This window comes from Pogoniulus pusillus, chromosome 1, assembly GCF_015220805.1.
Source record: "Pogoniulus pusillus isolate bPogPus1 chromosome 1, bPogPus1.pri, whole genome shotgun sequence".
Taxonomy (NCBI): domain Eukaryota; kingdom Metazoa; phylum Chordata; class Aves; order Piciformes; family Lybiidae; genus Pogoniulus; species Pogoniulus pusillus.
In genome coordinates, this window is record NC_087264.1 from 16,030,409 (window position 1) to 16,251,928 (window position 221,520).

Here is a 221,520-nt window from a genome sequence, read left to right on the forward strand (position 1 = left end):
AATTAGACTAGCTGTGACCCTGCAAACATGAAATCAGCTTGATCATCACTACTAGTTCTGTAAGACTAAAACTGCAAGAAGTGGATTGTGCCAGATGGTAAACCAAAGTGATTTTTTATTTCTGAGCATCTTCATTTAAAAAAAGCCTCATAAGCCTCATTATAAGACATGCTGATACCCGCTGCCCCTCAGCTCTGTCTCTATTGACCAAAGCATGTAAGGAAGGAATTTAGAATCATAGAATCAACCAGGTGCAGATGCAGCACTCCTGTGTCACTGCAGTCACTAATCAATGCGTACTGCTCTGCCCTTGGGGCTCACAGCCTCTCACCCAGAGGCTCTGATGGCTGCACTTTAGTCCAAGAAATCCTTGTAGCTTACACCACTCTGAAAAGAGCCCTCTCTGAAGCTGCCCTCTTTACTAGATCTCCTCCAGTAGCATTTTTTTGTTCCAGACAGCAAGAATCTGTTGAAGCTGTACTAGCACTGATGGGAATTTATTTCTGACAGGGAATAAAGGAAGGACTGGGGCTGGTACAAAGGGCAAAGTGTTGCAGGTATGCAGTAGGAAATATCCCACAGCTGTTTTAGGTGTGGGAAAAGATGGTGTTCAACAGCTGGTGCCACTGAGGGCTGAAATAGGATCAGAAAGGAAAATAAGGCCCTGGACAACGAAGAGGTTTCGGTTTGAGACATGTAAAACAGTGAGGGCTAGCAATGTTAAACAAGACTATTTAACAGTGATGTTTTCTAAGGAATTGACAGGCGGATGTTGTAAGCCAGGAAACCAGAAGAAGTGAGTTGCAGAAAGAAGGAGGGAGACTGAGAGGGAAATTAATGAGTGCTCTGGGACATTTTCTCCCTTCTTCTATTTGAGAGAAATACTTCTTTCAAGAAGTAAAAACCCCACTGCAAAGTAAATTGGACTTAATGTTTTAGTATGGCTCCAGGACGCTGCCTGCTCCAGTGAAGCACTTAAGCACATACTTACTTTCAAGCTTATAGGCAGCCCAGAAAGCCAACAGGAGCACACCCTTTCTGGGAGACAAATATGAATGTAAATGCTCTGTTGGATTCAGACCTGGGAGCTAGATTCTGCCTTCAGCTCCAGTCATGCAGCTTCAGTAGAGGCAGGACTGACAGCTGGGAAACATCACCCTGCATATCTGTGAATGCAATGGGAAAAAAAACCCAAACCAAAACAAAAGCCACTGAACTGAACTAATATATTTAAGTTTTACATAATAAAGTTGTATTTTCCAAGGTAGATTTCAAAGAGCCCCTGGATATATCCTATACATCATTCTGCTTCTGCCACTCCTTAGGAAATCACAACTTAGGAAAAAATGCTTAGTGCTTACAGAGATCTACACAGTTTGTTCTGTTTAGCTTGAATTGGTTGACACAAACTTATGTATATTTTAATTCTGTAGTTGGACTATTTAATTCCTTTTCTTAAAACTTCTCAGCAAAAACATAACAACAACATAAAAAGGCACACAGAAGGAAGAAACCATCTGGTTGAAAAGAAGAACCTCCCATCCTCTGTACAGGGAACAAAGACTATAAATAAAAACTTACTGATCTGAAAGAATATTGGAAAGTACCAGTCAGGCTCTGTCTTACTGTTAGCCACACTTCAGTACATCCTTCTGCAAACCAGCTTGGGCTGATGGAGAAATACTCTGCATGCTTATTGATTTCTTTATTTGGTTTCCAGGCAGTAGAACTGCAGCACAAGGATTGTTGTTTTCAGACCTTTTGCTATATTCTGCAAAGTGACAAAAAGGTATATGACATTTTTTGAGCTCATTTGGTAATTGCAGAGATGTCTCAGAATGGATCTGCTTTTTCCAAAGTAAGCTAAAATTATGGTATTTTAATAAAGTGAGATTTTGATCCTCTTCAGGCTTTGTGGCATCAAAACGACCCTACTTATGCCATTGGTTTTGTTATAACCTTTGGTATCAGCAATAATGTTTGAATCAGCTTAAATGACCAAATTCATCTATTCTGTTTATTCTTTTCACAAGCCATTATGTGCCTGAGATGATGGGATTACTCCAGCAATTGCATGAAGAACTTGTGAGCACTCTAGGCACTGTGGATGAAACATTCTGCCACTGTAATTCTTTCCATACTGCGTTACAGAAGTGCTCACAAGTCAAATAAGACTCATGTGAGTGACTCTTAAAAGCTGAACTGGACTTGAAAAAATATCCCTAAATGTTCTGAGAACACAAAACTAAACAGAAGGGATGGTCTCAGCTGAATTTCCAGACCTTTATCCCATGGTTCCATCACCCACAATGTCATTGGAGGTGGCAGGAGTCTGTGGAATATAAGGATGCAGAAACCTGGTCCTTTTAATAGTCTAACAATAAATGAGACAGCTTCTATGAGGAGCAGTTGAGGATTTGGGGTTATCTAGGTTAAAAAAAATAAGGTGGAGGGACAACCTCATTGCTTTCTATAGCTTCCTGGGGGAAGGCAGGGAGGGAGATGTTAGCTCTTCTGCCTGGGATCCAGTGATAGGATGCATCATGGTTCAAAGCCATACCAGGGGAGGTTCGAGCTCAGCATTATGAAGAATTTGTTTATCAAGAGGGTGGTCAAACACTAGAACAGGCTTTGTGGAGTGGTGGTCAGTGCCTCAAGGCTGTCAGCATTTAAGAGACAACAGGACAATATCCTTGATAACATTCTCTAGCTTTGGAATAGCCTTGGAGTGGTCAGGCAGTTGGACTAGGTTACTGTTGTAGGTCCCTTCTACCTGAAGTATTAAATTTTCATTTAGTCTAGTCTATGTATAGGAAAATACACATAGGGGAAAATATGGAGAGTAGGGCATTACAACATCACACACAGTCCTCACAGGAAATGGCATGATCCCATTCAGGAAGACATCTTTTCATTCCACTTGAGTCAAACAGTGGTGACTGCTTGGAATGAGAGTGACAGCAGATGCTGCCAAGTGCCCTTCAAAGCTCCTGAAAGCCACTACCCCAAAAAGATGTGTTTTGAGAATAAACGTTCAGGGGCACCTTAAGAAATCACTGGCTCCTTTTCTGGTTTGTGTTAGACATTTCTTTATTATTACTTCTTCAGTATATAGCATTATAAAAAACAACCACTGACAAACAAAGCTGTGACAAGTTTTCCCTCTGAAATCATAACCTAGGTAGCATGAAATGGGGAACTCTGGTACCAGTGGGTGACAGATAAGCTCCATGGAAGCATGAGGTGGTGACCAACTGCAACCTGCCTTTGATGCTGAACAGAAGCATTTCAAATTCCAGCCGTGTTCCCCCAGTGTCTTGGCCTTTGCCATAGTTGCTCTCTCCACAGCAAAGTCAGCTGAGCATGTAACTCAGTTAGATTGGGGAACATGTGCACACTCCCCTCACTCCCTGCTGAGTGCACAAGGGAGAACATGGCCAACAGCCAGGCACAGGGAAGGGGCTGCTATGTGCTCCCATGCTGAATTTTGTACCTCTGAAGATTTGCTACACTGCTGTCAATGCCAACCAGACAATTTAGCCTCTCTCTTTCTACCTCGCTTTAGTGCTCCCAAAGCTCATGGGAGAACTAGTCTGACGCATAAGAGTTATGCAGTAAGGTGTGGTCTCAGTCTATGAAAAATGCATGAGTGACTGATAAAACCAAAAAGGAAAATTAAGAAAAGGAAAGCATTCAAGTGCTGAGCACTCTTCTGATTTACACTGTGAGTTTTATGAGCCAGTCTCAGCCTGCTGAAGCTGGCACTCCCTCTAGTTGAGCAGCTTTGTGTGTCTGCGGGATGGCACCCCCAGGGTGGATGAGTGTCAAAAGGAAGACAGGGATGAGGGCTCCTCTCCTGCTGCCTGGACACAGCCTCTAGTCTGGATCCCATATGTAGGTGAGGGAAACCATGAAGCTGAGGTTAAAGCCCAGGAGTTGTGGGGTTTGTTGCCAGTCCTGAAAAGTACATTTTATCTTTGTGGAAGTGGAGAAATGGGAACACATAGCTGAAAAACTAAAATACCATGAATCTTTATTCGATAGCTATTGCCACACACCATAAGGACTGCTGATGACTGAGAGACTTGGTCTGAACATGGCAATTCATGTAGATTTTGGTAGGAAGGTAATCATTCAGCAAAAAACATTGTTTTGGGTTTTGATTTTTTTTTTCTCCCCAGAATTTCAGGGAAAATATTGGGCAAATATCACAGGGTTTTAGAATTGAGGGTTGGTTGGTTGGTTGTCAATCTGAAACAACTTCTCAATGTGGGATTAATTTTCTATTAAGGAAAGGAAAACAGCCAAAGCAAAACATGTTTAAAACATATCAAATCAATTTGCAACAAGCAATTATTTCTGAAAGCCATGCTGTGACAGTCTCTGAAATGCTGAAAGGTTTTCATCAGTTCAGGTCCAACACCATTTCAAGAAATGACAAATAGTGGGTAGAGAAAGCATTTTCTCAGCATCTCTGATGATGGGAAATCACAGCAGTGGTAGGAAAGCCTGAATTTTGGGTGTTTCAGCACCCAAACACAATAGCAAGGGTTCTTCTCCATGAGAGTGGTGGGAGCCTGGAATGGGTTGCCCAGGGAGGTGGTTGAGACCCCATCCCTGGAGGTGTTTAAGGCCAGGCTGGATGAGGCTCTGGCTAGCCTGATCTAGGCTAGGGTGTCCCTGCCCATGGCAGAGGGGTTGGATGATCCTTGTGGTCCCTTCCAACCCTGACTGATTCTATGATTCTTTGTTGAGTTGCTAGTATTTGACTGCTGCCATGCTAATAGCTCTGGTGTTATTTTATGTCTTTGCACCAATGGAACCAGGCACAGTAGTAACAGAGATAATTCAGTTTGGAAAATGAATTGCCTGAGTATTATTGCCTTTCATCAAGCATAAAGGGCACTGGGCACTTGGTCTGTCAGGGTGTACTGAAGGCTGCTACCCCACAGTGGAAGGTCAGCCAGGAGCTGAGCACTGTCTGTGGTCATCACATTATTTTTTTTGCTCTGTAAATTGCAAAGGTGGTGCAATGCTTCAATGATTTTTTTTTCCTAAAATCAAGAGATCCTAATTTTGTAGGGCTCAGCATGGTATTGACGGCAGCTTAAGCTGGCTATATGAACAGGCTTGAGATGTAAGGCCCCCTGTTTCATACAGACAGACGTTCACTTTCTACCCAAATCTGTAGTGAGGTTTGCATAATGGTATCTTGCTATGTTGAAGGATGCAGCTATATTTCTATTCTTGATCTTTAAAGCAGAAGATTAATATGTACTAGAAAGAGGCTTATAAAATTAGAAATGGCAGAGGATGCAAAATCCCTTTGATAGTGTTTGTGCAGCTCAGTGAAACCGTACATTAACATTATTATACAATCAGACATATGCTGAAGTCACTAATGGGTTAGTGTGTTGGCTGATGGTGAATCATATAAAGGGAAATGTAAAACATTCATCACTAAGATTTTTCTGAAGCAGTTTAGGGAAATGCCTGGTATCTGATGCAAGATATAGACTGAATATTTCTCCATTGTCTTGATTCTTTCATTGATTATTTCAGGCAGGCTTTAGCATCAATTCTCATCAATCATACGGTCTCAAACAGATGAGCTGAAAATAAGGTCAGTAAGACAAAAAGAAATAGCTCATTGTACAGGAAATTTCATCTTTTTCCCTGTCTGAATAGTTGCATTGTTGCTATAGCTGAACTGTCAGCTAACTGTCAGCTAGTGCCCCAGGCCTGCAAATACATATTCATATGGCATTAACTGTAAAGAAACTTAGCCCCATAGTTTGAGTTATGTGTATGCAGAGCCTTAGCAGAGTAAGCATCTAAGTTATGACCCAGCATGTATTATGGAACGTCAGCAGGGGTGTAAGGATGATAGTTCTGTAGTCTCGCTTTTGAGTTTGAATCTTCTAAAAATATCTGACATTGTTTTCATGTAGCTAAGGCAAACATTTTGTATGTCTCTCTGCTTGCTGGCATTTGGTTGAAAATGCACAGCTGTAAATGATGACTCTTTGTTCTGTGGAATTCCTTTAGACTCCAGAAATAATGGTATCATATCATCATAAAAATACTACTAACAATATACACTGCATGCAAAGAGAACCACTGATTATCTTTTTCTGCCCACAACAACAACAAAAAAAGAAGAATAAAACATTGACAGTTATCTTCATTCTTATGCACCCAACACTGACATTTTTACATTAGTCACCATCATTACAGAAATAAGAATATTCTCTGCAAAGCTAAAATTGAATTGATTCTTAAAGGAATAAAGCAGCACATTAAATTTTGAAAACACATCTGGTAAATTTTAATCCATAGCTTAAGTTGACAAAGCCAGAGTTATTTATAAAGCCTTTCCCATTGAGTTGCAGGAAGCAAAGGTGAGAAATCATGACATTGCTACACAAACATTTTATTACATTTACCCACCACCACCACCAATGCACCATGATACTATTGCTCCTCAAGTGCATACTGTGGAAAGCAGTCAGCCCCCTCTGCCCCAACACTGACACACTGTAGCTCAAGGCTGGTGTCACTTGCTAAGGCTAGTCCATTAAGAACTTGCTGACAAAGACTGGTGATGTGTAATACCTGTTATGGTGTGACCCTATTCTTGAAGGCCTGGTTCCAGGACGTATTTGATTATAGCAAAGTCTCAGCATCATAAAACAAGTCTGCCTGAGTGTAACTGGTGACAACCTGTGGAGAACCTAGAGACCAGGCAGTAAACTTGCATTTCCCAATGGGAAGGAAGGGTTGCCATCAGCATTCCAGGCAAGTGACCTGTTGTTGTGAAGAAATGGATGCTCTTGCTGCTATCTCTGCTTTGTAGAAGAGACTTTCCTCCCTGTTCTAGGTTAGCGAAGCCCAAAGCTGTTTTATTCACCCAAAAGGAAGGAAGCTTTGCAGCTGTCAAGAAGAGTTAGGAGTAATACCTAGATCATCCTCAGATGAATTTGTATTGGTTGCAGAAGGAATCTCAGTGCTGTGAACATATCTGGGTACCTTCCACAAACAAGATAGCAGGTACAACTCTACAACACTTGTCCTGGGATCCAAGCTTTGGCACAAACCCCTGCTGTATGGGCCAGTTACAGCTCAGACCCACTCCCTCTGCAGTCATAGATTCTCTTTCAGTGAGAGACTAGACATGGAGAACTGCACATGGCACAGCACAGGCATATTTCAGGATGAACTGGCACCTTCCTGCCCAACAGCTATATTATGTAAACTTGTATTGTTGGAAACAGTTGGATGCTTTCAACCCTATAAATTTCCTCTCACCATCTGAGTTCCCAGGTGAAATGCAAACAAGCAAACTTAATGCTCAAGACAAGGAGAGTCTTACTGGATACCAGATGGTTCACATGTAGATAAATGCATATGGATTGATGTGAGATTTCAGCTTGGTGTGGAAGTTTCCATGATGAAGAGGTTTTGTTTCTCTTGGATCAGTAGTGATGAAGGAAAGCTAAACCGAGTTTGTAGGACTCTTAGGGAAGAGCCTCCAAAATGCACAGCCAGGCATGGAAGCAGTGCAGGTTCTGCAGGGTATCTGCAGGTTACCTGCTGGAAATAAAGATGAGCAGATGCGTTTTTTTAACTGCATAATGTACTATGTCATACTTCTGTACATTTGTGCAATCTGTTCTAAAGAAGACAAAGCCTCTTGGTAAACATATATGTGCACTCTGCTCCTGGGCTGGAAAAAGTACTCTTGGGAAGCAAGCTAGAGTCACCCAGAGGGCTGGTTGGTGTTTTCTTTGGAAGACTTCTGCTGGGAAATGCTGCTGAAACATTTTCAGTCTTTCTGAGGACTTTTTTTTTCCCCCAAAATACTGGCTAGTCAGAAACAAAGTACTCCAGCTAAACCTCAAACTACTTCATTAGTAGATTCTGCAGTGCTGCCTCCTTGGAATTTTAATTTGGTTACTTTTTATGCTTGTTTCTCTTCTCTGAGCTAAGTTCCCAGCTTATGAGACAATACATTCTGAAATATCAGTCTTGGAAATGATGAGACCTCCTGACATGGATAAGGACTTGGAGTATTTGATGTGAGCTCCAGGATATAGATAAATGGAAATATAAGACACTTGGACTGAAGCAATGCTTCATGCTTAAGTTTTATCACAATGCAACTGAAGCTTCTAGTTGTATTTCAATGTCTGCTGAATCCAGTTTGACCTATGGGCCAGAGGAAGGAACAGTCTGGGAATTCAACCAGCCAAACAGCTTCTGGATTAACAGGCAATAACATGAAGATGTTTACTGACTTTTCTTAAAATAATAAAACTGTGCCCCATAGTAGACCTTGACACTACCATAAACCAAACGAGCAGCTTCAAGAGGCTGCCAGGCTGTGTACTTCTGAGAACTGTCCATAAGTGCAATGAGCTGCATACTGCTGCAGAGATGAAAGCAAAAGGAGCAAACAGTAGATGACTGCAAAGGCTGCCCTTTCAGCCAGCACACAAGAAGATATATTCCTGTATGAAGACATGATTCCTGAGATGATGAATTTTCAGTGGCAGTATAGGAATCAAAGATGAGAATGATAGCCTCTCTTTCTTCTTTCTTCTCACTTCTTGGTGTGCACAGTGTGATTTAAATAGATTTATCTTCTTTCTTGAAAGTCTGCTTTACCTATCAGACAACACACCAGGAACTAGCAGGGAGAATGTCACCTTCCTGTCACTTCAGGAAAATACTTTTTGTTCCTATAACAAACCATCATCCTACATAGATTTGTTCTTACCTGACAGAAATGAAAGGTCATATTTCATATCTTATTAAGATATTGGATATTAATTTCTTTCTACTCAAATGCAAATGTGAAAGTTTCTGTCACTACTGGAATATTTATGTTTTTAAAATTACTTTGTAAACTATTTGCATGACCTACAAGTCAAAGCAAAAATGAGACTATCGACTTTTTCCTTGCCAAAGCAGACTTACCATTCAGCACCTGTAATGAGAAGTTTTATTCAACTGTTTATACTGCTATTACTGACTCTAAGGTCTCCATGATATATATATATGCTACCTAGCTGATCATTTCTAATAGCTGCATGCTGAAAACTGCTCACATAAAAAAGCATGAAGGTAATTTGGCTCCAGCTGGCATTCAGCTGAAAGCAGGCCTGTATGTGGCTGTCTAGGTAGGCACACCTTCAGATCTTCGTATAAAACATTTCTCTTCCACAGACATCCTTGAAAACATACTTTTTTATATCAGTGTTCATGAACACTAAATAAAAGGTAAAGAAATTGCTCTCCAGGGAAATGTTTTGATTTTATTTAAATGAATACTTAATGAATCTACTTAAGAAGTATGTTCCTGGGGATATTTCTAGAACTATCTGCAAAAAGAAACCTGTGAAACTGAAGTATTAAATGTTAAACATTTTATGGAATGTGATAAACCTTTTTTCCCATTTCAGGCTGCAATAAAAGCCCTGTGGCAAAGCACACAGCACAGGGCTGCTGACAGCACAGGGCTGTGGGCACCTGGACACACTGCCTACGATTAGACTAGCAGGCAAAGTACAGTACACTCACTGCTGGAAACTTTTCCCCTAATGGGTCTTCTGTTGGCAAAGGCAGAGTAAACATAGAGTCCTTGGACTTTTTGATCTACAGTTTGGACTATTTGCAGTGTCTGTCTTGCTGAAGATACTGGCCCATGTCTAAAGGCCTGCAACTGCAAAGGCAGCAAAAGTTGCTACTTTAGGGGATAGGGACATTACACATTGTTTTACAATGCAGAGCTTTGATTTGTAATGTTAATAGAAGTACTCAATGAATTTTCATTCATTAAATGTTTTCACGCCCACAAGAAGATGACAAGTATCATTTGATGCAGAGAGAGGCAAAGAAGTATCAGGCATCAGAGCTCTTCTCTTGACTCAGATGCTTCTTTTTTCCCAGGCTTCCCCTCTAGAATGTGAGTACGAGCCTCAGGCTGGGCATTTCTGTATTTGCTGGAGACTGAGAGGTTCAAGAGAAACATCTGCAGAGAAGATCCTACCAGTGCAAGAGGCAGATTGGAGCTACCCAGATGCCTGGAGTACAAACAGGTGCTCTCTAGAACATGAGTGCCAATGCCACTGCCACATGCCATTACCAGCAGGAGTTTAACCAGGGGAAAAAAAAACCCTCAACCAAAACCACAAATAAACCACCAAACCACAACACCCCCCCCCCCCCCCCCCCCAGTTTCCTAATTCCTTACAATTACCAATAAATAACTATAAATTGAAAATCATTACCAGCCTTGCCCAGCTCCACTAAACTGCAGCGTTCATCTTTTATACAATCTCCAAAACCTGTAGCTCTGCCAGCATCATCCAAACAACCTTTTCCTCCACCATGCTGCTGTGTTTGGCCCCCTCTTTCTGTGCCATTCTTTGTTCAAATCCCTGCTCATTTTCTCACCTTGCTCACCCTGTCATGTTTTCATTAATATGAGATTATTTTTGCTCTTTTTTCCTTCGCTCCTTCTATTGGATTTCATTTTAATTTATTTACTGACCTTTTCCTTTCTCCTAATGGCTTTGTTATTGAATATGTGATACCACAAGAGACTGAACACTTCTATTTATGAGAGGATCCCCTCAAGGTTTTCCAGGCTTGCTTTAATACAATGCAATGAAATTTTGGTATTGTTGAGACCAGTCCTAGCCTCTGGAAAACAGTGAAAAGCTCATTACTGATTCCAGAGAGCCAGGACTGATTATAAAAATCAATGAGACTGTAGGATGAAACTTTTTACATTTGCAGCTCACTTCAATAGCAATCCCTCTTGTGCATCTGAGGATGCAATCCAAACCACAAGTCAGTAAACAATTAATTGACCTATTTTTAAGGAGGATATGTCAGAGTTAATGGGCAATGTACTTAGGCAGCTTGAGGCAGAATTGAGGTCTCATATTTTTAATGCTTCATATATTCATAGGTACCGAACTCTGGAGTAAAACGGTGATCATCATCATCATTGTACATTCCTGTCAAAAACACAAGTCAGAGAATTTCATTACACCAACCTCAGTTAAAGCACATCAGAGAAGCTCAAAGGGTTAATGGTCCTCACATGTAAAATATATTCCATATTTACAGTCTGGATTTCACTTAAGCCTCTCACTACACACTCTTTAAATTTCTCAGCCACATAAACCTCTATCACTTCTCTAAATATAGGTACTCAGAGTGTAGCATTGTGTGAGATGCCTCAATATTCCTTTCATTTGCCTTTAAAAAAAAGAAAAAGAAGAAACAAACACCAAGCCACCAACTATAAATAGAGCCTTCTTTCTGCAACCAGTCTCCAAAGGTCACCTTACAATCTTTTGCGATTTCCCATATTAAGCAGCAGTGCTTTTCAGCTGACATTCCAACTTCAAGTCATGCATATGAGCATGATGTAAGCTTGCTTCAGACCACAGTGAGAGGGCTGCAGACAAGACTGCTGTATAATTGCTAAGAAAAATAACATCCATTGTCAAAAAGGGCACTTCATCAAACAAAATTTAGCTGCATGAATACAAGTGTCTCCAAATATTTGGTTCATGCTAAAAATATAGCACATTTATTAAAAATATATATTTATAAACATTGGTATGAACAGACACAGATGTTGAGCCAACGAGAAAGGAAATATAACCATGTAATGTATTTCTCCCAACATTTTATCAGGTTTAGGCAGACCTTGTTCAATGGAATAATTTTTTTTTTCAAGATTGCACCATATGTTCATTCTAAATAAAAAGCTTGTCACATTCAATGTAAGTAAAAGCAAAAACCAAGGGGAAAAACCCATTCCATCTAACAGACACGTGATCTGTGCTATGAAGCTATCTTTGAGTTCAGTCTTTGCGAGTATACAGAATACATTTTTAATTGTATGGAGTGTAGAGTTTCTTTCTTTTTCTACCCCTTTTTTTTTCCTTTCTTTTCTTTGCCTTTTTTTGTGTGTGTGTTAAAACAGCATGTCCCTGGTGGGTTTCTTCAAAGTCACAGCTTACATAACTGCAGTCATTTTCCCCCAAACTGAAAACCAAACCAAAAGGAAGAGGTCAGGACAGAAGAGTTAAGCTTGTTACTGTGTGAAAAAGTCTTGTTCAATTAATTGTGCTTCAGCCTTCACTGCCTGCGGGCAGTGCTTTTATGATGTGTTAATATAATACAGAGTCAATTCTGATTAAACAACTTGTCAATAGTCAGCAACGTTTGTCATCACTTTTTATGGCCATTTTATCTGGTCTATTTGCCTTCTAGTTTACAGCGTTGTGTAAATGTACACAAAAATTATCACAATGAGGTTCAGAATTGTCCCAATAATTCCAAGCATTGCCAAGATGGTTTCTTCTTTACTTTCCTTTTCTTGATTGCCTTTATCTTCTTCATTTCCACTAGTGATTACCATCTTGCTGGCCAGTTTCTTTATCCTCCCCTTCAGGATAACCTAGATTTAGAAAGAAAAACATCATAATGATTGCTAGTTTGAGCTTCCAAACTTGTACTAATAGTGAAGCTAATTGCATAATCATTGCCCCATAAAGTGTTATATTAAGAATTCCATTTAAAAGGATTACTATTTTTACTATTTAGTAAATGCTTACTTAAAAAGATACTTCATGTAGCCTTTAGATTACTTGTAACACTCCCTAACACTCTCTGCTTACGTGCCAGTGATCATTCATAACACATGTAACTCATCTGCAGCACTGTTATAAAACTGCTTAGAAATGTACCAACAAAGTGTGATTCCACCAGCATCGGGGGAACATTAGGGCCGCAGGAGACCATCTCATCACTTTGCAAAGATCCTAGATTTACACTTCAGTACCAAGAAGTAAGTAGGTGAGGGAAATTAAATTCGGAAGACTTTTCTAATAGGAAAAAAAATCACCAAAGACAAAGGCATTTTGTCTCCTGACAAGAAGGAAGACAGCAGTGACTTCCTAATAAATAATTCAGAATAAAAGCAAGACCAAAATAACATCCATCTTGGCTTTTATTTTCCTCATTCTTAATGTACGATGAAAAGTTACTTGCAGTGCAGTGAGCTGAAATGTATTGATCTGCCTTCAGGGAGAATACAGCCATCTCCCAGGCAGCAGCCCCAGCCTTGGAACTCCTCAAAAAAAGAAGATTCTTCCTTCAGAAGAATCTTTTAGGTTAGGACTAACCGCTAACTCCCAGCACTGCTGGAGCCACCAAGAAGCTCCAGCTCTTTCAGACAGACACTGAGACCTGGGTAAGTATTTGATTGTTCAAATTAGAAATGAATAAATTGTATTCATCTGTGTATCTAATCTCCCAGGTAAACCAGAGTCCCCCAGATAAGTTGCAAAAGGTTGGCTGGTTTCCCAAAGGAAACTGATCTGCTAACAGCTAGGTTCAGGCAATGCATTACTGTTGTCTCCTAAACTACGAACCAAATACCATGATGTTTCTGCTGCAGGAACAAGCAGCAGGATGTAGCCCAGGGTGGAAAAAAAAGCTCCTCAACAGCTCCTGCCTATAGGAGAGATCTGGTTGAAGGAGAAAGAGGGCACATGCACTTCCTTTGTTCCTCCCTCTGCTAATCCAAGAAGCAAAAACCACTAGATCCCATTCAGTGTGGTGTGTTCAGGTGGTGAGGGGTCCCAGAGAACAAGCCACCACTTGCACAGGCAAAGGTATTACCAGAGCGAAACCCTGAACATAGTATTGAAAGGACAGACAGGAGAGGGAGAGGTGAGGAAATTCTCCAGTGGATAGACTGAAATGAAAAACAGAGAATTCAGACAAAACAACCTGTATTTTGTCACATCTCTATACTGTTCTTATATAGGACAGTGAGTAACTTCTGGCAACTTCCTAGAACAGGTGTTGTGGTTGAATTCCAGCAGGTCCAAGTGATTAGCAGTGAAGCAAAAGCACAGGTCTGCAGAGGTGCCGCTAGCCTTTGTACTTACACTTTGATTAGCAATTTTGTGCTTCACCTTAGCATTGCCAAGTGATTCAGAGGAAAAAATGTATGAGTGAGTCAGTAACCTGCAGGTATCCATGACAGATGCAAATTAGCAGGAGCAGGGGGCACCAGGCAGCCCTCTGAGAATACTGCATCAGACATCACAGCATGCTCATTCACAGGTCTTTGAGTAACCTGTCCCAGGACAGCAAAGCTTCAGAAACGCTAGGTACCTTCTAGGGATGCCCCTCTCCAGATTCCCTTCCAACCTTCAGAAACTCCCCGGTCCCTGCAGATCCTCCAGTCACATCAACCTGTAACTCCTGCAGGACCTACTTCTTCTGACAGCAGAAGGGTTGGTATCCAGAGGAGGGCTCGGTTGCATCTGGCAGGTGCTCTCCCTATCTTATTCATTGCCACCATGCAATCAGTGATATCTTATAAGGCAAGCAAATTTTGTTTTACGACGTCACAGGAGAATTCTTATCAGAACCATTTATGCTAATCTCACAGCACAAGCACATCCACTCTGTGTGGCATCATATCACAAAGCCACATCCCAAACTATGGCACATAGCCATTACTTCACCCACAAAGCCATGAGTCATTTGGATATCATGTTCTTTTCCTCTTCAGTAACTGGGAGGTTTTCCCTCTGGCCAAAAGTTTGCATTTCACTGTTTATTTGAAAAATCAAGTGGAAATGCAAATACAATCCCAGTCTTATAACACAAAGATTTGAGGGGAGGATGAAGTTCTTTCTGGCTGCTTCCCACAAGAGCTGAGTACTCTTGATTCAGCACTCTTACTCCCACAGAAGTATGGTCATATCCAAGTTTCAAGGCCTCCTGGTGCTGAAAAAGCTAGAGAAAGTACCACAGATCTCTTTTTATCCCATGGTTTGGGCTGAGTTTTCCATTCATATCAACATAAAACCTGCACAGAGTCCCAGCAGGGGTTTGCACAGGCACTGCACTCACAGACACTCTTAATTTTGGCGTGGTGATTCTGCACCACATGCACTAAACAATGCTCTTTCTAGAATTAATGTGAGCTGAGAAAGCCTGGGGGCATCTGAACCCCTCTTATTAAAATCCCCAGTCTTAATACATCCAAACTGTGCAGTATAAAAGTAGTGTTGAACAGTTTCCTGCAGGATGCTAGATACCAAAATTAACATAAATCTGAAGAACAGCTAAATAATTCATAAAAGAAAAGCCTTTGAATGGCTGTTAAAGACCAAGCGTCTGTCTTAGGAAATCCTTGAGCCATGAATTTTCTGGAAGCTAAGAAAGTATTCTGGGCAAGTGCTTGCCTTGTTACTAAGGTCTTTCCAGGCAGCTGTTACTGGTTACTGAGAGAAGGGAGGTCCCTGGGCTACACAATCTCTGATCTGAGGTTGTGCAGTCATTTTTCTCCTGTTTTGCAAGGTCTAATTATTTGCAAAGAGATACTGAGCTTTTTTCAATTCGAAACACCATCAGTGTGACTCAGACTGACAAATTATTTCTGTCCCACTAAAGAGCCTTAACTGAGGGAAGAGGTCCTTAGTGTGATGCGTTGAAATACACAGGAAGAAGCTGGTGACCAGGACATGACGAACATGAAAGAACAAGGAGGCAACAGCAGCCATTAGTCTATACATGGGCTGATGCACAGTCTGATTTGTTGATCATCTCTTTTGCTTCAGTCACGCCTATGGGCTAAATTTGGCTAGTGCTATGAACTGCATCCTCTTGTGATGACGCTACACCCAAAGCTGGACTGCAGGAGTTTCTTCAATGTGCTACAAAAAACACTAAAGGAAATCTCAGTAGGGTTCTAGAGGAAAGCTGGTCTGACGTAAAAGCCCCAAAACATGTGCAGAGTGGACACTGGCACCATTAGTTTCCCTAGAGGGGATGATCCAGTGGGTCCTCATTGCTTGTTATTTTGTTGTTCGCCTAAACTGCAAGAGACAGTGCACAATGGTCTTGGTATGTATTAAGAGACATTTAACATTCAAACAGGACAAGACTAGGACCAAATACAATTATATTAGTACTTTGCCAAATATAGCACTGTTGATATCAAGGTAAGCAGTGACTTTGAACTGTGAGGAGACTAGAGTCAAAATTACCTCTCCAAATTTAAGGATTCACCTTGGGAGAAGGGGGGTGCTCTCCTAAAGTCAGATTCAAAGCTTTTAACCTTCGCTGATCTCATGCTCATGCTGGCTGGGGGGTTTTGTTGGTTTGTTTTGTTGCTCATTTTGCTAGTGGGAAAACATTTGCTGTCACTTTTAGTATAATTACCCCAATTAAGAAAATAGAAAAGTCTTCTGGCTTTCCGGGTACCTTTTTTCAGCCTTTATTATCCTCTTCTGGAAACTGGTTTCATTTATTTGACATTATTTCATATTTTTAAAGTTTCTTAAGACATTCTGTTCCTTTTAGATTTTTTTTGTTGGGATTTCATGTTTGTCAAAACCTCTCCTTTTCCTTACCCAGAACTGGTTGAGATAAGATGGACGGAGAGCACTAGGTTTACTACTTTAGTAACTGTCCTTCTTATTTAATTACTACTTCATTAGGAAAGCAGTTTCCTACCACATCAAAATTAATGCTTCCTACTGCATTTTTTTAAGATTCATCATTAACTTAACATCATCCTTTTGAAAATATATGTATTCCAATAAGCTGTTCATTAAAATATATGTATTCCACATATTCTCCATTGCACAGGGGAGAAAATGACTGATTAGTGGTTAGGACACTCCTGCACTACTGCTGCTTTCTTGTATACCTACAGGAAATCCACGTAGTCTCTGTCTACCTCAGTTTCTCATCTGTGGGATTCTTTGCAGAGCTGCCTAGCCAACATTAGAAGATAATTCATAACAGAAGTGAGGCCCCACAAATAACTCCAAAAGGCAGAGACACTAACATGAACAATTTCAAATCCAACAGTGCTAGAAAACACATGCACCTCCAGCTCCACAAATCTATGGGGCGTATTACACTTCACTGTCGTTGCAGACAGTCCAGTGAACCAGGCAGAGCATTTGTAGCAAAAGGAGATAATCCTTCCTTGTCTCTTCACTCTCAGTGTCAGCAGTGGCTGAGCTAAAGGTGATGGCTTGGTGGCAGGGCTTTGAAACAGGCAGCAGAATGCACACGTTTGTGAATCTACTGCACTGTTTGTCACATAAAAGAGACAAAGCACATCCCTCACGAAGTACCTGCCCTGACATATGCCAGCTTTTGAAAATGCTGGCACCTTGACTTGCTCTTGAGAAAGTTTTCTAATCCTAAATCCTTTCTCTTCTAAGTCATTATTGATGAGCTCCCAAAAGAGACTGTGAGTGGAGGGGGCAGCCAGGAGAAGCAGTGCTCCTGGAAAGTCAGAGGGGAGGACAGTTCAGGTTCTTACATGGCCCTCAGCACCTCTCCTGATTAATCCCATGCTGTCATGTGTTGCCTGACACTTTGGAAAACAAGAATGAAAACTTTTCTGAAGCTTCCAGGTCAGATACACAGGTGGTACAAAGCGGTCTCCCTCTACCGAGTTCACCTGAACTATTTCTGTTTACACCAGTTTCGGAGCTGGCTCCTTCTAGTCAGCCCAGCTTGAATATCAGCAAGCACAAATTTTGTATTCTTAATCCATAATCAGAGACAATCACCAGCCAAATTGTTCTGATATTTAAACTTGTTTACAGTCCCCAGGCTATTAGTTGTGATGACACATTAAGTGATAAGAAAGCTTTAATTTTCTGTGGATAGTTCCACCCTCCGGGAATAAGAAATGCACAGTGGAAACTTGTTTTGATTAGTGAACTGAGGAGGGCACAGATATCACACAAAGCAGAGTGTGAATTCAGGTGCTGCTGGAGCTGACACCTTTCCTTATCTCACAAAGAAGTGCCTGAATTACAAGGAAGGGAGGAAAAGCTCCTCGAGGACTTAACCCCATACGAATGAGAGTCATGTGGAGTTTTGTTCCTTTCCTCCTAACAAGTTCTTTTGACCTTATTTTCCTCCGAGAGCAGACTGGGAAAGTTGGGTGCTCAGATGAAGCCCCAGATAGCCCCCAGACAAGGTGCTGAGCAGTGTCATTAAGTGGGCACTGCACTGCTGCTAGTCATCCCTGGGAGGAAGGCTAACATAGCACACCTCTGGACTCTTCAACAGCCCTTTTCCTAAGGATTCTATTAGCATATTCTCACTTCCACGATGATATTGTATCAACTTCTGATCCTAGTGCCGTTTGGACTGGGTAGGTTCTCTCAAACTCTGCTAACAAAATATGTTGTCAGCTATCAGTCAAGATGCTGCTCAGAAAAGCACTGAAGGGACACACATTTGCATTTGTTTTTAGAGCTGGATTTCAGGGAAGTGAAAGGTACCAGAAAAGTGCAAGATAAGGCCAAGAGAAGCTCTGGGGCCATAAGTTTCACTAGAAGTTTATTCAGACACAGCAGCTTTCACAAGCTGTGTCTAGTACGTATGGATAGTAGATGAATTGAAATGGAATGTGTGAAATCACGGTAGAAATCAGAATACCTGAGAAAAGCAAAGACCTGCCGTAAAGGAAGGGCCAGGGAAGACAAGGAAAGGTGCCCAAGAAGAAAGTCTTTCATTACAGGGAAAGAAAAAAAAGATCAGAAAGAGCTGGAATGTGAGCCAGGTTCAATAACACTCCCCAACAGTGAGCAAAGAGATCAGAGCCTAAAGCGAAGAGATGTCTCAGCAGAGAGAGGACACTTATGTAGTCCTCAAGCAGGAAAATAAACCCACGTCAGGCTGCTGCTATGCTGGCAGGTTTTAGTCAGTGGGAACTACAGGCTATTTATAGCACCACAGTCAGGATATTTCTAAAGGTCTCAGCAATGTGAGACCTCCTCTAGAATAAAGAGAAGCACTCAGCAGCAAAGAAATTATTCTGAGAGGGCAGAATTCAAGTAATGCATTGCAGAGTTCATCCCTCCCCTTGCCATGGCTCTGATCCGGTTTGTTCTGGACAGTGTTTCTGACCCCTCCGGCCAGCTCAGAGCTCACAGGAGGCAAAGAACTTGCAGCCACTTTTACTCTTTTACCTTTCTTCTCCTCATTTATGACTCTAGGATAATACACAACCTGGATAATATACAACCTTGAAACAGACTTTGGGACCATATATACCTTCAAAACATTCAGGACATCTAAGCTCTGTTATAAAGACACCAAACAATGTTTTCAATATTTTGAATACAGTTATCTTAAGAGACAAATCTTTGATTTCTAGCAGAACAATGATCCTTAAATACCAAGCTATTACTACAGATTCTCCTTTATCATCAGGGAACTGATAGAAAGAACAAGCCACAGTGGGGATTTCCCAGAATTGTCTTATAAGATATTCTGTAAAGGTCAAACTTGCTGTGGTGTTATAGCTGTTTAACAGCTATAAAAGTAGCCATATAGGCTCAGATCACAACCCAGCTGACCAGGTGTCCCCTTACTCTTACGTGATGCCAAATATGCACAGGGTGACTGTAGTAATGCTTACCTCACCATACCTAGAGTCAGAATCTGCAGCTCAAGCGCTTCCACCACCAGAAGCAGCAGCTTTTAGTTTGATGCCCCTTCATAGGTTTTCTCTCCCATAACCCAGACAGAAAAAAAATATTTGAAATTGGATTTCTTTCTTAATCCTTTACCCATTTTCCCTGACCTTAAAAAACAACACCACAAAAAAATTGATGGTGAGCCCACCTGGATGCTTACATATTCAGATAACAAAAACCAAAACCAACCAAACAAAACCTCACCAAAACACAAACAAACAAAGCCCCAAAAGCTAAAACTGTTAAATGCCTGAAAATTTGCATCTTTTCCCAGATAAAAGTATCATTATCAAAAATAGCAGTGTGGAAGAATGAAATGTTAAGGCATCTCTTTTCATCATCTAAGACCTCAGCATCTTGTTTTCTATTTCAAGGGTATCTCCAGGGTTCTCTTTTATAGGAGAAAAATATGATGAAGCCCTGTAAAAGGAAATAATACAATAGCCAAGTCTCAGAGAAAGACAGGTCTCCATTATTTGCCAGAAGACATGTAACCTCTGTCGTAAGTAATTTGAAGATCTGCCCTCACCACTCTCTTGGAACGGAAACTGAGACGCTTCAGAAGATATTTAAGAAATATTAAGAGTAGAAAAGTGTATATATATATGTATATATATATATATACACACACTTTTTTTTTCTTCCACCACCCACCCCCCTTCCCTGAGCTGAGGAGATAATTTGGCCTGTAATGGATTAAACTACCTTTTCCTAAGATGTGACCTTTCCTTATAAAACAAACTTGTACCAGAAGAGCACAGAATCATAGAATCAACCAGGTTGAAAGAGACCTCTAAGATCATCGAGTCCAACCTAGCACCCAGCTCTGTCCAATCAACCAGACCATGGCACTAAGTGACCCATCCAGTCTTTTCTTGAACACCTCCAGGAATGGCAACTCCACCACCTCCCTGGGCAGCCCATTACAGAATCACAGAATTAACCAGGTTGGAAAAGACCCTTGAGTTCATCAAGTCCAACCTATCACCTAACCTTTCTAATTAACTAACTCATGGCACTAAGTGCCTCATCCAGCCTCCTCTTAAACACCTCCATCCCAATAGCAAATCACTCTGTCTGTAAAGAACTTCCTCCTAACATCCAGCCTATACCTCCCCCAGAATCCAGACGCATGAGGGATGTAACACTAGAGCTTCTCTGTAAAAGAGCTGTTAGTTTGTGGGTACAACATCAAGATAGAAAGTCTAAATTATCCACTTTTACTTCCACTTGTATCTTTATTACAAAAATTAATTACAGCTACACTAAAGAGCACTGTAAAAAATTCTAGCCAGTTGACACATTCTGATTTAAAAAGTTGTACTCAGTTGTTTGGTTTTTTGAACTTTCAAAAATGACAGTTCTTTGCTGTGAAGTGCTAGATGCCAGCCATTTGTCACAGGGAAAATATTTTCTGGGGGAAAAAAAAATCACACAATTTTGCAGTTTGAAGGGAATGATACTTGCAAACCACTGTGTGCTTTAACATATAAAAATCTGGCACTCTTTCTGTGAAATACTCAAGTATCTTCACTGTTGAAGCAAGGACTGCATTCTTAATTTTATTGTAGCTGGGATGTCTTGATCTAAGTGCTGAAGAAGTTCCTGTGCATCTGAAAAGATATTTGTAAGTAGCCAGTTTTGCAATTTTTTTCCTGTTTTATTTCTCTCTCAGCTCAAAGCATCTTTGCAGCACTTCAGTAGACTGAAATGACGTTGACAGCTGTCAACAGAAAATAACTGAAGAGCAGAAGATTTTCAGCTTGCTATTTGGCTCTTTGTGTAATTCATTTGCAAAGACCAGTAAAAAATGGCACAATTAAAGGTGGATGAAGTCACCCTCCTTCTGTTCATGTGTTATCAGTCAGACTTTAGCTTAGCATTAATCTGTTCATCACATTCTGGCTTCAGTCAGAGCACGGTGTGTTTGCTGTAGAAGAGGAGATAAAAAAGCTTTTGCTTGTAAGATGTTTCAAGTTTCTTTGCAGAATTTAAAAGGTGGCAGGAGAGGAGCAGCAGTCTTTTGTCTGCAGGCACAAGACGTTGCCCTGAGGAACAGGACAATGTATTCACACCAGGCTTTTCAGAGCTGCTACCCTGTTCTATATTTCTGGGAGCCTGAAGGTCTGAATATCTTAAAGTGAGTATTGGCCATCATGGTGGAGGCCAAAGAGAGCTGCAGCATGTGCTGCCAGATACTTTAAATAAACTACACTGGATACCCACAGTTATGGTTATTTGTAGTCTTACTCTTTTTTGCCTTAGGTTACCAGCTGTACTAGGGAGTAATGATAGCCAGAATTGCTATTAAGGGGCTGTAAATGGAAATAAGTCAGTGTTTGCACGTGGTAAGGACTTGCACCACGGAACACCCTGGAATGCCCCAGTGGGAAATATTTTTGCCTTCACAGCAGAGTCTGAGCTATGCATTGAACAGTGAAAAGAAAATCAGATATTGAACTCACAAACTGTGTCATCTATTATGTGCACCAAGTGAGACTCAGATCGTGGGCAAAAATAGTCTGTGACTGATGCACCTGTGCAAGGTGGCAAATTAATGGAGTAGAGACAATTTTGTTTGCAGCATTTCTTAGCTTCAAGTGCTGAGCTGTGCAACCTTGATAATGTTCTTTTCACATACTGTTTTGTGTGTAATTATTAGCTATAACAGCCCAAATTTAAAAATAGAGCCCTTCCCTACCAAATGCCTCTTTTAGGACACGGATGCAGCTGACTCATAAAGGTGCCAATAACCTGCAACTCACGCTGAAGGCTACTGGCACTGTCACAGCAACACCATCTAAAATCTGAACATTTCAAAGCCTCTTTCACAGTCCTGGGATGTGCAGCTCAAAATGGAGGCAGACGAAAATCCCTTGCTGCTTTTCAAATACTAGACCTAATAAGATAAAATAACAGATAATTTGAGGAAGAAGGTAGTTTCTAAAACAAAGTTATCAAAGTAGGATAACACTCCAGGCAACCAACTCCCACACCTTTTATCATCATCATTAGTCATTTATATTGCAGCAGCATGCAGCAACCCCTGCTGACGTCTGGGCTAGAAACCAGACACAGATAGCAAGAATGATACCTAGCCCAAGCAGCTTACAAAATTGCAACAGTGAAAAGTATGGGAAGGGGAGGGAGGAAGAACAGAAGGTTAAAGTGAGTTGCTGAAGGTCGATTTGCACAAAGCTGGCACAGCCAAGAGAGCAAAGCCCTCAATCCATGGAAGCAGCTGCCCCTCTGGCTTGCGCCCAGAGCAAGCACGGCATGAGGGACAGGCAGCAGCAGGACCTGTGCGGGTCCTGTGCTGCTGTGGAAACAAGCTGATTGTGTGGGGAGCAGCACATTTGGGAAAACACAAGTGAGGTGATACATCCTTTCTTCAGGAGTCTGAGCAGAGCTCTTCAACACAGCAGAGAAGTGGGATTTGGGAGTGACCACCTCACGATTAACTCATTAAATGTCTACCAAGGTCATCAAGATGAGCAGTAAAGAAATGAGTAAGGGAAGAGTTGGATTTTCCAACCCCTGCACACTGCTAATAAATGTTCAATGTTAAGAGTAGTAGGTATCAAAGAATGACTGAGGTTGGAAGGAACGTCTGGAGGTCATCTGGTCCAACCACCCTGCTCAATGAGGCCACCTACAGCCAGTGTCCTAGGACCATACCCAGATAGCTCCAGAATCTCCAGGCATGGAGACTCCACACCTTGTCTGTGCAACCTGTTCCAGTGCTTGCTCACCCTCACAGTTCTGTGCTTCCTGACATTTAGAGGTTTCCATTGTTAGGCAAAGGATGCCACCTTGCATATGGAGAAAAGCCGTTTGGATTCATGCTTTGTCTGATAGCTTATTTCTTCTCTCTCAAAAAAGATACGGATGACGTGCCTATAGATGTGGAGAGAGTATTTTCATATGTCTCCCAACTCCATACAGTATGCCTTACAATCCATGCTCTTCCTCTCTGTGTAGTGGGTACTGTACTATAAGGAACATATTTTGAGAGCTAATGTAATGCAACATACACATCATGTTGCCTCAAGGTCATGGTAAATTGTATCTGTTTATATGATGCATCTTGACATACTCTAATGTAGTGCCAGTAATTTAAAACAATGCTTACAGAAGATGTGAGTAAAACCAAGAACATAGGCACAAAGCTGTAAATATTCCACTGCTTTCATATATTAAGAGTATTAATTAGCATATTGATAACACCTCTTAGGGATTTAGGGATAGGAATGCATATTCTGCTACAATTTTCATGAAGCCAAACCCTGTTCACAAAACATCCCTGTTAAAAGGAAAACCAATCTGGATTTCTGTCTCCAGAATAAAGACCTAAATTTAACAACGATTTAAAAACAAACAAATAAACAAACAAAACCCCAAAACCACATAATGGATTCTTTAAAATACTTCTTGCAATAAAGAAGTTGGTAATAATAATAATAATAAAAAACCCTAGTACCTGACTTATGCTAAACTAGTAATTGGAAATGATTGTGTGTAGGTCCCATGGTCCTTACAACACACAGGGAGAGCCAAACTGATGTGAAAATTAAATAAACAGCAACATACCTAGAAACAGCAGGTTAATAATGTTCCTTTATGAATTGTTGCCCAAGATATCCTGCATATTAGCATAGACCTGGTTTTGATTCTAGCAGCTGTCACACCATCCCTATAGAGTGTACCATTAAGGTCCTTTACTCACATTTGTAAAGTATCCATTTATCTCTACTTGTATTTTTAAAGCCAAGTGGTCCTCTAAGGAGATGTTTACCCTTTTAGTCACCTTTTATTTTGTAAGGCAGCATCACTGAGTGCTGGGGTGAGGTGACTGGGAGAAATGAGTATGTCACTGAAAAAAACAAAGTTTGTGGTCATGAACTATCTAAACCCCGCAGCAGATGGCAGCCCTGCAGTGGAACAATGTTCTTCAGACTCTAGTGAGAGAAAGGACATGAGCACTAATCATAGAAGAGATATTCAGGAATTAACAGTTCACAACACTGAAAGAAATTCTAATAGATAGGAAAAATAAAACTGAAGAAAAACTGAAGATCCTTCACAAGTCACATATACAGGATTAAACAAAAGAAGACACTTGGGCCAAACTTCTCTAAAGGCCTTCTGAGGGCCAATTTTAAAGACCAAATTAAGTATTAGTTCAGGTTAACCTGAAAATTCTTACCAGAATAATTTATACTCTAATAAAAGTTCTAGACTCGCTTTATTACATAGGAAAGAAATGGAAGACAGCTTGATGGGCAAAAGTCGCTGCTGATTTAATTCTGGACTGAAAGATTACACGTCCTAATGAATACTCACAGACACTAGTAAACATAATTAACCTATTCAATGATACCATTGCATTCCCACATATTACGCTTTCAGAACTCATCTGTAATGTAAATTAAACAGGCAATTGTACTGATTAGTGTTTGATGTGAGAGGAATGAGACGATGTGATTGAAAAGTTGATGGTGAAAAGTGCTTTTAAATCCAGAAAACCTGAGGCAGAACAAGATGAAACAGTTCATCTAAATTTATGAAGCTGCCCATTGAAGCTCCAGAGAACCAAACTCTTTTTCTTAGTTTCCAGATCAGTACCTTATTCTTTGGATCACACTGTCTCTCTGGACTGCCTGGTTTAAACCGAGGCAGCTCAGCTTCAGTTTATACTGGTTGAAGTCTTGCAGCATAAGTTTTTCAACAAGTCACTTTGCAGCACCAACAGTTTAATTCATCTTAACAGAAACATGGAAATAGAAACAGTAAAATGCCTTTTGACCTTTGCTGTTGGCTATGATCAAAACCATGGAACAAAAAGAGCAGAGTGGAAATGTAGGACATACGCTCCAGATGAAGAAAAAATGGTTGAGTCTGCACCACAGTACATTGGAAAAAAGCATTCAAGAACAATTCATTCTGCTGAAATATTATTCCCATAAGGCTGCAAGGGTCAGTGTCATCTTAAATTATGCACTGTACAAGTGCCAGCCATAGAAGAAGACCCACCCACAGGCCCTACTCTCTTGGGCAGCAGGTCACTAAACACTAGCAATTGATCTATGGCTCTAGAGACTCCAAGGAGAAGCACAAAAAATCCCAAATAAAATATGCACAGTTTATTTTTTTTCCTACTCTATGTATTATTTTATCTAAAGAAGATGAATAAAGCATTGATAAAGACACCCTCCTGTCAATTCAGCATTTAGCGATGCCAGTGGTGAATGAAAACAAACTAACCTAACTCAGACAAAAACCCTTAAACTAAATTCCTCTCCATTTCCTCCTGGTACAGAAGCAACCTCCCAAAGAGAGCTCTTTATTTAAAGTATTTTTTCTCAAAAACTTCCCATCTGATTAATTCCGTTCACACACACCTAAGAGCTCAAGCTAAGTCCCAGTTTTCTTACTCTGTTGCTCCTTAGCTTCTCCCAAATGTCACTGACACAGCTAACATATCTGACCTTTGTTCTCACAGGATTTGGCCTTTGTGTCACCTGCTAAACCTCTCTTTTTCACACCAAAGCTGGAAGCCATGCTACCTACACCGTGGATCTGATAGGGGCCATCCTTTTATCACCGAGATTTTTTTTCCTGCTGAGTTTGGCATGGATTTTGCCTCAGTCAGACCACGGACCTGGCTCTGGCATCTCCGGAAGCCTTTCAAGTTCACACTGACAGTTGAACCATACTTTTCAATTCCTTAGACCTTCAGATGCCAAGCACACTCCAATAATTCACATAGAAACCCTTCACAGTGACTGGTGACTGAAATGCAGCCAGCTCTTGAAGGAAGCACAAGCAGTTACAAAGCGAAGAGCCATGCCAAATTGTACAGAGGAGAGGAAGAGATGAAGATCTTTTTCTGAAGAGAAAGCATATGGAAAATTTATATAGGGAAATGTCTCATGCTATGAATCAAAAGATGTAACCTTCTATGCCAAAAACTCTAGGCTCTAAAAGCTCATAACTTTACATTAGTGTGGCAATTATATTAGCTTTCCTGTATTTAAAAACCCAAGACAAAAGTTTAATGTGCCTGACTTTGCTTTTTAAATAAAAAGTGAGACTTACAGCAGAAAAACTTCAATTGAAAGCTCTTGACAGGTGTGTTGAAGAAAGCTTTTTCATGGTACAACCTTGTGGATTGATTTTAATAGCAGATTTTTTTTTTTTTTTACATAGATCAAATATTGATATTCTTTTTGTTATTTGAAAACCTGTCTGGGGGCACACAAATCGGCCTGCATCATAATTACACTTGCCTACATTTCATGCTTGTATTCAGACCAGGAACTAAGGCAGATGCCATTGCAAAATTAGAAAATCTCTTCTGCATTGGTCAGTAAGAAGCATTCCAGTTATTCTTCCAAAAGGATAATCTATTTTATGAAGAAGAAATTAATTATGTCAAATTTTCAGGAAGCTAAGATTTGGCCAGGAGCAATTTTTTTCTGCTTATTTCTGAAAGTAAACGTTTCAAGGACTTCTGAGCCTGTCTTCCCAAGCTGATGAATTTATTTTTTTTTTCTCATTCCTCCCAATTCCTAGTCCTTTCTCTAGACTTTTTTTTTTCACTCAAGCTTGCTTGAAGGGTGCAAACCAAAGCAGGAGATGTTCAGTGGCAGGGAGCGGTCGCAGGTACCTTGGAGAGCAAAGCAGCATTGCTGCACCTCACTGTCCTTGAGGCTAAAGGAAAGATGGATGTAGGCTGACGGAGTCTTTCAAAGGGCAAGTTTAGGGTTGCACAACTCATAGCTACATTCAAACCCCCCACAAATAATTTAAGAATCAGGCTTTTTATGGAAACCTACCGGCAGTGTTTTACGTTGAATACTGCTGCTTCTTGGACTACAAATGTCAAAAGCATATCTGTAGTGATGTGCTGCTCCAGGCTGGCCTTGGGAAACCCTTCATAAAAATCTGTCAGTGATGCTGGGTAGCTTTCCTCTTCTGACAAAATCATCCATTCTAGTCACAACTATGCTCTTTGCACTCTCCCTGGGGCTAATATAAACATTACTGAGGAGAAAATGTGCATGACTTACAAATGCACAGCACTTCACCACATGCAGGTATCTGAAAATAATTAAGGCAAAGATAGCTTTCTCTTGGATACCTGCATGTACACCATGCTCTACCAGCATGGTGACTGTGCCACCCTCCATACACTTCACAGCCAGTTAACAACAAACTCTCCCACATCACATTTGCTGTAAGATTGTTGCTGTACGCTGCTGCCTGTCATGGAGCAGATGGTCAAGTGGCCAAAGCAACAGGTTGGAACTGGAGAGTTCAGGCTTCTGGTCCCAGGCAGCAGGTCCATGAGCACAGGGACATCCTTTACAGTTCGGAAGTTGGTCAGCATGAACAATTCCGGCTCTGAGGAGCTGCCTCAGTCCTTCCCTCTCGCTATCACTCTCTCCCCAAGTACGTGCTGCTGGGAGGATGCTGTGCAGAGCTACTGCACATTTCTTTAAAGCACATGATTTCTACCTAGTCAAATGCTGTATGGGATGCCTTTTCCTCACTGTTGCCAGGTGGTAATTGCTAACCAGAAAAACAGGGATTTACGGAAATGACTGCTCTTCATAGATGGCATATTGCCCTCTCTCAAGAGCCATAATCCCTCTATTAGCACAAGCCTCTTTTGCCTTCCTTCTGTTTTCTGATTTCTAACTTCTTGTAAATGCTAATTTTGAGGCAGTTTGTGTGTCTTTTTTCTGTCAAAACTGTAAACACTGGAATATTACTAGGTATCTCATCAAAAATAATTACACACGTATGGTCTTCATGATTTTGTTATAATTTTGCACTCTTTCTACACTGCAGTAAACAAGACATTTTTAAACCTCCCAAACCTGCATTCCTTGTATTACAACTTGCAGTCACTTATAACTGATATCAGCTACATTTCTGCTGCACCCAAGGTAGTTCAAATACAGCCACAAGGGAGAAGAAGTTTCCTAGAATGTATAAAAGCTTGCACCTTTCACTAGGAGCATCTACCTGAAACCACAGTTACATGCATTAGGCACACCCCTGAAGCCCATGCCCTGCCATCTTTCCTGCCTCTTACTTAATCCAGCTGGATCAGTGCCAGCTAGGCACATTTATGCAGGTTGTTTGGTACAATTATAAATACATATCCTGAGCAGAGATACGCAGTTGTTTTACGAGGAGAAAGAAGAAAACAGTTCTTTTCATTGTCAATCATTTTCACAGAGTTTTGTGCCTGACAAACAGGTTGAGCAAAACTAAACAAGACGTGTGCTACATCTCAGAGATACCCAGCTGTGGAACAGCTCTGCTAATACCAGTGGAGATCTGTGTGTAAAAGTGTCACGCAGAGATACTGAGATACGCTCTGAACATTTGCCAAAGCCCTTAAGCATGTGACAGATAAACATTTGAAGCAGAAAAAGATGGAAAGAAAGTTTCAGGTAATGAAACAAAGTGCTAAGCCACAGCCTCTTCATATTTTCTGCTACAGCAGCTGGTATCAGTAGTAATGATGAAATCAGCCAATAGTTTGATCCAGGTGTGGAAGAAACCAGTGGCACAATTCTCACCAACACCACCTCATACTGGATTAGGCTTTGAAAACAAAAGTTACCCAGACAAACAACAGTGGCAGAAACTAAAAATGCTTTTTCATAACTTAGCCATCCCAAAAAAGACCCACATATTAAGTTACCAGCTCCAGAAGAAGAGAACCGTATGACAGTAAAGATTCAGATAGCCCCTTTCTTAAGGCTGTCCTATTTTCATTTAGTAAGCCCTTGTGCCAAGACTAGCCTCAGCCTCATGCGACAGCATTGCTTGTTAGCACAGGTATTTAAGGAGAAGTATAGATACACCCACAGAGACATCACCAAAGATCAGTGGCAAATGAACTTCACTGCAAAAAAAGCATTGAAGATAATTAAAGTATTAATCATTCATAGCAAAACTCAAGACAGAAATCCATGTGTAATGCTGGTAACTAGGATCAGGCATGTGGTAAAGCATCTGGTGAAACTAGTTACTCACCTTTTGGTCGTCCTTTGCTGTTCTCTGTGCTTGCAGAATTTAACTCTCTAGTGAAGGCTGTTTCTCTCACCGTTTGTACAGGACCTACTGCTGTTAGGCCTTGGTCTCAACAACTGATACTAGCTGCAATCTAAGTGATAAGAACAGGATAAAAAGGCTCCCAGATTTTTCAGCACACCCTGCTTTTGGGTAGGAGTAACTTCATCGGAGGGGCTCATAATGAGCCTCACAGATGTTCTGAGCACCTGCAGGTCCTGCAGGTGCATCAGGGCCAAATCCTGCCAATAGCTCACGGAAGCAGCTTCTGCAGCTGCCTCTTGCCCACAGCCATGCAGAGCACTTAAACTGTCAGGAGGAGCAGCCAGCAAGCAATGCAGTACCTGACCTGTCAGCATGACACAGATCATTTACATAGCTTTTTACAAATATTAACAGATTAATCCTCACCTTGGGACACACAGGCAAGGTTCAGTAGCCCTGACGAACAGATCTGAAAGCTGACTCACACAGTGGTTGTAACCTGATTTTCAGGAGAATCCAGCATCTTTAAAGCAGAGAAGGGGGTGGGACTTCATACCTCCGGACCAAGAGAAAAAGAAGTGTGAAGCAGAGAGCAGCTTTGGTCCCATCCAGCGTCTGTGGGGAACTAGGGCTATAAGGGCTTTAAGTGCTGATTTCCTGACTCCAATTCACAGCCTCAAGTAAGATGGCAGCTCTCAGGCTGGCACAGAGGGCTCAGGCACATTCATGTGTAAGGCACTGCATATCTCTCCCAAAGTGCGAAAAAAACACCCCAAGCAGCTGAAGCGGAAAGGTCCTACCCGACTGCAGCTTCCTTATGCAAACATCTATCCAAAGCACCTCTGCTCATTTCAGTGAGGTCTGTTTCTGAAATCAGTAGCAGGCATCATATACTAACACATAGGTAAAAGTCGAGTCCTGTGTGTGTGTAAGGCTTGGGCCTTGCAGTGGGGAATGGGAAGGATCTGTCATGGATACAGCTCACAAGACAGTACTAACAGAGCTCATTGAGCAAGAGAGAAAGTGAAACGTGGCTGTGCCTTGTGAGGCCATACTGTCCATTTAATTTAATTACTGGGAAACATCATTTGTGCACACAGAATTTATGCAGTTGAGAGGTCTGTTCTCCACAATATCATCTGTGGTAAAGGGATGGACTTGATGATCTGTGAGGTCTCTTCCAACCCTGATGATACTGTGATCCTGTGATCTAGGGCTGAGGAGTGGTCCTCACAGAGGTCTGGGAGATTAGGTCCCTGAAAAAGCTGTGAAAATGACCCCACAGCTGTATCTCTGTGTAGAAGGGGCATGCATGTATGCATCAAAGAAGTGACAGGCTCAGTTTATACACACATACAATGAATTGATATACACAGATACACTATCTTGGGGGTTAGCAATGTGTGTTCACAGGGACTAGGATAGACACAAAAATAATCAAGGGAAGATGCATCTATATAGGCAAGCAAGGTATGTCACTGTATTCTGAAGCTACATTGCAATTCAGGTGATGTAACTTGGTAAAAATGTTTGGGATTTATTCCTAAAGAACTGATGTCAGGAATGTCTCCTCTGTTTTATGAAGGAAATTGCTTATTGATTCTGTCTGTTTGCGTCATATTCTCACGGTATGACTCCCATGCTTAAACTGCAGGGATTCCAAAAGGTTGTTTCTCTCTTCACTCACAACTTGACTACTGCAGGAGATGCTGCACCTGCCTGTAAGTCTCCAGAGAAACACCACGAGCAAGAACAGTATGTGAGGTAGAGAGCACTAGTCTTCTTGATGTTAAAATCCCTATGACACCCATTTGGTGTGCCTTCCTCAGTTACTCATAACACTACTGAGAGCCAGGATGAGAGATCACAAATGAACATGGGGGGCGGATTCAGCAAAACTAATGTAGGATTCTCTTTGTGGATTCTGTGGTCTACTTATATTATCATTTTTCTTTTTTTTACCAAAGAAATATAAGGCTTTAATGGTATTTTTGATCTGTTTGCTTTTGTGAAACATTGCAGATATGACTTAGAATCATAGAATCAACCAGGTTGGAAGAGTCCTCCAAGATCATCCGATCCGACCTATCACCCAGCCCTATCCAATCAACTAGACCATGGCACTAAGTGCCTCATCCAGTCTTTTCTTGAACACCTCCAGGGTCAGTGATTCCACTTTTCTTATTGAAGTTCAGTGAGGAGGACTCTAATTATTTTGTGGTGACCATGACTGAACGAAGCAAATGATCTGTGGGCCCTTCTTCTTTAAACATCCATTGATAGTTTTCAGAGTGTGGACAACAACTAGACTCAAAGATATCAGCGATCCTGGACAATTTCATTAGAAAGCACGTGACCAGATGCAATAAGGATAACAAAAAAGTGCAGAACATACAATGATATAGGACCATAATAACATGCATGTATTTAATAGATATATTTATATTATATGTAAACCAATATATAACAATAAGGAGCGACCCTTCTTCAGTCTGCTTTGACATGCTAGTGATAGGGAAACTGTATTTTGAGGTACATCACAATCCACAGGCAGGACATTCCCAGTGATGCAGAATCACAGAATGAATTGGATTGGAACGGATCTTCAAAATTCATCCAGTCCAATCCCCCTGCAGTAAGCAGGGGAAGCTCCAATTAGATCAGGTTGCTCAGAGCCCATTAAGCTGGACCTTAAATATCTCCAAGGCTGAGGCCTCCTGGGCATGCTGTTCCAGCATTCCACCATCCTCACAGTAAATTTCTCCTCATACCCAATGGAAATCTACTTTTGCTCTAGTGTAAAACCATTACCCCATGTTCTAGTGATATAGGCTTTTGTAAATTGTCCCTCCCCAGCTTTCTTGTAGGCCCACCTCTGGTACTGAAGGCTGCTATAAGGTCTCCTTGAAGCCTTATCTTCTCCAGGCTGAACAGCCCTAGCTATCTCATCCTGTCTTTGAAGGAGAGATGCTTCAGCCCTATGATTATCTTCGCGTCCCTCCTCTGGACTCACTCCAGCAGGTTCATATCCTCCCTGCTTTGAGTACTCCAGAACTGGACACAGAACTCCAAGTGAGGTCTCACCAGAGCAGAGTGGCACCATCACCCTCTCTGTACCTGCTGGCTACACTTCGATTGCAGCTCAGGATGCAACTGGCCTTCTGGGCTGCAAGTGCACATTGCTGCCTCATGTCTAGCTTCTCATCAACTAGTACCCCTAAGCCCTTTTCTGCATGGCTGCTCTCTATCACATTTTCCCCCTACCTGCACTGATAACAAGGACCATCCCAACAAAGGTGCAGCACTTTTTGAACCTCATGAGGTTCACCTAGAACCACTTCTCCAGCATGTCCAGGTCCCCTGGATGATACCCTGTCCCTCTGGCATATCAACCACACCATTCAGCTTGGTGTCAGCAGCAATCTTGCTGGTGGTGCCCTTGATCCCCCTATCTGTATCATTGATGAAGATATTAAACAGCACTGTTCCCAGTATGGACCCTTGAGGGATGCTGCTTGTTACTCATCTCCAACTGGATAGTGAGCCATTGTCCACCACCCTCTGGATGTAACCATCCAGCCAATTCCTTATCCACTGAACACTCCACCCATAGAATCTGTATCTCTCCAACTGAGAGAGAAAGATGTTGGGGGGACTGTGTCAAAGGCCTTTCAGAAGTCCAAGTAGATGACACATGATATGACACAGTGAAACATCCTGAGCACTATATAAAGTCATATATCCCTTTATACTGAGTTAACAGTATCTTAGAGTGGTTCCACGGGAGCCAGTACAGTGTAGATTATGACACATTTCCATAGCAGTGTTTTGCCAACACATCCAGCTGTGCCAAAAGCTCCAGAGCACTCTGGTGCAAGGCAAAGCACTTGCTATGGAACAAAAACACATGAACCCAAAACAAATGGACAGTGAAAGGGATGATTATTCCTAAGGAAAGCTTTGTTTTCTGTCTTTGATTGATACAAGCACTATGATAAGCAGCACAGAAACAATACCACCCTAAGGGCCACTGTAGTCATTCATTAAGAGATACTTTCAATAATGCTTTAAAAACCCTTTCAGAGTCCTGCCATCTCCTCATAAGTATTTTCTACTGCTCCTGTGTTCAGGAAAAAGTTACCTCTGCTGTGAATACCTGAACAAAAAGCTTTACACCTGTTTTTGGTCTAGGCACAAAGCAAAAAAAGCATTTCCAATAACACACGGGTGACAGGTCTTAATAAAGAGTCTTGCCATCTGTTTTCTCATCAAAAAAAGTTCAATGCTTTTGTCTTCAAGCATCAGGCTTACCTTCCTTAAAGGAAAGTTTCTGGTACTCAACATAGCTTAGTAACATCTCTACTTTAAAGACAGTATTGCTCTTCAGTAACATCACACTTCAGAGACAATACTGCCAGGTTTTGGGATGTGTCAAAGTAAAACACTATTTTTTCTCATCGTATCTATCACATTTTCACGTGGAGGAGAAAGTGATGCTTTTTTATATCTAACATGTGCATAAAGTGCTGTCTCCAGTTTTCAGAAGTCAGAAGCTAAGAATGTGCACTATATCAATATTCTCATTAAAAGGGCAACAAAATATTAAGTCACCAGGTTGTTTTCTACCCACACCACTCTTTTCTGTCTGTACTGGCTGCAAACTGGAATAGGCATGCCTCCACTCTTTTCTCATATAGAAATGTACTAGATATCCATGAATTAAATTATTTATTTACGTTTGTGGACTCTAGTGGTTCTCCAATGTTTCCCAGACAGCTAAAAACCACATTACCTGTCAAAGTTCAATAACCACCCTACTATAATAATTATTTTCCTGATCTATTAATGTTGTAGAAAATATATAAACACTATAAACCCCCATGCTTACATCCTCAGAGGTAGATTCCTTATCCCACCTGATTTAGAAAGGAACAAGGGGACATATAATGTGTTAAATTCTAAACATCAGCAAATGCTTGACTTGAACAATTTTATGTATTCTCATGTCCAAGGTTCAATTTCAAACATTTTTACCTTAACTAGCAGAGCCTTTCAGAATGTCTTTTATGATATTTACAGATAACATTAGGTCCAGTTTAGGACAGAGGAATGAGGCAGGCTGGGGACACCCGTCTGCAAAATCCCTGTTGATGAAAACAGGATGCAGGTGATTTCCTGGTTGTCCTGAGCATTGTTCATTGGAGGACAGTATTTTGAAGCATGTTATGTAATTGTTTAACATAATGGAGTATACATTGACAAAGGTTTTTATTTCCAATCCATTGCCACTGTAAGCCAGTAAAATGTTCATATCAGAAAAAATAATCTACTTGCTGCAGTAAGAGGCATTTTAAATTCTCTTCTTAACATTTCTCAGGAATAAAACACAAGTGAGATGAAGTTTACAGTACAAGGACTGCTTTTAATCAGACTTTCACACTCTTCTACTGTCATTGAGTAACTGGATAAATACAGTACCTGTCAGCATTCAGAAATGTGTAAGTAGACTGGAGTGAGGTGTACTCCTGAAGCTTCTGGGATATTCTGCTGCAGAAGTAATTTCAGAACTCTGGCACATTTACAAAAGATGTTTTTCCTTCTCAATATCTACAAAATTTTCCTTGGTTTGTATTAAGATGCCAAGACAGATTTTCTCCCCCACCCCCAATTTCAGATGCAATTTTAGCAGCTAAGTACTTTTTGTACAAACTATCTTCTCCTTTTTCATAAAGAGGATAAAAAGCTTGAAAGATTACCTTGGACAGAAGAGGCATCCTGAGGTTAATAGAATCACTGTTAGGTACCATAATCTTCGTGTCATCTTTTTGCCTACAAGTGCTGGATTCCTAATGACTTCTGTGAATTCTTTAGCAAGTTATCAGAGGTTTTAGGTTTTAACTGATTTTTTTTTCCTGTGTGGAAATTTGATTCATTTACCAAGAAACCTCAAAACCATTTCAAACCCCCAGAGCTATCCCAAAATACACGTTTACGGTCCCTAGAATCTGTATGGCATGTTTAAGATATTTCTGTTTCAGAATTTTCTGTTTGATCTAGGATGTAATTCCTCTGTGTGGTACAGCAATTACATAATTAATGGTTACATTCAAACAGAATGGCTCGGGAGAGAAAAAAGAATTTTTAGGACAACTATGTCAGACTGGAAAGGAAGTATGCATCAATAATTTCCTTTCACATTTGATACTTCAACTAGTATTAACTTAGAAGTCCAAATGCAAGTCATTAAGAAAAAAGAAAAAGAGAGAACAAAATGAAGAGCTGTAGAGCAACCTTGCAGGGACAGTGATGAACTGAGAGCGAGGACATTTGGGTTCAATTCCGAACTCTTCCCTTGTCAGTATAGCTTTGGGCAGTTTCTTTGTTCCTCAGTTCCTTATCTATGTAATAAGGATATTAATACTTGATTAATTCTACTCCTTGCCTGCATGCTTTTTGAAGGTAGTTTTTTGTAGTAGAATTTACTTCTGCTATCTGTAAAACTCTCAGCAAAATGTAGGTCTGATTTTTGTTGAAGACACAAGAAGAATTAAAGGAGAGAATCACAATCAGATCTTACATCTAGCATAAACCTAGTAAGAACTGCTGTTCAGTATCAGTAACATGGGGCTCCACAGTATGTAGTGGTAAAGACAGCCTTTCAGAGAGCTTCTAATTAAAGAACTAACTTGTGACATCCAATAAATATCAGAACAGCTATCGTAGATCTAGTTAAAACATATACAAAAGAATTTTTCACTGTCAAAAAAAGAGTAATTTAAAAGAGTTGCAGATTTTCACTGGAAAACAGATACACATATATCAGTACAATTTTTTGTAACAAATACAATTCTCATACAGAAGTGTTAAAAGGAAATGTGACATTTTAAATTCAGATTTCCATACATAGGGATTTTTAGAGCTTTTAATGTTTAAAAACTTTTATGCCTTTTCGATTTTATATCCTGGTTTATGAAAATCACAGATGCTGATCTACTGAAATTTCTTGTCAAATAAATATTCTTTCCGTGGCTGTTTGTGTTTGAACAACAATACTTTAAGGCTCATTTGATTCTGATTGGGGATTTTTTTTTAGGGCCTTTCAAAGATCAGGTTTTGCTGGATCTTGAATCAAGACAGCTCAAGGCATCCCAAGTACAGGAACTGCTTATGTATTGTGTTATTCAAGTACATTTTCCTTGACTAGAAATGGTAGTGTGGAAAGTATTTCCACACTTCAGTATAACTTCTCTGATAATGTAGATGGTTCAACAGTTCAATGGCCTGAAATTAAATGCATGTGTTAACAGCATCACACACTTATTTACTACTATCTTGAAAGAAAAGGAAATTCAAAAGAAAAGGAAATTCAAAACCTTCTCTCTCAAAATCACACACTCTTCCTTTCCACTCTAAAGTGGAAAATAATCCACTTTATCTTGCTACATGTATGCTGCTATTACCTGGAGAAAAGAAACAAAAATACCCTACTGCTGCATTGCTGTATTGGATACATTTTAAAGAATGATATGCTTGCCTTTCTTCTAGTATTTTTCTTCCTTTCTACATAACCTTGCACAAGCAAAAATTCCTATGCACTGAATTCCTATGCACTGAACTGTTGTCCACAAATTATAAGGCAGGAAACATTATTTGTTATGTAACAGATATTCTAATAATATAAAAAAATATAAGCACACAAAATTGCACAGGGAAAAAAATCCATGTGATTTTATTTTTTATATATATATATATATATATTTTATATATATTTTGTAGGAAGTTTACTATGACTTCATATTTTGTTCCAATATCCTAAAGATTGACATGTTCCTGAACCAAGTGACAAACTAAACATAATGTCATAAATACATTAAAAATAACAATAAGACAAACATATTTACTGTAGTATCCTTGGTATCATAAGAATCCTTGAACTAGTAATAATGAGTGATATTTTAAAGGAATTTTTTTCCTTTTTTTTGTTTTTAATGAGCTTTCAGAATAATTGAAAATACCTAGCAGCAATGTTAATATTGTCACAAAAATAAATCAGACAGTGGATGATTCCAATACAAATAAACTTATCTCATATTTGGAGACCACTAATAAAAGTAAACTTTTGCATACTCTGGTAATTCTTCACTAACAACGTATCTGTACAGTTGCATGATCTTAAGGAATGTAATTAACCTATTTTTCTTGTCCTAATTACAAGGCAGAAGGATTCACATGGATAAAAGGAAAAATGGTTTTGTTTAGAAGGGAAATACCGACTATGCCCAAAGCCTAATAAATCTGTTGCCATGGCAATCAAAGAGCTGGGTCTTATAAAACCTTTCATAATTTATTCACATGAGTAGTTCTTACTCTTACGAGTTGTCCCATTGATTGAAAGAGAACTGTTGATGTGGGGAGAGATTTGCAACAAGAAACTTGAATTTGAAATGCAATACTTGTTCACGTTAAAAGCTGAGGAGACTATTTTCACAACCAAAGGCTTCTATCAACAGTGAATACTGGTAGATGGCATTCATGGACTGTATTATCCTTTCTCAATTCTTACATTTTTTTACTGATCCCACATTTTAGATGGTAGAATACACAAAATATCTACTTCAGTGCACAAGTATACATATTCTGGACATATGCATACATCTGTTCAAATATACTTGCTCCTACTGTGTGACCTGCCCCTAGTGATCCCACTTTGGCAGGGCAGTCAGATTCAAGGACCTGCCATTCTACGGTTCCACAAAAATGAAGGCTGCCTGCTCTGAACCCCAACAAAAAATCATTACAATACAGGAATCTGTTTGTACCGGCTCTGTTTCCTCCTACTGCAGTGATTTGGAAAAGCTGCATTATCCTTCTCTCTAAAAATCTTCTGGAGTCTTTCATCACACAAGGAGAAGATGTATTTGAAAGCACCACAAAATTTCTTCTCTTAAAATAGGAAAAGCTCTGATTCTTGTCCATGTGTCCTGGTGTGGCCTGGCCTGGCCGTTTTGGTTTGACTTTTTGCATCCCTCTCACTCTCAAAATCTGCTGCTAGGAACTTGTCACCTCTATACCCAGATAGACCGGCTGTGACAGCCACCACAGCGAGCTGCTCTTGTTCCATTTCTAACCTCACCAGAGGCAGTGGGATTTGTGACAAATTACCCTCAGAGTAGGGGCAGGCCCTTACCACCGTTTGCTCCTCAAGAAGCACTTAACTTTCTCTCTTCCAAACTCAGTGATCAACCAGAATGCAGTAAAAAATACATGTATTTCTGATCACCACTTTTTACTTCTACCTTAGCTTCTGAAACAAAAATCCAAGCAAACCAGACTTTCTTGAAAACTAGCTTGTTCTTCCATCTCGGTATACTCACTGTGCAATTTCTTATCTGCTTGGCAATTTCCTGGTAATTACCCTAAATTTTGGTAAGTCAACTAGTTAGCTAATAACTTCACTTTGCACCCCCTAACACTTTTCATCCAGGCAGGTGAAAGCACATTACAGCTGTTAATAAAAAATACTTCACAGCATCCACTGAAGCCACTTATAATTCTCAACAACTCGCTAATACATGACAAAAACTACTGGATATGAGAACATATGGTGCTGAGTTTGCTTATTGTGTCAATTGGATCATCAAGAGTAATATCATAATTCATGCTGGTCAGTTTTTGGCTAACTTGTGCAAAATTACCTTCTAAACCACAGCATCCAAATCTACATTTGATATCGATGGGAATCAAAGTAAATCTTTTGTACCTACAGATCTCGAAGACATTCAAAACCCTTCTGTAGCTTTTATTTACTAAGATAGTACTTATTCAGAACTATTCTTATTTTGATACAGATTTTCTTTTGCCTTCCATTTTTGCCTTCTAGTGGTCAGTGCATGACTGACTTGGAGGGAAGAGACAGCACCGTGACCCCAGAGAGGCAGAGTGAAAGAGGAGGCAGGGGGAGGGGAATGGAGGGAGGGGGGAAGAGAGAGAAATGTCAAAGCAAATTCTTAAACATCATCTTTAAAGTGGAAATAAGAACAATAAAGCTACTGATGTTCCAGTCCAAATGCAAATGAACAGCACAGGTGTGCAACAACACACACATGCACATACACGCTCTCGTAAAGCAAGGGAGAAAGGCAGAAATGATCTCACAAAGCTGCTGCAGTAATCAGGACACTTGCTCCTGGAAACAACCACACAAACAAACGTTCTTTTGTTATCTTTCTATCTTTTCTATATTAATTTGATTATTGTTTTTATTTTTACGTCTTACCATAACAGAAATATGGTTATTATTAAAAGGAAGGAAAAAGGCCTTACCATGCAGTGCATCAGGAAGAGATGAGAAGCACAGAGCATGCTGCAGAGATTAAGCTCAGCATGGCATTCAGATATCCTTTGGAATTGAAGAAAATTGTCCAACCCATTCTTCCTAACAAAGTGGACAAGTTTTCTCTAGGCTTGAATTTTTCACCAGAAGACAGATCCTTATAGTGCATTATATTTTCTTCTTCAGGAGATATATTTCATCCAGCTAAGTTTTAGCTTCGCGATGCCATTTCCAATCAGCTCTAAAAGGTTCTTCATTCCCAGATTCGTGGTGTCATCAGAAGGACTCCAAAGAAAATCAAAGAAAAAAAAAAGAAGGAAAGAAAGAAAATAATACCTTATTGAAGCCCTCAAATTACTATGCAGGGTAAAAAAAAAGAAGAAAAAGAAAAGAAAACCCACAAAACAACCACCCCTCATTTATTCTATACACCTCTGTGCTTCACAACAATCAGTAACTACCTCTTTGGTCACACATATGCCGTGCTGATTACTTGTGAAAAAGGAAGAAGCAAAAACTTTCCCAATTCACACATGATGCATTTTCATTAGTGCTGCTCAATTGTGCACTGCCAAACAGCCCTTCTCATCCTGAGAAATCTTTAAAACCATCTGACAAAAACATCAGTTCTCCCTTTCCCTTCCCAAAGAACACGAATATTAGAATTTCTAGAAAAGTGTTGGAGAAAGCTTGGCAAATAACCCCAAAATACCAATTATACCTAAAAGCAAACCCCTCAAAACAGGAGAGCTCTTGAGCAAGGAGATACCTTGCCTGAAGAATCTGGGGGCACGCATACTAAGTCGTCACATGGAAAGAGAGAGGAATAGAGAATTGTGGCTAATGGGGGATTTGGAGAGGGTGGGGTGGGATCGCATGGGTGTCAGGCAGGAGTGGGATCCTGAGTCACCCTCAGCCTCCTGCTTTCTCGCTGACAGCAGCTCGGGCTTCCCCTGCACTTTCTGCAAAGCATATTAATTGATTCTGGTTGCTGAGCAACTAACTCTGGGGAGCCACATCGACGGCTCCGGCACAGCTTCAGCAACAGCAGCAGGGAGAGTGGATGGTCTCCCCCGCCTCCCTCTTCTTCCCGGGGCTCGCTCACCTCCCCATGATGCCATCAGCTGCTCTGCAGGGAAGTCTTGCATGGAAAAGGAAAAAGCCCCCATTAGTGCAGCAGGGAGAAGAGGTGGGTTGCTCCCCCCACACCGTGCGCAGGCGAGCAGCCCTACCTCATGCTGGCAGCACCGCTGCAGCCTCAAAGGGCAGCCCCCAACCCGACACTGCCTGGGATACCCGGGCCGGGGGAGTGGTGCAGCCCCGGGAAACCCACCCAGGCATGTCGAAAGGTAGGTGAACCAGAGTAGTGTAGCTTTCTTCTGAGAAGAGAAGCTGGCTTAACCCTCTGCTTCTTCAGGCACTCTGCAAAGGTGTTGCTAAAATGACAATCAACCCCCATGGTTATGTCCCAACTCATGGGCTCAAAAATGAGTTTCCAGTTGAAGCTACTGCCACTTAAGCTGTCCCTGCAATAATGGGGTAAATGTATTACTTTTTTTCTGATCTTTTTACCATGTTTCATTTTAGACAGAGCAGACATGTTTCTAGCTGACAGTAACCCAGTAACCCCGAGCCACCATGCAGAGGAACTGTCTGGATGTCTTTGTCAGACACTGCAAAATGGAGTGCTCTGACATAACTTTGCCATCTCCTTAGCAAATGTTGTGTTTAAGTTCCTTACAGGAGAGAAGCAACAATAGAGCCATTTGCTTTTGGCCCAAAATAGAACGGGATAGATAACTGGATCTGGCTCAAAAGGCTCCTCCTAGCGTGCCTTGACTGATGTCCCCATAGGAATGATACAGAGGATTTCAGCAAGGGTGATACCAAGTAGATAGCCCCCAAATAGGGCTTGACCTCTGCAATTTGCAGCAATGACTTCTGTGTTTCTAGCAGCTGAATAGAACTTCCAAAACATCACAGAAATTTTCTCTTGTGCTCCAATTTTGGACAAATCCTTAGTCAGACCATGGCATTTGCACAGCACTGACTAAGCTGTCTTTCCATTGCATAGGTAAGACGTAAGAAATGAAAAGCCCTCAAGATTTCTCTCCATATGACCTGGCAGTAAGTGCAATATCAGATCTTGGCCAAACTGTTCACGCATGATTACTGTCAAAGACCCGAGCTAGATCAGCTCTTTATTCTGTTATAGTGATAGGACAAGTTAAAGGTCAAGGCCCTGAGGACTGCCTTAGCTTGCAGTCACGCAGAATTATCTAATCCTCCCCTTGAAAACCTCCAACCCATAGCTTACATGCACTATCTAAATGGTAAATATCAGGACTCTGGGAAAAGGAGATAGGTTATCTTAAGCAAAAGTGTAACTTTCCTGACAGTAGCTTAGCCTTACCACACTCTGCTTTCAGTCTTTTTAAAGAGGGATCTAGTTTAGCCTCATTTTCTTAGAAAAGCTGGACGTTTCACACATATTCAAAACTCAGGAAGGACCATTAGGTTAGAAGAGCTGCTACACGAAACAGATTGCAGAACATATTAAGCTGATCCAACATGTCTATTCATATGAGCATATAGTCGGTATTCCTAAGCCCCCAAATACAGCATGCAAAGCAATATGGGAACTTCCAGTTTGCTTTGGTAAGTAAAAGTCAGTTAGCCTCCTATCAACAATGTAATACAGCAGGATATTTCTAAGGAAGAGATTCTGTAGCTCACTTACTCCATGAAAATGTGTCTCATGAGGTCTTTTAACATACTAAACATAGGTTAAACACACTAAAATACACTAAACCCACACATAATAAACATAGACTGCTCTTGATTGATATGGTCACCAATTTATGTAATTAGTTTCATATCACTGATTCTCCCTTTATCTCTTCTTCCGACTCTGGACATTTTTTGGTATTTCTCACAGTACCTCATCTTTGTTCCTGGATAGGAATAAATCAAACAAGATTTCCTTCAGCAGTGGTTGATGCAAATATTGTATTTTGTTGTGTGTCACTGCTCATATATGACCTTGTTTCCTTTAGCCCATAAGCTTACTCACTTGCAACAACGTGCTGAAGTATGACAGAAAGCAGGGTTGAAAGGGAGCTACCCCACCTCTGTCTCAAATAGGCTAGTACTGAGAGACAATATCTACCAGTGCTTACAAGCCTCCTTTCTGGAGGCTCCATGGTTAAAAAGGCAATTAATCCCAGTACCTCACTACTGTAACTGCAAAAAGGGTATTTCTAAGTTCCACTGCTGCAAAATTAAACATAGTTTCTGTCCTATTCACAACAATCAAGGAAAAGAGCTCCTCCATTCCTTATTGCAACTACCTTTTATCTCTTTTAACTCATTTTCTTCCCTTTCCAGATTAAAATCTTATCCGAGACTTTACTCTGTCACATTTTTAGGGAATGGTTAGTCCTCTGGATCATAACAGTAGAGAAAAATTAAGTGTACATGCACATTAATGTATGAAAAAGTACCAAAGAGTCAGTGTGTGGCTTAGGAATTGAGTCACTTAACATAGGAACAAGAGGGTACTGCAACATCTAGTGGTGATAATAGGGTTAAATACTGTTTCAGTATTCCTTTTTTTCTTTTCTGAATGAAATGGAGTGACAGCAAGGAGGAAGTTAAACGTAGCTAGGTTCTATGTGTCTGTCAATGAGTCTTTCCAGCCTGTGGAAGATGGCTGTTCAATTTAAGGGCATAAAGGGGGGAAAAAAGGGCTACTTTCTTCTTTGCACTTGTCTAAGGATTCATGAAAGGTTAAATAGAAGAGGGGAGATCTGAAGAAGATAGTACATTAAAAATATAGCAATAGAAAAAAAATGTAGGGTTAGTGCTTGGGTGAAAGCTTGGAAAATACATGAACATTTAGACTAAGGGAACAAAAAGATGTAGAGAGATTTCCCAAATTCTTACACTGAAATTATTTAGTCTACATGAATATAGTTCACCATACACATAGTAAAGAAAGATGTGTATCAAAATGATAAGCTGTAGTTGTTTTATCTTCTCCACTTTTACCCCCTTATATTCATTCTTTTGGTTTTATCCTTGACAATGCAATCTTTAAAAGTGTGACAACAAATTATTAATATTTTCATGTGCCTTGTTTTGTGCTCTTTTCCCTTTCTTTGACAAGGAGGAATACTAAAGAGTGTTGAAACTGTTTGTATTGGAGCAAATATCATAAAAAGTGCCAGGAAAGGGCAGTTTAAGGGCAAAGCAATAAAACAAAACAACCATAGAAAAGAAAGCAAGTCAACAACTGGTGATTTAAAAATGAAAGCAAACTGATGTGTGAGAGAGAGCCATCGCACTATTAAAAGAAACTGTAGGACAGGCAGGTTTGGAGATGTGAACAGTTGTGCAATTTTCTCTCTATATATTTTTTTAGGAAATGCAAAGCTGCTTAGATTAAATTCAGTCTCTTACAGAATGCAAGTGCAGTATCTCCCTTTCACTTACACAAGGCTTGAATTTAATCTCATATAAATGCTTTTTATTATGCATTGAAAAGGCTGACTAATGGACATGTTCTGTTCCTATTCTCTTTCCTATTTATCTTTCCTCTTCACACCTTTCTATCCTTTCAATAGGAGCATTATCCTCTTTGAGAAAATGACTGTCCTGTAAGCCTAAGTGCTAGAGCAAGCTAGGACCCAGTCAGCTGTCGTGCCCTACGGAAATGGCACAAGTGGTATCCCACCAAAACCATGTCGATTTCTGAGCTTTAATCAGAGCAGCAGCATTCCTTTGTGTTTAAGCCCTGCTGCCTGACAGGGCATCAAAATAGCAAGAAGGCATAACAAGTAGTGGCAACTGGTGGGGCAGAAGCCCTTTTCAGATTTTAGACTGACTCCTCTGTGTTACTGAGACCTGGTAATGTGATAAAGTTCCCAAGGACACAAACAGGAAGAAAAAAAGACACTTTTGTCAATATATTCTGTTCCAAGGCTGAAGTAAAGAACCAAGCAGAAAGATGGCATTTGAAGAAGGCAAGTGAGGACTGCAGCACATGCAAAGTGGTGGCCCAAGCTAGGGAAAAGCTGCCTTTCATTGGCTGGTTGTGGATGCCTATGCTGCTGGGAGGGAGAGCAGTGAGGGTGGACAGTCTCCTTACTGTGCTGGAAAAAAGTGTCCCCTGGCCTGAAGAGCAGAGACCCCTGAGGACTTGGAAGATGTGGGCATCTTACAGGCTTTAAGAAGATGAAGCAAAACAAATTTATCAGGAATCTCCCTGCAAGTGTCAGGAGCAGGGATCTGGAAGAAGGATGTGCCAGCATTGGTCGTTGGGTACCCAGATAGCTTCAGCAGCCACTGTCATCAAGAGATGCCTTCCCACAGAACAGTGCAGAGGGCCACGCAGGTGGCCTCTGAAGTGAGTGACAGGGGAAATATCTTCCTTAGTTCACCCAGCTGCCAGCCACAGTACCACCTGGTCACTAGAAGCAAATGAAATAGCTTGTCTGCCAAAACATTGGTAAATACACTGCAGTTGGAATCTAATACTCGATAGAGAGCATTGCCTTATTCCTTCCAAGCAGCATCTTTTCTGGTAGCTGTCAGTTGAGGACTGAATTAGATTTTTAAAAATCAATATTGTATGTAAAGGATACAGTAATTTTATCATAAATACAAAGATATGCATAGATCATGGAAACTGCTTGAAGTGTGGAATAAAAGGTATGATTCAATTATGAATCACATTTTAATTACAAACTCATGAAAATAATTTGAGAATAAGTTATCTGGATATGTTTTCAATTTGGCCTTTTGATATCCTGTATCTCAATTATTATTCAGTCAATTGCAGCATAAACAACTGAATAGATTTTTTTGCTTTTTTTAGTTTAAATACCATAATACATGGATGAGAGTCTGAGCTTCAGTGAGTGCATTTCAAGATCATATTCAGTAACTTATTGGAAAATCTAATCATATGAAATCAATCTTTATAGGGAAAAAAAAATCCAAAGCATGAAGGATGTACACAGTTGCATCTATCTGCAGTATAGTTACCATCCTTAAAAGCTATTTCCAACATACTTTAAATATAACATTACTGTAATAATCACTTTGAAAATTCTATATGGCAATTGGCATAATTTCCTAGTTTCCATCAGTGCAAATCAAACTAGGATATCATAGTTGTCAAAAACTGGAAATAGTAAGAAAATAGTGTAACTAATAGTAAATAAATCCAATAAAATGAAACCCAGTTCAGATTTGTTGTTCCCTTTTAAATAAATGTTGCTTTACTACAACTTAATCATTGACTAAGGAACTGTAAAAGGTTCCAGCGTGTGGTTACTAATTGTTGGACTTGCTCATTGTTGGACTTTTTCAAGGTGAACTGAAGCAGATTTTAATGTATTCTATTCTAATGTCTTTTATGAAAAGGTAAACTTCCTACATTCACGTGTTTCAATGAAATCATCCCTAATTTACATCACTGTAGCCAGTAAGAATAAATATACAATCCTAACTGTCCATTGTAGAATTTGCTTCAGTTTGAATTCTCTGTGTACCTGTAATGCAGCACGGTTTCACTTAGATCACTCTAACACTAAATACAGTATTTCAATATAGCTGTATCAAAAAAGTATGCACAAAAATGTGATTACCTGGCTAGCAGCACAGTCATATTCACTGCAGAAAATACATATGCCATCTTTTTTATCTTTTAGACAAAGAAAACCTATTTTGAGATGAGCCTAGCACAGAAATAGAACATAAATGAATAATCACAATTTATTTTAGTTTATTGTGAACAGGGGTATCTTGACTTAAAATGTCATTTGGTATAAGCAAGATGCAGTGGCTTTTCTATTTTATGTGGGGATCATCAATACTGAACACAAGTTGCACACCAAAAAGAGTGGCCCAATCCTTCTTCTCCGACTTAGGTAACAAAACACTCCCCAGTTTTCATGGAAGATGAATGTGCTCTCTTCTGAGTAGACCACTGAAGTCTCAGAAAACACTTTTTAGCCTATTGCACCGAATCAGGATAGACTTGCACCTCTCATGCTGCTTAAATAGACTAGTTCCATGTGTACATTCAACCACTTCAGAAGACAGGTACTGTTTTCCAAGAGGTTATGATGTGTTTGCAGTGTCTCTGTTCAAGCTGGAATCTCATTAGAAAAACAGTAATCTTGCTCTACAGCCGTGTAGTGAGATAGGACATGCAATGCATGAATTCATTGAATCCCAAGGGTGATCATCTGCCTGGAATCCTTTTCTAGATAAGCATGTTCACACGTGGTAAAAAAAAAAAAGCTCTCAAGCAGCAACAGTTATTACTGCTGAATAAATATTCACATTATTTCTCAACAGGCAATACACCCACTGGGCAAAAAAATAATAGTATGCTAATGAAGGACTAGATAGGCACTGGCTAAATCAGTCCTACTACAGTTTTGTTAAGCCCTTGGGTGTATATTACATGACATTACTATTTAATATCATAGAACAAAATAAATTATTTCTGTCTCATTCTCTTCTCTCCTTTTATCTTTATTTTATTCCTTGTTTTTTTCCTTTAAAAGAGGAGAATTAATTGAGATGAGTTAACTTCGAAGCATTCAGAAAAGTAACACAAATAGCATATTCACGATTCACACCTAGAGCTCCTAATTACTGAACTAACAGAAGCGACTGTTAGAGCAGTGGGAAAGCTTTTTAAAACATGCCTCTTTCTACTTTGCTTCACAAAAGACTCATTAGCCAATTTGGCCTGGGTTTCTACTTGCCACTAGCAGACGAATCTTCGCAAGCAGCTTTCTGGTGGCAGTCGCTGGGAAAAGCTTAACAAGCCCCTGAAGTTCATCAGTGAATACCCTGTAGCTGGGGCCGGAGGGGAAGCAAACTCCTTCAGCCATCCTCCATTAGGCACTTTTAAATCCTTCCTAAATAATTACTCACTCCATCGATTATTATTTTGTAAACTTTACAGATGAATAAACCACAAGAACTCCTCAAAAACCAAAATATAAAGGCAAAATGTACTTCAAGGTATTCATTAAAAAAACAAACACAGGAAAAAAAAACACGAAAAACCACCACCAACAAAAATACAAACAACTAAAGGAAGCCATAACCACACTAAAATTGGCCTGAACATGTTAACCTTTAATTATATATCTATTTCTTAAATACTAAATTTGGTTGTAGGCTTTTCTTTGATGCTGGCCTCTGTTTAATTAATTAATAAGTGTTTGCACATCTTGACTGCTTTGGTTTAATATCTTACTCCCTTTTGTGGATTGATCTGCTGTGAGGTTTTAATGAGAGTCCTTTCTCATGTTTTTATGCAGAATTAATATGCAGAGGAGAAAATGATAATAACTTAGTCTTCTGTTAATTGCACATCTAATTATTCTTCAAAGATTATTTATAATTGTGTCTGCCAGCAGGTTTTGTTTCAATTATCATAGCCACACTGCAAATGGAGCTTAAATTAATAGCTTTCTGTAAACAACCATATTTTAAAACAATAAGTATTAGTGTTTGGGTTTTTTTTTAGATAAAAATGCTCCCTTCTCTGAGAGTCTTTCTTGCAAACAAAAACCCTAAGAGAACCATGTAGAATCTTTGTCCTTCAATAATAATAATTTATAAGCTAGAACAGCAAAAAAAAAAAAGAATAATTAAGACAAAAACTTTTTATGGGTCTTTTTTTTCCCCCCTAAATGCTAATCAGGGCTTTTATGTTAAAACTCTTCAGATAGAAATCCTCACCTCTAGAGGCATAGCAGTGCCATTTTTCAAAGAGAAGTGTTCTTTCAAGGGTGAAAGGAAAAGAAATATCTATTTTTGATGCTGTTATGTTCCCACTTGAGAACTAGGAAACCCCTTGTTTACCACGGTAGTTCTGCTATGATGCAGAACTCATCTGAAACTTATCTGTTCAAAAATCTCAGGTCAGGAAATTGTGTTTTCAGGGAAAAATTGTCTAATAAAAATAAGCTTTAGAAAGTACAACCCTATACACATTATTACATTTATTGTATCGATAACATTGCTCTATCCAGAGTGATACATTTAGAAGTAATTATATGATGACAGAAAGAGATTTAGACACGGATATTTCACTATGCACAGACAACTGACATACACATCCTCTTCCAAGAGCATACAAATATATACAATAGTTCAATATGTCAGGGATTAACTTGGAGTGAGATTCATATCTTGGCTATGGAAAGCAACAATATTTCTTACAGGCAGTGGATTTGTAACCTGACAGAAGATGACATTGTGCAGCACTGCGTATTTCAAATGTAAGAAAGACAGTTTGCCTTCATAGCAAACACATTTCCCTTTGACACTGGTCCCCTGCGAGCCTCTGCCCCTTTACTAACATGATCACTGGAAAGAGAAGCCTGTGACACTTACCTGATTACCTTGTAGGAGACGAAGAAGTTTAAAGCATCAAAGTTCTTGTGACAGGGTGTCACTAGCATTTAGCTTGCGTGGAAATAATTACATTCTTCCATCTTTTAGCTTTCTCAGTACGTGAAAGCTGGTGACGGATGCTAGCAGCCTTGTTAAAATATCACTGTAATCCGTTGAAGCTCTAGAGATTGCTTAGAAAACCAAGTCATAAACATGCAGTGTCTACAGCTTCACAAGCAGCTCAGCATTTTCCAAGCATGTACGCATCTTCCTTTCCAGTACAATACTTGACAGAGCTCTCTACCTATCTTCATATGAGTAGAAAGAATACAGTTGTTGGAAGTAAAGTCTGCATGAGCAAAAGTGTTTCACACGCTTAAGCTTCCTCACATCACATAACTATGATGTCAGGAAAGAAGACAGCTTTTGGTTGTTGCTTTTTCATCTTAAAAAATAAAAAAGCTTCAAATAGGGAACAAGGAGCAAAGAGGGTATAACAGTTCAAGAAGCAGCAGGCAAGGATGGGTGTCTTGTGATTGCTTTGAGTTAATACTCCTCAGGGGGAGATGAAAAAAGCACAAATACAGCAAAATCTGTCTTACAGAGTAAAAATCTGTTGTATAAGCCAGTCTCTGGCAAAGTAAAACAGCATGTGCTTTTTACTCCATTAATTTCTAACATGTCAGAGTGGAAAAGAAATTAGAAGCTTTGTGTTTATTAGAGGCAAACAGAAAGAAAGAGGAAAAAAAAATTCAGTATGTGTAACTACTGAATTGTTTCTGCCCCCCTGAGAAATGTATCAGATAGCTCCAAAATCTATGTGAGATGTGTATGTGAAAGCAGCATTTGTCAGCACTACTGAACATTTTATCATTACCAATAGAGCATAAGTGGAGAATGAACACTCAATAATACTGCATCTTCTAGATACAAATAAACACATTGTGACTGCTCTTTCTGTAGCCTAAACAAGCCAGGCTTTTGGACTTTGTGGAAAATATGATGACGAAGGTTGTTACTAGAATTGTAAGTGCTGAACACTTTGGAATAACTGACACATTTACTGGTACCAACCAATGAGAACTTCAGATTAAAAACTCTAATTCAAATCCTGCTGAAGCCCATGACAGTAGACTTTGAGAGGCTGTAGATGAGGGCTTCTCTTGCCAGCTGGCTCCAGTGTCCCTAGGCATTGCTACACAGCTAGCGCAAAAAGTCACCAGAAACATCTTGGAAGGAACTGGTTGAAACCTTACTCTGACTTGAAACTCTCCTGGTTATGACAGTGTGATGCTGAATCTAAATTTGCTCACAATATGCACAAATATGAATATGCAGCACAAAGACATGCCTGTTCCCTTCAGGGCCAAAAAGAAAACATTCCGTTTATTTGTATGATGAGTCCAGTCACAAACCAAATCACCACAGAGCCAAGTGCTATTCAAGCACAAAAGAAACTCCCCAGATGCATGAATTTACAGTCCAGCTGTCACCTTTCATACTTCCCACACACACTGCCCACCTGTAATGCCAGCAAATCTTGCAGAACAAAGGATTCTTGAATTTAACGCTTTCTAATTATTAACACTGTCATACTTTGAGCTTTTTTTTCCCCCCATAGCAGAGCTTGATCTAAGCCTTTAAAAATCAACACATTCTGAAAAAAAAAAAACTAAGTCTAAAATCAATCCCAATTTCCATTACCCCAGCTGTCCAAGATGCTGAAGCAGAACATCTCGAGTGCCATCATATGGCATATGCAGGACAATCACACGACCAGGCCCAGTCAGAGGGAAAGTTTGTAGACGGCATCTGCCTGACACTGACAATTTTGACACTGTTTCAAACTGTGAAACTGGCTACTCGTGGTCTGACAGGCATAAACTTCACTAGATAAATAATTGGCTGAATGGCCAGACCCAAAGAGTTATGGTGAAAGGAGTAAAATCCAGTTAGTGGACAGTCACAAGTGGTGTTCCCTGGGGCTCAGTGTTGGAGCCATTTCTCTTTCCTATCTTTATTGATGATCTGGAAAAGGGGAGGAAATGCACACTCAGTAAGTCTGATTGTGAGTTCTACAGAAGGATCTCAATGGGATAGATCAATAGGCTGAAGCCAGTTATATGAGGTTCAACAAAGCCACGTGCTGAGTCCTAAACCTTGGTCACAACACCCCCATATAGCACAACAGGTGGGAAGAGTGGCTGGAAAAGTACCTGGGGGTACTTGTCAACAGCTGGCTGAACATGATAGGGCCAAGAAGGCCAACAGCATCCTTTCTTCTGTGAGAAAGAGTATGGCCATCAAGACTTGGGAAATGATTGTCACACTGTACTCTGCACTCCAATACTGTGTTCAGTTTAGGGCCTCTCACTGCAGTGAGGGTGAGGTTCAGATTGGATATTAGGAGCAATTTCTTCACCAAAAAGTTGTGAGGCACTGGGACAGGCTTTGCAGGGAAGCGGTGCAGTCTCAATCCCTGAAAGTATTGAAATGGTATTAGATGTGGCACTAAGGGACATGGTTCATTGCGGACCTGGTAGTGATTGGTTAATGGTTGAACTTGATAATCTTAAAAGCTCTCTTCCAACCAAAACAGTTCTATGATTCCATGTACATCTATGAAAATATAAAATGGGGGGGAGGGGAAGAGTGGTGGAATGGCCATGTTTTTCATTCCAGCTCTGAAGGATTTCACACAGCAGATACAGGAAATTCCACATCTTTAGCTCAGAAGAAATCATTGGTGGCTTAGGGATTTACCTGCAAGCGCTATAGCACTAAGTTTGCCTATCCTTTGCTGTATTCACAATTCTGTGTTACATTGCAATCCAAGTACTCTAAGCTCATATGTGCATGCGAAAATGCCTGGCCTTTGATATTGCCTTGGCTGCTGATCTTCTTGTAGAGAAAGCACTCGCTCATATAAGCATTAGATATGCTGCAATTTCCTTCTCAATATCTGATGCCCCGGTGGGATGCTTAACGAACCCACTACACCTGGAAAAGTCACAGTTAGGAAGACATTTCTTTGAGCATTACAGGGGAAATCACAGTCTAACATTTTTCACAGTTTCATAGATTGCATCAGGTTGGAAGGGACCCTCAAGGGTCATTTCATTCAACCATTTTGGGCTCCTAGTCAGGGAAATCTTTGAAGAAGTCTGAATGGACGTTTGAAAAGTTGGACCATTTGAACATTGAGCAGATGAGGAAAAAAAAAAGAAAGTGAGATGCAAAGCAGCAGTAGTTTTCTTTATTTCCCAGAAAGAGGCCAGTGGCCATGAAATTTATCACTATCTTGTTCAGTATCAAGAACTTCAACATTCTGACACTGTAAAGGCCACCTGCCTCTAGGAATCATCTCAGATGTCTGAATTACTCCTCTTCCATCAGGTCCAGTAAGCCTTGTGTAAAAATATTTACTTTCTATTTTGCACAAAATACTTCCAGCGCTCAGAGATAAGTTTTAGGGACAGAGGTCAATGTTTCTATGTCCCAAAGCTAGGATATTAATAACACTAGAGGATCTATAGTTTTCATGAGACATGGCATTTCAGCTACTGACTGTAAAAAATTGAATTTGTTCCAAGGGTTGTTTTTGCATAGGAAGGTGACACTATCCTTGTAGAGAGGGCTTGTGGGTATTCCCCACCCCCCCCGCCCCCCCCCAAATCCTGGGAGAGTCTGAGTGTCCCAGGAAGGACTCTAAGCATTTTCAGCTCCTTCTGAAAGTCAGCAGCAACTGAGTGAGGGTATACAGCCCCTCAAGCAACCAGCATCCTAGCAAGTATGATATAATGCTGTTCTGTGTCATTTGGATTTTCCCATGTGCTCTTCCAGCATGAAAAAAATCCTTTGACAGACTGGGATCAATTCATTTTAGATAATACATGCATCTCCCTGAGCACCAAAGACCTCCAAAAGCACTTCTTTGTATCCTGCTCAGAGAATCTTCACCACAGCAATTCTGTCTGTGCAGCGTGGCAGGTTATTTTCACTGAATAGTTTTCCTGTATAGCTTTCTTGATTAAATGTAGTCAAATGGCAAAACAGTCCCAAGACCTACAAGAAAATGCTAAAAAAATGTAACTACTAAAAAATTAGTACTGTACAGGGTGCAAAGTCTTGTAAGAGGAAATGATAGAAAAGGAACACAGAGATAAAGAGAGGTGGAACTCTGTGTCTTTAACAATTATGCCACTTTTATTTCTCACTAGAAACATAAATCCTGATGCATTCTGTGCATATCTGCATCCAGACCCAGACTAAATTTACTTGTGATTAAAGAACAAGCCTCTATACACAAGAATGAGTAAGGTGAGTCAACACATGTAAGATTCAGTTTAGCTTAAGTTCAGCCATGTTTTCAAATAATATTTTGTGATCACTTCTTGTAGCAACAGCAAAAAAAATCCTTCCAGAACTGTTTTCAGTTTTGCTCAAGCTAAAACATTTCTTTTAAGTCAGATACAAAAGCGGCTGCAACCCTGCAGAGATGAACAGGTTGCCACTGGGCTATCCTGACATAGTGCCCCAGAAATCAAAGTATATTGTGCTCCCTACAAAAGAGTAGAACACATATGTAAACATATCTTGAGCATGCCAATGCATGTATCAAGATGAATCTAAACTGACCAACAACTCTTTATTTATTGTCCTATACCCAGTGTCAAAACATCTAAGCCAAGCTTGAGAGGCAGCATTTTTCTTATGGTCCAGAATGAGACAGAAACTCCTTCATCAAAGGAAAATCACTCTGATCTTTCAACTGCTCCAAAAGAATATTACAGCACGTTTGTGCATGTGATGAATGGAAGGATACTATAAGCAGCTACCAGAATACATGGATATAATATTTTTTTTCCTCCCTCAGACATTTATGAACTATATAGAGTCCAGGAGTGCACCACACTTTGAAGTAAGATAGGTCCATCAGTTTTTGAAAAAGCACTCTGCAGTGCTGAATCACCCTATAGCCCTCTAAAGATAAAGGTAAATTTCAAGACAAAGGTGAAACAAAAAGGAGAAATATGATTGAGGCCAGTTCAAAGATAAAAGTAGTGGTGGAAAGGCTTAGGGCAAAGAAGAAATAGAAATGTCAAGGAGAAAAAATGCTGTAGGAAGAGGGATCGAGTGAAGAGAGGCATAGGTTGAGGAGGAAAATGTGTGGATAGCATTGAAACACATACAAAGGACAAAGGTGCAAAGCAAACAGCTTGAAATCCTGGCAGAAACTACCTAGAATCATAGAATCAGAATAAGTCTGGGTTGGAAGGAATCACAAGAATCATCTAGTTCCACCTCCCCTGCTATGGGCAGGGACACCCTACCCTAGACCAGGCCGCCCACAGCCTCATCCAGCTTGGCCTTAAACACATCCAGGGATGTGGCCTCAACCACTTCCCTGGGCAAACCATTCCAGGCTCTCACCACTCTCATGCTGAAAAACTTACTCCTCATGTCCAGTCTGAATCTCCCCACCTCCAGCTTTGCTCCATTCCCTCTAGTCCTGTCACCTCCTGATAGCCTAAAAAGTCCCTCCCCAGCATTTTTTGTAGGCCCCCTTCAGATACTGGAAGGCCACAAGAAGCTCACCTCAGAGCCTTCTCTTCTCCAGACTGAACAGACCCAACTCATTCAGTGTCTCCTCATAGAGCTGCTCCAGCCCTCTGAGCATCCTTGTGGCCCTTCTCTGGACATGCTCCAGAATGTCCACATCCCTCTTGTAATAGGGGCTCCAGAATTGGATGCAGTATTCCAGGTGGGGTCTCACCAGAGCAGAGGGGGAGAATCACCTCCCTCAGCCTGCTGGCCACAGTTCTCCTGATGCAGCCCAGGATCTGGTTGGCCCTCCAGGCTGCAAGTGCACACTGCTGGCTCATGTTGAGCTTCTCATCCACCAGCACTCCCAAGTCCCTCTCCTCAGGGCTGCTCTCCAGCCAGTCACTGCCCAGACTGTATTTGTGCTTGAGATTGCCTCGACCCAGATGTAGGACCTTGCACTTGGTCTTGTTGAACCTCATTAGGTTGGCTTGTGCCCACCTCTCCAGCCTGTCCAGGCCCCTCTGGATAGATCCCTTCCCTCCAGTGTGTCTGCTCCACCCACACAGCTTGGTGTCATCAGCAAATTCACTGAGGGTGCACCCAATGCCTCTGTCCACAGCACTGACAACGATGCTGAACAAGACTGGTCCCTGAGGGACTCCACTTGTCACTGGCCTCCACTTGCACCTGGAGCTATTGACAGTCACTCTTTGTGTATGGCCATCAAGCCAGTTCTTCACACAGTATCACCAAGGTTGGAAGAGACCTCACAGATCATCAAGTCCAACCCTTTACCACAGTGCCCAAGGCTAGACCATGGCACCAAGTGCCACATCCAACCTTGCCTTGAACTGCCCCAGGGACGGCGACTCCACCACCTCCCCAGGCAGCCCACTCCAGTGCCCAATGACTCTCTCAGTGAAGAACTTTCTCCTCACCTCGAGCCGAAATTTCCCCTGGCGCAGCCTGAGGCTGTGTCCTCTTGTTCTGGAGCTGGCCACCTGAGAGAAGAGAGCAACCTCCCCCTGGCCACAACCACCCTTCAGGTAGTTGTAGACAGCAATAAGGTCACCCCTGAGCCTCCTCTTCTCCAGGCTAAACAACCCCAGCTCCCTAAGCTTTATCCATTTAGTGGTCCATCTATCAAATCCATGTTTCACCAGCTTGGAGACCAGGATGTGGTGCAGGACAGTGTCAAAGGCCCTGCTCAGGGCCAGGTAAATGACATCAGTTGCTCACCCTTCGCCCCTCACCTATTAAAGTTGTGACCTGTTCATAGAAAGCCACCAGGTTTGTCAGGTAAGAAGGAAGAAGATTCACTAAACTGCAGTTTGATCATGATATGGAATTAATTACCTGGATCAACTTTTCTCCTGATTTTCTCTCCAGGAACTAATCAGTGGCAATAATTGGAAAAGATAAGGTCAGCATTATCCTAATTTGGTCTTTCATCTTGTTAACTAGATCTATGCAGATCTATTCAGATATGTTTCAGAACTAAGATTTTACTGAAGTTGATCTGAAAGCTTTCCTCTCAGTTGTTCAGTGTTTGCTGTATGACAAACAGATGATCTGGATACTTAAAAGTAAATAACTTTCTCACTGAGGACCCAGGCATGTTCTTACAAACTGAGATGGTGTAATTTCAAAAATACTGCCCTACCTTTTCAGTACCATTTATAAATTAGAAGTCATCACCAACAAGCTGTTTAAGGTACGCATTGTATTGAAATGGATTAGATATGCTCTTATGGATGGCTTATATGATAACTTAGGATGGAAGGGATTTCAGTAGGTTATCTAGACAATCTTTGACTGATTTAGTTTTGCTTGCTTGCCAGAATGACCTACCTTTCCCTCAAGCATAGCTGTAGGAACCTGTAGGAACAGGCTTTTATTAATGTATGTGTCTTGAACAAATGTGACTCTTTCTTTTCAATTTTTGTCTAATTTCATACCTTCAAGAAAAGGCAGTGCTTAAATATTATGAATGTATTATAAACATTCTCACCATATGCTATTCTGCAAGCTTGATAAACCACAGATAAATAAACTGCAGATATTTTATAGCAGGTGTTGTGTTGATACAGCATTTGGGTTTGTGAAGAAAAGATCATACATGAAAGATTCAGCATAATCATCTATTTGTGACAGTATTTACACTACAGAGAGCCTTTGACCTTTCCTGAACACTCTGAACAGTAGGTGCAGTAATATTTTTGAAACTCTGTTTAAAATAAAAACAGTATTTGCATCTCACATGACTCATTACTTCAACAAAACCATGACATATTAGCCAAGCTCCATAAAAGAGGAATATAGTATCACAATGTGTCTGTGGCCCTTTTTTTAATTAGTGTGGCCTAACCAGACACAATGAGCAATCTTACCATGCAAGAAGTCACTCCTGTGACTGTCACATAAAAAATATCTGGAAAGGTTAAAAGGATTTCAGTCCAAAACCCTTGTTATTTTCTTCATCATTATAGCTCAATTTAATGTCTACTTTCAGCTTTTGAAGAATGCAGCTGACAGCAGAATTTGAAGACCAAAAGCTACTGTCAGCATTACTCATATGCAAAACAGACATAATATTTACTCCCCACAAAAAGACATTGTGATGCTTGCATTACGATCAGTAAAATGCTTTCTAATTCACATAGGGAAAACACTGTCTAAAGTCAAACGATTCTTACTCACAAGAAGGTTTTTGCTTTTTAGAGCACTTCTAAACTGCCATTCGCATGTTTTGCTCTCACTTATTCCTACAGAATCTTCTGTTGGCTTGTCTTTTGTTTATACATCCTTGGAAACATTGCACTGGGTTCTAGTATAATGCTTTGCATATTTGCCCTACTGAATGTCAAAGAGCTCCACCATGTTATGAAGTCATTAGGAAACAAAACTTCAGTTTTGTAAATGCTAGTATAATTCACATCACAAACCAGCTTTTTGCAATCTTGACTCAGGGAGTTGGACTTGGTCTCCAGAGGTCCCTTTCAATCCCTAACATCCTGTGGATTCTGCTACTTAACAACAATTACCAACAATTCTGCTACTTAACGAACAATTGCCATTGAAGAGCAATACCAGAGTTCTTGCATAATTATTTTGTTTTTCAAAGAATATCTCTTTTGTTTATCTAGGAACAACAAACTTCAGAAACTTAAGTCAGGCATAGAATAAATTAATAGTGTCATTACTCATACCTGTACTGTACCAGCATTATGTCAATAGACACTCTATCCTGAATCTTCAGTCCTGAAGCATTGCAGCAAAGGTCACAAAAACTTCTGCTCATGAAAGTTCTTGTGGCTTTTCCTGTAAGCTTCAGGTAAGAAGTGCAGAACTTTGGACAAAATCCAACTCAGGAAACTGCCTTCTAACTACATCAAATAATTTCTATGGCTTTAACTGAGTTATGTATTTTTCTCCATTCTTCATCTTAAGCTCCGATTGTGGGCAACCTTCAGTAACATGAACATTTTACTTGAGTCATTTTGAATTCCAAGCATTCCTCAATCACTGAATTTTGCGAAGTATTTTAGGAACTGGGTTCAAAGGAACCATTACTGCTCAAGGTTTTCTATTTGCCATCTTACACTAAAGAAACGATTTCGCGTGCTAACACAGTGCTTGCTAAACTCTGCATCTAACTTAACAATTGGTATTTTCTTTTTCTCCTACAAATGATGAAAACTAATTTCTTCATTAAGCTGTCTTGTTACGAGTCTGATTGTGAAATCTTAGCATGAGGAAAGAAAAGACTTGTTTTTGTTACTGTAAATCCAAATTACTTAGAGAAGGACAAAGGCTATACACTTTCTGCTGCTCAAAAATACAACCAGAGCCCCTAAATTATCTTGTAACACCATTATGAGACTGAAATTTATGGGGAACATTAGGACTAAGGCTGTCATGAATGTTATTAATATTTTGGCTTAATGTTTTGGAAAAACTGAAATCAAGCTTAGCAGAGTTCACCATGTAGGTCTGCTGTCTCACAGCAGTTTTATAGTTGAACATTATCTGCCTCCCTCCATCAGCAATTCTTGGGCAGTGATCTCTTGTGAGGAGTCCCCTTGCCTCAGCCAGCTCTGTTCCACTAGCTTGAGATTTGTGGCCAATGAAGGGAGGTTTGGCCATCTTGGTACATCTTGATGCACAAGGACTATCACACTAAATCACTTTATAAATAGATTTGATTTTGCAGACACACGCCCAGAATTGTTGGAAATCTTAAACAGTTCCATAAATATTGAATTACTTTCTACTAGAAGATATATGTTTAAAGGCTACACTTTTAAAAAACAAACAAACAAGCAAGCCAAAAAAACAACCCTATGCCATCATTTCCACACTTCACTTCTGAGTTTCCCTCTATCTTACATACTTAACACCAAGTGGAAAGAATATTTATTTTCTGTGAATAATATATTATCTCCTGTTAAGACAAAGACATTATGGTTCTTTTGGTCTGCGTAGGCTTATTTTCTTCTGACTGTGCACACTTTTGTCCACAGTTAGTTTTAGATAATAAAATTATTCTCTGGTAAGTGTTTCAAATTACATATTTACTCCATCAAATGACTTCCATGAAATAGTCTGAAAATGGTAGATTAAGATCCCAAAAGTCATTCAGTGACAGCATTACAATTGAATATGCAATCATAATTCATCCATAGGTACAGGTGGTTTGAAATACCATTTTCACATACTATTTCCTCAATATAGCACCTCCTTATAATCTTAAAAATGTGTGTGAAACTCAGCACAAAATAAAGACCAGGTAACATTTTCACAGACAAATTCCAGTAAAGAGAGCCAAAGGGACAATGGGTGCAAGCTGAAGCATAGAAGGTTCCATGTAAACATTAAGGAAAAACCTTCTCACAGTGACAGTTACAGAGCCCTGGAACAGGTTGCCCAGAGAAGTTGCAGAGTCTCCTTCACTGGAGACATTAAAAACCCACCTGGATGCATTCTTGTGTGCCCTACTCCAGGTGATCCTGCCCTGGCAGGGGGCGGGGGGGGAGGGTTGCATGATGATCTTTTGAAGTTGCTTCCAATCCCAAATATTCTGTGATTCTATGAAGGTTTGTTCATGCAACTCGGAATTTCAGGTATTTCATAAGTTACAGCTTCTAATATGTGCAGGTGAGTTTTGAAAGGGAGGGAGAACTAAATGGGATTTTTAGAGGAGTGGTAACCTGTAAGGAAGGCCCCATTTACTACAAAGCGTTAGCCCTTAAATGCAAGCCTAATATGATACACAGTATATTGCACACTGAGCAAACCTCAAAAGGGACATCACAAACTGTAGCATGCTAATTGATAATACAATTTTCTTTCAATCATTTTCAATACTGAAGTTTGGGCAGTTTTTTCTTTGAAACTTTAATGCTCTTCTAACACTTTGGTTTGGGTTTTTTTGATGCCATATTCATAAAATCATGGAATCATAGAATCAACCAGGTTGGAAGAGACCTCCAAGATCATCCAGTCCAACCTATCACCCAGCCCTATCCAGTCATCTAGACCATGGCACTAAATGCCTCATCCAGTCTTTTCCCGAACACCTCCAGGGACGGTGACTCCACCTATTTTACACACATGAAGATGAAGAGAAGCAACTAGCAATATTTTCACCAAAATATATTTTGTTTCATAGACTGTGGAATCATTTAGCTACACACTTGGAACAATTACCTAGTTCTGCAATATATTTCATCTATTACATTGTATTTTTCTTTGTAAACACCTACTGTATGGTTGCTTCTCCAGCTGATTCTCATAAAATACATCATCCAATGGGTGATCATTATAAAGAGTTACATTTCTGACTTATATAATTTCAAGCTGAATAAAGTAAAGCAAATTCTGTCCTCATTTACACTCTAATGCAACATTTTCTTAGTCAATTACTGTTTAGTGGACTTCCACAAAGCTTTGGTAATAAAAACCAAAACAAGAAGAGAGCCCTCAAGTTATATTCAATTTACAGGAAGGCTTTCCTCTAATGTGTGTATTCCTTAGAATGATCTTCATCTCACAGACAAGTACATATATATCATAAATAAGAGGTATTCACAACTAAATCCAAGAAAACAAGATTTCTTTTTTTCCTTTTCCTTTTGTTACCATTTTTTACTGCTTTGTCCTTCAGCAAGTTATTTAAAACTTCAACTCTTTCTGCTCTCAGAACTTATTTATTCTTGTCTCTCCTCAGAGAAGTTATAGGGCTAATTTATATGCAACAAACATAAAAAATTCCACAGGAATCTGCATAAATATTTCTCTAACCTTTTATACAGTATCTCATTGTTACAGTACTTGATTTCTCTACAGTTTCAACAAAATACATGTTCTATAACTTTTAATAAATCATGAGAGAATACCTAATAGATAATAAGCAAGAAAAGGTGTGAAAAGTTTAACATGCTGATATGCCTTTCCTGAGAAAAAAACCCAAAGAATAACTCTTTAAAAAACTCTTCTCTGGAATGTGTCCAGAGAAGGGCGACAAGGCTGGTGAAGGGCCTGGAACAGAAACCCTGTGAGGAGAGGCTGAGGGAGCTGGGGTTGTTTAGCCTGGAGAAGAGAAGGCTCATGGGTGACCTCATTGCTGTCTACAACTACCTGAAGGGAGGCTGTAGCCAGGTGGGGATTGGCCTCTTCTCCCAGGCAACCAGCAACAGAAGGAGGAGACACAGTCTCAAGTTGTGCCGGGGGGAAGTATAGGCTGGATGTTAGGAGGAAGTTCTTGACAGAGAGAGTGATTTGCCATAGGAATGGGCTGCCCAGGGAGGTGGTGGAGTCACCGTCCCTGGAGGTGTTCAAGAAAAGCCTGGATGAGGCACTTAGTGCCATGGTCTAGTTGACTGGCTAGGGCTGGGTGCTAGGTTGGACTGGATGATCTTGGAGATCTCTTCCAACCTGGTTGATTCTATGATTCTGTGATTCTGTGAAAAAAGGCTCTCTCCTATCAATTGCACAGTCTTAAAGCCCTTATTATACACAGTACAACTCAATACACAAAATAGGCATTTTGCTCATCAAAAACTTCAAACTGTATGGTTTTCCACCAGAAGGGCAGAATAAGGCAACATGCAAAATTCATTTTAGCAGTTTTGTTGGCTTATATTACAACCAATACATTGGGTTTTTTTTCAAGTCTGGTATTTCCCACACGCTCAAAAACTATTATATCTGTGGGTTTGCATAAAAAGAAAACAAAAAGGTCAATTTCTTCACTTAAGGAAATGGAAAAGCTTCTGAATTATTGTCAAATAGGGTAGGTACACCAAGAGTACTTTTGGGATATTGATTTTTAGTTTTTCAGTTTCAGTGTTAAACTCTAGAAATGAAATTCTGTTCTATTTCTCTCTAGTGACCACTTTCATCGAAACAGGAATTCATTCAGATTTATTGTGAAGCAGCAGAAGAGGAGATGACCCCTTAAGGCAGCCACTCATTCCTCTTGCAGCCAGTTATGTAATTCCTGAATTTGATTTCCAGCGCACATGAAGCACAAGATGCGCTTTAGGTAAAAAGAGCAGGGACAAAGATTAAGCACAGAAGAGGGCTGTACTTAAATGTTCTACAATGAAATTTCCAAAGATTTTTTCAGGTTTGGTATCTGCTGAGATCAACATCTGTGAAAACAGGAGAGATAATTTTCATCCTGTCAGACCTAAAGTATCAGTTAATCAATTGGTTTTGTTTTTTTTTTTAGTTCTGTACTAACCAGGAAACAGTAACTCCAGGTCAGACAGAGGATTTTCTGTCCTTCCAACACTCACTGCATTCAGTTTGCCTACAGTCTGAATACAACTTCAGCTGCTAGCCAACATAAAAGTATCCCCATGCATCTTCTCCTGTTTGTTGTTAGGAGCTCTACCGAACACAGAATTATTGAAAATGCTCTACAGAAGGTCTTTGTGCAGTGAACTCATTATCTTCTGAAACATTTATTTCAGTGCACTATCTCTATTTCTTGTCACAGTCTAAGGAAATTTCTCCATTTCATAAATCTACCATGTAACATAGGCTTAAGGAAGTCAACAGTATTGCATTATTTCCTCCACTCATCTTTAAAAAGAATGTTCTGTTTGAACATCTCCATTAGTGATTAAAAACTCCTGTAGTTATGCGTAACTTTATTATTAAAATCTTAATGAGTCATATAAAAAGCAAATCCTCATTGCCTTTTAACATAATATCCACTGGATCTGTTATCTTTTCTTTTCTTTATGAGTGTTGCCTTTGCTTTCATAATCTTGGTTGTGTGATTTTTTTTTCTCTGAAATACTGTTTATGATCTGTGAATTATTCTGCATATAACATCTAAAGTAATAAATACATGGGTCAGAAAAGATGCCAGAAATGCTTTCTTAAACTCAAATAAAATTTTACCCAGTTTTTAAGAAGAATATCATTTTCAAGGGGAAAATGTAGGTCATTCTTTGTGGGAAAATGCATATTGAATTCATTTGACATATAATTTGATTCAGAAGGTATCAGCGTTTGAATGCTGCACTACAGCTCAGTTTAATTATTTAGCAGACATATGTCCAGATACCTTGTTCAACTCTCACTGAGAAGTAAAACAAAGGACATGTTTCTCTGTATATTATGAGGATACTGATATTCTTCTGAATCTCATGAGACAGAGGAAAAAAATCTGATAAAATGGTGAAGGTAAAAGGATGACGTCATGTTTTGGGTCTGGTCACAAAAATTAGGTGGATTAAGCATTTTCTGAGCAACCAGAAAAACAAACCAAAAAACCCACAAAAATGAAACCAAACCAAGACAGGTTTTTGGTGGAACTCTTTCATCATCCAGATAACCAGTGTGAAAGCAAAGTAGTCAAAAAATGTTGTCAGCAAAGACTTGAAAAGTCCTGGCGACATTTTTGTTTCTATAGAAGGTGAAGAAATTGAATAAAGGAAAAGGTCTTCTGGCTGTCTTTCTGGCCAGCCTGGGAGAACCGATTATGTAGATGAAAAGTAACTTGCCTGAGAGTAACCATGAAATAGGTGACAGGATTAACCATCCCCAGATGATTAGAAAGAACACAAGATCATAAATCACAGATCTTAGGACAGTAAAGCTGGGAGGGGGAGAGCTAGTAGTGCTGCTAGAAATCAATCCGTAAAACAAACAAACAGGACAACTCACAGGCACAAACTATCCTGAACTAGACCATCAACAGATTATGCTGGTCTCCCTCTCAACAGGAATCTTGAGAAGGTCATAGTTTTAATGACATCTTTGCTTCTGCTTTCACTAAAAACATCAACTACAATCTTAGAGCTAACATAATAAGCAGCAGAGATAGAGATGAGTAATAAAACAAGAACAGTAAAAAGTAGATTGGCAAAGAGAGGTTTCAAGATAAGATAGCTTCCCTGAAAATTCTCTGTAGGTATTTTCCCTCAGCCAGCTCTTTATCCCATGGATGATAAAAATATTATCTTAAGAATTTGTCAAAAGCAACTAAGCTCCACAAAACTTGGGAAAGGCAAATAGAAGAAGGATGGGGGAAAAAAAGGAGGAAAAAAAATAAATGGAAAAGAGGGAAAACAGGAGACAAAGCCACTCAGATTCTTTTGGTTTCAGAAAAATTCAGAAACACATAATCAAATTATTCATAAACAGCCAAAAAACAGCAAAGGCATAGAGGATAGACAATGTGGACCTTTCAATATTAAATCATATTAAATAAATTAATTCTTGGTCTGAGAAAATGATCAGAAAAAAATAAGCCTTGAGGAGTGTTACCAGTCATAAGTGATGTTTCCCAGAGCTCAGTATTGGGGCCAGTACTCTTTAATGTTTTTATCAGTGATCTGGACAAGAAGATTGAATGCACCCTCAGTAAATCTGCAGATGACACTAAGTTGTGCGAGTATGTACATTTGCTTGAGGAAAGGCTCTACAGAGGGCTCTCAACAGGATAAATCAGCGGGCTGAGGCCAGTCTTAAGAGGTTCAAAGCAGCCATGTTATAGGTCCTACACCTAGGGCCTAACAACTCCAGAGTGTTACAGGCATGGGAAGAGTGGTTGGAAAGCTGCCCAGCAGAAAAGTACTTGGGGATACTGGTCAACAAGTTGCTGGCTGAACATGAGTCAGCAGTGTGTCACAGGGACCAAGAGGCCAATAGCATCCTGGCTTGTATCAGAAAGAGTGTGGTCCTGCAGGACAAGGGAAGTGATTGTCCCCCTACACTCTGCAGTGGTGAGGCTGAACCTCAAATAATTGTGTTCAGTCACTCACTACAATGAGGACATTGAGGTGACAAAGCACATCCAAAGAAGGGCAGCAAAGTCAGTGAAGAGGTAGAGCATAAGTCCTATGAGTGGCTGAAGAAACTTGGCTTGTTTAACCTTGAGAAAAGGAAGCTGAGAGGACACTTTATGGCCCTCTACAACTACCTGAAAAGAGGCTGTAGCTAAGCAGAGATCAGTTTCTTCTGCCAAGTTACAAGTGATAGGACATGAGGAAACAGCCTTAAGCTGCACCAGGGGAGGTTTGGATTGGATATTAGGAATAATTTCTTCACTAAAAGCGATTGTGAGGCAGAGAAGTGGTGTAATCACAATCCCTGGAAATATTTAAATGACATTAGATGTGGCACTTAGAGATGCAATTTAGTGATGGACTTGTCAGTTTTAGGTTAACGGTTGGACTCAATGGTCTCAAAAGGTCTTTCCCAATCTAAACGATGCTATGATTCTATACTAGGTCAAAATTAAACTTCATGGAGCTGAATATCCTTTCTCTGACAGAAGCCCCTAGCCAGCATTAAGGAAAACCATTAAAAGATCTGTTAAGTATACACTTAACTTTCTTGTAGTATGATGTCTGAGTTTCAACAAATATATAGCTTAAAGAATTCTGGAGGTGAAAGGTTTATCAACAATTTTGTTCCGTTATTCCAATCAAAATGAAAGGACATTTAAAATCCAATTTTACAGAACCTGCTATTATGCTGCATTTTCACTAATAACTTGAATGTATTTATTAAGTACGGACATCACACCAAAATAGGAAAAGTTTCAAGGACTGAAAGGTCTAGGATTAAGATTCAAAATAATCTTGACAGGTTAAAAAAAATTTCTGCAAAACCAGGACACATATTGGGAGGAAAAAGAAGACGAAAAAAAAAAGTAAGAAAAAAAAAAAGTAAAGTTATACACTTGGATTACACTAAACAAATAGAGGATAGGGAATGACAGAGTTGCTCTGCTGTAAAAGGTCTGAGGATCAAAGCAGATTAGATATGAGCACGTGCCAATAACACCGCCAAAGACAAGTGTACTGCCTAAATGAAGGTCTACTACAAGAGCTGGTGCAGCATCCACTGGAGGACACTTTCAGTTACAAGCCCTGCTTCTCAAGAATAGCCTCGGCCATCTGGAAGAAGTTTAAAAACCAAACCAAAACAAATAAAACAACCCCAAACCAAACAAAAAAATGAAGAATAATAATGATACAATTCAATAAAATATTTTTCAAGGAAGGGTGAAGGAGTCATTTATTCCAAAGCACAGAAATCTCAAAATAGATTTAACAATTTTCAGATGTATAAAGAGGAGCTGTAAAGAAGAGACTAAGCAATTCCTCATGACCAAAGCAAGAAGTTTCACATTTAAATACCCAGAAAAAAATATTCAGAGCAAGGCACTAAAATATTTTTTCAATAAAAATATTTGGCCACAAAAGCAGCTCAGTCTTCTTCACTGGATTTTATCAAAGAAAGTTAGGTAAACACCTTAAACATAAATGACAACTTCAGGTAAGGGAGGTAGAATCCTGAGTCTCTTCCTGCTTTATTTTCTGTGAACTTACCAGTTGTTTTTCTCTGCATTTTTAGATAAAGACAAGTAACTACTAGAATGATCACTTTGAAGATACAAGTCCTTCCTATGAAACAATGTTTTGCAGCAAATGATTATTTGGCTTTATGCAGAATCACTGACAGTAATTTTATGTTGTTTCTTCTGAAGGAGTTTAAACTATGTGACTTCAATGGTTTCCTCTGGCCTTAGCATCTGGGACACTATAAATATATTAATCAAAAAATGCACTCAGTGAGCTATCAAAGATACTATAGAATTTATCTTCCACAAAAAAACTTTGACAGTGGTTCAATACTGCAACGCATTGCCCAAAGATGTCATAGAATCATCATTGCCGCAGATATTCAAAACTCCAAGAAACTTGCTGTAGTTGACTCTGCTTTGAGCAGGAGTTTGGACTCTACAGTGTCCAGAGGCCCTTCAGTCCCCTGATATTATGTAAGTCCCTGTGAAACCTAGATTGCAACCACATTAAATGCATCTATTATAGGTCAATCAAGCAAAAACCCCGAAGCATTCGAGAAAGGAAGCAAAAAAAAACCCCAAACCTCATGTGAAAAGCATTTTCTCTGCTGTCATGGTCCACATGGATTTTTGTGCTGCATCCTAATTACTTTTGTTCCAACTGGATGGTTTTCCTAATGAAAATCAGACTGTTTTCTGGTGTCAAGAGTCTGGGAAATGGATCTGGTGAAAGCTAAGTTACAGACTTTGTATGACACCACCCTATATGAATGCCACAAGCACTGATGCAAAAAAACTATAAGAAGGCTTAATAAAAAAGGAAACATGATGAGATGCTCCACATGAATTGGAAGGTAGAAAGCTCATTTCAGCACAATCTTTTAGAATAGGTGTTATGAAGGGGACTAGTTGAAATCTGAGTTTGGGGTAAAATGCAATGAGGCCAATTCAAAAGTTATTAAATAATTTACTGATATACAAAGATGATTCCCCCAAACTTATTTGCAACTATCCACACAAGTTCTTGGAATAGCTTAGCAGAACTATTTCACAGAATGTCTATATACAATGGAATTTTGAAAGGTTTTAGGAATGTCCTTGATAGAGAGTCTGGCAGCTTAATTTATTGCTTGTGAGGTTAATTAAATTCTTTAGCAACTTGAATAAAGAATTAAGAATACTCACTAGTCCTCAGAAATAATGTCCGTGGCCCAAAAGATACGCAGGAAAACACCGAACAGAAGTCCTGTGGCGAATTCCACGCGGGCTGCGATGTGGAATCAGCTGCTGGCTGAGGCGGCTGAGGTGGCTGAGGTGGTGGGCGGGGGAGCAGCAGGTGAGCACGGAACGAACGAGCACGCAAGCAGCTTATTCACCTGTTCACCCCCTTTTATAGGACAAATGGCGAGGCTAACGGTCCCATTGCCCACACAATCACCTCTGGCAATCACCCAAACAGACCCAGAAATGGCAGAGCCCACAGGCTGTCGCCTCCCGAACAGGAGGGGCGCATACGCTTTGCACGCGACAGGGGCGTGGTCCCCATGAAACCCTCTCAGGCAACCGGATTAAGCCGGACTGGGTTGCCTGGGCTGCTTTGTCCTGTTTTCCCGCCTCTGGCTGCACAGCCGGCAGGCAGGCAGGTAAGTAGGTCTGGACAAGAGAGGAGGTGCTGAAGCGCATTTTGTGCCCTTTGGGACAATTCACCACAACAAGCAATATGAACAGACATTTTCAATGGAGTAAGCTTAAAAGTAAAATTAACAAAATACTGGAAAACACTCAGTGTCCATAGAAAGACAGGGAATGGAGGCAAAATCAGGTGTCAGCCTCCACAGAGCTCTGAGGGCTGGAGTCAGGTTCTAGATCCTCTTCACTAACACTTGGCGTTTTACCATACACAAATCACATCTTACCACCCTGTGACTGAGGGTTCACCAGTAACAATTCTTTTTAAAGGCTTTAAGGAAGGCTTGTCTCTATCTCCGGAACAGTGGAAGCAGGGCAACCTAGCTAACCCACTTCCCCATCAAGCCCATCTTTTCATAATGAGAATCAAATCTTTTATTTATCCAATCCCTCAGAAGAAACCACAGACATAGATACCACAAGCAAGCCCATCCCATGATGCAAAGATCCATCTGAAGAAGAATGAGAATCACCAGTAAATACAGGAATATGCTTACCACAGACAATAGCAGGAGGATGATATACTGTTCTTCTATTGAAACTGCACTAGAATCTCGTCAGGCATTTACAGACTTAAACTCTTTCTTGGGTGTTGGCATTTTTACAAACTATTTTGGAAACAGAAGACTCCTTACTTCACTTAAATGGCTGAAAAATTGAAGTGGTGATTGCAATTTATGTTATAGATTAGAAGTTAAATGCTTTCCTGCAGGAATTAGAAACTCTGAATCATAGAATCAGCCAGGTTGGAAGAGACCTCCAAGATCATCCAGCCCAACCTAGCACCCAGCCCTAGCCAGTCAACTGGACCATGGCACTAAGTGCCTCATCCAGTCTTTTCTTGAACACCCCCAGGGACGGTGCCTCCACCACCTCCCTGGGCAGCCCATTCCAATGCCAATCACTCTCTCTGTGAAGAACTTCTTCCTAACATCCAGCCTATATTTCCCCCGGCACAACTTGAGACTGTGTCCCCTTGTTCTATTGCTGGTTACCTGGGAGAAGAGGCCACCCCCCACCTGGCTACAATGCCCCTTCAGGTAGTTGTAGACAGTAATAAGATCACCCCTGAGCCTCCTCTTCTCCAGGCTAAACAGGCCCAGCTCCCTCAACCTCTCCTCATAGGATTTGTGCTCCAGGCCCCTCACCAGCTTTTTTGCCCTTCTCTGGACATGCTCCTGCACCTCAACATCTTTCTTGAATTGAGGGGCCCAGAACTGGACACAGTACTCAAGGTGTGGCCTGACCAGTGCTGAGTACAGGGGAAGAATAACCTCCCTTGTCCTACTGGCCACACTGTTCCTGATACAGGCCAGGATGCCATTGGCTCTCTTGGCCACCTGGGCACACTGCTGGCTCATCTTCAGCTTACTATCTATCAGTACCCCCAGGTCCCTTTCCTCCAGGCTGCTCTCCAGCCACTCAGTCCCCAGCCTATAGCTGAACATGAGACCTTCTCCAGCCTGCTGATTAGACCTCAGAATTTCCATCTTCCACCAGCATGGCTTAACATTATTGTCTAAAAGGAAAGTTTGGATGGGAATCACTTTCCTGCAGGAGGTTTGTCATCATGCAATAAAGAATTCACTGTTCTCATATACTGATAAATTTACTACTTATATTTACTACCAAATTGGGAATGCAATTTCATTTGAAAATTAAAAATAAAGGCAGTCACTATTAAAAATAATTCATCTGTGAATGGCAAATTGCCTCCTGAAGCAAATGCACTCATTATGCTCAAAGAAAGAATAAGACCTCCCACAGTTAAATAAAACTAGTAAGAAAAATAATTGCTTGATAAATCGGAGCAATTAAATTTTGCATGTGTGAATGCTACAGCACCTCTGTCTTCACTGCAACAAGGCCAGCCCTGTAGCACAGAAACAGCACATAAAGCTCAGCCTCTTACTTCCTAAAGACTCTATTAATGAAAGAAATGACACATTTTTCCTGTTAGCTCTTCATTAATGAGGATGGCAAATCATACCTCACACAGCTTTTGACATCAGTGCGGTCAAAAAAGAGTGGTGATGCTCTTTAGTTCCTGTTCATCTTTTGCCAATATTCCACCCATCATTGGTGTGTCTTTGAGCATTTTGGAAACATCACATTTTAAAGCAATAGACTCTGATTTTTATGGGAAGCTGCCTGGTTATTTGTTAATTGGTCTGCCTATTATGTTAAGTTTTGTACACAAGGTAAATACCTCTGTTTGCCATCATAAGCTTCCATACCGCAGATATTTCTCTGTGAGACCTTCAAACCGTATAGGTACTCTGAGTGCTCTGTATTAGCTCCTTTGGCAAGTATCTTTTCAAATTCTAAAAATTAATTCCTGGCCATTGAAAATATTTTGTGTTTAGGCTACCTAAACACAGTTATCTACATGGAGGCACATGTGTCAGCTGTTAACCCACTTGCTGTACTACAGAAATCTAGCCAACGCAATCTAGAGCACTATTCAATTCACCCTAACCCCAGGAACAAGCAACTGCTAAGATGAATCACTTGCACAGTACCAGTGACTCCAGGCTTGATCTTTACTGAGTCTAACAAGGCCTTTGATTCTGACAGCTCAACCCATAGCCCACAGAGGAGGCTGGGTCATTTGAGATGAGAAAGCATAACCTTCCTGCCCTTCCACTGGTAATAAGTCTCCTAAACCTGTCAGTGTGTCATGCATACTCTAGGGCATCTGAAATGGCAGCAGTTCTGGGTGACTGAAGCAAACCTCAAGCCCACAGACTGACTCCTATGGGAAGACACAACAAATCTAGGTATCTCAGTTGCTAAGTAAATCTCTGGAATTTAGGAACTTGAACAGGAGCTATAGCTGGAAAAGCCATGTCATTGTCACAGTATATGCAGCACTCATGAGAAGTGGTTTATGATAGTTTCTTCCCTATAATTCACAAGGAATTGAATAGGAAAAGAGCACAGCACAAGCTCATTCTTGTATGTTCCTCAAAAGTACAAGAATATGTTGCATACTCTGTCCTCAGAACCAATCAAGCAGAAAGCCCCTTCTAATCACTTTCAAAAGAGTTACAGAACAGTGACCTTATAGCTTAAAGATCATAGAATCAACCAGGTTGGAAAAGATCTCCAAGATCATCCAGTCCAACCTAGCACCCAGCCCTATCCATTCAACTAGACCGTGGCACTAAGTGCCTCGTGCAGTCTTTTCTTGAACACTTCTAGGAACAGTGACTCCACCACCTCCCTGGGCAGCCCATTCCAATGGTCATGAGTTAGCTCACTAAGGATTTCCTGTCACACCAGGTCTGTAGCCATCTACATACACTACAGAATAATATTTGAACTTAAAGTTCACATCTCTCGGTTTCCTCATGCAGGTTCAACAAATAGCAAACTTGGCTATGCTTCAAGCTGGAGCTCGCTTGTACTGTGGTATCTCAGGACACAGATAGCATGAGCCAGTAACCTTTGGTCATTAAGATGTATTCAGACACTGTGGTGCTGACCCTCTTACTCCAAAATCACTACAATTTTAGTAAATTGAGATGTGAGGTAACAAAACACCCACAGAGCAGCAAGGAAATACACCTACACAGAAATGCAACTTCGTTTTTTAACAGCCTGTATTTGACAAAAAAAAAAATTGCTTTTTTTGTTAAGGGAATCTAAGGGGAAAAAAAACCAAAACAGTAATTTAGTAGCCTAATGTTCTGTAAAAATCAATTTTCTCAAACTATTTTCCTAAAAAGTCTGGACAGTCTTATTACCCACATGAACTCTGTGCATTTAGTCTTAATTTCTCCACTACAGCATTTTTATAGGAATTGACCATAACAAATGTGATTATGGATGTAAGTTTACACAAGTATAGTTCCCAACATAGCTTATCCACTTGGTGGTCAGCTATTAGATTAGATACTTCTAGGAAATGGGGTAGGTGTTTGAGCTTCTTCCCAACATGCCTCTTGTGTGTATGTTTCTTGTCAGGCAAAAACTGCAGTGTCCACTGAGAGAAATGCAGCAGATGCTTGACTGCATTTCTTTTCCTGCTTGGCTGCAGCCTCTGCTCTGAGAAGTAAACAATCCACTCAATAAGTGCTGCAAACTCTCACCATGGGTTGTATCATTCAGTTACTGCCTCGTTCTTTTTCCCTAAACAGCTTTGTACAAATTCCCTTACCAATCTATATACTGCTGAATTTTTATTCACCTCTCTGCCTCCTCTTCAGGCACACACTTCTTTTTTGCTCCCAGACCTGTTTTCCCTCTTTTCCAAAATACATAGGATTGTTTTACTGCTTTTGTAAGGCACTTATTCTTGGAATTAGTTCCTGATTTTTGACTAAGGAATGACATGCTCCATGAAGCACTCGGTCTATAAATCAGACAGGGATAGAAAAAAAAACTCTGATGTCTCCCTTTTTCAGAATCGAAGGAGCAGCTGATGTCAGAAAGCAAAATAGAAAAGAAAAGGACTTTAAAACAATATGGTTGAAGAGGACACTGCCTTTTAGGCTCCATGTCCAATTCATCTCAGTGCACATGCAGTGTCAGGACTACAAAGTAAGACTAATGAGCATGGCAAAACCATACGCACTAATTCATCATCATAACAAGGCATAGCACAATTAGCAGGAATTTCCTGTAGGCTTAACAAAATTACACAGAAACAAATTGTTTCATTTGCTCAGGCAGAAGTGCAAGAATGCTGGACAAAAAGCAGAAAGGGATTGTTGGCACCTATATAGACAATAATCTTTTTAGGATATGACAAATGTATGATTTGGCTGTCTTTGTACATTGAAATTGCATCCATTGCATGAACAAAGAGGTCTCTATGCTCTGCAACAGGACATGTAATAGAAAACACAGAAAGAGGCAGTTGGCTTCAAGGGTGAAGTTAATGGACTGTCATGGACTGAGTTGAACCTGCTGCTGTATTCATACCATGCCACAATCATGCCAGCTTCAGAATTGAAAGTGCTAACTGGAGCAAAGTATTATGGGACTTGAAGTTCAGATTGCAATATGGGAGGCTTCCTGTTCTTGCTTCTGGTTTCTGGCTTCTTGAGTATGGTGCTTTTTCTGCAGGCATGGCAGCAGAATGGCTGGGTGTCAGGTAGCTGCTGGTTTGGGCTTTCTATTTTATGCTGGCTTTTCCCTGTATTTCACTCCACTGCTTCTGCTTATTAGATTATTAGCTGAGGTGATTATGCTTTGTGCTCATGATATCTCATGTTATATTAAACTCTTAATCTTTTTATCTCAAACCTGAGTTTTGTGTGTTACTCTTCCCCTCACTTAAGTGTTGGGGGAGCTGGCAGGTTAGCCCTTGCACTAAACCATTACATGGACATAACCACAACTTTTTTTCATTCTTACCAAAGATTTTAATGAAGCAATAGCTCTCAAGACTGGAAGGAAAGGAAACCTTTAATTAGTTGGAATTTACTTACTTCAAATTAAAAAAAAAGTCTCTGCTTGGTGTTTCTTCCTGAGAAAAGACTAACATCAGCATCATCTTGTGAATAATTGGATTTGGTCCTGTTCCTACTTTTCAGCTACCTGGAGTACAGTTTAGGCTGCTGTTGATTTGACTTTCCTCTCAGAGGACCACTCTTCTGTAGGAGAATTAAAGCTATGCAATGCTTACACTGACATTTCTTGCACTTCTGATAGCAGAGAATAAGACCCGTTCTGAGTAAGCACTACTTGTAGCTACTGGGGGTTCACATGCCTGAGAGAAATAATATAAAAGGCAAAGTTACCACTGAAAAGAGCAGAGAGATTGCATTTGCTTTCACAGATCTCTATTGTCTTTCAGTGATCATGCCACTTAGGTAAAGAGGGACTTTGAGAGCAAAAGTCTAATTAAAATAAGAGGGCATTATATAACTATGCTTGGGAAGCAAGTTTGCTGCAATATTCCTTAGTGACTAGAAGCTGCCTTTCTTTAAAGCATTTATACAGCTCAGCTCTAGCTATTTAATGGTTAGGAGATGATAAGAAAATAAATTAGATTTTGTTACACAGTGGTCAAATTAATTTCAGAGGTATATGTAACTCTCAGCACTCAGATTCGTAACCACATCATGACCCATATCAACATTAAAGTCTGAATTTTCAACATACATCACACAATGGCTTTTTGGAAAACATCATTATGCTGCAGAAATGTTCTGTATAGAAATGTCATGTTTCAGGAAAGGCCTTAGCTCCCACCATGTTATCCATCATGGTTAGAGGTGCACTACTGAGGCTTTAGGGATGTGTCTGGCTCAGGGAGCAGATTTACCCCTTGGTCTAGATTTTGTTGGGTTTAATTGATTTGTTTCTGTAATTTTCATGTTTTTCTTCCTCACCTCATTTACTTTATTGATCGTCCTTCTGTTTCTCACTTTCCTGCTTACTTCTAGATTAGCACCGGGGTGAGAACTCCCCTGGGAAACACCCCGGGGCGGGGGGGGGGGGGGGGGGGGGGGGGGGGGAGGGGTGTGGTGGTGGTGTAAAACAGCCAGACTTGGCGAAGAGAAGATACTCCTGTCACAGGCAGTGGAAAATTTCTGGGAGAGTCCATCTTGGGTATCACAGATACGGTGATATACGTGTCATGCTACTGCAGAGTCCAGGTAGTGCTACAGCCACTATGAACTGCTAGCACCTCTCTAAATTATACCCATGAAGGGACTATGTCAAATGCAAAGATACTTGAGCTTGCTCACTGTGTCTCAGTCTCATTTACAAGCACTACTTCCTTAAGGGGTGCTGCACAGAATTCAGGTGGTCTCCAGCAAGAAGGAGCCTGCTGGAATCAATAAACACCTTACAGGTGAAAATATATCAACCATTTAAAACCAGCCTGAAGTTAATTTCGCTGGATGGGTGAATTCTTACCAACCATGTATGAATCTACTTTTTTAAATGCAAACAACTTTCAAGAAAGATTCTACTATACTTCAAGATAATTTCTGTTGTCTTCTCTACATCATTTTTGTGATGATTTAGTCATGAATTATGTGGTGCATGTATAATGCTCTTTTGTGACTATAACTAAATTGCTATTTTCATACGTTCTTCCTCTCTCTCACTCTTGCTTTATTTATGTTGTAAAGTAACTTAACAATCTGTACCCTCACTCATATGAACAGAAATGTTTTTGAGAAAATATTTCTGCCTCCTTTTGCCAGCTGACTCCCAGCTCATGCAGACTAAGGCAATGGCTAAGTGAAAGTACCCATCCTTTGCTTCCAGTTGTTAAAGAGCTCTCTTTCCCAGGAATTCTGATGCATCTCAGGCACTCATCAAAACAGCAACTCATCAAGAGCTGTTCATGAAAATACTTAAAAAATATTTGGTCTTGCATTTCTGATGGACATCAATGAGTGTGTGAACTCTTCAAGTTACTGGTTAGTCAGTAAGGCACACAGCAAGCATTCAGTTCAAACAAGCAACAAGAGAGCTCATATCTTTACAGTATCTTTAAACACCACCACAGATTCACAGGGTGACTAATTACTGAGTTTCACCAACAGCACTCAAAAGTGAGATGCAGCACTATTAAACTACATTCCAGATATGAACAGAGGAAGAGAGCTCCTGACAGAAACTGATTGTGGATGGAAGGGATATAATTTGTTAGAGCATTAATGTAATTAGTGTTAGAACACTAATTATTCTTAATCTGACTGAAGACTCAGAAAAATCTATTTAATTTCATCACTTAGATAGAAGAAATGAGACCAAAGCTATAACATCCCATAATTCTGACTGTGAGATAAGAACATATATAACATGCACAGAAAACCTCCAGGAAAGAAATGGTGGACAACCGAGGAGAGAAGAAAGTGACAGCAAAAGGCATGCAATGAAGAGACTTCAGGGTTGCCTTGCATTTCAGTAGTTGTTCAGTAGTAGCTTGTTATTGTTTGCCAGCTCCAAATCTGTCTAAACGATAGTCTGGCAATACAGGAGAGGAAAATGTGACTACCAGGAGCAAGCACAGATTGAGCACTTCTTTTCCACTTCTATGCACAAGTGTCCCTACAATGCAAAATCCAGAATGAAAACAGGAAGTTCTATGCAAATAGATGTATGAGATGAATAACTATTTTGAGCCTATACAGCTAGGGCTGGCACTAGGACATTTTATCATCCCATAACAAGAAACACAGTCCAAAAAGATTTCAGTCTGCCTCTCTGTGAAAGCAGGACCATTCTCAAAATCCTCTGAGCAGCAGCTTCTTGCTTATCTGTAAATGCATAAAGTAATGGCTTTTCCATTCCTTGCCTTGAAATATATCCAAGCTTAAGATTCAGTACTCAGTGGCTTTTATTGTTCTCTATTTATAAATTCTACATATTCAACAGAAAACCACAATTTACATTAGCTGGTCATGTACCAGAGTGTGCTCAATCAGTAAAAACATTTTCTTATCTACATTTAGGAGCTATATGGATGCAACCTTGCTGCCAGAAAAGGCCTTGGTCTTCTACATCACAGCCTGATTGCCTGTTCTTTTATCCTATTACTCCTACAGAAAGCACCCCAAGCAATATTTCTAGATTGACTCTTCCTCCTTGCTGTCAAGGTTGCCTACGGATATTGGTAGATATTTACCTATCCTTAGTCAGGAAAATGAAAGACATTTCATTTCTTTTGTACTTCCTCATCAATGTTTCCTTCTGAATTGCCTTCAGTTCACTGCACTGTTAATTAGATTTTATGCATTACCAAAGATGGATGCATAGCAGCAGTGACCTAAGTGATTTCTCTATAGCTTGTTTCAGTTTCCATTCATTAGACACTTCAACCTGTATTAGTCAAGTTGTTTCCCCCTTGTAAGACTTCAACATTTACATAATATCTTCCATTCTAAAGTAAAAAAGGACAAAGCAGCTAAGGAAGTAAAGGTCCAAATACTAATATTAGTCTTTGCCTGAAATACTCACATTTGACAGGACAATATACCATTTTCTGAGTGTTTGTCAATATAGTATTTTCCACATGTCATTTGGAATACTAATCAAGAATACCTGAGCCTTGCCTTTAATACCAAAACAATGTGACTTTAGTTGTATGGAGGTATTGCTTTAATCCAAAGTTTCATACTAAGAAGCAAAAATAAAGAATCCTAAACCTACACTACCTATGTAGAAAAGCCATATGGCACTGCAGCAAGGACTTCTTCAACAGTACACAGCTTTTCATTAACATTTTAAGGACATATTTGCAGCTCACATACACTTTCCATTTTTATCACCTACATATTGAAGATAATTTGTAGTAGTTAACAGTATCTGAAACTCTTTGAATTAAAAAGAACTTGACTATAAAATTATTTAGCTACATAATAACAGAGTAAATCTGACTTACACAAATGTTGAGTCATTTAGAAGTTTAAAGCAGAGTTTTCCCAACCTTGTTGCCTATAGAATCCTGCCAGTGTTCTGCAGCTGGAAGTTTATAGCTGTATGATTACATGGTGCTCATTCCCTATGGACAATGGGGAAAGATGAAATTAATGGAAAAAAAAAACACTGACCGAGAAAAACACTTAAGAGAAGACACTTACTTGGGCCCCAAGACATCTCACAGGCCAACATAACCACATAGCCATCAGTCAAAAAGAAGAGTAACACCAGTCAACAGTTCTAAGCAAAATAAATGTTGTGGGTTCTTTTCAGACAATTTTGACCCCATTTGAGGACAGCCCCAAGTATCTCTTAATGACTCTCTCTCTCTATATATATATATATAAGACTTTTGGACTTGGTTTTGTTATAACTGCCTCTGTGATTTCCGCAATATCCCTTTATTTTCTCTCCTTGTCTCCTCAACTTATTTTATGTCTGTCATGGTTTAGGCTCAGACAGCAACTGAACACCACATTGCTGCTCACTCACTCCTCTTTTGCCCCAATGGGACAGGAAGGTGAATTGGAAGAAAAAGTTTAAACCTTTTTAAAAGCTTTCCTTATCTCAACCACTCAATTTGTGACTTGCATAGCTTCCCTGGACACTTCTCCACCCTTCCCTTATATCATAGAATCATCATGGAATGGCCTAGGTTGGAAGGGACCTTACAGATCACCTACTCCAACCTCCACACCATGGCCAGAGATGCCTCTCAACTAGACTCAGTTGCTCAAAGCCTCATCCAGCCTGACCTTGAACATCCCCAAGGAGGAGGCAGCCACAATCTTCCTGGGAAACCTGTTCCAGAGTCCCATGACCCTCGTGCTGGTGATCTTTTTCCTAAGATCCAGTCTAACACCGCTTTCTCTCAGCTGAAAACCATTCCTGCTTATACTGTTGCAAGACACCCTCGTGAAAATTCTCTCTCCAGCCTTCCTGTAGGATCCCTTCATGTACTGGAAGGCAACTATATACTGTGCATGAGGTCAGTATTGTCCCAAATAACATACTAGCTGGTTCAGTTCAGCTATCCTGGCTGTGGCTCCTCCTGGCTCCTTGTGGAAACAACAGTATCACAGTATCACCAAGGTTGGAAGAGACCTCACAGATCATCAAGTCCAACCCTTCACCACAGTGCCCAAGGCTAGACCATGGCACCAAGTGCCACATCCAACCTTGCCTTGAACTGCCCCAGGGACGACGACTCCACCACCTCCCCAGGCAGCCCATTCCAGTGTCCAATGACTCTCTCAGTGAAGAACTTTCTCCTCACCTCGAGCCAAAATTTCCCCTGGCGCAGCCTGAGGCTGTGTCCTCTTGTTCTGGAGCTGGCCACCTGAGAGAAGAGAACAACCTCCCCCTGGCCACAACCACCCTTCAGGTAGTTGTAGACAGCAATAAGGTCACCCCTGAGCCTCCTCTTCTCCAGACTAAACAACCCCAGCTCCCTCAGCCTCTCCTCGTAGGGCTTGTGCTCGAGGCCTCTCACCAGCCTCGTCGCCCTTCTCTGGACACGCTCAAGCATCTCAGTGTCCTTCCTAAACTGGGGGGCCCAGAACTGAACACAGTACTCAAGATGTGGTCTGACCAGTGCAGAGTACAGGGGTAGAATGACCTCCCTGCTCCTGCTGACCACACCATTCCTGATGCAGGCCAGGATGCCACTGGCTCTCTTGGCCACCTGGGCACACTGCTGGCTCATGTTCAGGCGGGTATCAATCAGTACCCCCAGATCCCTCTCTGTCTGGCTGCTCTCCAGCCACTCCGACCCCAGCCTGTATCTCTGCATGGGGTTGTTGTGGCCAAAGTGCAGCACCCTGCACTTCGAGCTACTGAATGCCATCCCATTGGCCTCTGCCCATCTGTACAGGCGGTCAAGGTCCCGCTGGAGAGCCCTTCTGCCCTCCAACTCAGTCACATCTGCCCCCAGCTTAGTGTCATCTGCAAACTTGCTGATGACTGACTCGATGCCCTCATCCAGATCATCTATGAAGATGTTAAAGAGGATGGGGCCCAGCACTGAGCCCTGAGGGACACCACTAGTGACTGGCCGCCAGCTGGATGTGGCACCATTCACCACCACTCTCTGGGTCCGGCCCTCCAGCCAGTTCCTAACCCAGCACAGAGTGTTACCATCCAAGCCACGGGCTGACAGCTTAGCCAGCAGTTTGCTGTGGGGGACAGTGTCAAAGGCTTTGCTGAAGTCCAGATAGACTACATCCACAGGCCTCCCCACATCCACCAAGCGGGTCACCTGATCATAGAAGGAGATCAGGTTAGAAAGGCAGGATCTGCCCTTCCTAAACCCATGCTGGCTGGACCTGAGATCTTTGCCATCCCTCAGGTGCGCAGCTATTGGCCCCAAGAGAACCTGCTCCATCAGTTTCCCTGGCACTGAGGTCAGGCTGACAGGTCTGTAGTTCCCAGGTTCCTCCATCCGACCCTTCTTGTGGATGGGGACCACGTTGGCCATTTTCCAGTCACCTGGGACCTCTCCGGTGAGCCAGGACTGCTGGAAAATGATGGAGAGAGGCTTGGCCAACTCAGCTGCCAGCTCTCTCAGCACCCTGGGATGGATCCCATCTGGTCCCATGGACTTGTGGGTGTCCAGATGACTCAGCAGGTCCTGAACTAATTCTTCATGAATTTCCAGGGGAACACACCGCTCCCTGACCCCATCCCCCAGTTCAAGAGGCCATTTGCCTCCTCCTCCTCCCTCCTTACTGTTGAAAACTGAGGCGAAGAAGGCATTCAGGACCTCTGCCTTTGCTTCATCATCAGTTATAGTGTTCCCCTCCTGATCCAGTAAGCAGTGGAGGCTCTTCTTGCCCTTCCTTTTAGCATTGATAAATTTATAAAAGTGTTTTTTGTTAACTTTCACGGAAGTGGCCAGCCTAAGTTCTAGCTGAGCCTTAGCCTCTCTAATTTTTCTCCTACATAGTCTGGCTACCTCCTTAAACACATCAGGAGAAGCCTTCCCCTCCTTCCAGAGGCGATACACCCTCTTTTTCTCCCCCACTTCCTTCAGGAGCTCTTTGCTCATCCAGGCTGGTCGCCTCCCCCTGCGGCTCATCTTTCGGCACGTGGGAACTGCCAGTTCCTGTGCCTTCAAGAGCTCCTGTTTAAAGTATGTCCAACCATCCTGCACCCCTTTGTCCTCAAGGACTGCTGCCCAGGGGACATTGGAAATAAGTTCCTTGAGCAAATTGAAGTTTGCCCTCCTAAAGTCCAAGGTGTAGGTTTTGTTGAAGTGCCTCCCTACCTCCCTGTATATTGAAAACTCCACTAACTCGTGATCACTACACCCCAGGCAGCCTCCCACTATCACATCTCCTACCAGCCCTTCTCTGTTGGAGAGCAGCAGGTCAAGCTGAGCTTGACCCCTAGTAGGCTCGCTTAACAGTTGGGTCATGAAGCTGTCCTCCATGCACTCCAGAAATCTCCTGGACTGCCTCCTCTCTGCTGAATTAAGTTCCCAGCAGATATCTGGCAGGTTAAAGTCACCCACAAGGACAAGATCTGAAGATCTTGAGACAGCCTCCAACTGTTTGTAAAATATCTCATCTGTTTCCTCATCCTGGTTGGGTGGTCTGTAACAGACTCCAACCAGGATGTCAGATTTATTAGTCCTCCCTCTGATTTTAATCCACAAGGTCTCTACCCCTTCATCCCTCACTTCAAGCTCAATGGCATGGAGTGACTCCCTAATATACAGAATATACAGCTCCCTATGCTAGCCAAACCTAAGACAATGTCATTAGTTCTAATCCCCATCCTAATAAGCTCACATGAAGAGCCACACATGAAAACGATACAGAATAAATATATAATACTACACAGAAATGGACTTGCCAATTGCTGGTCTCAAAAACACATTTCAAATCACCTTCTTTTTCCTTCTAGCCAGTGATGGCTAAAATCAATTTCAGGAATACATTCAAGGATGCTTGCTTATTAAGGGATACAAACTTTTCAATACCGCAAAATGGAGACTCATTTGCTAAAAAACACATGAGCAATTTCAGTGTTTCTCAGGTCTAATGAAAAGCTGCTCTGATTCTATTAGTTACCCAAGTATTACAACTCTCACTGCAGAATATAAAAGATTCATGTCAGCAGATACTTAAGCTCACAAAAGTAGAACAATACTTAATGGTTAGCGAAGTGCATTGGGATACTAATTAAAGAATTATTTTCTTCTGCATTAAAATGCATTTTATTTCACCCAATCCATGTGAAAACTGCAAATTATTAAGCAGGACTGCAACCCCAAAAATCAAGCAAAACTTGTGGATGTCCACATCTAGGCCTGTGCTTCATAGAGAGAAGTGGTTTCAGAAAAGCAAGAATTTTAAAAATCACTGGCTAGACCCAGCTTTACAAGCAATAATGAAAATAATAACTCTAATAAACCCAGCACATTCAATCTCTCCATAATTTTGGATACTGAAATACACTGCAGTGAGAAGCAACTTGCATGAAAGATACACTATAGTTTTTTTTTCTAATGCCTCTGCTTGGGTTTTCCTTGGTGAAACACCAATGAACATGGAAACAATAATTATATTGCCTTCCAAAATTTCTGGTATCTCTAATGCAATGCTGCACTCTCATTCTCAGAATATTTTCAACTTGATTGTGGAGCTCTTGCAGCATACTTTATACCATGCCAGACAATAACCCAAAAGAACAAACCCAGACTGTTTGGAGAGATGCTGTGATCTTCCTAGCCACATGCACATAATCAGAATTCACAGTGAGATTGTGCTAGTTTGAAGCAGGGTAGAATGTTTTGGTGAGAAGAAGTAGATTACAGGCTGTGAAAGGAAAACTATGGTGATGTCTACTTCCCTCAAAGTCTTGCTGAACAAGAAATGAAAACATTAGATAACACTCTCAACATTTTTCTCTCACTCTTGCTTGGGCTGCTGGCTGAGCAACATCTTACTCCCTAACCTCACCTTCCATTTGGACTAACCCACCTTTGCTTCTTAACTTCTTGGTCGAACTTCCATTCTTCCTTGGGACTGCAGTAAGGTTGAGAGGGGTAGGGGGAAGGTGTAGGGGTGGTTGAGAGCCCCTCCTGGGGACTCAGGTTTCTGGGAGGGGAGTTGTGTTTCTGTATTACCTTTTACCTTTTATATTTCTGTATATAACTGCATATACTGTAAATACCTGCTTATATATTGTGCTAGCTGTAAATAAACAGCTTCATTTATATTCCCAGAGCCAGCTGAGTCTAGTCTGGGTGATTTCTAAAGTATGGGGGGGCGGGGAACACCCAAACCATCACAGAGATCTACAAAATCTCTGACTTTGTAGCACTTGGGAAAGTACAAAAGTCTGGATTCAGTCATCAGTCTTTTGCCTGGCTTTACCTTATGCTTTCTATTTCCACCAGAAGTTCATAGGAAAAATGCCTCTATTTGGTCACTCCCTCTACCTGGTTTTCAGGCTGTGCTGCAGCTCTTGCCTAATGCATCAGGGTCAAGTAGGTCAAACCTTTCAAAACCAGAGTTTTCTGCCAAGTCTGGACAACATTCCTTTCAGAGCAGACAATTCCCTGTTCCCTAGCCTGTAGATTTCCTTTCTATTGCTTATCATTATGTTATTTTATGTCTAGCTTTTCTCTTTACTTACTTGTCTGGGTAATCAGTACATGCGCTCCTTCAACCTCACTACCTTTATCCCTTTTATGTGTTGTTAGCACCATCCTGTTGAGACTACTACTCCCCACTGTAATTCCAAATCTGTCTTGGTGCATATAATTCCTCCCTTCTGCCACCTCCAAATAACCAGCATATTCCAATGCTAGCCTGTGCTCCCACAAGAATCTCTGCAGTCCCACATTGAATCATGCCAGGGAAACAGTGCAGTTTAAAGCTTTGAGAGCAAAAGGCAGCAAGCCTCTTGCTTCAGCAGTGCTGTGTTTATGCCACTTTCAAGTACTTGTATTACTGTGGGATCAGTGCTAAGGACTCTATCTTCAGAAAGCATGAGCAGCCCTGAAATATGAACTATTAATAGTCTAAAAATCACTTGGAATACTGATTCTGTTAGAGAACATCGTGTTTGAAGCAAGAAAGCTTAATCCTTCTCAACTGCAGTTTATCTGCCTGCAGCCTAATTTCTGATTCTCAGGACATGTCTGGGAACCATCATAGCTGGCTAGCTCAGAACAAGTGATCTCTTCTCTGATAGCTCCTCCAAAGGGAAGAGCAATACACCCAACATCTGAGATCTCTGGTTGAACTTGACTTGAAACACCTTGGGAGCTTCTCCCATGGGTTCTCAAACTGATCAACATGTTTCACTTCCCTTATGCTGTCTCTGAGATGCAATTTTTAGACAATGTCAGACAGGCAGATAGCACAGGAAATTTGATTTTGGAGACCAGTGTGGAGACAAGATGGGTAGATAGACAGCTAGATAGATTTTTTTTAACAAACTTCATTTTTGCTCTTCAACATTTAGTCACCAAGTTTAAACAGAGACAGAAATAATTCAGACTTGGAATGTCTTTTGTTGCACAGAAGAAACATGACCATCACTCTAAATATTCTGCTCACATACAGTCATCCATATCAGGCCTTAGATTTTGGAAGACTTGCATATCAAAAAGTTAATTAACAGATATAGTCCATTTCCATATGTCTTCCTCTAAAGGTTACTGCAACAACATTTCCTGAATATCCTTTAACAATTTAATGGCAGCCTGGCAATGGTATCATGACAAATAAATTTAAGTGACATGCAAGTTGCAGTGGCAGAATACAAAGTATAATGAAACGATGTATTTCTTATGGAGATGTGACATGAAAAACATTGACCTGTGGTCCTAAGTCACTTTGATAAGACAAAAGCTTTCTCTGTAATAAAAACAAATCAGTCAATGTTCTGAAAGACTAATATAATAAACCATCAAGGAAGCCATTCAGCTGTGTTAACTCCATTTGTGAAACGGGAGTCATTATTATTCCACCTTTGTACTTAAAGTTTGGTGATAACATTAGATGCACTATGACAAAGTAGCCTCCTTGATTAATAGGAGATACCTCCAGAAATGGCAGTGGGACTCAGCTTAGAAACATATGCTACATTGCTAGTCCTATTAAACAAAGCCAGCCTGACATTAGGAACAGATATTTGGGCTTCAGGGACAGGAAGGAATATTAATTGCAGAGAAGCTGAAGATAACGCAGTAGCCCCACATGAAATATTGCTGGCTTTGACACAGTTTATATTGACAAGCAACTAAAACATGAGGCAGATGAAAGAGGGGTCAGGAGTGCAAATATTTTTCCTGAGAAAAGAAGGAGGGGGGGGGGGGGGGGAATTAAAAAGCACCTTGTGTCCATGAATTCCAAACTGATTCTCAAAAAGTGTATATTACACTGCTTTGCAAGAGAAATAAAGTCATGTCTTACCATTTCTTTTGCAAGGTAAAGAAATTTTATTTCTGTAGGTGCTATGACTGTAAGAAACCAAGAAATTTACAAGAAGTTTGTTGTGCAGGTAGAAGAGGAGGACCACTAGCTATGATTACAGAATGTACTTTTGAACTGTAAACCATCCTTCCACACACACTCAGCAGCTGAAGTGTCAGAATGATTCTTTTCTTAGTGAGCTCCAGTCTCTTTGCCATTCTGGTTTCTAAGTGAGGTGGAGTTTGGAAACATCAAGGTACCAGGGAAGATATTAATTATTTTGAATGGGAAATAACCCGCTGGGAGACCTAGGAGACCTCCTTATTAATCACTCTCTTCCTTATCCTGCAATGATTTTTGTAGACTTTACATGTTTACAACCCAATTCTGTCCTAATCTGTACCAGAATCAAACTCACTAAACCCAGACAGCATTTTGTCCAGTTGCACAACATCCAGTTAAATAAGCACATAGGCTGTCAACTAGGACTTTGTGGAACATACCACAAAAACTGTTGTGAGCCATTAGCTTGAGAAGGGGATAAATGGACACACAGAGCAAAAGAGAAGGATAGAGAAAAGGAGGTAAATGAAAGCAGCAGATTATGCAGAAAGAGCTGAAAAACACATCACAGACGAAGATAGGCAACACCTCTGAATGGCAGAAAGAGCTGAAAAATGCATCACAGATAAAGATAGGCAACACTTCTGAATGACTACCAAAATATAAGGTAGTTAGTTTATGAGTGAAAGGGTCGTATAAAATTAAAATGTTTGGAATTTCTGCTCAAATTCAGAAATGTTGCTCCTGCCGATGCAATATGAACATCTGATGATGATGGATATAATATTGAGAGATTCCACTTGAATTCAGGTCTATCAGGCACTGCACAAGCAAATTGGTAGACAACTTGATGCCCTATCAGCTAAAGATATGAAATGATAGGGGTAGACATCAAAATAGATCTGAGAAAAAAAGATTAGTCAACATCTCTGTTACTAGACCTATGTATAAAACTACATTATGAATAAGGCTACCAAGAACAGCAGCAGGTGCCATATCAAAATATATCAAGGTAAGAAAATCGAGGACTTCAGCCCCATAGAACACACATTTAAGTATCCTGGACTGTGGGAAGAAAATCCTGTCTCAGCAAAGATGAAAAAAAATTGCCATCCATCTTTAACTGATAGTGATATTTAATTGTGACTCCTCTTTAAAAGCTGAATGGCTTTGCAAGGGGAAATTTTAAACACTCTAGTATTTTTTTCCTATCACACATCTTAAAGAATAAAATGAATTTTCCACTGCAAAACTACATTTACATAATCTAGATAACAACTGCAGTTTCAATTTCCCATCACAAATGAATATCAGAAAAATACTGTATGATGGAAAAATAAATTTGCTTTAAGATTTTGTCACTCATGGCAGTCATTGTAGTGTTTTACATTCTTAGACCAGTTGCTACTGCTTGGATAGGTTTAAGAGATCCCATGGTTTTTTTATAGTCATTTATCAACCTTTCATGAAACACACATGTTATAAGCTTATGATCAATTAACCTTAGAAAGGACTTTCAAAAGGACTCTTAGGATTTACAAAAACAACATATCAGCTTTATTTTTTAATCCTCAGCTTAAACTAAATGTTATGTAGATTTTATATTTTGGTAGCATCATAATAACACAGGGAAACTGTACAGAAGGACCCAGGTAAATAAAGGCCTCCATTCCTGGAAGGTGATGGAACAGTTGGTACTTGGCATCATCTCAAAGCATACAGACAAAGAGGGGGTTACCAGAGTCAGCATGGATTCAGCAAGGGAAGGTCACATCTGACCAATCTGATAGCCTTTTACAGTGGCATAACTGGATGGATAGACAAAAGGAGGGCAGTGGATGTGATCTGCTTAGATTTTAGCAAGGTTTCTGACACCATCTCCCACATTTCTTGAATGGAAAGAGAGGCAAAAAGTCAGATAATTAGAAAAAAAACTTATCAAGATAAAGCTGATGGATGCTTGTCTTGCCCTTTTATTGATTTAGCTTTAAGTTCTGCAAACACACCTCTGCAACACCTCTGAAAATTAAGCCAAGAGTGGTATGGCAGTTGACCCTATTAAGGGAGTACAAGGATTGTAATGTATTGAAGAGTGTCAGTTCCCCAGTCTGGTAGATGATCTGCAGAAAGAGAAAGGAGCAGCGGGACATCCCTTCTCTACATGTTAGCACCTCCTAGAAGGTGAATCACGGGACTAGTCACAGTCGCTCTGCAGAGGTGACTTCCACTACTTCTCTGAAAACACTGCTCCAGAAACATTTCTCTCTATCATAAGAAAACCTTTTGTAAGAATACTCATAGGGCACAGGCTCACTGAATCTTTGTGAAGTGCAACAGGAAAGTGACCACTACTATAAGTAATACGTATAGTTAATGTATGTTCCATCAGCAAGACAGCTCTTATTTCCACACCACCATTTTCTCCATGGCTAGGACAAGCAACAGACTCCTTGTGCCATAGATGAGAGCCATAACCATATGACTCCTTCAGTCTAGCCTGCTTACTGCCTAAATTCAAGATACTTTCTCTGTTTTAAACACCACAAATCCTTTTTTTTAGAAGTCAAACATCTCAGATATTCTACTGAATAATTTGACCGAATAGCAGCCTGATCGACTTCCTTTTCAGAGGTATCTGTGACATTGAGATCTTTTGAATTGCCCATATTATAGAGAGGATGACTGTTTTCAGGATATTGTGTTTATAAGCAGCTTTTCTCTTTTAGTGTTAGCTCTGTGAACAGAGCTGGCCCTAAGGCAAAACCTAAGGCAGAAAGTGAAATACATTTTTTAAAGCCTGTTTGTTAATTGAGCCCTAAATTGCTTCCCTGTTCCTTGCCAGTTTTATCCTAACGGAAGAACAAATGTTAAAACGCTGCCAGATGCTGGGCAACTCAGACTATTCTAAGCCTCCTCTCACTTTCTTGGCAGCTGAGATCTTTCAGCACTACCCAAATTTTGCTCAGCATCTAACAGGATTCAGCCCTAAATGGTCTGCAATCTGCATATGAATATTTTAATTACATGCTGCTATGCAGAACGAAAACAACCATCAAAGCACAAACAGCTCCACTAAGAACTTGTAAACTGTGACAACAGTGGTTTTGTAATTTCAGCCTGTTTATTATGCTTTGATCAACTCTCTGTAACAGGTTGTGATTGAGGGCACTGACAGCTAGTTTCCTGCTTTACAAAAGAAAGGTGGCAGGAGTTTTACCAGAACTGGGCTGCCCTCCGGCACTCTGCAGAAAATGAAGGAGTTCCTCAGATCACAAGCCTGAAATTCACCCTTTTCCTGAAGGCCATTGGACTGAAGAAGAATGATCAGAGTAGCCTTCATGAAAGAAAGAGAGTCCATCTGGCAGCACAACAAGGATAGGAAGTGCTTCAGTGCCAGTCAGGCTCTGCTCTCAGATATGCATCAATTGTGCTGGAATGACATATAGCACTCAACTCTTGCCTTCTTTGTACAGTGGCACCGTGCAGAGGTAAAAACCAGGCTACACTGTGAACAGAGCCAGCTCCCAAAAGCAGAAACTCTCCAAGCACTATCTTTTGACATTTCACTTTCCCTCCAGGACACTGTGATTCACTAGACCAATGCACAGCTTTCAGATTTACTTTTGGCCAGTGAGGCAATGGCTTTTGACAGCTGGCATCAGCTTTTTCACCCCTGATGTGTTCTTGCCCACTGGTGCCCACGATGCTACAGTGCTCCGCTGATTGACATCTTAAGTGCTAAAAAAAAAAGAACTTCAGATTTCCTTTTTTATTAGATATGGGGCTTTCAACATTCTCCCAACAATGACACTGGGTATCATTACAGTTTCTAGTGCATTTTTTTCTCCCAGCTGCATGCCCCTGTACCTGTAGTTCTTCAGATTCCTAGAGTTACTATTTTGGCAGCTGTGTTTCAGCAGTGTCTGGTTGTCACCTGAGAACATCTGTCTCTACTGAGGACAGGTGCACAGGATGGTATCTCCAACCAATGCCAGCTAACATTTTTGCCTGTTATTTCGGTGTCAGTATTACCAAGATTCCAGCACTCAGTAGCTATCAATTCCTTGTCAAGGGTACAGTGTAAATATTTAACAGGTAGATTCAGTGCCAACCTATCTTCTGCTCTTGTTCTTGATAGTAAAGGTGAATATATCATCCCATAAACATCCAATACATGGGAGGGATTAGTAATTTGTACTTCTGCACTGATAGAATTTGACCTCTGTCATACAGTTAGACTTGAAACTTATTTTTATGGTCATAAAGACAAATTACATATAACCAGTTATAAGAGCATATTTCTAAATCATCAGGAATCTGGGACATTACCTGCAGAAACGGATCAAAGCTTACAAATGGGTGAGATCTAAAATCCAGTGTCAGTTATTGATACCAGCATGGAAAGACATTGCTAAGGGCCAAATTGTTAAGACATATGAGACAGAGATGCAGGAGGAGGAAGGGCAGCCCAGAAAGGAGTAAAAGGGGTGTGGAAGACAAGGAATAAAAGAGGATGAGCCAGGAATAAAGTTTTATGGACAAGCTTTGTTGAACAGGCACAGCATAAGTCATAAATCTGAACGCTAGGTAGTCATGCAGTCTGCATGTAGATTTGAGCAGCAGGAAGATGCAATGGGATGGTGAGGCTGTTAGAACGAATATGAAAATATAGTGAGGTGATTCTGGCAGAGAGGTCCTTATACCATGGGTAAATGGTCTCTAAGAGCTTGACTGAACTGCTGTCCAAATACTTTGAACAGAGAGAAATTCAGTAATCCAAAAGGAAATAGACTGAAAGACATTTTCTTTATTTTCTCCTTGAGTCTTACTCTGCAGAAATAATTTTTAAAGCATCCTTCATCTCTTTACCAGCCTACCAAACAGATAGGCAGAGCTGAGAAATAAACTGTCGGGGTACGGAGGCTGGCGAGAGGCGAGATCGGGGTACTGACGACTCGAGACAGCAGCTTCTAGGCATCTGTGCATCAGTACATCAGTACAACTTTATTAGGGTAGTGCAGTGTCTTATATAGTGCTCCAGAGGAGGTGTTTCCAGCCAGCCTGGGGCTGGCAGAAGTGGACAGTACAGATTGGCCCCAAGTTATGTGTAAGGCAGAGATAGGTTACCTGTGGTAAACAACCTGTGAGTACCACCCAGGGGGGCTGGCCAGGGTCAGCCCCCCTTGGGGCTGCGTCCGCCCCGGGGGCCGGCAGATTCCACCCCCTGACAGCTGTGCGTGGGTTGCTCATGGTTGCCAGCTTAGGCCCCTGGGAATCAGTAAGACCCAAGGACACTTCCCATCACAGGGCCTGATGTTTACATTTCATGCTCCGCTGCAGGAGAAAGCTTCCCACAATAAACCCATTTGGAACAGCCAATATTAAGGTGATTCAAGTGGGAGAGAGCTGTTTAGCTAATTTTCCTTGTCTTTAACTTGGCAATGAAAGGAAGAGGGAGGTTTTTATGAATAAAAATAAAAACATTCATGCCTTTCAGAGCCCTGAAAAGGATTAAGCTAGAATGTAGGTAAAAACTGTGAGATCCTTCAAAAAAAGGAGTCTGACACTGCCACGACATTTCCATGTTGGCAATGACCTCCTGCTTCCCTACTACTGAAAGGTTCATCAATTTTCAGAAGTTTTTAAGAGCTTGGGGGAATGAGATGAAATATTACTTTTCCTCTCTGGATATTCTGCTTTAAACCACCTACATTTCTTTGTCTCTTTAAAGATATTGTCATTTGCTTTTTGAAAAGTTCTAGGCTGCAAAACAAAACAAGATCAAAATTCAGTATCATGTCACAAGCTTGGCCTGCTTTTCATCAAAATGCTGCTGTATTTCCCAAAAGCTTTAGAGAACCCCATGATAGGCATAAGCTGGGACAGAGACTAGGTGAATCTCACTTGGTAAAGAAGTTTTGTTCTCACACTGAATAAACAAGGGGAAATTGGTAGAATTTTGCTGTAAGTTTGCCCTTCATTCAAAGTAAGTTTTAGAATATGTGAAGTCACAGACTTCTGTAGTCTTACTAGAATTAATGGCATGCAGGCTGTCTCTATACAAAGACATAAAACCTAAAGTACTTCCAAATCTAATACAAATGTGATCAAGTCCAGGAAGACAAGATACTCAAATAGTAGGATGTCTAAGCCAGTGGACTATTTGTGAGCCTGGACTGCATCCTCTCAGTCTTGTCTAGCCCCTCTCCAATAATCTTTATCATTACAAAGAATCATATCATCAATTCAACTCTGTCTTTGGATAACACAAAATCTTGACTCTCACAACACTGTTTACATAGGTCCTCTGTTCAAGACAAAATCTATGGAAAATTTTAAAGAAGTGGGTTTTTTAAACTATAATAAATAGCAAGAGATGGCCCTGACATGCATGTGTGGCTGCATTCATTCTATAGACTCTTCAAGATAACAGTGTTAAGCCACTTGAGCAAATGACTTCCTTTGTCCTCGCTCCAGGGCCATCAGCTGAGCCCTTGTATTCATCAGCATTAGCAATCAAAAACCATCTAGCACAGTTGTAGACATGGAGATTATGAAGTGTTTGTAGTCCTCATCAATAGAGGCCTCTCTCTCTTGATTTAGCATCAAACTGCAAAACAATCAGGTGAAAATTGCATTTCTCAAGCCCTACAAACAAAACCCAAACTATTATTTACTGGAATGAGCTTGACAACTAGTGCCTTCTCACCAGTGGGCTATCCTATCTATGGATCTGTTAAATCTTTAGTAACATACTAGAGTCACAGAGAAATTGTTAACAGGTTTCCTAATGGCAATAGGAACACTTGTTCATCAGAAAGGACTTGAAAATGGTGGTATGCCTATTCCTCTTCCAGAAAGTCCCACTGATAACAGCACATGTTGGGTTTTGGTTCATGTTATACTCATTGGCAATACAACTCAAAGATTGGCTTTTGTGCAGGAATTATTTTGGTTTGGTTGATTTTTTTGGCAGAACTATGTGAATGCAGAACAGTTTCAGTCTTTAGAAGTTTCCTAGATCTGGAGAAAACCTATCTAAGTAAGTCTGTGTTGAAATAAGCATTCAGGACTGAAATTTGTCAGCATATACCTTCACAACTTGCTGACGATAAAGTCGACATGTTCCAGTATTGGAAAAGAGGCTTGTTCAGGTCTCCTCTTAGATGCATCTTTTCAGTAACTAGTTTATTTCCTTCCACTGGGGCTTATTTTGTAAATGTTATGGCATCTTGAAACATGTTATTGTATTTCTCTGTTAAGAATGCTGAAAATTAAAACTGTCAGTTAAAATATGTTTTAAAGACAAGTTAACTGGTAATTACATTGTGACAGGTCACATCTCACTGATCAGCATCGAAGTCAATGAACCATGTAGGTCCACAAGGAACGAGTCCCTAAACCCAGAACATTCTGAATGCAAACTGAAAGCAGATGTGAAGAGGAAAAGGATAGTACCACATAAATGCCACTTTCTTCATGATTAATGCTGTGCTCTGTGTTTTCAAGAGGGAAATTCTTCCAAACATAAACAACATGACAGTGAACTTCAGAAAAGGGGATAGTTAAAACACACAAAAACCAGGGCTGATAGTCTGATTATGACAACAGGACATCTGATTCCAACTATGTAGATAAATCTTCCAAATTTGAAAGAACAAGCTTGAGGTAAGTTTAAGGAGATGGAGCAGAGCCCTTTTCCCACTCTGTATTAACTTCGCCACCGAATTTTAGTTATGAGAGACCTTGAACTCAAGACAAACATTATCTTATAGGGATATCACAGATGTGACCACTTCTTTCTAGAACTGTTATCTTCAGCTAGTTGCCCTAAGCCCCCTAGAAAAAAGAAAGAAGTGGTTTTAGGCAGGATCCACCCAACTATAGAATCATAGAATCAACCAGGTTGGAAGAGACCTCCAAGATCATCCAGTCTAAACTATCACCCAGCCCTAGCCAATCAACTAGACCATGGCACTAAGTGCCTCGTCCAGTCTCCTCTTGAACACCTCCAGGGACAGCGACTCCACCACCTCCCTGGGCAGCCCATTTCAATGGCAAATCACTCTCTCTGGCAAGAACTTCCTCCTAACATTCAGCCTACACCTCCCCTGGCACAACCTGAGACTGCGTCCCCTGTTCTGTTGCCTGGGAGAAGAGACCAACCCTCACTTGGCTACAACATCCCTTCAGGTAGTTGTAGACAGCAATAAGGTCTGCCCTGAGCCTCCTCTTCTCCAGGCTAAACAACCCCAGCCCCCTCAGCCTCTCCTCACAGGGAGAGGAGAGTTTGCACATTTTCTTTACATCCACTCAAAACACTCCTGTTCCTCTACACTGACTGTAAAGTGAATCTCAATTATTCCCTCAGAAGCTGAAGTTTACATTACATATCTTAAAGATTGAATGTGCAAAATCCTACCCCTAAGATCTATAGAAAAAGTATGCAAACTTTTCTATCATAGAAAAAAAGGAAGAGCTTTGCCAGAGGAGACTGCAGGAGTGCATCAGAAAAAGCACTGTATAGTTCACTCTCCAGTGCCTGCAATCATGGTAGTATTTGGTTCATAATTTACCAGTTTGTCCTGAAGAACTCTGATCCACTTCTTGCAAAGCCCATCTATTTGGTCCTTTTAAGTCCGAAACAGTAGTTTTTGGAACACTGAGAAGGGCAAATCTCAGTCTACCACATTTCCAAGCAAATGCTACAAACTCTTTTTGTGCTTTAAACCCAATTGGCAATTAAATCCCACACAACCATTCATTCACTTCACCTCCAATGGAATGGGACAGAGAATCAGAATGGTACAATAAAACTCATGGGTTGAGATAAAGACGCTCTTACAAGTAAAGTAAAAGCCACACACACAAGCAGAGTAAACCAAGGAGTTTACTCACTACTTCCCACCAGCAGACAAGTGTTCAGCCACCTCCAAGAAAGCAGGGCTTCACCACATCACAGTTACTTGGGAAGAAAAAGGCCATATCTCTGAATGTGCCTCATTTCCTTCTTCTCCCACGTTTGTATGAGGAGCATGGCATCATGTAGTACAGAATACCTCTTTGGTCACTTGAGGCCAGCTGCGTGGCCTCCCAACTTCTTGCACACTCCCAGCCTACTCACTGATGAGGAGATGTGAGGAGCAGCAAAGGCCTTGAACCTGTGTAAGCACTACTCAACAGTAGCTAAAACATGGATGTGATATAAGCACAAATCCAAAACATAGCCCCTATTAGCTATTCTGAAGAAAGTTAACTCTGCGTCAGCCAAAACTACCACACCCCCAGGTAATTCTTTAGGGTGGTGGTAGGAGGGACACCACTGTCAGACACGTAAATGGAAAGAGTCAATACTGAACAAATTTTTTTTGAAAGACTGAAAGCAAGGTCCTGGAACATCAAACTCATGAGAATGGAGACATTACTGTTAGAAATTAGGACAGATTTAAGAATGCACATGCACTTATTGCTGCTTCTGCCAAGTTTTTGGTTGCCATGTCTCCATAGCTTGTCATTCTGCAAGCCAGGTATGTTCTCCAAAACCCAAGTCCTTCACTGGATATAGTAGAATCACTGTGTGGGGCTTGGACTGTCAGTCACTGATGTTTTGGAAATAAGGTATCTTCAGACCTTTAAAAATTGTATCTTTATACCACATTATGAAGTCAGGAATTTCTATCAGTAGGTAAATAAAAAACATTCAAGTTTTATTTCTGTCCCGTTCACTCCTCCACAGCACATTTAAGTATTCCCTTGAGTGCATCATCAAGCACACTACAAAATTTTAAGTGATGATAACAATGAGTGGTATGAGAAGTGTCCTGGCAGGTGTATAATGGAACAACAGGAAGAGTCCAGTACATTTATGATACCTCTTAAGCTCAGTATATTTTTCCAGATTTTGATATCCAGAAGTCATCCATCTCAATTTTTTCCCAGTTAATAAAATTTTTCTTCCTTTTGTCCACAATTATTGACAAGACTATTATCTAAATTAGTATTAGCTCTTTCTTAATTAGCAGGCAATTTAGCTGTGATTTGCAGATCAAACCTTGTCTATTTTAATAAATGGTTACATTGCTTTACCTGTAGTGAGCAATTAATTACTCAGAAACTGCATTCAGTTTTTCATCTGGTATTTTCCTTGCATTAACCCTAACCCTAATCCATGCCATATAGACCAAGATTTATTCCCAGTCCAGGTTGCTTATGAAACATCAGAAAATGGAGGTAGCTAATGGCTTGGAACAGAAGTTATTCCACACCTCCAATTTACAGTCCTCTCCAAGAGCAGCTAGCTAACACCTGTCTTATTCAGCAGACTCCTGCTACCTGTATATATGTTGAGAACCAGGTGCACCTCAAGATAACATTTGAAGATCTTCATTTTCAGGTTATTCCCCCTGCTTCCCCTTGGATGTTTAGTATCACAGTATCACCAGGGTTGGAAGAGACCTCACAGATCATCAAGTCCAACCCTTGAACACAGAGCTCAAGGCTAGACCACGGCACCAAGTGCCACGTCCAATCCTGCCTTGAACAGCTCCAAGGACAGCGACCCCACCCCAGGCAGCCCATTCCAGTGTCCAGTGACTCTCTCAGTGAAGAACTTTCTCCTCACCTCCAGCCTAAATTTCCCCTGGCGCAGCCTGAGGCTGTGTCCTCTCGTTCTGGCGCTGGCCACCTGAGAGAAGAGAGCAACCTCCTCCTGGCCACAACCACCCCTCAGGTAGTTGTAGACAGCAATAAGGTCACCCCTGAGCCTCCTCTTCTCCAGGCTAAACAATCCCAGCTCCCTCAGCCTCTCCTCATAGGGCTGTGCTCAAGGCCTCTCACCAGCCTCGTTGCCCTTCTCTGGACACGCTCAAGCATCTCATGTATGTGTAAGCAAGGCCTGAGACCTCACACCTGATTCCTCTTTAGTGTCATTCATGTAAATCAGGTCTAAGACTTCACTGAAGCTGCCCAGGACATTCACTGACTTCAACAGGGTTGTACTAATTTATACTGGCTCCAAACCTCACTCATGGTATTTTACATTCACTTTACTGTGGCACTCATGATTGCACAAGCTGCAGGGTGAACAAACCCTCTCCTCTCCTCCCCCCACATCTTTTATTTGTACTTAAAATACCTACTCCTGTGATGGTTTGGGGGTTACCCCGCCCCCCCACACTTTTGAATTTGCCCCAGCTAACTCAGACGGACCCTGGGAATATAGATGAAGCAATTTATTTACAGCTAGCAGAATTTACAAGCAGCTATTTACAATATATACAGTTATATACAGTTATATACAGAAATATACAAAGGATAAACAATACAAAAGCACAACTCCCCTCCCAGAAACCTAAGTTCCCAGGAGGGGCTCTCAAACCACCCCAACACCTCCCCCCGTCCCTCTCAACCTTACCCCAGTTCTCAGGAAGAAGAGAGGTGCAGCCAAGAGGTTAGGGAGCAAGGTTAGTAGGAGCAGGGTTAATGAGATGTGACCAGGTCTAAGGCAAAAGCAAGAGTGAGAGACAAAATGGAGAATGTTTTCCTTCTTCCCAAAGTTCTCAGCGTGACTGTGAGAGAAGTAGACACAATTGTTTTTCATTTCACTGCCCGTTATCTAGTTCTGTTACCAAAACATTCTAGCTTGCTTCAAACTAGCACAATCCACCCCTTGTCTACTTCGCTCAGAGTATCGCTGAGAATTATCCAATCTAACCTAAACCAATATTTACACTAAAACTATATATACATGTTCAGTTCACACTTCAATCAGACGTAGGTGATTCAAAAGCTCAGAACAGGGACTCCCAGGTGATATTGGGTTCGTGCTCACGTACTGTAGATTCTATCGTAGATTCTCTCAGTGTTGGGCGCCGATGTTACCTAGAACAGAAAACTCCTAACAACTTGAATTTAAACTCTCTCAGCTAAGGTTAAATTTCTCTGTGGAATACACTGGATTTCACCATTCTCCTGCATTACCCAGTATGTATGACCAGGACCTTCAGCAGAAACCACCCCTCGGACAGGTTTCCCTTCGCCCGAAGGAGAAAATACCCAAACAGTTTTCCCTAACAGATTCTTCTCACGTACAACAGGAACTTTATCACCGTCTACTGTTTGGACCAAATCTGATTGTGCAGGTCCTGCTCTGTTTACTGAACCTCTACTATTTACCAACCAGGTAGCTTCTGCTAAATGTTTGTCCCAGTTTTTCAGAGTTCCACCCCCCATAGCTTTTAGGGTGGTTTTCAGCAAACCGTTGTAGCGCTCAATCTTCCCTGAAGCTGGTGCATAGTAGGGTATATGATAGATCCATTCAATACCATGCTCTTTGGCCCAGTTTTTCACAAGATTGTTCTTGAAATGAGTACCATTGTCTGACTCAATTCTCTCTGGAGTTCCATGTCTCCACAATATCTGTCTCTCCAAACCAACAATGGTGTTACGTGCAGTAGCATGTGGAACTGGATAGGTTTCCAACCATCCGGTGCTGGCTTCTACCATCGTCAGCACATACTGCTTGCCAGAACGAGATCGAGGTAAAGTGATGTAGTCAATCTGCCAGGCTTCACCATACTTGTACTTTGACCATCTCTCACCATACCATAAGGGCTTGATTCGCTTAGCCTGCTTAATAGCAGCACAAATGTCACAGTCATAGATGACTTGGGTGATAGCGTCCATGGACAAGTCAATTGACCTATCGCGAGCCCATCGGTATGTTCCATCTCTGCCTTGATGTCCAGATGAGTCATGGGCCCACCGAGCTAGGAACAGCTCACCTCGGTGTTTCCAATCAAGGTCAATGTCAAGTTCAGAGTTGGTATCAACTTGAGCAATCTTAGCAGCTTGGTCTGCCTTCTGGTTGTGTTGATGCTCCTCAGTGGCTCTGCTCTTGGGCATGTGTGCATCTACGTGCCGCACCTTCACTGGAATTTTCTCCAGCCGTGCATCAATGTCCTGCCATAGATCAGCACACCAAATAGGCTTTCCTTTCCTCTGCCAACCATTCTTCTTCCAGTCCTTTAGCCAACCCCATAGAGCATTGGCTACCATCCACGAGTCGGTGTAGAGGTAAAGGATAGGCCAATTCTCACGTTCAGCCACATCAAGAGCAAGTTGAACAGCTTTTACCTCAGCGAACTGACTGGATTCTCCTTCTCCATCTTTCGTTTCGGTAACTCTCCTGGTTGGACTCCAAACCGCTGACTTCCATATTCGCTTGTTCCCAACAAGACGACAGGAACCATCTGTGAACAAAGCATAGTTCTTTTCCTGATCAGAGAGATCACCATAGGGAGGAGCTTCCTCAGCACGAGTTATTTTCTCCTCTGGAGGTTTGGAACAGTCTGTGCCTTCCGGCCAGTTGGTGATCACCTCCACCAGACCAGGTCGGTCAAGATTACCCATTCGTGCTCGTTGGGTTATCAAAGCCATCCATTTAGACCAGGTTGCATCTGTGGCATGATGTGGTGATGAACCTTTGCCCTTGAACATCCAGTTAAGAACTGGCAGTCTAGGAGCTAAAAGCAATTGTGACTCAGTTCCAATCACTTCAGAAGCTGCTTTCACTCCCTCATAGGCTGCTAGAATCTCTTTTTCAGTTGCAGTGTAATTCGTCTCTGAACCTCTGTAACAACGTCCCCAGAAACCAAGTGGACGACCACGTGTCTCATTTGGAGCTCTGCCAAAGACTCCAAGTTGGACCATTGTCACTGGCAGCCATGTACAGAATGTTTTTAATGTCTGGACCAGATCTCACAGGTCCTAAGCCCACTGCATGGACTACTTCTCGTTTGATTTGATCAAAGGCTGCTTGTTGTTCAGGTCCCCACTCGAAATTGTTTCTCTTACGAGTCACATCATGCAGAGGTTTGACAATCTGACTGAAACCAGGAATGTGTAGTCTCCAAAATCCCACCACACCAAGAAAAGAAAGTGTGTCCTTCTTACTGGTGGGAACTGCCATAGTAGAGACTTTGTTGATCACATCCTGAGGAATGTAACGGCGACCATCCTGCCACCGCACTCCCAGAAACTGAATTTCCTTGGCAGGTCCTTTGACCTTGTCTCTCTTAATGGCAAAACCTGCTTGCAACAGAATGTCAATGATTTTGTTACCTTTCTCAAAGACTTCCTCAGCAGTTTGGCCCCACACAATGATGTCGTCGATGTACTGGATGTGCTCTGGAGCTTTACCTTTCTCCAGTGCATTGTGGATGACTGAGTGACAGATGGTTGAGCTGTGTTTCCACCCCTGAGGCAAACGATTGAACTGGTACTGGATTCCTCTCCAGGTGAATGCAAACTGAGGCCTGCACTCCTTTGCTATGGGAATAGAGAAGAAAGCATTAGCAATGTCTATGGTTGCATACCATTTAGCCTCCTTCGATTCCAGCTCGTACTGGAGTTCCAGCATGTCTGGCACAGCTGCACTCATGGGTGGCGTCACCTCGTTGAGGGCACGAAAGTCAACTGTGAGTCTCCAGTCACCCGTAGGTTTGCGCACAGGCCAGATGGGACTGTTGAAAGGTGAATGAGCTTTCTCGATGACAGCCTGACTCTCCAATTGACGAATCAGCTGATGAATGGGCAACAAAGAGTCACGGTTAGTTCTGTACTGCCTATGATGAACAGTTTGAGTTGCAATTGGCACTTCCAGATCCTCTATGTCATGATGTCCCACAACTGCAGATTCATCAGAAAGTTCAGGTCTAACAGACAATTTCAATTTATCATCCTCAATCTCTACAGATGCTATTCCAAAAGCCCATTTATGACCCTTAGGATCTTTGAAACAACCTTGTCTCAAAAAGTCAATTCCCAGAATGCAAGGCGCATCAGGACCAGTTACAATAGTATGTTTCTTCCACTCTTTACCAGTTAAACTGATCTCAGCCTGTACCTTAGTTAACTCTTGAGATCCACCAGTGATTCCAAAGATAGAAATGGACTCTGTCCCTTTGCAATTAGATGGCAATAAAGTACACTGAGCACCTGTGTCAACTAAAGCCCTGTATTTCCGAACTCTTGAACTGCCAGGCCACCTAATGAATACATTCCAATAGATTCGGTTCTCTCCACTATCCCTTTCCTCCTCCTGGCTGGAGGCAGGGCACCCCTAATGCTGAACATGGCATGTAGGGTGTACACAGTGATTAGTGTTGTTGCGAGAGAAATTGCAACTGTTGGAACAATTGCAGTTGCTCTCAGGAGCTGAAGAAGTGACAGCTACTTTTCTGGCATTGCTGCTTCTGTTTCTGCCACTCTGCAGATCCCTGACCCTCTTTGAAAGAGCTGAAGTAGGTTTACCATCCCATTTGTTCATGTTCTCACCGTATGTGTCACGCAGAAGTATCCACAGTGACGCACGTGATTGCTGCTGTCTGGGTGGAATTTGTCTCCTCCTAGGCTGGAATTGCCTTGCAGGAGGTGGGCGTCTGTTCCTGATGGCAGAAACATTCACCCATTCAGATGATGCAGGAATGGTATCTTTTACCAGATTTTTGAGATCCTCCTTCAGTTCTTTCATGGTATTCTCAAAACCATCTTTCATGCCCTTTATTTCAGAAGTCATAGTTTTTATGGCACAGATTATACCAGAATGTGACAAGCTGTCCTCAATCTGCCTGAGCTGGTCAGTGAATTCACCAACAGTAAAAGATCTTCCATTATCACTCCTTGCTAGGAACTTACTGGCCAAGATGTTAGCATAGGATGAAGGAGCAAGCTTAATCAGCTTCTTCATGAGACCTGTTCCCAAAGGAATATCGTCAGGCTCATGAGTGCCATGATCTCCATAAAGCACTTCCTTCACAGCAAACTCCTTCAGAAGCTTAATTCCCTGCTCAACGGTGTTCCACTTCTTGGCAGCCCATGGCAAATCATCTCGGGAAGGATATCTCATAGCCACAGCCAATAGAAGGCGTGTCCATAAGCTAACCCTACCAAGAGGACTTGCCAGGTGTTTGTCCACTCCACTCTCCTTAGTGAGTGGTCCCAGCTGCTTGGCAGACTTGTCTCCTACCTGCAGAGCATTAGCACCAATACCACGGCATCTCACTAGCCAGCTTAAGATTGGCTCACCTGATTCTCTTGTGTATTCCTTCCTAACTTCCCTGACCTCTCTGAGTGGATCCTTGGAGCCTTGGATGTCATCTTCCTCCTCTTCCTCCTGTTGTTCTGGTGGTGCCGGGCCTAACACAATCTTCCTCATAGCATTCCTAAACTCATTGGAACCATCCTCTCTCTTGGCAGCTAACCTCACAGCGCTCCTCTCACTTGAGTATTGTTGTCTCAGCACATCTACAAGGTCTCGCAGACTAACTGCCTCCTCTTCCTCCTCTTGCTGCTGATCACCAGAGGTCCCATCTCTTACATCCTCCTGCGAACCACTCTTTGTCTTAGCTTTTGCCTTAGCAGGTGCCAGAAGGGCCTGAGCAGCAACAGACTTGGATGTGTCTGCTGGAGGATTTGAATTTTTAGGAGTCTGACTTGGAGGGTTTGAATCCTTAGGGGTCTGACTTGGAGCATTTGTATTACTGGGGGTCTGACCTGGAGCATTTGTATCCTTAGGGGTCTGACCTGGAGCTTGTGAGTTCAAATCTGCCTTGCTTTTAACAGGAGGATTTTGGTTCTGGTCTGCTGGCTGGGGGTTTGAATTGGCTGAGCTGGTGTCATTAGGATTTGGACTGACTGGGCTAGCGTTACCAGCATTAGTAGTAGTATTAGCATTAGTGGGATTATTTGCCTGTCCTCCTGGGATGCCTGCCAACCCTGATTTGTTTTCATTTTTACTAGGAACATTCTGATTTTGGGTACCTGCCTGTCCTCCTGAGGCTCCTGCTAAACTCTGTGGCTTGTTTTGGTTATCCTTATCATTGTTTACGTTAGTGGCAGGAACACTGGCTGTGTTCCCAGAACCTATAGAGGAGGGTGGAGAGGCTGGCAAGGGGGAAGCCGACAACTGTGTTCCCTTGTTTTGCTGTGAAAGAGACTGCTTCTGAGACACAGAATTTTTCCTAGCTCTTACAGAAACTGGTTTTGAATTTTTCACCAATAATGCCAAAATTAATATGAATATTAAAATCATGAGGCAAATATTAAAAACTGTGAGAAGAAAAACAGTTTTACACGAGCATGTACCTATGCAAACAGTTGGAATTCCTGTCTTAGGCTGAATAACTCTCATTAGAGCCATATTTAAAGCAGAATTTCCATTGATTGTCACATTATTGACCAGAGCTCCTGTAATGTCCTTGGTAATATTCTCAGAGATATTAAAACCAGCATAACCAAGAATAAAATCACCCCAGCTCCAGAACATATCTGAAACCTTAGCTTTAGCCTTATTATAAGCCAGATCAATGAAATAAGCAACAATTTGAGCTTTTATCCAATTAAATGCCAAGTAAACAAAACCCGACCAGAGCAATGCACCAACCAAATACAATAGCTGCTTGATTAGCTTCATCTTAATTCCCAGAGCTAATTTCCACTCACTCAAAAATATCTAGCCCCACGTTGGGAAAGCCAATTAAAAAATGTGATGGTTTGGGGGTTACCCCGCCCCCCCACACTTTTGAATTTGCCCCAGCTAACTCAGACGGACCCTGGGAATATAGATGAAGCAATTTATTTACAGCTAGCAGAATTTACAAGCAGCTATTTACAATATATACAGTTATATACAGTTATATACAGAAATATACAAAGGATAAACAATACAAAAGCACAACTCCCCTCCCAGAAACCTAAGTTCCCAGGAGGGGCTCTCAAACCACCCCAACACCTCCCCCCGTCCCTCTCAACCTTACCCCAGTTCTCAGGAAGAAGAGAGGTGCAGCCAAGAGGTTAGGGAGCAAGGTTAGTAGGAGCAGGGTTAATGAGATGTGACCAGGTCTAAGGCAAAAGCAAGAGTGAGAGACAAAATGGAGAATGTTTTCCTTCTTCCCAAAGTTCTCAGCGTGACTGTGAGAGAAGTAGACACAATTGTTTTTCATTTCACTGCCCGTTATCTAGTTCTGTTACCAAAACATTCTAGCTTGCTTCAAACTAGCACAACTCCATTCACAGAAATATATAGATATGCAACCTAAGTACAATAATGAGGAATAGCCATGTCCTGGGCTGCATCAAGAGAAGTGTGGCCAGCAGGGCAAGGGAGATGATTCTCCTCCTTTACTCTGTTCTCATGAAACCCCACCTGGAATACTGTGTACAGTTCTGGAGCCCCCAATACAAGAAGGACTTTGAAATGTTGGAGCAAGTCCAGAGGAGGGCCACGAAGATGATCAGAGGACTGTAGCACCTCTCCTACAAGGATAGGCTATAAGAGTTGGAGCTCTTCAGCCTGGAGAAGCAAAGGCTTTGAGGAGACCTTGTAGTGGCCTTCCACTGTCTAAAGGGAGCCTACAGAAAGGCTGAGGAGGGACTATTTACAAGGTCTTGTAATAGCAGGATGAGGAGTAATAGGTTTAAACTTGTGGCCATTTGAGCTGATTTTCCTAGCTCAGACATAGGGGAAAGATGAACACTCCAGGGATAGGCCACATAATGGCAACAATAGATAAATTAATATAATTTCAATGGAGCATCAAGTGCTTAATGTCTAGAAGCACAGCTTGTTCTCCCCCTTCTTCTGCTGGCTTCTGCTGCTTCAGCTGCGCCTGTCTTCCCCAGCTGCTGTTTTGGCTGCTGCTGCTTCTGCTGCTTCGCTGCCACTTGACCCCTCCCCCATCTCCCTTAAGGTTATTGTATTGTTTTTTTTTTCTTCCTTCTCTAGTTATTATCTCTCTTTACATTGCTATACTTATACTATAAGAAATACAATTTCATCTTTCCCTGACTTTCCAAAAAAAAAAAAAAAAAATCTGTGTTGTGGTGAGTTTATTTCTCGCCGGGGGAGGGATCTGCCCTAACCCAGGACAAAACTGGAAGAGAGGAGACTCAAACTAGATGTTAGGAAGAAGTTCTTTACAGTGAGGATGGTGAAACACTGGAACAGGTTGCCCAGGGAGGCTGTGAATGCTCCCTCCCTGGAGGTGTTCAATGCTAGGCTGGATGGGGCCTGTTCTTGTGTGAGGTGTCCCACTAGACAGGGGGTTGGAACTGGATGATCTTTGAGGTCTCTTCCAACCTACACCATTGTATGGTTCTATAACTTTGAGGCATACCAAATCTATGCATTTCAAAAGATTCTACCTTTGGAAACATGGAATTGCTGTTTAAACATTGTTCCTGTTGTTGCTGATTAATAAACTTTAAAAACAAACAAGGAAAGAAAACCACACATGAAAATATAACACTGTCTCCTCCACTTTTGTAAGCTAAAGCAGATCCATACAAGAAAAAAGTAGATGGCCTGGGTGGACAGGCTATCTACTGTGTACTAAGGCTTTTAGGAATAGCTGTTTATCATGCATCTCAGAAAACATTTGTCTGATCAATAAACACTGTACATACGCTGTCAGAGCATATTGCACTCCCATTTCTTGTAGGGCTGTTTTGTCTTGTCAACTCAAGCAGAAGAATGCAAGTAAATTATATGAGTATTTTGCATTGCAGCATTGAATGCTGCTTTTAATTAGTAGGAACAAAGATTGGTGTGCAACAAGATCTGATAAGCCTCTTGCAGCAGAAATTATGTCAAGGGTTCTCACATTGAAGCAGAGCATTGCAACCAATTCTTGTTCATGCTTGACTGCTCTTTCCAAGACCCTTCAGATATCTCAGCTGTGAACTTCTCTTTTATCACTGTGGCTATTTTCATCCTCTTCCAGATGGCTGACCAAAACTAGTAGCTCGCTCTCTACCCCCAGGTACATTCTGCTGGGCTTGAAACTTGTTTTGAATACTCCTGCTTTCTCAATCTAGAGAAATGCACCCAAAGCCACAGCCTTCCTCAAAAGACTCACATGCACTCAAATGGTTAACTCCATCCCTAACTCGAGACATCAGAGAGTGTTACCAGAAGTGAAGGATTTAACATGGGACATACCCATGCAGATGCAAACACCACCCTACCAGCCAGGACTATCTGTCTCTTAATGGCAACTGCTGTATCTTTATCACTGCCACACAGCAAGCCAGTAGCGAATCTCCAAGCAGCATCTGTCTAGTAGGCATTTAAAAGTGCTTCGTATACCACAGCTTACATACTGATGCAGAACAGTGCCTGCAAGAGTTTGTAATTTCAGATAATTTTGTTAAATTAGTTAACTTTATTAAGGGGTTTAGCAAAATCTTTAACGTTACATAGCAAGTCCACAGCAGGGCTGGAAATTGAGTGCAAACATTCAGCTCCTAGCCAGTGTCTTCACTAGTTAGCAGTCTTGTCTTCCTACACCTAGAAGCTGCATGGAGCAGCAGTAGGGCAACAACTTCAGTACTTGTACCCAGGTTTGCACTAATCTGTGTTTCCTTTTACTCATCACTAAATTACTAAAAAGTCTATCTCAGGTAGAGGATGGGGCTAGATCCTCAGCAGCTGTAAACCACCTGAGGTCCATTACAGACAACTGCTACCTTGGTCTTCAGTACAAATAAAAACTTAATCATTAAAATTTTCCATCAAGCATACAAATCACAGAACCTTAGAGGTTGGAAGGGACCTCCAGAGATCATCAAGTCCAACCTCCTGCCAGGCAGGATGACCTAGGGTAGTTCACATAGTGCATCCAGGTAGGCTTTGAACATCTCCAGAGAAGGGGAAAGGACATTCAAATCCCTTGTAGGATGCTTTTTATTAGGGTGGTAAGGTCTTTATGTAGATGGAGCCTTCTTCAGTAAACTATCACTTCGCTAGTCAACACAGGAATTCTTATCTGACTGACAAAAGGCTGATTAAACGTTTCCTTTACTTAACCAGCCTATTTTTATGGATATAGTAAATACTGCCTCAAGAATCATTTATCTTACACACAGAGAAGTCACTGTTCACTATTAGAATATGCTTTTCTTGTAGAAAATTGACACACTGTAGTTCCTGAAATGGTGGGTGGGTTTGCTGCTAAACTGAACAACCTTAGAAATTGTGTAGAGGTCTCCAATAAGCCTTACTGAAGTGCAGGCACAACCCCATAGCTGCCAGTCAAACGCACTCTTGTTGAAACAATGATAGCTGCCGGTTTTCATCAAAATGCAAATTACATGACAAAAGACTGCTGTGATAAATGGCATAAGCTGAACAGGAAAGTCCATAATAAGACCAGGCTAAGAGTCTCTGACTCTCATTTGTAGCTGTTATCAGTACCTAAGGAGAAAGTACAGCAGTTCATGAGTCCTATTGCTGGGACAGACTAACCGAAACCAAGAAGTTAGCTGTTTCACTCAAAGCTGTAAGTTTAGGTTAGGGTCTTCAGCTCCTGGTCCTGCATTTAAACAAACGTTTCTCTTAACCTGGTCACAGGTCTTGAAGCCCCTCTGCCCTCCTGAGGCAGTCACGGTGCTTCATGCCCGGATGCCGCTGCGGCTTTGGCTGCTGTTGCGAAGATGGCCAACAGAGGGCGCCCGGCCCTTTCCTACAGGGATTCCCCCCGTGCGAGCCCCAACCAACTGTAGGGGCCCGACCGGCTTCGCTTTTGGGCACATCTCACCTGCAGGGCGAAAACATCACCTCCACCGATCGCATGAATCAATCAGCCACCAAACACCCTCGAAGGTCATTTCTGGCCTGGCTGCACAGGCGTCCTGCACGAACTGGATCCTATGCGGAGCTTACACGCACAGATGAACGAGCACATAAATGATTGTCTCCATAAATACCTTAAGAGAGAGATGAATCGGAAATGGCTCTGATGGTTTTCATGCCTCAGGTGTTGTAGGAAGCAAGCCTGTGTGCTGGCGCTGAGGTTGACAGGTCAGGTCAGGACAGGTTTATTTGCTTGCCCTTCTTGATACAGCAAGTGGCATTTAGTAAATTGTTGTCAGATCACTGAAATCTAATAACATGGATCACTACTAGACAACTGCAGCCCCTGAACACTGCTGGCACTGTAGGAGTGAATAATAACCGTTCTGTCTTTGACAGGAGGATGTGTAACCTTGCAGGTATTCAGGGACAAAGTCTGATCTCCAAAACTTGGCCAGGAAAGGTGTTCAAATTTATAATGCCATTGGCCAAAAAGCCCTCTTTCTGGCTTAAAGATTAGTGACAAGTGACAAATAAAATGGCAAGAGGGAAGAATACTGGTATAGAGACACATCTACTATGATGCATATGTACAGATTATAATATCCATACTGTCAGTCAAGGGGAGAGATAAAAAAAAAATCAACATTAATAACATCTGCTTAATGGCACTTTAAAAGTAGAGTTTCTTAACACACTGTACCTGCCAAAGTGTTCAACTGATTTTACATCATGTCAGGGAGTAGCTGGCAGTGCTTTCAGTTGCACAGGAAAGCCAGTAATCAATGAGAAGAACTGCAATTCACCATGCTTGATAGGTGAGCTAGTGAGGCAGCAACACTTCTGAGGAAATGTCAAGAGTGACATGTGGGCACCTTCTTTCTGAGTGCTGCAGCCAGACCTGCTTTCACAGGCAAACTGACACTATAATTACAAGATTTTCTATTGATATCAGGCAGAAATTATCAATCACAGTCCAGCAGAAGGAAGGTAAGATTGCCCAATAAATATACATTTCCTCATAATTTGAACTTCAAAAAAGAGTATTAAACTTAGACTGGTTTTCATGCCTCAAAAACATTTTAATCATCTGCAGCTAAAAGAAGGTATCCACATATGAAGATATCACCTTCAAAAGAAGTGTATGAAAGTAACTACTAGATCCAATTTTAAACCCTGCTATTTTAAAATTCTCTTCATAGCAGAGGTAATGTAACCTCAACACATTCAGGTAACAATTGGAATAAATATTAAATCATTGATGTAAAGCCTCAGCTGTGAGGGTTATATCTTGCCTGAGGCAGTACCTGCCAATAGTCTTACTGAAAATAGAGCATAGTCCCAAAGAAATGCTATGAGGGAAATGATGGGGGAGAGGGGGCTGAGGAAGAAGGGGATGGTGTGGTGTGTGTGGACATATAGAAAAATCCTGAACTCTAAACCCTTACATTTGAAATTCTCACTGTGGTTTTACAGGTAGCTCTGACTGCTGCTGCAGCCTCCTGGAACATTCTGGCACTTTATTAGCGATGTTGTCACTCATCTGAACCACTTCTCCTCCCCAACATCCAAGACCTGCCCAATGTACCACTCCTAGTCAATCATCACTACTCATCCTGTCTCCTCACATCACTCCCCCCCAGAAACCAGCCTTGGCTGCTGCTCCATGAACCAAGGACTTGTGCTCAGAGAAACAGCCACATCCAGTTTCATTAATGCTCCATTTAGGAGAGTGCTTGGTTGTCCTATCATGCCCATGTAGGCATTCCTGATCAGAAGCTCTGCTTTTGTTCCAAATTTATTGTTAAAACTAAACAAAGAAATGATTGCAACAAAGGAAATGTCGTTTTGACAAATTCTTGTGTGCCAGAGTACCACCACAGAGCAGCTCAATGTCTGATGACTCAGTTGTTACCTTAGAGATAAACCTGACCAAAATGCAAAGGCAATGACATGCTGACTCTGAGAAACCCCTCAAGACGCAAAGTCCTCCCCAGCACCTGAGAAAGAGATGACAAAGAGGTATTTGCCCTCAGTGAATTAAGAAGATGCAACCATAATGCCATCCGAGCCTGTTCTCAATCAAACCTTGTCCCATCCCCACAGAGGCCTATCAAGCAAGATGACCCCATAGCAAACTTTGGCCATTAGACACCCACAGACTGCCAATACATCATGGCAAACCTTTCACACAAAGGGCAGGTGTGTGGCAGAAACAAGAGAGATGGAAGCTAGTGGAGGAATGGCCTTGCAGCAGGGCAGAGTAGGAGAAAAACTTGAAGGGGCAGGGACCAGGCAGTGATTGCCCTCACAGATACAATCCTGGCCAGTGCCAGCTCATCTCTTGAGGAGAAACAGCCATGGTGAAGGCACTCATGAGGCTCCTGTCCAGATTTAAGCAGGACCAGAGGAAAGAGTCTCTGGGCCCTGGCAGAGAGGCCTGCAGCAGGAGAATGATCCTCTCTGGCAAAGTTTTCAGATTCTGGGAGGAGGCAGGCACAGCCCTAGGCATCCCCTGCCCATCCAGAGGTGCTTCCTGTCAGACAAAATGCCCTCACAGCTTGTTGGCCATTGTTCCACTTACCGAGGCAGACAAAAGGGCCTCAGCTGCTCAAATCAGGTGCTCCAATGTTTCTGCAGTTCTGTTATAGATGTATCTGAACCCTTTTATCTAAAAATACCTTGGGTGTTGAAAAAAACCCCACCATCAGAAGACCTCTGTTTTCTGACAGGAGAGCAGAGGGAGAGTCAGTTGCCCAGAGACTCAGTCCTTCATGGATGGACAGAAGGACACTGTTCTAGTAACCAAATTGAAACTTACTTAGAAAAGTCAAGTCAGCTCCAGACTGAATTCCTGCAAAGTGACATCTGAAACACACCCAACTTCCCCCTAAATATCAATATGGGGCAAATGGGGGGTTGGACTTGGTGATCTCCTTGGGTCCCTTCCAACCCCTAATATCCTGTGATTATCACTAAACAGTTTCTCCAAAGCTGACAACACCATGCTTAAAATCAGTTATGATGACTATCCAAGCAAGGAAACAGTGACAGCCCCTAGGACAGGCGTATAGGTGCTTGGGAGTATCATGGAAAGAGATCAGAAACTAGAACTGCAAAGGCAGGATAAATACAGCTATTTCCATTTTGCTTTCATGATTTTTTTCCAGATAAACTGTAGGCATATATGGAAAATTCTATCTACAAGCTCACATAAGATACATCCTTGTATTCATACAAGGTTATGCCCTTCCTTTTTACTGAAGTTGAGACAGAAGCTGCAACTTGCTTTATCTTGGAATTAATCATACTCAGGCATCAAGACACATCCTTCTGTATCTCCAGTACATGTATCCAGTACAAGAGGAAAGAGAAAAAAAGCCCCATTATCTTTTATTCCTTATTGGAGTTTAGAAAAAGCCATAAGAAAAGCAAATTCCTCATCACCATACCTCTCTCCATGATGTTCCCTGCCATTTTATACCAGTGTGATACTGAGTCACATTTCTTTAGAAAAACTATTAGCTTTGCTGTAGTCAGAAACTTTAGATTGTGCAAGTGAAGACTGCTACTGTACTGGCTGTATCCATCTGCTTCACTACCATGTGTGATTTTGAGGACTGGAAAAGAAGAACAACATGGGGGAAAAGCACAAAAAACCCAACACAGTCCTTACAGAAGTTCTGGATACCTGCACCAGCAGAACAGGTCATTTGAGTGGAAGTAATAAAGGACCAGATTCACTAATAGGAAAGAGGAAATGTGCACAGCCATCTCAGTCCACCTCTATCTCACCTTCCAAACTGGTCCTCCACTGCTTCCCTCCAGCACCTGTCTGGGAAATGGGATGAGGCTAACTGCTGTGCAAAACTGCACTAAAGCTGGAGCCTAGAGAAAGCAGTGAAAGTAAGATTCCCGTATGGGATCACAGAATAGAAGTGGTTGTAAGGGGCCTCTGGAGATCAAGTCTAACTCCACTGCTAATGCAGGTATGCCAAAATTAGGTTGCACAGGAATGCATCGAGGTGGATTTTGAAAGTCTCCATAGAAGGAGACACCACAGCCTCTCTGGGTAGCTTGTTTCAGTGCTCCATCACCCTCAAAGTAAAGAAGCTTTTTCCTTAAGTTCAAGTGAAACCCCCAGTATTGTAACTTGGACCCATTGCCCCATGTCCTGTTACTAAGCACCACTGGAAAGGATCCAGTCCCATCCTCTTGCTGAATAGCTGCTTGCAGACCAGAGAGCATGGAGGTCTGCAAGCCATTTGAGCTGAGAGCTAGTGAGGAACTTCTAGAGTTGTTGCAGTTGCTTCTGTTTTAGACACAGTAGAATAGCATTCTTGAGAGACATCTATTCAGTTCTCCTTTCAGAGGATTTTACCTTACAAAGGTGCTGTTGCATAGGCCATGTGTGAAATAAAAGAATCCACCAATGTTTTATGAAATTTAATTTGAAAAGTATAAGGGGGAAGCAGAACAGTTTCATGTCTGTCTCAAAAAACATTCTTCTGAAGTGATTGTAGCCCAGCTCGGCAGAGGAACATTTTATTCATGGTCCAAGCTGAAGAGGCTGATTTTTTTTTGTTCAGGGAGAGCAAACTAAGAAGAGTTCCTGAAGATAAGCAATGAACAACAACAAAATAATGTAATTTCAGAAGTCCTTTTAGTTTGAGTCAAGTATGAGGTACTTTTTGATAATTAAGAGAGACGGGTGATGTGTGTCCTGTTTCCTTAGCATGCCCAGTCTTGGCTGGTAACTAATGTGAGTGCCCCAATCCTGGGACTGGTTTGCCAGGCAACCTGTTTGCAAGGCTGTCTTATAGTGGGATCACCCACAGAGAGGTAGCTGTGCCACAGCAAGCCAGAGGCTGTACAGACCAGATTAGGATAAAAGCCTTCTAAAACAGCTCTGAATCCCCAAGAAAAAATTCTTTTCAAGATACACTAGGAAATTGCAGGAGATGTATGCAGCTCATGGTTTTAGTCTGACTACACTCTCTTTTGAAGGCTCTGAAAGTCAAGTAGCTGATTTGTGAACAGACTACCTAAATTCCCTCATGTATTAACTACTCAATTTTAGTCTGACCCAGACAGTTATTTCAGCTTAAAGGAGAGACAGAGAGAGTTCTTGAGCATGTTAAATTTTACATCCCTGCCAAGGAAGCTGTAGTTTCTGGTTTGTGTTATTATCTTTTACTAGTTTGTGAAAGCACTGCAAAGGAAAAACGTGTCACACATGTGGAAGGAGGCAATTTGCCACAAACAGGCTGGAACAGTAGCGCTGTTTACAGTGGGTTTGCTTTCATTAAACAGTGCATAAGAATCTCCCTTCTCTCAAGGAGTCAGACCATGCAAGTGTTGCCTGGCCATTCCATTGCTAAAGTTCCCTTTCTCTGCAAGCCTTATGTTCTGAAGGCAAGACTATAGCACAAGAACCTAAATGAAGTCCAAACCAGCTATGCAGCCAGGCTTGGACGTGTCCTCAGCTGCTACCTCTGGCTTCGCACTGCACCCATATTCTTCACATTTGCCTAGGAAAAAATACATTTCCCTTGAAGTATATTAAGCATACAAGACCTGTTATTATTTCATAAGCATCACTGTAGTGTAAGCACCGGTGTCCAGGCCGTGTGAAGTACAAAAGTTTCTCTCCTTGGAGACAGCAGCCCATACAATACACCTATCTCAACTTCAGTTTTCACATTCCTTCAAACAGCTTTCTGTGTCCTTTCGTACAGTTGCATAAGCACGCCTGAGATGCCATAAAAGCTAAATAAGGAGATTTCTCTTTTCAATTGTGTCAGATTCACAAACCTGGACTTGGCACAGAAACACTGATGTATCCAGGCAAGCTTTTCTCAGAGATGCAGCCTGTTCAATTTGTCCATCTTACCTGTAGCATTTACAGGATTATATTTTTCACAGCCTTTTCCAGATGCTTTTGAATCTGAATTGCAGCATAAATTCATTAGACATGATGCTAAAAAGCAGAGAGAATAAACCCCAAACTAATAAGTTTAAATATGATGGCCATACCTATTCTCAGTTAAATGCTTTAGTTCCTGCTATGAAACCCAAATTCTGCCAGGGAGATGATGTTGTGGTATCAGCTACAGGCAACAGAGGTTTATGGTCCTCTTATTACATTAAAATATGATGAAAACAAGTCATACTTAAAGAAACTTTCCACATACTAGCTGCTATACATTGCTGGCAACACTTGTAAAAATACTAATTGCTTTATAGCTAATTTTATTCTGATTCATATAATGTTTAATTAAGATTTTACTCAGAAGCAGATGGCTGTCTTCAATTATATCATGATATATTCTACCCAAAAGGAAACAGCTGGGTTTTTTTGATACACTATAATTTATTTCCTACATGCCAGAAATTGCTCCAAATGGAATCCAGACAATAATAATTCAGTTTGTTTGCACTGGAGCTTATTTACAATAAACTTTTGAAGTTTTTTGCAAACAGAAATCAATCATAGGTGGCATTTGTTAATAACAAGGGCAAACTTCTGTTATTGAACTTGGTATTAAATCTATACTCATGGAAGAACTTCCAGGTATAAATAGCTGATAGTCCTATCATGCTACATGTTGAATAAAAACAGTGGTAAAAGAAGCCAACACACAAAGAGCTTCCAAAATGCATAACTAAATAGACAAAGGACAATAAAAAAAGATATTTTCTCCCATTTCATCATTGAAAACAGCAACAAAAGAAAGAAACTTAGACTATAAAAATTATTGTTGAAGTCCCAAAGACTTTCTCTGACAGAAAGGAGAACGTCTTCAAAATGACCTCCCCTTTTGCTATTCCATTTTCACTGAACTGAGGCGGTAGCACAATTGACAAATGCCACATGCACTGATATAATTCCTTTCAGAGCATTTAAGAGAAATGCAGCTTTTCATAAAATGCTTTTTCTTAATTTAGTGGGTCCAGACTTCTCTCTACAAAAGAGCAGAGTTGGCATTTCCAGGTTATGTTCTTATTGCCCAGTAATACAGCAAAGGGCAACAGGTACAAACTAGGCTGCAGGAGATTTCACTTGAACTTAAGGAAAAGCTTCTTTACTTTGACAGAGCACTGGAACAGGCTGCCTAGAGAAGTTGTGGAGTCTCCTTTTCTGGACTTTCAAAATTTGCCTGTGCAACCTAATCTAGACATACCTGCATCAGCAGGAAGCTTGGTCTAAATGATCTCCAGAGGTCTCTTCCAATCCTCATCACTCTGTGATTCTTCTTTTCCCTCTTTTTTGACTATGTCTTTGACCTCAAGCTAATTCTCTTCAATAACTTTCCATATTAAGTTGTTTATTACAAAGACAGTAGCTACCCAGTAAATATCTATGGAGGAATATAAGTGGGAGCTAAATTTACAAACTAGACAGTCACAGCATTTGTGATTAGCCTAAACAACTCTTGTTAGGAGAGTGCTACATGTCCTTTTACCAGTGGCAAATTCCATTTAGATTCCAAGTTCCCTTCCAGATTTTAAAAGGAAGTAACAGCAACTTATTTTATATAACCTCATGCCTTTGAGAAGCTATATCGTTGTTTGTCTAATTTTCTGGAAATTAAAATCAACTCATTATAAAATCCTGACTTAATTTTGATGAAGCCAGAGCATTTATACACTCTGATTCAATGCAAATAGTGACAAAAACCTCTCTGGAACTAGGAGACACATCAAGGTATATTTATGCACCAAAAGTTTTCCCAGAATAAAAGTGTTAGTGAGTTGCCTTAGCGTGTTAGCTTTTCCTATTTTCAACTCAAATTCAATTCAGAGAGAATACATGGTTTCAGCTTGCATTGGCAAATTGCCTAACCCAAAAGCTAGACATTCAGTGACTGACCTCTCAGCCAACATTCAGAAAAGGTTTTTGAAAAGGATTAGATTTTATTTCAAAGCCAATTTGATTTGGAAAAAAAAAAAAAAGGAACAGGAGAACCTATTAATCTAAAATATAGGACACTAATTATTGGAGAAAAAAAAAACAGTTCTCAAAACACTGTGACCATGCTAGCAGTCTGCTGAGCCTTTCATCACTTTGTCACCAGTCCTGTTAATATGTACGTTTTTATGGTTCCTGTTTTTCCCCTCAAAATCTGAGAACAAAATCGCCCAGCCTCATGTACCTGCCACGTCTCTGTCATCCCTTTCATGGAAGGAAAAAGCACAGACAGACCACAGCACCTCTTTGTTATGAATGAGAATGGCGATGAACAGGAGTGAGGCCAGGGGATTTTGACTTGGTAAAAAGGAGGTATGCTGAGTATTCAGCGAGTGAGCAAACACCCTATCACACCCTCCTCTTTGTCTGCACTAGGTGTCACTTATGACATGTATGCCTTTTCAGATGCTAAGAAAGTCATACTTTAATCCAGTCCTGTCAAAGCAGCAGAGGTTGCAGAGGCCACAATGATCTCCAGAGGTTCCTTCCAAGCCTTACACCATTCTATGATTCTAATTGTCTTTCTTAAGATTCCTTTAGGAATCTTTCTCAAGGAAGAATCTAAGCTCAGGAAATTTCTGTTCCTAAGACAACAGTTTCATATAGTTACAAGCCACTTAAAAGCAGAGGCTTGTGCTTTGTGACTGATATAGAAACATATGAGCACTGTATTAATAGAAACTTGGGATTCCATCCTGCATAAATTACCTGTTCCAAAAAATGGTTACCTACTGAAGCTGTGCAATTAAACAAACATTATTCCAGCTTCTCTTACATCAATAATGTGGAGCAGTCTCTTTCTGCCAAGGACAGAACTAGAGCCTCAAAAATTTGCTTTCAGATATCACAGATCTGTCTGGCTCAAAAGAGAAGACACCTCCCAACTAACTCTTTCATCTGTTTCTCTGCTTCTTTTACTCTATTTTATTGTTCCTTTTCTTTGTCTTTTTTCTTCTCTTCCCCTTGGTCTTTATAGTTATATTCTTCACATTCTTTTCCTACTCTTCTGCTTCTTTGCTAACAACGCTGCAAACTACCAACCCTTAGGGTAAAATTGATCATGTAGAAGGGGTAAGGTTGCTTCCCTACCTAGAACCACTATTGATTTAATTCCATACCATCTGCATTATCTTCTGTCAGAAAGCACAGGATGGTACACTGAGTTTTCCCACTGCTATTATTATCCAAGGCACCAGACTAACAATTTTCATGCATAACAGTGGAATGGCACCACAGCCTCTAATACCAAGGACTTCATTAATGAGCAGTATGCATTATATGGTACCTGTAGCACAAAGAATGTAATTTTTCTCAATAGAAAAAAGCAGTTATTTTGGATTACTCTTTCTAATGGAGGACAGATCTGGAAATAAATTAGCTGCACCAGTTTCTTTCTGGGATATATTTTCTTATCCTTAGTAATAAAAATGTAAGCACATTTTTTAGTGCATCAGAAAAACACAGCTAGAGTGATAGCAAAACTGACACGCTGAAGTAGCAGTGATATGCTAAATTTGACATCTTACTCTCCTTAATGCATCAGGTCACTGAAACAAATCATTCATAAAGTCTCTTTTGAAAATCAGGTTGAAGTGACAGTTCATGGCCACTATTTTACATCTATTGGAATGTAAGGCCAAAGTGTGCAAGTACAGGCAATCTACTAGACAAGTGGTGTTGCAGTGTTAGGTTAAAAAAAAAGCTAAACATAATTTACAATGCCTGTCACAGAGTCCTATTTCCAAACAATTAGAAGAGCCACAAAGCATGATAATCTTCTCTAAGTTACTTTTTCATGTAACCTAATATAACTCCAGATATTTTTCAGTAAGTAGTCAGCCAATATAAGTCCATGTATTTTATATTTTATCTTAGTTCTTACTCATGGAAAGAAAGGATGGAATTCAAGGTGGATGAACAACACCTAGTGTCTCAAGTGAAATGACTGCACTGTTCTTTCCCATGTCTCTGCTTGATCATCTTGCTGCATTGTGTTAATTTACTCCAAGACTTTCTTTTGAAGTGAACCAACTACTTCCCTCCCAGACAAAACTGAAGTGTAGTCCCAAGACTACTTCTCCAGGGACTGGTTGCTGCAGGCAGGATGAGCAAGATGGTGCCCAGCTGGGATCTCTCCATCCTAAAGAGTCATTCAGTCATTTCCCACTAGGTTTCAAGCCTTTGTGTACTTTCATGCCACGTCCAAGGGCAGTCCAAATATACTTTAGGCTTCAAACTACAGGAACATACCTCTGGCAGATTGTGACACTTCTTGGAGTATTTCAGTAATTCCAGAAAAATTACCCTCAACCCTTCCATCCATCTACCTCCTTAAAGACCATTTTAAAGCAAGAGGAGTGTAATCAAAATTGCTGTGGAAAGAACTTCAGCTATTCATAGAATGTCAAGGTACCATTCAGACCCACATCTCCTCTCATGTTGTCACATAAAACAACTTTTCCTATGTGCACTACTGTAAGGGGGGTTGTGCCATTATTAAAAGCAGCAAGGGGGTGCAGATTGCATTCATTATGCTTTCACAGTGCTTTGCACAGCAGAGCCCCAGTTCTCCCGTGACTTCCAAAAGCTGTCTTTATTAACTCTTTCATGAAGTCTCACAACAGCTGCCACAGAACTATGGCACAGGAAATGCTCATTCTTCTCCATATCATATGGCATCATCTTCCCCATATTGCATACCTAGAACACATTTGTAAAACCTGTACTTGTGCACAGAAACTTCACCCATTCTGCTTCCATAGTTGCTGCTAAGAAGTCTCCATGAGAAGATACTTCCTAAGATATCTTCTCATTTGTGAGAGATGGCAATTTTCTGATTACCATTGCTTACCTATTATTCTTGTGGAATAGAAAAAGATGGTTGTGACTACCCCCTTGCATCTCCCACAAGCTCTTGGTCCAGATTTAACACACAGGTGAAAGATCACATACAGAGGCAAAGAAAGAACCAGAAGAGGGAGAAGGGGGGGGGGGGGGGAAGGTCACATTTGCCCTTATTCAAATGTATGCAAGGCTGGAGCAAAATGAACCAAAAAAAGAGAAGAGATCAGGAAGACCACTAAAGCCTATTCAAAGCTGACACCATTGTGCTCTTCAGACACACAATGATCTAGTTCACATTAAGCAAACCAGAGTAATGAGGAATGATGACATCTCCAGCAAAAATTTCAGAATTTTAGAAAACTATTCTCACATTTATTAAGTTGGCTGTCTGAGTCCTCTCCAAGTTAATGATGGAAATACAGAGTCAGGCTTTTTGCAGTTCAGTGCAACACAGGGACTATCCCAATTGGAAGGGCCTCATTTAAAATACGCTGGCTAAGATCTTGTAGCCTTTGGTTGCATTGGGAACGCACGGCTTCAAATTAGCTCCAAAAATGCTGTACAAGAAAGCCGGAGTCATCATATTTACTACTTCACTTTGCTGATGCTTCGAGTGACTTTGTGCTTGCTGTTGCATTTCAAAGCAAACTGCCTGGGTCTAAGTCTTGGATCCTGAACCAGGGATTTTCCACACTGAGGGTAAGTTCAAGGATCTGGCAATTAAAGGAAACACCAAACTTTATATCAGGTTTTTACAGAAAGAGGTTGATAGCTGAGTTCCTACTGAGCATTTCCAAAGACAGATGAGGATTTCTTTCATATTTCTGAAGCAACTTTTAAAAGGTAGCACTTGAAAGTAATATTCTGTTTCTCCCAGGAGCTCAGTAAAAAATTCAGAACAGTAGCAATATCAAAAGAAATAAGACATGACTGAGCATACTACTACTTCACAAATTTATTTCCTCCATCACTTTAATAAAATAAATACAAGTTTGTTTCATGTAGAATCTTCATTAGGATGCTACATGAAATAATAACAATAAGTAAAATATTGATGTATCAACAAATAGCATAATAAGAAATATTAAAATAAAATATATGTAAAAGTAAAACTAACATAATAGCAAATGCATATGTGATGGTTTGGGTGCTACCTGCCCTCCCACCCTTATGAAATTACCCAGACTAGACTCAGCTAGCTGGAAATTAAGGAATGAAGCTTTACATTTACAGCTTAGCACAATATACAAGCAGAGATTTACAATATTTACAGCTACACACAGAAATATACAAGCTAAAGGTAATACAAAACCACAACACCTCTCCCAGAAACCAGAATATCCAGGAGGGTCTCCCAACCACCCTTCCACCTTCTTTCCACCCCTCTACCTTATCCCAGCCTTTGCCTTACATGCAAGGTGAGTTTGGAGGATCAGCCAGAGGGATTAGAAAGCAGAAGGATTAGACAGAAGGCAGGGTAGAGACAAAAGTACAGGCACCAGCTGCAACAGAGAGCCACTGCATCTGTGTTACCTATGTTTCGTGTTCTTGTTTTCATACATCTCAGCAAGCCTATGAGTGAAGTAGACCTCACCACTGTTTCCCTTTCACAGCCTATAATCTAATTTCTCTCACTAAAATATTTCACCTAGCCTCAAACTAGCACAACATAATGTGTTGTCTGACCTTGCTGATCAGGGTTTCAGACCAAGGGTCAATGGTGATACTCTTTTGTTTGAATTTAAGGATAGTGATCACATGTAAACATGTTACCCCTTCACTGCTATTTAATGCATCAGCTATACCTTGGCAACTGCCTGAGTGCCTTTCCTTCTCCACAGCTGCAAATAAAATGTATTGTGATGGCTTCACTGCTTCCACTTGTCACTTGAGCTGATACCTGACTATTCATGTGATCTTGTGTATGCTCTAATGAAACTGCATCACCTTTTAATCCACCACATATCTTGTGACTACATCAGGCTAAGAGGAGAACCTTAGTAGGTTCAGCTCATTTGAGCTACCTACACTGCATTGTGGCCTCAAATACTCCTATGTCACACAGTGAACAGCTACAGAGATTGCCTCTACAACATGTGGGAGACAAGATCAGCCATGAATTTCAAACAGCATCCTCAAGAAGGCTGTGAACCAAGGTAGGAATAGACCAAGAAGGTGCTGCACAACCTGACTGAGCACCACAGATCAGTCCAACCATAAAGACACCAGCTTCATATTGAAGCCACCAAGTTTCCAAGACTGAGGGTAACAACTTCTGTGGCAAACCAGTTCCAGTATGAGGGACTGTCAGTAAGAGTATCCTTACTGAAAAGTCTATATTTAATCCTTTTTCATTTTGGAAAAGTAGACTTTATAAGATGATTATTATCTGAACAGACAACCCTGTCATGGGGGATTTCAGTGGCAGCACTGAAGAAATGGAAGACAGGAAACAATGAGAGAAGTTTCTTGATTGAGAGATGAAAGACTTTCAAAGCAATCATCTTCTATTGAGGATGTTGAACTGACCAGACTTCCCCAGCTTCTATTTAGTAGAAAAGGTGTCTTTTCACTGCCTTATCATTTTTAGTACACCCCACTAGTCTTCCTAGATTGTAAGGAAAAACAGAAGACAGCTAAATGACACTGGCCACTGTACTTGAGAAAGTTATCTCCCAAAAAAGATGGTCACACCTTCACAAAAAATGGCTCATAATATAACAGGCTTTGATCCCACAACTTTATGAAAGCTGCTTGACAATACTAAATGATGGATCTCCATCAGCGGCTCTGTGAAAGGAGGAGGCCAAACAGTAGTTTCTGATGAGGAAGCAGTAAGAATGGATAGAATGAATTTGTCTATAACATAACGCCACTGAAGTCCATAATGTGTCAAGAATTAGGCTGACCAAATGACTAGATTTTAATCTTCATTTCAAAATCATTGGCATGTTAAATCACAAAGGCAGAGAAAATACTGCAGTCAATGCTCACAGTCATAAATATGAGTCTTGGTAATTAAACTGTCAAAACTGTTGCTTTTGCACTCAAAAATTGGACTTGCATACTTGCAAATAGCCAGGACATCCAACAGTCTCAGAACTGTAAGAATATAGCAGATAAGAACAGTATTGTACAGCATTTATGTACAATGCAAAACCATATCAGTAAGACCACCAGTCTAGTGGTGAAGTAATAAAGCATAGGAGGGTACAACATAATGGAGGCAGCAGGCTACACAAATGCAGAAGATGCAGTCTGCAGATAACAAGTGGGCTGCATTTAGTATAAACAGGTCTTTCCCTAGAAGCTTGCACATCACTGCTAAAAAAGGTTCTGTTATCATCTTGTTTTAAACAGAAGATTGCTAGTCATTTTCATAGAATCAACCAGGTTGGAAGAGACCTCCAAGATCATCCAGTACAACCTAGCACCCAGCCCTAACCAATCAACTAGACCATGGCACTAAGTGCCTCATCCAGGCTTTTCTTGAAGACCCCCAGGGACGGTGCCTCCACCACCTCCCTGGGCAGCCCATTCCAATGGGAAATCACTCTCTCTGTGAAGAACTTCTTCCTAATATCCAGCCTATACCTACCCTGGCACAACTTGAGATTTTCAGTCTATAAATGTAACCTTTTGATTTAAATCTGCATAGTTTAAAGAAATAAATCTACCTCTTCAAAATAAGCTTTTTGCAAGGTCATCACAACTTACTCATCTTTTGCAGTTATGAATATGTATTAACACACACACAGAGATATATTTTAGTACTGATTTACATCAGTTCTTTAGCTGTTTTTGAGATTTTATTCCTTACACCCATTTTCCTATTAGTTTGCATAGGCAGGAGGCTGTAGATAGGGAAGACTTCTTCAGAAGCTAATTACTAGACATTAATTTGTGCAAATGATGAAGTTGAGAGACAGTCCGCTTGATCCACAACTTGAATCCTGTCCTTGTGTCACAGATTTCTGAGCTTGCTGGTACAATATTTAGACTAAGTGACAAATGGCAGAGACAACTAGTTCTGTGGCAATGGCTTAGCTGCATAAACAATTTTATTTCAACTGCCAGGAACAGCCTAACTCACTGTGTATTAGACAGCCAGGCATATTGCCACAGCTTTCAATTACTTCCCAATCGTTCATGGCCAGATCAGAAAGCTGCTACAACAGACGAGATCTATTTTCCAATGGTTTTGGTTTGTTTTTTTTTTTTTTGTGCCTAAGACTCAGCTCACAAGGTTCAGGTTCTTTACAATCATTGTACCTGATGCTGCAAAGGAACATTCCTCTTGCCAAGGTGAACAAATCTTTTCCATCCAGTTCTTACAGGATGCAATACATCTCCCAGTAATGTTCTGAGCAATCACTAGTTATAATCATACTACTTGCAGACTGCATTAAAACAAGAATATTTTTACACTGTGAGAGTACAAGTCAGCTCAGAAATATATTTGTTCTAGTCTAGCCAAGCTTAATCCAAGAGCTTTTGAAAACAAGGTGACGCCTCTACTTTTATTTTCCCCCCAAGCCAAAGCACACCAAGTATCTACATAAATATTTAATGTCATTCTAAAATTGACATTTCACCAAGCACTTCTCTGCCTTAAAAAGGTGAGGAGAAAGTTCTTCACTGAGAGAGTCATTGGATACTGGAATGGGCTGACCGGGGAGGTGGTGGAGTCACCGTCCCTGGAGCTGCTCAAGGCAGAATTGGATGTGGCGCTTGGTGCCATGGTCTAGCCTTGAGCTCTGTGGTAAAGGGTTGGACTTGATGATCTATGAGGTCTCTTCCAACCTTGGTGATCCTGTGATGCTGTAAATGTGACTGGTCACAAGAGGATATATTTCTGTCCCATCCTTCATACAGAGACATGCAGGCAGCAGATACATGCAGAATTATTTTTTTTAATTAGAAATTAGTGGAATCATTCAGCACATGCTGTTGTTCCTTAACTGGCAGATTTCCTTGGCAATGTCTGGACACATGAAGTCACTTCAAGCTCCCTTTTCCATAGCTAGAGTAATATCTGGATTCTTTCCCTAAAGACTCCAGATATTTATGTGACAGATGTACAAAAGAATAACCAGATCACAGATTCACTTAGCTTAGTTTCTCTTCTTTCTACAGTGAGTAATAATAGACATTTGTGTAAGAGGTCTACGGCTGCACTAATTCTTCACCAAATCATTCCATAACACAGATTCATTATTTAACTACCTTAATATTTAAATGGTAGGGATTCAAGGAACCTAACTCCAGTCTTGGAAGATCTAGATATCTTCTTCAAGTTGGTCATTGAACTACAATCTCCAATCAGAGAGCTGCAGACATCAATTCAAATAGTCCAAAAGAAGTTTAGAGAAGGGACTTAGTAGCCCTCTGGGGATGTCAACCTCTCCACACTGACTGTGGAAGAAACCCAGATACTGAGTTAGACTAAACCACTGATTCGAATAACTAAGAGTGAGGCAAGAATAATCTTACCCTGAAAAACAGCATAAGAGCAATAAAAGCTGATAGGTAAGGAGTTATTTTGTAGTCCCATTGCTCTGGTCAGATTGTGGCTTCTGCATGGCACAGGAATACACAAGCATTACAGAATCTGATTCAGTGGATTTACACCATAGCAAAATATTAACCTTAGATTTACATAAAACTGCAGTAAGGGAACTGCCACTGACAAAGAAAAGATCTCTCTTTTTTTTTTTTTGATCATCAAAAAATGAGTCTTTAAAGTACTGTTTCTAAAATTACTCTCCAGGTACAAGGAGAGAGAAAGTCAGTCATAAAAGCAATATTAAGTGCATATACCTAATATATTTTACCTACTGGAAGAAAAAGAAAAGGCAAAAAAAGATTCAGATAGTGACCAATGCAGTATATAACAATACAACAGAAATATTTCCATCCACAAAACTACAGAGCTAAAATAGTTTTAACTTTTTGGTTTCCTGGAATTTTCCTGCAACATTTCTATAGCAAGTTTCAGATTTCAGTTGAAAATTATATGTGTAAGCCAAATGTAGTTTTGGTTTGTAAATTTGCCCTGAATTTGCCTTGCTTTGTGTCTGACAGACTTTAGGGAGCAACAGAATCTAAGCACAAAGCCTTCTGCAAGGACTGGGTCACTGTAGAAGTGCAAGCACTGGGAGAAGCAACCTCAGAAACATCCTCTGCCATACTTCTATGAGTTTTTCATTTTCTTCGAGCAAAGACTTGAAACCACTCTGACTTTGCAGCATGCACATATTCACAGTACCCTGTGGTTCAAGATAAAGTGCTTCATGTCACTTCCTGCCAAAGGGTAAAAGACCAGTAAAACCTTCCAGCATGAGTCAAGACTGGTTTTATAAATGCAGCTAACAAAGGAGTGAATCCCATCTGACAAGTGCGTGAGGTGTTTGTACTAGACAAATTAGAGGTACAAAGCTGTGTGTTTAATTCTGACTGAAAGCAATTGAGAAGTACAAATTGTACCAGAGGAACTTCTGAAATTGAAAGGAACATAGGAAAGAGAGGGAAAAAAACAACACTAAAACGACCTCCAGACAATGACAGTTGAGAAATGATCAAAACTTAGCAATTTGGAAGGGGGAGAACAGAACAAGGCAGGCAGGGGGGTAGACAGTGAAGTCGTCTGGAAGTTTTTCATGGATAATTTGATTTATTGCAAACAGAAAAGCCCTGCTGCCATGCCACCTTGGATTATTTCCAGTGGTACAGATGAGCCTGTAGTTTAGTGGATACAAAAGGCCAGAACTTTCTTTCCTTTGTTGTTTAAGGGGCTTTCCCCTCCCTCTTTCTTTTTTGTATTAGCACAAAGGAAGACAGCAAATCATGTCAGGAAATATTTGGTGGGTTTAATTGAGCTGTGGTTGTATCCTTTCCTGTGTTTTCTATCATGTCAATTTTCCAAGTGACCATCAAGTTTTGTCAGCTGAAGCAACCCAAGTATACAAGGCTGACATTTAGAATAGCTCCAGGATTTGCCTTCCTTCTGGCGGCACTATCAAGAGGGACTTTAAGCACACTTAAGTTGACTTTAAATCAAGATGTCAGCTTTGAAATCAGGCTGTCTTTGGCATTCTTGTCAATAATGCTGAACTTGGCTTAAGCCCTGTACACCTTTATGCATTAACCAGCCAGTATTTGAAGCTATAGTCTCATATATCACAATCTTTTGTCCGTAACTGAGGATTTGGGGTTTGACTTTACAGGTTTGACTGGGTGACTTCCCCCACCCCTCTTTTTAGGCTGAAAGCACTTGTGCTTTTCCATTAGTTTGGGGAGGGAAGAGAAGATATGTTGCAGCAAAACAAGGGCATAACAAAAACTGAAGAGATGGAAGTCTTTGCATGCATGTATTTACCTATCTCTGTGTCCATTCTGTAGCGCAGTTGAATGCAAAATGGCTTCTCATTACCAAACACCCTTGAAGAATGAAGTGCTCAACACAAAATGCTCTTGCAAAAACACACCACAGACCAGGAAGAGTAAGGAGCTCTCTGTAACAAGTAGCTGCTGTATAGCCAGGCAAGAAAAAGTGACAGGATCATGCCAGAATTTCCCTCTTACATCAGCTCAGGGCTACTGCACTGTGAAATCCCCAAAGTGGCTTGACAGGAGTTTTGGGATCATATTTGTCAGTGCCACAGGCAGTAGGACAGAGTGCAGCCTTGCAAGTTTTCCAACACCACCAAGCTCTGTGGCATCAACATGCTGGGGAGGGAAGGATGCTTTAAAAGGGACCTTGACAGGCTAGAGAGGTGGGCCTAGGCAAACTTTATGAAGTTCAAAGCCAAGCACAAGGTCCTGCATATCTGTCAGGACAATCTTAACTACAACTACAGGCTGGGCAATGAATGAATTGAGAGCCAATCTGTGGAGGAGGACTTAGGGATTTTGATGACAAAATGAGTATGAACAAATTGTGTGTGCTTGCAGCTCAAAAAGCCACTCAATCTAGGCAGTGTCAAAAGAATTGCAACCAGCAGGTAAAGAGATGATTCCCCACCTCTGCTTTCATAAGACTCTACTTGGAATACTGTGTTCAGTGCTGAGGCCTCCAACATAAGTCAAAAGGGCTGCAAAGATCAGAGGGCTGGAGCACCTGCCCTATGAGGCTGAAAGATCTGGGGTTAACTCAGCCTGGAGAAGAGAAAGCTACAATAACTTCTCTGGTTAATGGCATAGCACAGACATGCTCCTAAAGCAACAAATTTGTATTTGTTATGAATAAAACTAGAACATGATTTCTCTCCTGGATTGAAAACTGTGAATTAAGAATATTTGCTTTTCTATACAGTTGCCTTATTCCAAAATAACCAGGAGTATTTCAGAATATATGGTTCTTCAGGTACAGATATGCACCCAGAAAACTTTTGCAGACAGAATGCCCTAAGGAGTGGCAAGAGGTGAATTTCATGGAATAAAATTTTGACTATGGACAAGATTTAATTAAATCTATGAAACCTCATTTTACCCAGTCCTGTAAGGAAGGGATCCATTAGCCTTTCACTAGCATAAAGCAGGACATGTATAAGAAGAATCTGTAATCAAATGAAAGTGACTGGGTTATAACATACAGGATGAAACTTCCAAGCAATAAACTTAGCACAGCTCTGACATAAAAGGTTTATTATAGTTTCATGAAAATATTAGATGACTTCTCCAGTCACTTTATTTAGTGAATTCCCATTAATGCCAGTTTTTTTGTCACAAAGGTTTATGGCAGCTACTGCCAAAATGACCTCTCAGTACTTTGCAGGAGTTATAATTTAACTACTACACCAAATCAACCCCAAAATAAGTCATGAGACCCAAAATGCCATTATTAGGAAAACACATTTGAAAGAAATGTTATTTTTCTAACATCTTGTCAGGATAAAAACCTCACTAAAGCAAAGGAGTGACAGATTAAGCTATCTGCAAATACCACTCAGCACAAGTCAGCACAGCAGTCTGAACTGAGCCCTCCCATACATTCCAATGTATAATAAGCAGAAGGTTAAAACATTTTAGTTCTATTGGTTGCTGCATTGGGCAGTATCTATTACAGTACTACCACAAAAAAAGGGTTTATGGAGCAGCTGTCAAAGCTGGCATTGGGAGACAAGAAAATTCAGAGTAACAATTGTACTGTGGTGCTCTATGTACAGAAGCAGTCTTGGGATGAAGATCGGTACCCAAGGCAGAGTCAAATAGGAGGATTTATTTTCATGTTGCCTTACTTAATGGGTTCATGTAATTTACTTAACTTCAACTTCTCTTTAATGCAGTTAAGTGGGGACAGGAACCAGGGTGAATGGGTGAACAGTGGAATCTCTGGGGAGGTAGAGGCACAGTTGCTGCAAGCAATGTTTTTGCTTGCCAAGAGCTCTGAAGGAAATTCTTATGCATCAGCTGCTGCACTGGAAACTCTTTGTAAGGCAATAAAATTCAACAGTAAAAAGTAACTTGCAGGGAAGACATTGTGTTTTCTTTGCCTGTATCACTTGCATGGCATGTGGCACAACCCAAAGATTTTTTTTTTTTACAGTGCTATTAAAAGTTAAAAAGTGAAGCTTCACTAAAGAGCCTCTCATTCTATATTTAAAGCCAAATATCACTTGTTTTAATTTTTTTTTCCCCAGAGTATTTAAAACTCCTGAAAGCAAATGAATATACAAAAATTTTAGCAAGTACACAAATCTGAAGGCTGTCTCTAGCAGTGCAAGAAGAGACAACACAAAATCTTCATAGATTCAGAGGCAATTAAAGCCAGGACAAGCATGTATGAAGTAGGCACTCACATTTAATATCAGGAAAAAAGCTGGCAGGCAAAGACTTCAAAAAGTTAATCAAGCACACACAAGGACAAGGTATAAACCATCTACTATATTAAAAAAGTTTGTCTACCTTGTACCTAACTTTTTCCAGAGATGGAGACTGATGTACTCACTACCTCCTTCACTACCACTGCATTAAAAGGAGGTCCAACTTAGAAGGAACTTAAATATGCCTCTTTATAATTAAAACCTGCACCCTTTTTTTTCTTATTCTCCATACATAAACCCTTCTCCTGAAATCCTTAAAGCCCTCTGCCTTCCATCCTAATAGAAGTAATCTCTCCTCAGTTTGAGCTGATATACCCCCCTCACACATGTTCTCTGAAGGGCAGGAGTTTGGCTTTTTTACCTAATTGCAAGGTATCATGTGAACTGATGGCTCTTCCCCAAGTAATATTAATGCATTATCTTGCTACTCCCTTTAGCCATTTAACTTTCAATAGACTTTCAGTGTCCGGTGTCCTTCTGAGCTGTGTTATGTATAGCAGAGAGAAAACTTTCCTGCCATAAAAAGTTGTGTTCTTTTCCATTATCATAGAATCATAGAATCAACCAGGTTGGAAGAGACCTCCAAGATCATCCAGTCCAACCTATCACCCAGCCCTAGCCAGTCAACTAGACCATGGCACTGAGTGCCTCATCCAGTCTTTTCTTGAAGACCCCCAGGGACGGTGCCTCCACCACCTCCCTGGGCAGCCCATTCCAACGGGAAATCACCCTCTCTGTGAAGAACTTCTTCCTAACATCCAGCCTATACCTACCCTGGCACAACTTGAGACTGTGTCCCCTTGTTCTATTGCTGGTTGCCTGGGAGAAGAGGCCAACCCCCACCTGGCTACAATGCCCCTTCAGGTAGTTTAGACAGTAATAAGATCACCCCTGAGCCTCCTCTTCTCCAGGCTAAACAGGCCCAGCTCCCTCAACCTCTCCTCATAGGATTTGTGTTCCATGCCCCTCACCAGCTTTGTTGCCCTTCTCTGGACATGTTCCAGCACCTCAACATCTTCCTTGAATTGAGGGGCCCAGAACTGGACACAGTACTCAAGGTGTGGCCTGACCAGTGCTGAGTACAGGGGAAGAATAACCTCCCTTGTCCTACTGGCCACACTGTTCCTGATACAGGCCAGGATGCCATTGGCTCTCTTGGCCACCTGGGCACACTGCTGGCTCATCTTCAGCCTACCATCTATCAGTACCCCCAGGTCCCTTTCCTCCTGGCTGCTCTCCAGCCACTCAGTCCCCAGCCTATAGCGCTGCTTGGGGTTATTGTGGCCGAAGTGCAGAACCCTGCACTTGGCCTTGTTAAATCTCATCCCATTGGCCTCTGCCCACCCATCCAGCCTGTCCAGGTCCCTCTGCAGGGCTCTCCTACCTTCCAACAGATCAACACCTGCTCCTAGCTTGGTGTCATCTGCAAACTTACTGATGCTGGACTCAATGCCCTCGTCCAGATCATCAATAAAGATATTGAACAGGACTGGGCCCAGCACTGATCCTTGGGGAACACCACTAGTGACAGCTGCCAACTGGATGTGGCACCATTCACCACCACTCTCTGAGCTCTGCCATCCAGCCAGTTCTTGATCCAGCACAGAGTGAATCTGTCCAAACCATGAGCTGCCAGCTTGGCTAGGAGCTTCTTGTGGCAGACAGTGTCAAAGGCTTTGCTGAAGTCCAAGTAGACTACATCCACAGCCTTCCCCATATTCACCAGGCGGGTAACCTGATCATAAAAGGAGATCAGGTTGGTGAGGCAGGACCTGCCCTTCCTAAACCCATGCTGGCTGGGCCTGATCCCTTGGCTATCCTGTAGGTGCTTTGTGATGGCACCCAAGATGACCTGTTCCATGACCTTGCCTGGCACTGAGGTCAGGCTCACAGGTCTGTAGTTTTCTGGCTCCTCCTTACGACCCTTCTTGTGTATGGGAATTGCATTGGCCAGCTTCCAGTCTTCAGGGACCTCTCCAGTGAGCCAGGACTGCTGATAAATGATGGAGAGTGGCTTGGCCAGCTCAGCTGCCAGCTCTCTCAGCACCCTAGGGTGGATCCCATGTGGTCCCATGGACTTGTGAGGACCCAAATGACGCAGCAGGTCCCTTACTGCTTCCTCATGGATTAGAGGGGGATTATGAAGTATTAATCTTGAAAATGCTTCTACATTGTATCTACTTTATCCAGTAGCATGGCAGATTGTTTGTGTTTCATTTCAGCCATGTAATCCTTTTATAATCTCTTGCATGCATACAAGTCCCTTTAAGTGTGCTAACTTCATTTACAGCAAGTAATGGCATAACAGGAGTTTGATATTATGAAATCAAGAATTTTTAATAAGTTAACTGATCACAGATGGAGAAAACTGAAGACCAAGATGGCTTACCCAAAATAACATAACCAATAGAAGCACTAGAGAAATGCTTCATTCTCTGGATTCCTGTTTGCACACCTCCTCTGTGAGGCATCTCCCTTCTTAAATTAAGAAAACAAATTTACTTTAGTGTCAAATTAAGGATTCCAAAGAGTGCTCTTCTATGAGATAAGAGAAGAAGGTTGGCCTTTAAATTTCAAATGCACTTCAGCAGCAGAAGTGCTGTCATAACTTTGTCCAAAAAATAATCTTAAAAGTTTAAAAGCATCTGTTTTCATTAGTTGAGATCCATTTTGACTGGTAACCAAATACTGCACAACTACTGTTTGTTTTGGGAATGTTTATATGACCCCTTCAAGCTGCAGAAAGCTCCAAGATCCAGCTGTCATTTAATCTCACGATTGTATTGATGGGACAAATATATCAATCTTCTCCCATGAAAAGATGCAATGAGGAGAAGGCACAGCACAGGAGATTACCCTACATGACTGCAAAAATATATATTATATTACTTCTCAAAAGCAGTAAAAAAATCCCAGGGACAAACACAACAACAAAGCATCACATTTCTATCAGCCTCAGCTATTCATTAAGCCATAACTGTGTTTGCTGGCTCTCACTGGAAGGTACTGCATCCCCTACACCACTCCTTCCTTCAGGGTTTTTAAGGCTGACCCATATTAAAGGACACAAAACATAGCTCTTCACACTTCAAGATAAATATCTGCTTGGCATGCCAGGCAGAAAGTAATCAGCAGTCCTTCGAAAGGGACCAACCACACAGCATGAATCAACCACTTACTCCTCCTCTACTCCTTGTAGCCAGAAGTGTTCTAATGGAAATCTTTGTTAGTATGAGATGAAGTGACCATTGCAGAAATGAATTTTTAGGAAAGTAACTTAGTGATGTTTTGGAGGAGAGAAATCAAATAAGTCTAATCAGCATGGCAGATAGATTAATTCAGAACTAAAACACAGAGCAGCAAACATTGCTGGAGGAGGGAGGAATAGTTAGAAGATGCTAATGAAATAACCCTGCCTATAATATCATGTTTTGGAAGTGTCTCGGTTCCAATTTAGATTTCCCAAAGACTCAACCATAGTTGATAGAACCAATAACAATTTATAGGATGCCTTTCCCTCTTCCCCCTTCTTTTCCTAAGAAAAGGAATTAGATGTAGAGAGAGAATAGATAAGCACACACAAATAAATAATCACACTCCAACTTGGAAGTTAATAGAAGAAAAGTTTAACAATAAATAAAAGCTATATGAGGTAGGGAAGTTACAAAGGTATAGGGAAGGGAAAACAAGGTACAAAATATGTAAATACAGTCAGATTTGATGGCAATGGTTTTTCCACTTTGTGGGCGATGGCCATGTGATAAAACAAAGAGAAGCAGGAACAGGATGGTGGTTGCTGGTGAGTAGGGAGAGCAAAAAGGATGTCCCCCTGCTTTTATGGATCTTAGACAGCAAGTGGGAGTGGGCTAACCACCACACCTGGTAGTGTTCAGACCCACCTCTGGGGAGGGGTCAAGACCACCTGGGTTCAGAGTTACAGGAAGCTGTTACTCCCCCAGAAGAGAGCTAATCTGAAGCTGGACTGTGGCAGTACCTATTGGTGCTTAAGCCAGAGAAGTTAGATAGAATTTAAGTAGCATCAGAAGACTGTCCGAGAGAGAGGCACTCAGCTTAAAGTACAAGGACTGATCCTTTATCTCAGTGTAAAAACACCTTAGCCAAACATTTTCACTATGCAAAAAATACATTTCACGTGAAACAAAATCATCTAGACCTGTATCCATGCCAAATATCACCAAACAGCAAACCCACTGTCTTTTCTGAGAAGCAGACTACAGTCCTGTCCAGGAAAGGCTCAGCTGACTGTACCAAGAGGAATGCAACAGAGATGCTACAAGAAACAGAAACCCTGCCAAATGCCACCTGCCCATAAGAAGTGCCATGACTGAGGCAGAAGCACACAGTTCAGTGCAACTACGAGCTGGAGTAGGAGCAGATGATCAGTTTTGGCCACCTCTACAGCATGTGCTCTTGTCTAAAATGACCTGTGAACAAAAGCTGCTTTTGCTTTCTGCGAGATTAGATTCTAAAACAAAAAAAAACAAAACAACTCAAATTGATGCTAATGAGGATGTAGTTTATGTAGTTAGTAAAAACAGTTTCCTTGCTCAAAGTCCAACCCAGAATTATTCCTGAAGGCAGAACTGCTACAGAGGCTCACTGGGCTGTCTGTCTACAATGGGAAAGATAGTTTAAGAGAACATCTTGTTTTTTTCCCAAAGCTGCACCCATCATGAAGGCAAAGGCTCACCCACAGCCTGGTCTGGAAGGAACTTTCTAAATTCTCTGTACTAATAAACACTAATGGCAGGATATGGTTATCTGTATTCACAGATTTGCAGCAGCAAGTTTCTACTGATGTATGAAATGAGAAATCCCTGCCTCATGCACAAGCAGAATTACTCAGACATTGATATTCAGTCAGCAATGTGCCACACTCAGTCTTGCCTTACACGTACTGTTCAGCTCATAGAAATATAGAGACATTTTGCCCAAAAGTCTGAACATTAAAAGAGACCAAACATCTTTGAAAGACCTTAAAAATAAACACAGATTTTAAAGCACATCTTCTATTCATTCCCATCCAAAGTGACTTTGCTAAACCTTTTTACTTCTGTTCCTTTAGGACCCATGCTGCTTTAAAAAAAAAAAAAATCTCTAGAAAGATGCTGACCTGGGATAGACTTCAGGGGCAAGGAGGTGGAGGGGAAGGAGAACAAAAAGAGACAAACACACAACAACAAATTAATTAAAAAGCAAACTGGAATGAAGTAACTTCCTGTTGGAAGTTATTATCACTTGACACTCTCACAGTGAGAAAACAGTGGCAGAGATTGAAGTCTGATGCTAGCCATCAGTGCCTGCTGTTTGACTGGAGCCCAAAAGCCACACATGTGGGCACAGCAAACCTTCCTTCACAGGCTGACTCCAAGAGTAGGCACAAGTTACTTCAAAGTTGCTGCCTGCCAGAGACAAGAGTTTTGAAGAGCCTTGGTATAGTAACACAAGGGTCCAGAGAACTGGACTGCTCAATCAGCTATGTTTTTACCATGTATTTAGAAAGGCATTTGTCATTTCTGTTTCCCCACTAATGCTTATATTTTCCTTTCTTATGATTCCACATCAGAACTGGGTGGTATTTTTCACCTTCACGTTTTCCCCACTAAAGCATAAATTTAAGAACATTCCCAGATGCTCAAATTCATTTATTTCCTTAAATTCCTGAAAAACGAATCACAGACACTTTAAGAGTCAACAGGTTTCATTTTGACATTTTCAAACTTCTCTACTACAGCTACTGCTCACTTCAGAACATCCTTCCATAAACTAAGGCCACATCTGCACTGGCAAGAGCGGGCAAGGTGACTAAAGGGCCAGAGAAGCTGGAGCCCCACTACGCTCTGCTGGGCTACCATGCCCTAATTTTGAGCAAGGCTTATAAGCACAGGCACACCATTACAGAGGCAGCTATGCCACTTCCCATTCCCAGATGGCAAGTACTCTCTGCTGACTTGTAAATGATTAGCATGTCCTTACCGAAAAGCATCCACTAATTATGGTACATCTTCCATGCATGATGCAGAGGTCTGGTTGCTCTGATGAAGCAAGTGAGCTTTGCTCACCAGGCAGGGCTTGCCCTTTTGCATGCAGGACTGTTATCTGCTTCAAGTGCTTTTCAGATAGTCTTTCTTCAGGTGGAAATCCCAGAAGGCCAGACATCAATGCTTTGAATTATACAACCAGGTTCTGCTTTCCACAGTGAGGGGTCAGCTCCCTGCCAGCAAACTCATTTGTAACGCTGCACTTGTAAACTCCTGATAAAAGGCTCTGATGGAACAATGCTTCACTGGGTACCAGCAGTAGAACTGCATGGCCTCCTTTTCATTATTAAAAGCTTCCAAAACCCTACCTCTTCAGACTATCATCCAGTGTGTGGATGGATGCAAGCCTATACAGGTAAGGTTTACTATAAAACTTGAGTTATTTCTAAGTGTTAGCAACCTAAAGGAAAACATCTTAACACAAATCCTCAGAAGAATGTCAGTGATAGCATGAAACATTAAGTGCATGTTTCTTTCCATGTTTTTCATATGATTCCAGTGCACTGATTCTGACCACAGGGATCAAGAACATCAAAAGAACAGTATGAGGGGAAAGGAAAAAAAAATATCTTATTCCAGGGGCCTGCCTTAAATACATGACAGAGGTTATCACAAATAATTAGGCTGATATTTGCTTCAAGTTACAATTGCCTTTTTTAAATTTCTACTCTCATTGCAGACTGTTTAATGGGGTGACATATACCACCAAAACTGCCTCCAAGACATGCGAGATTGTTTACATTCAGGTGCCAATGCCACCCTGCAAGCAGCCAAGCAATAGATAAAGGCTGATTTAGTTTGAGGTAAACAAACACACATGAAAAAAGAGAGCAAGCAAAGAAAATGGAAAGAAAAAATTAAAAGTTAAAAAACAAACCAACACAACAATTCTGGCAAAATTTAAAGTGAATTCACAAGAAGGTAAAGCATCAATGGGTAAGTGATTTTGGAGAACTTCTCTTAAAGTTAGTGGACACCAGCCACATAAGACACTGTTGTATATGCAAGGGAGGCCCTTGAGACATCCTTTGAGACTGGACACCACAGATCTGTAAACACAGCCTTAAGTGTCACTGGAGCAGGATTCCCCCAATCACACAGCATCACCAGAAATGCCTGGAGGTTTCTATGCGCAGCAAGTAACTGCAAGATGAGCCAGTCCATGTCCAAGAGTATGCACAGACCTTAGTTTAAGCTGTTTGCTATTTCTGGTAAAAGTTAGATTTGGTAGCTATATTGACAGAAAATTCAAGAGAGATGTTGAGATACTGGAACATGTCCAGAGAAGGGCAATGATGCTGGTGAGACACCTGGAACACAGCCCTATGAGGAGAGGCAGAGGGAGCTGGGGGTGTTTTAGCCTGAAGAAGAGGGGGCTCAGGGCTGACCTCATTGCTGTCTACAACTGTCTGAAAGGAGGTTGTAGCCAGGTGAGGGTTGGTCTCTTCTCCCAGGCAACCAGCAACAGAACAAGGGGACACAGTGTAAAGTTGTGCCAAGGGAGGTATAGGCTGGAGACTAGGAGGAAGTTCTTGCCAGAGAGAGCGATTTGCCATTGAAATGGACTTCCCAGGGAGGTGGTGGAGTCACCATCTCTGAAGGTGTTCAAGAAAAGCCTGGATGAGGCACTTAGTGCCATGGTTTAGTTGATTGGATGGGGCTGGGGGATAGGTTGGACTGGATGATCTTGGAGGTCTCTTCCAACCTATCTGATTCTATGATCATTTCCCCACCAGTCTGACTTGACTCTCCTGAGAGCCAAGTAATTTTCGAGCAGATCACTGGTCCCCAGATGCAGAAAGTTGGTACAACTGTACAGAAAAAAGGAGTAGGAAAGGCTAAGCAATACACCCAGAAGACACTTCTAATACTTCAAGAAAGATGATTTATGGTGGAGAATGAATAAGAGACAGGCCCTTGAGATAAAGGTCTCCCTATTCCTTATTTCTAAGTACACTACCATTAAGATACACAAAGAAATCTCAGGTTTTGAATACACTGAATCTTGCATTGCATGTTCAGACCAAGTGTTTATCTTGCCCCGTGAGTAATAACCCAGTAAGAAGATTTCCACTCCAGCCTAACAGAAAAGCAGTTCTTGACAGAGAGAGTGATTTGCCATTGGAACGCGCTGCTCAAGGAGGTGGTACAGTCTCCAACCCTGGAAGTGTTCAAGGAAAGACTGCATGAGGCACTTTGTGCCAGTCTAATTTGTTGGATAGGGCTGGGTGACCTTGGAGGTCTCTTCCAACCTGGTAGATTCTATGATTGTACAATTCTGTGTCTCCAAAACTCCTTTAGCATTACTGGCACTCACAAATCCTCTTTCATTGTGTCTACATAGGCACAAATCCACTCATGGCATTATCACGCTCAACTCTCAAATATTATCACAATGAAGAGAAAGCAGCTCAGTGGACACACAGTCAAGTTTCTCCTTTGGCTGCCCAGATTGTATTGCAAGCCCAGGGCAGCAACACTGTGCTATGCTCTGCATAAATGTGGGTGCAAACCAAGGCATTATCACAGCACAGGGATGCCCTCCTCTCTGTCTAACCTAGGATGACAAGGCAACTGCATTACACATCTTGCTTTCATAGCCAGCTCCACAAGGCACACAAAGATCTAGTCAGTGTATTGACACACAAAAAGTTTATAAACACCAGCTGCCTCAAAAACTTCAATAGATAATCCATGCATTTCCAGAGGCAGTATCACCATAGTTTAATCAGTGCTTGTATCTCAAGGATATATGTTTGGGCCATGGAAATTTCCTGATAGGTTTCTGTCTCAGGCTGAATTTTTGAAAACTTCCAGCAAAATCATGTAACTGCTTTGTTGTCCATGTTAAAAGAGAAAAAAAACCCAAACAAAAGAAGTGAAAACAAACAAACACCACCAACAAAAAAAAACCCCAAACAAAAAAACCCCAAACCACAAGGAAACAGAAGAGCAACCACAAAGCACCTCCTTCAAAGTGGCACATTGAGGAGTTCTGCTTTGTCAGAAAAAAGAAAAAAATCCTGCATGCTGCCTTTGAAGAGCAAGCTTGCTTGTGGGAGGGTATTGAATTTTCCTGTTTCCATGAAAAACTCCCAAAGTTTTCACAATTTCCAAACTGGAAAAGATCCCATTTTATACATGACTACTGAAGACTTATTTGGGTTTGGCAGCTGAATGGTTTGCAGATTCCATCTGGACTGAGCATCCTCTGCCCAGAGCCACAAAGGCTAAGCAAAGCTTCTGCTGAAATCTCTCCCACCGGCTGCTGGGGCTCACTTGTGATACTGGCAGAGTTCCTGCAGGCATTCAATATGCAAGGTACTTTATTTTAGAAAGTGGCACTATGACACATCATTGCATATTGCCATGCCTCCAAAAATGATTTTAAAGCTGTGTGGAAAAACAAAGTTTGTGCCTAGCAGGAGTTAGAGCTATTTATTAGTACACCATGAAGCCTTCATGACACTCAGTAAAAATAGGAATCTACAATATAGATTACACATGAAAATAAGGAGAGGTTAAAGGAAAGGTTGTAGGTAAGTACCTGTCTCCACGGACTCTGCAGAAAGCTTTAGGTGCTCAGCTATGATGGGACTGGCAATTCACAAATCTGAAGCTAGGGAGAATTTCACCAAAGTATCTAAAAGAAATAGAAAATCAACAGATTTTTTTAAAGATAACTGAGGGAGGAACATTCATTCATCTTTAATCAAAAGAAGCAGTATTGGAGCAAAACTCAAGCAATCAAGACTTTCCCTGGTTCTGCCTTCCATCCCTGTAGCCTATTCAATTCAAGTTCCTATGGAAACTTCTCCATCTGTGCTGTTCAGTAAGTGTAAAAGCTTGAGAAGTTTTGACTCGGGAAGGATAGTTGTGTCAGGGTTTGTTTCCGTCTTTGTTTAGCTGGTTGGGTTTTTTGGGTACATAAGCACCTAGCTGAGAAAGTGCTTGCTCAAGATTCTGCAAACATCTAGTTCCTGCAAGGTATGCTGAGAAGCTCAGCAAGATATAATAATATAAATAATATGAAATAATACATAGTTATAATTCCTCATACTAGTAATTTGATATTTTTCCCTTCCCAGATTATTCATTTCCCTTCAAAATAATTTGAAGCTTTAGAATTTAAGCTGTAATCAGTCAAATTACTCTTGAAAAACTTTACAATTACCTTATTTTTATCTAAGCATGCCCTTCAACCCACAGTGCTGCAGGGAATGCAGGTCTTCCTATCAGAATAAATCTCCTCCACACATCAGAACTTTTGATTAACCACTGAAACTTGCAGGAGGACACATTCCATGATTTAGAGGCTAATCACATAGACTCTTCCAAATCTGAACTCTGAATGTTAAGCTCCTTGGACCATTCCACAGCCTTTATCAGGACTGGTCAAATTTCTCTCTCCACTAACTTTGGAATCCAGATAACCATCTTAACACAAGAATATAAAATTAGAATTAAATGAATGCTAGTTTTGGTGGCTTCAGAAGTCAAGATACTAATTTTCATTTAATGTTGTTTAGGTTGACAGTGCAGATTCCAGTCCACCAAGAGCTCACAGTCATCATGCCTTTCCAACTTCTATCACTCAGACTTTCTATGATTTATGTCCAGCCAATCCTGAAATTTTCTATTCCTTGGGAAGAAGCACTGTGCAAACACTAAACTGTAAGGAAGGGATCTCAGAAATTTCTGCTCCAACTTCAGTAGTTTCAATGTTACATGGAGTTCCTCATTCATGAAACACCACTGATGTGTGTCAGGATTTAGTCTGTTGGCACATTATATACATACAATTCAGTTAAAACCCTGAGAAAATTCAGGGTGAGCCTCACATTAAAGCATTTGGGAAATTGGCCTCCCATTCCAACTTCATTTCATTACCTCCTTGCCTTAGAAATACCTTTAGTGATTGTGCTAGTTTGAGGCAGGCTAGAATGTTTTGGTGAGAAGAACTAGATTAGAGGCTGTACAAAGAAAACAACGGTGATGTCTACTTTGCTCACAGTCTTGCTGAGAAGTATAGGAACAAGAAATAAAAACATTTGATAACACATTCTTAGCATTCACTCTCACTGGGGCTGCTGGCTGAGCTGCATCTCTCTAACCTCACCCTCCATTTTGAGCTAACCCACTTTGCTTCTTCACCTCTTGGCTGAACCTCTATTCTTCCTTGGTACTGGGGTAAGGTTGAGAGGGGTAGGGGGAGGGTGAAGGGGTGGTTGAGAGCCCCTCCTGGGGACTCAGGTTTCTGGGAGGGGAGTTGTGTTTCTGTATTACCTTTTTACCCTGTATATTTCTGTCTATAACTGTATATACTGTAAATAGCTGCTTGTATATTGTGCTAGCTTTAAATAAACAGCTTCATTCATATTTCCAGAGCCATCTGAGTCTAGTCTGGGTGATTTGTAGAGTGAGGGAGGGCAGGGAACACCCAAACCATCCCATCTTTAGTGCTGCTAAGAGCAGCACAAAAATGTCTTTAAAAAAAAAAATTAAAAGGACATCAGTGAGGGCACTGCTCATTCTGTCTCTCTAGCTTATCCTAGCTTACATCAGCAAGCCTACTTGAACATATTTCCAACAAAGCTCCTAAAAATTCCCAACATCTCAAAATATGCGGTTTTTTCCTTTTCAATAGTCTTTCCCTTATGCACAAATATTTTTACTCTGAAAGCATGTTTCATAGTTTATCACACATTTTAGTGCTTTCAATAGGAATATATTAAAAGAACAATATCCTATTGAAGCCAGATAAATATTTCAGAGATGTCCTAGATTCATAGGTCAAAAAGAGTACAGATACATCTGGAGACTATGAACCCAGCTGCTAATGGCCTCTCCATCAAAATCTGATCAGAGCGATAACCAGGCAAGAGCTGAAGCTCTCATTTAACTGACACGTGTTCTAGGTTGCACTGCAGAAGTGTCAAGCAAGAAAGCAGGGCAATATCAGAAACAGTATCTTACCAATATCCTATTAGCAGGAAAGAAAGATACCCTGAGAACAGAGTCTGTTATCTACAAAAAAACCCAAACAAATTAACAGGAGATAAGAAAGAGGGAATTGGATAAGGTTCTAAAAGAATAACAAAATCAAATGCAAAGGTTATTTGCTCTTGATACTTTCATACTGTAAATATAGAAGTGAGAAAGAACTTCCAAGTTCTAATGTTTGCAAATCTTGCTCAGGGTTATAGATGGAACAATCTCTCTGCTTTTCTTTCACATTTAACAAGTTTATTTTTTCAAGAAAGGATTCTAGAACCTTTGAGCAGTCTGTACTATTACATCCATTCTTCTGTAAGTCACTTGATTTTAAGATCACATTTTTAAAAACCATATTCATTACACAGTAGGACTAAAGCGAAATAATTATTTGATCCCTGGACTCTTCCAGATTTTAAGATGTTTGAAAACAAACTATTGACCTGCAACATTTCTGGGTTAGTGAAAGTTTATAGCACTTACTTTTTTCCTAACAATTTGTTGTTGCTGTAATGGTATCACAATACAGATTTAAAGTTAGAATTCCCCCTCACAGTGGATATATTAGAACTGATACTCTGCTTATTTCTACTAGAAATCAGCAAGTAATGTTGTAAGCTGAGATACTAACATATCCCCTGGACCTAATGAGATCAGACATGCATAAAAGCCCCAGAGCAACATTCCTTAGAAGAAAAGCAATTTCAGAAATACCATATCGATTCACCTACTTATATTTGCACTATGACACGTTCAGCACCACTAAAATAGTCATATCAAAAGCAGGGTGTATTCAACAGGTGACTGTTAGGGTAGGCTTAAATAGGCCAGAACATGTCCTGGCTTGCCCTGACATGTTTTTCTGCTCACCCTCTTTCTGCTGATGGGAGAAGCAACCACAGGAAGGAGGAGAAAGAACCTGGAGCCACTGAGTCTAGGGACCCTGGCTTGCCCAGACTTCTTTTGCTCCTGTTTACATCCTGTGGTAAACAAGGCACACACGCTTGGCTTGTGCCTGCCTCATGCAAGGCCTGTGTTTTTCCCAAATTTGGGTAAAGCAAGCCTATGGCTTCCACCTAATATGGTCAAGCTTCACTAACTGCCATTCTGATTGGCTATTCTGTGTCCAAAGGTCCATTAGTCTTGGGCTGTATTTATAAAAACAGAAGAGCAGGTAACACAATGTGCTTCTCCATTTTATGCATGCTTGCTTGCTGCTGCTGCTATTTCTCTCTGCTTCTGGCAGTGTAATGCCTCACTGTCTTATTGCATACTGCCTACACAAGAAGCCTTAAACTCTAGATAAACCTAGCTCAACACAGATTGTCCAGAGGGGCCAGGATAAGGTCAGAGATCATCTGTCTCCTTTCCCTAGCATCCTGTGAAGCATCAGAAGCCTCAGCAGCTGACAAGGCATCAACAGAACTCCTGAAAGTGTTTAGGTGCTGTCTGAAGCTGTAACTAGCCCCACAAGTCAGGGACTTTTTGCGAGTAAATATTCAAAGTCTCTAAGAAATTCTGCAACTAGATTCTATTGTGCCTTTCTGCCTCAGCAGCAGAAAGGAGCCTCTCAAGTCCTCTGGTGGGCAAGTGGTGTAATCAAAACTAAGAACCTCTTTCCAGTTTAAATGTTTGCATTTGCTAGTTATTTCTTAAAAGTGTTCTAGTATTGCCTGCTCCTGGTGTGTATAAGTATCCAAACCATGTGTTTTGAACATTGTAAATAAGTTTTCTGCTGAGATTTAATGTTACTGAACAATGTTCATAGTTACTAACAATATTTGCTTGGATATCAAAATATGGATTATTAATTTTGCATAATTTTTAACAGTGACTTAATTTATTTGATGCCATTTGGGTCATTTCCCTTCCTACTGAAGTAAATGCTAAATCTTTCCTCAGAGATCAGAAGTTAACTAGAACTAAGTTCAGAACAACACTTGTTGCACACAGATATTCTAGGATATTGTTTTTAAATAAGTCTAAACAATCTCTCATTAATATTCCTAGATGAGAATGCAAGACTGCATTTGACTACATTTAACATACATTAACTGTGTTTTAGTCATGAAAGAGCAAGCTCCCTGCAGGTTTGACTTGAGTTATACCTAGAAGAAAATCCTTGGCTGTTGCACATATGAAAGCTATTCCCTTAGCAGTTATTGGAGAAGGAAATAAGTAGTTTAGAAGAACATTTCATTCTTTTTACTGGCACAGGCTATACTTCAAATAGAAATTAATCCCTGCCATTTTTCTAGTTGTTGCCTGGTTTTCAGTCTGCCTTAGGTTTTTGGCGACTAAGCTCAGTAAAGACCATGTTTTATATTGCTGCATTGCCTAATGTAATGTCAGTTTTGAGTGAAGTTCTTAGCTATATAATAACTTTAAATTGTTAACTGCAATGACAAACATTTCAGGAGAAAAATTTACTCAGAACAGAAAAGGTTTTTTCTTTGTTTTGGTCACCTAAGTGCAAATCATTATCTGGCACTTACATGTATGGGCATTTATGTCTTTATCTTTTTTTAAAGAATTGAATCCGTCAGCAGCACATAGTTATGAGTAAAGGAGCAGGAGACTGTTAGCAGACTACTTCATCCTTATTAAAGCTATTTTAACAACTTCTCTCTAGTTCCACTACCCACCTCCCAAATCTTTGAAGTTAATACTTCATTTTCCCTCTGCTGGGCTTTTCAAGCTAGGTTTGTCTAGAGTTTAAGTCTCAATCTAAATGAATTATGTTCTCCTTCTGTTTTAAAGCACTCCTTGGTTTCTTATGAACTAAGTCTGGAACCTTCTTTGTTTTTGAAGTTCTACTTTGTCACATGTTGAGTTGAATCTGATGATGATATTCAATACCATATCAGCTTCAGAATGAAAGTGCTGATTGGAGCAAAGTATCATGGGGCTTGAAAGTCAGGTGGTAACATGAGAGGCTCCCTGTTCTGGTTGCTGCTTCCAGTTTCTGGGTCTGGGGTGTAACCTACTGGGTGGGCAGAGGGTGAGGGGGAAATTGCTGGCTTATGAATTTTGCTGCACTTTTCTGCACATAGGCTAAAGTAACTGTGCATCATAATTTCCACTAAAACTCTTTATCTCAACCCAAAGGAGTTTTTTTTGCATGTTATTTTCCCTCCAATCTGTGTGTGGAGACAAGGAGGCTTGTGAAAGTGGGCTGTGTCATATGACATATGAAGAAACCATTTGAACTTCTATTGTAATTTAGTTTATAGTTCCAGGCAGTAATACATCATTAAGAATTCTACTCAACATTTGCATACATGCAGATTAGAACAAAGTCCCTATGCATCACAGGGGTTTAGAGACACAAAAAGAAACTTTGCATTTAGCCCAGTATTAGTATGACCTCTCTTTGAACAAAAAAAAAGTGATATATAGTCATCAGCCCAGATCACTGTTCATTCACCCCTACTTGAAAAAGGCAAAGGAATCAAGGAGCCAGAGGAGAATATGGTCCAAACATTACTGGTCATCAGCCCAAGAGCTGGCCCATTTCATAAACCAAAAGCAAGCATCAGTATCTAGAGGATCAGGCACCATCCTCCAGCTGGCTTTCTGTTCAAATGTAAACCATAATATCTAGGTTACTGCCCAAATCTCAACATTCTTGAGCAGACTCACCAGCCCCAAGAGAAAGTTCCAGACACAGAAGAAACTCAGTCGGAGATAAAAACCAGGCAGGATTAAAGATCTTTCATCCAAATTTGGCACAAGAACTATAACAAAGAAACACCAAACTTAAAAAAACTCAACCAAAACCAAACCACAAAGCCTAAGAAAATAAGTAGGCAGCACATGTTTTGAGTAAAAGGTGGGTAGGGCAGACTGAAGCCAGGACCCACACAGCACAATGATGAATGATCAGAAAATATATTGTGACAAGTTTGACCCTGTATCGTTGTAACTCAAGATAGTTTCCATATCAAAATTGAACTCTTAGGTAGGAAACACCGGGGGGGGGGGGGGGGGGGGGGGAAATTAATTGGCTTTTGTGAGTTTTAGCAGATTGCAATTGTTCCTGGGATGTAAATCTATTTCTCTCTCCAGATAACACAGAAAACAATTACTTACAGAGAGAATGCTTTTAAACAGCTGTCTTTGGCAGGCTGGGTCTCAAGAATAGCTTATTTCATTGACTCTCAGTAGCAAGAAAAGCTTATTATTATCCTACAGAATTCCTGGTGTAAATGTACTAACTCCTCATTTAGCAACAAGCTTCAGAAATTCAAGTGAATTTTAAAAATATAAACTATGTTTCACTCAGGTGAATGCAATAATCTTGGTAGAGTATTCTGACTTCAGAGACATAGCTTGTGTGGTTACAACAGTTGTGCAAAGGTACCAGGGATGAGCTTGTCTCATGTGGAACAGGCTGAAAGGCAAATTTCCTTTCAGTCATTTCATTGCTTACAGACAGAAAGCTACACAAATTCGCATCTCAGCTCTTCCAATGTTCAACATATGCATGGACAAAGGAAAGTCTGCTGAATGCTCAGTTCAGCTGTTAAGTGCAAAGACAACAGTGGAAGAATTGCACATAATTTCCAAAGTGTGGATTTCAAAAAAGATTGATGATGAATAAATTTTATTGTACAGCTGTGATGTGCACTGTGGTTTAACAGATGAAAAACCTTTTATTTCTGCACTTTAGGGATGAAGACATTTGATGTGGTGAGGAATGGTGTGTATCCTAACATTCACATGCATGACCACTGCATGTTCCTGGTCATTATAGGGAACAAGATGACTTTTAAGAGTCACTTCCAACCCAGTCTGTGAATCTGTGTGAATTATGTAGTAAAGAGGCTTTTATTTCCTTCTCACTTCCTGTTTTTAAGCTTTTTCTAGTGGAAGGAAAAAGAAAAACCAGCTAACAAACACCAGAAATCACAACTGAACACTACATGAGCAGGCCACCATGAAGGTATAGACAGTCAGGCTTGACATCTCCAAGAGCATCACCAAAACACAGATATAGTGAGCCTCTGCAGAAGCTATCACTGCTGCTGGCACTGTGTCCAAAGCACATTTTATTTCTTGTTTTGTGGTCTTTCAGGCCATTTTCCACACGACTATCTCAGCAGCTCAGAGGCAAAACTAAAAAACAGCTGCTATATATCAATATCAGTACTCAAGTTTCTTTTCCTGACTATATAGATGTTTCTCTTTGCCAAACCTGTACACTGAAGAGCCTAACAATGTAAAATACACCATTTGACTATAAGTTAATCCCTTCCCCATATTAATCTACAGTTCTTCATAAAAAGACTACAGTTTCTTCCAGTCTTTCTATGATTTATCACATATTTTCATTTCAAGTGAGAGAAATTTGAGACTAAAAATGTTTCAGATCCATTCTCCTATACTGTAGTGTTCAGTTCTGGTCTTCAAGCAGTATTGCAGTGCCCTGTAGCTATCTTAATTCCTGGCTGTCAACTAAATACTTGCAGAAGTCCAGAAGTTGTTGTACATGCTTTGGATTGCAGCCCATACTAGATCCATTTGTTTCCGATGAGGAGCAAATGTTTAGATCTGGAAGAAAAATGTTCTGTGACAGAAAGAGGAGCAACATTTGCTTTCATTACTTAGTCTGACTGCTTTTCTGTACTGCAGATAGAAATAAATCCTTGCAGCTGGAGGAGAATAAATTAAGAGAGGAAGAAAAATTTGGATGCAAAGAACAGCCCTTAAAGTAACCAGAAAGAAAATAACACTCCGTGCAGCAGATCCAAATGAGGATGAGATACGCAAAACTAGAAGCAGTGACACAACAGAAGATAAAGTCTAATAAAGGATCATGTTTCAGCATAGCTGCAAAGAATGAGTAAAGGAGACTACAAAACCTACCCCCAATATATATTCAATCATGTATATAAATGTGCTTTTATTTTGTGACACTACAGCATTTCAAACATTTCATGAGTTGTGAAATTTAACAACAGCTATGTTGTTTTAGGCTGAATCTGTTGGGTTTGCCTAAAATTGAGCCCAGCACAGTGTGTGGCATCTCAACTCAATGCAGCATTCACATGGTAACATTTTCTCTGGTTAATATGCCTTTATGAACTCACTATCAGTGAAAAGTAATTAAACTGATTTGTTTGCTACATTTGACCATTCCTCAGTATCCTTCAGGAACTGCATGAAGCCTAACGCAAACTCTTCTCTGTAAAATACCTTGGTCACTTCTTCATGCACACTTCTGTGTCTACTGTCTTGCACAGACATGCTAAAGCCTCAAACCCTTTAAAGACTTTAGAAATGGGTACTACAGTATGTTAATTTATTTATTTAAAAGAAGTAATAAGCTTTGCAACAGGAAATCACACAAGGTCAAAGTTTCAGGTGTAGATGGTACAACATCTTCACAGATCTATCAAAGAATTAGAGTTAATGCAGGGAAATTACACTGTTGTTTGTCAATGCTTCTTTCAATAGAGCTTCAGAAAGATACAATTTTAGTCTATAAAAAAAGGGAAGACAAAACATGTAAAAGCTTCTAAAGAAGAATTCAAGATCCTTAATGTATATTTTGTCACACACTCGCACATGAAACATAAGAAGGAGTCTTAATTTCAGTTTTATAGATTATGCTTGTGATTAAGGCAAGTGATACAACCTTCAACTCTTATAAAAGAAGTAGCTAAAAAGAACTATTCTTGATTAGGCACACAGAGGAGAAGCCTGTCTGGAAACCTAAACGGTTCTAGAAATACATGCTAGTAAAGCAGTATTCTTAACTCATAGATGTAAATATAGTAACTCAACATTCTTCCTGAGAGCACAGAGGAAGCTGGTGACCATAAAACTGCAGTCCAGAATCACTGCCAGAAGCCCAGAGAATTGCTTCCATATTGTCATGTTGGTAACTCGACCCCCACAGCTTATTTTAACACACTGTTTGAATGCTATTCTAACAGTAGTGCTGCAGCTAAGGCTATGGAGATTGAATTTACTAGCAAGGTGGGGGGGAATAGGGAAAAAAAATCACAAAAAATATTAGCACAACATAAGGCTACATTCTGATTTGAACTGTACTATACACATGCATTAACCCCAGTGGCTTCAGAGTAATTACACAAGGTTGCTAAAATTAGCATCTTGCCCATGGCACCGAGCAAATTTGAAATGCATAGACACGGATGAAAGGAAAGAGAGAAACTGAGAGCAGCAAGATACTGCCCCCATCAAGTCTTTGCTGTACTGCTGACAAGCTAAAGGAATTTCAGAGAAAAAAGCCATTCTATCCCAACCACTCTCTGGAAACCCGAGCAAGAGTGCGCTGGACTGGAAGGTACCTTTTCACAAAAGGAAGGAGTGTAGTGGAGAGCTCAGGAAGTCTTTCAGGAGGAGAGAGGCAGCGAGTTTGCCTTCCAGGCAGGTTTTTGCAAGATCTCATCATTCTATTTATAACGCCACATGCCATGTTACATTACATCACACCACAGGAGAAGCACACCAGATGCAACAAAACACATTAGAAACACTGTGGATTCTCTCCAAAATAAGTGCCCAGAGCTCATAGTAGTGGCTTAGAGGTAAATTTTCTAGGAAGGATATGAAATTCTTTGGCAAAAACTTGTAATCTAGAGTTCACTTTCATATTCTGCCAGCTCAGCTGTTAAAAGCTCACAGCATCTATCAATATCTCCCCATTTTCATGCCTACTTTTTTTTTTAAATCTTGTCTTCTCCTCTGAGAACAAACTGCAGCATTGTTTTCCCTGTATTTTATTGTCTACCCAGGAACCCATTCAGAAGCATCCTATTTTGCACCATTAAAGCAAATAGTCACAACAAGATTATTTATAGTATTTGCTTTACTTGGATTTGGGCTGGAGTCCCCTTAAAGCAGAATAAGCAATGCCAGTTAAGACTCACCTCTACACACTTCATCTGCAAATACAATTTATAAAACAACAAGATAAGGATTGCATCAAGGCAGGGAAACAGATGCATAATATGCATCTGAAAAGAAGCTTTAGGAGCTCTGGATTGGTATAGAATCAAGATAAGATTGGATTCAACTGCAGGAAAGATTTGCCATCACAGTATCATCAGGGTTGGAAGAGACCTCACAGATAATCAAGTCCAACCCTTTACCACAGAGCTCAAGGCTAGACCATGGCACCAAGTGCCACGTCCAATCCTGCCTTGAACAGCTCCAGGGACGGCGACTCCACCACCTCCCCGGGCAGCCCATTCCAGTGCCCAATGACTCTCTCAGTGAAGAACTTTCTCCTCACCTCAAGCCTAAGTTTCCCCTGGCGCAGCCTGAGGCTGTGTCCTCTCATTCTGGAGCTGGCCACCTGAGAGAAGAGAGCAACCTCCTCCTGGCCACAACCACCCCTCAGGTAGTTGTAGACAGCAATAAGGTCACCCCTGAGCCTCCTCTTCTCCAGGCTAAACAATCCCAGCTCCCTCAGCCTCTCCTCGTAGGGCTGTGCTCAAGGCCTCTCACCAGCCTCGTCACCCTTCTCTGGACATGCTCAAGCATCTCGATGTCCTTCCTAAACTGGGGGGCCCAGAACTGAACACAGTACTCAAGGTGTGGCCTAACCAGTGCAGAGTACAGGGGCAGAATGACCTCCCTGCTCCTGCTGACCACACCATTCCTGATGCAGGCCAGGATGCCATTGGCTCTCTTGGCCACCTGGGCACACTGCTGGCTCATGTTCAGGCAGGTATCAATCTCCATCTCCTTCTACAGCCTGTCCACACACAAAAAACTTCACATGGGTATAAGTTATGTCATTTAGTCAAAATGGCAGGTGATACAATTTAAAATTAATTTTTAAATTCTTATTGAATGCATATTCCAAAATGGGTTTTGTTTGTTGTTGTTTTTTTGTTTTTTTTTGTTTTAAGTATGTGAGTGCATAGCTGCTGATAGAATGGCTTGGGTTAGAAGAGACCTGTAAAGGTCATCCAGTCCAACCTCCTCTTCAATAAGCAGGGACATCCTCCACTACCTCAGGTTACCCAGAGCTCTGTTGAGCCTCACCTTGAGTATCTCCAAGGATGAGGCCTCAACCATTCCCCTGGGCAACCCTGATTGAAAATCATGTCACAACAAATGTGCACAGATTGTATGGGACACTCAATTGTTATTCTCTAAGTTTTGTATGGTTGACATTGTGAAGTTAATTGGTATTTGTTTATGTCTCCATTCAAATTTAAACTCCCAGAGACTCAAGTATATTTGATAGAACCAATAACAATTTATAGAGTGCCCTTCCCTCTTCCCCCTTCTTTCCAAAATAGAAAAAAAATTAATTAGATGTAGAGAGAGAGAAAGGTAAGCACACCCAAATAAATAATCTCACTCTGATTTGGAAGTTAAAAAGAAGAAAAAATTAACAATAAATTAAAAGGTATCTGAGGTAGAGAAGTTACAAAGGTATAGGGAAGGGAAAACAAATACAAAGTGTGGAAATACAGCCCAATTTTGATGGTAATGGCTTTGTCCACCTCATGGGTGATGACCACATGGTAAAACAAAGAGAACCAGGGTCAGGATGGTGATGCTGCTAAGTAGGGAGCACAGAGAGCAAGAGAACAGGAAGTCCTCCTGCTTTTATAGACTTTTAGACAGGAAGGGGTAGTGAGCCAACCATGACCTGTTAGTGTTCAGACCCACACCTGAGGAGGGGTCAAGACCACGTAGGGTCAAGTTCAAGGTCACTCCCCCTGGAGGGTTAACCCTGTACAGTTTACTACAGCATTTTTTAAAGGAATTATTTTCTATAGCACATCAGAGCCACATAAAAGGTAGAAAATATGGAAGTAGAAATTTTTGCACGACTTTAGTAAATGAGTAAGGATGCTTATACTATAACAAAGTTCCATTAGGAAGCAAGAATTGGAAGCAAACCCAGCATTATGTAAGGAAAACCAAACAAACAGGTTTTAGAGATAGTCTGGAAAAAGCAGCAGCAGAATTTCACTCTGACATTTTCAGAACATAAGGCATTATCTGTATTTACTCTGGTGAGTCAAGTAGCCAACCATAAGACTTAGTTCTCAGTGCCTATTTAGTTAGCTGTCTGAGATAAGTGGGGTTTAGTGTGCAATGTTTGTTGATTCTAAGCATAAAAGGATCTCATCCCTCCACTTTAGTTAATAGGATTATATATGCTGGGCAATTTGCAGTGTGTCAGAACGCCACATTGAAATCTTTACTGCAGTAATTGTTTTGTCTGCAGATTTTGAGTCACAGTCATAGACAGTTTTTGCCAGGGGCTTGCCTTATGGAAAAAAATAAATAATGTTTTAGGCTGCTGAGCAGAGCAAGTGAAAGTAGTCCAATTTTAAAACAAACTGATTGCAAAGCTATCTAAAGCTATACCTACCTGCATTGCACTTTGCCCAAAAACACAGCCAAAGAAAATAAGTGGTGATCCCATGATGACAGACAGGATCATGACAACTTTTGTGAGGAAATGCCCTGTCTCAGTGCCAATTTCCTGGACCTTTCCATTATATCAGGCCTCCTGCTGCAAGTTCACTAGAATGGAAAAGCCCCAAGGAAGCAATGATCCACTAGAATGGAAAAGCCCCAAGGAAGCAACGATCCATTGCTGAGTAAAGCATTAGACAGTGGAAATCCAGAAGTGTATTGAGTCAAGACTGATGCCTTTTTTTCCCTTGTTCTCTGTATCTTATGTTTCGGAAGACAAAGAGATACAGGGGTGCTCTGGACTAAAGGCTGGTATTTGAATCTGAGGCTGTACATCCCCTGTTGTTTCTGCAGCTGCTGCTGCAACAGTTGAGTATCACTTAAGGATGATATTTAAGACTCCAGACTACTGCCTATGCTTGTATCCACATGAGCACTTGAAGGTGACAAAGCACCTTCTACATAGACACAATAGAGACTGAATTGGTGCCTGCAACAAGTTCAGATCTGAACTCTTAATTCTCTAGTAGGATGATTAAGACAATTCACTACACCCTCCAGCCTCTCCCAATGCCAGTTTCACCCAAAGCACACACTGCACACTACCAGACCAGGTGGAAAGCACAGGCCAGTGACAGAGTAGTTCTCAGTCAGACTTAATCCTCTAGCCCTCTCTGTGCACTTCTCTGAAATAGGTTCCTACAGACAGCAGAGTTAGGGATTTTCAGTGCTTCCTACAGGTTGACCAACTGTCACACTAACTCACTGGTCAAATTTGTAACCAGCTAATGAGACTGCTAGCAACAGAAGAGAGCTACTTCTCTGCCCACAAAGCTGGAATTCCTCAAGGACACCAAAATACAGTTGAGCCATAAACCACTTGGTATTCTTGGTTTCAATGCTCAAAGAAGAGGGAAGTGTCCATCAAAATACACCATGGTTCTCTACCAACTACATGTATTATTTTAAATAAATAGGAGCATTTGTCATTAAGCTCATCATTTACTGGCATCAGGATGCCCTACAAATTCATACATGTTTCAGTGTTTACACTGCTTTTATTCAGACATATCTAGTCCTTCCACTGGGACTTGTCTGCAAGTGAATCAGAAGTTTGTTTGCCTCTAAAACAGTCTGAAGCCCCTGTTTAGGAACCTCACTTCCAAAAGACAAGTAATTTAGCTTGCTAACCAATATATTTTTTTAAATATCACTAACATCATAAACAGAGTAACATACAAAACTTGCTTCCTGAACCATAATACTTCTGCAGGTTGCTAGTTTCACAAGGTCTATCAGTTTCCTTACACTAACACTGAACTCATGGATTTAGGTTGCCAAAGTGCCCAGTGCAAATTGCCCAGTGACAGCCCCATGGGCCACTCCTGGCTTGTGAGCAGACCCTATTCTGGCTCAAAGCAAGAGGCAGCAGCACTACAAGCTGCACAGCCTTTCTACATAAAGGAAATTCATGGAGGGCCTTCACAACAAGATTTCTGTACAAAGCATCCTATCTTGATTTTCTTCTAGGTTAACTTCTTCATTCCAACTGCTACTGTACAACAACTTAGCTCATATGAATATATAGCTCACTCCTTTCAACCAAGTAAATTTGTTTCACAAGCATAATAAAAGCTATGTTTGTAGCCTGCCAGCCCTTCCCTGTATTTTCTCTTGCCCCTTTCTCAGACACATTCCTCAGATCCTCTCTCACTCAGGCTTCCCTCTCCTGGGGAAAACATGTGAATTATCATGCTTGAACATGGCTCTGAGAACTTGTACTGAGGCCCTTCACGCCCTTTCTCCACATACACAGACTGTAAAGACAGCATATAGCACGTCTTTCCAATTGGAGGAAAGAAGTAACAAAGCCAGTCTTTGCAACGAGGCTCAATCATGCAATTCACACAGAAAAAGCCACTGAAAGGTGTCTTGCATAAGGGCTCTTGAAAAGCTCTCCTCCTACTTAGGCATGCCTGGAGCAAGCTTCCATTTCACTCTTATGTCACTGAGGTCATCGGTTTTGTTTGAGCTCTGTCCCTAAGGACAAGTGGCAATATAAAAAAATCTGACAACCTGAGGAGGATCTAAAGTTCACAGGATGCTTGAACAATTGGTGAAAGCCTTCTTACAATTGCCCTGTCCATTTCAGAAGAGGTTATTAGCAGAAATCACTGATGTATTTTAATGGAAGTCTGGTTTGCTACTGCTCATGTTTCATCAGGGTCAAGATTTGCATTTCTATCAGACACCTTTAAGTGACAATTAGTCAGGAGCATATGAAAATGTGAAAGGATCAACACAACCTTAACCTACATCCAACAGGTCCTAAAATGGAGATAAAAACTTGCTTCTGTCCACATTGTTCTTGCACAATAGAATCTCCTTAGCTGCTTGTCATTGACAATAAATAAAATTGTTATAGATATAACCTCCTGTGATATTTTTAGTTATTACAATTGCCATGGAAATGTTAACTCTTTGGGGGAAATGTTGAGGCAAATAGGATTTTAGTTTTTTCTAGCTACCATCTATGGCTGCAGAAAGAATACACTAAATGGTTTAATACATCTTTTCCAGTCAGTGAATAAGCCATAAGGTAACAGTTGTTAGAAGGTCTTTCCTCTGACCAAACCCAGCTAGATCCCTGTCAAAGGCAAAGTTTTTTACCAGCAGCTCCTGCACTTACACACATAATTTAGTTCCTAGCCCCTCTTTCAAGGCAGTTCCTCTTAACCTCCTAAAACATGGGGTTGCATCTCATGCGTGGTACAACCCACAAAGAGCAAACACAGTAAGAACACTGGCCCTGCAATGAGACGAGCTGATGGCAAACTCCCCTGGCCACTGCAGTGGCATGTTTTGCCTCTTGTCAAGGAGATGTGGCCACAGGCACAAAGCCAGTGAACTGCGTGGAGCAGTGACTAATAGCAAGCTGAACTCAAGCTAGGAAATATTTCGCATGACTAAGTACTACTTCAATAGGAAAATAAACCTTTAACAGGAACCACCCAGAACCACTTGTCTCTAGTATAATATGATTCCCACTGCAGAACGTGAGTGCTCTGCAGTACCAAGTGGGAAAGGAGTATTGTGGCCATGTTGAGACTCAGGCAAGCTAACATCATTTCTTAAGGGCCCACGTGCCAGCAAGGCTGCATGCACTGTTATCACATGCAAAATAAAAAAATGGAGTCTGATCTTTTTAATTGCAGTTGATACTTTTAAATGCTTGAGCATATCAAGTAAAAAAGTATGTACATGCTTATTTGACAGATGGAAACCTCAGGAAGCAGCAGTTCAGCTTACATATCTGAGCCAGCATTCAGACATCCAGGCTACACAGAGACAGTTCATTGGCCACATAGAAAAACCACAAGTGAGAACAGAATCCTGTGATTTGGTGATTCTGAGGCCCAGCCAGCACCCATAAGCAATATTACAGTGACCATCAAATCTATTCCTGCCTAATCAGCCACCAAGCCTTTGTCTCCTTCCCACTCACCCAATATGCACCATGGTAACACACCAGTGATGATAGCAGGAAGATCCCTCTGCTCAGTCAGGCACAGCTTAGAGTGGCTGCCTTTCCTGGAGTGGCTTAAAAAATGGAGTGGGCGGGGAGGGCAAAGTGGTCACACCTGGGGTGGGAGGAGACTTACGGAACCCAGGCGGTCTGGGTATGAGGGAAAAGGGGGAAAACAAAGTGTGGGGTGGGAAAGGGGAGGTTGTGCTCCAAGGAGGGAGATGGAGAGGAAAGAAGGAAGATGGGGGGAAAGGATGGAGATGTAGAGGAACAGAAAGAGATGAGGGGAAAGAGGAGATGGAGAGGAAAGAAGGGAGATGAGGGAGCAGGGAGTTAAAACAAAAAAAAAAAAAAAAATCCAAAACACAAAAAACTAACCCAAAAAAAAAAAAAAACAAGCAAACAAAGAAACCCTGGACTGTAGTGTTTGCATTGAAACTACCCTTTTCATGACCAACCCTTTGTCATTTCTGCTTGGAGTAATAACCAGACATTCACCAGCTCACTAGGTCGGCTGAAGAAGCACAAATCACATCTAAGGATAAAATGAGGAAATAAAGAGGAAGACTAAGAAATAAAAATGAAAAATATAAACCACTACAAATTATAAATATATATATATATATATATATACAAAGCATGAGATCTTTCAGCAAGCTCTCCATGGGATATGTTCCTATGTGACCTGAGCTAGATTTCATGGTCCTGCACTGCACTTGGTCAAGTGAGAGAATGGTTGGACTGGATGATCTTAAAGGTCTTTTCCAATCCAAACAATTCTGTGACTCTGTGACTCAATGGTCTATGGAGGTCCCTTCCAACCCTCATCATCCTGTAATTCAGCATGAATTTCTCACATCTTCAGTCTTTATTCTATGCAGCCTCAGCTTCAGGTTTGAAGGCACTATCCAAACAATTACAATGCCAACAACTTTTGCTCTTTTAACTCTGAGGGTTTCTGTTCCATGTTTTACTGAATCATTGTTTACAGTATTGTTCTTATGGACAGCAGTTGATGTTTTCATAGCCAGCAATAGCTCTCAAGGTCTCTTAAAAGCTTAAGTATTTATTGATATGTGTTATAGTTGCCTTGTACTTTCTAAGTAACCTTTCATGGCCCAAATAATACATTAGGTTTTTCCTAGTTCTCAAAATACAGCATCACAATAAAAACATTGGGTATATTTGGGGAATAAAGGCCTTTTCATTATTTTTATATTTAAAAAAATATCAGTGCTTTTGTTTTAGTTCTAATCCCATAGTAAACACAAGTGGTACATGTTTGTGCCCTGCTACAGGTTATATTTAGGACATGGAACATTCTAGACCTCCAATCTCTGACAACACATTTGCCACTTTATCACAAGTTTCACTCAAACATCCTTTTTAAAAGTACCAACACTTTGAGACAAAGAGTTTACAAACGAAGGAAAAAATACCCAGGGTTATTTCCTGCCCTGAAGCATTGAAGTGAAAATAGTGCAGAAAGTACTCAGCACAGTAGACCACACACAGCAGATCCCACACACTGAAACCATTGGCACTTACGTACATGGACAGAAGGGACATATTGGCAAGAAATCTGAGACGGACCATTGTTGGGAATGGTAGGACATTTAGTGCTGTACAGCTGCTTGATCTTGACACACTGGAACATAAGCCATGGGTTCAGAATGTATAAGTGGAAAAGTACTGAGTTAAGTAAAAGAGAGGGTCGAAATGACCTTAGAGGATGTTACAACAGGTGAAACAATGTAAAGCAGGAACTCGCAGTTTTTGTTAATCCTTGCTTATAGAGTTGTTAAGGTACGAGGTCTGTGTTGATGTCTGTATTGAGGTCTGTACTGAGGTCTGTCTTAATGACCAATTAGGATTTGGCATGATCTTTTAGCTTGTATGTTAAGGTATATAACCAAGTGCTGAAAGTACAATAAACGGAACTTAGCTTGCATCAAGCCGCTCCCTGTCTTTTCATCACGGCAGGCCATCTATTATCACACCTTAAAATCTCACAACCCATTTATGTATAGATAACAACTTTCCACTCAGCAAAACTACTCAGGCATTCTCACTGTTTAACTTCTTTCTCCTTAAAGCTTCAACCCAGACCCTTGGATCTGCAGTCCAATGATCTACCATCAGAGAAATTCCAGCTGCACAAAGAGTAAGCAGGCATTGCAGACAGTACACATCAGGCATTTTTAGAAATGCTCACAACCACTCTGGGACTATTTTATTATTAAAGTCTCTATGTAACCCCCACAGTGAGTCTCCTCTCAGCCATTTTTAGACCTAGAGATCTTCTGGTGGGAGATTGCATAACAGCCAGCAAAAAGGGATTCCTAGCTTGATTTAAATCATAATGTACATTTCTTTGCAAATACCAAGATTGCACCTATCTATCATACTACTATTTCCCTGCTATCATAATCCAGGGTTTTGTAAATTACAATACATCAGAGGAACAGTCAAAAGCCGCATGTTGGTCTGTTCCAGACATAAACATCATTCCCAAGATCATTGCACCAAAGAGCACAAGTTTGGTAAAAAGATAGCTAAAGGCAGGAAAGTGAGATTTATGCATACTGCATCCTTCTTAAATACCTGTGAAGTATGTAGCTTCCAGAACTAAGCACTGGTGTAATCTAAATACTAATGCATCTTCATGTCCATTCTAACAAAAGATATTAAGCACACATTAAAAACTGATAATTGGACTTAAGCCATAGCTTCAGCAGGTGTGTTCTACTGGCTCAGTCTCCAGATGCAGATCTTTACCATATCCTAACCATAAGCCAGAAGAGATGGTGTGATCACTTCTTTCAACCAAAGCAGTTGTAGTGGGGAGGGAAGGAACTCCCTTGATGTCAATTCTGGCTGCAGGGCCCAGAGAGGAGAGCAGTCTACACCAACCTATCATGTGGACTGGTGAAACACAGGACAACCTGATCCACTGTGGCAACGAAACAATTTCTGTTCAGAGTGACACTCCGATCACTCATTAAAGAAGCAGTTGTTTTGCTGTGAGATTACACAAGGGTGCCCAACTCCAATAGGTCCTGGCTGGAGCTTGCCTTTTAATTAGTCTACAAAGTCTTCAGATGTGGCTGCTAATGTTTTGTTCCACAATCAGATCTCAACAAATCTGTGAAACAAAGTTCCTTGATAGAGAAAGAAAGAAGGAGAAAAAAAGAGTTTAAAAGGCTTTGAAGAATTCCATAAAGAAGACTCAAAAAGAAAGATTCACTTCCCTCTCCCTAATCCCCCCACCCAAAAAAAACCCAAAAAAAAAACAAAAGGAAAAAAAGCCTGCATCAGAGAATTAAATGCAAGGTGAAAAGTAACTATACTGTATTCAGAAAAGAAAAACTGCATATGATCATGGGGCTGTATTAAAAGAGTTCAGACAGAAAGCAAGTGCTGATGGTAAGGAGGTATAACTCAGATGAGATGGTCTCAAATGAGCCATCTGGCCAGCAAAGGAACAGGCATAGCAACTGGAAAACCTGAAGGCATATTATACCACATCACAGCTGAGACTGACTTTGTTTCCATGTCTCCTTGAGAAGGCTTGCCTATACACACAGCCCAGGCAACTGCTACTCTGATTCAGTGCCAGCCCAAGAAGGCTCAGGTTTTGGCAGCCTGCACCACCCCACAGCAGTGTAGGAATTTGCAAAATAAAGGCATCTGTCTCTGTGGGTGAAGTTCTATCTGTGGTGCTGCACATTACATTCACAGTGATCCCACACAGATTTGAGATGAAGCAGGGCTGCAGGCAGGAGTACTGCACTCCTGGAAAAAGCATCTGCCATAGGTGCTAGGAGGACAACAGACATTTCTATAGGCAGAGGCTGTTTAATCCTTCCTAACTAAACTCCACAATCACAGATAGCCACTACTGCTTTGGTTCACAGCTCACAGTTTTATTCTCTCATTTCTTTCCCTTCCACATCTTTCATGCTACAAAGCAACCAACAAGTGACCTCAAGGCCATAACTCATAAAGTATTCACTCCATTATTTACACTGTGAAGGCATTAAAACAGTTACCTAAAGTATTACAATCCACAGACTCTGCTACAGGACATTCCTTAACATCAGGCATATTCAGTCTTCAATACTATAATATGAATTTGTTTTTTTCATGTCTTTCAAGCTCTGATGTCTGGCAATCAAATAAAACCCCTCTATTTTAAACATTGCAAATAGGTTAAACTTTTTGAAAGCAGGAGTTTGTTTTAAAATGTATGAAACACTATGTATAGCATATATTCAAGTTTCATCTATTTGTTGGGTTGCTTTCCACCTGCACCTTTGTGGATGGCAGGGTGGGGAAATGGGGAAGAGGGAGAGAAAAGAGAAGACATGAAGAAATTAGAGCCCGAGGTTTTCTGCTGCGGAGTCACACAATAAACCATAAAGCACTACACACATTCACACAACATTTAAAGGAGCCTAGAGAAATGAAATCATACTGTTCCCTGACAACTCCTCTTTGTTTAGTACTAAGAACCAGTTTGTATGAACAGCAAGAGATTGTCTCTAACACCATTTGTTTCCCAAGTTCAATGAATGCAACATATCTCTGCTACAGCACTCACTGTAGTATAAATAAGCTCTTTAAGATGGCACGTCAATATATATTCTAATACCTGCCACTCCTACATCAGAAACAGGGAAGATGGGAAGTTGTTTCTGCTGGGATGTGGCTCATAGCTCTTCCTCTTCCACAGCAGGCAGTCTTGGGCGGAAGATACTCCAATACATGCTTCACTTCAGGAGCCATGATACATACTTTGTTGTTTATAAATAACAGCATAGGCTGGAATTACCAAGCCACTGTCTATTCTGCCTTCCTGCAAGTTGATAATTTAGCTTTGACCTCTTGGATTAACTTTAACCACTGAGGAAAGTGCAATCTAAATATCCTTGAAAAACTTTGTGATGAAATCTTTAGTTGTTGTTGCTTATAAAGTTTTGTCTTCACTGTTCTTTCTTTATATGATTTAATGTCATTGGATGATCTTCATCTTTTATTTAAACTCCAAGAGTTTATACTCCTCCATCAGTTTTTATTATACGTAGGATTTACACTTTTCTGTCCAATTCAGATACATAATGCATTAGTTTAGTTCTTGAAAACTTCTTCAAGTTCTCCACAACTGCACAATGTTTAAAATAAACTGATTTCCCATACTAGTCAGCCCAGCAAATTTAATGCCTCAAGCACTGTAATAACATGGTTTTAAATAGACTGCTGAAATATTAATCTTAGTATTCATTATTCTTTCACTCTGCCTCTATTGTTTGACATTTCTTCCCCTGCCATGTAATACCCTTTCTGTCTATATTTCAATATCCCCTGGACATCATCTCATCCATAGGATGACTCACATGTTGGGAAAGCTTTTTTAAGCCTTATGTGTTCCAAAAGAAACCATTCCTTACTCTTCACATGGAATTCTTTTTCTTTGAAATATCTGACCTATCCTTCAAAAATCTCTTCAAGTTTAAAGATATATTTATATTGAAGTTTGTGACTTAGGTGACCAAACTGTAGCTTTATCTTTTTTTTTCCCCTTGGGCTTAATATTCCTTTAGTTTGCTTTGCCAAGTCACAAAAAAAGTAAATGAGTCCCTCAGCAACTCCTTTGCTTGCAGGCAAGGCATCAAACTGAAGAACATTGTAAAATGGGATAGCAAGCATAAGCAGTAGTATGGAACCAGTGGCATTAAAAAGCGAGAAAGGTACTATTTAAAGAAGTCTATCTTTTATAAAAGCTCTTTAGCTGAGAACAAGATTAAACTGGTTATTTATTATATGCAATTATTCAATGCATAGAATTTTGTTACAACTGTAGTATAAAAAGATATTTATAACTATGATTTTGTCATTATTTAGTTTTACATTATTTAGTCAAAGGGTTATAAACTTCCCATTAGTATATTAAACCTAGAAAAAAAAGAAGTCTTCAAACCATGCAGAGAGACAGATTCTGGAACAAATTTGCAAGTGGAGAAGCTGGAAGAAAAAAACCTTCAGTAGCTAATTTTAAATCAAGGACACTTTTGCAAGACGAATGGCAGGATCCCATGTTTGGTGAGCAGAAAGTCCTCCTGTTCCAAGCAGCCCTGTTCCTACTTTTAGCAAAAACCTTTCTTAGTACAGCAGAGCCAGAAGATGCAGTGCTGCTACCCAGCTTTGTTGGTATTTCAGGAAGCTCTTCTTCTGCTATACACATGCACAAAAGAAAGGAAGAAAGAAGGGAAGGAAGGAAGGAAGGAAGGAAGGAAGGAAGGAAGGAAGGAAGGAAGGAAGGAAGGAAGGAAGGAAGGAAGGAAGGAAGGAAGGGAGAAAGAGAGAGAGAAAGAAAGAGAGAAAGAAAGAGAGAGAGAAAGAAAGAAAGGAAGGAAGAAAGAAAGGAAGGAAGAGAGGAAGGAAGGAAGAGAGGAAGGAAGAAAGAGAGGAAGAGAGGAAGAGAGGGAGAGAGGAAGAGAGGGAGAGAGGAAGAGAGGGAGAGAGGAAGAGAGAGAGAAAGAAAGAGAGAGAGAAAGAAAGAGAGAGAGAAAGAAAGAAAGAGAGAAAGAGAGAAAGAAAGAAAGAAAGAAAGAAAGAAAGAAAGAAAGAAAGAAAGAAAGAAAGAAAGAAAGAAAGAAAGAAAGAAAGAAAGAAAGAAAGAAAGAAAGAAAGAAAGAAAGAAAGAAAAGAAAGAAAGAGAGAAAGAGAGAAAGAGAGAAAGAGAGAAAGAGAGAAAGAGAGAAAGAGAGAAAGAGAGAAAGAGAGAAAGAGAGAAAGAGAGAAAGAGAGAAAGAGAGAAAGAGAGAAAGAGAGAAAGAGAGAAAGAGAGAAAGAGAGAAAGAAGAAAGAAAGAAAGAAAGAAAGAAAGAAAGAAAGAAAGAAAGAAAGAAAGAAAGAAAGAAAGAAAGAAAGAAAGAAAGAAAGAAAGAAAGAAAGAAAGAAAGAAAGAAAGAAAGAAAGAAAGAAAGAAAGAAAGAAAGAAAGAAAGAAAGAAAGAAAGAAAGAAAGAAAGAAAGAAAGAAAGAAAGAAAGAAAGAAAGAAAGAAAGAAAGAAAGAAAGAAAGAAAGAAAGAAAGAAAGAAAGAAAGAAAGAAAGAAAGAAAGAAAGAAAGAAAGAAAGAAAGGCAGCCACAGACCACAAACAATCCAAACTGTGCTTTGGAGAAAGCAGCTTCTAGGCCTAGAGGAGTTTTAGGCTTCACACTGCCATTAATAAAGATAAAGACTTAGCTCCTATGTGCTGCTGGCAAGTGTCCTTTGGCTCACAAGTTGAACCTTCTGCAATTCATCCAGCACAAGACCTATGCCCTGCTGCAGGCATTGTTTCCTGTGTGTAAACACATGGTGGTCATCCTAGTCTTTTCTGAAAGGCTGAATTGAATCCTTATTATTCTGCCATGCATTGGGGAGATGCATAAAAATTTTTCCTCCTTGCCTTGGAATTTTATGCTTTACAGAGGATGGAGAAAATTAACACAAAGATCAATGCAGAAGAGTATCACTTTTTCCCTCAATTACTTGCAATCCACATTGCAGCCAGGTGCCTCAGAACAGAAAATAAAGGTGCTATCCTAAAGGAAAAGTGTCTTCAGTCACACACTTTCTGGCATGGCCAAAGAAGGCAAGGACAATGAAGGAATCAGCCAAAGATATTTTCTTTGCCTTTTTCCTAAAGAAAATAAAAGAAAATTACTGCACTGGATTATTTTGGTCCAAGTGATTGACACTGATATTTTCCTCAAGCATTTTTATTATCTCTGCAAACAGGTCTCATAATAAGTTGCAGAAAAGTCATGAAAGGCACCAGGAAAGTTCTATATCTAAAAATGTAGACTCTTAACTGGTAATCTGATAGAAAACTTAAGGGCTTTTTATATCATTTACACAGTATAGTCTAAAGGGTTGAATGAAAAATATATACAGACTTAAAAAAAGAAATAAAATTAAAGATACAAAGATACACTTAAAATTTCCAGCCATTAAGCAGTCCAGTTCAGTTTTACTTTGAGTCTGCAATTATCTAAGACTTTATCTCATTTATATGGTAATAACTTGTCTCATGTCAGCTCAACAAGCAGAGATAGCAGCTACGCAGCACCAGCTCCTCGAACACTCCGGCTGGCTGAAGCCTCCCAGCGTGGGTGGACGGACCTCGACGGGCTCAGAGCACCAATTAGACTTGCCAATGAGCCAGACCTGGCAGTGCTGTGAGGAGCATAACAAAGGCAGGGAATTTCTTCACACTGTGAATTTAACTATTTATAGGACTGCACACACTCAGGGTGAAAACTTTTTGAGAAATATTTATTTTCCCAAAGAAGAGGAGACTTAGAGCAGCAGTTTGGAAAGAGCTGCTCCTCAATAAAGAACAGCAAAATTTCATGGCAAGGTCCAAAAATTATTCCAGAGTGATAACTATAGCTGTAAACCTGCATTTCCTCTAAAATTATAATAAAATATGAAGTGAGAAAATAGGGCAAAACAGGTGTAGACATAAATGAAAGGTAAAGGCTTTGGTCCCTTACAATAACTAAGAGAGTTCTTATCCCCTTGCCAAAGCAGAAGAGATGCATGGACATCCCCTGGATTCCAACCAACCCTATGCCTCTCAGAGACATTAAAATTGAATAAATAACGTTATGTTTGTGTGTGTGTGTGTATACATATATATCTATCTATATGTGTGTATATATATACATAAAATTAAGTTAGCCAGGTAGCAAACATCCATACAGTACAAGGATCTGGGATAGAGGTACAGATAACAAGCTTCACATTACTCTCCTTACTGAAAGTTCAGCTCTTCTAATGAGCTTTCTTTCCAAGAAATTAATTGTGGTTTTGCCCATAAACTATCATCCATTTTGGGGCATCAGAGCACATTTCACTTCAATAAGTAGTTTCCCACCATGAGCTAGGTAGTGAGGTGCCGTGATTGTACCAGATAGGTGTCAGTGCACAGTAGGTTGTATTTTAACTATTGTAGTCATCAAATACATACTTCCAGTTCACTCAGAACAGAAAAAGTTCAGTTTAAGGTGATCACTGAAATATAATGAAAACTAGGCAGGATATGGTTTACAGTCTATGATTTCTGAAGGGTTTCTGTGCCACCTGCCAGAGGGAAGTGTATTTTGTGGGTAATTTAGCAACAACAACACAATTGATTTTTATTGGGGGGATAAGCAGAGTTTGGCTTATGTCTCTGTAATACTATTACACAATGCCACATTCTTCATTTCTAGAAGACATAGGTAGGTTTCAGGAGGATCAAGTCTCTGTTTAGTTCCTCATCCCTTTGCAGAGTCCAGAAAGAGGTAGCCAGTTCAGATTATGCGGCTGATGGAGCACTGGGAGTTGTGTGTTTTAGGAACCTTCATTTAAATTCAGAAGACTGAGTTTTATATGGAATTTACTTATTGTATTTGAAAGCAACATCATTTTGCTTTGAAATACTCTTATAGGACAGCTGATACTAAAATAGAAGATTTAAGAATTATATATTTGAGAAATGCATTATTCTTTTATACAGAAGATACTGAACCTGGATATCTTAATCCCTACCACATCATGGTAAGCCCTAAACCCCACAGTGCAGGGAAAGAGTATTTAAGATGCCACTTAGAGTTTCTAGCAATCTACAAGTGTTGAGGCTGCATCACTGTATCTCCAAAACCATCCATTTAGCCACATGTGCTTCAGGTGGATGCCAAGAATGTGAAATTAAGGCTAGCAGTACAGAAGAGCCCTGAAAGGAATTTAGAAGTTTTCCTGTGTCACTCTGCTCACAATCCCAGCTATAGTAAAACCATCTATTTCCATCCCAGTATGATCACAGTACCTCTAGTTTCAGTCATATCATGAACTAATAGAAGTACTAGATTATGGACTTCTGTGTTGGGACAGGGGGAATCAATGTCAGGACAGAAGGGATGGAAGTACTTTTGTGAAGCAATGGTAAAAAGACACAAGCCATTGAAAGATAAGTCCATCTGGGGCAAGCAGAAGTAGCCTGCCATCTTAGGATACAGAGGAAGATTTTTTTTTTAATAGTGAACAGCTGTAATGCATGATGTAATTAAACAAACAAACAAACAAACAACAACAACAAAGAGCCAATGGAAAAATAAGTAAAAATAAAACATAATCAGGCATAAAACTGCTTATCAGTTGAGAACAACAGCATCAATAATGAATTTTCATTATTAAGAAATTCTGCCTCCAGAGTTTTCCCAGAAAGCTTAATGCATATTTCATTGTATTTCCTTTCGAGAAGTAATCCAAAAGACTCTGAAAATGTTGATGGAAGGTGAAGGAACTGTTTAAAGTGTAACTTTTTGAAATGCTAAAGCCATGAGGAATCATTAGCGCAGTTTAGCTCTGATTGCAGCAGAAGTAGAATAGCTGCAAGAGAGAGATTTAATGAGCTAGACATCCAGCATAGCGGTATTAAATGCTTCCCAAGCCTGATAGGATAATATTCCTAAAATGCTGCAACCACCACACTGTAGTCTTCAGCAGAAAGAACTCCACCTCAGTGGAATTGCAGCCCCAGGCTCAACACGGATAAAATATCACACAAATGTCTGTGTAAATTAGAACCCAAAATATCACACAAATGTCTGTGTCAGGGAACCTCATATCATGGAAGAGCCCTCACTTCTGATTCCTTGAATACAAAACAAAAGGCCACATGCTCAGGGCAGGACAAAATCCACAGTCAAACATCTTACAGTTTGCAAAGTGAAAAAACAGTGAGGGTAAACCTCATTTGAAGTTGTAATGAAAAGCTGGGTCTCCAAAGGCTTACGTGAATACACTCACACACACACACACACACACACTGGTAAACATTTTAAATATGTATTCAAAGTCCTGTTGGATTCTAATGCTCCTCTGATGATTACAGCTGATTCTCCACTTCAGTAAATAATTCAGTAGGCAAGAATTGCTTGGCACCTGGAAAGGAGATAAACAATGGGACCAAGACTTTAAACAGTTGCTCTTTTCTGAGAGATTTTGGGCTTAATTTTGACTTTGTAAAGAAAGCTTTCTGCAAAAGAGGAAGACATGCAAATAAAGTTGAAATGTTTGGATTCATAACAGTAATTTAGAATCAGCATTTTCTGACCTTTATTCTGCCAGTGGAAGAAACAGCTGATGGGGCAAAAAGAGAGCTCAGCAACACAGTTTATATAAGTGGCTGCCATAGGAGAGATTATTTTTTTTTATTCAAGGACAAAATTCTAGCTGTGCTCAAAGAGTTTCACTCTGTGATGCTGTATGCTGCTACTGGATATTCAAGAGTGCAGATATCCAAGCACCTCATCTAGAGTAAGCTTCAGAAAGCAAAACACTGTTCTGTCAATTTTGTTTGTTTAATGGACAAAGATGCATTTAAGTACTGAACAGCACTCTCATTAGGAGTGAGAATAACTGTAGTACAGCTCTCCTGAAAAGAAAACAGGCAACTCAAGTTGCAGCAACTTGAGCAATGCATGTTCTCAGTATTGCTTTTGTCAGATGATTATACAGACCAAGGAAAGACACCACTGAATTTAAAACAGGAGCCACAAAAAAAAAAAACCAAAAAACACCCAACAACCTAACCTTTTAAGAGTGCATTTCAGTTTTCCTTTACAGGTAGCAAAATGCCAACTCAACAAGCTTCTCTGGAAAATTGAGCTATTCATAGGCATTTGCAAACTTTTAGTACATGATGCTACAAAGTATTAAAGCCACCCTGAGAGACTTACTCCTTAGATACATGCACAGACCAAAAGATAATTGCTCTAAACAGAAATGAGTCGTGTAGAGGAATGTTAGAAGGCACATAATTCTTAGCAATAAGTTTGTAACTATACTTTAAAACTTCTAAAATAATGGCAGTGGGTACTTGTGGTGGCGGGGCAGCAGCCCCAAAAACTGAGGCCTCTCTGTGCCTCTACATGCCTGGGCATGTTTTTCTGCCAAGACTCATGAGGCAGTAAACAGGTTGTGTAACACACACACGCTCAGCCCGTGTACCCTGGGGGTCCACCCAGGTAATCCCCTATTGGGAGGGTCCAGGCAAACACCTACTGGCTATTAAGGTAAGGTTTGGCTTACTGCCAACCTGATTGGTCACTTTAGATGTCCAAATGAGCCAGGAATCTCGGCCCAGAGTCTACAAAGAGGGGTGCATAGCAGCACCACGTGGTCAGAGGTTCAGACTTCAGAAGTTCAGAGCATTCAGAGCATTCAGACTTAGAGGCTCAAGCTCAGCTCTGATAACAGCACCCTGCTGCTCTGACCTGCTTGCATGGCCTAGACACAGGATCAGGCCTTACTCACTTGCAAGCATTACTGAGGCTCAGACCTCTTGCATTGATCTCAGGGTGCCGTTATCCTGCTTGCGAGCCCTTTGAGAAGCAGAGCGCATGCACGCCTGCACTTCATACATATATGGGGAGCCGAGAGCCCCCTGCCTAAGCCTAGAGCAGCTGTACATACTGGCTTGCTGCCTTGCATTTATCTACGCAGCTCATCTCCCTGCAGCTCGGCATAGACCCTGCTTGCCAGCTGTTCTGTAAGTCTGGAAAGATCCAGGCCCAGCAGACCTTCAGTCTGCAAATCTACAAACACAGCCTGCTAGCTGTGAGACCGTGTTAGAAGCTGCACGGACAAATCCTTCTGCACCAGGAAGTCCTGCCAGCTGATCATCCCTGGACACGACATCCAGAAGAACCAGCAGCATAGAAGCAGAGACCACTTCACCCCAGGAGAGAAGTTTAGAGAAATCCTATTTACCCTAGAGACTAGATTTCATAGTGGTTGAGGGTGGTATAAATTTGTAAATATTAATTTTAATAAATACATTTTATAAAAAAATAATACCACCTCAAATAAATCTCTCTCCTCCCCCTAACAGAGGAGGAATAAGAGAAACCCCTCCACGACAGTACTCTAAAATTAGGAGGAAATCAAAGACAAAATATCCCAGAACCTCATATTCTTAATGTTCTTTTTTTTTTCCAAGCTCAAGAGCATCTGGATCCAGCCTGTTTATAGACAGTTTTCCCCCCCAAAAAAATGTATTTCTAGACAGCATTTCCCACAAATACCTCCTTATAAAAAGCAAACAAATAAATTAACTTGGTATTATTTTATCAAGACTTTATCCCCTAAGTCAGGAGAACAATATATGGATACTGCACACAAGAATTCTCAGTGAAAGAGAGGTATGGCAGGGATTATGGATGTGATCAGAGGAGCAGTTTGTCATGATAGAAGCCTAGGAAACTTGCCTTTCATTGTAAAACATAGACTGAAAGAAGAGAGTAACACGGTCTGTAAAGTATCAAAAAGCTAAGTCCTAGGCAGAGGAAAAGAACTCTCTAATTTAATAGAGATATTGACATAAAGATTTAGGATGTAAATTTACCACAAACACACCCATCCTCGAAACAAGAAGAAGCATTTTAGTTATTAGTAGGATGAAGTTTGGGAACTGTCTTCCCACAGGTCATCTTTTACAAAAAGGCAAACGAGACATGAAAAAAACAACAACTTCTATTCAAGATCATATGAAGTTTGTGTCAGAGATGAGAATCAGATACCAGAGACTTAAAATGCCAGGACAAGTCACTTAAAACAACATCAATATTCTTATCAGTGAAGTTCAAATATGTTGGAAAGATGGTTTGCTGATACAATTTTGGCAATCCATATAGGTAAACTGAGAGAAGGCAACTAATACAAGATAACAGATTAGATCTTTTGTACTATTCATAAATTGTTAGCAGATACTAAATAAATGCCAGTGGTGAATCGATACCACTAATTTTTGGAGTGATCAAATGAAGACTTTCATTTAAAGAAAATGTTTGCATTCTGACACAGAATATTACCACAGCATGCTGCAGAACAAATTCAGATGCTTATGAACAGTCTTTTCCTTCTTTTGCATGGCAGAGCAGATTACTGATACTTTAGCGTAACCTGTTCTTCAGGGTTTGGGGTTTTTTTCCCCTTTTAAATTTTAATATTGGAATTCATGATACAGTCATGTACTCAGGGAATAACATCCGTGCTTGTAAAGTTCAGTAATAAGCAAACAAGCTTAAATACTTCACTTCTTAAATCCTTTCAATTTGGGATCACTGCCTGACTGTAATTTATTTCTTTTCCCCTCACATAGTACTTGTCAATCTATGGTTCTGTCTTTTTCTCTTTCGGTGTCAGCAGAAATCAATGAGGGATTGCAATCAGGGATTCCCAAGAGTGTTTTCCTTATCAGTTTCATTGCCATGCCTATTTTATCTCAAGCCCTATACACTACTTGCTTCATTAAGTTTCTCTAAATCCTAATTTCAGTACCAAAATCCTGCATTTATTATGTCTTAGCTAACTCTCAGATACTTCATGCAGAGAGACGTATTTGCTATTCAGGAGCAAAAACTTAGAGTGGTGTTTGCTTAGCTGCTCTGGTCCCAGTTGACTCTCCCCACTCTGGGAACAGGGACCTTGTTCCTGCTACAAACATGTTGTCACCATCTCCAGGAGGAAGATGGTGACACAGGGTCACACAGTCTCCCCAGTGCTCCCTCGTGCTCACAAGGATGTGTATTGCCTGTCTTGGGGACCTGGATTCCCAAACAATATTAAAAATGCAGTCCCAACCTTCATGTCCCCTCAGCCTTACATGAGGCAGAATCTTTCACATTTTTTGAGTAGCCCTATCTTGTAAAATGTCACCATTCTGCTTAGCTTCTGATTCACAGTCAAGTCAGAAAGTTGCCTTCAGCAAGTGCAAGCTCTGATCTTGAGCTCACAAACTGGATGCACTTAATTTATCATCAACATACAGAACAATATTTGAAATACAAGCAAGAGGACATACAGGCATCTTTTACAGAAAAGGTTGGCCCTCTATGACCTCAACTATTAAATTCCTAGCTTCTCTGCAGCTATTTCTGGCCTCCAGGAACTCCTACTAACAATGTTTCCAGCCTTCCACAGGAGTTTGGTCTGAATTATGCCATCTCATCACTTTTTTTTTTTTCTGGTTGTTTTTTTTTTTTTTTCCACATAACACCAAGACCCTTCATATTCTCCTTCTCTCCCAAAGTTAAAGGACCAGCTTCCCACACTCAGTCAGTGGGACTGGAATAGCAGTTCCTCAACATAATACAACCTTAAGGTTGTATTATGCAAGGCTGCAGAGATGAGGATTATTACTTCCTTCACACGGTTGCAGGGTTGGTCACTTTCCCTGTCTCCTTGGAAACACATTATAACTTTTCTCTTTCCCTGCTTGTCTATCAAATTGCTGGTTTTGATGCCCAAATGCCCTGCCTCGACACTTCCTGAACTCAAGTGAATTAACAACTACAGCAGCTGTGGAGAGATAAACACCTGAGAATAAATATATCAGTAAAGCTTTAAGGCTCAGATTATGAAGAGGTATTTAATTGGTGTGAGCCATGAATATATTCCAAAGTGACTTTCATAACTCCCACTTTCATCACTGTATAGCCATGCATACAACCTACATAGCTTGCATACGTGGCTGCCTATATATCTTTAGAAAGCTGAAGCAGCAAGGATTCAAGTGTGTCGTATGTTAACTTCTTGTGTAATTCAAGGGCCACAACAACCCCATGCAGAGATACAGGCTGGGGTCGGAGTGGCTGGAGAGCAGCCAAACAGAAAGGGATCTGCGGGTGCTGATTGATACCCACCTGAACATGAGCCAGCAGTGTGCCCAGGTGGACAAGAGGGCCAGTGGAATCCTGGCCTGCATCAGGAATGGTGTGGTCAGCAGGAGCAGGGAGGTCATTCTGCCCCTGTACTCTGCACTGGTTAGGCCACACCTTGAGTACTGTGTTCAGTTCTGGGCCCCTCAGTTTTGAAGGGACATTGAGATGCTTGAGCGTGTCCAGAGAAGGGCGACAAGGCTGGGGAGAGGCCTTGAGCACAGCTCTACGAGGAGAGGCTGAGGGAGCTGGGATTGTTTAGCCTGGAGAAGAGGAGGCTCAGGGGTGACCTTATTGCTATCTACAACTACCTGAAGGGTGGTTGTGGCCAGGAGGAGGTTGCTCTCTTCTCTCAGGTGGCCAGTGCCAGAATGAGAGGACACAGCCTCAGGCTGCACCAGAGGAAATTTAGGCTCGAGGTGAGGAGAAAGTTCTTCCCTGAGAGAGTCATTGGACACTGGAATGGGCTGCCCGGGGAGGTGGTGGAGTCACCGTCCCTGGAGCTGTTCAAGGCAGGATTGGACGTGGCACTTGGTGCCATGGTCTAGCCTTGAGCTCTGTGCTAAAGGGTTGGACTTGATGAATCTATAAGGTCTCTTCCAACCTTGGTGATACTGTGATACTGTATTTCTCAAAACAGCAATGCTGAACTTGGACTTTCCAAGTGAGAGCATCCTTGCATACTGTGCAGCTTTGTCCCAGAAACTCCCCTGCTGGAGCATCTTCCAAAGAGGCACAAGACTAGTGTGTGTACATGATGACAAGAGGTACAAGCTTGCCCTAAGCACTGAGGCAAGGGAGAGCCCCACATCCTCAGCTGACCTATGGGCCTTGCAAGCTGTGAAAGCGCCAGCATGTTGTTCTCACAGGGAAATTTTGCATTGTTGCATAGTGGCTGAAGGAGCTGGGCTTGTTCACCCTGGCAAAGAAGAGGCTCAGGGGAGACCTCACTGCTGTCTACAACTACCTGAAAGGAGGTTGGTCTCTTCTCCCAGGCGCCCAGTGACAGAACAAGAGGGCACAGTCTCAAACTGCTCCAGGGCAGGTTTAGGCTTGACATTGGGAAGGAATTCTTCACAGAAAGAGTGATTGGCCATTGGAATGGGTTGCCCGGAGAGGTGGTGGAGTTACCACCCCACGAGGTGTTTAAAAGAAGACTGGATGAGGCACTTAGTGCCATGGTTTAGTTAATTAGAAGGGTTAGGTGATAGGTTGGACTCGATGGATCTCATCCTGAAGCTGTTTTCCAACCTGTTTAATTCTGTAATTCTGTGAAAATCTGATGTCATCCTGGTACGGTACCACACAGCTACTGCTCCACTGCTTGACTTGAGCTGAGAATTAAATGACATGCTGGAAGCTGCCACCAGGCACTATGTGCTGTTGCTCTGCAAAGGACTTGGGTTGTGTAAGCAGACCAAGGGAATCACTAAACCACAGACAATGAAAACAAACCCAAATGAGAGGATAAATGAAAGGAAAAAAGTTCCCAAAATAGCAAGGTTAAGGCTTTCATAAAACTAACTGGGGAATAGCTAGATGGCATGAATATAAATCTGAAACTCATAATTAAGTTTTTAAGGTGTGAATACAAAACTAACTTCAGTCTAGATAGTCAGTAAATCTATCCTCCTTAATCAAGTACTGGCCCTTCTGGTATTTCTGGTCAATATCCTTCTTCATCCTTGCAGCTACATGTTGCTTTGAAACTTGGGAGTCCTCTCTGTCACAACCGTGCACACCAAGCTGGGAGGAATCCTGGGAGTGCTCCCACCCCTAAACTGGACTGTGATGGTTTCTGCAGAGGATCTCAATAGTGGTGTCCTCCATCTGCAAAGCATCGCAGCTCTGTCCGGGTCTAGAGGCAGCCAGGAGGAAAGCAACTTTTTATCATACAGTCTGGAGGTGGTACTGCTGTTTGGACAGCCAGAGACAGCAGAAGTGGCATCTGTGGTGCCTCTGACAAAGTCCGGCTCTGGCAAGTCTGTCAGATTTTAAGAGAACAGTTTAAAGAGCTCTGGGATCTTGTTTCCATGCATTTTGTTGTTAATGGGTGTCATCATTCGGAATTAGAATTATCTACAAATTACAGAATCGTAGAACAAACCAGGTTGGAAGAGACCTCTAACATCATCTAGTCCAACCTATTTCCCAGCCCTATCCAGTCAACTAGACCATGGCACTAAGTGCCTCATCTGGGCTTTTCTTGAACACCTCCAGGATGGTGACTCCACCACCTCCCTGGGCAGCCCATTCCTTAGGCATTTTCCTGATCTTTTTTCTTGAAATAAAATTGGCATTTAATTTATTTTATAAAAGGGAAATGGTAAGAAATCCTTGTGATCTCAAATTGTTTGGCTATTACTTGCTCAGTGCATAACCTGCTTTTATCTGCTATCCCTCCTGGTGAGTGCTAGAGGCAGCGTATGCATGCTCTGAAAACACACAGTACAGTTTTCCTTCCTTCCTTCCTTCCTTCCTTCCTTCCTTCCTTCCTTCCTTCCTTCCTTCCTTCCTTCCTTCCTTCCTTCCTTCCTTCCTTCCTTCCTTCCTTCCTTCCTTCCTTCCTTCCTTCCTTCCTTCCTTCCTTCTTGCCTTCCAAATTTTGTTCCTATTTATTTGTGTGCACAGGCACAGTTTAGTTAGATTGTCAAGAAAATAGTGGAATCACCACACTTTTTGCTTACACATTCAGATCTCCCTAGACAACCTCTATTTCTTCACCTTTCTAAGCTTTTCACATGTTATTGTTTTCCTCAAATAAAAACTCCAGGTTTATGACTAACAAGTAACTTCCCTCCCTGCCTTTTTTAAAAATACATCTTGTTCAGGAACAGTTTGCAGACTACACTACCAGCACACTGTGGCTTCCCCTTGGAGCAGGATCTGGCCTTGCACTGTGCTAAAAGTCAATGGAGCTGGGAAGGAGGTACGGGCACAATCAACATGTTGGTAACAAAGACTGAAATCACTAGCTTTGCCATCTGCTCCACTCTGTAGTCTTAAACGTGGGTTGAAATTTGCTTTCAACTGTCTCTGACCTCAGCACAAACTCCACAGCTCTACTCCAAGGACATTGTCTCAGCACTGTGAATAACAGAACACTAAACTAGTATTATGGCTCTGCAACAGAGTAAGGATATTGAAATCATACATCAAAGCCATTTTGTTATGAAACCATAATATTAATTCAGCATTCTTGTCATTCATAGTGCTGAAACAATGCTACTTCATAGATCATACACTGGTTTGGGCCAGAAGGACCTTTAAACACCAGCTTTAAATGTTAGCTTGGACCTTTAAACAAATCTCCCTGCAGTAAGCAGGGACATCTTCGACTAGATCAGGTTATTCAGAGCCCTGTCCAATCTGATCTTCAAAGTTTCCATTGCTGGGGCATCTACCACCTCTCTGGGCAGCATGTTTCACCTGGTTTGATCCACAGAGAACAAGCAGACCCAACCAGTACTTCATCTGAACATAAACAAATACAGCTCTGGATATGCAATGAGAATTACAACCTGGAAGACTAAAGCACTAAAAATATTCCTTGGTAAGGTCACTAATCACACAGATTAGATTAGAAACTCATGTTTTTTTTCTCCACAGAGGAGACAATCTGATGTTGAATTTCATTTTCTTAAGACAAAATACACACAAAAAAAGATAACACAGCATATAAAGACCAGAGCATACTGCAAATACTCCGTCTGAAGATAAGCATATGCTAAGAGTCAGGATATTTCAGATGCATGTCAAGATACTTTGATTTTAAGCTACTAAAGCAACCCACTTTAAACCAGGGTACATATCTTAGAATCATAGAATCAACCAGGTTGGAGGAGACCTCCAAGATCATCTAGCCCAACCTATCACCCAGCCCTAGCCAGTCACCTAGACCATGGCACTGAGTGCCTCATCCAGTCTTTTCTTGAACACCCCCAGGGACGGTGCCTCCACCACCTCCCTGGGCAGCCCATTCCAATGGGAAATCACTCTCTGTGAAGAACTTCTTCCTAACATCCAGCCTATACCTACCCCGGCACAACTTGAGACTGTGTCCCCTTGTTCTATTGCTGGTTGCCTGGGAGAAGAGGCCAACCCCCACCTGGCTACAATGCCCCTTCAGGTAGTTGTAGACAGTAATAAGATCACCCCTGAGCCTCCTCTTCTCCAGGCTAAACAGGCCCAGCTCCCTCAACCTCTCCTCATAGGATTTGTGTTCCAGGCCCCTCACCAGCCCCGTTGCCCTTCTCTGGACACGTTCCAGCACCTCAACATCTCTCTTGAATTGAGGGGCCCAGAACTGGACACAGTACTCAAGGTGTGGCCTGACCAGTGCTGAGTACAGGGGAAGAATAACCTCCCTTGTCCTACTGGCCACACTGTTCCTGATACAGGCTAGGATGCCATTGGCTTTCTTGGCCACCCGGGCACACTGCTGGCTCATCTTCAGCACCCCCAGGTCCCTTTCCTCCTGGCTGCTCTCCAGCCACTCAGTCCCCAGCCTATAGCGCTGCTTGGGGTTATTGTGGCCGAAGTGCAGAACCCTGCACTTGGCCTTGTTAAATCTCATCCCATTGGCCTCTGCCCACCCATCCAGCCTGTCCAGGTCCCTCTGCAGGGCTCTCCTACCTTCCAACAGATCAACACCTGCTCCTAGCTTGGTGTCATCTGCAAACTTACTGATGCTGGACTCAATGACTTCGTCCAGATCTTCAATAAAGATATTGAACAGGACTGGGCCCAGCACTGATCCTTGGGGAACACCACTAGTGACTGGCTGCCAACTGGATGTGGCACCATTCACCACCACTCTCTGAGCTCTGCCATCCAGCCAGTTCTTGATCCAGCACAGAGTGAATCTGTCCAAACCATGAGCTGCCAGCTTGGCTAGGAGCTTCTTGTGGCAGACAGTGTCAAAGGCTTTGCTGAAGTCCAAGTAGACTACATCCACAGCCTGCCCCATATTCACCAGGCGGGTAACCTGATCATAAAAGGAGATCAGGTTGGTGAGGCAGGACCTGCCCTTCCTAAACCCATGCTGGCTGGGCCTGATCCCTTGGCTATCCTGTAGGTGCTTTGTGATGGCACCCAAGATGACCTGTTCCATGACCTTGCCTGGCACTGAGGTCAGGCTCACAGGTCTGTAGTTTTCTGGCTCCTCCTTACGACCCTTCTTGTGTATGGGAATCGCATTGGCCAGCTTCCAGTCTTCAGGGACCTCTCCAGTGAGCCAGGACTGCTGATAAATGATGGAGAGTGGCTTGGCCAGCTCAGCTGCCAGCTCTCTCAGCACCCTAGGGTGGATCCCATCCGGTCCCATGGACTTGTGAGGACCCAAATGACGCAGCAGGTCCCTTACTGCTTCCTCATGGATTAGAGGGGGACTGTACTGATTCCTGACTCCATCCACCACTTCAGGAGTCCAGCTGTCCTGGAGACAACCGGTCCCACTATTGAAGATTGAGGCAAAGAAGGTGTTAAGCACCTCTGCCTTTTCCTCATCCTTTGTCACTACGTTCCCCTCTCTATCTAGTAAGGACTGGAGGTTGTCCTTGGCCCTTCTCTTGCCATTCATATATTTAAAGAAACACTTTTTATTTTCCTTGGCAGCCGTGGCCAGCCTGAGCTCCAAGTGGGCTTTTGCCTCTCTAATTTTTCCTCTACAAGACCTAGCAACCTCCTTGAACTTCTCCTGGGACACCTCCCCTCTTTTCCAAAGGTGATACACTCTCTTTTTAATCTTTAATTCCTTCAGCAGCTCCCTGCCCATCCAGCCTGGCTGCCTCCCTCGTCGGCTCATCTTCCGGCTCAGTGGCACTGCCTGCTCCTGTGCCTGCAGGAGTTCTTTCTTGAAGTAGGTCCAACCTTCCTGGACCCCTTTGTTTCTAAGGGCTATTTCCCAAGGAACTTTCTGAATTAGTTCCTTAAATAGGCTGAAGTCTGCCCTTCGGAAGTCCAGTGTGGAGGTTCTGTTGATGCCCCTCCTGGTTTCTCTTTCTTTCCTCCCAAAGATATTTCACAGGCCATTAATTGTTTTCCTCCAGTACATAAAATAATGGACTTCATGCAAGTAAATCCTCTTTTTCTCAGTTACTGGTGAGGAATCTCAGTGTGCAACAATGTGTGATAGAGCAGTGAAGAAAAATAATAACCTAACTCTACAGGAGTTATGTCCTGGCATGGTAAATCAGCACTGGATCTTCCCAGTGCTACCACCTGCATTCATATCTTGCCTTTATTTCAATGTGTTTTGTTAAATTGATACCTCATGATGTTTTTTAATGAAGATCTTTGTTCAGAATGTTTTTTTTTTCCTTCTTATTTTTTTTTAAGATGTCAATTCTGTAAGAAATAATCTGCCTGGATTTGTAGAGTTGAAAATTTTACTCCTACCACTGAAGCATAGTTCTGAAAAAATGGGTGCAGAGATTCAAGTGTCTGTGAAGGTGACCTAGTCCAGCCCAAGCACATCTACTCTAGGTGATCCTGCTCTGGCAAGGGAGTTGGACTACATGATCTTTTGAGGTCACTTCCAACCCCTAACATTCTGTGATTTTGTGATTCTGTATTTAAAAGGAGAAAGGAGTCTCAGAAATACAGAAATAGCAGTAGCTCCTAGAAACTTTGATCAGAAGGAAATATGACAGGGAACCTGTACTCCAGTGAGAGACACTCAGCAAAACTCTTAAGACACTTGCACAGCTTTGGTCAGGAGGCACCCTGAAGGGACACAGTTTTTCCTGCCTTTGGCATAGGGTCAGAGCTCATCCTAGAGAAGACATTAAGGGTGCTGCTGCAGATGATTACCACCCCAAGCCTCCACATCACAGGAGATCCCCATGTCTAACAGTGCTATTGCAGTGAATGCTCTATCACCATTTGCAGCAGGATAGGCTTCAGAGCCATGTCCTCTGACCCCAGCATCACCATCCTCTAGGCTGAATGTCACTTTAACCATAGGATTGATCCATTAAAAGCAACTGCAGCTTCCTCAGGAACTGCTGCTGCAATGAAATATCAAAAAGCAGCACTCTAGATGCAACTTCTTGAATCCAAGATTTTGGCTTCTTTACCAGAAGAGCAAGAAGCAGAGCAATAAAAGACTATGCCCATCTGAGAAACCAGAAGCTCTTAACTCCTCCAGCACTGACACTCCAGCACGACTTGTCCAAAGAGGTGGCTGTCAGCTCAGCTTCTGAGACACACACAGTGCCATCTACAGACTAGGCAGGCCTATAGGCAAGACTTAGTGACATTTAGGATGGAGGAGAGGACTAGGCAGAGAAAGGCAGGTAGCAGTGAGCAAACAAGCAAGGGAGACCCGGAGAGCTGCACCTGGTGGAGCCTGAGACAGGGGAGAAAATACCTGCAAGAGATTCCCCAGCACCTTTCTGTCTCCTGGCAAAGGTGAGGTAATCGTGGATGTTTCACCATCTTCAACATCCTGGCATCCAAAAATTTGCTATGCTGAGAGCTGCCCTGGGATATGTGATCACTTGTTGGACTGAGTTTCGCATTTTGTTTTACTAAGAACTGCTTGACTCGGGAGAATTTATACTTGGATATTAGAGAGACATAAACAGCCATAAAAATTCCAGCTCTGCTTATATGAATGATCCAGTGTTGTGTGTTAAATGCACTCTGTTGCTGCACTAAAGTCAATTTACAATTGATCATATTGCATTTCTAGTGTCAGCAGATATGAAAACATGTCATTTACCAATGTTTAATGAACCTCTACACTGACAAGACATAAATATCAATAAGCAGCTCTCCAGTTAAGGAGGTTAACCAGCAAAGTACTCAATGAAAACATTAAAGAGGTAATCATCTAGCAATTGCTGTATAGATGGAGCAGCTGCCCTCAAGGATGACTAAACCTATGCAAAGAACCATTTGAGTGAAAAAAGGTAAAGAAAAAAAAAAAAGGCAGCAATTAACTCCATATTGCAAGTTGAAAAATCCTATCTGGATGAAAAAAGTAATTGCCTTTCTGGATTGCACTTATACTCCTTCCCACAAGTGCTTAAGGTAATCTGCTTAGTAGGGCTGTTTGACAATGCTGGATATTCAGAAAGGAAAAGTCAGAGCAGCAAGTTGTTCCAGTGCTGTCTCTGTTTTTCCTGGTAATGCTGATCCTTTCCTCTGTCTATTTTCTTTTTTTTTTTAAACTTTGCCTTGCTTTCATGGGTATTTTAATCCTAAGATATTCCTCTTTCTTTTTTTTTAGGACAAAGCTTTCAGTTTCCTGTAAAGTTAAAGGAATGCAATAAAGGGAACATTACCAATGCTTAGAAGCACTTCATGAGAGTAAAACACAGCAGATTAAACTTTGCTTTATAGTTAATGGAGCAATTTAACAGCAGCTACATTCACCACTAGACTGAACATAAATTTCAAGTTCAATTCAGATTTTAAGCAGATGTAAATGGTGTTTATATTTAATCTATGAAGCCCAAGGTGGCCAGAACTTTCTGAGCAATCACAGGAGTCTAAAGAAGTTTAACCACTCATGGCCCAGACAAACCCACTACTTATGGGTCACGACACACACAATGCCCCTTTTGCAGTCAGCTCTGCCCATGAAATGGGCCCATTTTGCACTGTCAAGGAGAGGGACAGTACAACCAAGGGTGACGCTACAGAGTGCTGCCAGCAGAAACCACCTTTCCCGTGTATGATCCCCTGACCTGGGCATCCTTTCCCCACTTTCCAACTATTCCCACCCCTGGCAGATACCAACTATCTTCTGCCTGCGGCAACATCTGACCCCAGCCACTCTTGAGGCAGGTTTTTTCTCCCTCCTTGCAAGCCATTTCCCCTTGCCCAGATGACTCCATTAAATAGTAGCAGGCCAGTGGGTTTCAGCAGTGTGTCATTCTGAACCAGCACCTCATAACTTGCAGCTGCTTTGGAAAAACCACTGTGTGGTCATGTTATGAACAACTACCTGAGGCAAAAGGAAAAGTGTAATAAAGCTAGAGGAAGAAAGATGTGATGGTTTGGGTGTTATCAACCCCCCACTCTGATGAAATCACCCAGACTAGACTCAGCTGAGCTGAAAGTTAAAGACTTAAGCTTTATATTTACAGCTTAGCACAATATACAAGCAGATATTTACAATAGGTACAGCTATATAGAGAAATATGCAAGTTAAAAGCAATACAGAAACACAACAGCCCTCCCAGAAACCAGAATCCCCAGGAGGGGCTCCCAACCACACTTCTACCTTCTTTCTACCCCTCTACCTTATCCCAGATTTTGCCTTACATGCAAGGTGAGTTTAGAGGATCGGCCAGGGATTAGAAAGCAGAAGGATTAGTTACACAGAAAGCAGGCCAGAGAGAAAAGAGAGACACATCGAGTGCCTTATCTATGTTTGTGTTCTTGTTTTTATACATCTCAGCAAGCCTGTGAGTGAAGTAGACATCACCATTGTTTCCTTTTCACAGCCTATAATCTAATTTCTCTCACTAAAATATTCTTGTTAGCCTCAAACTAGCACAAAAAAGAATCTTCCCTTTCTGCAGAAGAAACATAGATGTTCAGAGACAGCAGGCATTCAAGAAAGTTGCAGCATTTTGTGTAGCTGTGCAAAAGACCCATATGTATGAGACAGGAAAAGGGTTTTTTACATCAGAAGAATGCAATTAGCAGGAAATTGTCTATGCTCTGGTATAGTCTTTGCCATACACACTGACAAAGTACCACATAAATCTTTCTCATTTTGAGCACCATCTCCAGCAAAAAACTCATCACGGAGACCAAATCATCCACTCTCCTGTATACATCCTGTTCTATTTCAATGCAAATATGCTGCCCCTTGATAATAACAATCACCCACAGTTCTCACAGCACATTTTTCATCAGTAGATGTAAAAGCAAAAGACCAACTGAGGTCAGTATATTAATCCCATTTTGCAGCTTCAGAAACTGAGGAATGGGAGAGGTCCTTCCCAGCAGCTTGAAAGGTAAGCAGAGCTTCATTGACCAGGAATGCTCTCTAGAATCCTTAACCTCTGTGCTTGCAGCCAAAGCTGGACACAAGGTCAAATTCAAGTGGCACAGATGTATTACACAAGTTCTGAGGGGCGAATCTCAAGGAACTCGGCATGTCTTCCCCATTTTAGACCTTAGGATTCCCAAGTGTGCTAGAGGAATTTGTCTGGTTTTCAGTCTAGTCACTGCCAGTACCTAAACAAAGTTAAACAAAGTTAACATGCAAATGCCAATGAAAGTGAAAATCCTCAAAATTTGAGTAAAAATTTAAATAATTTGCATGGATACTTCAAAACTATGATTTATGGAGATTTTTTTTTAAAAAATGGTAACTCTTCATGATGACCAAGCACTAAACCTCAAGCCCCAGACATATAACATAAGGGATATGTGATCTTACTGTACACATTAACTGCTGCGGATGAAATTCAGCAAGTGTGATTGTAGAAATGCTCCTCTAAGGGTTTCCAAATGTGCCTAAGAATGCAGTATACAACGTAACAGGCTGTCACAGAAGCCTTGTTTTCCATTGCAAATAGTTAATTGTGTCCCAGCTACTATTTGACCATGGTTTCAATCCAACATGAAGAGTAACATTGCAATCAGTATCATGATATTCAATGAAGCCAGCCCCTCACATAGAATCACAGAATCATAGAATCAACCAGGAAGAGACCTCCAAGATCATCCAGTCCAACCTAGCACCCAGCCCTATCTAGTCAACTAGACCATGGCACCAAGTGCCTCATCCAGGCTTTTCTTGAACACCTCCAGGGTCAGTGACCCCACCACCTCCCTGGGCAGCCCGTTCCAATGCCAATCACTCTCTCTGGCAAGAACTTTCTCCTAACATCCAGCCTATACCTCCCCCGGCACAACTTGAGACTGTGTCCCCTTGTTCTGCTGCTGGTTGTCTAGGAAAAGAGACCAACCCCCACCTGGCTACAGCCTCCCTTCAGGTAGTTGTAGACAGCAGTGAGATCACCCCAGAGCCTCCTCTTCTTCAGACTAAACACCCCCAGATCCCTCAGCCTCTTCTCACAGGGCTGTGTTCCAGGCCTTTCACCAGCTTTGTTGCCCTTCTCTGGACATGTTCCAGTATCTTAACATCTCTCTTGAATTGAGGATCCCAGAACTGGACACATCAACTGCAGTTCCACACTAATAACTCAGGAGCATGGCAGATCACACAGCAGTATGCTAAAAATACATTTGCTTTCAGATGGGATTATGGATGGCCGAGTAGTTTCTTCATAACTCATACCTAAACTTCAGAGTCTTTGCCCACTACAGGAAGCTTTAATCAAATTTTAAAAAAAATGCTCCCAGGTAAGATTATATCTCAACCTTATAGAGATATCTTATTATTATTGCTGCTTTATGTAGAGAGGAGGAAAAAAAAAAAAAAAGGCAGCAGCAGCTTTATGTAACTCTGTGCTTGATTTTTCAGAAATGAAATAAAAGAGGTTTCATTTGCACTGAAGGATGAGATTTCCCTCTGGATTTGCTGCCCTCTAGATATCTTTCACTATAAAACTGCTGTGCTTTTTAAATGGATTTTGCAATAATCTTCTTTAGCTGAGGATGCAATGGGGAGGGAATAAATGAGTACACAGACAGGGAAGAGGCAGTGTTTGAATAATTTGTCAAGATGCTTTTATCAAAGCTAAGGTGTTTTCAGATGATGCAGGCTGTCCAAAGGAAGGGGGAGGTTACATGTGACTACAGAGGAAGAAAGTCACTGCTAAAGAAGAGCTGGGTGGTTGCTGTTATGGGACAACAGACAATGTGCTCCATTTACTCTGCAAAAGGAGCACTGAGATTATCAGCACATCATTCCCACACACTGCTCTGCCAATGGGCGTTAGCACTGATGTGAGAAAACCGGTATGAAGAGGCACATTTCTTCCCCAAAACTCCCTCACTATGTGTCTCTTGGATAATACAAGCTCTGCAAAGCTTTTCTCTGTAATGCCCAGCTCAGGGTTGGTAGTGCCACTTCAGACATTCCAGATCTGCTTGGTTTTCTCTGCAGCAGAGAATAAAAATGTCTTGAGACTTTGACAGAATCCTATTTGCTAAATTCTCAGTTTCTAGCCCTGCAGTAGTTCTGATCCTCAGTATTTCAGGAGAAAATATTTTAGTAGAAGGATGTGCACAGATGTACAGGCATGTAGTGGAATAGGAGTTTAAGAGAAAAATGTCATTCAAACATGAATAGGTGATTCATTATAAGTTAAAACTAAGAAGATGAGGATTACACAAGGACGGCAGCCTGTGACCTATAAAAGGTAAACATAAGTGAATTCTTCAGTTTGTTCAAAGTCACTTAGGAAAAAAAGATGTTGTTCAGACAACCTAGAGCAAAAAGACTTCTGAAAGTCCCTTCAAATGAGACTTTTTTTTCCAACATTGTCTCTATTCTATGCCTTAAACAGAGTATTAAGATATCGGGGGAAAGGCAGGCTGTCTTTACTATTTGATGGAGAAAATAAGACCCAGATAGATTTTGGAGCCCCAAATCTTTATATATATGTCCTAGTCAGCTTTCAAGTGATTTGACTTATATGCCAACATTTCTGTAGACTTCCTATCAGGCCAAATTCTGTAATAACAAGTCCTTTTTTTGCTCAGCCTAGACATAATAATCTTATTGATCCCAAAGAAACAGACGTAGCAGGAAGTACTGCTTGCACTTCAATGTCTGTAGGATCAGACCTTGTGATCTGACAACCTGACAAAATTATGAGTTGGCATGTAGAATGCATCATTCATCAAGGGAAACTAAGGGGTAAAACAGTTATTAACTCTCAAGGTCAATGTAGGATGATCAATATTATTAATTGCTTGTGGATAAGTTGTGACAGCAGTTCAGAAATTTAGCAATTATCTGAAATCCAATACATTAAACAGTAACAGTACTCAATCATGGGTGGTTAAGAAAAGAAGCTCCTACGTCTGCTCACCTTTTGCAGGTGAAAGAAGAGTTCCTTCAGACAAAAGTATTGCTGCATAACCTCAGCCCTGTGGTTAGAAAAATGGTGCATGAGAGTCAGAATGGTAATATTTTGTGTGTCTTGTCTTTCTAGACACTGGAGACAGAAATTGCCAACTACTACAAAATGTCCTGCCTTTGTGACATTCCTAGCCTTAAAAAAAGCTAAAACCTCCCAAATCCACCCAGACAGCCTGTTGCCAAGAGTTTATCACCACATACATATGAAAACATGCATGCAAAGAAGAGTAGACTGAAAAGACATACTTGCTTACACAGCAATACATGGTACTGCAGGTACTTCTCCTTAGGAGCCTAAAAAATAGTGAGAAAAAGATGCCTGCCAAGTTTCCTAACGTCATCACCTATCCAGTCCCAATCCAGCTTTCACTTATCCATTCAAGGCCAGTTCTAAAACCTATGTTTTTCTACTCAGATTACAAAGCCCCATAAATTCCCAACTTTTAAATTTTACTTCAAGTATTTTAAAACTTTATCTGACCTGATGATCCATTCCTGGGTGCCAGGTTTTATGGCTAAACACTTTGTGGCTTTGGGGAACAGAAAGGATGCTGAACACTCACCTCACATTTAATAAACCTGGGCCAACCAAGAGTGGACAAATTCCCAAAGAAATATAATTTATATCAAATTTGGCAAGTTTCCTCAGAAATATGCAGCATGGCCAAACCTTGGTTGTTCTCATCAAAATTGCTCAGAAAAAAAAAATAAGTGCTACATGGTTGTTAGTTGTGCCATTTGTTGCTTGCCCAAAAAGTGCTAATTTGCTATAGTGGTAAGCAGAGATGAGGAACCTGAATGAAATAGAAGCCTTGCTCTTGGTTGGGACCAGAACCTCAGGTGGATATCAATATTTATAAACACAAAGATTGCCACTCCTTCAGAGCTAAATTTCAGGCACTCATCCAAACTGAACCCAAAGCTTAAACCTTTTGACATGTGCCTCCTCCCCACCAAATATTTGTGCAATTAAAACACCTCCTTTTTTTAAAAAAAAACTCTTAAAATAAACCCCCCCAAAAAAACTTCACCCAGCCACAAAACTGTATGGAATGAGCTGGAAAAGTACAGTAAAAAGGAGGCATTCTGTGCAAGCCCAGAATCCATAGCTGTGACTTACGTAAGTACAAGCAGTCTCTTCTATATAAGAGAGTTTGTTTTCCTTTCATGATCCAAACTAATAGTGAAGGTGGGTTCACTTGTCAGATGTATTATTCCAAAATAGGGATGATATTTTCTAGTGACTGAGTTAGCCACCTTCAATGTTCAGAGAACCATGATTTTCCTCCAGTTCCACTGCCAACATCAACTATCAGTCTAACTCAAGTGAAATCTCTCCTTCCAGCAAATAACGCCTGCCAAGGCACCCACTCTGCTGAGGCAGGATGACTGATTGAAGAGGGTGCCTAAGCTTTGTGCTGACATATGAAAGCTGTGACAGCATCTGGGAGAGAAGGAATGCTAAAAATCAACTCAAAAGATTACAAGAAGCAGACAAAATTGATGTCCAGGCAGAGGTGCTTCATTTCTGGTCTATTTTAATCCAATTCTTCCCAGAAATTTGCAAGTAAGAGATTCTGGTGTTCCTTCAAAGAAAGATGTACACAAGGCTATGAAGAGAGAGCCACAGACATGGAGGGGGAGAAGATAAATGATTGGTACAGATTCACCAGAAGAATCACATTTTTATCTGTACTGCACAACCCACTTATATTATCTTCCACTTCAGGAAGCCAAATTACCCTTCTCACTTTTTGTCTGTGCACTTACTTTCAGCAGATTTTCTACGTGGAAAATCCTCCCAAGCGTTCATCCAGCACAACAACCTCTGCTGTATTCCAAGCTCCAAGGTCATGTCCATAAGTTAGAGCCAGGGAACACAGCTGGACCTGTCACCATAGTTGGCTGATCACAGCATGTCAAGCTACTTTCCAACAGCACATGGCAACTGACGGGAGAGAATTCCTCAACTGGACATGAGTTAGGTAGCTTGGTGGTCTCAGATGAGAGAAGTTCACTTATGGCCTTAATGTTGCAATCATGTGCTACCAGCCTAGCTGATCTCCAGACCATTTATTTGCACAGAGTAAATATTGAAAATTGTTAATTCATCACTCTTGACTGCAAAAGCCAATATGCGTAGAGGAAAATCTGGACTGCCTAACTGACAGCTAAAGAGAGCCTTATCTTTGTGGTGTAGAGACAACAATCAGGAATATCAGCTTCGTTCTTGCTTTTTCCAGTGAGCTCCTGTGCAAATCCCCTACTACTACTGGTTCTATATCCTGTTACTGTTCCTGATGTCATACTTAGAATCATAGAATCAACCAGGTTGGAAGAGACCTCTAAGATCATCCAGTCCAACCTATTCCCCAGCCCTATCCAGTCATCTAGACCATGGCACTAAATGCCTCATCCAGTCTTCTCTTGAACTTGCTTCATTAAACCTTTTAAGATTATTCAGTATCTTTTTAAACAAGGCATTACAGGAACACAGACAGCAAACTGCCAGTGTCATGTTGTTGCTTGGTCTTCTTAGAAGTCCATACAAATACATATACTCTCTGCATGGATTTAAGCATGGAATAGGGACCATGTATAAACTGCTTAGCTTTTTCATCTCTACACACTCGTACTTGATACACAGGGAAAAGAGCAAGGAACAAACAAACAGGCTCTGTTTAAAGCTGCAGTCATTCTCATCATTTATATACAGAAAAAAGTGCTAAACTAATCAAAGCAACTGAAGAATATTACATTCTGGAAAATTACAGAGGTAAAATAATATTGTTTAATGATCAAGTTGGTGCAATCACCTTCTCACCAGAGCCATCAGCCCACACTAGTGAGAGTTGGATTCTTAATGATGTAGGTAAAATTAATCCCATTGGTGTTAATTGAGTTTACACCCACTGAAGAGTTACCTTTTACTTCTCTACAATGACTTCCACTCCCTCGTGTTTCCAGGGTGATAAGGGAATAGTGGACTTATATAGTCCCTATGGCACTTTTCAGACATTCATTGTTGCTGTACTTTTTCAGCTGCCCCAGTTTTAACCCTCTCACCTCCTTTTAAAATTTTGTCCATATAATTCACTTAAGCTTCTAACTGAGATATATCTATAAAAAGCATCTGGGTCAGCCAGCCTTAATTTGAAAATATTACTCCCACATGAAACTTCCCCCACCAATCCCACAGCAGCTATCACAGTTTGTGCATCTTCCAGGCCAACCTTACTGAAATTCTGGGTTTTTTGTCTTTCAAACGAGAGGAAAAGAGGAGGAGATAAGAATCACCACTCAGGTGATGAAGACTGAAATTTTCCAGGAAAAGAGAGTGATAGTCACCTTTCCACAGATTTCTTGGAACTTCAAAGGCGCAAAGATTTATCTGAAGAAGATATAAAAGCAAGCTTTCAGCTTATGATTAGCTTAATTCCAACTATAAGTTAATTCTATTTTGCAAAGTTCAAGATGCTCCTGAGGTTCAGAACATCATTACCAGGTCTCCTGTATGGCCTTTCCTGTGGGTAATTGTAGAAAGCTGTTTCTGGGTCAGTGACGTTAAAAGGATTACATCTGAAGTAAAGCTGGGATGCCTTTCACTCTCTTAACCTGAGAATTAAGCAGCAAGTATGCCTAGTGTCTCTCTGTAGTCAGTTTGATGAAAGGCACTTTCAGAGGACAGTTCATTTCATCCTATAATAGGTATCAAAAATAGGCTGAATTGTTTGCCCTCTGGAGCTGCCTACCTAGATATTTAACTCCAAATGTCTTCAAGAGCCAGACTTGTATCTTCATCCAGAAGAGACTGGCTTCAGTTGGAGGTGAAGATTTCTCCATCCAGATGTCTACATGCAAATGATGTGTGTCTAGTTGCAGTTGTTGGGAGATATTGCCAATACAGTAAGGAAAGGCTTGAGAACAATTCAGCCTATCCTCAAGCAGACAGCTAGGTTTGGTTGCATAAAGTGACAGCTAGAGACGTCTGATGTGGCCTGCAGCTGCCACTCTAGATCAACAGAAGCCCTGCACCAGACTCTCTCTGGATGTTCTGCTTAATCCAGGGCACCTCAAATGGCAGATATCTAAGTTTAAGCAATTTAACTGAGCTCACACACCTCTCTGGACCCCTCTGGCTGTACTAAGTGGCCATCACTGACTATGACCAGAGCACAGACAGACATATTACAGGTAGACATCTCCATGAAGATGCCAATGTTTGCCTAACTCTCATGCTAAAAGCTGCCTATGTTTTAGATGTCAGTTGTGAGACAGCAGCGACACAACAAAGTGCTTTTTATCTGGTGTATCCTGCCACATACAGCCCATTTTGCAGAGGAGGACACAGAGATAGTATAAACAAATCTAGCACCACTGATCGTTGGTCACTTGCCACTGGTGCTGCAGAAACAGGCTCAAGAACAAACCCTGCTCAGTGGGTTAATCAGTGTTAATTGATTAAATAATAATTACTGTATTATTATATTAAATCATTAATGTAACAAGAAACAGAACCTGAGGCCTGGAGGCAGCATCTCCAGTACAGTCAGTAATAAAGCCTAAAGAGTCTCATGCTTCCTGCTCTGGCATCATGACCACAGCTGCCATATAAACTGCTGTAAGAGATGGGAGTCTCCTCCTGAACTCTTTGCTCTGTCCTAATTACAAGTAGAAGAGAGCAAAATTACCTCTTTGAATTTCATCAGAAAGTGCACAGGCTTGTATTATCATGGTAATGAAAGCATTACACATTTGTTGAGCTCCAGTGGGGCATATCATCAACAGCAGCAGTATGTTCTAAAAAAAAGTGTATCATTTAACAGCTATACTAAACTTTGGATGCTTTCAGCTACATGCCAGAGTGGCTAAGAAAATAGGTACTTTGGGTTCAAACTTCTTATCATTTAACTGCCTATTTAAAAAGGAATAGTAGGAGACATTTAAAATATGAGTGCGAGTAAGGGCTCTTCAATCTCATGAGCCAATCTAATGTTAAGTAGGTGATACGCTCACCTGTGGTCAACTAATAGAAGGAGAAAATCAACTCTAAGAAACCAATTATAGTTCTGTACCTCTATCCTCCAGTATGTGATCTCAAAGTTAAGTCCTCAGAAACCAGTCTCCAGGACTTGTGCAGTATCTCAAGTGTAAAATTGTTTTCAGAACATCCAGACTAAAAAAGCAAGGTGCCAACATAGTGTGGTCAAATTAAAGCAGAAGGATACAAACCAGAAGGCAAAATTACAAACAACAAATTGGCTTCAGCATTTGAAATTCCAGCCAAAGCAGGACAGTGAACAGATGAAGTATTAATCCAGCTGCAGGTACTGTGAAACAAGGATTTGACTACCTAATAAAATTCAAACTGATACAATCCTGTCATCCTCTCAGGATACCAGCTCAGCTACAAGTACTCTATAGCAGAGATGTTGTAGAGCTCTATCATGCACTCTGTATGATGCCCAGCAGAAAAATGACGTGTCAAGAAGGAGGCTCAGATGCAGTGTCCTATTTGGGACTGCACCATTTTGTGATGAACTCACTCTGGCAGGATACTCAGGAAACATATCTTCATTTTTCTGGTAGCTGGAGCTCAGCCAAACATTCACAATTTGGACATCTTAGAATCGTAGAAAGGTTTGAGTTGGAAGGGACTTTGAAGATCATTTAGTTCAAATCCCCCTGCCATGGGCAGGGACACCTCCTGCTCGACCAAGTTGCTCAAGGCACCATCCAGACTGGCTCTGAACACTTCCAGGGTTAGAATCTCCGTAACTTCTCTGGACAAGCTGTTCCAGTGCTTTACCACCCTCATGGTGAGGAATCTCTTCATAATGCCTAATCTAAATCTATTTCTTCCAGTTTGAAGACATTACACCTTACCCTATCACTATACACCTTTGTAAAAAGTCCCTCTCCAGCTATCCTGTAGGCACTCTTCAGATACTGGAAGGCTGCTCTAAGATCTCCCTGAAGCCTTTTCGTCTCCAGGCTGAACAACCCCAACTCTCTGAACCTGTCTTCATTGGAGAGGTGCTCCAATCCTCTGACCATCTTTATGTCCCTCTTCTGGACCTGTTCAAATTGTTTCATGCCAAGAGGAATTCACAAGATGTTATTGATAACTGACACAAACTTCTCTGAGACTGTGATTATAATGTCTTTCACACTACATAGTCATGCTACTGGGGAGGAAAGTTTTCTGTCTTAATGATGAATAAAGTGAGTTTGAGAACTGTTCTAAAGCAACCATTATCAACATCTTATTGTGTTCTCCAGTCAAAAGTAGTTTTGATTACAGGAAGAGATGTCAGAGCTGTCTTGCTATTCTGCTGGTATAGAAGTAACAAGATCACTGCATGTTGGTCTGAGACTTAGACATGGAAATCTGTTCTAAATAAACATCTGATGATGGCATTGATGTACAAATGGTTCAGGTTTTTGGTAGGGTCTTAGTTTTCTTAAGCTTTGACAGTTATGAGTATTTTCATAAATGGAAAGGAAAGACTCAAACCTATCAACCCTGTTTTAGTAATTCAATTCTTACTGTGCATCTTGCATCTGGAAAAGCCCACAAGCCTGCATATCGTCAAACTGTCACATCAAGCAGCTGAGTTACTGTGTAACACTATGAGCTACAGCATCCCATGGCCTTAGAAAGGGGAGACTTTTCTTATGAAGAAGAGGACTGAAAAACCTGAGCAGTGTGACCCTCAGGACTGTTGGTGAACTGAGTGAAACAGCCACACTGCTCTACTCCATGCTGCCATGTCTAAAATAATTTTGCATCTAAATCAGCTAATTTTAAAATGTCCTGGGCACCTCCGCATCATTCTTTCCTCCATTCTGTGACTGCATAGAAAATCTAAAGGAAAAGGTGGAACACAGTCTTTCTAAAATCTGCAATCTAGTTTATCACCCATAAATACAGCATTCCTGCAGGCATCTTGTGGGCTGACGCTGTTCCCTACCACATTCCAAATAAAAAACTTGAAATGCTTGGAAAAAATGGAGCTTACTGATGTGAATACAGAACAGAGCAAAGAGAAAAACAGCAGGATCACTCAAGATGCCTTTAATTTTTATTTGGTTAGTTGGTTTGTATCATTTAATGTTACTGTAAAACAGAGGACACTGCAATGGTGAGATATACATATCTCAGGAGTGAAGCATAGCTCACATAATTAGCTGTTATGGCATAACTAACTGTGGCTGGGCACCAGAGTCAGTACAACTGTGAGCTGAAAATGCTATGAGGAGACAGGAACAGGCACAGAGGAATATGAGCAACAGCAGCATCACACACCTAAGAGAGGGAGTGAAGGAGAGGGACATACCAGGAATGAGAGAAGAATACAAGGAAACAACGATCAGGAAAAAATGGAGGAGGAACTCTAATGGGCAGAACAAAGGATAAAGAAGTGGACACAAGGATGCAGGAGTTCCACTGTCTTCACAAATGAGCAAAGAACCACTGACCGAAGGTTGATGAAAACTGCTAATTTTTAACAAAGGGTCTGGGCATGAAATATTCGTTACAGTTTGTTTGCTTTCTTTTTAAAGCTGCTCCACAGAATCTTGCTGTGATTTTTTTTCCCAGGTAACATAGGTAGTTTGTCAGCCTTCAATGGCAGTATGGAAGCAGATGGGTAACTCCGAAGCAGTACACAAAGAACACAATAAGGAGGCAATGAGTGATCCCAACCAGCCTAAAATTAAGATGGAAATACCTCATCATTTTTAAGGATAAAGGATCATGGATTATTATGATGACATTAGAAGGGCTCTGCAGCGGGACCTTGACCGCCTGGACAGATGGGCAGAGTCCAATGGGATGGCGTTCAATAGCTCCAAGTGCAGGGTGCTGCACTTTGGCCACAACAAACCCATGCAGAGATACAGGCTAGGGTCGGAGTGGCTGGAGAGTAGTCAAACAGAAAGGGATCTGGGGGTGCTGATTGATACCCGCCTGAACATGAGCCAGCAGTGTGCCCAGGTGGACAAGAGAGCCAATGGCATCCTGGCCTGCATCAGGAATGGTGTGGCCAGCAGGAGCAGGGAGGTCATTCTGCCCCTGTACTCTGCACTGGTTAGGCCACACCTTGAGTACTGTGTTCAGTTCTGGGCTCCCCAGTTTAGGAGGGACATTGAGATGCTTGAGCGTGTCCAGAGAAGGGCAATGAGGCTGGTGAGAGGCCTTGAGCACAAGCCCTATGAGGAGAGGCTGAGGGAGCTGGGATTGTTTAGCCTGGAGAAGAGGAGGCTCAGGGGTGACCTTATTGCTATCTACAACTACCTGAAGGGTGGTTGTGGCCAGGAGGAGGTTGCTCTCTTCTCTCAGGTGGCCAGCGCCAGAACGAGAGGACACAGCCTCAGGCTGTGCCAGGGGAAATTTAGGCTGGAGGTGAGGAGAAAGTTCTTCACTGAGAGAGTCATTGGACACTGGAATGGGCTGCCCGGGGAGGTGGTGGAGTCACCGTCCCTGGAGCTGTTCAAGGCAGGATTGGACGTGGCACTTGGTGCCATGGTCTAGCCTTGAGCTCTGTGGTAAAGGGTTGGACTTGATGATCTATGAGGTCTCTTCCAACCCTGATAATACTGTGATACTGTGATATTTTCCTCTCAGATCACCCAGAGTATTTGCTGTAAACATAAAGGGATGTTGCTACACATTGAAACTGTTGACATTGAAACTGTATTTAATTAATTCATGCATTAGAGGTAGGGGGAATTAGCACATTCCCTCTTCTTCTGAAGTTAGATATTTTGCCATGTTCATTTTCTGTATCCCTGTACAGGTACAGGAGGTACCAAATTCCTCCTGTTACACAGCTAATTCAAGATAGATTTTTTAAAAAAGAAACAGTACTATAGGTACATTGACAGTGGCAAAGAAGATTCATCCATCCAGCCCCTACCTTTACATAATGTTTCCCCATGTATGCACAAAGCTATCTTGGTGATACCTGCAGGAAGATGTCCCCACCAGAACTTCCACATATGCTCCTCAAATCCTAGTTTCTGCCCTACTGCAGTTTCCCAGAGTGGCCTTTACATGCTCTGCAAGACTTCAAATTTGACAGCAGTATGTCATGTTTCTGCACAATATTCACCTTTTCAGACATATAAACCTAACAGACACACATAAGCAATCTGTGGCTAACTTGTTTCAGAGTCTGGAGAAGGTTCACTCATCCCACCAAAAGCATGGTGTCACAAGGTGGGACAACACCATCACAGAGCAGGAACAAGTCACAAGACTCATGCATCAAGGAAATGCCAAGGATGGTCAGGGCTTTTTGGACATGCAGCCTGACATGGTCACACCAGCCAAGAGCTATGAAGCAAGATCTCCTCTCTTTAATTCACTGTGTCCTACCCAGGTCAAAGTTCCTTTGACATTTATGGAAACTAAACCTCAAGGTAACAGTGGTTGCTGCTTCTTTGTCCATGACAAGACTGGCCCAGTTGGAGTAGCAGCAGATTAATGCTGAGATGTGATTTTTATTTTGCAGAAACCTTGTTCTATAGAACCTATCATGGCACCATCTTCCTTTTTGATGTTTGTTGTTGAAACATTGTTTTCAACCATCTTAGAAAACATAGATGTCTGGATAAAGAGTGTGTATGCTACCTCAGATAATCTCCATCACATTTTTAGCTCTGGGTGTAATTGTTGCCCTCCCCTTCTCCAGTGAAATAGCTGGGTTTAATTAGGGAAGGCATATTTTTGTTGCAGATCAGCTATTTCATGTTAAGTTCCTTCAGAACCTTTCAGTGTACCATCTGGAGTTGATGATTTGCTGCTTTTTAAACTATCGATTTTTTCCAGCTCTTCTTCTGTCACATCTTGATTACCAGAAAAGAGCAAGTCCCAGTAGGTATTGCTCTGATATCCTCCGTATTGAAGAATGCTGCAAAGAAACAACTTAGATTCTCAGCAAAGCCTTTATCTTCCTTAATTTCTGCCTTTAATTTTCAGTGATCTAGTTTCTGAATTACCAACTAATTATTCCTACTCTTCTGACTGACAAATCTGAAGCATTCTTATTTTACACCTTTAGCTGTTCAGGGTCCACCATATTTACCCTTTCACCTAGTCTTTGCGCTGATTAATAACCCAAAGTATTGGAAAGATAAGGTTAGATCTTCAAATTTGGAAAGATTCCCATTGATTTAAAAAATCTCTCCAGCCCTACTATTCAGATCTACTGCTTTCTTCTTTGCTTACCTAGTATTACTTCTGTTAGCAATATACATGTCCATCAGAGTCTTACTGTTCTTGAGTGGGGTCTTTAAAGGAATTTGCTTCTTGCGCTCCTCCCTCAGGAGCTTTCATGACTAACCCTCTCAATATGAACACACCCTAGATATTCTAAAGTTCAAATTTCAGTTACCTTCCTGTACTTTATTTCCCACTAAGCTACTGGACCAGTTTACATGCATATGTCTGTCAGAAGCTTCAGGTGCAATCTTGTTTTGAATTACTTCCTGCATATTTCTTAAGATTAAGAATCAAAAATCTGAATATCAGGCATCTAAAAAAGGGAGGGAATTTTATCTGAAATTCCATATCTACTTATGGCTCTGAACCAGGCTTTAAAAATAAAGCACCTACACCATGCTTCAGACCTACAAGGGCAGAAACCAGGCAGTAGCTGGCAAACCTAGAGTGTGTAATCCAGACCATTAACAACCTTGTGGTGGAAGCTAATTTTCTGAAACAGCATAGTGATTATAGTACTTGTTTGTAGATATGAAAAGGCTGCATGTGAGGGAGGCCAAGCCAGCACAGTCCATCTCAAATGAAGTACCTGGCCACCAGGAAGGGCAGCAGGCACCAGGAGAGAAGAGAACACACCTTTTCCCACTTGTTGGGGCAGCATTACTGGCTCAAAAAGAACTACAAAACTTCTGGGGTCGAAGGAATTCTGATACTATAGTCTGGTAGTTGAAGGTCTCAGAGGAGAGAAGTCTACATTTGACTCACTGTGCTGATCCTTAGCACTATATTTCACCCAAGAGTTTAGTACAAAATGGTCCTAAAGCAAAATACATAATGTACTGGCTGGTGCCTGTTAAGATTCCTCTTTAATGCACAGGAAGAGGTTATGTTTCCAAGATAGAGATGTGCAGGACCACATTGATCAAGGTAAAGTCATGACTTGTGCCCTAAACCACCTTCTGCACTCACTTCTGAGGCATGGAATTGACCAACATCCAGCCCCAGCGCTAGACCTAGCCCTAAAACCTGACAGCTCTTCAGCTGTGAGCTGAACTGGACACCAAGTCCACAGGAAAAAAAAAAAAAAAGTATTTGAACTGACTTGCTTTGTGCTCCTTTATTTCTGCTCCCTCCTGAACTGTTAGAAGCTTCTTCAATATTTTACTCAGATTCCTTGCTGCTGACACACCTAACTACTGCTGGACAACAGAGGTCCTCAACCCCTTCCTTACCCAGCTCCCTCCTCATGCACTGCCAAATGATTACTCATGCAGTAAAAGCCCCCACAATGTGTGAGCTGAGTTTTACCTAATTTATTAGTTGCAAGTAGGTGAAAAAGAAAATAATATTAAAATCTCCCTGCCTCTAGGCACTGAATTAGTGTTAATGATTTAGGAAGAGAGGATATTAAATGTAGCACAGGAGACATAATCCTGAAATCCTTATACCACCGGACTTCCTATAAGTGGGTCCACACCACATGTGGTTTGGCCACACTCCCCGTGGATGGCTCTCTCCTCACCAACCACTTCTCCAGTAGTGGCCATGCTCATTTCAACCACAGAGAGCTGGGTGTCACAAACTCAAAATGGCTTCACAGCAGAATGATGGCTGCAGTTAGTGAGGCCTTTTAAATCATCCAAATACTTGCAGTAAGCTTGCTTTCTGCATCCATGCCTGGATCTAGAAAGACTTGATTTTGGTAAGAACCATTCAGAAAGAAAACAGCTCAAGTAGAAGACTTGGAGAATTAGAACTGCTGATTTGTATCACATATGAAACCCTGGTCACTGTCTGGTTACACATAAAGAAACGTTCAGAGACATAAACCTTCATGCAACTAGGGAAAAGGCCTTTACTGAACTCTGCCATATTGAACTCTACCAGATACCCAGTCTGGTGACTTTGTGCTCCTACAGCCACTGCCAGGACATCCACTGACATATTCCAGCTCATGATGTTCTTTCCTGGCCACATTTGAAGCCTCTGAGCCCAGACAGAGTATGATAATAAAATAGCAATTCAACAGGAAACATCACCACAACCATTTGACCTCTTGCTCTGTTGAGGCACCTCAAACTGAAAGAAACTCAAATCTCCCTTTGCTACCTCAAAGTTTCCCATCCAGAACTGACTGCATACTCACATGCTTGCTCTGGCCCACCAGTGCAGGAGGGCAGCAGGTGCCTGGAGCCCTGAATCATGGGGCTGAGGATGCCCCAGAGCTGCACACCCTATTGGGTGCTTGCAGTAACTCTGCTCCACGCATCCCACACCTACTGCACACCTGAACCAAAATGGCTTTGCACTCCACACTCAGCCCCGCTCAAGTCCTCACCATGCAACAAGAGAGCCACCCTTGCCCTTACCTTTCCCAGACACGTGTGCTGGGGATAGGCCGCCTCGGAGGATGGCAGAGGGAAGTTGGCAGTCAGTAGGTTCCCAGGGAGCCCCTGTGAGTGGGTGCTCTGCTTCCTCACTGTGACACAGCGGGCACCCAGCGAATGCCTGACTTTGGCACGGTGTTTCTCAGGCAGTTGCTCCGGTGAGGTCAATGAGCTGTGAAGCTGCTCCTTGCTTCAGCATTACCATCTCGCCAGCCACGCAGTCCAAGGAGAAAACATCGCCTTCAAGCACTAGCGTCATCTCCATCGAAGGCATAGGGTTGTATGTCTGGGAATGCCATTATATACCAGATCGGGATATGCTCCAGGTTCAACACTAGCACCTTCTTCTCCCAAAAGAAAACGAGATTCCCAAAGAATAACATGCAACACAGATGGAAAACAGGGAGGACCGCATTGAAAGATGCTTCTGGGTCAGAGCTGTGTCGCTTCCCCGGTTCAACAGCACCATCTCCTGGGTGGCCTCGCTCACGCCGCCCGGCTGCCAGCAGCTCAGCCTGAGAGTTTCTATCCAAGCAGACCCTCTGCAATCTTCCTCTAGAGCTACCTAAAACTCTTAGCTTATTCGCTTTTATTTGCTTTACTTACAGGCAGCATAAGTCTTCTTGTATCTGTTTCCTTTCACTGTGAATAAGTTTCTGGCGAGTGTTAATGTTCATAAACAGTTTTCATAGTTATTAACAATCATCACCTGGATATCAAATTTAATACAGATTATTAAATTTGCATAATCCTTCACACTGGCAAAGCTGTTTGAAAATTAACGCTGAAGTTGACCCTCGGATCTTCTTACCTCCCTACGAACTCTAACTGCCCGCACATATTTCAGGCAAACAAGGTACTTTGAAAATTATAGTGTGAATTTCTACAGCTAGAGAGAAGTTTCTAGTGATTTCCTCCATCTTCAAGTAAGTTTATGTCGTCTGATTCAAAAGGTCTTAAAATATTAAAATCATCTGAGAACAAAAGTTAACCTCAAAAGATTTTCTTTCTTCTTGAGAAGAGAGCACAAGCCAGCAGTCTGATGTCCTGCGCTTCTCTGAATGAGAAGTGATCCTTGAAACTGTAAAGATATGAATGCTTGTTGGTAATGTACAGCACTGTACATTCTTCTCAGCCATTCCCTAGGACTACCACATATTTTATACAGTACAATGGTCTTTCCATACTAAATAAAATACCTTTGCTCCTGGCATACTTATTACTTCCAAGGAAGTGTGCATCTGCAAAAAGCTGGATAATAACTTTATAAATCAGAATCTCTTCCCTAACTCGTAACTCAATTGGACTATATAAGATTATCATTCTACTGCTGCAAGGTCCTGCATCTGGGTAAGGCCAATCTCAGGCATAAATAGAGGCTCAGTGTAGAGCAAGTAGTGGGTAGCTCTCTGAAAATGACTCAGTCATAAAGACCAGTGAGCTTAACATGAGCCTACAGTATGCTCATGGAGCCCAGAAGGCAAATCATATCCAGGCTGCATCAGGAGGAATTTGGCCAGCAGATCAAGAGCAGTGATTCTTCCCCTTTACTCCTCTTTTGAGAGACTTCACCTCAAATACTGCATCCAGTTATGGTGTCCCACATCATAAGAAGGACACAACTGTTGTAGTGAGTCCAGAAGAGAGCCAAAAAGAGGATTCAAGTGCTGCAACACCTCTGTTATGAGGATAGGCTGAGGGAGCTGGGGTCATTCAGCCTAGAGAAGACTCTGGAGACACCTTATAGTTGCTTTGTAATACCTAAAGGGACCCTACAGGAAGGCTGGAGAGGGACTTTTCATAAGGATGTCTAGTGATAAGACAAGAAGCAATGGTTTAAAACCTAAGGAGAGTAGGTTTAGACAGACTAGACCTTAGGAAGAAGTACTTCAGTACAAGGCTGATGGGACTTTGGAATAGGCTGCTCAGGGAGGTTGTGGCTGCCTCCTCCCTTGAGGGTGTTCAAGGCCAGGCTGGATGAGGCCTTGAGTAGCAAAGTCTAGGTGACAGGCATCCCTACCCATGGCAAGGAGGCTGAAGTAGATGATGCCTAAGGTCCCTTCCAAACTAAGCCATTCTATAATTCCATGACACTTATAGTACAAGAACACAGAGAAGTTTCTGAAACAACAATCATTAAAACAACAAAAACAAAACCACTAACAAAACCTCACCAAAACAAAACCAACAAATCACACAAGAACAGCTATGGGTGACCTAGAAACTATTCTGTTTTTCCCCTGTCTGTCAAGCAGCACAAATTCTGTCCAAACAATACTGAGGTTCTTGTTTTACTGCATTCTTGTTTTACTTTACCTTAAATCAGTTAAAGTCTGAACATAAAACATGAGGTTTGGTATATACCTTTAAAAAAAAATGTTGAAAACAAAGCCTTGATCCATTTACCTACTTCACTCCTATTTTCTGTGTAACCAAAACTTGTTTTTTTCTAAGACATATGTCAGGACAGGCACACTTTTAAAAAAGAATCATGGAACTCAGTCAAAACAAAAAAATAAGCCTCAATGTCATCAAACAAAAAAAAAATCTCTTAAAATATTTCAGAGCATAAAAAGGTCTTCTTTTGCAGAACAGACAAGCAGCGGGCAGTATTGAGCACATTCAAACATTTGCCAACAAAATAAAGGTAAGGAAAAGTGCTGAGAAATAAGCTTATCACATAACCCATTCAGATGTCCCGAGCTGTGGTTAACAGTTTGTTTACTCAGGGATATAATTTTTGCTTTAATGGACTGGAGTTCTCCCAAATCAAAACGAGCAGCACAATAACAAGTGTTTGTAACCTGCTTCCTTCTTCTCCCCACCAGGACCTGATCAGGCAAACCAAAGAAATTCTTTCTTCCTCCTAGGTGAATGTTTAGGACAGCTAATTGGTTTGGGAATATGAACAATCCCATTTACTTAAATCAAGCCACCTGGTAAGACATGAATTATTAATATTAATATCCAGATGAAAACACTAATAAAAACATGAAAACATTAATTTAAACTGGAAAGAGATTTGTGGCAGTAATGCCACTTGCCCACTAGGGGATTTTGTCTGCTAAGCAAGGCAGCTGTCATTAGAACCTTTTTCAGAGACTTTGTAGAATTATTTAATCACAATCAAGTTTTCCAGAATCTTTCTACGTTGCAATAGAGTCCAGATTACACAAGCCAACAGGAGTTTCACCTGCATAGAGGGGCGCTGCTGCTGTACCTTAACCAGTGGCAACTTTCGGGCACTCAATGGCACCATTTGCCAGCAAGGCTGCTGCAATGGTCAGGCTGGCCATGGCACAACAGCAATCAGCTTTTCCTCCTCAGAGGTCTACAGCACCCTGCACAAAGGGTTCCAGGGTCTCAGGCTTCACAGTAACCTGTTTTCATTGAATCATAGAATAGAATCATGGAATGGTTTAGGTTGGAAGGGATCTCAAAGATCATGTAGTTCCAATCCCCTCCCGTAGGTCACTCAAGGCCTCATCCAACCTCAGCACTTGGCTGCAATGAGGTCTGGATGCAGAGCAGGCATTTGGACTGCAAGTGGCTTATTCGCTTACAAGGCTGCAGCTTCGTGCTGCAGTGGTGCAGCTCACAGGACAGCCTTGGCTCTCCTGTGCTACAAGGCTGGTTCTAGGTAAACTGAGGTTTGTTAGGCTTTGTCCCAGATTGCAGGCAAAGTAAGGCAGGGCAAATTGTTTTCAAACTGGCTTCGTATTTGTCATTTGCCCGAGAATCAGTCTGGCCAATAGGCAATCCCAGCAACCAGTACAATCACCCAACAGAATGGAAGTGAGCTGGACCTAAACCATATAAGGTGAAGATGTGAGCCCAGCGGAGGTGAAGCACGGCCAGTACATGTGCCTATTGCTTACCATAAAGGGAGGACATACGCCTTGAACCCAGACTTCCTGGTGTCTGGGTCCTTTCTCCTCCTCCCACACTCCCTGGACCCCAACAAGAAGGAGGTGGGGAGGGGGGGATTATGTCTGGACTAGCCAGGACCTGCACTGGGTTCGTGTTGTGCCCATTTGGCCCTGCTACCACAGCATCTCACCTTGCTTTATATATAAAAAGTGAAAAGTGTTAGACAATGCAAAGGATTAACTCAATTTAAGACTTAGTCAATAGGTTAGTCCACTCAGTTCAGCCTTGTACCACAGCAGCAGTGTCAAGGGCATCTCCACAATAAAACACAAATAATTATGTTAATGGTTTCTGGTTTGGGAAACATACTACAATCCTATCATACAGCAACAGTCATAGGTAACAGTTTCAAATAAACACAGAATGATAGAGGTTGGGAAGGACCCCTGGAGATTGGCTAGTTCAAAGCCCTGCAAAGTGGGTTCACCTAGGGCAGGCCACACAGAAACTCTCTGGGCAGCACGTTTCCATGCATTCATCTCATAGTAAGCTCTCAGCAGCACACTACAGCCAAAACAAGCCCAGGAGGTTTTCAGTGGAGGAAAAGTGAGACAGAATGCCTGCCTGGCACAACACACTAAAACAGAACAGGAATGAGAGTACATGCTGGTTTGGAGCTGGCAGCTCCATACAACCAACCTTGATCCACAGAAGCCCAGCAAGTCGCAATGATCTTGCAAAGCCCATTATTCTTATCCCAGGAAACCAAACTCAAGACCACACAATTTTTTTCTTCACCAAAAGTGGGAAGGGCAGCTCCCCATCTTTGTTCATGGCTGTCATCAGCCATCAGCTTCAGCCAGGCCTCCCAAACTATGCTCCTGAGCATTCCACTATTACCAGCTGCATTCTGTCATTGCCAAAGAGCCCACAAAAAGCAGATGCAAATCTCTCACCAAGGTGAAGCATAATTTTTTCTTTTTAAAAAACTGCAGACTCATTTGGGGCTGGAAGCACCTGCTGCCTTTTGCTTCTAGTCCAAGGGACAACAAATGCTGGCAAAGGGCAGAATATAATCTAAAAGCATTAACCTCAGAACTAATTTCTTGTGGAAAATACTCTCAAGTCAACATCTCAAGTTTTACAATTATAGAATCATTAAGGTTGGGAAAGACCTTTAAGATCATCAAGTTCAACCATAACCCAACTACCATGACCAATAAACTATATCCTGAAGCACCACATCTACACATTTATTGAACACCTCCAGGGATAGCAACTCCACCAGCTCCCTGGGCGTTGTTTTCCAATACCTCACCATTCTCTACTCAGTAAAGAAGTTTTTCCTAATGTCTATTATAAACCTCCCCCAACACAACTTAAACCCATTTTCTGTTGTCTTATTGCTAGTTACTTGGGAGAAGAGCCCAGTGTCAGCCTCACTACAACCTCCTTTCTGGTATCTGTAGAGAGAGGCAAGATCCCTCCTTAGCCTTCTCCAAATTAATCAACTCCAGCTCCCTCAGCTGTTCCTTCATGCCCTCCAAATCCCTCACCAACCTCACTGATCTTCTCTGAACACACTCCAGGACCTCAATGTCTTTCCTACTCTGTGGTGCTCAGAACTGAACACAATACTCAAGCTGTGGCCTCATCAGGGCCGAGTACAGGAGCACAATAAAACAATTTAAGATGGTGACTTCTTTCTGCAGTTGGATTAACATCAGCATTTATAGAAGTGCAATATGTAAACCAACAGAATCACAGAACGTGTTTGGTTGTAAGAGACCTTCAAGATGCAGCACTGTTCTCACTGAGACTAGAAAGATAAAGGTCGTACAGGAATTCAGCCACGAGTCACATTTCGTATTCCCACTCCCGTGGCCTTGTCACACAGCCTTCATGGTGTCACTGTTGCTTCTAATTGCTCAGTCACAACACATTCCAATAAGGCAAACAATTGATATAAACAACACTATGTGTGTGATGCAAGATATTAACCAAGTAATTTTAAAAGTCTAAGGAGAAGAATGCAGAGAAGGTAGAACATTTTTCATAGTTTTGGTAAAAGCAGGAATTCTTGTTTAGCCTGGAGGAGGCTCATTGCTGTCTACAACTACCTGAAGGGACATTGTAGCCAGGTGGGGGGTGGCCTCTTCTCCCAGGCAACCAGCAATAGAACAAGGGGACACAGTCTTAAATTGTGCGGAGGAAAGTATAGGTTGGATGTTAGGAGGAAGTTCTTCACAGAGAGAGTGATTGGCATTGGAATGGGCTGCCCAGGGAGGTGGTGGAGGCACTGTCCCTGGAGGTTTTCAAGAAAAGCCTGGATGAGGCACTTAGTGCCATGGTCTAGTTGACTGGCTAGGGCTGGGTGCTAGGTTGGACTGGATGATCTTGGAGGTCTCTTCCAACCTGCTTGATTCTATGATTCTTGCTGGAAGAAAATGTTGATTTGGAGATAAGACCTGACAAGTGAAGTTACCTTTCTGCTAAACTACTAGCAGATAGTACTGAAAAATAGTCACCTTTTGCAGAATAAACAGTAGAGCTCTATGAAAGAGCAGATTTGGAGTTTTGTTATTAATAGATGCATTTAATAGACTAAGAGTTTACCACTGAAGCAAAAAATAGTCTAACTTTCTCCATTACCTTGTTTACTGTGTACATCCATGTCATGGTTTTAGGCCAAGTGTGGTGGAAGGTCCAAATTATACCTAGAATCACATGCCCTGAACACCTGCCTGGATACTCACCTTGGCCCCACTTCCCGTTTCTTCTTCCCAGGTGGAAGAAGCAGGGAAAGCAGAGGAAAGCTTTGGCGCCTCTCAGTCTATCACAGACACCGTATTTGGCCTTGTTTTGCGGCTTGCTTTGTGTTAAACACAGGTCACGGACCCTAGGCATGTACATCTTTCTTTTTTGGAGAAGTAATTCAGGATTGGTTTCTAGGGCTGGTTTTATCTGTTGCTATTGGTCAAAGACACTCATTAAAATGCTTTAAAACGCAGCAAACTTGCTTGTTCGCTGCTGCTGGCTTTGCTTTGTTCGCTGTGTGCCTGACGCGCCTCTGTGCACCACACTTTGCAGCTTGGGTAACTGGGGACTTGCCTAGGACCGACAGCCCTGACCCTGCCTGATCGAGCCGAGGGACTGAAAACGGCTTGCCCTTAGGCTGGGATACGGCTACCCCCGTGAGCTCAGCCGAGCCCGAGTATAGGTAACGACATAGCAACAGCCTAGCAACGAGTTGCAACATCAGGACCTACCGGGACTTGCCGCGGCCCACCGCTCCGGCTCGCCATTCCAGGCCGCCGTGCCAGCACGACTCCTTGCTGTACACAGCACTCCATCGGACTGCTCCAGCCCGCAAACATGCATCCTGCTTTGCCCGGGTGGCCGACTGCCCCACGGCTTCCTCAGAGCCAGAGGCCGACTGCCCCAGAGACCAACTGCCCCACAGCTTCCTCAGAGCCAGAGGCCGACTGCCCCACGGCTTCCTCAGAGCCAGAGGCCGACTGCCCCACGGCTTCCTGAGAGCCAGAGGCCGACTGCCCCACGGCTTCCTCAGAGCCAGAGGCCGACTGCCCCAGAGGCCAACTGCCCCACGGCTTCCTCAGAGCCAGAGGCCGACTGCCCCACAGCTTCCTCAGAGCCAGAGGCCGACTGCCCCACAGCTTCCTCAGAGCCAGAGGCCGACTGCCCCACAGCTTCCTCAGAGCCAGAGGCCGACTGCCCCACAGCTTCCTCAGAGCCAGAGGCCGACTGCCCCACGGCTTCCTCAGAGCCAGAGGCCGACTGCCCCACGGCTTCCTCAGAGCCACGGAAGCCTTGTCTCGTGTCCGTGGGCCTTCTCAGACAAGGTGCTCAACCTGAACCAAACAAGCAGCCAAGCCTGGTCACAACCACCACCACCTTCAAGTCCACCAAGTGCCTGCGACTACATTTTTTCCGCTTATGCTTTTGGATTGCAAATATTGAGACTCCTAGCCAGTGAGTAAACTAACACTCTCTACTCAAGTTTGTGAAAGTTTATGCTTAACATTCAAGCGGCAGTCATAAACATTTTCTAAACTCTTCTTCCAAGTCATTTGACTGTATATATATATATACACATTCTGCAAAAATAGTTTTACCAACCGCATAACAGGAGCTGTGTGTCAACTGTAGATAAGCTTGGGGAAAATGTCTTTGTGTAATTAATAAACTAGTAGTTAATTTTTACATCGGCGTCATTACAATTCACTCCTAACCCAGATTCAAACCCCTCCTTCACAACCAGCAGCAGTCAAGCCCCACACAGCTGCTTACCTAACTGCCCCCTCCCCCCTGGCAGGATGGCAAGAAGAAATTGGGAGTAAAACGCAAAACCCCATGGGTCGAGATAAGACAAGTTTAATAGAACAATACAGAGAACAAATGAGCAACAGGAACAATAGTTAAAAAAGATAAGTGATATAAAATGCACTATATTCACCCAACTCAGCCTGTGCTTCATTGCCTGTGTCAGTAAAGTGGGCATGGTGTTTATCCTAGAATCATTCAGGTTGGAATCATCAAGTCCAACCACTGACCCTACTCTGCAAACTTTACCCCTAAACCATGTCCACAAGCACCACATCTGAATCACCTTCACGGTATAGGACGCTCCATTGCAGGCTCAGCCAGCTATCCTGAGCTATCTGCCTCCACTTCTTGTGAAGAACATTGACCCCATGCTGGCCGAACTCAGGACAATCTGTTTCTACAGGTCTTGTGACACAACCAGACTTCTGTGATTCACTTTTCTGCATTTGGACTGACAAGAGCTACTCATGAAAGGTTAGCCATAAAACCCCCAACTTTAATTAAAAAAAAGAGTAATGCTGAAATGCTCAGAACCAGCCTTCACTTCGACTTACTCATCAATGGGATTCAGTATATGAACAGAAAATTACTGCATTAATTATCTCCATACCTAACAGCCAAAAGGGACTGAATCAGCATATTCAGTGGTCATTCAATTGCCTCTACTGGTACTGGGCGGATGTCATGAAGAAGTGGATTCACTGAGGACATGCAGAATCACAGAATGTCAGGGGCTGGAAGGGATCTCAGAAGATCATCTTGTCCAACCCCCTGCCACAGTAGGATCACCTATACCAAATCACACAAGAACAGACTGTATATAATGCAATCAGTACGCCCAGCATTAAAGCAATACAGTAAGCTTATGCTAAGCCATTTCCAAATTCTGTAAAGAATGTTCTAGTACAGGTCCTCCACTGGACATATTCTTAAACAGACAGGAGAGATTTAGAACTAGAACCTGCATTAAATCCTTCATCTACAAGTTCTAGTCCTGACTTCCTCTTCCAGTGGCCATTCAGAATTTTTCTTTTCTCTAAATCCTGCTTTCTATCCTATGCAGTGGAAAACAACTCATGTTTCAAATCAAAAGCAGTAATGGTTTCATTAATCATTTAAAATAAGAGGAACTATTGTAGACAATCAAAGAGTCAATGTCAATCAAACATAAAACACAGTTTATTTCCAATCATTAGATTTATTCACATGCAAACTGATTTATACGAATAAGAAGTACAATGCATTCAGAACAGCTTGGTTAGCTTTTAGCCTTAGCAGTATTTCTCTACAGCTGAAGCTACACTGATTAATGTAATTTGTTTTCATTAGGGAAATGTGGATAGATAGGTATTAAAGACATCAGAGAATTTCCATGAAAGAGTACTTACATACTCAGTACTCTCTCTACTGCACTCATCTACATGAAACATTTCATCTGTACACCCAATGTTTGACAACCATAGTCTTCGTAGTAGTGAGAAAATACAACAAACGTAAAAACATAACACAGTAACTAGCAAATAATACAAGACTACAGTAGCACAGGAGTATTCTCCTGTACTACTTCAAGCTGGAATACTGAAGCTTCAAACAATGCTCACATTTTAACACTAACACAGGACTCCAATACCAAAAGTATATAAGCAGGGGGAAAAGCTGCTCTGCAAGAGGTAGAAAAGGTTTTATAAAATCTTTAGGCACAATTCTCAGCAATCTTTTAAAAGCCATCCAAATGTTAAAGTAACGAGCATTATGCATGTTTTTGTACAAGTCTGTTTATTGTTATCCTTTGGAATAAAAGTGTATTTCATGCACCCTCAAAATCTTTTTCTTCCTATATCGTTTGAAAACTACTCTTCTATATCATATGTGATTACAGAAGTTTCACAGGCTCTCAGGAAGTCTTATCACCAGGAACTATTATGTACTAACCCTTTTTGTTTTTTGGAGAGAAAAGCAAGGGAATACAGTTACTGTTTGCATGGGTTAATGTATCAAAAAACAGAGTAACACACACACAAAATCCATAAAAATATTATTAGTTCTTTTGGTTTACTCCCACCTCAATCAAAACCAGAATGCTTTTAGAAGTGAGCTTGTTCTTTTTTAAAACACAACTTTCCACGATTATTTCCACAATTCCACAGTGCAGTGGTTATACTCAAATTTTCACAATATCCACAGATCAAAATATCAAGATCACTACATCTACCATGAGACATTCATAGATAAATCTTAAGTGTCAGTTCAAAAAGATGCCTTCTTTGAGCTGAAGTACATAAGGCATTACTGGTAACAAGTTTTTATTGAAGATTTGCTTTACTCCTGTCACAGCATCTCTGTTTTTCCCCCTCGTGTTACTTTTTGTCTTTGTCTTTTTCTGCATCCAGAAGTGCTGAACGAATTCCTAGCTTCTTCAGCTCTTCTACAAGATCTCCATTCTGATGCATCTGGAGGAGTATATCACAGCCACCAACAAATTCACCATTGAGGTATACTTGTGGGATGGTAGGCCAGTTAGAGTAGTCCTTAATTCCTGCATAAGAATTAAAAAAATAAAGGCAAAGGCATTAAAGGTTTTCTCCACTCTCCAAACAGAATAGTATTTTAAACTGAATTCATTGCTTCCACCAGACATTTTCATTTCCTTCCCACTGAGGTAAAAATGTATCTATACAGCAGAAGCATTATCAGGAAAAACTATGTTATGTTTGGTTCTCACTTCAACTCAAAGGTGTGGGTTTAAAGATATGGAGTTGGCTTCCATACTGACTTCAAACAGGAGCAGAGAAGTGCAGCATCCCTTTTCCCTCCCAGGAATCAATATGATTTTTTGATCAATTAAAAATAAAAGGAGAACTACTGAAAAATATTGACAAGTTTTTCATTCAGTTATCCTTTATATTTCCCAAATGGACTTCAAAATAGTTTATCTTTCTACCAAATTAATGTACTTACAAATTCCATTGCAAGATACATTCACCCCTCCAGAAGCCTCATGTATTTCAAATTGCTTTATCTTTCATTGCCAGACCTTACAGCCCTTGGGAGGGGCACATAGGCTGAAGCCTCTTTTAAAGTACTCTTTAAACAAAAAGAGATCGAAACACAATTATAAAGTACAGGATTAAGAGTGCATAGTACATTTATCTGTAAGACCATTCAAAAATATTAACTGATTGGCTGGTATAAACTGAATTCCAACTTGCAGTTGAAGTCATCACACAAAAAAATTACACAGATAAATTATTATTATCTAATTTGCCACTTTTTAAATGGCCCTTCACATAGACTGTAGCAGAGAAACTAAGTTTCAAATTCACCATCTGTGTGCTCTTATACCAAGCTCACCAGCGATTGCTTAGATATCAAGCTTTAAATTCAACATTTTATACATTTCCAGTATGCAATGCCTGGAATTCTTCTACCAAAGGTACAAAAATGCTTTTATGGGAAATTTGAGCCTACAGACAACAGTGGTGCCTCTTCAGATCATCAGAGCCAATTCACCATAGAAGTCAGTCCTCTAAACAAGCACATGGGAGCTTTAGCACAGGCTGTCAAGGAAGCAACAGCAAATATTAGACCTGTATAGCAAAGAATGCCAGGGAATTTGCATTTCCCTTAAGAAATATTTTTACTTCTAAAGATAAAATCCAAAATATTTAATGTAAAAAAAGAAGGCACCATATATTATGTGTACTTTATTGGAACTTAAAGACACTTTCTTTTTTTAATAAATATGCATTAGTGCATAAATATAAAATGGGATTATGATTTTAATGAATAAAAGATGAAAAAGAGATAGTAATTCCCCTTAGAAAAATACAAATGTGTTTTTAAAAAATCCACTGAAATAATAACAGGTCAGAAAAAAAAAATTTGTGACAAAGTGTTCCTAATCATGATGTACATCAGCTAAGACACTTTAATTTAGCTTATGACTTTGTGCATGGATAACCAATGCTTCAAAAGTAAAAAGCAGCTATTTTAGCCTACAAATCAAGGCCAAAGAGAGTCCATAAGGGACTCTAACCTAATCTCCAACATTACCATCTGTAACTTCTCCCCCAGCATTAAGATCTGTCAATTGTTTACACTAAGTTTTGATCTGAATTTGTGTTTAACAGTACTTAAGCACTCCTTGTCCCTTGAGCACTCAAAAATGATCTGTCTAAAAATTTCTTAGCCTGCAACAGCAGCAATGAAAAATTGAGTTCCAATGGTAAGGAATATTTAAGGATAACCCTACTCAAAGAAGCCACTTGGGATAAAAAACAGAGGTTTTCTTTAAGATACTGCTATACTTCAGTTGAGAACCAAGACCTCTGCAAAACGGTTGGACTCAATGGTCTTTTCCAACTGATATGATTCCATGATAATAAACCTACTGCCAATAAGCATTCCATGGTAATATTTACATCAATTACTCTCTCTCAGAAATATTTTCAAGGACACAAGTGCTGATAACACTTTCAAGGACCTATCCAACTTCAAATAAAAATATGAACACATCAAACTAGTTTGCTCTGCATGTTGCATTTCATGTTTTGGACAAGATGTTTTAAATGCCTTCATATATGAGGTTCAATGAGATCCTGAACTGAACACCTCCTGAAATGGGCAACCAGCTCCTAGCTTCATAAAGCAGTTACTGATAGTGTTTCAGTAGTGTTAAAGCAAGTTAACTTGCTCTAGCCCTTGGCAGTACAGACACCAAAGGGATGTCTTTCCTCTGCAGGTTAACACTTTTCAATGCATTTGAGAATCTGCAACTTATGCTCTGAACCACTGTTTGCTTTGTAATATCACACTCCATAGATCAAGTTTACAGTCTGACAGCTGAGCTAGCACACTTTAAGGTGGGTGTTAATCCAGAATCACTCTAAACTAGTACGAGAAGGTGTACCTAGTGACTTCCTTCCACACCATTTCCCCAGGTTCTTATCAGCTTTAGATCTAAGCAACAATGAGCTACATCAAAGAACTCAACTCACTCAAGCAACCACTTTCATTCCTTACTACACTTTCTCCAGAAAAGCAACATGTTCTCATGGATATCATTAGTACTGGTGCAAGCATGACTGAGGCAAAACTAGCCTAAGGGTGAGAGGAATTACTAAGATTACTCCTGGCAGCATCCTTAGCTTAGGTAACATAAAGCGATGAGAAAACAATCTGAGAGTGAACTACCACAACAGTTCAAACCACCATTTTTCCAGTACATTACCTCAGGCTTCTCTACCCTCTTAGTTACCTGAACCAGCCCAGTGCTGTCCATCAGCTAAGAGCGGGATCACTCATGGCACTGTCAATTCAGAGAAACTCAAATAGCCATGGAGTCCAAGAGTGTCAAGGTCTCTTAAGCCAGCTTTAATAAGAAAAGATGTGTGTCAGGGCAGCATACCCTGAGCTCAGGTTCAGATAAATCACATGAAGTATCAAGAACTATTTAGTTTCACAGATCTAAGCGTGCTTTCACATGAAGGGGCAAGTAGAGAAGGAGTTGGCTTGGTTTCACAGCTGAAACCAGCCAGCACTTCAAACATGGCTGAACCACCATGGTTGAACAGATGTATTGAATATTTTCATAGGTAAAGGCTCAGCATCCCCTCACTAACCCCACATGCAAGGAGTACCGGTTACATTCACCAAGAGGGCTTAGAAAAGTCTCACATGCTGCATACTAACTTCTCACCACCTGAGGCCAGATCCAGGAGGAGACAAAGGACCCTCAAGCAGCCCCGGCAAAATCACACTTCCTGTAGAACTACAACTTCCAGCAGCCCTGCCCTCTGCTCTGTCACAGACTGCCACCCACAGAAGCAGACACAATGTCTTTTTAGGGTGCACCAGGTAATACAGTTGAAGCAACAGGACAGCCCCCTGACCTCTATATTGATGATGCTATTCCCCAACTCTTCAGGGCTCTATCTCTGGTCTCTGGTGCTGGTTCTGGCACTCATCTCCACAGTACAACAAGCTAGCTCCATTCACACCCCCACTGGTCCACTCAATAAATCAAGATGGGTCTCTGTACAGTCAGACAAGTGTCAAAGTTAATGCATAGAAGGGAAGAGAACCACTTCCTTAAGCACCTGAGATCCAGCAAGATATTGTGCAAGCACATGCTCTGTTACTGCATTCAGCATGACTTAGGCAGTTTGGATCACAGAATGGTTTAAGTTGGAAGGGACCTCAAAGATCACCTAGTTCCAAGGGACCTCAAAGATCATCTAGTTCCAAGGGACCTGCAGTAGGCAGGGACAATTCTCATTAGAACAGGTTGCTCAAGGCCTCATCCAACCTGGCCTTGAACACCTCCAGGGAGAGAGCATCCACAACCTCCCTGAGCAACCTGTGCCAGTTTCTCACCACCCTCACTATAAAGAACACCTTCCTAACATCTAGTTTGAATCTCCCCTCTCCCAGTTTAAACCCATTACCCCTTGTCCTGTCATTACAAGACCTTGTAAATAGTCCTTCCCTAGCCTTCCTGTAGGCCCCCTTCAGATACTGGAAGGCCACTATAAGGTCTCCTCGAAGCCTTCTTTTCTCCAGGCTAACCCCTAACTTCAATTTAAAGATCAGAAGGGCAACAGCCTCTCAGATTACCTAGCACAAGCCAGAATTTGCTGTGTTCTGAAAGTAGATGTTCCTGTTACATGGGACAAAGCCACTGCATATTCCCACGGTAAAGTCCCTAGGGATTATAACTGACAAGCACATTGCCTGTTCAAGGGCTCACAAAAGCTCTATTAGACAAAAGACTGATGATCTGACTTCAAGGTTTTGTTTCCTCCTTTTTACTTCAGAAGTTTGTTCTAGTAAATCATGTAATTAATAAATTCAGTTAGGTAAATAAGAGTTTAGAAAACTACCATAACTTGCTTATCTGCCAAAGAGAGTCAATTTACTTGAACATAATCAACATTCATTAACAAAAAATGTCATCACACCCAAGTTACAGTGTTTAAACTTTTAGAGCACACCAATTATGACACCTGTGAATTGAAAAGCAAGCAACGATTGGGAGAAGAAAAAAAAAAAAATCAGCCTTGCAGCTACAAGCCAATGAAAAATTGAATTAGAGGACACCAGAAACAAGAGAAAAGTCACCAGATACATGCCAGTGTATCTTTAAAGTGCTCTGGACAAGAACTATTAATGCCAGGCACCTGCAAGGCCAGTTAGTACATGCTGCTTGTTTTAAAACTTTCTCAAATAACCACGTAAAACCTAAACTGTCAGACATATATATACGTGAAAGAATGGAGAAAAGCCTTTCTCTCTTACAACTGGTTTTCTACAAATGGCAAGCCTAGAAAATTATATCATAGCTCTCACCATTCTAGCAGTAATGATGAAACTATTACTGAATATTTCTTGTGCCTATGACTAATATAATTTTGTAGCTTATCAAAAGAACCTGAGCAGGCAGCGTAAGCAGAGAATCAAGTCTGTGCCATTCATGAAGCTTCACCATGCTGTGAAACAAGGAACAAGGAACATCTTCACTAGATAATGAATGTTTTTAGGGGCTTTTTAATATGGCTTTGTACATATTGATTTAGGCAAGGCAGCGTAGCACAAAAAGCCCACTATACGAGAGGTATGCTGTAAGGGTAAGTGCCTTCTGCAGATGACCAAAACACTTAGGACACAGTAAGGATTCTAGAACCAAACAGGGACATAGAGAACAAGTACCATCTCTGATACGCTTAAAAATTCACAACGAGCCCAAATCCCCTAACTAGGCCTGCTTACAAAACATTACCAAAAACCTCAAGACAGCAAGTAAAACCGAGTTCCATCTGTGACAAGTGAGTGTAGGCTGCCACACTGAGCTTGGCGCGGAGGGCGCCAAGGACTTTCCGGGAAGGGAGAGGCATTAAGGGAACTACGGACTCCCGCCAGGGGTACACATGCCGGAGCCTCCCGCGGGCCGTTAAGACCTTCCGACTGGGTTTTGGCTCTGCCGGTAACAGCGGCGTTTCAGAGAAGTCTGGGAGCGGTTTGGGTTATATGCAAACTCCAGCCGCGAAAGGGGCGGCGCCCAAAGGTGACCCGCTGCAGCCGCCTGCCCGGCCCCGGCCCCATCCCCAGCACCGGCCCGGCCGCTGACCTTGGCGGAGGTCGGGGTCCTGTAGGACGTCGTGGGCATTGTAGTCCTCCACACCGTGCAGGCGCAAGATCTGCACTACGGCGTTGCTGAAGCCGCAAAGGGGCTGCGCCGGGCTGCCCTTCATGAACACCACCACCGGGTGTGCCCGCACCAGCCGCTCCACAGCCTCCCGCGACCCTGAGCCGCCGCCGCCGCCACCTTCAGCTCCGGCACCCTCTGCGCCACCAGTTGCTGCCTGGCTGAGCGGCCGCCCAGCTGGGCCCCGTGCGGCAGCGATGCCTAACCGCCAGGCCGCCCACACAACCCGGCTCATGCTGCACCGACTGTCCGCTGCTGGCCTTCGTCACGCTCCGCCGGCAACGAGCCGGAGCCGGTGCTCACCACCTATTGGCGGAAAGCAAGAAAGGTCACGGCGGAGCTTTTACTCCACATAGGCGTAGTTCTCTGCCAATCAGTATCGACAGCCAGTCGCCTGGTCCCACCCATAACGCAAAGGCCACCGTGCCTTTCTATTTGTGGAGAGCACTACCCTCCTGCAATCGCACTGGGGAGGGCACCTATCAATATAATGTGATTTTGGTTAATTCCCGCCCCCTCCGCAGCCGCGGTTGGTCAGGCTTCCCTGGGCGCGGGGTTCTTCTCTTGGTGCCCCGGGGGTGCGTGTTAGCGTCTAGTTCCTTCCGCTTCCGGGCTATAGGGCTGCTGGGGGATGCCCAGCTCGGCGTGCTTCAGCTGCCCTTAGCCGAACGGGCAGCGGAGAGATGGATCCGCTGTTCGCGGCCCTGCTGCACGTGTCCCTTGTCCCCTACTGCTGCTGCCTCCGCCGGGCGGTTAGGGTGCGGGCCGAGTGGCGCGGCGGAAAAGGGAGGGCAGTACGGCAGGGAGACCTACCGGCTGGCCGTCGCGATGCTCGGCTTCTCCCTTCGGGCCTGCTCTGTGGGCAGAGCCCGGACGCTTCGTGGAGCTGTGAAGGTAGTGCGCTAGGAGCCTTCGGTGGAGCTAGGGGCTGTACCTACGCTGCCTTTCCCCAGATCGGGGTTCGGGTTTTATTCCAAGGGACTTTTGGTGGTGTAGGCAGTGGTGGAGCTTCCTGAGGCTGGGGATTCGGCTTGGGAGGTAGAACTGTTTAAAGGCTAAATTAAATCCTGGGAGAACGGGGCTGCTCTGACGTATCGGCTGCCTGTGCGGCGAGAAACTGTGGTGATGAAGCGTACAAATGTGAGTCGCGGCCATGGAAGTGCCCTCAGAAGAGCAGTGCCACTGAGTCCGCACCGTTTTTCACCGCAGGCGGACAGAAGAGGCAGCGGGGGCGTTATGTGGGCAGTGGACGAAGTGCTGGATGGGTTTCTTGCTTGGTAGCTCTGACTGCGTTTAGTGGCCTAAAAAAAAGGCATGCAAGTCTTTTTATATTAATGACAATTTGTATTTCTTGCATTTTTAGGGGAAAAATGCGGTTTGTGTTCAGTTGCTCGTGTTTGTGTATTTATTTCCAGTGGAATGAAGCAGGAGGTTATTAATTGCTGAGAAACTCAGTTCTTTACGTGCTTTGCTTTTATGCTAGGAGAGGCGATCCGATTAACGGTAGCTTTGTACAGCCCGATCCGTCACTGGAACAAGTGGCGGGGGTGGCTGGGAGGTGGAGAGATGTGAGGAAGATTGGGCTGGCTGATTGCCTGTGCGAAAAGAGTAGGTTCAGTTGGTGCTGAAAGACGTCCAGAACTGCCCAGCGTCAGCCAGAGAAGCGCTGATTTTGGAGCAAGTCCTGGAAACATCTGTGTGTGCAGCCAACTTTGAGCTTCTGGGCAGACGCTGGATTCTTTCTAGGAACTTGGAGAAAAGCGTATATGTCTCCTATGGCAGCCAGGTCCATCTTGTAAGTAGAAGAAAACCTTTTAAAAGTTTTCCTCTGTATTGAACAAGTCTTTCACAAATAAAGTGTATTTCTCAGTTTTAAGATACATTACAGTCTTGGTATATTAATGGCAATTTGTATTGCTTGCATTTTCAAGGAAAAGCTTCCCCCCCCCCCCCCGCCAACTGCACCTATGTGAGAGCTTTACAAACAAGATTGGCTTTTGTTCAGCATTCAGAAGACTATTTGCTAGTTCTTAAATTGTGGAATTCAGCAGCTGCTTGAGTAGCAGCTTGGGTTTCTTTATTTTCTATTAAATCACCTGCAGGCATGAATTCTGTTGCCTTTTATTTAAATTTAATTAGAACTCATTCCAAGGGAAATTGTGGCAAAGTTGCAGTTTGTCATCCTATGTGAATGTCTTCTGAAAAGAAAAAAAGTGTTGTTGCAGTATTTGAAAGTATATGTAATCAGTCAGTATGTTATGTTTTCAACAAAACAGTCATGCTGAGAAAGACACAAACATTACTGCTTTCAGTGGTTTCTATGTTGTTATTAACATAGTGCACAGTTGTGCAATATGACAAAAAAACCAGCATCCGTTTCATGGTAATCAATTTGGCAAAGCAAAAACGTGTTTTTCTATTTGCTGAACTGGTAAAATATACAGAGACAGAGGCCTAACAAGCATGAAGTGTGGTAGCCCAAAAAAATCTGGTGATGAATGGAATTTTGTACTGTTCACTTTTCTGATTTTCATTCTCACTACTTCTACAACGGTATGATTCATTGGAAATTATGACTGAAATAAGGACAACAAAATGAAGTGTGGAAAAATGCATGTGAGGATATAAGTTTTCCATGGTTGCAGTTTACTCCTCTGTAGTCCAAGAGATGCCCTTGGTTGGTAGTACTCTGGGCATACCAGGCTTGCAGAGAGAGCATCTATATGAGGAAGCCGAGGCGTGCCTGTAAGAGATGCAGCAGTAACATGCGCAATATTCCTCTAACAGTTACAATTCTGTTGCCACGGAGATAATGACTTATCCCATGTCATTATTGATCTACCAACAGTAAGAGCAATTCTGCAGTCTGATATTGTTTAGCATATACAGTGACATCTGCTGAACACTGAAAAACTGCTATAAATGTTAGCTTCACTGAAGTCTGTAGTACTGGGTAGAATAAAAACACCTGGATTTGTAGTTCCTTACTGTAGTTTTGTGAGATAGGCCTGTGAGATACTATTAAGCTTAAGAGCACACTTTCTAATAAAATACTTTGTGTTGTGAAATGCTTTGGGACTATGCAATATGCAGCACTCTTAGTGGATAAACACTTTTCCTTACTGATAAGATTCAGAACAGAGAGCCCATATACACTCTAGAACAAAGAGATAACTGTATTACTGGGTCCAGTCTTCCTCAGTCTAAGCAAAACTTCTTGTATTTTGCAGATAATGACTTAAATCATCTGGGCAGAAGAAATATTAAGTCGACTCCCACAAAGCTCCTGACATTTTGCTGATGTTCCTTTTAGAAGACTTACATCCTTTTGGAAACAGCAGTAAAAGCCCTAGTATTCAAACTGCAGAGCTCAAGCACTCGTAGGTCACAAATCAGGTTACATGCATGAACAGAATCACTACTTAGGAATTTGTGGTTTGAGGTTCCTATATAATGCACAATAAGGTATACATCTAAGAAACAGTTTTTGTCTTGGTTTGTACAAAGTGGAGGGCTAATTCAGCTGGTGAGAAATGTCAGAAGAGTCTCATTTCAGCTTATCTGAACAGGACACCTTGTCGTGTCCAAGTGAGATATATGTATGTCTTTCTGACATGTGATTAGTGCCTGGAAGCAAATTCATTCTCACACCTTGAAAGTTGAGCTCTACTTAGGCAATTTTATTTTCTCTTGAAGCTTTTCAGTGGGATGTTTTGAGCTGCAGCTGTTCTGCATGCCAGATAAATACTTTCAGCATACCATCAAGGCAACATCTGGCATCACCAACATATCTTCATTAAAAATGATTACTATTTGTGTGGATTGCTTAAACTGATAACATTGAAGCAATACCTTTGAAAAGTTCTTGGTTATTTTGAAGACGTAGTTTGAAAATGTGCAACAAGCAGCAGAAATGTATAAGCACGAAGAGAGTTTTGTGGTTATAGAAACTTGGGTTCCATGGGAAATGAGTACAGTTTAGATTTCCTGGTTTGATGTAACCTGGGGACCTATAAGTATGTTTTTCTGAACTTAATGGATATTTTAAATAATGTTTATAGATTTAGAGCCTATTCTCAAGAGGATGTTTGCATTAGGTTTAAAATAGAACAGTCCATTTCATAAATCAGAGGTGAAGAACATGTATGAAGTGACCAGTCAGTTTAACTGATGGGTGATCTAATTGATCCAAAGCAGTTTTTTACAGCTTAGTTCATGTAAGGATGCCTTTGGCAGACAGAGGATGTCATGTCTGAATCCCATATTAAACCAATGGAATTGAAGATCAAGTTCAAATTTGAATGTGGGCCTTTTAAAGACACACTGTAGATTTCAAGTTTGTTTCTTTAAGGACACTCTTTGCAGTTGTACTCTGCTTTGTGAATTATGAAGCTGTCCTGGAGCAAGCACATTTAATATGGTATCTGTGATTGAGTAGTAGCATTATTCTTTGGGATAACCAAACTTCCTGCAGTTGTTCTGCCAAAGCAGCTTGTGTTAGACCCTTGTTCCTTATCTGCAGATGCTTGAATGTTTCAGTATTGCAGAGGAAGCATAATTTTATAATACATTTAACGTGTATGCAGAGCTGAGAAATGTTACCTCTAATGAGACCACTCCTTGCCCCTTTTCATGAAGGAGTTAAGAATGCCATGAATCTTTCATGGGCCTGAAAGAAGACTGATCTGCTAAATACAAGTCTTGAGCCATAGAGAGCAAGGGGCTGGGATTATAACAGGCGTGTGTCCTGTTCCTTGCTCGTGTGTGTTCACATTTGACCAATGGTGTAGAAGCAGGACGGTAGTTCATACAAATTGTAATTCACTTCAAAGTACTGAAAGTGTTTTCTGGTCGTTTGTAAGTGTAGGAAAGTCCTAGGGCACTTTCTGCCTGTAAGACAGATTTTTGTGCCCCCATTTAAGGTCTACTGACGTACCCTGGGTATGGGTACGATGACCGGAGTGCTTAGCTCGCTTAAAGAACGTGCAGGTGTGCCAAGGAAAGCTCCAGTTGACATGCACTTTGTGGCCACGAGGTGGCTCTGGATTCCCAAGATACTTAGCTAAAATGGAAGGCTGCAGTAACCGAATGCTTATTGCCCCGGGAGCGATTACACCTGTCCTGTTTAGCACTTTTTAATTCCCTTAGCTATTCTATATAAAACTTAATGCACTAAGGTATTTTTCTGTCTTAAGAAATGCATCCCATGTTACAATAACTTGCCTCAGCTTTAATAAACAGTGCTGGCCATTTGATCTTCTCTGTGGCAGAAGACAGTACTAAGCATGTGTCATGGCATGAGTTTCATTTGTAGGAGATTTCACCAATTAAAAGTTCGAGAGTTATGCACACATCAGTGTATTTGTAATGTAGGTGGAATTGTTTGGGGTTTTTTTAATCTCAGTAATTTTGAGTGAACTTGCTACTACAGTATCTCAGTAAAGATTTGGGGGTTTTTGTCATGCAATGTTCAGTTTTTGTTGTTGGTTTTGTTTTTTTTTTTAATGAACGTGTGTGCAGTTTTAAATGGAGGCTGTCTCAGACATAGTGACATGTGATAGTGATTCTCATTCTTGGAGTAAGGAGGGGTGTGTGTCTTCTGGGAATTCTGGAGGGCAGGCTTTGGCCTGTTTAGGAGCCTGGTTGGGATAGTCGCTTGAGATGCAGACTGGAAGGGCAGAGGAATCCAGGAAGGCTGGACATTCTTCAAGAAGGAAATCCTAAAGGGGCAGGAGTGGGCAGTCCTTACGTGTCCAGTGATGAGCCTGGAGGGAACAATGCTGGCCTGGCTCAACAGGAAACTTTTGCTGGAACTCAGGGCAAAAAAAAGAGTTTAGCATCTTTGGAAAAAGGGACAGGAAATACAGGGAGAGTATAAGGATATTGCTAAATTATGCAAAGAGAAAGCCCAGCTGGAACTCAATCTGGCTGTTGCTATAAAAGATAAAAAATGTTTTTACAAATCAGCAACAAAAGGAGGGCCAAGAAAAATCTCCAGCCTTTATTGGATATGGGGAGAGAGGGGAAACGTTGTTTCAAAAGAGGAGGGAAAGTCTGAAGTACTTAATACTTTCTTTGCCTCAGTCTTTAATAGTCAGGTCAGTTATTCTCAGGGTGTTCAACCATGGGAGCTGGAAGACAGACAAGGAGCTGAAAAAAGCCCCTATAATCCAAAAGAAAACAGTGTCCTGTTACTCCATCTAGATGCTCACAAGTCTGATGGGGCCAGATGAGATCTACTCAAGGATATTGAAAGAGCTGATGGAAAAGCTTGCCAAGCTGCTTTCCATTATTTATCAGCAGTCCTGGCTAACTTAGGAGGTCTCAGTTGACTGAAAGTTAGCAAATGTGGTGCCTGTGTACAAGGATGGAAGGTGGGAACCACAGCTCTATAAGTCTCATCTTGGTGCCAGGGATAGTTATGAAGCAGACTGCCTTAAGTGTTAACACAGGACAAAGGACCTGGGCTTGCTGGATGACAGCCTGATGAATATGAGCCATCAGGGTGCCCGGGTGGCCAAGAAGGCCAGCAGTCTCCTGGTTTGTGTCAGAAATCATGGTTCCAGCAGGCCCTGTACTTGGCACTGGTGAGACTGCATCTCATATATTGAGTTAAAATATTGAGGTGCAGGAGCCTGTACAAATAAGGGTGACAACACTGGTGAAGAGAGAGTAGTCTACTTTTAAACGTATTGTAAAGGTGAGATTCCATCTCAAAGTAGGGGACATTTCTCAGAGAAACCAAGTAAATTCAATGTTTGAGACAGCAGAATGTACACAGGTTAGAAGTTCTTATTCCCTGCTAGCTGTTAACCTTGCTGTGCCTAAATGTTACAGACGAATTGCAGAAAATAACCCTCAAGTCACCTCAGAAAGAGGGGGTGCACAGAGAGTTAACAGTGTAGGACTTCAAAGCCTGATAGTGAATATCATCCTAGGTGTCTTGGGGGTTCTGCTCCTACCCCATTTGTGCCTTTGACTTATTCTGTGGTCTGTTGTTGTCTTGACAGTTTTGCTTGAAGAACATGTTTTTAAAACAATTATTTTGGTAGTCAGATACGTTGTCTTCTTTTTTTTTCCCAAACAAAAGCAGTATTTTAAAAGCTTCCTTTTAATAAAATCAACACAAGGACTTTCACTACTGTAGATGCATCAGGAAAACTTCACCAGCATAGTTAACTGTACAGTGATTTCTTTTTATTGTTTTGCAGTCCCCTAGCTAGCTGTGTAGTGGTATTGCCTCCAAAGTTCCAGTGTAATACTTTTTGTCAATTTCTAACACCTTATGCCTCTCTTTTGTGCATCAAGTGTTCTTGTGAAGCTTTCAGACTTGTTGAAGATGTGCAGGCACCGGTCTAAAAACAAGCAAGCAGATCTTGCAAGAACCTACTAAGAAAATAGGTAGAAGAAACAGAAGAAATAGTGATGCTTGGGAAAGGAAGCTGCTGCTTTGTTCTTGAGACCAAAGTTATTTGACAGCAACATGAAGGATGGATATTGTTTATGAATGCCTTGATAGAGCTGTCAGACTGCAGTATCAACTGTTGTAGCATGTGTTCCAATATGGTGTGACTTAGGCAAGTGATGTTCCCATGAAGAATCCTCATGTCTAGTGTGTGATGCAGGCAGTCTGTTTTGCTCATAAATAAATGGAGCAGTGCCCCAGTTGCTTTATTGTGGCTTAACTGGCATAATGCAGTGGACTTGTGTTGGGTTTTGTCTGATAGCCTTGCTTCTTTTCAGTGTCAGGCTCATTTCTACCCATCATAGTCACTGCAGAGATCTTAGTCTTCAGCAGTATCTTGAACGTGACAGAAAACCTGGAACAGATTTCCTCTGTTCCTAATTGCATGTGCTTGCTGCAGTTCTGGGAGTGATACTGGGAGCAGGAAGCCCAGATTTAAACATCCTATGTGCTAAAGACTCCTGTGCTTAGAAGGGTTTACAGTGGCTGAGTTGATGAATGTTGTCAACACTTCATGGATTTTATCATGCAAACTCATTTGGCTGCAATCAGCCAACAATATTTGCTAAGTTCCAGTTTGAGACATTATTCTAAATTTAGAAGCTACTGAATAAGAAGCATCACTTTTTTTTTTCCTTTTACATGGAAACATAGTGGCACAAAAAAAAAAATGGACTCCGTTTTGTAGAATCTATGCTTAAAGCTCAAGTCTCCTTGGAGGGCTAAAATACTCTATTCTACCCAGAAGTTGGAACTCGATAATTTTAAGTGTTTAACTATAGAAGGGTATTTGGGCCAGAGGTGTCAGAACTGATACTGTAGCACAAGTTCCCCCTTTTCCTATGGAAGCAGTCAGTCTGTGCTCAGGATATGGAACTGAATTAGACTTAGACAAAAGGTAAATTCTAAAATATGCCATGGGGAGAAGGTGAAGTACTAGGTTAAAGTCTGCATGAGTACAGGGCAGGAAGTTTACCTGGTTCACTGGTGCATAATCCTTGCCCTAGTGCTCTTGAAGATATGCTGCTTTGACATCAGCATTTAGAGTTTATGGCTCCTCATTTCTTACCAGATGAAGAGGGAGTTTTACTTACAGCACCACCACCCACAGAAGCTTTGTGTCAAGCAATGTGCAACTTCTAGTAGCTATAAAACAGCACAAAAAAACCCTGAGAAGCCCAGTGTTGAAAACTGTCATGCCAAAGACACATGCCACTCATAAGCTGCACACAGATGTTACTCTGCCAACAAATGCTGTTCCTCCCTCTCCAAGGCTGACGTGTGACTCATTATTTGAATTACAATTTTATACTGCTGTACTTAAGCAAACATAAAGGGAAACATCTTATTATCTTGTAATACTTGTTTGTCATCAGTTACGAGCATGAATAAATGGGTGTGTTGTGCTAGTAAGCGAGTAGCTACCCTGCAGCATTGTAAGTGCTTCTCTGTTGCCCCGAAGATGTCTTGTAGGTCCTCCCATTACGTAAACCATGCAAACACTATTGTTACTTTTGCAGTATTTTATGCTTTCCACCCAGTCTCTTGGGTATTTTGCTCATCACAGGAAACGTCTGAAAACGCTTTGTATTCACTGAAAAGTACTTGTGGATTGGTTTAGAGGCTGAGAGGACTGCTTTCAGAAGCCTCTCCACCCTGCCACACTGCTTGCAGTCATTCTAACCTCTCCTTTGTTGTTTAGGTGTGGTGTGTGGGCAACTTTATATTGTTTGGATAATGCACTGAATGCTCGTTTACTTAATGCCTGCTGTTTGCCTATGTACAATGTTTTTTCTAACTCAGCATGTACAAATAAAAGCCGTGGAAGCCTCCAAATAGGGAACGCAGAGGAGGCACTTAATGCAAACAAGTTTTGAATACAGTGATGCATTATCTAACACCAGCAAGCTTTCTAAATACCTGGACTTAGAAGGTCCAGGTATACAAAGTGGTAATTTCATAAATAATTGCTGATAGTGAGGGTTTCTCTTATACTTACTGATGACTGAGTGAGTTTTCCCGATGCAAATTCACAAATAAGATTTTTCTGTTCTCTATCATCTACCTGTTTCAGACATATTCCTTCAGAATTCAACCCTTCCGGGTTCAGTTGAATTCCTTACACTTCCAAAGGTCATTATGAGATAAAAAGCTGCGAATTACTATGAGGCAAGAGCAGCTGCACAGGTATAGATCCAGTTTTACACACTGGTGATAACTTTCTTCCAAGTAAATAGTCTGTCAAAACTATACTGGTGAATAAATTGTATAGTCTAAGTTAGATGATAGGCTTGTCTACAAATACAGGGAGATTACAGCACTGTTTCCCTCTCAGCAACAACTTAAAAGGAAGAAAGGAGGGTTATCAGGAGTAGCCAACATGGATTTACAAAGAGGAGATCTTGCTTGACTAACTTGATAGCCTTCCATGACACCATGATCAAATGGGTAGACAAGAGAAGAGCTGTGGATGTCATACCTTGACTTCAGCAAAGCTTCTGATACTTACTGTCTCCCACAACATTCCCATAGATAAGCTTAGGAGATGTGGCATAGGTGGCTGGTCTCTGAGGATCAAAACCTGGCTCAACAACAGAGTTCAGAGTGTTG

General features: G+C 41.3%; 2 protein-coding genes and 1 non-coding gene across 6 annotated transcripts; 1 reads left to right on the plus strand and 2 right to left on the minus strand.

Annotated features, from left to right (window-relative positions):
* Positions 1–10,940: 10,940 nt before the first annotated feature.
* TUNAR (TCL1 upstream neural differentiation-associated RNA) lies at positions 10,941–153,699 on the minus strand. 4 transcript variants are annotated; one of them, XM_064142197.1, is made up of 5 exons: positions 153,611–153,699; positions 137,240–137,335; positions 77,829–77,948; positions 39,966–40,260; positions 10,941–12,484 (listed from the first exon to the last, which is right to left on the minus strand). In XM_064142197.1, exons 4-5 carry the CDS (start codon positions 40,002–40,004, stop codon positions 12,299–12,301), a joined length of 225 nt encoding a protein of 74 aa, XP_063998267.1. In that variant the 5' UTR covers positions 40,005–40,260; positions 77,829–77,948; positions 137,240–137,335; positions 153,611–153,699; the 3' UTR covers positions 10,941–12,298. The 4 variants fall into 4 exon arrangements, with proteins under 4 accessions (XP_063998267.1, XP_063998276.1, XP_063998285.1 ...); XM_064142206.1 differs by lacking the exons at positions 39,966–40,260; positions 77,829–77,948; XM_064142215.1 differs by lacking the exons at positions 39,966–40,260; positions 77,829–77,948; positions 137,240–137,335; positions 153,611–153,699 and adding an exon at positions 29,622–29,774.
* A 50,700-nt stretch (positions 153,700–204,399) lies between these two features.
* GLRX5 (glutaredoxin 5) lies at positions 204,400–211,819 on the minus strand. The gene is made up of 2 exons (XM_064142269.1): positions 211,368–211,819; positions 204,400–205,778 (listed from the first exon to the last, which is right to left on the minus strand). The coding sequence occupies exons 1-2, from the start codon at positions 211,678–211,680 to the stop codon at positions 205,600–205,602; spliced, it is 492 nt and encodes a 163-aa protein (XP_063998339.1). The 5' UTR covers positions 211,681–211,819; the 3' UTR covers positions 204,400–205,599.
* Positions 211,820–214,096: 2,277 nt separating this feature from the next.
* On the plus strand, positions 214,097–214,369 carry LOC135181118 (small Cajal body-specific RNA 13). Its single transcript, XR_010304735.1, has one exon. It is a non-coding gene; the product is annotated as a small Cajal body-specific RNA 13 (non-coding RNA).
* The last annotated feature ends 7,151 nt before the right edge of the window (positions 214,370–221,520 follow it).

Bases quoted from the DNA above. Each gene is read 5' to 3' on its own strand.
- TUNAR (XM_064142197.1), bottom strand. From the start codon at position 40,004: ATGCTCTGTGCTTCTCATCTCTTCCTGATGCACTGCATG. The intron at 12,485-39,965 runs GTAAGGCCTTTT...TTCTAAATCTAG, and splicing joins TCTTCCTGATGCACTGCATG to GTTATCCTGAAGGGGAGGAT.
- GLRX5 (XM_064142269.1), bottom strand. From the start codon at position 211,680: ATGAGCCGGGTTGTGTGGGCGGCCTGGCGGTTAGGCATCGCTGCCGCA. The intron at 205,779-211,367 runs GTCAGCGGCCGG...ATTCTTATGCAG, and splicing joins GGACCCCGACCTCCGCCAAG to GAATTAAGGACTACTCTAAC.